This window comes from Hyla sarda, chromosome 7, assembly GCF_029499605.1.
Source record: "Hyla sarda isolate aHylSar1 chromosome 7, aHylSar1.hap1, whole genome shotgun sequence".
In the NCBI taxonomy this organism is placed as follows: domain Eukaryota; kingdom Metazoa; phylum Chordata; class Amphibia; order Anura; family Hylidae; genus Hyla; species Hyla sarda.
In genome coordinates, this window is record NC_079195.1 from 72,693,185 (window position 1) to 72,967,251 (window position 274,067).

At 44.0% G+C, this 274,067-nt stretch overlaps 5 protein-coding genes, 1 long non-coding RNA gene and 1 other non-coding gene across 12 annotated transcripts; 2 read left to right on the top strand and 5 right to left on the bottom strand.

Annotated features, from left to right (window-relative positions):
• Nucleotides 1-7,713: 7,713 nt before the first annotated feature.
• C7H10orf95 (chromosome 7 C10orf95 homolog) lies at nt 7,714-53,224 on the bottom strand. 3 transcript variants are annotated; one of them, XM_056529703.1, is made up of 2 exons: nt 53,140-53,224; nt 7,714-8,720 (listed from the first exon to the last, which is right to left on the bottom strand). In XM_056529703.1, exon 2 carries the CDS (start codon nt 8,655-8,657, stop codon nt 8,013-8,015), a length of 645 nt encoding a protein of 214 aa, XP_056385678.1. In that variant the 5' UTR covers nt 8,658-8,720; nt 53,140-53,224; the 3' UTR covers nt 7,714-8,012. The 3 variants fall into 3 exon arrangements, with proteins under 3 accessions (XP_056385678.1, XP_056385676.1, XP_056385679.1); XM_056529701.1 differs by lacking the exon at nt 53,140-53,224 and adding an exon at nt 30,142-30,483; XM_056529704.1 differs by lacking the exon at nt 53,140-53,224 and adding an exon at nt 27,840-27,960.
• LOC130283697 (small nucleolar RNA SNORA5) lies at nt 24,886-24,955 on the bottom strand. The gene has a single exon (XR_008846809.1). It is a non-coding gene; the product is annotated as a small nucleolar RNA SNORA5 (small nucleolar RNA).
• MFSD13A (major facilitator superfamily domain containing 13A) lies at nt 31,387-127,826 on the top strand. Of its 3 annotated transcripts, XM_056529699.1 has the most exons (10): nt 31,387-32,252; nt 66,307-66,487; nt 91,468-91,710; nt 101,067-101,146; nt 103,005-103,454; nt 109,793-109,910; nt 114,960-115,056; nt 118,986-119,157; nt 123,960-124,153; nt 126,264-127,826. In XM_056529699.1, the coding sequence occupies exons 3-10, from the start codon at nt 91,546-91,548 to the stop codon at nt 126,515-126,517; spliced, it is 1,530 nt and encodes a 509-aa protein (XP_056385674.1). In that variant the 5' UTR covers nt 31,387-32,252; nt 66,307-66,487; nt 91,468-91,545; the 3' UTR covers nt 126,518-127,826. The 3 variants fall into 3 exon arrangements, with proteins under 3 accessions (XP_056385674.1, XP_056385673.1, XP_056385675.1); XM_056529698.1 differs by lacking the exons at nt 31,387-32,252; nt 66,307-66,487 and adding an exon at nt 79,030-79,171; XM_056529700.1 differs by lacking the exons at nt 31,387-32,252; nt 66,307-66,487 and adding an exon at nt 90,683-90,760.
• Nucleotides 127,827-129,937: 2,111 nt separating this feature from the next.
• Nucleotides 129,938-163,885, bottom strand: ACTR1A (actin related protein 1A). The gene is made up of 11 exons (XM_056529608.1): nt 163,733-163,885; nt 152,080-152,144; nt 151,922-151,997; nt 147,919-148,044; nt 146,848-146,972; nt 143,311-143,527; nt 142,403-142,495; nt 140,687-140,861; nt 139,883-139,944; nt 139,682-139,722; nt 129,938-137,948 (listed from the first exon to the last, which is right to left on the bottom strand). Exons 1-11 carry the CDS (start codon nt 163,778-163,780, stop codon nt 137,846-137,848), a joined length of 1,131 nt encoding a protein of 376 aa, XP_056385583.1. The 5' UTR covers nt 163,781-163,885; the 3' UTR covers nt 129,938-137,845.
• Nucleotides 163,886-175,779: 11,894 nt separating this feature from the next.
• On the bottom strand, nt 175,780-176,602 carry LOC130281877 (late cornified envelope-like proline-rich protein 1). The gene is made up of 2 exons (XM_056529609.1): nt 176,475-176,602; nt 175,780-176,042 (listed from the first exon to the last, which is right to left on the bottom strand). Exons 1-2 carry the CDS (start codon nt 176,565-176,567, stop codon nt 175,809-175,811), a joined length of 327 nt encoding a protein of 108 aa, XP_056385584.1. The 5' UTR covers nt 176,568-176,602; the 3' UTR covers nt 175,780-175,808.
• A 20,162-nt stretch (nt 176,603-196,764) lies between these two features.
• Nucleotides 196,765-256,795, top strand: SUFU (SUFU negative regulator of hedgehog signaling). 2 transcript variants are annotated; one of them, XM_056529621.1, is made up of 12 exons: nt 196,765-197,744; nt 206,041-206,175; nt 222,906-223,042; nt 232,163-232,305; nt 234,927-235,012; nt 235,197-235,269; nt 237,633-237,786; nt 238,111-238,222; nt 240,342-240,476; nt 244,785-244,923; nt 251,090-251,158; nt 253,864-256,795. In XM_056529621.1, the coding sequence occupies exons 1-12, from the start codon at nt 197,596-197,598 to the stop codon at nt 253,957-253,959; spliced, it is 1,428 nt and encodes a 475-aa protein (XP_056385596.1). In that variant the 5' UTR covers nt 196,765-197,595; the 3' UTR covers nt 253,960-256,795. The 2 variants fall into 2 exon arrangements, with proteins under 2 accessions (XP_056385596.1, XP_056385595.1); XM_056529620.1 differs by having other exon boundaries at nt 196,769-197,744; nt 237,630-237,786.
• Nucleotides 256,796-257,114: 319 nt separating this feature from the next.
• Nucleotides 257,115-265,521, bottom strand: LOC130281889 (uncharacterized). Its single transcript, XR_008846153.1, has 3 exons — nt 265,439-265,521; nt 259,033-259,195; nt 257,115-257,280 (listed from the first exon to the last, which is right to left on the bottom strand). It is a non-coding gene; the product is annotated as an uncharacterized LOC130281889 (long non-coding RNA).
• Between the last annotated feature and the right edge of the window lie 8,546 nt (nt 265,522-274,067).

Below are 274,067 nucleotides of genomic sequence, written 5' to 3' on the forward strand. Positions count from 1 at the left end.
GTGTGATGAGGGCAGATGTTGTTACCCTAGGGGCAGATGGCATTTACCCCTTCTATTCGTGATGCCAGGGCGTGATTTAGCCTAAAACCACCCGAAGGTATACCGCTGGATCCTGGGCTAGGCACGGGGGGCAATAAAGACTCTGATGCCAACTTACGGTAAAAGGCCCGTAAAGTCTATACGGTTCAGCCAGGGCCCAAGGAGGTGACCAGTGACACATAAACCTTAAGGGCTTGCTGCGACTTGTAGTAGGACTAGACAATTGACTGCAGACCACGCTGACTGGACAGATGACAGGGACTGACTTGACTTGACTCATAAAGCTGGGACTTTAGCTTACTTGAATTGATGGTGGCTGCAGGACTTGCCTTTGAGGCCTCCAACACTCGGGACACACACACTAGGCGACTGCACTGGACCTCAGCAGGAAGCAAGAGCAAGAAAGAGAAGCTAGCTCCACCCAGGGCTTATATGGGGGAGACTAGCAGGGATTCCATAGGTCACTCTTGGGATCACCTGGTCACTGGTACCTCCTGGGTAACAATCACATGACAACTCAAAGATAAAACACATTTTATAATACAATACACTGCAGAACATATGTATCGGGGGAAAAAGGTGCAAGGGGCCCTGGGGACACTGAAGGAGGCTGCCTGACAGGGCCGCAAGGGTAGAGGGTAACATCTCCTGTACTCGGCCTGACATGTCAATGTAAATGTCTGAAGTTGTGGGAGTGTGATCTTTACAACAAAGGGACAGAAGAGTTTTCCTGGCCTTATTTTCAGCTTTGAAAAACTGTAGTTTTTAGTGCAAAAAATGGTTTAAAATTGGTACCAAAAGTGGCATTTTTTGTTCATCTTTAAAGGGCTGATAAAAGAACACTTAATTTTAACTTATCGAGTCTAAATAAAACATATCCCCTATCTGCAGGGGGATCTGATCTCCTCATGAATGAAGTGTGTTAGCCATGGCATGGAGGGGGCATGTCGGCTACTGCTTCTTGCTGTGATCAACACACTTCATTCATGTGGAGCGACGAAATACCTGACACCTGAAAGATTGTGTCCATGTGTTTTGAATGTAGAGAGGGATGAGAAGCTCCTGCCAGACATCTCTGATGATGTCTTACTTCCTAGTTCCCTTACTTCCTAGAAGACAAAAGGATTTTGTCCTGCAGCCACCATCAATTCAGTTAAAAATTTAACATGCCCTATCCTTCTCCCCCTGATGTCATCTGTTAGGAAGCCTCCATGCACATTATATGATTGGCTGATCCCACCTAAAATGGTAGTTTGGTCCACCCATGTCTAATTTGTGTGGGGGGGCCTTTCAATAAATGGCTGCAGTCACGCGTCTCTTCTCTTCAGCACTAGGTTGTTTGTTACCCTGGGCCCCTCCCTGGTTACCAGGGCTTGTGGTACTGTATGAGTAACATGATGGTAATGTTTGCATATTTATCTTCCATTTGGTTAATGACGTTTACACAGCTTTGTTTCATAAGTAAATGTCAGACTGCTATTGTTAGATAACACTGTGAGTTCACAAATCCCTATCTGCTGGAAGGTAATAGGTGTGTCTCATTTCAAACGGAACTGAATGCTATAAAGGAACAGTATATGTAAAGTCAGTAGGTGAAAGGGCCTTGTAAAATGGGGATCTTCGCCCGAATGATCAGTCATATAAATGTTCTTTCCTGTTAATTTCTCACTGTAAACATACAAGTGATCAAACTCTCTGTTGTTGTTGATCAAATCTTTTATATGAGTGTAAATATTATATGTTAGCAGCACATCCCTTCATTTAAACATTGGATGCGTATGAACTGCAGAGGGGCTCAGGAGCTGGAGTGTCCCCAGATCACCATCCACTTTAGGCCTGTCACTTATCAGGGTGGATATGCCATTAATATGCCTGTCTGTGGCATGGAGCTTGCATCACTGTGTACATCACTGGATATAATTGTTGTCTAACCAGTGCTGTATACCATACCCCCAACTTTTGCTGAGAGCAAAGATGGACAAGCCATGCCCTCAGTCACGCCCTAACCACGCCTACACCTGCAGAATTGGAATACCTCTTTAACAGCAATATTGTTGTCAGTCCTAAGTTTAGGAGGACCTCCTATACTGATAGACTGACAACAACCCCCATCATTACCAGTACAGACCATATAAGTGATGTCAGTTATGTCAGGTGACTGACAGGTGAGTTGTTCACTTTCCTTTTCTTCTCCATCTCAGAACGCCATAATGATTTCTTCCAGCTACAACTCATCTCTGGAGAACATGGCGGGAAAAAAAACATTTTAGGCTCCGCACTTTTCCAATAACTATAATGCCCCTAACTGTAATAGTTCCCCTCTTATTCGAATGGGTATCAGCAGACGTTCCCGATAGTAGGTGGCAGTTTCCCTATAGTAGGCAGCAGTTTCCCACATAGTAGGCAGCAGTACCCCCATACTAGACTGCAGTTCCACCCCCTTTAGCAGTTTCCCTATAGCAAGTAGCAGTTCCCCCTAAAGTAGGCAGCACTACCCCCATATTATGCAGCAGTTCCCCCATAGTAGCCAGCAGCAGTTTCCCCCATAGTAGGCAGCAGTACCTCCATATAAGGCAGCAGTTCCTCTATAGTAGGCAGCAGCAGTTCCCCCTTTCCCCTCCCGCATTCTTACCTCCTGTGGCACTTCTGTCGTCTTCCCGTTGGCTCCAGCGGCTCCCTCAGCAAAGCCTCTTTTTTCTTCTTCTTCTGCGCTCTGGTGTCTGATGATGTCACTCGTGTACTAGAACGCAGAGGGAGAACTTGGCTTCTTGTGTTTGCTGGCCAAATAGCCAGTGGGCACAAAAAGGATTGACAATGGCTCTTCACCCTGTCAAACTTCTCACCAAGGGCCACATTTAACTGTAGGTGCCTCATAAGAAGGCATTTACAGTTAAATGCGGGACAAAGGGGGTCATTCGGTGGGAATGTCTCCCCAGATCTGGGACAGTTGGGAGGTACTGCTAAATGGTCTATGGTCTATATTATCAATGCTGATAATGGTGTCTAAAGTGATAGTGAAAGATCATCGGTAACTCAGAGGGGCTCATAGAACCCCTACGACATGATCGTGGAATTTCCGTGCGCTAAGATGGCAGAGGAGGGTCCCCTTACCTACCTCCTGCCACCAATCGCCGATCTAACTGATGTAGCCTGGCCTAACCAGGCTTGATCAGTGGATAGCTGTTCATACTGTATAATGCTATGCCATAGGTGAGCACAGTTTTTCTTTCTATTTTTCAGCATTCTGAGGTTAATTACTTCTCCTTGTCATAGCCCTTTAAATTGCAATACCAGAAAAGCCCCTAAATATCATGGATAAGAGTAAGCACTGATTCTAATAGAAAAAAAAATATTTTAATTGATATTTCATTTATTTTCTGTATTTTACTCATTTCATTGGATAAGGATTAAATATGACACAAATCAAAAGCAAAATCTACAAGTTAGGCTATGTTCACACAGTGGTATTTCTGAGCGGATTCAAAGGAATTCTTCTTCACTGTGCACACGGTGGAACTTCTGCAGCTGCTTCTGCGCGGAAATCCCAATTCCGGTGTCCGCAGAAAAAATAGACATGTCTATTCTTTCTGCGGTTTCCGCTCGGAATTGTGCCGTCTCATAGACCTAGCGCCCACCGGAACATCCAAATTTTTTCTGGGCAGACATGCCGCACAGAATCAACTGTGTGAACATGGCCTTACACATGAGGATTTTGTTGTGGATTAGGGGTAGGTTTGCAGCAGCCACATCTGGATTTACCCATATAATTGTCAGCGTATGCTTTGTTTGCCGGGCATGCTGGGCATTGTAGATTTGCAACAGCTGGAGGCACACTGGTTGAGAAAGCGTGCCTTAAAAGGGTACGCCGGTGAAAACCTTTTTTCTTTTAAATCAACTGGTGCCAGAAAGTTAAACAGATTTGTAAATTACTTCTATTAAAAAAATCTTAATCCTTCCTGTACTTATTAGCTGCTGAATACTACAGAGGAAATTCTTTTCTTTATGGAATTCTCTCTGATGACATCACAACCACAGTGCTCTTTGCTGACGTCATTATAATAATAACTCTTTATTTATTGTTGTCCTTAGTGGGATTTGAGCCCAATGCAGCAGTGCTAACCACTGAGCCACCATGCTGCCCTTAGCATACAGCTGCTATGCACAGTTGCTAAAATGGACAGAGATGTCAGCAGAGAGCACTGTGCTTGTGATGTCATCAGTGTTCCAAAAAGAAAGGAATTTCCTCTGTAGCATTTAGCAGCTAATAAGTACTGGAAGGATTAAGATTTTTTAATAGAAGTAATTTACAAATATGTTTAACTTTCTGGCACCAGTTGATTTAAAAGAAATATAGGTTTTCACCGGAGTACCCCTTTAACATATGTAAAATTGTGTTGGTGTTTACATTTAGGAAAAACAACAGAAGCTTTCCAACATATGACAAGATCATACTGTTTTAATTTACAAGTACACTAAAAAAATAATATACTTAGTTGAAAATATAAAAAATATAACACAAAAACATGAGGGGAACAGTGCAGTACATACCAGTGTATGTGTCAGGACAGATAGTGGCTGCACAAATAATAAAGCACCATGATGTAAAGATAAGGAAGAGTATTAAAGTATCATGCATAAAAACTTATCCCCTATCAGCAGGAATTTTAGATTGCGGGGGGTCAGACTGCTGGAACCCTCCAAGATCTCCTGTACAGGGCCTTGGCTCTCTCCGGGAACAGAGCGTCACGACCATCACACGAAGTGGCAGCCGACACGCCCTCTCAATATATCTCTATGGGACAGTCGGAGATAGCTGAACGGCTCTCCCATAGAGATATATGGAGGGTGCATGTTGGCAGCCGCTTCGTTCGGAGGTCAGCACGCCCCGTTATCGGGGAGAGCTGTAGATTGCGGGGTTTCGCTTTGGACAAGCTCCATTATCAAAGTGATAAATTATTTTCTCTGCATGGCTATGTCATTTAAAGAAGAAATGCAGTATTTTTTTAATCCACTATGCCCGGGCTGCTGGAATAAAAATAATGAACTTTATCTTACCTTCTGCAACTTCCCCAGAATCGCCATTCCATCACTGGCCTAAGTCTTCTTCCTTTTGGTGTCTGCCATATCATGCTGCAGCTCAGGTAATCACCGGCAACAGCAATGTCTCACCTCGACCAGTTGAGCGGCAGTGTGATGTAATGGACCCGGGCTCCGCCTACTTCCTGGTGCCTGTGTGGTGTCCCAGCACCAATAGCTGTCCTGTGGCTTTGGACTGTCTCGGGCAGCTTGGTAGCACAGGGTATTGGGCCCAATAAACATCTTACTGTTATATTAATAATGATTGTATTCCATAGCTAAGTAATACATTTTTCCAGATCAATTATATTCTTGTTTTGTGTATATATCTTTTTATATGTTACTGTACCCTTAGATGAGAGCAATGAACCCCATGTGACCCTGCCCACCAGTGGGAACCCCTAAAGTCTCCCCTGTATAGTGTAGTGGGGGAGGAGTTTTTAAGTCTAGTCTAGCGTAAACCGAGCTACAGTTCAGTTTAGGTGTGCTGCTGTGTCGTGTGCTCTGAGGAGAGGCCTAGCTCAAATCTAATCTCTCAACTGGTCATCCTGCAAGTATTACTCGCACGGTGGAAGTTCATGCCCCTGCGGAGAAGGCTTCAGTACCTTGACAGGACCCTACCTATCAGGATTCATCTTTCCGTCTCATAAGTCAGTATTAATCTGTTTAATGTCAGCCCCACAAGTCCCAGCAAGGCAACGGGGCTCCCAAGGGGTTACGCTGCACTCTCTCACCCACAACCAGCTGTATGTGTAATACCATCTGCACCAAGCTCAGTAAAGACAGTTATCAGTAAACTGATGTTGGTGTGTTCATTTACTCCCCGTGTCTGGCCCAGGAGAAGCTGTCCCCAACCTCGGACCGTGTATAGGAGAACGGTGCCCTGGTGTCACAAAGTGATCAGTTATTTTCACCAACACCACCCCGTGGCACCACACCTGGGCCCATCACATAACACTGCCTCTCATTTTATTACCAGCTGAAGTGAGACATTGCTGTAGCCAGTGATTAGCTGAGCCGCAGGGTGACGTGTCAGGCACAAAAAGGAGTAAGAAGACCAGGCCTGGAGCATGGAAGACTGTTGTCACCAGCACCACGGGAGCAACAAAAATATATTAAAGTTTAGTGTGTTTATTCTGGCAGCCCAGCATAATGGTTAAAAAAAAAAAACCTCACTGGAGTTCTCCTTTAAGAGGAGAGGTTGTAGACGAGACTATACATTTTAAATAATTGTCAACAGAACACTATGTAGTGCGAAACAGCGTTGTCGCCTCTCTGTGGTACCAACTCTGTGTGTCCATCTCCGTCTTCTCCCTGGGCAACATTGTTGTGAGTATGTGCAATAAAGAACTTTGCTGAACAGAAGAGTGGTGAGTTGCTGACTGTTTCCTTTCTCTACCTACATGTTCGATGGAACTATCCTCTGTTAGTCTGAGCACCACCAGCTTCCTATGAATTAGCCGCTACAGAGCTACAGCAGTCCAGAGGATCAGAAGTAAGCTTTGCTTGGTTGACAATTTTTTCTTACGACCTTCTCATACACATGAACGTTCAGTTTGGCGGAACATTCTTGTGTTCTCTATGGGGAGGATTAAGCCACAGCCAGATTTTTACTGCCTGACCCTTTTCTCCACCAACATCATCTGTCAGTGGGAAGTCTGGAGGCCGCCAAACACCTTAGACAGACTGCAGGACCCACTGGAGGCAGCAGGTTTGGCTCACTTTTGTCTAAGGTACATAGGCACATTAACTTTAGCCTGGAACAGGACTCCAATTCATCAGGTTAGTCCCCAGCTCTTATAGACAGATCTCTTCCTATTTACTGTCAATCAGAGCCAACAAAATTGATGAATCCGAGCCCTGTTCTCAACAATAACCAAAACTAAATGATAGGAAATAACAAGATGATCAGTGGAGGGCCAACCACTGGGATTTTTACCATTCAGAAATAATCATATAGATTTATGATAAGTGAGCCTGTCAGTGTTTTATGCTGACCATGGTTCGGGAAGCACAAAACTAGTGACCGGTTCCCTTTAAGAGATCCCCTATAAATAATGTGAAAAGTTAGGAATCACTGCTGTCTGAAAACATACTAAATCAATAAGACAAATACAGTATTTGCATACCTAGACATCAGTTGTTCATTGCTATCTATTGTTATTGACTAGAAACACTGTTTTATGTTTTAAGAGAGACTGCTCAGTTATGAAAAGTTCCTAAGACTACCACAGATTTTTTTGGCCTTTTTTTTCTTTGGAAGACTGCCCTGCAGTTTTTAAAGGGGTGCTCCACTGCCCCAGCGTTCAGAACATATTGTTCCATTCACGGACTGCAGGGGTTGTGATGTCACGGTGATGACCCTCGTGACGTCACGTCTTGCCCCCTCAATGCAATGCTGTCACGCCCCCCTCCCATAGACTTTCATTGAGGGGATGTGGCGTGACATCACAAGGGTGTAACCGTGACATCACGACCCCCGCAGCCTGCACCCAGCGTTCGGAACAAAATGTTCCAGACACTGGGGCAGTGGAGTAGCCCTTTAAGCCAAAGCCTGTAGTGGATCCAGTAGGAAGGAGAAGTATAAGTTTACATGTCCTATTCCTTTTGAATACACTTCTGGCTTTGGCTCAAAAACTGCAGTGGCAGTTTTCCAATAAATGCCAAAGAAAAACCTGTTTGGAAACCTAGCTTAAGAGACATAGTTTTTCCAATTACTCTGATTCTGAATGACCATTAGTGTAGCACATTATGATTGTTTATGCACAAAATAAATATAAAACACATAAGAACACAACTTGATCGGCAGCGGTTATATCAGCTTAACAGGGACCATGTGGTCATAAAATTAAACTCTGGTGTCAGTGTCTTTTCCTTGTTCAGGTTTTGATGGACAGTCAACGTCTGGGTTTCCTTCTCTTTTTCTTACTGTTTCTGTTGTCACTGATATCATCCTCTGAATCGGAAGGGGTGGGTTGCCTTCTTATCACTTTTTTTTCAACTGTATATTCCTGCTCACCCACCTTTGGATCTGCCTTCACAAGATATTCACCATTTTGGTAAGTGATAGCAACAAATGTTCTTGGGTAAGTGCCATAGACTCTTCGGAGGTCCTCCTTGACAAACTCTGGTAGGTCACGCTTTACACCAAAAATTCTATCCATCCTTCCCCACAGAAGTTCTCCCTTCATAGTGAAGCCTTCTGGCCACACTATAGTGTTTGCTCGCTGATGACTATGAGAATTATTGTAATTCATCCAAGGACTATATGCTGGCATGGTATTATAACTTGGGTAATACCAAGCTGGTGAAGAATATAATGGGTTTGCGCCATAGAAATGATGATATTCAACATGTCCGTTTTGAGAATGGTATGGATCTCCTGCAAATGCATAGGGTCGACTAGTGAAGTTATGCATTTGGATAGACGGAAAAAAATTGTTCATCTCTGAGTAGGGTCCAAATGTGTAAGGTACTGGAGGGTTTGGTTGAAGGTACATTATTGTGTAGTATTCCTGAGGCCTGAAACCATAATGGTACATGTTCTGGAGACTCTTTAAATCATTCTGATTCTTTGATTCTTATGTGCAAATAAGATTGGTAACCTGCAGAGAGAGGAAATAGGAAGCAGTGAATGATTTTGGCCTATACTTTGAGGTTAGGTTCACACTACTGTTGTGCTTATATCCGATTAGGGTCCATTCGGCTCTATTTTTTGCGCTGAACAGATCCAGAACGATTACTAGCACAACTGACCTACAGGTCCCAACGGATCCCATTGATTTTAATGGGGTCCGTAGAGGAACCAGTATTTTACCAGAGTTGAGCAGACTAGCTGACTGGCTGACTGAGCTCCATTTACCAGAACACAACGGCAAGGTGAACAAGCCCTAAAATTGAATATTTGTCAGTTTATTAATGAATCCTTGGAAAGAGGGGCTATGACCGCTTCAATGTCTGAAGCAGTGATAATATTGATCCCCAAGAAGGGGGGGGACAGGGAAAAGATGGAGAATTATCGACCTATATCACTATTGAATACGGATTACAAAATTTTTGCAAAGATATGGGCAGGAAGATTATAAAAGGTTCAGGGTGAGATTATAGGGGAAGAACAGAGGGGTTTTATGGTAGGTAGGAATATGTTTGCTAATATACACAGGACATTCCTCAATATACAAACACGTGGAGGGGACCCCCGCTCCATCCTGTCTTTGGACGCTAACAAAGCGTTCGACAGGGTGGAGTGGGGCTTCCTCTTTGGGGTGGTGGAAAGATTTAGTTTGGGCACTTAAAAGCTATAAAAACGGTTTATTCAGCTCCTACAGCTAAAATTAGTATCAATGGGAATTTTTCTTATACGATATTTTTAAAAAGAGGTTCAAGACAGGGATGTCTGCTATCGCCTTTATTATTTGCACTTTTTATAGAGCCATTAGCAGTCATGGTTAGGAACACAGAGGTCTTTCAGGGGTTTGGGGTACAAGGGGATAGAGACAGAATGCTATTATATGCCGATGATGTGCTTTTGTTTGTTAGGAATCCGGTAGAGAAAGTACAGGAAGTGATTAGGCTGGTGGAAAAATTCGGATGTTTCTCAGGAATGAAAATTAATTGGCAGAAGTCCGGTCTTATGCCTTTGGATGTAGAAATTGAGGTCCCTATTGGCCCTGTAAACGTTAATGATAGTTTGGAATAATTGGGTATTAAGATCTCTAGCACTGTCTCGGATTTTGAGAGATTAAATTTGGTACCTCTGATGGGGAAGGTAAGGGGAAACATAAATGCATGGAGGAAAATGAGATTAGGAATGGCAGATAGAATAGGACTGCTGAGAATGGTATTACTCCCCATGATAACGCATTATTTGAGAGCTTCTTCCATATGGATTAAAAATACTTGGTTTAAAAAATTGGAAAGTATATTAAATAATCTCATATGGGGTGGAAAAAGAGTTAGGATCAAGAGTCAATATCTGTACCATCCCTTAGAGGAAGGAGGGCTGGGTCTCCCTAATTTTCATCAATATTTCATAGCATCCCAACTAACATTGGTTATTCAAGAGCAACAAACATTGTTGGCTTATTTGGAGAGGGGGCGTAAGAAATACGGGTCCATATGGGAGTGGTTGGAGAGTGGGAGTAGAAGAGGAGAACATAGCTAAAGAATTATTGGTACAAGTATGGGATAGTATGAAGTCAGCAATAGGGATAACAAGTAGTGTGTGGTGTACCCCCATATGGGAAAATGAGAACTTCCCAGAAATAAAGAAAATCGCTGAATATTTGAATTGGGAAGATAAAGGAATTAGGTTGGTAGAGCAGGTTTGCACAAATGGGAAGATAATAGATTGGGAGTGTCTGAGTGAACGCTTTAATTTAAAAAATAGTAATTATTTTGCTTATCTACAGTTAAAGGATGCCTTGGGACAAGAAGAACCGAAAGAAAAATGAAAGGTAGAGTGTTATCACATTACAGAATATATTAAAAATGCACGGGGGGGGGGGGGGAAGAAAATAATGAGTACACTATATAAAATGTTAGGTCAGAAGGGTTGGGAGGACGTAGTAAAACGGTTAGGACAGGCACTTGATATAGGTGGAATTTCAGAAGAAGAGTGGAAATTTGTGTTAAAGAATATTAGAACAACAATTAATGCAAATAATAGGGTGTCTTTCTTGATGTTAGTATATCGGGCACAGTACTCACCGCAATTTCTTTATAAAATTAATGTTAGGGAGAATGCACAATGCCCCAAGTGTGGGTTTGAGGGAGGTAATTGGTTACACATGATATGGAATTGGTGTTTGAAACTATTAAAGTTAGAATAGGTGTGGTATTGCTCTTTGAACCTAAGGTCGCAATTTATGGACTAGAGATAGTGGGAACTAAGCATACAGATCTTATACTTGGAGTATTAGGGGTGGCAAAGAATTTGATTCTTAGGAAATGGTTGGCCCCAGCGGTTCCATCAAGGGAAGAATTGTTAGAAGGTATAAATAAGGTTAGAACTTATGAGTTGTTGCTGTTTAAGGACAGTGAAAGAAATAAAAAAAATCGAGAATAAATGGCTACCCTGGGAGAAAGGAGAAAGGAGATAGTGAAAAGGAGAAAAGAGTAGGAGAGAAGTAGGGAAAGGAAGGAAGTTAATGGATTCCGGGCAGGCTGTCTTAAGGGGAGGGAGGGAAAAGGGGGGGGGGGGCTTTGGTTTTGATAATGCTGTAAGTAATAATGGATTTTGTATGTATTAAAATTTAAATAAAAAATAGAAAAAAAAAGAATATTTGTCAGTTTCCACTAAAAAATAATAGTGATATAGAAATCATCTATAATTTTAACATGTCCACAGATCTACTTGTTTTTTAAACGATGACAAAACACCCTTTTTGTCATGATTTAAACTTTTTGGCCTATTTAATAGCAATTGATATAAATTAATTAATTGATACATGCTATCCTTAGTCTGTGGGTCAGTACGATTCCAATTATACTAAACTTGGATAATTGTTGTTTCGTTTTTAGGGAACAAAAATAGAAAACTTGGAAAAGGAAAAAAAAAAAAAACCTCTCTTTAATGCAAGGTTCTGACTCCTATAACGTTTTTATTTTTCCAGCTACGAAGCTATTTTCATTTTTTGCAACATGAGCTCATTTAAGACTTTTTGATCACCTTTTTTAAATGTTTTTTCTGTTACATGATTTTTTTGCTTTTATGTTATTCACCGTGCATGATCAGAAACACCATAATTTTTTACAGTGTTTTATTTGAAAAAATGGGGGAGTGATTGAAACTTTTATTGGGAGGGGGGGGGGTATATATTTTTTTTAATTTGTTTCCTTTTTTTTTCTTTACAAATGACAGTAGATGGCTTGCAGGGATAAATATTATGCTTGCATTACATTGATCTGTGTTTTCATTGCTCGAATGCTAAGGGCTGCCTAAGGCAACCTTAAGCAATCGCCAATCTGTGGAGTATCAGGAAGGATGGAGCCAGCTTCGATGTCCTTCATTACCGGCAGATGTCAGTTGCTAATAGCAGCGGGGATCTGCCAGTTATGATGCGGACCCGACCAATGGGCCAGCACCATGTTCCCCTCACTCGGCCCTTGACGTACAAAAAAAATCCACAAAAAAATCCCTCCAACTGTTTTTTAGGCTCGACTTTTGTACACACTTGATTAAACATGTCTCTTTTTTTGTGTGTAAATATTTTGCATAACTCTAATCAAACAGAACTTAGACCAGGATTATTCACTGAACTGTCAGTCCAAGCCAGCTAAATTAAATGGGCACTCCAGCGGAAACCAAATGTTTTCAAATCAACTGGTTCCAGAAAGTTTAACAGATTTGTAAGTTACTTTTATTTAAAAATTGTAAGCCTTCCAGTACTTAGCAGCTGCTATATGCTCCAGAGAAAGTTGAGTAGTTCTTTCCAGTCTGACCACAGTGCTCTGAGCTGACACCTCTGTCAGTGTCAGAAACTGTCAAGAGTAGGAGTAAATCCCAGTAGCAAACCTCTTCTGCTCTGGACAGTTCCTGAGAGGGACAGAGGTGTCAGCAGAGAGCACTGTGGTCAGACTGGAAAGAACTATGCAACTTCCTCTGGAGCATACAGCAGCAGATAAGTACTGGAAGGATTAAAATTGTTAAATAGAAGTAATTTACAAATCTGTATAACTTTCTGGCACCAGTTGATTTTTTTTCTACCTACGTTCCCCTTTAACAATGATCTATTTGAACTTTTGTTTTTCTATTATGTATAGGTCAAAGAGCTCTTTTTGGATGTAAATTCTCTAAAATTGGCCCTGCATGTATGCATGGCTATCTTAAGGGTCTATTCACATGTACAGTATTCTGCGCAGATTTGATGCACAGGATTTTCTGATGCAGATTTCAATTTAAACGGAATGACTTAAAGGAGTAGTCCAGTGGTGATTCAGTGGTGAGCAACTTATCCCCTATCCTAAGGATAGGGGATAAGTTGCAGATCGCGGGGGGTCCGACCGTTGGGGCCCCCCGAGATCTCCTGTATGGAGCCCCGACAGCCGGCGGGAAGGGGGCGTGTCGACCTCCGCACGAGGCGGCGGCCGACACGCCCCCTCAATACAACTCTATGGCAGAGCCGAAGCGCTGCCTTCGGCAATCTCCGGCTCTGCCATAGAGATGTATTGAGGGGGCGTGTCGGCCGCCGCCTCGTGCGGGGGTCGACACCCGCTATCTCGGCGGAGAGCCAGGGCCCCGTACAGAGAGATCGCAGGGGGCCCCAGCGGTCGGACCCCCCGCGATCTCAAACTTATCCCCTATCCTTAGGATAGGGGATAAGTTTTTCACCACTGGACTACCCCTTTAAAATCCTTCACATCAAATCTGTGCAGAATACTGTACGTGTGAATAGACCCTAAAGGTGTATTTCCAGCATAGATATTCTGATATGCCATAATTGTCTGATAGGTGTCACATTGGGGACACACACCTATCTCCAGTGTTGGGAATGAATGGAGAGATGTCCGCATTTATGAAACTGATGAACATGTAGGGAAATCCTGTTCTGGATATTAGCTGATATACGCGAGACCCTCATCTGTCAGACATTTATGTTATAACCTTTGAATATGTCATAAATGCCTGTGATAGGAACACCCCTTTATAGATACCTTATATGTATGTGTGGTGTCCCGGTACAGGACCTTGTCCTGTTCCTGTCTTAAGTCCCCTCAGTTAGAGTCCCTCCATTCCACAGGGCTCTCCTGCAGGGCTTTCCCCTTGTTCGCCTCGTATAAATGTTTTCCTGCATATTGCTCAGATTGTATATAGAGGTAGTGCAAATGTATAGGACCTTCCTAGGTCATGTGATATATTATAATGGTTGTACAAATGTTTAGGACCTTCCTGGGTCATGTGATAATGTCATGTGATGTACCCAGAGTTCTCTGGGTTCAGGACCTAATGGCTTTGCAACCAATGGGATTAGTCCAGCCCCCTAGTATATAAGGGGCTGCAGTCACTAAATTCACTCTCTTGCTCTCTCTTGGTTCTTGCTCATCATCCTGTACACTTCAGCAATACCACTTGAAGCACAATTGCAACTAGGTCAAAGCCTAAAGAACCAGCAGCCACTAAAACCGTGAGTTATAAAGCTCTATCTGTAAATACTTTGTGACTACTGTTCAACTCAAATCCTATAATTAGTAGCGCAGTGGCCTGCTTAAAGCTCAAGACTTTTAGTCCCAGCAAAGCCTATGAGGAACCTGCATCCCGGATACCTCAGGAGAAACTGTATGTTTATAAAGTATGCAAAAAGAAAAACGGCAGCACAGCAGTATGTCGTTTATTCAGGGTCCATACAGTACATTAGGATGGGGGGGTGAAGGAAAAAGAGCTCAACTGAGCCCGAGAAGCAACAGCGCCATTTCGCAGTCAAACCACACGGTTTGGTAATAACTCCTTACCGGGCCACGTCAGAACTACGCCGACGCTGATTGACAGCAAGTGCACCCATGGGGGACGAGGCAGCATTTCTGACAGTCCGCTACGTCAAGGAACCTGGGAGGTATACGTGGCCACCGTGGGCCTCAGTAAGTGTCTCTCCAGCTGTTCACATTTTAGACGTACAACGCGGTGGATAAAAGGTAACAAATGTATACATTACAACATTGTATCCTTATTAGGATATAAATCTTTCAAAGTCCTCTGACCTGTGGAGGCAAAAAAAGAGAAAAGATGCAGAACGAGCAACTGAGGTCTGGGAGGGAGGAGAAAAGAGGAAGAGACAGTCAGATGGAAAAGAGAAATGGGGACGGGGAGGAGGGGGGAAGAGAGAGAGTGAGAAGGATGGTGAGAATGAGAAGGATGGGGAGAATGAAGAAGAGAGGAACATCATAGGAACATGTGATAGACTATAAGTAATTGGTCCATGTAACAAGTAGTGTTAATTAGCAGAAGATGTTCAGTTCATTCCTCTCGTTGAACCCAGCAGGGCTGATCGCATTCAATTGCAAGATCCATACTGCTTCTTTCTGTAACAGGGTTTTCTTTTTGTCACAGCCGGGTTTCGCAGTCCTGACTTTCTCTATTCCTAAGAAATGCAATACAGCTAGATCACCTGCATGATGCTCCCTGACATGGTCAGACAGTCGTGGCACACCAATTCCAAGATGGGTGTGTCTGAAATGTTTTCTAAATCTCACAAACATGGGTCTAGTCGTGGAGCCCACATAGAACATCTGACAGGGGCATTTGATGCAGTAGATGACATGGTCGGTTCGACATGTAATGAAGTCTTTAACATGTATTTGGGTGCCGCCGATTTGGTAGTTCTTTCCTGGGAGTAGGAACTTGCAGAAGGAGCATATACCGCATTTGTGATTGCCTGTTGGGCCATTTTCATCCAGCCAAGTCTTTTTTTCTTCCTTAGGTGGAAGGTAGGTGCTACGTACCAAAACATCAGCCCTGCTGGGTTCAACAAGAGGAATGAACTGAACGTCTTCTGCTAATTAACACTACTTGTTACATGGACCAATTACTTATAGTCTATCACATGTTCCTATGATGTTCCTCTCTTCTTCATTCTCCCCATCCTTCACCCTCCTTCTCACTCTCTCTCTTCCCCCCTCCTCCTCCTCCCCGTCCCCATTTCTCTTTTCCATCTGACTGTCTCTTCCTCTTTTCTCCTCCCTCCCAGACCTCAGTTGCTCTTTCGGCATCTTTTCTCTTTTTTTGCCTCCACAGGTCAGAGGACTTTGAAAGACTTATATCCTAATAAGGATACAATGTTGTAATGTATACATTTGTTTTCAAGTATGCTTAGGCATTCCTCTGTTACCTTTTATCCACCGCGTTGTACATCTAAAATGTGAACAGCTTGAGAGACACTTACTGAGGCCCACGGTGGCCACGTATACCTCCCAGGTTCCTTGACGTAGCGGACTGTCAGAAACGCTGCCTCATCCCCCACTGGTGCACTTGCTGGCAATCAGCATCGGCGTAGTTCTGACGCGGCCCATAAGGAGTTATTACTGGGCCGTGTGTTTAGGTCTGTAAGGCGTGACCAAGCGGTTTGACTGTGAAACGGTGCTGTCGCTTCTCGGGCTCAGATGAGCTCTTTTTCCTGCACCTCCCCCCCGTCCTAATGTACTGTATGGACCCTGAATAAACGACGTCCTGCTTGGAAGGGTGAGTGCTGTACTGCCGTTTTTCTTTTTGCATATTGTAGGCACATGTGTCTACAGCATTCTGCACCACCGTTCAATACAGTACAGACATCCCGACATTCAGAAGTGATTACACACGGGTTCCAGTGCCGGGTGCTCTTCTCTATTTTTGGGACGTATGTTTATAAAGACTGCTTGCACAAGAAGTTAAGTAAGATTTCCAGTTATCTCATAAATCCTGCTGTGGACATTCCATTTATTTTCCTGCCGTTTCTGGGCCGGTTGTCGGCAAGGCCTTCCATACAAAATAACCGCATCCTAGCGTCACGACAAACCAAGGGTTAATACCACCAGACCCTGTAGCACCATTGCCTCACCCGACACTACATATGCACTGCATTAGTAACACAAAGTTTATTTATTGAAGGTATTTACCTACCATAACATTAACAGAGATATGATTGATATCCAAGCTAATATTACAGCATGACAAAACATGCTCTAGTATTATTGATTATAATGGGAGAGCAGCTCTAAATCATCAAATGACACATTTATCTAAGGATCCAGCAACTTTAGATAATGTAGTGTTTCCCAACTAGTGTGCCCCAATATTGCAAAACTACAACTCACAGCATGCCCGGACAGCAAGGCTGGAAGTTGTGGTTTTGCAACAGCTGGAGGTATTCTGGTTGTGAAACACTGATGCATATGGAGGTTTCTACTCCTAGTTGGCAGCGTCATCATTGCCTAGAGACAGCTTTTTAAGAACAGTTTGCTAGGCAAAGTAGTTGGTTCTAGAGTGGCATTTATATTTACTGATCCTGCTGCCAACAAACCTGGAGGTACCATGGTTGTGAAACACTGATGCAGATGTTTCTGCCGTGGAAATCCAGATTCCGGAAAAGTTCAATGTTTTTGCGGATTCTTCACAGAAATGCAATGCAGTCTATGAAGATGACATATTTCTGATCAGTGCTTTCTGAACACATTACATGGTATAATACATCAGAAACATATTTACATGGGGGGGGGGGACAGATGCAAGGGGGCCCAGGGGACACTGTAGGGAGGCTGCCTGACAGGGCATCAAGGGTATGGGGGTAACACTTCCCATACTGGGCCCCCACAAACTTCCCCTCTTAAGAACAGCCGTCCTCAGTGCCCAGTACTGGAGGGTGAACGATGAAGTGGCCACTCGGGCCTAGTGACAGTTCCTGGGGCCCGAGTGGCCACTTCGTCGTCCACCCTCCAGCAGTGGGCACTGAGGACGGCTGAGTATACATTCTGATCAAAAGGTAAAAGCCCACTCGCCACATCAAGGCCAATGATTTAGAGTGGATCCCCAATGTCCCTAGCATAAAATGGTATAGCAAGCCCAAGCATCTGACATCTGACATAGGTGAACTCAGCTGAGATCTTGACGCAACTGATGACAAGTTGTATGCATGAGTTGTATGGCATCCATATGGCATCTATTATTTCTAGACGCCAGACAGGCGTGTCTAACCATCCGGCGTTAAATTGAGATGCTGTAGGATTGTGAACTGTCCCATTCAAATGAATGGGGATAGTTCTAGCCCTAGTTTTCACCATAGACCCGTAATGACCCGGAATCGGCATAAATCGCAAGTGTGAATTCACTTGCGATTTGCGCCGATCGCCGACATGGGGGGGTCTGATAGATATCAGCAGTCACCCCGGCCCGGTCCCCGCCCGGTGCGCGGCGGGGACCGAAATTCCCACGGGCGTATGGATACGCCCTTCGTCCTTAAGTACCAGGATGCAAGGGCGTATGCATACGCCCTTCGTCCCCAACAGGTTAAGGACGCAGGGCATCCCTGTACACCCTGAGTCCGCTCCCTTTCTATAAAGCGGGGCCATAGTGGGTCGGGCCTGGCCTCTAACAATGGCCGGGACCCGTGGCTAATAGCGCACGGCACTGATCATGGTGCCTCGCGCTATTAACCCTTTAGACGCAGCGTTCAAAGTTGATTGAAGCGTCTAAAGTGAAAGTGAAGTGCTGCCAGTTAGCTCAGTGGGCTGTTGGGGACCACTGCAGCGAAATGGCGGCGTCCCAAACAGCTGGCAGACACAAGGAGGGTCCCTACCATCCTCCTGCATCGCTGATCGTCGAATGACTGCTCAGTGTCTGAGATCCAGGCATGAGCAGTCAAGCGGCAGAATCATCGATCAATGATTTCCTATGAGAAACCATTGATCAATGTAAAAGATCAGTTAGTGCAGTGTTATAGCCCCCTATGGGAGCTATAACACTGCAAAAAAAAGTGAAAAAGAAAAAAGTTAATAAAGATCATTTAACCCCTTCCCGAATAAAAGTTTGAATCACCCCCCCCCCCCCCCACTTTTCCCATTTAAAAAAAAAAACTGTGTAAGGAAAAATAAACATATGTGGTATCCCCGCATGCTGAAATGTACGAATTATAAAAATATATTGTTAATTAAACTGCACGGTCAATGGAGTACGCGCAAAAAAATTCCAAAGTTCAAAATAGCATATTTTTGGTCACTTTTTAAATCATGAAAAAATGAATAAAAAGCGATCAAAAAGTCCTATCAATACAAAAATGATACCACTAAAAACATCAGATCACAGCGCAAAAAATGAGCCCTCATACCGCCCTGTATAGGGATCAGAACATGACAATTTTAAACGTATACATTTTCGTGCATGTACTTATGTAGGGTATCATTTTGATTGTATGGACCTACAGAATAAAGGGAAGGTGTCATCTTTACAGAAAAATGTACTCCATAGAAACAGAAGCCCCTAAAAGTTACTAAATTGTGTTTTTTCTTCAATTTTGTCACACAATGATGTTTTTTTTTCCATTTCGCTGTCGATTTTTAGGTAAAATGACTGATGTCATTACAAAGTAGAATTGGTGGTGCAAAAATAAGCCATTACATCGATTTTTAGGTGCAAAATTGAAAGAATTATGATTTTTTTAAAGATAAGGAGTGCAAAAACGGAAAAACCCTGAGTCCCAGGCACCTCTATAAACAAGTATATAGCACTTCTTGCAATGACTGTAAAAACATGTGCCCAAAGTTATCTATAATTCTATAAATCTCACATTTTGCAACTATTTATACAGTTTGCTTTTTCAAGAGACACAAAAGAGGTTGATGTATTGTGTTAAGTTTGCTTTCCGCTACTAAACATAACTTTTTGCCTGCAGGCTCATTTTAAACTATAACCAACCTAAACGTTTGATAAATTAAATGAATTAGTTGTGTTAGTCAATAAAGCGATGTGTGGTATTGTGATCCTACCTGGTTGTAGACATGTACCTGTGTGCTGGATGCATACTAGAAGGGTCACCTCAACTCCAAGCAGTGTGACTAGTCAAAAAAGCCATCATGTTCGGCTGTACTGGCCTCCGAGTCCCAGATCACCCGAAGCAGTCAGTGCATAAGTGACTCTGTCCAGTATAACACGCTCATTTACTATAATCCTCGCACCCAGATAAGCAGACTCTCTCCTCCCACCTGACAGCAGACAAAAGGTTACCAGGAACACAAACATAATCAGTAGCAACTGAAGTGCATGGCTAGAGATTTACATGAGCCAAGTCCATCATGTATTCTCTACTTCCGAATTTCTTTGCAGCGTGCACAATAAAGCTCTTGTATAACCAGCTCCTGATTCAATGTATGTCCAATCTACTGCAGATTTGATGCTGTGTAAATCAATCTAAGGGTATGTTCACACAAGCAAAAGAGCTCCCCCAAAAACATATAAAAACGCCTCCAAAAAGTTTGGTTTCCAGCTCCCATTGACTTTAAATGGGCACTCTAATTAAAACGAAATTTTGCTATTGCACTCCTAATGGTAAAAAATCTTTGTAATGTACTTTGTTTAAAAAAAAAAGAAGTTTTCTATGTTTTATTTGTGTTTAAAAAAGCTGCAACTAGGTGTCTCCCTACTTGTCCAGATCACATTTACCCCCCCCCCCCCCCCCCCCCATCCCTTTCACAGACGTTGGACTCCTGCCGGCCTGGCAGAAATTCAAGATCAGGAAGTGCAGTCTGGGAGTGCTGAGGTGTGTGTGTGCAGCCTTAGCCAATCATAGCTCATCTCACACACTGGACTGCTCGAGGCTGTGTATAGCAGAGTGAGGGAGGAAGTTCTCCCCTGTGTGGCTGCTGGGTAATGCCCCTTCCCAGTCTGTGAATCTGAGTGAGACTGAGCCGAAAATACAGAGCAATATCAAGGTAGAAAACTAAAAAAATAATAAAAATAAAGGCAAGGGGGTGTATTATCATGATGGAGGCATTGAACTGGGAGGAATATAAAATTTAACAAGATCAAGAGAGGTACTCTTTAATAGGTAATGGCCAAAACAGCATAAATATTGCAATGAAAATAAGAAGTCACTAATTACTTTTTCACAACTGTTCTACCTGGAAGCTCACATTGAAATCAATGAAAACTTTAAAAAAATGGATGAAAAAAAAAGATAATCCAAAAACACCTGTATTTCAAAAACCATGTGTAAAAACCATGTTGATTATGAGCTCTTTTTATAAATGTTTTGTTTTTATTAGTTTTCTGGCCAGATGAAGCGGGAGACCGTGAAACAGGCTTGTAGCCATCACCCCGCTCGGCTGCAGGCAGCCAGCCATCTTTTAACCCCTTAAGGACTCAGCCCATTTTGGCCTTAAGGACTCAGACAATTTAATTTTTACATTTTCATTTTTTCCTCCTCGCCTTCTAAAAATCATAACTCTTTTATATTTTCATCCACAGACTAGTATGAGGGCTTGTTTTTTGCGCAACCAGTTGTCCTTTGTAATGACATAACTCATTATATCATAAAATGTATGGCGCAATCAAAAAACACTATTTTTGTGGGGAAATTAAAACGAAAAACGTTTGGAAGGTTTTGTTTTCACGCCGTACAATTTATGGTAAAAATGACATGTGTTCTTTATTCTTAGGGTCAATACGATTAAAATGATACCCATTATTACATACTTTTATATTATTGTTGTGCTTAAAAAAAATCACAAACTTTTTAACCAAATTAGTACGTTTATAATCCCTTTATTTTGATGACCTCTAACTTTTTTATTTTTCCGTATAAGCGGTGGTATGGGGGCTCATTTTTTGCACCATGATCTGTACTTTTTTTTGATACTACATTTGCATATTAAAAAACTTTTAATAAATTTTTAATAATTTTTTTTTAATAAAATGTATAAAAAAAAGTAGGAATTTTGGACTTTTTTTTTTTTCGTTCACGCCGTTCACCGTACGGGATCATTAACATTTTATTTTAATAGTTTGGACATTTACGCACGCGGCGATACCAAATATGTCTATAAAAAAAATGGCTATCTAGGGTGCCACATTGGAGATTGCGGGGGTCCCCAGCAGTGGGACACCTTTAGATAGGGGATAAGATGCTTTTCGACTTAGTACCCCTTTAATGGTACATGTATGCAGTGGTAGCTTTTCTTGTGACTTTTGTAATATAGTTTTGTGCAAAAACAAATATACTTTAAACTTGCTGTACATAGAGCTCTAAAAGTCACATGGCTTGCTACCTACAATGATGGCTTTTAATTGCTGTGTGTTCAGCAGTGTGTAGTTTAAAAGAGCTGATAACCAATACCCTATTATTATTCTTCCCTGACCTCACATTGAATCACCTTGCATGACCCCAGGCATGGACTAAGCTCTTTACCGGAAAGTACTGACAACTATCTCCTTGTGTTTAACCCCTTAAGGACCCAGCCCAAATATACCTTAAGGACCCGGCCATTTTTTGAACATCTGACCACTGTCACTTCAAGCATTAATAACTCTGGGATGCTTTTACCTGTCAATCTGATTCCGAGATAGTTTTTCCGTGACATTTTCTACTTTATGTTAGTGGTAAAATTTTGTTGATACTTGTATCATTTCTTGGTGAAAAATTCCAAAATTTTATGAAAAAATTTAAAATTTAGCATTTTTTTAACTTTGAAGCTCTCTGCTTATAAGGAAAATGGATATTCCAAATAAATTATACATTGATTAACATATACAATATGTCTACTTTATGACTGCATCATAAAGTTTACATGTTTTTACTTTTGGAAGACATCAGAGGGCTTCAAAGTTCAGCAGCAATTTTCAAATTTTTCACAAAATTTTCAAAATCAGAATTTTTCAGGGACCAGTTCAGTTTTGAAGTGAGTCTGAAGGGCCTTCATATTAGAAATACCCCACAAATGACACAAATTATAAAAACTGCACCCCTCAAAGTATTCAAAATGACATTCAGTAAGTGTGTTAACCCTTTAGGTGTTTCACAGGAATAGCAGCAAAGTGAAGGAGAAAATTCAAAATCTTCATTTTTTACACTCGCATGTTCTTGTAGACCCAGTTTTTGAATTGAAGTGGTAATAGGAGAAAAAGCCCCCAAAATGTGTAACCCAATTTCTCTCGAGTAAGGAAATACCTCATATGTGTATGTCAAGTGTTCGGCGGGCGCAGTAGAGGGCTCAGAAGGGAAGGAGCGACAATGGGATTTTGGAGAGTGAATTTTTCTGAAATGGTTTTTGGGGGGCATGTCACATTTAGAAAGCTCCTATGGTGCCAGAACAGCAGAAAACCCCACATGGCATACCATTTTGGAAACTACACCCCTCAAGGCACGTAACAAGGGGTCCAGTTGGCCTTAACACCCCACAGGTGTTTGACGACTTTTCGTTAAAATCGGATGTGTAAATGGGAAAAAAAAATTCACACTAAAGTGCAGTTTTTCCGCCAAATTTACCATTTTTACAAAGGGTAATGGGAGAAAATGACCCCCAAATTTGTAACCCCATCTCTTCTGAGTATGGAAATACCCCATGTTAGGACGTAAAATGCTTTGCGGGCAAACCACAATGCTCAGAAGAGAAGGAGTCACATTTGGCTTTTTGAAAGCAACTTTTGCTGAAATGGTTTTTTGGGGGCATGCCGCATTTAGGAAGCCCCTGTAGTGCCAGAACAGCAAAAAAATACCCACATGGCATACTATTTTAGAAACTACACCCCTCAAGGAATGTAACAAGGGGTCCGCTGAGCCTTAACACCCCACAGGTGTTTGACGACTTTTCGTTAAAGTTGGATGTGTAAATGAAAAAAAAAATTTTTTTAACTAAAATGCTGTTTTTCCCCTAAATTTTACATTTTTACAAGGGGTAATAGGAGAAAATGACCCCCAAAATGTGTAACCCCATTTCTTCTGAGTATGGAAATACCCCATGTTAGGACGTAAAATGCTCTGCTGGCGAACTAAGATGCTCAGAAGAGGAGGAGCGCCATTGAGTTTTTGGAAAGAGAATTCGTTTGGAATGGTAGTCAGGGGCCATGTGCGTTTACAAAGCCCCCCGTGGTGCCAGAACAGTGGACCCCCCCACATGTGACCCCATTTTGGAAACTACACCCCTCACAGAAATTGTAGTTTTGCAACAGCTGGAGGGCCCCAGTTTGGAGATCACTGGCAGTGATCTCTAACTGTGGCCCTCCAGATGTTGCAAAACTGCAACTCCTAGCATTCCCAAACAGCAGTTTGCTGTCAGGGCATGCTGGGATTTGTAGTTTTGCAACAGCTGGAGGTCCACAGTTTGGAGATCTCTAAATTGTAGCCCTCCAGATGTTGCAAAACTACAAATCCCTGCATGCGCTAACAGTAAACAGCTGTCTCGGCATGTTGGGAGTTGTAGTTGCGTACCTCTAGCTGTTGCATAACTACATCTCCCAGCATGCCCTTCGGCGATCAGTACATGCTGGGAGTTGTAGTTTTGCAACAGCTGGAGGCACACTGGTTGGAAAATATTGAGTTAGGTAACAGAACCTAACTGAAGGTTTTCCACCAGCTGTTGCAAAAGTACAACTCCCAGCATGCATGGTCTGTCAGTACAAGCTGGGAGTTGTAGTTTTGAAACAGCTGGAGGATTGCCCCCCCCCCCCCCACCCGCCCTCGCCACCCATGTGAATGTACAGGGTACATTCACATGGGCAGTTTTACAGTAAATTTCCTGCTTCAAGTTTGGGCTGCGGCAAATTTTTCACCGCAGCGCAAACTCCTAGCGGGAAACTCACCATAACCCGACAGTGCTACAGTTTAGAGACCACAGTCTCAGACTGTAGCCCTCCAGATCAACTTACCGGCTTCTGTAGGATCCCGGGAGCCGTCCTCTTCTGACGCACGTCACGCCGCCAGCCGATCAAGGTCCCCGCAGCCTCCGGATCGGTAAGTGGACGTCGGTGCCCGGTCCCCTTCGGTTCCCCGTTCTGCCCCGCCTATTGTAGGTGGGCAGGATGGGGAAAACGAAAGTTAATCCCCCCCGCCCCCGGTCTGCTATTGGTCGTCGCCTCTGACTATCAATAGCAGACCAATAGCAGGGATAGGAGGGGTGGCACCTCTGCCACCTCACTCCTATGCCTTCAGGGGGATCGTGGGTGTCTTAGACAACCGCGATCCCCCTTATATTCCGGGTCACCGTAGACCCGTATGACCCGGAATTGGTGCAAATCGCAAGTGTGAATTCATTTGCGATTTGCGCCGATCGCTGACGGGGGGGTTTGATGGGCATTTGCGCGGGGTGCCTGCTGATTGATATCAGCAGTCACCCCGGTCCGGTCCCCGCCCGGCGCACGGCGGGGACCGAAATTCACACGGCTGTATGGATACGACCTGGGTCCTTAAGTACCAGGACGTCAAGGCGTATCCATACGCCCTAGGTCCTTAAGTGGTTAAAGGGGTACTCTGGTGGAAATCTTTTATTTTTTTTATCAACTGGTGCCATAAAGTTAAACAGATTTGTAAATTACTTCTATTAAAAAAATCTTAATCCTTACAGTACTTATTAGCTGCTGAATACTACAGAGGAAATTCTTTTCTTTTTTGAACACAGAGCTCTCTGCTGACATCATGGCCACAGTGCTCTCTGCTGACATCTCTGTCCATTTTAAGAACTGTCCAGAGTAGGAGAAAATCCCCATAGAAAACATATGCTGCTCTGGACAGTTCCTAAAATGGACAGAGGTGTCAGCAGAGAGCATTGTGGTCATGATATCAGCAGAGAGCACTGTGTTCCAAAAAGAAAAGAATTCCCTCTGTAGTATTCAGCAGCTAATAAGTACTAGAAGGAAGGATTAAGATTTTTTAATAGAAGTAATTTACAAATCTGTTTAACTTTCTGGCACCAGTTGATTTAAAAAAAAAATAAAAAAAATAATTCCACCGGAGTACCCCTTTAATCCGTGCACTGAGAAATGGTTCGCCAGAGCCAAAAATAAGAACTCAATAAGTGTTGTTTGGTGATATAGTTTGTGGTTTTGGAAATCTAACCCATATGATAGCAGAGAATCTAGGGATTGTCTCTTTTGGATTGTGACATGTCAATTTGTGCTAATGTTATTTTGTAGGCAAGGCAGAGGTGGTATGAATTTGCATAAATTTCTGTGTCTTTTTTAAAAAGGTGCAGTACTCCGCCCCTAGATGGAGGAAAGGGAATAAGATGTCTGATCGCGGGGGTTGAATTTCGCTCCCTGCCTAATGACTAGCAATGCGGTGCTGACATCATACAGCCACGCGCTCTTCGTGACGTCATGCCCTCCCTCTCAATGCAAGTCTATGGAAGGGGGCGTGACGGCCGCCACACTTCCTCCCATAGACTTGAATTGAGGGAACGTGGTAGGGACGTCACAAGCCTCCGGTACCGCAGCCGGCATTCTAAACGAACGCCAGGGGCTGCAGGGAGATCGCAGGGGGGTCCTAGCAGCGGGGCCCCTGCAATCAAACATCTTATCCCCTATCCTTTCGATAGGGGATAAGAGGTCTAAGGGTGGAGTACCCCTTTAATAATTGTTCCAGTACTTATCAGCTGCTGTATGCTATAGAGGAAGTTCTTTTCTTTTTGAATTTATTTTCTGTCTGACCACAGTGCTCTCTGCTGACACCTCTGTCCATGTCAGGAACTGTCCAGAGCAGGAGAGGTTTGCTATGGGGATTTGCTCCTGCACTGGACAGTTCCTGACATGGATAGAGGTGTCAGCAGAGGGCACTGTGGACAAACAAAAGAAATTCAAAAAGAAAAGAACTTCCTCTGTAGTATACAGCAGCTGATAAGTCCTGGAAGGGTTAAAAGGGTTATCCACCATAAGGTGATTTTAGTATGTACCTGGCAGGCAGTAATGGACATGCTTAGGAAGGATCTGCGCTTGTCATGGGGCTAAATGGCTATGTTGTGAGATTACCACAACTCTGTGGCTAGCTTTTTGTGAACTGGTATTTCCTGTTTGACTTTTCCTTTTTTGACTACAAATCCAACAATTCCATTTTTCTCCCTCCCACACATCAGCCAGCCACTCCACCCATTAAAACATAAATCAGGGTGCCTACAGCTGTTGCATTAGTTGCAGATTGATCTCTCTCCCACCAAGAGATCGCTCCACCCATTGAAGCAGACAGGCTCCCTGTCATCAGCTGACTAGTGAGTCAGGTCTCGGCCGCATTGCAAGCTGGGAAAAATCTGAGACAACAGTCATTTTGTATGCTGGTAAAAAATAAATATTGGGGTAAAAATCACATAAGAATTGTGAGAAAACCGTCACACACAGGTACAGACACTATATTATGAACTACACTAACTTTACAGACCCTGTAGTATAGTCAAATAAAAAACATTCCTGGAATACGCCTTTAAGATTTTTATATAGAATTAAGTTACAAATCTGTTTAGCTTTCTGTCACCAGCTGATTTTTAAAAAAAAAAAATTCCACTGGAGTACCCCTTTAATTAATCCCATTATCTGCATAGTCAAGAATGAAGAACTGCATTTCACAGTCACTTTTGCTAAAGTTGTCTATTTGAAATTGTGCAAAATGTATGCCTAATAAATTGGGCAAAAGTTTTATGCCAAATATAGTAGTTGCTTTCAACACAATCCTTTTGATTGCCATCTTAACCGGAGTCTGGGGCCCATTTCACTGTGTGCCATGCCCTGTGGCCAACCCAAAAAATTGTGATGTTATAGCCATTAAAGGGGTACTCCCGTGGAAAACTTTTTTCATTAAAGGGGTATTCCAAGCCAAAACTTTTTTATATATATCAACTGGCTCCGGAAAGTTAAACAGATTTGTAATTACTTCTATTAAAAAATCTTAATCCTTCCAATAGTTATTAGCTTCTGAAGTTGAGTTGTTGTTTTCTGTCTAACTGCTCTCTGATGACTCACATCCCGGGAGCTGTGCAGTTCCTATGGGGATATTCTCCCATCATGCACAGCTCCCGGGACGTGACATCATCATTGAGCAGTTAGATAGAAAACTTCAGAAGCTAATAACTATTGGAAGGATTAAGATTTTTTAATAGAAGTAATTTACAAATCTGTTTAACTTTCTGGAGCCAGTTGATATATATAAAAAAGGTTTTGCCTGGAATACCCCTTTAAAGGGGTTCTCCCTTGTTTATACTGTTCTTTGTTATTATGTTTGTGTGTTATGTGTGTATAAGTATGTGTTTTTTTATGTGTGTTGTGATTATGTGTATATGTATTTTCTTACCTTTTGTGAAGATCCGGAAGCTGGCCCCTTTTTCTTCCAGCGGCTTGCTGTGTACCTCGGCCTCCGCCATGTTGTGTTCGGTAAGTGGGATGTCGGGGGGTGTGTTCTTGCTTCTGTCCTTCCTATCTTCTGACGTCCGAGGCAAATCTTTTCTTCCTGTTTCTTCCGTGGCTCAGAGTCGAATCTGCGGCCTCTTCCGGCACATGCGCAGGTAGTTTTTTTTTTTTTACCAATAAAGTTTTTTTTGTCTAATTGACAGGCTGGCAGCTCTGAGTGTTCTCCTTTGTGAACAAAGCAGACTGGCAGCTCGTAGTGTTTAGGACTCCAGCATGAGTCTGAAATGCTGGGGACCCCCTGTGATCTTGCACGTGGCACCCCGTTTGTAATCAGTCCCCGGAGCGTGTTCGCTTCGGGTCTGATTACCGGCAACCTCAGGGCCGGCGGCGTGCGACGTCACGCCCCCACCCCCGTGTGACGTCACGTTCCGCCCCTCAATGCAAGCCTATGGGAGGGGCTGTGACAGCTATCACACCCCCTCCCGTAGGCTTGCATTGAGGGGCGGAGCTTGACATCACACGGGGGCGGGGGCGTGATGTCACACGCCGCCGGCCCTGTGGTTGCCGTTAATTAGACCCGAAGCGAACACGCTCCGGGGACTGCTTACAAACGGGGTGCCGCGTGCAAGATCACAGGGGGTCCCCAGCGGCAGGACTCCCGCGATCAGGCATCTTATCCCCTATCCTTTGGATAGAGGATAAGATGTCTAAGCACCGGAGTACCCCTTTAATGATAATGCAATCTATTTTTTTTTTTTATCATAGACCAGTGTGTTTGTAAACCCCCATTCACTTTTATTCAGCCACAGCTGCCGCCCCAACTCCTCATTGAGCATGTACTATTGGCTTGCAATAATAAGGGAGATAAATAGGTAGCAGATATCTCTGGACCTTCACCATAGATATCAATTAAAGGGTACCTCTCATCCAAAAATGTTTTGATATATTTTAGATTAATGTATGCAGAATAACTTTACAATTGTATGTTATTAAAAAATATGCTTCTTTCTATTTAATTTTCCACTTTGAAGAAATGACCACTAGGGGTCTCCCTAACAGTCCTGGCAGCAAGCATTTCAGACTCATGCTGGAGTCCTAAACACTACGAGCTGCCAGTCTGCTTTGTTCACAAAGGAGAAGACTCAGAGCTGCCAGCCTGCTTTGTTCACAGTCTGTTTGGCTGTGAACAAAGCAGGCTGGCAGCTCTGAGTGTTTAGGACTCCAGCATGAGTCAGAAATGCTTGCTGACAGGACTGATCGAGAAAAATACAATATAAAGAAGCATATTTTCCATTAACATGCTATTGGAAAGTTATTCAACATTCATTAATCTAAAATATATCAAAAGTTTATTTGATGAGAGGTACCCTTTACCAAATTTCAGACAATACATTTGGTTGAAGTGTTGTAAAACATGCCACCACCAGATTCTAGAAAAGTGGAAACAAATTCTTTGGAGTCTTGAATCACATTTTATAACCTGGCAATTTTGTAGATGAATCTGGTGTTGGTGGGTGACCAGAAAACACTTTTTACCAGATGCATACTCTAGAATTTTGCCTATAAAATAATGGTATGGCATTTTCTTTATTCTGGGGTTGGGCTTCATCCCTTGTTTCCATTGAAAAATAATGCTAATGCTACAGATTTGTGGTAATGGTAAAACACATGACATTTGCAGTATTTCTAAAGTGCTGCTAACCTGCATTTTTCTAAAGCATTACTGCTATTTACATAAACTTATGACAGGTTGTCCAGATTGGGAGTTATAACCCAGGTAAATGCACTAAAGAGGTAGGCTTCCTGCCCTATAATGCCAGGTCTGCATGGAGTTTTTTCTTTCAGAATTTTTTCAGCTCAGGGCGTGTTTTTTTTGTTGTTTTTTTTTAAATCGCAGCAGGCTTAGGGTATGGCGCGCCCCTTTCCCCTGAGTATAACACATGTGTAGGACAATCAAAAAAGCACTGTCAGCACGCCAACCATTTAATCATTTTTGTAGGTGAGTAAAATATAAAAAACTCACATTTCTCATATTTCATATTGCACTGTGACAGTGTGGTGTCCCGGTACCGTATTGCATACCGTACCTTGTATGGTGGTCCCCAAAGTCAGAGTAACTACGCTCAGGTAGGGTCCCCCAGGTGGGACAGCCCCTAGTCGCCTCTCTTCTACTCTAATTCTATAATGTTAATATGTATATATATTTCATAATAATGCATATTTAATATAATGTATAGTATGCTTACCTTGTTAGCGTCGCAGGACCTTCGGTCATGTGACCATGATAATTCCTCTATGGTTTGTTAGAGGACCTTTGGAGGTCCTTGGGTCACATGGTTCCATAATCCTATGTGAAGGTGATTGACAGAAGTATTGGACCAATTAGCTCTAGTCCAGCCCATGCCCATATAAGGGAGCTGTAGCCAATTATCGCTCTCTTGGGTTGCTGCTCTCGTGGATGCCGGACTAGCAGGATGGATCTGCGCAACTTTCAAAGACACGCTAGGCTAGAAAACCTACCGGCCTAAGCTTAAACTAAACCGTGAGTTCTAAACTAATCCCCGCTAAAGCTAGCGTGACTACTGGACCACAACTAAATCCCCTAAATCCAGTGGAACAGCGCATATTAGTCTATGGACTCGAAAATGCTTAAGGTCCCAACCTTTGTCAATCCTTAAGAGACTTTGCATGTATAGAGACTGTTCCGGTTATGAAGCTTGCATAAAATCTTCAATAAAGTTCCAACTGTTTTCAGCAAACTCTCCACTTGTGGACATTCAATTATTCTATACCTCCCTATCGCTCTTGAGAAGGGTGGCGGTAGGACAAGCATTACAGAGGAGCCCTCACCCTGGCATCACGAATAGAAAGGGTTAACCAGACACCCTTTAGTCACCACACAGCTACACTCCCTACACCCAACTCCCCCAGGTTATCACAACAGTCTTGCAGGACTTGTATAGTTACATGTTAGCAGCAGAAAATAGCAGCAAGATGCATATCTACATCAGTCATGATGATGACTGATGAAGATATGCATCTTGCTGCTATTTTCTGCTGCTAACATCTAACTATATGGTGGTGAAGGAGCTGTCAAAAACATTCCTCTCTAACTGGACCTCGCCGAATATCACATACCTAGCAATTAAAATAAGCCGCCAACTACATGACTTATACTTCCTGAACTTCATTCCTCTTCTTTTCTCAATTAAAGACCAATTGGCAAAACTAGACACTACTTACCTCTCCTCGTTTGGAAGAAATAACTTTGTCATGTTTTCGATCATACCCAGACTTGCTAACCTCATGCAAGCTCTCCCTATTCCTAGCCCACGTGTATTTGTTTCTTAATCTGAACAGATCCCTTTCATCCTACATTTGGCAAGGGAAAACAGCTGGGGTCCCTAGGCGTATCCTCACACAACAGAAATAGTTAGGAGGCATGAATCTTCCTGATCTGGAGAGATATCTCCAGGCTATACACCTGCCCAGGGACCTTGCTATAGGGGATGCAGAGGCAGGGCCGGATTAACGTAGGGGCGGATGGAGCGGCAGCTCCAGGCCCCTGCGTTAAAATAGGCCCGGCGGCCCGCACAAACGGCCCGCACAGACCGACCGGCGTATAACTTGTATTGCCCGACGCCCAGACATACAGGCATTTAGTGTTTCAGGCGAGTAGCGCTAAATGCTGGAAGACTTCACTTACCCCGCCCTCCTCCGCGTCTCCGGTTGGCCGGCCTGAGTCTGATGAGGGACGTTGCGCATGTGACGTCCCTCCGCAGACCTGCACAGGACGTCAGTGACGTCACTCGTCAGGCCGCCGCCGTAGAGGAGAAGCGCAGCGCAGGACAGGTAAAGTGTCTATGTGTGTGTGTCTGTCAGAGGCAGCCACCGCCACCGCCTAAGGCCTGGCACTGGTGGGGGCCTCGCTCTGGCCACCACTCTTTCACTGATGGTGATCGTCCAGGAGTAAGGAGGAAGAAGAACTGGGGGAGTAGATGGCCTCTGTGTGAGGTAACTAGGAGAGTGAATGGGGGGCATGTAGTGGCACTGCCTACATTGTCAGTGCTTTTTGGCTGCCCAGCCTGGCACATAGATTGTAGGAATCACAGCAGTACTGATCTTATTATGCCGCACATGCTCTACAAGCGCCATCCTGCCGTCGGGTCCTAAAGGAGGGGAAATGATCCTCAAAGCACAGCAGCCTGCTAGCATGAAACATATGAGCAAAGTAGGAGGAGAACTGTCTGTGCCCCCTCCTCCACATGACTTCATCCTGAGGTCAGAGGTCTTGACTCCTGACCCCCAGCACTGGAAGCCATGTATGATGAGCCTGTCAGCATCTCAGAAAGTTATGGTATGTGCACTTATAGTTAGGGTATGTGCATTTATAGTTAGGGTTTGTACATTTATAGTTAGGGTATGTACACTTGTGTATAGGTGTGTGTATCTATATACATATGGATGGATGTGTGTATGTATTTGTCTTTTTAGGCATCCACGGTACTGTAATTGCCAGGCTAAGTTTACACTTTACACACTGTCACTATATAGTGGTAATTGGAGTGGTCATAGTGTGGCTCAAATATTTGTAATAGTGGTGATATTGGTGATCCTAATCTGTGTACAGTGGTTATTGTTATTTTTTTTTACTGATGTAGTAATATGTCATCCTAATATGGAGGTGTTCATTTGCTAGTAAACCCCAATCCTTGAGAAAATACCTCTGCATCCTCCCTTGTGAGTGGCGATACATACACTGAGGGAGATTTATCAAAACCTGTCCAGAGGAAAATTTGCCCAGTTGCCCATAGCAACCAATCAGCTTACTTATTTCATTTTTAACAAGGTCTCTGCAAATTGAAAGTAGCTATCTGATTTGTTGCTATGGGCAACTGGGCAACTTTTCCGCTACACAGGTTTTGATGAATCTCCCCCACTGTGCGTATCACTGTTGTCTTACATTCACCTTGGGGGTGAGGGTGTCATAACAGTTCATCAACAAGGGCCTCATGTTTAAGCCACCTTGGATTTGGATTTAACTAAAATACAAAAGCTTGTGAATGCTATGCCCTATTATCCCCCATATGCACAGCGGCATCACAGTACTAGTACACCCTGTTCTGTGACATCACTGTGTGTATTATCCCTGTACTGTGACATCACTGTGTGTATTATCCCTGTACTGTGACATCACTGTGTGTATTATCTCTGTACTGTGATTTCACTGTGTATTATCTCTGTACTGTGACTTCACTGTGTATTATCCCTGTACTGTGACATCACTGTATGTATTATCCCTGTACTGTGACATCACTGTGTATTATCCCCGTACTGTGACATCACTGTATATTATCCCTGTACTGTGACATCACTGTGTGTATTATCCCTGTACTGTGACATCACTGTGTGTATTATCCCTGTACTGTGACATCACTGTGTATTATCCCTGTACTGTGACATCACTGTGTGTATTATCCCTGTACTGTGACATCACTCTGTATTATCCTCGTACTGTGACATCACTGTATATTATCCCTGTACTGTGACATCACTGTGTGTATTATCCCTGTACTGTGACATCACTCTGTATTATCTCTGTACTGTGACTTCACTGTGTATTATCCCTGTACTGTGACATCACTGTATGTATTATCCCTGTACTGTGACATCACTGTGTATTATCCCCGTACTGTGACATCACTGTATATTATCCCTGTACTGTGACATCACTGTGTGTATTATCCCTGTACTGTGACATCACTGTGTGTATTATCCCTGTACTGTGACATCACTGTGTATTATCCCTGTACTGTGACATCACTGTGTGTATTATCCCTGTACTGTGACATCACTCTGTATTATCCCCGTACTGTGACATCACTGTATATTATCCCTGTACTGTGACCTCACTGTGTGTATTATCCCTGTACTGTGACATCACTCTGTATTATCCCTGTACTGTGACATCACTGTGTGTATTATCCCTGTACTGTGACATCACTGTGTGTATTATCCCTGTACTGTGACATCACTGTGTATTATCCCTGTACTGTGACATCACTGTGTGTATTATCCCCATACTGTGACATCACTGTATATTATCCCTGTACTGTGACATCACTGTGTGTATTATCCCTGTACTGTGACATCACTGTGTGTATTATCCCTGTACTGTGACATCACTGTGTATTATCCCTGTACTGTGACATCACTCTGTATTATCCCTGTACTGTGACATCACTGTATATTATCCCTGTACTGTGACATCACTGTGTGTATTATCCCTGTACTGTGACATCACTCTGTATTATCCCTGTACTGTGACATCACTGTGTATTATCCCTGTACTGTGACATCACTGTGTATTATCCCTGTACTGTGACATCACTGTGTGTATTATCCCTGTACTGTGACATCACTGTGTATTATCCCTGTACTGTGACATCACTGTGTGTATTATCCCCGTACTGTGACATCACTGTGTGTATTATCCCTGCACTGTGACATCACTGCGTGTATTATCCCTGTACTGTGACATCACTGTGTGTATTATCCCTGTACTGTGACATCACTGTGTGTATTATCCCTGTACTGTGACATCACTGTGTATTATCCCTGTACTGTGACATCACTGTGTGTATTATCCCCATACTGTGACATCACTGTGTATTATCCCTGTACTGTGACGTCACTGTGTATTATCCCTGTACTGTGACATCACTGTGTATATTATCCCTGGTCTGTGACATCACTGTGTATTATCCCTGTACTGTGACATCACTGTGTGTATTATCCCTGTACTGTGACATCACTGTGTATTATCCCTGTACTGTGACATCACTGTGTGTATTATCACTGTACCCTGACTGCACTGTGTGCACATTAACCCTCTAGTGTGACATCACTGTTCATATGCATATTAACCCTGTACTGTGATGTCACTTTGAATAATAACCCTGTTCTTTGAGTGAGTACAGGGTTGATATGCACAATGATGTCACAGTACAGACATAATACACAGTGATGTCACAGTACAGGGATAATATACACAGTGATGTCACAGTACAGGGATAATACACACAGTGATGTCACAGTACAGGGATAATATACACAGTGATGTCACAGTACAGGGATAATATACACAGTGATGTCACAGTACAGGGATAATACACACAGTGATATCACAGTACAGGGATAATACACAGTGCTGTCACAGTACAGGGATAATATACACAGTGATGTCACAGTACAGGGATAATACACAGTGATGTCACATTACAAAGATAATACACAGTGAAGTCACAGTACAAAGATAATTGTCACGATGCCGGCTGGCAGGAGGTGGATCCTCTGTGCCAGAGAGGGATTGGCGTGGACCGTGCTAGTGGACCGGTTCTAAGTCACTACTGGTTTTCACCAGAGCCCGCCGCAAAGCGGGATGGTCTTGCTGCGGCGGTATTGACCAGGTCGTATCCACTAGCAACGGCTCAACCTCTCTGACTGCTGAAGATAGGCGCGGTACAAGGGAGTAGACAGAAGCAAGGTCGGACGTAGCAGAAGGTCGGGGCAGGCAGCAAGGATCGTAGTCAGGGGCAACGGCAGGAGGTCTGGAACACAGGCTAGGAACACACAAGGAAACGCTTTCACTGGCACAATGGCAACAAGATCCGGCGAGGGAGTGCAGGGGAAGTGAGGTATACATAGGGAGTGCACAGGTGAACACACTAATTAGAACCACTTGCGCCAATCAGCGGCGCAGTGGCCCTTTAAATCGCAGAGACCCGGCGCGCGCGCGCCCTAGGGAGCGGGGCCGCGCGCGCCGGGACAGGACCGACGGAGAGCGAGTCAGGTACGGGAGCCGGGGTGCGCATCGCGAGCGGGCGCCACCCGCATCGCGAATCGCATCCCGGCTGGAGGCGGTATCGCAGCGCACCGGGTCAGTGGATCTGACCGGAGCGCTGCAGTAGCGAGAGTGTAGCAAGCGCTCCGGGGAGGAGCGGGGACCCGGAGCGCTCGGCGTAACAGTACCCCCCCCCTTGGGTCTCCCCCTCTTCTTAGAGCCTGAGAACCTGAGGAGCAGACTTTTGTCTAGGATATTGTCCTCAGGTTCCCAGGATCTCTCTTCAGGACCACAACCCTCCCAATCGACCAAAAAAAAAGTTTTCCCTCTGACCTTCTTGGAGGCCAGTATCTCCTTTACGGAGAAGATGTCCGAGGAGCCGGAAACAGGAGTGGGAGAAACAAGTTTGGGAGAGAAACGGTTGATGATGAGTGGTTTAAGAAGAGAAACGTGAAAGGCATTAGGAATACGAAGAGAAGGAGGAAGAAGAAGTTTGTAAGAGACAGGATTAATCTGGCACAAAATTTTGAAAGGACCAAGATAGCGTGGTCCCAATTTGTAGCTAGGGACACGGAAGCGGACATATTTAGCGGAGAGCCATACCTTGTCTCCAGGAGAAAAAATGGGGGGAGCTCTCCTTTTCTTATCAGCAAACTTCTTCATGCGTGATGAAGCCTGTAAGAGAGAATTTTGGGTCTCTTTCCATATGGTGGAAAGATCACGAGATATTTCATCCACAGCGGGCAAACCAGAGGGCAAGGGAGTAGGGAGGGGGGGAAGAGGGTGACGGCCGTACACCACGAAAAATGGGGATTTGGAGGAAGATTCAGAGACTCTGAAGTTATACGAGAATTCGGCCCATGGTAGAAGATCTGCCCAGTCATCCTGGCGGGAGGAAACAAAATGCCGTAAATAATCACCCAGGACCTGGTTAATTCTTTCTACTTGCCCATTGGATTGAGGATGATAGGCAGAAGAAAAGTTTAATTTAATCTTGAGTTGTTTACAGAGAGCCCTCCAGAATTTTGACACGAATTGGACGCCTCTGTCCGAGACGATCTGCGTGGGCAACCCGTGAAGACGAAAAATGTGTACAAAAAATTGTTTAGCCAACTGAGGCGCTGAAGGAAGACCAGGAAGAGGGATGAAATGTGCCATCTTGGAGAATCGATCAACGACCACCCAAACAACAGTGTTGCCACGGGATGGGGGTAAGTCTGTAATAAAGTCCATACCAATCAGAGACCAAGGCTGTTCGGGGACAGGCAGAGGATGAAGAAGACCAGCGGGCTTCTGGCGAGGAGTCTTATCCCGGGCACAGACAGTGCAGGCTCGCACAAAGTCCACAACATCCGTCTCCAGAGTCGGCCACCAATAGAAACGAGAGATGAGTTGCACGGATTTCTTGATGCCCGCATGACCTGCGAGATGGGAGGAGTGACCCCATTTGAGGATTCCGAGGCGTTGGCGTGGAGAGACGAAGGTCTTCCCTGGAGGAGTTTGCCTGATGGAGGCTGGAGAAGTGGAGATCAGGCAGTCAGGAGGAATGATGTGTTGCGGAGAGAGCTCTACTTCCGAGGCATCCGAGGAACGAGAGAGAGCATCGGCCCTAATGTTCTTATCGGCAGGCCGAAAGTGAATTTCAAAATTAAATCGGGCAAAGAACAGAGACCACCTGGCCTGGCGAGGATTCAGCCGTTGGGCAGACTGGAGATAGGAGAGGTTCTTGTGATCGGTGTAAATAATAACTGGAAATCTTGATCCCTCCAGCAGATGCCTCCATTCCTCAAGTGCTAATTTAATGGCTAGTAGCTCTCGATCCCCGATGGAGTAGTTCCTCTCCGCCGGAGAAAAGGTCCTAGAAAAAAAACCACAAGTAACAGCATGCCCGGAAGAATTTTTTTTGTAGAAGGACCGCTCCAGCTCCTACTGAGGAGGCATCAACCTCCAATAGGAAGGGTTTAGATGGGTCAGGTCTGGAGAGCACGGGAGCCGAAGAAAAGGCAGACTTGAGCTGTTTAAAGGCGTCTTCCGCTTAAGGAGGCCATGACTTAGGATTGGCATTCTTTTTGGTTAAAGCCACGATAGGAGCCACAATGGTAGAAAAATGTGGAATAAATTGTCTGTAATAATTGGCGAACCCCAAAAAACGTTGGATAGCACGGAGTCCGGAGGGGCGTGGCCAATCTAAGACGGCAGAGAGTTTGTCTGGATCCATTTGTAGTCCCTGGCCAGAGACCAAGTATCCTAGGAAAGGAAGAGATTGACATTCAAACAGACATTTCTCCATTTTGGCATAAAGTTGATTGTCACGAAGTCTCTGAAGAACCATGCGGACATGCTGGCGGTGTTCTTCTAGGTTGGCAGAAAAAATCAGGATATCGTCCAGATACACAACAACACAGGAATATAAGAGATCACGAAAAATTTCATTAACAAAGTCTTGGAAGACGGCAGGGGCGTTGCACAGGCCAAAGGGCATGACCAGATACTCAAAGTGTCCATCTCTAGTGTTAAATGCCGTTTTCCATTCATCCCCCTCTCTGATGCGGATGAGATTATAAGCACCTCTTAAGTCCAGTTTGGTAAAGATGTGGGCACCTTGGAGGCGATCAAAGAGTTCAGAGATGAGAGGTAGGGGGTAGCGGTTCTTTACCGTGATTTTATTAAGACCGCGGTAGTCAATGCAAGGACGTAGGGAGCCATCTTTTTTGGACACAAAGAAAAATCCGGCTCCGGCAGGAGAGGAGGATTTGCGGATAAAGCCCTTTTTTAAATTTTCCTGGATGTACTCAGACATAGCAAGAGTCTCTGGGGCAGAGAGAGGATAAATTCTGCCCCGGGGTGGAGTAGTGCCCGGGAGGAGGTCAATAGGACAGTCATAAGGCCTGTGAGGAGGTAGAGTCTCAGCTTGTTTTTTGCAAAAAACATCCGCAAAGTCCATATAGGCCTTAGGGAGACCGGTTACAGGGGGAACCACAGGGTCACGGCAAGGAGAACTGGGAACCGGTTTAAGGCAGTCCTTGAAACAAGAGGAACCCCAACTCTTGATCTCCCCAGTGGACCAATCCAGGGTTGGGGAATGGTGTTGAAGCCAGGGTAGTCCGAGGAGAATTTCGGAAGTGCAATTGGGGAGGACCAAAAACTCAATTTTCTCGTGATGAGGTCCGATGCACATTAGGAGGGGCTCCGTGCGGAAACGTATGGTACAGTCCAATCTTTCATTGTTAACACAATTGATGTAGAGGGGTCTGGCGAGACTGGTCACCGGGATGTTCAACCTGTTGATGAGAGAGGCCAAAATAAAATTTCCTGCAGATCCGGAATCCAAGAAGGCCATAGTAGAGAAGGAGAAGGTAGAGGCAGATATCCGCACAGGCACAGTAAGACGTGGAGAAGCAGAGTTGACATCAAGGACTGTCTCACCTTTGTGCGGAGTCAGCGTACGTCTTTCCAGGCGGGGAGGACGGATAGGACAATCCTTCAGGAAGTGTTCGGTACCGGCACAGTACAGGCAGAGATTCTCCATGCGGCGTCGTGTCCTCTCTTGAGGTGTCAGACGAGACCGGTCGACCTGCATAGCCTCCACGGCGGGAGGCACAGGAACGGATTGCAGGGGACCAGAGGAGAGAGGAGCCGGGGAGAAAAAACGCCTTGTGCGAACAAAGTCCATATCCTGGCGGAGCTCCTGACGCCTTTCGGAAAAACGCATGTCAATGCGAGTGGCTAGATGAATGAGTTCATGTAGGTTAGCAGGGATTTCTCGTGCGGCCAGAACATCTTTAATGTTGCTGGATAGGCCTTTTTTAAAGGTCGCGCAGAGGGCCTCATTATTCCAGGATAGTTCAGAAGCAAGAGTACGGAATTGTACGGCGTACTCGCCAACGGAAGAATTACCCTGGACCAGGTTCAACAGGGCAGTCTCAGCAGAAGAGGCTCGGGCAGGTTCCTCAAAGACACTTCGAATTTCCGAGAAGAAGGAGTGTACAGAGGCAGTGACGGGGTCATTGCGGTCCCAGAGCGGTGTGGCCCATGACAGAGCTTTTCCAGACAGAAGGCTGACTACGAAAGCCACCTTAGACCTTTCAGTAGGAAACTGGTCCGACATCATCTCCAAGTGCAGGGAACATTGAGAAAGAAAGCCACGGCAAAATTTAGAGTCCCCATCAAATTTATCCGGCAAGGATAGTCGTAGGCCTGAAGCGGCCACTCGCTGCGGAGGAGGTGCAGGAGCTGGCGGAGGAGATGATTGCTGAAGCTGTGGTAGTAGCTGCTGTAGCATCACGGTCAGTTGAGACAGCTGGTGGCCTTGTTGCGCTATCTGTTGTGACTGCTGGGCGACCACCGTGGTGAGGTCGGCGACAACTGGCAGAGGGACTTCAGCGGGATCCATGGCCGGATCTACTGTCACGATGCCAGCTGGCAGGAGTTGGATCCTCTGTGCCAGAGAGGGATTGGCGTGGACCGTGCTAGTGGACCGGTTCTAAGTCACTACTGGTTTTCACCAGAGCCCGCCGCAAAGCGGGATGGTCTTGCTGCGGCGGTAGTGACCAGGTCGTATCCACTAGCAACGGCTCAACCTCTCTGACTGCTGAAGATAGGCGCGGTACAAGGGAGTAGACAGAAGCAAGGTCGGACGTAGCAGAAGGTCGGGGCAGGCAGCAAGGATCGTAGTCAGGGGCAACAGCAGGAGGTCTGGAACACAGGCTAGGAACACACAAGGAAACGCTTTCACTGGCACAATGGCAACAAGATCCGGCGAGGGAGTGCAGGGGAAGTGAGGTATACATAGGGAGTGCACAGGTGAACACACTAATTAGAACCACTTCCGCCAATCAGCGGCGCAGTGGCCCTTTAAATCGCAGAGACCCGGCGCGCGCGCCCTAGGGAGCGGGGCCGCGCGCGCCGGGACAGGACCGACGGAGAGCGAGTCAGGTACGGGAGCCGGGGTGCGCATCGCGAGCGGGCGCCACCCGCATCGCGAATCGCATCCCGGCTGGAGGCGGTATCGCAGCGCACCGGGTCAGTGGATCTGACCGGAGCGCTGCAGTAGCGAGAGTGTAGCGAGCGCTCCGGGGAGGAGCGGGGACCCGGAGCGCTCGGCGTAACAATAATACACACAGTGATGTCACAGTACAGAGATAATACACGCAGTGATGTCACAGTACAGAGATAATACACAGTGAAGTCACAGTACAGAGATAATACACGCAGTGATGTCACAGTACAGAGATAATACACACAGTGATGTCACAGTACAAGGATAATACTCAGTGATGTCACAGTACAGGGATAATACACACAGTGATGTCACAGTACAGGGATAATACACAGTGATGTCACAGTACAGGGATAATATACACACTGATGTCACAGTACAGGGATAATACACACAATGATGTCACAGTACAGGGATGATACACAGTGATGTCACAGTACAGCAATAATATACACAGTGATGTCACAGTACAGGGATAATACACTGTGATGTCACAGTACAGGGATAATATACACACTGATGTCACAGTACAGGGATAATACACACAATGATGTCACAGTACAGGGATGATACACAGTGATGTCACAGTACAGGGATAATACACACAATGATGTCACAGTACATGGATAATACACAGTGATGTCACAGTACAGGGATAATACACACAATGATGTCACAGTACATGGATAATACACAGTGATGTCACAGTACAGGGATAATACACACAATGATGTCAAAGTACATGGATAATACACAGTGATGTCACAGTACAGGGATAATACACACAGTGATGTCAAAGTACATGGATAATACACACAGGGATGTCACAGTACGGGGATAATTAATACAGTGATGTCACAGTACATGGATAATACACACAGGGATGTCACAGTACAGGAAAAATACACCGTGATGTCATAGTACAGTGATAATATACACAGTGATGTCACAGTACAAGGGTAATGTGCACAGTGATATCATAGTACAGGGGTAATATGCACAGTGATATCATAGTACAGGGGTAATGTGCACAGTGATATCATAGTACAGGGGTAATGTGCACAGTGACATCACAGTGCTAAGGATACTATACCAATTGTGTTTTTTATATAATTCATTTTATTATCGTGTGCATATCTCGTGTTCGTGGGGGCCTCAAGCTCATGTTTCGCCTAAGGCCTCACAAAGTCTAGAGCCGCCTCATGTGTGTGTCTGTCTGTGTGTGGCTATCTGTGTGTGTGTGTGTGTATATATATATATATATATATATGTGGGGACGGCGACAATGTTACTACCTAATGTGGGGAGCCTGCTACTACCTAATGTGGGGAGCCTGCTACTACCTAATGTGGGGAACCTGCTACTACCTAATGTGGGGAGCCTGCTACTACCTAATGTGGGGAGCCTGCTACTACCTAATGTGGGGAGCCTGCTACTACCTAATGTGGGGAACCTGCTACTACCTAATGTGGGGAGCCTGCTACTGCCTAATGTGGGGAGCCTGCTACTGCCTAATGTGGGGAGCCTGCTACTGCCTAATGTGGGGAGCCTGCTACTGCCTAATGTGGGGAGCCTGCTACTGCCTAATGTGGGGAGCCTGCTACTGCCTAATGTGGGGAGCCTGCTACTTACCTAATGTAGGGAACCTGCTAGTACCTAATGTGGGGTACCTGCTACTGCCTAATGTGGGGAGCCTGCTACTACCTAATGTGGGGAACCTGCTACTGCCTAATGTGGGGAGCCTGCTGCTACCTAATGTGGGAGCCTGCTACTGCCTAATGTGGGGAGCCTGCTACTGCCTAATGTGGGGAACCTGCTTCTACCTAATGTGGGGAAACTGCTACCTACCTAATGTGGGGAACATGTAATTTAAAGGGGTAGTCCAGTGGTGAAAAACTTATCCCCTATCCTAAGGATAGGGGATAAGTTTGAGATCGCGGGGGGTCCGACCGCTGGGGCCCCCTGCGATCTCTCTGTACGGGGCCCCGGCTCTCCGCCGAGATAGCGGGTGTCGACCCCCGCACGAGGCGGCGGCCGACACGCCCCCTCAATACATCTCTATGGCAGAGCCGGAGATTGCCGAAGGCAGCGCTTCGGCTCTGCCATAGAGTTGTATTGAGGGGGCGTGTCGGCCGCCGCCTCGTGCGGAGGTCGACACGCCCCCTTCCCGCGGGCTGTCGGGGCTCCGTACAGGAGATCGCGGGGGGCCCCATCGGTCGGACCCCCCGCGATCTGCAACTTATCCCCTATCCTTAGGATAGGGGATAAGTTGCTCACCACTGAATCACCACTGGACTACTCCTTTAATTTAATGTGCATAAAACGTGACAAAATTGCTTTGTGTTGCGTTTTCATTTTATATACTTTGATAAAAAGTCCCATCACAATTTTCAGCACCAGGCCCATGATGCTCTTAATCCGGCCCTGTGCAGAGGTATCAGCCACACCGGGCCATTGGTGCCTAAGGAGGCATAAGGAATCAGTATTACAGAGGTATCAGCCACACAGGGCCATAGGTGCCTAAGAAGGCATAAGGGCCCTGTTGCAGATTTTACATCTAGGCCCAAAAGCTTCAAAATGACACCTCTGGATGAGCTATGGGTTGATGTTATAGATGCCATGTCACCGCAGTCTTTGAGATTTCTAACACTCCTTACCTCACCCTCTATAATTGTTATAAAAGTTCTCTGCCCTCTAACTAGAGCAACTCTTGTAGTGTGGAAGCCATTCCTGGTTTAGCATCCTGCCCAGCGTTACGTTGGCCCTGAAATACAGATGAGGGATGTTGTGGGCCGAGCTTCAAAATCCCTTAAGCTCTTCGTGGGTCCCGGCTCTCCCTCTCAATCCTTTTAGACGAAGAGAGGTGTAACCTTCCTGATGGCCAGCTGGACTCTGTCCTTGGCATCCCTCTCTCTAGCTTTCTTGTGCTGCACTCTCTGAAATCCTCAATTTTAAATATTGTTACACATGACACCTTCCAGCAACTGCTCACCTGGTTTGGAGAAATGCTGTCCCTGCTTTGGACAGTTTCTGACATGGGCATAGGTGTCAGCAGAGAGCACTGTGGTCAGACTGAAAAGAACTCCAGAAAGAAATATAACTTCCTCTGTAGTATACAGCAGCTGATAAGTACTGTAAGGATTATGATTTTTAAATAGAAGTCATTTACAAATCTGTAAACTTTCTGGCACCAGTTGATTTTTAAAAAAAAATTTCTATTGGAGTATCCCTTTAGGTGACGAAACAACTACCTTTTTCTGTAGCCTAAGAAATACTTATGGTTTCTTTACGCTTTTCTGTCCTTTTACCTCTGCCATCAGGCATCTTTTCCCCACTTCACAATGAAATGGTGTAGTTATGTTTATGGTTACTTGTTACTGACATTAATGGGCTTTGAAGGGGAATGAATGCTCCATATATAATATTCTCTGCTAAGACTATATCACATTACTTGTAATAGATACGCGTAACAGTCCATTGATCTCTGTTGCCTGTCCTGTTGCCTGTCAGTCTTGCATGATGAACTAGTAAAAAGCATACTCTGTTCTTGTTTTTTAAAACTCAATAAAACTATTTGGAAAAAAAACACCTATACTAAAACCTCCTAATTAAAAATAAATAAATAAAATGACGGAATCTTGGGAATTCAAAATTAATTTTTTGTGCAATTTTTTCCAAAGTCACAAAAGCACCACACAAGAATAATTGCCAGTTTTAGCCATTTAGCAGTTAGGGCATAATCTCCTAAATACATATGGCCATCCTCAATGCATCCACATCTTGTGTTTTTACCCTAACAGACCAGACAACTTTGCTAGCAGTAAATCACACATCATAAGTCACATGTAACTTGCCTTGTATCCTCTGGCGCCAGAATTTGTGCCCAAAAAATCAAAAACACAACCAACTCTCAATTTTACTGATAAAATTCTTAAAAAGGGGCATGGCCGCCAAAAGGGGGCGTCGTCACGATATTTTTGCAAAATTCCCAACCTTTTTACTTAGGTTTCAGCAGAAAATGTGCTGGATTTGAGCTGAGAAAAACCCCATAGCTCAGAGCAGGTGTAAAACAAAAAAAGCTAAACATAGGGAAAAGTGCAAAATGTAGGGCAACCTTAGTAAATACCGTGGAAAAATATCTGCTGGGAAAAAAAAAAAATATCTGTTCGGAAAGAAAACTACACTCAACTCTTAGTAAATCAGGGCCTATATCTGCCCCCAGTGCCGTGGATTTAACTGCTAATTTTATGCTGTGGTAGGGGCGTACCTAGAGCATTTGGTACCCGGGGTGGACCCTTTGTTAACCCCTCCCTTCCCCCATAGGTATATGTAGAGTAACCCCCCCTCCCCTTCCCCATAGGTATATGTAGAGTAACCCTCCCTCCCCATAGGTATATGTAGAGTAACCCCTCCCCTTCCCCATAGGTATATGTAGAGTAACCCCTCCCCTTCCCCATAGGTATATGTAGAGCAACCCCCCCTCCCCTTCCCCATAGGTATATGTAGAGTAACCCCCCCCCCCTCCCCATAGGTATATGTAGAGTAACCCCTCCCCCTCCCCATAGGTATATGTAGAGTAACCCCTCCCCTTCCCCATAGGTATATGTAGAGTAACCCCCCCTCCCCTTCCCCATAGGTATATGTAGTGTAACCCCCCTCCCCTTCCCTTCCCCATAGGTATATGTAGAGTAACCCCCCTCCCCTTCCCTTCCCCATAGGTATATGTAGAGTAACCCCCCTCCCCTTCCCCATAGGTATATGTAGAGTAACCCCCCTCCCCTTCCCCATAGGTATATGTAGAGTAACCCCCCCTCCCCTTCCCCATAGGTATATGTAGTGTAACCCCCCCTCCCCTTCTCTTCCCCATAGGTATATGTAGAGTAACCCCCCCTCCCCTTCCCCATAGGTATATGTAGAGTAACCTCCCCTCCCCTTCCCCATAGGTATATGTAGAGTAACCCCCCCCCTCCCCTTCCCCATAGGTATATGTAAAGTAACCCCCCCTCCCCTTCCCCATAGGTGTATGTAGAGTAACCCCCCTCTCCCCTTCCCCATAGGTATATGTAGAGTAATCCCCCCCTCCCCTTCCCTTCCCCATAGGTATATGTAGAGTAACCCCCCCTCCCCTTCCCATGTAGAGTAACCCCCCTTCCCCATAGGTGTATGCAGAGTTGGTAAAAAAAATAAAAAAAAGGATGCTCACCCGATATCCCATGCAGCGATCTCCTCAGCTGCAGGGTCCGCGTCTTCTCCCCTCCACAGTACAGGCGCCGGATGAGTGACGTCATCGGCGCCTGTACTGCGTGCTGCGTGGGGGCAGAGGTCACGTCTCCTCTGTGTAAGCTGCAGATGCGGCTCACACAGAGGGGACACCTTCTCATTTATATGCGTGTATCGCGCATACAGGAGAATGTAGCGCTGTCTGCTGGGGATCTGGGATCCTCAGTAGTGGTGGCGGCGGCGTACGCCACTGGCTCTGTATAGTGATTAAAAGAAGAATAAAGTCAATTGAAAAACAAGCTACATACATGATTTGAATTTTACCAGCGGATTTCCTGTAGTGAAATGTGCAGCTTATACACTGTTCATGAACACACCCTCAATGCTACATCATCCCATTCATAACACGGCCGAGAGAGTTGTGGTTTATTATAATAACTGCATATAGTATTAACGTTTAATTTGTAAAAGGCTCTAATGTGAATAATAATGTGCATTAAGGTACTACGTACAAAATTTGTACAAGATGTTCTCACTTTTCTGGTTATACTTTCGTTGCCTCAAATTACCACCTGGCTGACAGTATAAATCCCTTCACTCATACAGTCATAGCTGATAATCCTCCACTGCCTGGCTACAACATAATTCATCTCAGATTACTAAACATGTAAGTAAATAACAGTACCTGTCATCAAACCATATTTTCTATACTAACTCAGATTATATTCCCTTACTACTCCTAACACCCCTCCTAACCTTAAAAAAAATGGTATCATACCGTTCCCCTTGCTCACATTGTGTGAGCTCTCAGCAAGAGAAAGTGGGCGTTCCTCAGCAGGTATGATGTCACTGAAGCCTGCGAGAGCTGTGCCTCGCCATGTCCTACACGCATTTCCTGAGTTTGGTCTCCTGCCAGACCGAGATTAGACCTAACTGTTTGACTTGCACAGGGAATAGAACAGAGCCACCTAGTGGCCGTTTTTTTAATCACATATCACAATCAAAACATATAAAGGGTGAGAATTTTATAGCAAGACAGGAGGCCTCGCATTATGCAGTTCTCTCTTTACTGCAGAAAATTTGCAGTTAATATTATAAAAACCGGCACTGACATGACCAGGAGGCGTGGCCTGATGAAGTAGCGCAAGCTACGGAACAGCTGTTGCCCCATTTTGGGAAGAGGTCCCGGCGCTACTGCCTGCTGCGGACCTAGCTGCACCTTGCACCTTGTACAGTATCACGAATAAAGCTACGTCTAATAGCAGAAGTTTGGTGAGTGCCATCCTTATTTTCTATTTTGAAACATTGCATGGAAGTGATTTGTGCTATCCAGGATAGAGCACCACCTGTACTGCATCACCCCCGCTGACAGATCGTAGGCTGCAACACAGACGGACTCTATGTATTTTTTGCATGTAGTGCCAGACAGTCGGTTTCTCATATTGCACATTTTTTGTATGGACTGCACTTTTAATTCCAAGCAGTAGATTTTCCTACAGCTACCATAAAAATGGACATGGATACCGCAGTGGAAGATGCGGGGAGTGAACAAGATATGGAAAACACAATAGCAGCAGGGCGGCAGGACGCTGGGACCTTCTTTTTGCAATGCAATGAAGCTGAAACTCTGCAATTAATGAGTGTCAAAAGTTTGGAAAACAAGATCCAGCAATTAGCTGAAAGAGAAATGCACCTCTATTGGACCATAGGTTCTTTAAAATCTTATAAAGAGAGTGCCAAGTCCCAAGGGGACTCAGGAATTATAAGGAACCCTCGCAATATACAGAGGACGCACTGTTCATTAAAAAATGGGAGCAAATACATCTAGAATATGCGATGAATATGCTAACATTAATACTAGCCCGCAATTAAGAGGAATATAATATTGTGACGGAAATGTTGGGACGCACTAAAGTGGAATTACGTACTCGAGTCTCAGAAAGTCAAAGACAAAATTTCCTCAAAAACTGGAAATAAAACTATTGCAATGTGACATTAAAGAACAAAAGCGGGATAAGTTCCTAAGGGACAGAGCTGACTTTGAATCGGGTAAAATATTCATGAAAAAAAAAAATGCAACATGAATATACAAGGCAGAAATCAAAGGAAACAGAAACAAAAAAGAAATAATGCAGAGAAAAAAAGCAGTGAATTTTGGACCACGGAGTCAGATTCTAGTGGCTCTGAAGAAATGCATACAAGAAAAAACGCAGCATCTGCAAGAAACGCAGAGCAAAAATATGCAGCATGTGCATCAGGAGGGAAAATGGTCCCTTTAGGAATCGGACTAGACAAGGGCGCTAGAGCAAAAACAAAAACGGATTTCAACAGAGAAACAGCAGGGAAGAGAAAGAAAGTCTCTTGGCAGTAAATGTGAACAAGGTAGCAGAGATCATATACACAGGGGAAAAAAGGAAAAAACTGGAACAATTATTAACCTCACAAACATCGTTTTGGATGAAGCAATGCAAGCAGTTCTATTGAAAGGACTGAATTTTTGCCCAGTAAAGAATTTCAACGAAGTGGACTTTGAAGTAGATCTATTTAAAGGTATACGCAAACTTAACCTTAAAAAGTATTTTCTTAACAAACAATCTGAACTAAATCCAACTGAGGGCGAAATCCCTGCTACTATAAGCCCACTTGGGTTCAGTCCACTGATTAATCCCAGTGAGACTGATGATGATTGCTTGACAACACTGGTGGAATTGTTAGGAGGTGATATATGTAAAATGCATATAAAAGAAAAAACGCATGATATGTTTACAGGGGGGTTAAGTCCACATTTAACCCACAGGTGACTCCCGGTAGTAATTTAGATTTATTTCACCATAAAGTCTTAGAGGAAGTTAAAGCACTGAGATACCCCACGGTTGGTTCCAATTTCACTAAAAAGGAAAAACAAGCATTAGAAAAATAAAAAAATCTTAAAGGGGTCGTTATAAAAAAAATCTGATAAAGGAGGTAACGTTGTTCTGATGACGGAACAATATTACCTCCAGGAGGCAGAGCGCCAGCTATCCAATAAAAACAATAATGAGCTATTAAAAGAGAACCCCATCCCTAGACGAACATCTAAATTACAAACTCTCCTTAGAAAATATGTGGAAATTGGAACCATCCCACATAATACTGCCACCAAATTACTTCCCATCAATCCCAGCTTCCCGTGTTGGTATTTTGTACCTAAGGTACATAAAACATTAGAGACCCCACCCGGGAGACGTATCGTCTCCGGGGTGGGGTCTCTAACTGAACCAGTTTCGCAATATGCAGACTGGTTACTGCGCCCACTCCTAAAGGAGATACCGACAATGGTCAAGGATTCTAATGAATTCTTTGGCATTGTAAATGAAATAAATTGGCATTAGGGATGCATACTAGCTTCCCTCGATATTGAAAGTCTATTTACGAGTATTAAACAGGATAAGGCTATAAATTGTGTGCGAGAATTGCTGCTAAAGACTGACAAAAACCAAACATTCATTACCCTTATTTGTGACATACTGCTTCTGATCCTGTCCAACAATTTCTTTCAGTTCAATAATGTATGGTATAGCCAAAAGAGTGGAGTAGCCATGGGCACTCCAGTGGCTTGCTCTTTGGCAAATATTTATGTAGCAGCCTTAGAGCAAAAAATCATTTTTTTCTGTTGAGAACAAGTTCTTGAAACACATAAAAAATTACGTCAGATTTGTAGATGACGTACTAATAGTTTGGACAGGATCAGAAGCAAAGTTCACTAAATTTGTTGAGTATATCAATTTTACTAACGACATGAATCTTAAATGCACATATAAAATTAGCCCTGAGGAACTTGAATTTTTAGATGTCAAAATCGTGGTGCAGGAGGGGATGCTGCACACTGATGGTTACCGTAAGCCTACTGCAGGGAATACCCTCCTGCACCACGACAGCTATCATCCATCTCACGTAAAGTCGTCTGTACCGTACAGTCAATTCCTTAGACTTAAAAGGATTAACAGTTCACAGGAAAATTTTGAAATTCAAGCTAGCGATTTGTTTGAAAGTCTATTAGATCGTGGTTACCCAAACCAAGTTTTAGAAAGGGCTTACCAAAAAGCTAATAGAGCAGATCGATCCAAGATGTTAAATAATTCAGCCAATAAAAATAAAACCAAATCGAAAAATAGAATGCAGAGAGACAGTAGTGACCAACGTTTTTGTTTCACATTTGATTTTAGTCCCATGGAAGATCAGGTAAAAAGGGCTATACAAAAGAACTGGTATTTAGTGCAAAAGGATCCTGTTTTAAGCCAGTTCATACAAAAGAAGCCACTCATTGCATTTAAACGGGTTCCCAATATAGGAGATATGATAACTCGTAGTCGATTTCAGACAGAGAAACCTAATTGGTTGAGCATTGCGACCCCTGTAGGAAATTTTAGATGCAAGGGATGCAATTGGTATAACAACTTGATACAAGGAAAAGGTTACAACATTGGAGGACATTTCGTACAAGTCAGTCAAAGACTTCATATGCCGCCGGACAGATTTTGTTATATAGGCATTAATGTGCGATTGTGGTCGGTTTTATGTGGGTAGTACCACTCGCCCCATGCCCCCATATGAACATATATATTCCCTGAAATCTGAAAAGGGTTCTCCTAGAGTAATGCAACATTTTAATGAAATTCATGAAGGAAACCCGGCAGCAATGAAGTTCTTTGGAATACAGCACATTCCGTTCAGACCAGGGACAGACAGGGAAAAAACCTGCTCCGTACTGAAGCCAAATGGATCCTTCGCACAAATGCGCAAGGTAACCTTGGTCTGAATGATAAGCTGGATCTAGGAGTATTTTTATGATACAATGTGCAGAATTTAAGATTAGAAAAAATTGCATTGCATTTTTGGTATGTTTTTAACCATATTAAAGTCACTAGCACTTTACTTGTGTAACACGCCTACCTGGTGACGTCAGGTATGACAGGTGTATAACCGGCACTGACGTGACCAGGAGGTGTGGCCTGATAAAGTAGCGCTGTTGCACCGTTTTGGGAAGAGGTCCCTGCGCTACCGCCCACTGCGGACCTTGCACCTTGTACAGTATCACGAATAAAGCTACGTCTAATAGCAGAAGTTTGGTGAGTGCCATCCTTATTTTCTATTTTGAAACATTGCATGGAAGTGATTTGTGCTATCCAGGATAGAGCACCACCTGTACTGCATCACCCCCGCTGACAGATTGTAGGCTGCAATACAGACGGACTCTATGTATTTTTTGCATGTAGTGCCAGACAGACGGTTTCTCATATTGCACAGTTAATATTAAAATGTTTTTAACAATAATGAGAAGAAAAAACTTAGATACAATGGTGCAATCAAACATGCTATATATTGATAACAGCCAATCAGAGGGTCTCATATATTATAAAAGGAGCTGTAACTGAGGTAACTTCCTCTTTCTTTACTGCTAAGGATGCAGATATGTTCCCCTTTGTTGTAATTGATTATACAGTTGTTCTATTGACTTCTCACATTCATATTTTCTGTGAATAAACATCTTTTTTCATTCTATACACATTTTTCCTCCTTTTCTACTACATATCGATAATCCCTCCCCCCCCCCCTTCTACCATATTTCTTTATCTATATTCATTCTTTCCTTACTTATATATTTCTATTATTGTGCTCTCTGGTGACTCCGTTACCTTTCGCTTACATCGCGAATCTCCCTGCGCGTCCTGTAGCTCCATTACAGTGATGCAACTTTAAAACCCCTTAAGGACTCAGCCCATTTGGACCTTAAGGACTAAGACAATTTTATTTTTACGTTTTTGTTTTTTCCTCCTCCCCTTCAAAAAATCATAACTCTTTTATATTTTCATCCACAGACTAGTATGAGGGCTTGTTTTTTGCACGACCAGTTGTCCATTGTAATGCCATCACTCGCTTTACCATAAAATGTATGGCGCAACCAAAAAAATACTATTTGTGAGGGGAGATTAAAAAGAAAACCGCAATTTTGCAAATTTTGGAAGGTTTTGTTTTCACGCCGTACAATTTATGGTAAAAATGACATGTGTTTTTTATTTTCTGGGTCAATACAATTAAAATGATACCCATTATAACATACTTTTCTATTACTGTTGCGCTTAAAAAAATCGCAAACTTTTTAACCAAATTAGTACGTTTAAAATCCCCCTATTTTGAAGACCTATAACTTTTTCATTTTTCCGTATAAGCGGTGGTATGAGGGCAAATTTTTTGCACAGTGATCTGTACTTTTTATTAATACCATATTTGCTTATACAAAACTTTTATTACATTTTTTATTAATTTTTTTTGGAACAAAATGTTATAAAAAAAGCAGCTATTTTTTTTTTACGTTCATGCCGTTCACCGTACGGGATCATTTACATTTTATTTTAATAGTTCAGATATTTACACACGCGGCGATACCAAATATGTATATAAAATAATTTTTTTACACTTTTTGGGGGTAAAATAGGGAAACTGGGACAAAATTTTTATTGGGGGAGGGGGTTTTTCACATTTTTTTAACTTTATTTTTTTACTTTTTTTACTTTTATTTTTACACTCTTATAGTCCCCACAGGGGACTATTTATAGCAACCATTCGATTGCTAATGTTGTTCAGTGCTATGTATAGGACACAGCACTGATCAGCATTATCGGTCATCTTCTGCTCTGCTCTGCGGGACGGCAGATCGGAACAGAAGACTCCCGGAAGGCAGCGGAGCCAGGTGAGGGGACCTCCGTCTGCCGTGCAGGATGATCGGATCACCGCATCTGAGGGGTTAATGGCGGACATTACCGGCGGGTCCCTGGCTGCAATCCACAGCCGGGACCTGCCGCGCATGATGCCGGCATCACTCCGATGCCCGCGGTTATGCTCAGGACGTAAATGTACGTCCTTGTGCGTTAAGTACCACATCACCAGGACGTACATTTACGTCCCGTGTCGTTAAGGGGTTAATCCAGTTCTTCCGAGACATTGGCAGTTGGTCATCAACTAGCCATCCGTCTTCCCGCCTTTCTGTAAGTCAGCGCTACCCTCCTGACAGGGCGGCGTCACGGTGAACTCCGCTCCTTCCTTTCTTGTCACTGACTAGAAAATCTCCCTCAGTTTACCTCCTAGCATCCTTTTCAGGACATTTCAACTGTGTTTCATTGTCCTATTTATTATATTACCTACATTTGTAATACATTTACTTCAGAAAATGAAATACAGGGCCCGTACTCCTCTTCTTTCTTCTCCTGGTGCCGGAGACATGCTGCTTCTGCTTTCACTAGAGGCAGAGAGCTCGTTCCCTGCCTCTAGCACTGTACAGGCGCACTGAGCTGGTGGCAGACAACGGGAGTGAGCGCTTTCTCTCTGCCTCTAGTGAAAACAGAAGCAGCACGGCACCAGGAGAAGAGGAGTACGGGCACTGTATTTCATAAAGGTGCACGTAATATGTGAAGGCTCAGTGGAGTTGTTGGGTCTATAATATTCTGATATATTGACCGCTATATCTATACTCATATGCTTTTGCTAAATGCTGTATGCTAATGCAATATTGTAGAAGAATTTTTGTTTTCCTTAAAGGGAAGGTGTCACCAAATTTTGTGAAATTTTTTTTAGAGGCTTGATACATTTTTCACATTTTTAAAATATTTTTGCTAATATTTTTAACATTTTATATTTGTCACAAAATATGAAAAATTAAAAAATAACTTGTCATATTTCCCACTCTTGACCAGCAGAGGGAGCTAACATGAGGAATCAGATGAATAGAAAGGAATTGCTGTAAAATGTGGCCTTGCTTTCCTGTATGCAAATAGAGCGGGGGATGGGAATCTGTAGTCCACTAGCCAGAGCCATTTTGTCAGTGATTGATAAATGCAGACTACCAAAAGTCTCTCACACACTTTTTTGCTCTAACTTTTCCTCACTGCCTGCTTCTCCGCTCCTCACTGCCTGCTCTCCTGCGCTCCTCACTGCCTGCTCCTGCACTCCTCACTGCCCGCCCCTCACTGCCCGCTCCTGCGCTCCTCACTGCCCGCTCCTCCGCTCCTCACTGCCCGCTCCTCACTGCCCGCTCCTTACTGCCCGCTCCTCCGCTCCTCACTGCGTGCTCCTGCACTCCTCACTGCCTGCTCCTGCACTCCTCACTGCCCGCTCCTCACTACCCGCTCCTCCGCTCCTTACTGCCCGCTCCGCCGCTTCTCACTGCCTGCTCCTCGGCTCCTCACTGCCCGCTCCTGCGCTCCTCACTGCCTGCTCCTCCGCTCCCCTCTGCCCGCTCCTCACTGCTTGCTCCTCCGCTCCTCACTGCTTGCTCCTCCGCTACTCACTGCCCGCTCCTAAGCTCCTCACTGTCTGCTCTTCCACTCCTCACTGCCTGCTCCTCCGCTCCTCACTGCCTGCTCCTCTGCTCCTCACTGCCCGCTCCTCAGCTCCTCACTGCCTGCTCTTCGGCTCCTCACTGCCCGCTCCTCGGCTCCTCACTGACTGCTCCTCCCTGCCCGCTCCTGCGTTCCTCACTGCCCACTCCTGCGTTCCTCACTGCCCACTCCTGCGTTCCTCACTGCTCGCTCCATACTGCCGGCTCCTCACTGGCCGCTCCTGCGCTCCTCACTGCCTGCTCCTCACTGTCTGATCCTCCGCTCCTCACTGCCTGCTCCTCACTGTCCGCTCCTCACTGTCTGCTCCTCTGCTCCTCACTGCCTGCTCCTCTGCTCCTCACTGCCTGCTCCTCTGCTCCCCTCTGCCCGCTCCTCACTGCCTGCTCCTCCACTCCTCACTGCTTGCTCCTCCGCTCCTCACTGCCCGCTCCTCACTGTCTGCTCCTTCACTCCTCACTGCCCGCTCCTCGGCTACTCGCTGCCCGCTCCTCGGCTCCTCACTGCCCTGTCCTCGGCTCCTCACTGCCCGCTCCTCAGCTCCTCACTGCCCTGTCCTCGGCTCCTCACTGCCCACTCCTCAGCTCCTCACTGCCCGCTCCTCGGCTCCTCACTGCCGGCTCCTCACTGTCTGCTCCTGCATTCCTCACTGCCCGCTCCATACTGCCCTCTCCATACTGCCGGCTCCTCACTGGCCGCTCCTGCGCTCCTCACTGCCTGCTCCTCACTGCCTGCTCCTCCGCTCCTCACTGCCTGCTTCTCACTGCCCGCTTCTCTGCTCCTCACTGCCCGCTCCTCTGCTCCTCACTGCCTGCTCCTCCCTGCCTGCTCCTCTGCTCCTCACTGCCTGCTCCTCCGCTCCTCACTGCCCGCTCCTCCACTCCTCACTACCCGCTCCTGCGCTTCTCACTGCCTGCAAATGGCTGTCCAGGCATGCTGGGAGTGGTAGTTTTGCAACAGCTGGGGGCACAATGGTAGGGAATCACTGCTCTAGATGTTGCAAAACTACGACTCCCAGCATGCCTGAACAGCCTTTTGCTGTCCAGGTATGCTGGGAGTTGTAGTTTTGCAACAGTGTTTCCCAACCAGGGTATCTCTAGATGGTGCAAAACTACAACTCCCAGCATGCCCGGACAGCAAAAGGCTTGCTGGGTATTGTAGTTTTGCAACAGCTGTAGGCACAATGGTTGGGAAACACTGCTTTAGACCAGGGGTCGGCAACCCGCGGCTCTTTTAAGCCTTTGCTGCGGCTCCGTGAGTCTGTCCCGGTCCCGGTCACCCTTACCTTTAGGTTTACTCACCTGCCCTGGTGCCATCGGAGCGGAGTCTCTTCTTTAGGGGCCGCGCGGATCCTCACTGTCATGTGACAATGTAACGTCACATGACAGTGACGTCGCCGGCCTGCGAGCTCAGTCGAGGAGCGCCGCCGGGAGAGGAAGACGCCTCGCGAGGAGCTGGTGAGTACCATTACTCACTTGCTTAACCCCTCACCCCGCGGCAGCGTTAATGCTGCCGCGGGGTGAGGGGTTAACGCTACCGCTGCCATGGGGTGAGGGGTGACTTAACCCCTCACCCCATGGCAGCGGCAGCATTATCGCTGCCGCGGGGTGAGAGGCCTACCGCTGCCATGTGGTGAGAGGTAACTTAACCCCTCACCAGGCTCACCCCATGGCAGCGGCAGCGTTAACGGTTGGTTAACCCCTCACCCCGCGGCAGCATCAACCCCCCTCTCCCCAGCCCACCCCACGCCTGGGCCTAAAAAAAGCCCACCCCTGGCCTGGGCCTAAAAAAAAGCCCACCCCAGGCCTGGGCCTAAATAAAAAAGCCCACCCCAGGCCTGGGCCTAACAGTTAGGCCCAGGCCTGGGGTGGGCTTTTTTTAGTTAGGCCCAGGCCTGGGGTGGGCTTTTTTTAGTTAGGGCCTAACTAAAAATGCCCACCCCAGGCCTGGGCCTAACTAAAAAAGCCCACCCCAGGCCTAGGCCTAACTAAAAAAGCCCACCCCTGGCCTGGGCCTAAATAAAAAAGCCCACCCCAGGCCTGGGCCTAACAGTTAGGCCCAGGCCTGGGGTGGGCTTTTTTAGTTAGGCCCAGGCCTGGGGTGGGCTTTTTTAGTTAAGGCCTAAAAAAGCCCACCCCAGGCCTGGGCCTAACTCAAAAAGCCCACCCCAGGCCTGGGCCTAACTAAAAAAAAAGCCCACCCCAGGCGTGGGCCTAAATAAAAAAGCCCACCCCAGGCCTGGGCCTAACTAAAAAAGCCCACCCCAGGCCTGTGCCTAAATAAAAAAGCCCACCCCAGGCCTGGGCCTAACAGTTAGGCCCAGGCCTGGGGTGGGCTTTTTTAATTAGGCCCAGGCCTGGGGTGGGCTTTTTTTAGTTAAGGCCTAAAAAAGCCCACCCCAGGCCTGGGCCTAACTAAAAAAGCCCACCCCAGGCCTGTGCCTAAATAAAAAAGCCCACCCCAGGCCTGGGCCTAACAGTTAGGCCCAGGCCTGGGGTGGGCTTTTTTAATTAGGCCCAGGCCTGGGGTGGGCTTTTTTTAGTTAAGGCCTAAAAAAGCCCACCCCAGGCCTAACTCAAAAAGCCCACCCCAGGCCTGGACCTAACTAAAAAAAGCCCACCCCAGGCCTGGGCCTAAATAAAAAAGCCCACCCCAGGCCTGGGCCTAACTCAAAAAGCCCACCCAGGCCTGGGCCTAAATTAAAAAGCCCACCCCTGGCCTGGGCCTAACTAAAAAAGCCCACCCCTGGCCTGGGCCTAAATAAAAAAGCCCACCCCTGGCCTGGGCCTAAATAAAAAAAGCCCACCCCAGGCCTGGCCCTAAATAAAAAAGCCCACCCCAGGCCTGGGCCTAAACATTGTTAAGTGAAAGTCCTTTTTTTCTTCAGATTGACAGCTGACTGCACGATCCTGTATATATAGCATTAAGGTAAGAAGCAAAATATGCAGTGTTATATTTGTTTTAAATGTTGCAATGGTTTTGCGGCTCCCAGTTTTTTTTTTTTCTTCGGAAACGGGTCCAAGGGGCTCTTTTTGTCTTAAAGGTTGCAGACCCCTGCTTTAGACGTTGTAAAACTACGACTCCCAGCATGCCTGAACAGCCTTTTGCTGTCCAGGTATGCTGGGAATTGTAGTTTTGCAACAGCTGGAGGCACACTGGTAGGGAAACACTGGTGTGAAGGGAGCACACTGTTTGGAGAAGTGTTTCCCAACCAGAGTGCCTCCAGCTGTTGCAAAACTACAACTCCCAGCATGCCCAAACAGACTTTTGCGGTCGAAGCATGATGGGAGTTGAAGTTTTGCAGTTGTAAAATCCTTTCATCAACCCCCCTCCCTCCTCCTCACCTCGGGCTGTTGCGGAGTTCCACCTTGCATCTGTCTTCCCTGGTATCTTGCTTGGAGGCAATAAACTATACAGCGGCGCCGGTTCACTAACGCTGGCCGTGAAAGAGAGGCACATGCTGATGAGGTCACAGCACTGTCGCTCCCATGGCCAGTACAGTGTATGGGCGCCAGGCTGAAAGAATATTTGTTGCCTGCAATTTAACAGAATACCGGGCAGGGAAGACAGAACCTAAGGCGGTGAGAAGGATGGGGGAGGTGTGGAGGAGACGAGGAGGGAAGAGACAGATGGTGGGAGAGTGGTAACCCGGCTGTCAGTTATCCGTGGCTTAGCTGCGGGAAGCTGACAGCCCGGTGACCACAGCTGAGGGAGAGTGCCTGCCAGAGGTCCGGGAGCCGCTGCTTCCGAACTTCAATAACATGGCGCTGCTCCCTCAGCTCCCTCTCGTGAGGGACACCTGCTCTGTTCTGCGCATGACATACATGCGCAGAACAGGGCATTTTAGTCCCTAATGTTCCCATATGAGACGGGCTCCGACTGGACTTTCCTATGTCCAGGAACTGCCGTAGAGCAGCTGTGAAGGTGTCGTTAAGTGACGTCATCACAGCTACTCTAGTAATGGCAGCCCCCAGTAAAAACTTTATAAGTGAATAAAATTAAAAATACATTACATACACAATTAATACTCAAACAAACCTAAATAATATTACATGACAATTGTATTAATATATTTAAAAAAAAAAGTGACACAGTCCCTTTATTACAAAACATTTCATTAACCTTGGGATATAGACACTGAAGACAGAACGTCTAAACATTGGACTTCGTGGAAAGATGAAGAAATCTCAAGCTAGAACTCTCACAAGATAAAAGACCTATAAGTCAAAAATGACTTATCAGCATATAGGATGATGCATATTTTATCCTTCAACCCTATATTCTCAAAATATTATCTGTTTGTGTCTCTGGACTGAAACCTTGTAATGGCATCACTCAGGAGTATTAAGACAAAACATCTGATGAGCAGAGAACTTTTTCCAAGAAATTAATGGACACTAGATATGCAAGAATTTTACGGACGCAATAGTTGAACAACCAATCAGAATGTAATATGCTAATTGTGATGTCATAATTTACCCGCCTACTTTGTACAATGTTAAAATCAACTGTTTCTTCCTGAATAAAGGAGTACTCTTTTGGGAGCACCAGAGCTTCCAGCCAAGAAAGAGTGAATACCAACATATCCTGTGTGGTGTATATCTTTTTGTGTCGACACTTGGCAAAGTGTATATCAGCTCGGTCAATCACATTTGGAAAGCCCCCACTCAATCCATCCTTAACAGAGTCATTCCGGCCCACACATCATGGACATTGGGGGTGGGGACCTGTGTGTCAATCACACAGTGGTCCCAGCGTTCACTTACAGGGGATAGGAGTGGCGGAGGTGGGGCATTACGATCCCCGGCCACACCTATCCGACTGTTGCTGACCACACAATAAAACTATTTTCCTGCTGATAAAGTGTGATAAAGAGCAGCCAAAAGTATAGCTGCATTACAAGTGTCATCATCTATACTATCATGTTATTAGTCTGGGGGGTATAATATCCATGGCAGTTGAGCTTTAAATATGTCTTATGAGCAACCAGAATCTGCAGATTCTGTATATGTATTGGATGACCAGATACATGACTTATTAGACCAGTCAGTTTCTAGGTTTGTCACTACAGCGGTTAACAACGCTATCGCCACAAGATTCTGCCCAACAGGCATCCCAAACTATATCACATAAGAAGAGTCTTTGTAAAAAGAGACATACAAATGATGATGACCACATTTCTTTTAAACAAAAAAATGTATTTAATTGAAATGGGTCCGGAAAATTATGACATACACATTGCAGCCATTTTTCAGATGCCACTATGTTGCATTCCTTACCTCCACCTGAGAGGAGTTACATGAGTTTCGGGTTAATAAAGCCTCTAAATGTTCAAAACCTGATTCCTACATTGAAGACTCTAATAAACATGACTCTGATGTTGATGATGATGATTACTCTGTTTATTCAGATTCTAATGACCCCTCTTATATACCAAATTAATCAGAGGGCGGTGATATTGCTTATGATGATACCTCACTTTCAGGTGCGGCTGTATTAGACAATCTTTGAGAACCTTTCTTTGACTCCGCATTTATCAAACATCCCCAAATGGACCCCAAATCCCCAGGTGTTCATTTCTCACTGGATACGCAAGGGTCTTGATAAAAAATCCAGAAACAAACTACGGGCTGAATGCCCAAAATAAACACTCTCCATGAATGCGTCACAGACACCTGAATTAGACCCAATTCTTGTAAAGTACATTCAAAAGTCGGGGAAAAACCCTAAAAAAGGGTATTGAGCGCAGTTTTTGCCTTATGCCAAGATACATTTCTAGACCTGTTAGGTCCGCTTACAAAAATCCTAGACATATCTGAAGAAGCTGTGACCACGGGCAATCCAGTAGAAGTGTCCACCCTTAGAGGTTGGGCTCAGCGGGCCATCTGCCTATTTGGCAATATTAAATAAAACAATTTGTACAGAGAGGAAAAGGTCTATATTACTAAAACTAGACCCACAGTTAACCCATCTCACCTCATCTCAATCCTCTGTTTCTACAGAGGGTTTTCTCTTTGGAGAACAAATTATGAAAAAAATATCCAAATATGTTGGATTATTTTCATCTTTGGATAAGGCTCAGGCCTCATTGAAAAAAATATTTTCCAACAAGGTTTTCGTCAGGGCCGGTAAAAGTAGGGGACTTTTTCCAACTTATTTTCGTTCCCAATATAGAGGCCATTACCAAAACCAGGATAGGTCCTCCTTCCCTGCCCATACCATACAAGCCCCCCCACCCTTCTTCCCCTACAGAGGATGCCCTTGGAGGGCAAGAGGCCAGAGAACTTCTACACATTCCAGACCCTCAGGTAAATCTACCAGTTGTGATTTCTTCCCACCTTCCAGTGGGCGGAAGACTTCATCATTTTTTCCAAAATTGGGAGATGATATCTACCTACAATTCTAGGCTACCAGATAAAATTTCTTGCCACTCCATTTCAATCCCATCTTCCTCATCAGATTTATTTCTCAAAACAAGATCAGATCTTGATAGACTCAGAGATAAAAGAACTCTCTGCCAAAAATGCCATAATTCAAGTAACCTTAATTTCTCCAGGTTTTGTCAGCAACCTGTTTCTAGTAAAGAAAAAGGATGGCGGTTTTTGTCCAGTAATCAACCTGAGAAATCTGAAGGATTTTGTAAAATATTGTCACTTCAAGATGGAAGGCATTCACCTTCTCAGAGATCTTTTGGAAAAAAAGACGACTGGTTGATAAAAATCGATTTGAAGGATGCTAATCTTACAGTCCCCATTCATACTTCTTTCCAACACTGGCTCCAGTTCATTTGGAGAGAGAAAAAAATGGCAATTCACTTGATTCCCATTCAGAATTTCTTTGCAAATCTATTAAGATTAGTGGTGGCTACCCTAAAAACTCAAGGAGTACGTCTAATAATTTATCTGGACGACATCCTTATTATGGCGTCCTCAATTCACCTAGCCCTTTTACACATGAGATGGACCCTATCACTCCTTATGAATCTAGGGTTCCTTATCAACTACGACAGGTCCATTCTCTTTCCTTCTCAGGAAGTGGAATTTCTGGGTTTCTTGATCAATACCCACACAACTCTACTGAGTCTTCCTTCAAAGAAATTGAAAACCATCAGAAGGGAAATCCATTCCCTTCTCAACAAAGACTTGATATCTCTACGAGTTATAGCTCGAATTGTGGGTCTCCTTTTGGCTTCCATCCAGGTGATTTTTCCGGCTCCACTCCACTACAGAACCCTCCAACGGTTGAATATTCAAAACTTGAGAGAGGGATTGAAATACTCAGACCAAATCCAACTTTCTTCTGAAGCCAAAGAAGAACTTCTTTGGTGGCGCCTCCATATCGAAGATTGGAATGGCAAAACAATCTTTCATTCCAATCCAGATCTGATTCTAGAATCGGATGTGAGCCTCATCGGTTGGGGTGCTCATTGCAGCCCCCATTCTACAGTAAGCAAATGTTCCCCCACGGAATTATCTCTCCACATCAATTGCCTAGAACTTCTAGTGGGATTTTTCGTGTTGAAGAGCTTTGCGAAAAATATTTCCAATTCCTGCATCCTGATTCGCATGGAAAATGTTCCTGCTGTTCAATATATAAATCTTTTGGGAGACACAAAATCAGAACTCCTAGCGAATATCGCTAAAGATCTTTGGCATTTTTGTCGAAGCGGAAATATTATTTTTAAGGTAGAGTACCTTCCGGGTCTGTCCAACACAATTGAAGACTGGAGTTCTTGTTATTTAAATCGATGCAAAGCGATTGGATACTAGATCCGCTTGTCTTTCAACAAATCAATCTTCTTTGGGGTCCCCCTCATCTGGACCTTTTTGCTTCTCGCCTCAATCGCTAGCTTCCTCTATTCTTCAGCTGGCGCCCGGATATGAAAGTATCAGGAGTGTATGCTCTCCTCCAAATTTGGCCATTTTTCCACCATTCATCCTTATTCCCAGAGTCTTGTTTCAAGTTTCTTTTTCTATCCAAAAATCAACCATAGTCCTGATAACTCATTATTGGCCGACTCAATCCTGGTTTCCCCAAATTCTGAGTATGTCCATAGATCATCCAAGAATGCTTCCATCCCTTCCACATCTTCTCTTGGACCCCTCGGGGAATCATCATCCACTCATCTTATCACAACAACTTCTTCTAGTTGCTTGGCCAATATGGGGCCACTCAACCCTGAGTCAGAACTTTCTCAGTCAACTAGAAATATACTTTCCGAAACCTGTGCTCCAGATACCAGAACCACCTACCGTTCAGCATGGAAACTCTGGTCTGATTGGTGCATACAACGGGATCTGGATACCATACAAGCACCTATATCTCACATCTTAAACTATTTATCTCCTTCTTTTGATTCCGGTAAAGCTTACCGAACCTTGAATTTATATTGTTCGGCCATTTCTTTTTATCACTCTCCTATTGATTCCATCCCTATCGGCAAACATCCTTTAGTTTGCAAACTTCTCAGAGGTATACATTTTAAACGTCCTCCTCTTCCCAAATATCATTCTACATGGAATGTTAATTTACTTCTTCAACTCTTTTCATTCTGGGATGATAACAATGCTCTTTACCTTAAATTATTGTCTTTTAAGCTGACTACCTTATTATGTCTTATCTCTATTACGAGAGTATCTGACGTCAGAGCATTAGATATATCTCGAAGACATTACTCTCTTCAAGGTGTTACATACGACATTCATAGACACACTAAAACAGACCTACAAAGACTCTTTTACCCTTCTTTTCCTCATCATGATAAGCTATGTGTCGTTAAATCATATGAAGATAAAGCTAAATCTCTTCATCACCATTCTCATTCTCAACTCCTTATTTCTTACTGTAAGCCTCACTTACCTGTTACTTCTAACACTCTTGCAAGATGGGTCAGACAATGTATGATATTTTCTAATATTGATGTATCTTTTTTTGGCGCACACTCTACTAGAGGTGCAGTTTCCACAAAAATTGCTCAATCTCGTGCTTCATTAGCAGACCTTCTCAAAGCAGCAGATTGGTCATCTGACTCCACTTTCAATTGTTTTTATTTCAGAACTAATACTCATGTCTCTATGTCTTTTCTTTATTGCAATTAACTATATCCTATAGTTTATTGTGTACAGTTATAGCTGTTAGGCCTCCTGTCTTGCTATAAAATTGGAGATTTTTCTACCCTTGGTGATGGAAAATATGGATTTTATAAAAGACAGGAGGCGAGCATTATCCCTCCCATTACCCACCCTTATGTTTTCTTGTGCTTCTTTTCAGCATATTAGTTCCATCCAGATGAGACCTCTTCTCAATGACAACATTCCTGTCATTCCTGTTTTGAATCTCCAACTCTACTTACCTACCAGAGTTACGGAAAACTTCATGACTTCTACTCCAGTTTATTGACTTCATGAATTATTACATTTGAGACTTTATTTTGTTATAGCTTATTGTAAAGAAAGAGGAAGTTACATCAGTTACAGCTCCTTTTATAATATAGGAGACCCTCTGATTGGCTGTTATCAATATATAGCATTTTGATTGCACCATTGTATCTAAGTTTTTTCTTCTCATTGTTAAAAACATTTTAATATTAACTGCTAACTTTCTGCAGTAAAGAGAGCACTGCATAATGCTCGCCTATTGTCTTTTATAAAATCCATATTTTCCGTCACCAGGGGTAGAAAAATCTCCAATTTTAACAGCAAGGAAATAGCAACGTGTCTTATAATTACATAAGGAACAATATATTAACAGTTTAGTTTGGTGACAGGTACTCTTTAACCATGCAGCTATATCATATTTATATCTGATATGTATCTTTTTTGTACTTTGTAATATGCTGACTGAATCTTGTTCTTAAAGGCACAGTCCTTTAGTGGTACATACTATTGTTAGGCTTTTTGTACAGAATACAAGGTATTACCTTTGTTTTCCATTCCCCTCTGTGTGGGATTCTTTCCCTTTTTCGTGTTACTGTATTTTTTGTTATTGATTTAAATATTGTACTTTATGCATTAATAAATAAATTCTAATTTTAATATATTTATAAGAAGGGATTCAATTATCTCAGATCCAGAACACATTTAAAGGGGTTATCCACCATAAGGTAACTTTAGTACTTACCTTTCAGACAGTAATGGACATGCTTTGGAAGAATCCATGTTTGTCCTCAGGCTAAATGGCTATGTTGTGAGTCCACCATAACGCTGTTGCTTTCTTTTTGTGAAATAGTTATTTCCTGTTGGAGATCACTCCCTCCAATTACAAGTCCCATGATTCCTTGTTTGTAAGTGTGAGTTCCCTTTTTTTCTCCCACACATCAGCCACCCATCATCCCAATGCTGCACAGCTGAGCTGCCTTGCATGCTGTGCTGTGCAAGAAACTACAATTCCCTGCAGCCCTGTGGAAAATGATCTCCTCCCCACCCAGCGGTTGCGTTTGTTTTTTTGTTTAATGTTAATAAAATGGTTAACAAAGGCTTGTGTGGGAGTGTTTTTTGGAATAAAAGTTTAATATAAACATTTATTTTATTTTATTTACTTTACAGGCTTAGTAGTGTAAGTTGTCTTATAGACAGAATCCATTACTAAGCCTGGGGCTTAGTGTTAGCCCCAAAAACAGCCAGCGTTAAACCTGATTATTACCCCGGTACCCACCACCAAAGGGGCGACGGGAAGAGCCGCTACCAACAGGCCCGGGGCATCAAATATGGTGCTCCTGGGCCTAGGCGGTAACAGGCTGGCGTTATTTAGGCTGGGGAGGGCCAGTAACAATGGTCCTCACCCACTTTGGTAATGTCAGGCTGTTGCTGCTTGGTTGGTATTTGGCGGAGAATGAAAATATGCGTTTTTTCCCCATAAATAATTAAATAATAAAAGAAAAATGCATAGGGTTCCCTGTATTTTTATTCTCAGCCAGATACCAACCAAACAACAACAGCCTGACGTTACCAGGGTGGGCAAGGACCCTCCCCAGCTGTTACTGGCCTAAATAACACCAGCCTGTTACCGGCTATGCCCAGGAGCACCATTTTTGATGCTCCAGGCCTGTTGGTACCGGCTCTTCCTGACACCCCCGTGGTGGTGGGTACCGAGGTAATAATCGGGGTTAGCGCTAACTGTTTTTGGGGCTAACGTTAAGCCCCGGCTTAGTAATGGACTCCGTCTATAAGACGGCTTCCCCTAATAATCCTGTAAAGTAAAGAAAAAAATAAAGAAAAACACATTAAAAAAACTCTTATTCCAAAAAAACACTCCCCCCACAAACTCTCGTTAAAAAATGTTGTTAATATTAAAATAAAAACAAAAAACGCTGGTCATCGTAGTCCACCAAATCTGAAGTAGCCCACAGGATAGATGGATCTGAAATGAAAAGTAAAAAAAAAAAATGGGTTAGTACATTTAGGGGGAAAAAAGTTGTAAAAAAATTTAATAAACAAACATACATTTTTTGCTTATGTGTGCTAAGAAAATGGTATTCCAAAGTGATTTTATTGGTTTTTGCTTATGTGAGCCAAATTTATCAACCCCCTGTGATAAATATGTCACACTTAAGCAAACCCAAAGAAAAAAAACTAAAACAAAACAAAAAATGCCTACAGAACTTGCTTACCAAAGCAGACAATGATAAATGTCCCCCTATATTATTATGAACTTTACACTGACTTTACAGCACCTGTAGCACAGTCAAAAAATTAATCTTGGAATACCCCTTTAAGCTCGTGTATTAAGTTAATGAATTCTCAAGGTGTTGGTGTATACCATGGCTTTGTTCTCCTTAACTTTTGCATTTACCTTTAAACAAACGAGCTAATTTCTCAGTATACATTGGTCACTGTTTGTAGACAACAGATCCATGGACTCATACAAATATTAAATAGACTTACAGTCAACATCCCTTAGATAACAAGATACCGTAAACTCTTAATCTATTTACTTGTTGGGTGTAATGAAATAAAGAAATCATACTTTTATTGTCTAGGTGTCTACCACCATCTAAACCTTCTTATGGCATTTGAATGTAGCCCCATTGACAAGAAGGTGAAATAAAAGGGATGGATACATAGCACAATATACAAGCCCTACCTATGTGCTGATTCATAATACAGCAAGCTGTTCTCTGAAGGCTCTCTGCAAGATTAGTCTGCTGCTCCATTCATCAGGTATGAGGAGTATATCTACACATGGTAAATATATCTGATCATCTGGCAGTACTTGATGGTTTGTATATAATTTGATATTTAATGCTTTTATGGCTTGGATTGTGCCCATGGATATAAATGTATGATGTATCACCGATACTGTCCAATATCTATGAACAATGACATGTATTCCCATGAAATAATAATTTTGGGTCATCTTTTCTTATAACTCTGCGTTTTGCTGTCCCTCTGTTATTTTTCGTAGAAATGTATCAACTACAATAGCAAACTAGGTCTTTCCAATTGGGTTGTGTCCCACCCTGTCTAGCCTGATTGGATAGTATAGGACAGTGTAGGGATGCGCTTCTAAGGCCATGTTCACACGTCCAGAATCCGGAAGAGTCCGGAAAGCGGAGTCCTGTTGAATTCAACGGGATTCTGCTGCTCTGTGCACACGTCCATTTTCCATGTCCGCAGAAAGAATGAACCTGTTAATTTTTTCTGCGGACTCTGCACAGAATGCATAGCCATCTATAAGATGGTGCATTTCTGTACAGTCCTGGCGCTGGAATATTATGCTGGCGCCCCCAGTCTCCGAGATGTCCGCTTGGTGATTTTCCGTGCGGACATTCTGGACGATTTACTCATACATTACTTTTTGGCTTCCTCTTTATACATTTCTAGCACAACACAGAGCTCTAAGGCCGACATTTATCATTGTAGGTGGAAGTGAAGCATTTTTTTACACCCTTTTTTGTGTGCTGGTAATGTGTAGGAGCAACAAATTTATTATATGGTCACAGAGCATTTGAGACATTTTGTGCAGGTCACATTTACTGAAATTTCTCTCTTCACATACACCAAAAAACTAAGTCTGGGCTGGTGTAGTTTAGAGACTTTTCAGTGGCTTTGCAACTTCATAAAACCCGTCCATATCATGTGTACTGCCAAAATCAGTGGATTGCAACTCAAAATCAGCAGAAATGTGTAAACCAAAAGGTGCATTTATTGCGCCTTTTGTAGACACAAAAAACAGTCTAAAGACAATGATAAATGTCGGCCTAAGAATCTACACTAAGTGCCAGAATTTGATGTAATTATCTGACATGGTTTAAGATACCTATTAGCTGGTCTAAATTTAGGACTATACAGTCTAAGGTGCCCATACACTCTATACTAAAGTTGGTGGAACCCACCATCGCTGGCCTGTTCGACTGACTATCTAAGGCAGTGTTTTCCAAACAACATGTCTCCAGCTCTTGCAAAACTACAACTCCAAGTATGCAGGACAGCCTTTGGCTGTCAAGGCATGCTGGGAGTTGTAGTTTTGCTACAGCTGGAGACGCACTTGTGGTAGCTTGGGGGTGTAGGGTAGGTAGGGTGTAGCTGTGCAGTGATAACAGGGTGTTGGATTAACCCTTAACTGTCGTGACGCCAGGGTGAATGTTCCTCTCTGTATATGTATCCTATTGCCACCTGTCCCAGGAACGATAAGGAGGAATAAAGGATTGTCCACAACCAGAGTTTTAGTAACCTGAAGATAACTTTACTGCAGATTTTATGCAGGTTAAACGTAGTAACAGTCTTTACAGAGGACTGGACTTTAGGTTCCTCAAAGGTTTGGTTGGGACCTTGTAGGGAATAAGCTTGAAGTAATTGCTTTACGCTGTTCCACTGGATTTAGGGGTATAGTTTAGGTCCAGCAGTCACGTAAGATTAGGATTGAGTTAGATTGAACTCACGGTTTTTTATTTGGCTGAAGTTGGCAGGCTTCAGGCCTAGATTTGTCTTGCAGGTATAAACAGAGCTTCTCTCTCTCTGCTAGTCCGGAACCCAAGAGAGATGTTGCTTGCTTTGCAACCAGGAACCAAGAGAGAGATTAAGTGGATACAGCGCCCTTATATCTAAAGGGGCGGGCTTCAAGCTTATTGGTCCCCAGACCTGTCAGTCCTAATACAAAGCATTGTAGTACAACATGTGACATGAGCACATGACCTGGAAGGTCCTTAACCTTAAAGGGGTACTCCGGTGCTTAGACATCAAGATGCCTGATCACGGGAGTCCCGCCGCTGGGGACCGATCTTGCACGCGGCACCCCGTTTGTAATCAGTCCCCGGAGCGTGTTCGCTCCAGGTCTGATTACCGGCGACCACACGGCCGGCGGCGTGTGATGTCACGCCTCCGCCCCCATGTGATGTCACGCTCCGCCCCTCAATGCAAGCCTACGGGAGGGGGCGTGACAGCTATCACGCCCCCTCCCGTAGGCTTGGATTGAGGGGCAGAGCGTGATGTCACACGGGGGCGGAGGCGCGACATCACACGCCGCCGGCCGTGTGGTCGCCGGTAATCAGGCCCGGAGCGAATCAGGCCCGGGGACTGATTACAAACTGGGTGCCGCGTGCAAGATCCCGGGGGTATCCAGCGGCGGGACTCCCGCGATCAGGCATCTTATCCCCTATCCTTTGGATAGGGGATAAGATGTCTAAGCATCGGAGAACCCCTTTAACAGAACAATATAATTATTAATCATGTGACCTAAGATCCTGGAAGCAATATTTACACAAAACATTATATATAAAATACACATAAAATTAAAGAAGGAAGAGGTGACTAGCGGTTATCCCACTAAGAGCATCATATCAGTACGGAGGAACTCTGACTTTGGGGACTTATTACACAAGGTACAGTACGAGTACAGTACCGGGACACCACACACTGTTTGGAAAACACTGATCTAAGGTGTGTGCCAGCCTCCCCTCTTGACTTTAAAGGGTCAGATACCAATGCCTAAGGTTCACGTGTATAAGACAGGAAATAATTGGTGGACAGTAATTAACCCCTTAAGGACCAAGCCCATTTTGACCTTAAGGACCAGGCCAATTTTTGTTTTTGCACTTTTGTTGTTTCCTCCTTCCCTTCTAAAAATCATAACGCTTTCAATTTTGAACCTAATGACCCATATAAGGGCTTGTTTTTTGCAACACCAATTATACTTTGCAACCACATCAATCATTTAATAACAAAATCTACTGCAAAACCCAAAAATATATACAGTCCAAATCTCAAAGAATACCCAAAAGGGGAGGAAACGGCACAAGTACTCAACCCTTCTAGTGTAATGTGAACACTGATGTTACGCCGAGCGCTCCGGATCCCCGCTCCTCCCCGGAGCGCTCGCTTCACTCTCGCTGCCGCAGCGCTCCGGGCAGCTCCACTGACCCGGTGCGCTGCGATACCGTCTCCAGCCGGGATGCGATTCGCGATGCGGGTGGCGCCCGCTCGCGATGCGCATCCCGGCTCCCGTACCTGACTCGCTCTCCGTCTGTCCTGTCCCGGCGCGCGCGGCCCCGCTCCCTAGGGCGCGCGCGCGCCGGGTCTCTGCGATTTAAAGGGCCACTGCGCCGCTGATTGGCGCAGTGGTTCCAATTAGTGTGTTCACCTGTGCACTCCCTATTTATACCTCACTTCCCCTTCACTCCCTCGCCGGATCTTGTTGCCATTGTGCCAGTGAAAGCGTTTCCTTGTGTGTTCCTAGCCTGTGTTCCAGACCTCCTGCTGTTGCCCCTGACTACGATCCTTGCTGCCTGCCCCGACCTTCTGCTACGTCCGACCTTGCTTCTGTCTACTCCCTTGTACCGCGCCTATCTTCAGCAGCCAGAGAGGTTGAGCCGTTGCTAGTGGATACGACCTGGTCACTACCGCCGCAGCAAGACCATCCCGCTTTGCGGCGGGCTCTGGTGAAAACCAGTAGTGACTTAGAACCGGTCCACTAGCACGGTCCACGCCAATCCCTCTCTGGCACAGAGGATCCACCTCCTGCCAGCCGGCATCGTGACAACTGACCTGCGATGTGCTGACTGTTAGGTGAGCGTGTTACACCTGGGATTAGAAGATGGATCGAAGGGAGCTACAGTGTCTGGAGGTGCTCTACGTGTGTGATACACTGTAAACATCTGTAGCAAACGTAGAAGGAAAGTAACGGAACACTCACGCTGTGACTTCTGTATGGAGGCTGGAAGCTGGAACTCAATCCCGGTATTTCATAGCGGGGAGGAGAAAGGTGTAACGAGGGGAGCCTCAGACCCGGCCGCGGCCCGTATCACCATACGTGATAGGTGATACAATCCGTGGCCAGCGTCTGAGGCTCCCCTCGTTACACCTTTCACCTCCCCGCTATGGGATACCGGGATTGAGTTCCAGCTTCCAGCCTCCATACAGAAGTCGCAGCGTGAGTGCTCCGTTACTTTCCTTCTACGTTTGCCAAAAAATATATATTTGTGGGGTGAAAAAAAAAAAAAAAACGCCATTTTGTAACTTTTGGTGGCTTCCGTTTCTACACAGTGCAATTTTTGGTAGAAATTACACCATATCTTTATTCTGTAGGTCCATACGGTCACAAGGATACCTAATTTATGTATGTTGTTATTTTACTATTTAAAAAAAATTATAACTACATGCACCAAAATTAGTATGTTTAAAATTGTCATTTTCTGACCCCTATAACTTTTTTTCCGCATACAGGGCTATATGAGGGCAAATTTTTTGCGCCGTGGTCTGTAGTTTTTATTGGTATTATTTTTGTTTTGATGGGACTTTTTGATCTTTTTTTTCATTTTTTATGTTATATGAAGTGACCAAAAATGCACAATTTTGGACTTTGGTATTTTTGTACATGTATGCCATCGACCATGCCCGTTTAGCTAACCTTATATTTTAATAGTACCACATATGATTATTTTTTATTACATTATTTTATTTAAAAAAATGACAAAAGGGGGGTGATTTAACCCCTTAAGGACCCAGCCAATTTTCACTGTAGGACCCGGCCATTTTTTGAACATCTGACCACATTCACTTTAAGCATTAATAACTTTGGGATGCTTTTACCTTTCATTCTGATTCCGAGATTGTTTTTTCGAGACATATTCTACTTTATGTTAGTAGTAAAATTTTATCGATTCTTGCATCGTTTCTTGGTTAAAAATTCCAAAATTTGATGAAAAAATTGTAAATTTTGCATTTTTTTAACTTTGAAGCTCTCTGCTTATAAGGAAAATGAATATTCCAAATAAATTATATAATGATTTACATATACAATATGTCTACTTTATGATTGCATCATAAAGTTGAAATGTTTTTACTTTTGGAAGACACCAGAGGGCTTCAAATTATAGCAGCAATTTTCCACAAAATTTTCTAAATCAAAATTTTTCAGGGACCAGTTCTGTTTTGAAGTGGATTTGAAGGGCCTTCTTATTAGAAATACCCCACAAATGACCTGTTACGCCTAGCGCTCCGGGTCCCCGCTCCTCCCCGGAGCGCTCACGGCGTCTTTTTCCCTGCAGCGCCCCGGTCAGTCCCGCTGACCGGGAGCGCTGCACTGTCATGGCCGTTGGGGATGCGATTCGCACAGCGGGACGCGCCCGCTCGCGAATCGCATCCCAGGTCACTTACCCGTCCCGGTCCCCTGCTGTCATGTGCTGGCGCGCGCGGCTCCGCTCTCTAGGGCGCGCGCGCGCCAGCTCTCTGAGACTTAAAGGGCCAGTGCACCAATGATTGGTGCCTGGCCCAATTAGCTTAATTGGCTTCCACCTGCTCCCTGGCTATATCTGATCTCCTCCCATGCACTTCCTTGCCGGATCTTGTTGCCTTGTGCCAGTGAAAGCGTTTAGTGTGTCCAAAGCCTGTGTACCTGAACTTCTGCTATCCATCCTGACTACGAACCTTGCCGCCTGCCCCCGACCTTCTGCTACGTCTGACCTTGCCTCTGCCTAGTCCTTCTGTCCCACGCCTTCTCAGCAGTCAGTGAGGTTGAGCCGTTGCTAGTGGATACGACCTGGTTGCTACTGCCGCAGCAAGACCATCCCGCTTTGCGGCGGGCTCTGGTGAAAACCAGTAGCCTCTTAGAACCGGTCCACTAGCACGGTCCACGCCAATCCCTCGCTGACACAGCGGATCCACAACCCGTAAGCCGAATCGTGACAGTAGATCCGGCCATGGATCCCGCTGAGGTGCCGCTGCCAAGTCTCGCTGATCTTCCCACGGTGGTCGCTCAGCAATCGCAGCAGATTGCCCAACAAGGACAGCAGCTGTCGCAGTTGACCGCCATGTTACAGCAACTTCTGCCTCTGCTACAGCAGCAACCATCTCCTCCGCCAGCTCCTGCACCTCCTCCGCAGCGAGTGGCCGCTCCTAACCTACGCTTGTCCCTGCCGGACAAATTTGATGGGGACTCTAAACTCTGCCGTGGATTTTTGTCTCAGTGTTCCCTGCATATGGAGATGTTGTCGGACTTGTTTCCTACAGAACGGTCTAAGGTGGCGTTCGTAGTAAGCCTTCTTTCAGGAAAGGCCTTGTCTTGGGCCACACCGCTCTGGGACCGCAATGATCCTGCCACAGCCACAGTCCAGTCCTTCTTCGCTGAAGTCCGAAGTGTCTTTGAGGAACCTGCCCGAGCCTCTTCTGCTGAGACTGCCTTGCTGAACCTGGTCCAGGGTAATTCTTCCGTTGGCGAGTACGCCATACAATTCCGTACTCTTGCTTCTGAACTATCCTGGAATAATGAGGCTCTCTGCGCGACCTTTAAAAAAGGCCTATCCTGTCGCATCAAGGATGTGCTGGCCGCACGAGAGATTCCTGCCAACCTCCAAGAACTCATCCATTTGGCTACCCGCATTGACATGCGTTTTTCTGAGCGACACCAAGAGCTCCGCCAGGAAAAAGACTTAGATCTCTGGGCACCTCTCCCACAGCATCCTTTGCAGTCTTCGCCTGGGCCTCCCGCCGAGGAGGCCATGCAAGTGGATCGGTCTCGCCTGACCCAGGAAGAGAGGAATCGCCGTAGAGAAGAAAATCTCTGTCTGTACTGTGCCAGTACTGAGCATTTCTTGGTGGATTGCCCTATCCGTCCTCCACGCCTGGGAAACGCACGCACGCACCCAGCTCACGTGGGTGTGGCATCTCTTGGTTCTAAGTCTTCTTCTCCACGTCTCACGGTGCCCGTGCGGATTTCTCCTACAGCCAACTCCTCCCTCTCAGCCGTGGCCTGCTTGGATTCTGGTGCCTCCGGGAATTTTATTTTGGAGTCCTTTGTTAATAAATTCAGCATCCCGGTGACCCGTCTCGTCAAACCGCTCTACATTTCCGCGGTCAACGGAGCCAGATTGGACTGCACCGTGCGTTACCGCACAGAACCCCTCCTGATGTCTATCGGACCCCACCACGAAAGGATTGAGTTCTTCATTCTCCCCAACTGTACCTCTGAGGTCCTCCTCGGTCTGCCATGGCTCCGGCTTCATTCCCCCACCCTTGATTGGACCACCGGGGAGATAAAGAACTGGGACTCTGCCTGCCACAGGAAGTGCCTCTCCCCCCCTCCCAGTCCCATCAGGCAAGCCTCTGTGTCCCCTCATGGCTCCCGTCCTTGTGTCTCCCTGCCCCGTGCCAAACTTCACCCTCTGCCCTCCCTCCCCATTCCAACTCCTGCTGTACTGCCTCCCGTTGAGGAAGCCCCCCATTCTTTCCCGGTGTCCTCATTCCAGGGGAGGCAGTTACCGGACAAAAAAAAGGGGAGACCTAAGGGGGGGGGTACTGTTACGCCTAGCGCTCCGGGTCCCCGCTCCTCCCCGGAGCGCTCACGGCGTCTTTTTCCCTGCAGCGCCCCGGTCAGTCCCGCTGACCGGGAGCGCTGCACTGTCATGGCCGTTGGGGATGCGATTCGCACAGCGGGACGCGCCCGCTCGCGAATCGCATCCCAGGTCACTTACCCGTCCCGGTCCCCTGCTGTCATGTGCTGGCGCGCGCGGCTCCGCTCTCTAGGGCGCGCGCGCCAGCTCTCTGAGACTTAAAGGGCCAGTGCACCAATGATTGGTGCCTGGCCCAATTAGCTTAATTGGCTTCCACCTGCTCCCTGGCTATATCTGATCTCCTCCCATGCACTTCCTTGCCGGATCTTGTTGCCTTGTGCCAGTGAAAGCGTTTAGTGTGTCCAAAGCCTGTGTACCTGAACTTCTGCTATCCATCCTGACTACGAACCTTGCCGCCTGCCCCCGACCTTCTGCTACGTCTGACCTTGCCTCTGCCTAGTCCTTCTGTCCCACGCCTTCTCAGCAGTCAGTGAGGTTGAGCCGTTGCTAGTGGATACGACCTGGTTGCTACTGCCGCAGCAAGACCATCCCGCTTTGCGGCGGGCTCTGGTGAAAACCAGTAGCCTCTTAGAACCGGTCCACTAGCACGGTCCACGCCAATCCCTCGCTGACACAGCGGATCCACAACCCGTAAGCCGAATCGTGACATGACCCCATTATAAAAACTGCACCCCTCAAAGTATTCAAAATGACACTCAAATGGTTTGTTAACCCTTTGGGTGTTTCACAGGAATAGCAGCAAATTGAAGGAGAAAATTCAAAATCTTCATTTTTTACACTCGCATGTTCTTGTAGACCCTGTTTTTGAATTTTTACAAGGGGTAAAAGGAGAGAAATCTTCCTAAAATGTGTAACCTAATTTCTCTCGAGTAAGGAAATACCTTATATGTGTATGTCAAGTGTTTGGTGGGTGCACTAGAGGGCTCAGAAGGGAAGGAGCGACAGTGGGATTTTGGAGAGTGAGTTTTTCTGAAATGGTTTTTGGGGGGCATGTCGCATTTAGGAAGCCCCTATGGTGCCAGGACAGCAAAAAAAAAAAAAAAAACACATGGCATACTATTTTGGAAACTACACCCCTCAAGGAACGTAACAAGGGGTACATTGAGCCTTAACACCCCACAGGTGTTTGACGACTTTTCGTTAAAAGTTGGATGTGTAAATTATTTTTTCTTTTTTCCCCCCAAATTTACAATTTTTGCAGGGGGTAATAGGAGAAAATGCCCCCCCAAATTTGTAACCCCATCTCTTCTGAGTATGGAAACACCCCATATGTGGACGTCAAGTGCACTGCAGGCGCACTACAATGTTTAGAAGAGAAGGAGTCACATTTGCAAATTTTGCTGAAATGGGGGGGGGGGGGGGGGCATGTCGCATTTAGGATGCCCCTATGGTGCCAGGACAGCAAAAAAAAAAAACACATGGCATACTATTTTGGAAACTACACCCCGCAAAGAACGTAACAAGGGGTACAGTGAGCCTTAACCCCCCACCGGTATTTGATAAAGGTTCATTAAGTGGGATGTGAAAAGGAAAAATTTGATTTTTTTTTACACTATAATGCTGGGGTTACCCCAAATTTTTCATTTTCACAAGTGGTAAAAGGAGAAAATGTCATTGTAAATTTGTAAGTAAATTTTTTTGGAGTAAGGACATACCTCATGTCTGGGCATAAACAGCATGCACACCGGTCTCAGAGGTGCCGGAGATCAGTCAGGGTCCTTGAGCTGTGTATTTCCCCTATGGAGCCAGAACAGTGGGACCCCCCCCTCAAGGGGCATTACATGGGGTAAATAACTGGGGTACACTAAATAACTAAAATGGGGTACAGTGGGACATAAAATTATAAAACAGGTTATGTTCCCAGAATGATGATCCAGAGCATAGCCAAAACTAAAAAATATGCCCACCCCAAACCCTATGCTCTGAATCATCATATGTACTGTGGGGAGGTATGCACTGTGTGTGTGCTTGGTGTAACTATGTATAACGGTGTGTGATTAGAAATGACACACCGTTATATGGGGGGGAAAAATGCTGCAGCCAACAACAAAAAAATGGGGGGGCTAATGCAGCGCCCTGAACCCCAAATAGGGCCCGGGTCACACTGAAAAACTGCAGAAGACTCTTGGGGACCTATTACGGGGTCGGGGGGGGAATTTTACTTTTTTTTTACTTTTTACCCTACCTTTCCCTGGATTGTATTCTTTCCCTGATCTATGGGGGGCTTCTTTTCTTCTGTGGGGGCTCCGATCTCGGTAGAGGGGGGGTCCCGGTCTTCCTCCAGCAGCTCTGACCGCTGACTGAACTCAGCCAGCGGCGGGAGCTGCGGGAAGATGCTGTTAACCCCTCCCCTGCCGGCTGCTATTGGCTGGATGGTCCAGCCAATAGCAGCGATCCTGGGGGGGTGACGAAATCGCCACCTCCCCATAGATACAGTGGGTGATAGGGGGTGTATCATACACCCCCGATCACCTTGTATCTCCGGGTCAGCGGGTCACATGTGACCCGCATCGCCGGAATAGCCGCAAATCGCATGTGTGAATTCATGTGTGAATTTGTTGCGGTTATCGCGATCAGCTCCGCTGAGCTGCCGGGTTAGTTTCACTTTCATTTTAGAAGGTTTAAAGGGTTTAGGCCGGCCATCGGCCCGATCAGCAGTGCCCGGCATTAGCTGTGGGTCCTGGCTGCCCGTAGCAACTGGGACCCACCGGGTTTAACCCATTCTCTGCTGGTGAAAACGGATTAAACCCCCGTAAACAGGACCAGGGCGTACAGGTAGTATGGGTGAACAGGCTGACAGTGTTCCTTTAATAGTGTATGGCCACCTTAAAGGACATCTGCAGCAAAAGACAACTTATGCCCTATCCACAGGCTAGGGGATAAGTGTCTGATCGCTGGGGGTCCGACTGCTGGGACCCCCCGCGATCTCCAGCACGGGGCCACGGCTCTGTCACGGCTCTCCCATGCAGGAGGCGCGCCGCAGCATGACTTCGTGGCCAACACACCTCCTCTGCGCATTAGCCGCTCTCCTGCCAGGAGAACAATGTCTGTGCTTTTGAGCAGACGGAATGACGTCTGGACCAGAAGGGAGACTCCTAGTGGCCAGATTTATAAGATCATAAACATGACCTAAAAAATTTTTTTTTTTTTTTACAGGGAGTAAATTACAAATCTTATTTATTTTACCTGGTGTATCATGTATATAAAATAATAATAATAATCTATATATATATATATATATAAAACTCAACGTGTGTGTGTGTATGTATGTATGTATGTATGTTCCAGCATCACGTCCAAACGGCTAAAGATATTAAAATGAAACTTGGCACACATGTTACTTATATGTCACCAACAAACATAGGATAGGTAATTTAACCCTTACTCACCCCCATTTGCCAGGGGCGGGGTTTATGTTTAAAGTCCCATACAAGTCTATGGGAAATATATGTTACTGCATAACTTCCAAACGGCTGGAGATATTTCGATAATACTTTGTCACATGTTACTTATATGTCCACTTAAAATATAGGATAGTTAATTTAACCCTTAACTACCCCCTTTTGTGAGGGTTGGGGGTTTTGTTTAAAGTCCCATGCAAATCAATGGGAAATGTATGTTCCCACATAACTTCTGTACGGCTGGAGATATTTCAATACCTGGTACACATATTACGGGTCCGGATAGGAGGACGACATAGTAGGTCGGGATGGTCGAGTTAGGAGGTCGTGATCTGAGGACGGGATAGGAGGTCGGGATGGGAGGACGGGATAGGAGGACCGGGATAGGAGGACCGGGATAGGAGGACCGGGATAGGAGGACGCGATAGGAGGACGGGATAGCAGGAAGAGATAGGTGGATGGGATAGGAGGTCGAGATAGGAGGACCAGGATAGGAGGACGCGATAGGAGGACGGGATAGCAGGAAGAGATAGGTGGACGGGATAGGAGGTCGAGATAGGAGGACGGGATAGGAGGTCGTGATAGGAGGTCGTGATAGGAGGACGGGAGAGGAGGACGGGAAAGGAAGTCGAGATAGGAGGTCGGGGAAAGGAGGTCGAGATAGGAGGTCGGGATATGAAGTCAAAAGCTTCCTCCTTTGTTTATTTTCCTCCCCAAAAAGGATTAGGAAGGAAAAAACGGGCAACGCCGGGTACTCAGCTAGTATTATTATATAATATAATAACAATAATAATTTTAATGACAGTGCCCAGAATCCTATTCAAAACAAGGGGAGGCTGCTGCAACAATATTTCCGAGCAAAAATTTTCTCCTGGTTTCCGCCCCTAAGATTACGATAATCGATTTATCACACAGCCTGATCTGCACTGACAAACATGTTCCCATAAATGGTGTGAACGGAGCCTTATTGCGTACCTGTGGTGGAAAAACTGGGCATGCTGGGAGTTGTAGTTTTGCAACACATTGGCAAGGAAACACAGTTCTATACCTATGAACTTCAAGTGTTGGTGCAGGCTGTCAGGTCATGCTGGGAGTTGTAGTTTTGCAGAAGTCTACAGCAGTGACCTGATAAGACTTTTTAGCAGTAAAAAAATAAAATAAAAAAATACAACTCCCAGCATGCCAGGCAGTCTTTCGGCTTTTGCAAAACTACAACTTCCAGTATGTCCGGCAGCCATTTGCTGTCCGGGCATGCAGGGAGTTGTAGTTTTGTAACAGCTGGAGGCACCCTGGTTGACCCACAGCCCAGAAAGCAGTCTTCATGAAGTAACATGTGAGGGATAAAGTCAGGGCCGCAGGCAGTATACATCATCCTCTGTCAGTACTCTGGGACCTGTACACACAATGCAGCAGCTGGCAAGCCCACATTGTCAGGCTGAGCCGCAGCACGTAGCAGGACAGCTGTGCCACCGTGGCAGCCATGTATGCTCCGTGCACACCGTCAGCTCCGCACAGCGCCCCCTGCCGCTCGCACTGGGACACTGCACTCCTCACTCGATTCTATCGGAGCTCTCTCTCTCTCTCTCTGTGCTCGGTAGGAGAAGGAGGAAGTGAGGAGACATCCGGCGGCCGGAGAGATGAAGCCGTACAGGGGAGAGGTGAGTGCTGGCTGCTGTGTTACTAGGGACAGCCTGGGACCTGTAGTGCCCCTCTCCCCTGTGTATATACACGTAGTCTCCTTCCTAAAGGCTGTAGCCTCTGCTTGTTTCTATAGGGTTCTCTCCGTATCCTATGTGTGTATATATATATATATATATCTCAGGCTATAGATCAGTGGTCTCCAACCTGCGGACCTCCATATGTTGCAAAACTGTCCGTGCATGCTGGGAGTTGTAGTTTTGCAACATCTGGAGGTCCGCAGGTTAAAGATCACTGCTATAGATACATCGGCTATGCCCACCTATACCAAGTGATCAGCTGATACTATGGAGGCACATAGGCTCAGCCCTATACCACCACCACCACCACCACCACCACCACCACCGCCTGATGACATGTTGCCTCAGGGTATGTTCACACACTGAACACCAAAGAATAAGCGTATAACGTAGTTATCATATTTAAATTTTATTAACACATGCTCAAAAAAAGACACATTTAAAAGAAATTGCATGGTAGCATAGTACTGGAGGAACCGACTAATAGGGGCTATACACAGAATAGCAGCTCGTAGCTATAATCAAAAGTGCATAGTATATACCAAATGGAAGCTATACTTCAAAGAATTCTATATAAATGTCATAGTACAGTTAAAGTGCATGTACCATTGGTTGCTATCCTAAAGTGAGGATAAAGTAACACTATAAAAAGGAGTGCGCAAATGGCATAATTAACAGAAGTATTCAAACAAAGCACAATATAGGAGGATTTACCACAGTGCCTCCACCACCCATCGTTTCGCTCAGGGCTTCATCCAGGGTGTAGACTTCCCCAGCAGGCACGATGTCACTGATGCCTGCTGGGGGGGCCGACTTCCGCCCTTAGTTCATATACACAGGGTGCCTCCTGCTGTTTCACCACTACCACTCCCAGCTTGCCCTGATATCTATTGGCTGTCAGGGCATGCTGGGAGTTGTAGTAGTGAAACAGCTGGAGGCACGCTGTGTTGAAAACAATAAGTCAGGACCATGGGTGCGGCGCAGCGCTACCCCCCCCCCCCCCCCCGTGTTAAAACCCCGAACCCCACTCTCCCCCCAACCCACCTTTTAAAACCCTGATCCCCCTAAACATATCTCGCCTAAACATACATACATGCCGCAGAGTCCAGCAGCAGCAGTGGCGACATGTGCGGGAGGAGTGGCTCCCAGCCAGTGGCCAGGGTGCCAATGCACTCGCTCCCGCCTGTCTGACAGGCTGGGAGCGAGCGCAGGCTGAATGAATTCGGACCGATTGCCCGGCCGGAATCGGTCCAAATTCAGGCGTGACATCACACCAGCCTGCAGCCGGCCACTAGGAGGGAGACCCCTAGTGGCTGGTTTTCAAACGTAAATTAAAAGGTTTTAATAAAAAAAAAAGAAAATATATTAGAAATGTGTTTTAGTACATATGTACTACAACATATCAAAAACAAATGTTGATGACCGTGCCCATTTAAATTTGATCCATTTATTCTTGATCGTTATGCGCTTATTCTTTGGTGTTCAGGTTCTTTCGTCTCTAGTGTTGATCTATGATTTGTATGGGACTTTTTGTGCTTTATATGTTCACACACTGCAGATGTGTTGTGGGTTTTGACTCCACTAGTGAAATTGATTGGGAAAACCTTCAACAAATCCGCACATGTGAACATACCCTTGGGGTCCCTTCACACTGGCGAAAAATCCGTAATAGTGGCAGATTTGCTGATTTGCCACTGGCCCGTTAATGTCAGTGGTAGCAAAATCTGCTGCAGATTTTATGACGGCAAATACTCTTCAGAAAATCGTTCACAAATCTGCCTCTGTGAACAGACTCTTAACCCCTTAAGGACGTAAATGTACATCCTGGTGAGGTGGTACTTAACGCACCAGGACGTACATTTACGTCCTGTGCATAACCGCGGGCATCGGAGCGATGCCCGTGTCATGCGCGGCTGATCCCGGCTGCTGATCGCAGCCAGGGACCCGCCGGCAATGGCCGATGCCCGCGATCTCGCGGGCGTCCGCCATTAACCCCTCAGGTGCCGGGATCAATACAGATCCCGGCATCTGCAGCAGTGCGCGATTTGAATGAATGATCGGATCGCCCGCAGCGCTGCTGCGGGGATCCGATCATTCATAATGCCGCACGGAGGTCCCCTCTCCTTCCTCCGTCCGGCTCCCGGTGTCTCCTGCTCTGGTCTGTGATCGAGCAGAACAGAGCAGAAGATCACCGAAAACACTGATCTGTTCTATGACCTATACATAGAACAGATCAGTATTAGCAATCATGGTATTGCTATGAATAGTCCCCTATGGGGACTATTCAAGTGTAAAAAAAAAAATGTAAAAGTAAAAGTAAAAAAAAAAAGTGAAAAATCCCCTCCCCCAATAAAAAAGTAAAACGTCCGTTTTTTCCTATTTTACCCCCAAAAAGCGTAAATTTTTTTTTTTATAGACATATTTGGTATCGCCGCGTGCGTAAATGTCCGAACTATTAAAATAAAATGTTAATGATCCCGTACGGTGAACGGCGTGAAGGAAAAAAAAAAAGTCCAAAATTCCTACTTTTTAATACATTTTATAAAAAATTTTTTTATAAAAAATGTATTAAAAGTTTTTTATATGCAAATGTGGTATCAAAAAAAAGTACAGATCATGGCGCAAAAAATGAGCCCCCATACCGCCGCTTATACGGAAAAATAAAAAAGTTAGAGGTCATCAAAATAAAGGGATTATAAACGTACTAATTGGGTTAAAAAGTTTGTGATTTTTTTTTAAGCGCAACAATAATATAAAAGTATTTAATAATGGGTATCATTTTAATTGTATTGACCCTCAGAATAAAGAACACACGTCATTTTTACCATAAATTGTACGGCGTGAAAACGAAACCTTCCAAAATTAGCAAAATTGCGTTTTTCGTTTTAATTTCCCCACAAAAATAGTGTTTTTTGGTTGCGCCTTACATTTTATGATATAATGAGTGATGTCATTACAAAGGACAACTGGTCGCGCAAAAAACAAGCCCTCCTACTAGTCTGTGGATGAAAATATAAAAGAGTTATGATTTTTAGAAGGCGAGGAGGAAAAAATGAAAACGTAAAAATTAAATTGTCTGAGTCCTTAAGGCCAAAATGGGCTGAGTCCTTAAGGGGTTAAAGGGGTATTCCAGGAAAAACTTTTTATTATATATATCAACTGACTCCGGAAAGTTAAACAGATTTGTAAATTACTTCTATTAAAAAATCTTAATCCTTCCAATAGTTATTAGCTTCTGAAGTTGAGTTGCTGTTTTCTGTCTTACTGCTTTCTGATGACTCACGTCCCAGGAGCTGTGCAGCTCCTATGGGGATATTTTCCCATCATGCACAGCTCCCGTGACGTGACATCATCATTGAGCAGTTAGACAGAAAACTTCAGAAGCTAATAACTATTGGAAGGATTAAGATTTTTTAATAGAAGTAATTTACAAATCTGTTTAACTTTCCAGTTGATATATAAAAAAAAGTTTTTGCCTGGAATACCCCTTTAAAGGAGATGTCTGGTACGGACGATTCCTATTCCATCCTGCCCGGGCTGCAAAAAAAGAGAAAACAAACTTTCACTTACCTTCCTATGTTCCTCTGGAGCTCTGCAACAGCTGATCAGTCCGCCGGGCTCTCTACTTCCCTTAGCCCGGGACGCACGGCGCTTCAGCCTATCACTGGCCGAGGCAGGACATCGCTACTAAGGGAAATGGGAAGTAAACAGCCGACCGACCGATCAGCTGTTGCGGAGCTCCGTGGGGAACGTAGGAAGGTAAGTGAAAGTATGTTTTGTCTCTTTTTGCAGCCCGGGCAGGATGGAATAGTAATAGTCCGTACCGGACATCTCCATTAAAGGGGTACTCCGGTAAAAAAAACTTATATATATATTTTTTTAAATCAACTGGTGCCAGAATGTTAAAGGGGTACTCCACTGGAAAACATATATATATATTTTTTTTTTTAATCAACTGGTGCCAGAAAGTTAAACAGATTTGTAAATTACTTAAATAAAAAATCCCAATCCTTCCAGTACCTGTCAGCTGCTGTATAATACAAAGGAAGTTCTTTTCTTTTTGAATTTCCTTTCTGCCTGACCACAGTGCTCTCTGCTGACACCTCTGACCATGTCAGGAACTGTCCAGAGCAAAAGAATTTTGCTATGGGGATTTGCTCCTGCCCTGGACAGTTCCTGTCAGGCAGAAAGGAAATTCAAAAAGAAAAGAACTTGCTCTGTATTATACAGCAGCTGATAAGTACTGGAAGGATTGGGATTTTTTTATAAAAGTAATTTACAAATCTGTTTAACTTGCTGGCACCAGTTGATTTAAAATATTTTTTTTCCAGTTGAATATCCCTTTAAACAGATTTGTAAATGACTTCTATTTAAAAATCTTAATCTTTCCAGTACTTATCAGTACTGCTGTATTCTTCACAGGAAGTTCTTTACTTTTTGAATTTCTTTTCTGTCTGACCACTTTTCTGTCTGCTCTCTGCTGACACCTCTGTCTGTCTCAGGACCTTTCCAGAGCAGGAGCAAATTCCCATAGCAAACCTCTCCTGCTCTTTACAGTTCCCGGGGCAGACAGAGGTGTCAGCAGAGAGCACTGTGGTCAGACAGAAAAGAAATTCCAAAAGAAAATTTCCTCTGTAGTATACAGCAGCTAATAAGTACTGGCAGGATTAAGATTTTTAAATAGAAGTAATTTACAAATCTGCTTAACTTTCCGGAGCCGGTTGATTTAAAAAAATAAAAATAAAAAATAAAATGTTTTCCAGCAGCGTACCCCTTTTAAGGGTGCATTCCCACCTGGCGTATTTGGTGCTGCGTATTTTCCTACCCATTGAATTCAATGGGAAAATAAAATACGCAGCAGCAAATACGCCAGGTGGGAACGTACCCTTAGGGTACGTTCACACACGTGAATTTTTTAGCGGGTTTTCCGCTGAATGTTTGAAAGTGGACGGGCTCTTCTCAGCTGTCCGCTGCAGGTTTTCCGCGCCGGAATTTACGCTGCGGAAAATCCGCCACAGTCCCTACTGACTTCAATTGGGCTTGCGGCGGATTTTCCGCAGTGTACATTCCGCCGCGGAAAATCGGCTGCAGAAAGCCGAGAAGAGCCCACCCACTTTCAAATATGCAGCGGAAAACCCGCTAAAAAATCTGCGCGTGTGAACTTACCCCAGGGATGTGGAATTCCTATCGCCCGACGCCCGGGACAAGCAGTTTTGGGCACCGGGCAGGTGAATTTGTCCAGCCCTTAGCTCGCCGGACCTGACAAGCGCGGCGGCGCTCTGCAGACTGTATGGAGCGAGCTCCCGACTCCTGCCCGCTCCATACTCTGCAGCCCCCGGCTGTAAAAACCTGTTTCCTCCGAAGCAGAGCAGGGGAGATGAGAAGCTGTGTATTTGTCTTCTCTCTCCTGCTCTGCAGACGTGCGGGGGGAGATGAGGGGGCGTGGCTTCTTGCTCCCCGTGCAGACCTGCGTCCTCTGCCTTCACTCCCCCCAGCTGTAGCTTCGGAGAGCTGAGGGGAGGAGCGGACGCACGTCTGCACAGGGAGACTGCATGCGGCGCTCACAGGGGAGTATGGAGCGAGCTCGGGACTCCTGCCCGCTCCATACTCTGCAGCCCCAGGCTGTTCTCAGTAGCCAAGGGCCGCCGCCGCTAATAGCCAGCATGCGGCTGGCTATTAACCCTTTAGATCGCCGCTGTAAAAGCTGACAGCAGCGTCTAAAGGGAAATGTGAATGCTCCCTGGTGGGCTTCCTCCTGTCCCGGCTCTGTCATTGATAGATCCTGGCTGGACTAGGCTCTATCAATGGATGACAGAGCACACAGATTAATAGAGTTCAATAGATCTCTGTTCATCTGTCTGAGGAATCTAATGACTCCTCCTACAAGTGTAATAAAGTGTAAAAAAAAAAGTTTTAATATAAGTTTGAAAGACACACATTAACCCAGTGGTCTTCAAACTGTGGCCCTCCAGATGTTACAAAACTACAATTTCCAGCATGCCAGGACAGCTGTTGGCTGTCCGGGCATGCTGGGAGTTGTAGTTTTGCAACATCTGGAGGGCCACAGTTAGAAGACCGCTGCATTAACCCCTTCCATGTTAAAAGTTCAAATCACCCCCTCTTCCTATATAAAAACATGTAAACATAATAAAAATAAATATATTTGGTATAGCTTCGTAATTGTACAACCTATTAAAATATAACATTATGTATCCCGTACGGTAAATGTAAAAAAAAATACCAAACCACAGAATTGCAATTTTTATAATATCCCAAAAAAAAAAAAAGTTAAAAAGTGATTAAAAAGTCAGATCAATACCAAAATGGTACTGATACAAAAAACAGATTATGGTGCAAAAAATGAGCCCTCATACAGCCTGTTATGCGGAAAAAAAATAAAGCTACAGGGGTTAAAAAATGGCAATTAAAAAAATTAGAAAAAGTTCAGAATTAGTAAAACATGACGTAAACTATACAAATCTCGTATCGCTGTAATCAGGCGCCTAAAGTATGAAACTAACATGTTACCTCAACCACAAGGTAAATGGCGCAGAAAATAAAAACACCCAATCTGCTAAATTATCTTTTACTATTTCACTTCCCTAAATATATATATATATATATATATATATATATATATATATATATATATATATATATATATATAATATATATATATATTATTTTTTATTTTTTTTTGGTTCAGAGAATGTGTTATTGAAAAATTAAACGGTATCATTATAGTAGGTAGTTATGGCTATTATAGGGCAAGGAGGAAAATAGGAGAGCGTAAAAGCGGAAATTGGCCCGGACAAGTGGATCGTCATGAGGGACAAGTAGATTTTGCTCCATTTTAGTCCTGTGGACAAGTAGTTTTTTTATAAAATTTCCACACCTTCTAGCCTAAGGCAGCATTTTTCTGCTGATAAAATCCAACCTGTCTAACATTTCCTTGAAGGGCCTCTGCCCAGGGTCAGTTTGGTTGCTTCCTTACACTTTAGATTTTCTTTCATTTACGTTAAGTACATGGTTATGGACAGGTCATGCTGTTATGGGCCCCAGGCAGGTCCATGTACTAATCCGTGTGACGACAGCTAATCATAGGCTATTGTTCACGTTACCTTTATCTGTGTTTAGTGTCATCATCGACTACATAGGTTAACAATGTTCTGTATAAAGGCCTACATGCCTGATTTAAGTTCTGTGACTTAACTTTTCGCAGGACATCATATAGTTCAGACCATAAAAGTAAGGTAAAGACCAGCACCCTAAGGCCAGTTTTGGTCATAAAATCTCTCCTGACTGTTCCTTAACATGGTTAGGATCTCCTGAAGTTATTAGTTTGGGTCATTAGATCATTGTTTCCCAAACCAGGGTGCCTCCAGCAGTTGCAAAACTACAACTCCCAGCCTGCCCGGACAGCCTTTGGCAGGCTGGGAGTTGTAGTTTTGCAACTGCTGGAGGCACCCTGGTTGGGAAACTCTGCATTAGATTAAAGGGGCTATCCAGGAAAAAAACTTTTTTTTATATATCAACTGGCTCCAGAAAGTAAAACAGATTTGTAAATTACTTATATTAAAAAAAATCTTAATCCTTTCAGTACTTATGTGCTGCTGAAGTTGAGTTGTTCTTTTCTGTCTAAGTGCTCTCTGATGACACCTGTCTCGGGAACTGTCCAGAGTAGAAGAAAATCCCTATAGCAAACCTCTTCTACTCTGTGCAGTACCCGAGACAAGCAGAGATGTCAGTACTTAGAGAGCACTGTTGCCAGACAGAAAAGAACAACTCAACTTCAGCAGCGATAATTATTGAAAGGAGTAAGATTTTTAAATAGAAGTAATTTTCACAGGACATCATATTGTTCAGGCCATAAAAGGTAAGGTAAAGACCAGTGCCCTAAGGCCAGTTTTGGTCACAAATTCTCTCCTGACTGTTCCTTAACATGGTTAGGATCTCCTGAAGTTATTAGTTTGGGTCATTAGATAATTGTTTCCCAACCAGGGTGCCTCTAGCTGTTGCAAAACTACAACCCCCAGCATGCCCGGACAGCCTTTGGCTGTCCGGGCAGGCTGGGAGTTGTAGTTTTGCAACTGCTGGAGGCACCCTGGTTGGGAAACCCTGCATTAGATTAAAGAGGTTATCCAGGAAAAAACTTTATATATATATATATATATATATATATATATATATATATATATGTTAAACAGATTTCTGGAGCCAGTTAATATATAATAAAAAAAAAAAAGTTTTCCTGGAATACCCCTTTAACCCCTTAAGGACCAAGGGCGTACAGGTACACCTTTGCTCCCTGGTACTTAGGGACCAAGGGCGTACCTGTACGCCCGTGGGAATTTCGGTCCCTGCCGGGCGGGGACTGGTCGGGGGTGACTGCTGATATCTATCAGCAGGCACCCCGCGCAAATGAATTCACACTTGCGATTTGCGGCTATTCCGGGTCATACGGGTCTATGGTGACCCACTAACATGCTGGTGTTGTCCTTTACTTTTTATTTTCACAAGAGGTAAAAGGAAAAAAAGACCCCCAAAAATTGTAACGCAATTTCTCCTGAGTACAGAAATACCCCATATGTGGGCGTAAAATGCTCTGTGGGCGCACAACAAGGCTCAGGAGTGAGAGCGCACCATGTATATTTGAGGCCTAAATTGGTGATTTGCACAGGGGTGGCTGATTTTACAGCGGTTCTGACATAAATGCAAAAAAATTAATACCCACATGTGACCCCATTTTGGAAACTACACGCCTCACGTAATGTAATAAGGGGTACAGTGAGCATTTACGCCCCACAGGGGTCTGACAGATTTTTGGAACAGTGGTCTGTGAAAATGAAAATTGTAATTTTTCATTTGCACAGCCCACTGTTCCAAAGACCTGTTAAACACCAGTGGGGTGTAAATACTCACTGCACCCCTTATTAAATTCTCTGAGGGGTGTAGTTTCCAAAATGGGGTCACATGTGGGGGGGTCCACTGTTCTGGCACCACGGGGGGCTTTGTAAACACACATGGCCCCTGACTTCCATTCCAAACAGATTCCATTTTCAAAAGCTTATTGGCGCTCCTCTTCTGAGCATTGTAGTGCGCCAGCAGAGCACTTGACGTCCACACATGGGGTATTTCCATACTCAGAAGAGATGGGGTTACAAATGTTGGGGGTAATTTTCTGCTATTACCCCTTGTAAAAATGTAAAATTTGGGGAAAAACCAGCATTTTAGTGAAAAACAATTTTTCTTTCATTTACACATCCGACTTTAACAAAAAGTCGTGAAATACCTGTGAGGTGTTAAGGCTCCCTGTACCCCTCGTTACATTCCTTGAGGGGTGTAGTTTCTAAAATAGTATGCCATGTTGTTTTTTTTTTGCTGTTCTGGCACCAGAGGGGCTTACTAAATGTGACATGCCCCCCAAAAACCATTTCAGAAAAACTCACTCTCCAAAATCCCACTGTCGCTCCTTCCCTTCTGAGCCCTCTACTGCACCCACCGAACACTTGACATACACATGAGGTATTTTCTTACTCGAGAGAAATTGGGTTACAAATTTTGAGGATTTTTTTCCTTTTACCTCTTGTAAAAATTCAAAAACTGGGTCTACAAGAACATTCGAGTGTAAAAAATGAAGATTTTGAATTTTCTCCTTCACTTTGCTGCTATTCCTGTGAAACACCTAAAGGGTTAACACCCTTACTGAATGTCATTTTGAATACTTTGAGGGGTGCTGTTTTTATAATGGGGTCATTTGTGGGGTATTTCTCATATGAAGGCCCTTCAAATCCACTTAACCTGAACTAGTCCATGAAAAATTCCGATTTTGAAAATTTGGTGAAAGATTGGAAAATTGCTGCTGAACTTTGAAGCCCTCTGATGCCTTCCAAAAGTAAAAATGTGTCAACGTTATGATGGAAACATAAGGTAGACATATTGTATATGTGAATCAAAATATTATTTATTTAGAATGTTTATTTTCCATACAAGCAGAGAGCTTCAAAGTTAGAAAAATGCTAAATTTTCTATTTTTTCATAAAATTTTGGAATTTTTCACCAAGAAATGATGCAAATATCGACAAAAGGTTTGAAAAATGATGCCCAGTTGCATCCATTTCTTAAGAAAAAAACGTATACGTTTTTAACTTTTCACTCCATTATGAATAAAGTTTTGCTTGTTTGTTTGACAGAAAAAAAACTGTGAAAAGTCAGAAACCGTATGGAACTGTATGCACATACAGTTCTGTACGGTTCCCATTGACTCCCATGTTAAAAAAAAACAAAAACGTATACAGTTTTTCATCTGGACCAAAAACCGTGGTAGGGTACGGGGAAAAAAACGGACAAAACCGCACAGAATGCAAAACGGACACAACCGGATGCATCTTTTTGCATACGGTTTTCAATGGAGAGTCAATGCATACGGTTTTCAATATGGTTCCGTACGGTTTTCACATTGAAAACGTATATAGGAACTGTATTTCAAAAACATGGTGTGAATGTACCACCATGGTTTTTGGTCCGGGTGAAAAACTGTATTGAAACCTATACATTTCTTTTTTTTTTTTTTTAACAGGGGAGTCAATGGGAACCGTAACAGTTTTTTTCTTTGAATTTCAATCAAACAAGTGAAACTTTATTCATAATGGAATGAAAAGTTAAAAATGTATACTTTTTTTTTCTTAAAAATCGGATGCAACCAGACATCATTTTTCAAACCGTATACGGATTAAAATTTGTACCCACGTTTTGATACAGTTTAGTCAGGTTTTCAGGTATTCATTTTTTATCAAAAACCTGATACGGGAACTGTATAGCAAAAACGTGGTGTGAACCCAGCCTCACCTATACATATTAAGAAGGTTTCTAAAAGCTGAAATTTTCCTCCTTTGTTGCTTTTCTATATAATGTAGCATTTTTGTTCATCAGCAGTGAACTGGAATTTTCATAGGAATGCAGAAAAAAAAATACAATTGTAACCAGCAGCAAACTGAGTCTCTATGGGGGAGATTTATCAAAACCTGTGCCAAGTTGCCCATAGCAACCAATCGGATTGCTTCTTTCATTTTGCAGAGGCCTTGTTCAAAATGAAAGAAATGAGCTGATTGGTTGCTATGGGCAACTGGGCAGCTTTTCCTCTGGACAGGTTTTGATAAATCTCCCCCTATGTGCTGATAAATACTTCTTCCCATCACAGGCCTTCAGGCCAGAGTTTCCCAACTGGGGTGCCTCCAGCTGTTGCAAAACTACAACTCCCAGCATGCCCGGACAGCCAAAGGCTGTCCGGCCATGCTGGGGGTTGTAGTTTTGCAACAGCTGGAGACACCCTGGTTGGGAAACAATTATCTAATGACCCAAACTAATAACTGCTGGGAGTTGTAGTTTTGCAACACTGCTTCAGGCTATTGTTGCCCTCTTCCCTGCAGCCTAAATCCTCCGTACACATTTCTCATGTGACGTTTAAAAAAAAAAAAAGAAAATACAAAAAAATCTAAATAATATGAAAAGACAGAACAGGTTTCTACAGTACGTGATAGTGTGTTAGGTTGCATTCACACTGACGTCTAGATCCATCCCGTTCTTTTCCCGTCAAAAAATACGGACTTAAAAAAAAAAAACAGGCAATAACGGATGTTATCCGTTTGGATCAATTATTGTTCAGTTAACTGAATATATATATTTTTTGTTCTGAGCATGCTCGGAAGTAAAAATGGATCAGAAAAACGGATGCAAACGGATGACATTAAAGGCTCGTCCGTTTTCCATAGGCTTCAATGTTAAACTTACTGTATCAACTTTTTCTTCTGTTTTTTTGACGGAAGAAAAAATTCTGCATGTGCCGTTTTTTTGCCGTAAAAAAAACAAAAACGGAAATTAGTGCAGACGGGTATAAATGGATTGTTAAAAAATCCCATTGACATGAATGGGATTTAAAATAAGTAACTTTTTTAATCCATTTACAGCCTGCAAAAATGGAACCGAAACTGGGATAAAAAAAAAAAACGCGGACAGACGGCCGTGTGAATGCACCCTTAGTGTGGGTTGTGCTAGGTGATCTGATCTTCTCATGTATGTAGTGATCAGTATGTATGATCTGTCTGGACAGAATCATGTAAATGGTTATTTTGTCCTGGTACCACTATCGTCATGTGCTGCATGTAAATGGCCTCTTTTTATTTACTATTAGTGATTGATACAATGTATTAGTAATACCCTTGTGTTTTGTTTAACAGGAGGACAGATGATGTGGTTACATTGTGGCAGCGTACAATATGGATGACCCGACATAGGCCGTTCCTAAAAAACCTATCATGGGCTTGAGGATCGCCGCAGGAGTCTTCCACCTCCCCACAGCCGTTCTGTACGGCTCACTGTCCTTCTTCCTCTCCGTCCTGCACAATGTCTTCCTTCTCTACTACGTGGACACTTTTGTGTCTGTTTACAAGATCGACAAGCTGTCCTTCTGGATTGGAGAGGTTTGTTAAGAATAAATATAAGTACATGTAGGTAGATCAGTGAGTTACATAATACAGTTATGCCTTGTCAGATTAGGCATAGATATAAAAAATAATAAAATAATAATAAGTAATCTTATTTATGTGATACACTGCTTGAAAGGGAGCATAGCTGTCATTGCTATTTAAAAATCTTCCCATAGACTTGCATTGAAGGGGCGTGGTGGGATGTCACAAGGGGTGTTATCATGACGTCACAACCCCCGACGCCTGCTCCAAGTGTTCGGAACAAAATGTTCCAAACGATGGAGCAGCGGAGTACCTCTTTAACAATAGGCACTGTGGCTGACTTTATTGGGGCATTGTTGACATTGTTAGGGGGGGCACTGTGACTGGCTTTTTCAATGGGCACTGTGGCTGGCATGGAGACTAAACAGTTGGCATTGTTAGGGTGAGAACCAATGTTAGGTAGGCAATAATGCTGCCAATGGTACAGTATGGCTAGAATTGTTGTGGGGGCACTGTGGTTGACTGTTGCAAAGGGGGTAATATAACTTCTACTGTTTTGGTGTATTGACATTGTTGGTGGCAGTGCCGCTGGCATTGTCGGAGGGCCCCTTGGGCTGGTATTTAGAGGGCACTGTTGCTAACAACAGGATCCTGGGATCGATATTGTTGTAGAGAACAGCTGCTGATGTTCTCAGGTGGGGGTAAGGAGATTATTTGCCTTGTTTGACTGTACTATGGCTGACATTGATGGCTGGAACATTGTGGTTGACTGGGCAATAGAATAGATGAAAGCCGATTCATATTAAAATCTCTGAATCCTTTAAAAAAAAAAAAGGAGTCTGATGACGCTTTTTTTGTTTTTGTGAACTCAGCCAAACAATACTTTTTAATTTTTTTTATTTTTTATTGTTTGTTTTCTACACTTCAAAGCTCATATTAACACACATTTTAACTGTTGTATAGCACAGGTGTCACCGCTTTAACTCTTGGACCCACAGAACAATGTGTTGGCCATAAATCACTGTGACTCTGTGTTAAGGCCATACCACCCCTGAGATGTATATTTAGCACATGCCTTTCATACCCAAATGGAAACGCCTTGTTAGCCTGACACACTCTCCGAATACATCAAAGACCTGTAATATCTTGCGTGCTAATGGGCAAATTGTGTTGGGAGGATTTCCTCATACTAGACTAGTCGTATGGTTCACCATAAACAGCACCTCTCTAATATATATTTATTTTCACAGTCACTTTGTTTTCAAGATATATAATTGTAATATTTCACATTCCACACTGTTGCTTTAGAATCGGGCAGCAGACTAAAGGCTGCTCTTTGTGGAAGCCTGTATTTGTGTAGAATTCTGTTTTATAAAGATATTTTTATGTTGTATACCGCCGTCTATAAATCAGTCATCTCCAGCCCGGGGCTCTCTAAGGCTATGTTCATGCGGCGGAATTTCTGCATGAAATTCTGCAGTAAATTCCGAAGAAATGAATTGCCCATTCACTTCAACAGGACAGCAGAATCCCATTGAAGTGTATTGGCTATAAATTCATGCCGAATTTAAATGTGAAATATCATAACCTAACTCAGTGTTTCCCAACCAGGGTGCCTCCACGTGTTGCAAAACTACAACTCCCAGCATGCCTGGACAGCCTTTGGAGGCACCCTGGTTGGGAAACACTGACCTAACTGTTGCAACATCTTCCAACATACATGCAGGGAGTTGTAGTTTTGGAACAGCTGGAGAGCCACTGGTTTGGGAACACTGCTAAAGTATCCATCTTGGAATATTTAGGTGCCTTTATAGCAGGGATCGACCGATTATCGGTTTGGCCAATATTATCGGCCGATATTCATGATTTTGGACCGGCAATTACCTTGCCGATATGCCGATAATTCCTCAGAGAAGACTGCCCCCACTGCTGCCCCATTGCCTCCCCCATCCCCGGTTTTATAATTATCTGTTCCCGGGGTACGCGCTACTTCTGGCTCCTACGGCGTGCTGCGCTATTGCTGTGCAATGACGAGTGACATCCTCAACGCGACATCACCATCAGTGCGCACAGTGACAGCTCAGGACGCCGCCGGAGCCAGAAGTAGCGCGGACCCTTGGAACAGATAGTTATAAAATCGGGGATTGGAGAGGCAATGGGGCAGCGGCGGTGGTTGGACTCAGGACCAGCAGGGGGAGAGAAGCGTGCGGCGGCGGTCTCTGGCCAGAGGATAGGCAGGGGGGACAGTGGCGGTGGTGGTTGGACTCAGGAGGACCCCAAGACAGGCAGGGGGAGAGAAGCAGATGGTGGCGGCGGCGGTCTCTGGCCCTGCAAAAGCCGCTGCAGTTCATTGATTTAAAGCTCCCGCTTTAAATCATTGTTCTGCAGCGGCTTCTGCGGGGGGGGGGGGGGGCATAGCCGATAACCTATACCGGAATATCGGTGTAAGTTGTCAGCCTCAAAGTTCACAGATTATCGGTATCGGCCCTAAAAAATCAATATCGGTCGATCCCTACTTTTATAGGTTTAGTGCTTCATGTTTTTCAGCATGTGAGAAGCGGAACTAAATAATTCACTATGAGTTGAATGTGCATGACAGATCCAGCTGGTATTTTTATGACATAAATGGGTGGATATATGTATCGCATCCCATATTTGTTGTTGTGTTCTTATCTAGGCAGCCTGCCCAACTAGGGAATATGGATTTACACTTCATTAGAATGCCTCTTTGTTAGCTAAAGAAAGATGTCTGTTATCTACTGACAACAACAAGCATTAAGTCTGCCACGTAATGAAATCACATTGCTAGCCTGTGATGTTGACATTGTTTAAATGTGTTCTAAAACATGGTCAAACAAACCCTTTAAAGAAGACCTCTCCTCTCTTTTACCTTAGTAAATACTTATATGTAAACTTAAAGGGGTATTCCGGGTTTATACATCTTATCCCCTATCCAAAGGATAGGGGATAAGATGTATGATCGCAGGTGTCCCGCCGCTGGGGACCCCCGCAATCTCTGTGCAGCCCCCGGCATTCTGTGACGGGCGCTGCTTCTGAGACGGGGATGTGACGTCACGGTCATGCCCCCTCATGACGTCACGCCACACCCCCTCCATTCATGTCTATGGGAGGGGGTGTGACAGGGCGGGACCCCTGCGATCATACGTCAAGCCCATAGGCCAACTGCAGGTCACCTGGTCACCTGGTGCTCTCTGGGTAACAAAACATATGACATGAACATGTGACAACCCTTATCATGTGACTAACAATCATGTGACCATATCAAAGGTCCTTTACCCTTAATATATAACTTGTACATATTATGGGGGAAAACTGCAGGTGAGCCCTGAGGATGTACAGGGACTCAACCAGACAGGACTGTAGGAACATATCCCGTAGGGGGACATGACTTCACTTTGTGCAGGTTTCAAGCGAGCTCTTTGCTTTGCTCTCGTTTGAACTCATAAGAGATTCACAGGGTTTTACTTCAGCCCGTAAGCTTTTCTCAAAAGGGTGGTTCAGTCTGTGCCATCTTGGACCTGAAGTGCCTAAACAGACATGTCTGCCTTCCATCATTTTCAGTGTGTAGTCTCTGCGCCATCATCCCCCCCCCCCCCCCCCCCCAATGACTGCCTGTCTTTTGTGGACATATAGAATGCAAACCTACATGTCCTAATCTTGTCACCTCTTACTAGTTTCTTGTTTTTGGGGGACCTCTCCGCATATTTCAGTGTTCCATTTAGACTGGCCTCAGGTCTCTAGTAATTCACAAAGTTTGTGATGGTCATCATGGCTCTTCTTTTGGCTAGAGGAGTTGTGATCATTTCATACCTGGACAACATGTAGCAAATGGGACCGGCATTCACTTATGATGAGTTGTACCTCATTTTAATCTGGTTCACCTGCACAGTAACCCAGTGGGTTTAGTGCAGGTAAACCGGCTGTCATTTTACTGTTAACCTCTTGGGGAGGAAGGGCGTACAGGTACGCCCTCACGTCCTGATACTTAAGGACGGAGGGTGTACCTGTACGCCCGTGGGAATTTCTGTCCCCACCGTGCAGCGGGCGGGGACCGGACCAGGATGCCTGCTGAAATCATTCAGCAGGCTTCCCATGCAAATGCCTGGGGGGGTCCTGAGACCCCCCATGTTGGAGATCGCCGCAAATCGCAGATCAATTCAGATCGGCGACTTGCGGCAATTCTGGGCTGATCGGGTCTCTGATGACCCAATAGCCCGGAAAATAGGAATTATTGGAGCTGTCAGAGACAGCTCTGATCATCCTGAAGGATAGGAGTGAGGTGGCAGGGTGCCACCTCCTCCTATCTCCTGCGATTGGCCGATCACGAATGATCGGCGAATCGCAGGGCAGGGGCGTGGATGAAAGTTCACTTCCCCCGCTCTGCCCACTCTGGATGTCGGGGCAGAGCGGGAGAAGATGGTGGAGAGGTGCGGGGGCAGGCAAGTGGTGTGGCAGCATTGTCAGATGCTGCAGTGAAGATCGCTGTAAAGTGATATTCACCGCAGCTTCTAGGAGTTTCAAAACTACAACTCTGTCTGGGCATGCTGGGAGTTGTAGTTTTGCAACTCCAGATCTCAACTCCATAGAAAACCTTTGGAGGGAGTTGAAAGTCTGTGTTGCCCAGCGACAGCCCCAAAACATCACTGCTCTAGAGGAGATCTGCATGGAAGAAAGGGCCAAAATACCAGCAACAGTGTGTGAAAACCTTGTGAAGACTTACAGAAAACATTTGACCTCTGTCATTGCCAACAAAGGGTATACAACAAAGTATTGAGATGAACTTTTGTTATCGACTAAATACTTATTTTCCACCAAAATTTGCTAATACATTTTTTAAAGATCAGACAATGTAATTTTATGGATTTTTTTTCCTCATTATGTCTCTCATAGTTGAGGTATACCTATGATGAAAATGACAGGCCTCTCTCATCTTTTTAAGTGGGAGAACTTGCACAATTGATGGCTGACTAAATACTTTTTTTTGCCCCACTGTACCTGTATTTTTCCTGTGTCCCCCAAATAAGCGAGTCCAAAAATCTTCTTTCTCTTGCTTAATGTTTATCTTAATTAATCCATGTAGTTTTTATTTCACAATTTCTAATTATTCCTTTTGTTAGTGAAATATAGCAAAATGTGCACCTGTTAGTTCATCTAGAATCATTCAGGAAACCGCGAAATCTTAAGATGCTATAAGCTGCTGAAAATACCACCCTTGGCTCTACCATCACTTCCCCACATGACTTCCTCTGTGCTGTTCAGGTGTCTTTTTCTTCAATAAGTCCTTAATATATTATTGTATGACTTGTTACTGTACATGGCCATTCACCCTTTGGAGGTTATATACAATTTGTTTTACTTAAGGATAAAATAACTAAATTTGTGTATTTGTGCTATGACTGCCCCTTGCTGGCCTACATTTATATGGTTGTCTATGGATGTTTTTCACATATTATGTGCATACAGAGCAGAATGCGGGAACAGACAAAGCCTCCATGCATGGGAGCCTCTCAAGATCCAGGATTTGGGGACCATGTGTACAGTAGTATATTAGTAACAGTGCTCATACATGTTACAGGAATTGTTAGGCTGGGTTCACATATGTGTGGCGTCCGGCATAGTTTCCCTCCAGCACCGGAGGGAAACTGATGCTAGAACTGATCCCATTCATTTGAATGGGACAGTTCACAATCATTCAGCGTCTCAATTTTGACGCCGGATGGTTGGACATGCCGGAGGGCACCAGACAGGGGAACAATTCCGTTGCCCAGAAACAATGGATGCCGGATGCCATACAACTGATGACAACTTGTGGCATCAGTTGCGTTGCGATTTAGGCTGAGTTCACCTATACCGAATGCAGGACATATGTGAACCCAGCCTTAGTAACACAAAAGGAGAAGAAGATTGTTATTACCTTGGTGTATGTGCTAAAACGTTTTCGATATGTCTGTTATGTGGGTTGTAAGCAGGGGTCAAGTCCTGGAAAAAATGTGTGGGAACTCACCCAAGATTTCTAATAAACCCACGTCCCCCCTCCCCAACCACCACCAATTTGCGCAAAAAAACAAGAAAAAATTTGGAAGCTAAAACTTGACATCCTGCAGGGTTCCAGGCTTCTTACAGGCCACAGGCATACAGCTGCCTACGGTTTATAACAATTTAGTAACAGTTCAAGACTCATTGCTTTCTCACAGATTTTTTTTTATAACCGGTTAACGCTCTGTGTTATCCTACTAGGGGGCTGTTCACATCACCATTTAAACTTGCCCTTTAAATATACAAAAAAGGTTGCCAACACATACTGTGGTGAACTGGCAGTGGTCTATTTCACTTTAATGGCCTAAACATTGTCAACTAGTGACTAAGTTTTAGCCCATTCCCTTCATGTATATGTTTACTTTGCAGCACGGTAAAGCACAGCAGACCCCACTTTTTAGTCACACTAAGTAAACATATACATGCAGAAAATGCACTAAACATAGACACTAGCACTTGACTATGTTTAGGCCACTAAAGTAAATGGGGGCATTGCCACTACACCGCAGTATATGTTGACAGAATATGTACCCTAAGCGTACGCTTAAATCATGATGTGAATTTATAGGACCATATATAGTAGCCAGGGAAGGAGGGAACAAAGGTAACTACTGCCCCCTACCCCCACTTCTACAGATATTCCCACATATGGTGACCATATAATGGTAGATATCAGCTGTACACAGGCTCTGCAGACCATATCAGCAATTACATACAGTTACATCAGGTGACTCGCACGTGACGTCTTCTCTGATCAGAGTCGGTTACTTTCCTTTTTCTTCTTCACCCAGAATGTCATGATGATTAATTCCAGCCACAACTCGTCTCCACAGAACCTGCAAGACAAACATTTTAGCCTCTCCACTTTTACAACACCTATAGTGCCCCAAACAGTAATAATGCCCCCTGTAGAGATTACCAGCCCTCCTGTATACCCCCTATATGGTATTAGGCCTCAACCAAAGTTAGTTACCATCACAGTCCGACTCCACAGTAGTAGCTGTTCTGCTGTCATTGGCGGGCAGCAGAGGGCCCGGTGTATTCTAGCAGACGTGACTGTCCCGGGCATCAGGAGATACAAATTCCACATTTGTGGAGCCGGGCAGGTGAATTTTTCCGTCTCGTGCAAGCAGGGCCGTATCTGACGTGGCGTTGCTCTGGGTGTATGGAGCGGGCTCCCGACTCCTGCCCGCTCCTTACTCCTTACTGTTTTCAGTAGCTGGGGGCCACTGCTAATAGCCAGCATGCAGCGATCGCCGCGGCTAGCTATTAACCCTTTTGATCGCCGCTGTCAAAGCTGAATGCTCCCTGGTGGGCTAGTGGGGTGGATCACCCCCCCCGCAGCGCGATCGCGGGCGGCGATCCACTGTGGAGGTAGCCGGAGGGCTTACCTCTGCTTCCTGCTGTCCCGTGGCTCTGTCATTGATAGAGCCTGGCTTGACTAGGCTCTATCAATGGATCACAGATCAATGGAATTCAAAATAACTATTCATATGTCTGGGGAATCTAATGATTCCTCCTAAAAGTCTAATAAAGTGTATAAAAAAATAAAGTTTTAATAAAAGTGTAAAAGACATTGTTTTTGAGACAGAATCGGGATATACAGGAATTTAGGTGCACTACTGTGGTAGATGTATACAGTGACATTGGCTATCCCTCAACACTGATGTTAAAATTGAGACATTCGCCAGTATATCCTTATATGAAGGACATACCTGAGCCCGCACACCAACGCCAAGGTTTCTCAAATGGCACGGGGCCTAGCGCTAAACCTACCTGTGCGTGATAAGCAAAACAGGGGCCAGTGGGCAATTACGGTAGCATTAGGTTGGCTCACAGAGTCCTCCCAGACCTATTGCTACCGTAATTGCCCACTGGCCCCTGTTTTGCTTATCATGCACAGGAAGGTTTAGCGCTAGGTCCCGTGCCATTTGAGAAACCTTGGCATTGGTGTGCGGCCTCTGGTATTTCCTTCATACAAGGATATACTGGCGAATGTCTCAATTTTAACATCAGTGTTGAGGGTTAGCCAATGTCACTGTATACATCTACCACAGCAGTGCACCTAAATTCCTGTATTGTATTGTTCTAATTGTTACACATCCACACCGTCTATCTGGTGTAGGATTCTATTGTGGCACTTGTAGTCCGCTGCAGGCATCCTCCATTGTATGCATTTTTATGCTGGGGATCGCCCCTAGCAATGGACTAAAAGGGCAGGATCTGTTCCCCCAGTATATATGCACAACTGCATTAGGGGTTGAGCACCTCCAGCCATTTGAGACCACGTTTTTTGTTGTTGTAGAATCGGGATATATCCCGATGTATCGCCACCTAGACGGTATCGCGATATATCGGGATATATCGAATCACCACACTGGTATCGCGATTCGAATCGTATCGCCAAATTCTTGGTGATTCACACCCCTAGTTCCTGCAGGACTCGAGCCCTGGTTGTAAGAAATATATACTGTTGTGCGGAATAAGGTCGAGTTTACATTAGTGTTAAGCTCCGCTAGTGAAGTCTGTTCAACTCCGCTCAACTCCGGTGAAATAATGGACCCTTTTGAAAGTCCATGGGACCCAGCGGTGTCCATTGTGTTCCAACCCGTTCAGGGTCCATTCGGACAAAAAAAATTAAATAAAAGAGCCGAACGGGCCCTGAACAGGTCTGAGCACAATGGCAGTGTGCAGGTAACCGTAAACATACATCTTTGTATCCGAGTGATTTCCTATAACAAAGGGAAATAGGAAATCATGATGATTGATGCAATTTTTTGTAAGGTTAAGTTCACACTGCCGATGTGCTCCGACCTGCTCTGGGTCCATTCGGCGCTAAAAATGGAGCAGAACAGACCTAGAGCAGATCGGAGTACAATAGGATCTGTCAGGTGTCCGGTATTTTACAGGAGGTGAGCAGAAATGACGGATGGAGCTCCCTATAGCAGAGCATGCTGGCCCTAAGCTAGGTACCAATTCTCTAAAGCAGTGTTTCCTAACCAGGGTGCCTCCAGCTGTTGCAAAACTACAACTTCCAGCATGCCAGCGGCTGTCCACATGCAACAGCTGGAGGCACCCTGGTTAGGAAACACTGCTTTAAAGCAAGTCCACCTTGTGGCTAGGTAATGTCTGCTGCAGGCATGGGCCAGCCACCCATGCCTCCTATGTAATATAAAGTAGTAAAGATGTTCATTGCATTAGCTGCTCTGGCTAATAGATGGTGATCCTGAGATGTCACCAAACAGCCCCCCGCCCACCATTTAGTATATAACTAAAAAGTTATTTCTTGTTTTGTCTTTACTTTTTAATAGACCATCTTTTTAATCTGGAACAGCCTGAATGACCCATTATTTGGATGGCTTAGTGATCGGATTTTCCTGAACTCAAAACAGTAAGTCTGACCGTATGCGACCAACTATACCCCTTAGTCTCCATACATAGAAACTGCCCTGCAGGCATTATTCAGCTAATTTCTATAATACATGACAAATTTAGTGTGCTAAATCAAACATTTATGTGTTTGTTCAAACAGGACCTAGTCACTATAGCTTTAAATATGTAAACTCCTTGTTCCTCTTTAGGTTCCGAGTGCCACCTTACTGTGTCCTCTGTATCACTGTATACTACACTGCAAGGCTTCAGGACCCAGTATGGTGGTGCCCAAAGCTGAGGAGGAACCAGCCTGTCAGCGTTGTCCACTCGATATCTGTCTGAAAAGAAGTGACACTTTCTGGGATCATCGGGGAGATTTATCCAAACCTGTGTAGAGGAAGAGTAGTACAGTTGCCCATAGCAACCAATCAGATCGCTTCTTTCATTTTTCACAGGCCTGTTTAAAAATTAAAGAAGCGATCTGGTTGGTTGCTATGGGCAAGTGCACCACTCTTAGGCTATGTTCACACCACGGAATTTCCTTGCGGAACGCCACATTAGAATTCTGCATGGAAATTCCACTTTATTCAACAGGATTCTGCTGCGCTGTGCACACGGTGGAATTTCCGTGCCAGATGTTTCCGGCACGGAAATTCCAAATTCCATGTCCACAGAAAGAATGAACCTATGAGATGGCCCATTCCTGTGTGGTCCTAGTGCCGGCATATTATGCCAGCGCTCTCAGTCTCCGGATTGTCAGCGCAGAGATTTTCCTCTGCTGTGATCCAATTTTAAAAGCAAATCACCCTGAAAGTTAATATTAACATGTTTTATACTTTGTTTTCTTGGGAGATAAGCCAGCAGTGTCTGGTAACAGCTCATTTTTCTATTCCTATTGAAATCTGAGCAGGATTTTTGTAGGATCAGGGGAGCTATTCAGAGGACCCATTTAAATATTGTTAAGGTCATGCATCTCACATAGCTGATGGATGATGCTCAGGGGTTCACCTGGCATTCATCTAAAGTATATGGCCAGTTTGCAAATGTAAAACCTAAGTAAAAAATAAGTGAACAATATCTTATGCAATTCTTTAATACACTTAGGGTAGGATCACACATGCAGTATTTTGCTGTGTATTTGTTGCTGCATATTTTCCTACCTGTTAAAGTCAGAAAATAGACATCAAAATACCGCATGTGTGACTATACCCTAAAATGGTTTAGTGGGAGTTTTTCATTGATGGCCTATCCTCAAGATAGACCATCAACATCTGGTCGGTGGCAGTATGAAACTTGGCACCCCACTGGTTCGCTGTTTGTAAGAGCCGCAGCATAGGTATAAACAGAGAAGACAGGCAGAAGCAGACAGCTGTGTACATTCCAATCATCCTAATGACAGGCTAGCAATTAAAAATAAAAGTCCTGGAAAACCCTTTTAAACGGGTAGTCTGCTGCTCAGCGTTTGGAAACTGTTTTGCAAACTGTTCCAAACGCTGAAGCCTGTGCCGGCAGCTTGTGACGTACAACCCCACCCCTTATGACGCCCCGCCCCACCCCCTCAATGCAAGTCTATGGGAGGGGGCGTGACATCTGTCACGCCCCCTCCCATAGACTTGCATTGAGGGGGCAGGGCTATGATGTCACGAGCTCCCGGTGCTGGCTCCAGCATTCAGAGCCGTTTGTTTCAAACGCTGAGCAGCGTAGTACCCCTTTAAGTGTATAAAAAAATTTTTTCATTTCATTCAGTTCACTTATCTATGAGATTTTATGTTTGCAAACTGGAGTTGCCCTAAAGTCACCCTTTTTGTATACATGCATAATATATTTAAGATATCCACAAGCAGACGTTACTGAGAAGTATCTTTTTGTCTTTGTAGGTCCAGCACAGACATCTCAACTCCTGATGTGGTGTTGAAGAGGCTCAGTGCCTTGAGTAGAAATGGACCACTGTTTGCTCTCTCCTTCCTAGCCTTCTGGGTGTCATGGGCTCATCCAGGTTTACAGTTCCTTATCTGCCTCTGTCTGTATGACAGCTTCCTCACCATGGTAGACTTGAACCATAATGCCCTGTTGGCAGACCTTGCAGTCTCGGCTGCAGATAGGACGAAATTGAACTTTCACTGCTCACTGTTCAGTGCCATTGGCTCCCTGTCAGTCTTTGCATCTTATACAGTTTGGAATAAAGAAGATTTTTTCTCCTTTCGAATATTCTGTGTGATCCTAGCAGCTGTGTCTGCCCTTGGTTTCACAGTCACCACGTGGCTGCTCAGGCAACGCTTCCAACCAAGTGGAAAATCCGCCGAAAGCCAGGACTGCTTATTAAAGGAGTAAGTGAAGCAACATGTCAAATGGAAAGCTGTGGTTTTATGTGCAGTTGATAAATCCCAAAAGATGTCTCTCTTATAATATCATGGTTTTCTCTTATAATATCATGGCATATTGCTATAACTGACTCCTGGAACGGCCAATGATCTCCCTATTCTCTGCAGAGCTCTTACAGCCACCCCTTGTCCAGGGAACTGCAGCCAAGCCCCATTCAGGAGCCACATTGCCTAACTAGAATCCAACCAAACACAAAAACATGGGGGCTCAACCTCTATATCAGAGTACATATCAGGGTGCAAAGCAGTATATCCCAATAGCCATATACAAAACAAAAGGAGAAAAAAAGCGTATATACTAAATGCAGTGCAGACCGATCAGTAACAACAATATTCTGTATAAAATATTAATCTTTATTAGCAATAAATATACAAAAATACACGGATACAAAAAGACAGTGCATAAAATTGCTCTAACCAAAGCAACCTCCTGCAAAAACATGAGGGAAGGATATAACCAACTCAAGAGGGCCCATCAATGATAGGCAGATAATACTGCTTAATCCGTCTAGAGCCCCAACCTCATGTGTAAACCATATATGTGGCAGAAAAAACAATACCTAGTGTACAGAATCAAATTACTCAGTATAACATCAAAGCAAAGTAATGCTGCCCTGTACTTTATGCACAGAATGAACTGGCTATCCTACAGAGCATAAATATAGCAATGAATATAAAAGTAAAACATGCAAACCAGTGCAGGATACCAGATGAAGATTAGACGGATGCAGGTATGAACAGGTCACAACATGTGCCCCCCACAAAGCCCCATGTGTTTCGTCGCTGTTAGGCAACTTCCTTAGGGGTGCTTAAAAGGATACTCCCGTGGAAAACTTTTTTTTTAAATCAACTGGTGCCAGAAAGTTAAACAGATTTGTATATTACTTCTATTAAAAAATCTTAATACTTCCAGTACTTATTAGCTGCTGAATACTGAAGAGAATTATTATTATTTTTTTAACACAGTGCTCTCTGCTCACATCATGACCACAGTGCTCTCTGCTGACATCTCTGTCCATTTTAAGAACTGTCCAGAGTAAGAGAAAATCCCCACAGCAAACATATGCTGCTCTGGACAGTTCCTAAAATGGACAGAGATGTCAGCAGAGAGCACTGTGGTCATGATGTCAGCAGAGAGCTCTGTGCTCCAAAAAGAAAACTATTTCCTCTGTAGTATACAGACCCTAAAAAGTACTGGAAAGATTATGATTTTTTTAATAGAAGTAATTTACAAATCTGTTTAACTATCTGGCACCAGTTGATTTAAAAGAAAAAAAAAAAGGTTTTCCATGGGAGTACCCCTTTAACTAGCACTACCCACTCTTCACTTACCTACTCACGATCCGTGGTCTCGTTATGTTATCCTCTTTAATCCGATGGCAGGCTTGGTGCATGATACGAGCACGCCAACGTCACCACTCCTGCTCCTCCGCTGGGCCTTGCTATGAGCTGGCTTGAGCAAGCAGCAGCTGTGACGTCAATGTGCTCCTGCCGTGCACCAAGCCTGCCTCAAGAATAAAGAAGGTAATGGACAAAAAAGACCACGGATCGGGGGTAGGTAAGTATGGTTATAATTAGTGTCCCCTGCACTACCAGCCTGTATCAACTGGTAAGTGATGGTGACACTGATGACATATTCCTTTTTTAAAGGGGTTTTTAAGGACGTCAGGATATTTTGATGGCCTATACATAAAAGATTTCTACAAGTGATGGAATATTGCTAGGAATGATGTATAATGGCGATTGCAGGGATCCTCGCTAATGCTCAGATTCAAGGTCTGGGTGCTAAGATAATTGTGGAGGGAAAGTTAAAGACTTGTTGGTAGAGTCCATACAGAGATCACATGTCCATGTTGGTTCATTTAAAGTCTAAATAGGCTTTTTTATTGATCTCAGTGGTAGATATAAACAACACACCTGGGTACATATGAAACGCTCCTATAAACCTCTTTAGTCTAAGGCAAAAAGGACTTTTTGTTTTGTATTTAACATATAGAAGATCACACTTCTGTTTGCCACAGAAACGGCAATGCTTGAATGGAAGAGCACACAGACACTTTGGACATTCCTTACACAATGTGCTGCACCTCTCCAGCCCTAGTGGGTTTTACCCCAGGGTTTCACGGGTTCCTTGTTTGTTATGAGCTTTTATGTGTAGTATGGGAAGAATGGTGTTCAGAAGAGATTAGGATTATAGCTACACACCTCTGAAACACATGGTTTAACTTCATTAGGCTGTGTTTGTAGTCGTAGTTAAGCTTGAATTCCCATAACAACATATCCTACAGGTTAACCAGTCAGATCGTGCACAGTGTAACGTAAATCATCACTATTCTATTATACCATTGCTATTGTACATCAGCATCTTAGAAGTGTCCTCTTAAAAGCTGCTCCTCCAGCAATCATCATCTTAAATTAATTTAAGTAGTTAAAGTGTCCTCTTGAATAACATGTAAGTAGTTGATACGTACATCCTAAGGAGTGTCTTTCACAATGGAGTTGGCGGTTATCTCAACCCGAAACCAAACAGTAAAGAAAACAGTTGAGATGTTTAACCCTTCTTCTAGAACAGGGGTTCTCAACCAGGGGTACGATTACCCCTAGGGTACGCTAAGGGTTATGCGGGGGTACGGCAATTCGCTGACACATACCGGTCATGCATTGGCCAGTATTTGTCAGTGCAGAGCAGGAATTTGCCGCCGCAGTCGCTACGGCAGCTCACTATATTGTACCACGGCCACTTTACGTGAGCTGCAGTGGCTGCCGATCCTGACAAGTGACGTCCCTGACGTTGCACGGAGTTGCCGGCACAACGCAGAAGGATGTCACCCATCAGTGCGGCCCTCCCACAGGCCTAGTAAGCATGTGTAACCCCGCAGTATGGGAGGGTGTTATTGTATGTATCTCATATTGACCCAGGGGGATCGGAGGGGGAAATAATGGCACAAGGGGATTAAGATCGAGGGGGGGAGTGAGTGGGTGGGGGGATAATGGCACAAGGGGATTAAGATGGAAGGGGGGGGGGAATAATTGAAAAAGGGGATCAGAGGGAGGGGCGAATAATGGCATAAATGTGGGGGGGGGGGGTAATCATCCATCTTAATCTCCTTGTGCTATTATTCTCACTTCCCTTTTGCCATTATCAGATTATAGCAAAAGGAGATTAAGATGGAGGAGGAGATAATGGCACAAGGGGATTAAGTATCGCATTAGAAAGGTAAGCACACACCATTATGAAATTAAGTATTTTTATGACTTATTTTGTCTGCAGGTACCTCTCGCATGTAAGTTCCGCACGAGAGGTACCCGCAGACATTCTTTCACCCTTTTGGCGATACAGTCACGAAAAGTTTGAGAACCACTGTTCTAGAATGATGTATGTTGGAGAGAATTCTCATAAAATCTAAACATTTCTAGTAAATTAAAGGTAACTATACACACAAGATAGCTGTCGGCCAAACATGATTGCTGTATCTTCTGGTCCCTACAGCTCAGCCAAGTATACATGTTCTCTGAGTGGAGTGAGGGGTGTACGCTGCTACATGCCTCTTCTGGTGGTTTATTGCCCTGAGAACAAAAAGATCTGGTAGTTGAGATTTAAAAGATGTCAAATCCTATCCCCAACATCATCTGCTGGGCAAGAGTCAGGAGGTCCCCATACACATCGATGGGGCGGGTTCGGCTAACAAATATCTGATGTTTATGGGGAGGCCTTAAAGGGGTTATCCAGGAATAGAAAAACAGAGCTACTTTCTTTCAAAAACCGCTCCGTCTGTCTGTCTCCAGGTTGGGTGTGGTTCTACAGCTCAGTTCTATTGAAGTGAATGGAGCCAAGTTGTAAAACCACACCCAACCTGGAGACAGACATTGAGCTGTTTTTTGAAAGAAATTAGCTGTGGTTTTTCTATTCCTGGATAACCCCTTTAAGTCCTTGAGGTGTCCTGCCATGCTGGTCATAGACATTGCATTTCTGTATGCACATACCAGCAATTTCTACAGAATCTATCATTGCCTGTAGAGTCAGGGAGGGATTAGGTGTGTAAAAGGGTTATTCTGGGATTCTAACTTTTTTTCCATATATATAATAATGTAGCATTAAAATAAAAAAAATTACACTTACATATCCAGGTCCTGATGTGGCTCTGTCCTTTGCCCTGCATCCGAAATGATGTTTCAGCAGGGCCTGCCCGCTCAGGTAGTCACTGGCTGCAGCTGTGTCAGGAGAGACAGATGTTGGCTTTTGGGAACACTGGATGACCATATACATTGCTGAATTAGGCAGACTCCCAAATTCCCCAACAGCTAATCTGCCTAGGCATTCAATGATAAATACCATCCCACACAATAAGCCATGTTTGTTGTCTGGGATCTGTATTTGTCCTTACAGTTCACTTATGTATATGGCCTGCCTTAGAGTAATCTGGCAATAAGGGTCTACACCGAACAGTATAGATCAGTCTGTAAGCCGCTGATATATGTTCAATACTATAGGTGACCATATACTGTAGATCAGTGGTTCTCAACCTTTTTTGCCTAATATGGGGGTACAATTTTTGGGAATGGGCTGTCAAGGGGTACTTGACAGCCCATTCCAAAAAATTGTACCCCCATATTAGAGACATTTTGTAATGATTATAGTATAATTAATATGCTTTACTTTCCTCTATACCAGGCCCCCTGTTCCTCTCCCTATCTTCCCAGTCCCCCGATTTCAGGTGACGTCTTCTCTAACCGGAGTTGTTTACTTTATTTTTCTTCACTATCTGGCCTAGACCGCCATTAAGATTTCTCCCATACAAGACTTCTCCACAGAACCAGCCAAACAATCATTTTAGACTTCTTTCTGCAGTACAATACCCACCTAATTACAAACTAGTGTCACACACAGTAATAGTACCCGTTTTGCATCCCCATAAAGTTGTTAGGCCGCCTCTGTGCCCCAAATATAGCTGTAGACCCCCAAACTGCCCCCATATATAGTTGTTGGCATCATACTGTCCCGCTTTGTTGCTCCACTGCTCCTCTGGTCTGGGGACCTATTGCTATGGCTCATAGTAGTAGGTCCCCGATCTGCAGGGGCAGTGGAGCAACAAAGCTGATGGTAGTTACTGCACACAGCTGCCAAGAGCTCATGTTTCCCCTTTGCTATCCTCCTGCTCCGCTCCTCAGTGCAGAGACATCAGCCTACCATTTCTTTCAAAGTGGTCCAGACCAGTAACCAGTGGCTGTGGCTGCCATTACTGATTTTTTTTCAAGTACCCCCTGGAGAACTGCTAAGTACCCCTGGGGGTACTTGTACCCCAGGTTGAGAACCACTGCTGTAGATGGCTGACCGATATTTCTCACAGCTGACCTATGTACACCCAATTTGGACAAATTTTATATGTGTTCTTAATGGATAAGGGGGAATAGGCTGCTGCAGACAGCTATGAGATCAGAGGATTAGATTTCAGGATGCCAGACCCTTCTATCCCCTAAATATGTTGTCTACGGGTTAGTTGGGCTGATGCTATAGATGTTAGGTGGTAAGTCGATCCCACCGAGGTTTCGTCAACATTAATAAACGTGTTAATTTGTTAAAGAGGTACTCCGGTGAAAACCTTTTTTCTTTTAAATCAACTGGTGGCAGAAAGTTAGACATATTTGTAAATTACGTCTATTAAAAAAATCTTAATCCTTCCTGTACTTATTAGCTGCTGAATACTACAGAGGAAATTCTTTTCTTTTTGGAATGCTCTCCGATGACATCACAAGCACAGTTCTCTCTGCAGACGTTATTATAATAATAATGCTTTATTTATTGTTGTCCTTAGTGGGATTTGAACCCAAGGCCCCAGCACTGCAAGGCAGCAGTGCTAACCACTGAGCCACCATGCTGCCCTTAGCATACATCTGCTATGCATGGTTGCTAAAATGGACAGAGATGTCAGCAGAGAGCACTGTGCTCGTGATGTCATCAGTGTTCCAAAAAGAAAGGAATTTCCTCTGTAGCATTCAGCAGCTAATAAGTACTGGAAGGATTAAGATTTTTTTATAGAAGTAATTTACAAACTTTGTGCCACCAGCTGATTTAAAAGAAAAAAGGTTTTCACTGGAGTACCCCTTTAATTATTTGGTTGCTCTCAAATATTATTTCTGTCAGTAAGATCTGCATTACATTCTGTACTGAACATACGTTTTTATTAATGTGTTATGTGTGTGATTTTTATTCTATGCTTGCCTGATGCCTTCTTGGGGGTTATTTTAGCTGAATGCATTGTCTAACATGGATCCTTCTCCCTTAGATTATATGTTGAAGAGCCCTCTGATTCTCCTGAAAAAAAGATCACCCTTCTAGATTACCTCAAGCAGCTGTCAAGACACCGGAATTTTCTATGGTTTGTCTGTATGAACCTGGTACAGGTAAGATAAGTTTGCATTGTGTGGATTATATATAGTAACGAAGACTCATAAAGATATCCGCACTCACCGCCAGGTTAACGACTCGATGCTCCTACTTAGAGACGCCGGTGGACCGTGGCTGCAGAAATGGGGGCGTTCAGAGGCAATTACCGGCAATTTCGCACAGAGTGCGCTTCTTCCGGCCTCGAGGCAGGAAGAAGCGCACTCTGCGCGAAATTGCCGTTAATTGCCTCTGAGCGCCCCCATTTCTGCAGCCATGGTCCACCGGCGTCTCTAAGTAGGAGCATCGTGTCGTTAACCTGGCGGCGAGTTCGGCTATCTTTATGATTCGTTGTTACTATATATTTGACATATCTGTCCTTTGGTTTATATCCTAGCACCACCGCAGACTCGGCATATAAAGGTCTTCATTGCTGTACTGCAATCCATGCTTCCGTATTAACCCCCGATTTGCCTGTGACTAGTGGTGCCGTCTTATACTTCTGTTCACACATGTATTGTGTGGATTATAGAAGTGTAAATATGACACACCTAGGAACATAGAGGCACCGACCTTATTGACTGTCTGCATCAGTAATGTAACCACAGACACGGTTATGGATTTCAACACTTAATCTGTATATGATCATCTTATCTCTATTAGAGATAATGGATACACACTAGACAAACATTGGCCAAGAGAAAAATTAATAGCGTTTTATCGTCCTCAAGTTCCCTAATACTGTGCATATTTAGCTTGGTTAAGTGCTAAGGGATTTATGCTTTTGGTCATTTTGAACCTTACTGCCCCTCCTGAACTCTGTGACGTCATTGGGGATACTGGTGAGGTTTAACCCCTTAAGGACGCAGCCCATTTGGGCCTTAAGGACGCAGAAAATTTTATTTTTACGTTTTCATTTTTTCCTCCTCGCCTTCAAAAAATCATAACTCTTTAATATTTTCATCCACAGACTAGTATGAGGGCTTGTTTTTTGCGCCACCAGTTGTCCGTTGTAATGCCATCACTCACTTTACCATAAAATGTATGGCGCAATCAAAAAAATACTATTTGTGTGGTGAAATTAAAAAGAAAACTGCAATTTTGCACATTTTGGAAGCTTTCGTTTTCACGCCGTACAATTTATGGTAAAAGTGACATGTGTTCTTTATTCTTTGGGTCAATATGATTAAAATGATACCCATGATAACATACTTTTCTATTACTGTTGCGCTTAAAAAAAATCACAAATTTTTTAACCAAATTAGTACTTTTAAGATCCCCCTATTTTGAAGATCTATAACTTTTTCATTTTTCCGTATAAGCGGCAGTATGAGGGCTCATTTTTTGCACTGTGATCTGTACTTTTTATTGATACCATATTTGCTTATATAAAACTTTTAATACATTTTTTATAAAAAAAATTTTGGAATAAAATGTTATAAAAAATTATATAAAATGTTATAAAAAGCTATTTTGGACTTTTTTAAAAAAATTTTTACATTCACGCTGTTCACCATACGGTATCATTAACATTTCATTTTAATAGTTCAGATATTTACGCACGCGGCGATACCAAATATGTATATAAAATATTTTTTAACACTTTTTGGGGTTGAAATAGGGAAAATGGGGCAATTTACGTTTTTATTGGGGGAGGGGGTTTTTCACATTTTTTTTACTTTTATTTTTACACTTTAATAGTCCCCATATGGGACTATTTAAAGCAATCATTCGATTGCTAATCCTGTTCAGTGCTATGTATATTTATGGTTATTGGTGATCTTCTGCTCTGGTCTGCGGGAAGGCAGATCAGAGCAGAAGACTCCGGGAAGACAGCGGAGGCAGGTGAGGGGACCTACGTCTGCCGTGCTGGATGATCGGATCGCTGCGGCAGCGCTGCGGGCGATCCGATCATCCAATTAAGTGACCGCAATGCTGCAGATGCCGTGATCGGTATTGATCACGGCATCTGAGGGGTTAATGGCGGACATCCGCGGGATCGCGCATGTCCGCCATTACCGGCGGGTCCCTGGTTGCGGTCAATAGACGGGACCTGCCGCGCATGATCCGGGCATTGCTCCGATGCCCGCGGTTATGCTTGGGAGGTAAATGTACGTCCTGGTGCGTTAAGGGGTTAAAGGTGACAATTTAAAGATGACCTATTATTTTTGCAAACTATATAGCAGCACGTCTGCATTGTTTCTGTATTTGTGATGGAGATATGATGGCTTCCAGTCTAATCCAGGGGGAAGTTAGGTCATTTCTTGCTTAGAGGTGAACTTTGTATTCTCAGTAAGTTTCTTCCCTCTTGATAATGACCAGAGAGTAACAAGTAACTGAAAGGATCATAGTAAATGGAGTATACAATGCCTTCTATAGACACGCAGCAGCTAGTGGGGTTGCATTACTAGAGAGAGGTGCAATTGAGTAGTGTTTATGAACCTGTAATGTGCATACCCCAAGGGTCAAAGAGATATGCGGTAGGTACCCAGTGTTAAGTTAGATTGCATCCACATATCTTTGCTTTTTTTTTTTTAGCTTTTTTGCCTTAATTTTCTGGAAATTGCTGCAAAACTATGAAAGCCTGACACAGAAAAGGACTCCTTGCTCAAACATCCTGACCTGCAGAAAAAGGAACTTTTAAAATTTGTAATGAAGACCCATGGAGAAAAATATTTTTGCACCAAAATAAGTACAGTTCAAAATAAAGCAAGAATATAAATGTTTTTTAAATGTTTCCATAGTTTTTAAAGGGGTACTCCGGTGGAAAACTTTTCTTTTTTTTTTTTTTAAATCAACTGGTGCCAGAAAGTTAAATAGATTTGTAAATTACTTCTATTAAAAAAACCTTAATCCTTCCAGCACTTATTAGCTGCTGAATACTACAGAGGAAATTATTTTCTTTTTGGAGCACAGTGCTCTCTGCTGACATATGCTGCTCTCGACAGTTTCTAAAATGGACAGAGATGTCAGCAGAGAGCACTGTGTTCCAAAAAGAAAATAAATTCCTCTGTAGTATTCAGCAGCTAATAAGTATTGGAAGGATTAAGATTTTTTAATAGAAGTAATTTACAAATCTGTTTAACTTTCTGGCACCAGTTGATAAAAAAAAAAAAAATAATTCCACCGGAGTACCCCTTTAAAAACTATGGAAACATTTAAAAAACATTTATATCCTTGCTTTATTTTGCACTGTACTTATTTTGGTGCAAAAATATTTTTCTCCATGGGTCTTCATTACAAATTTTGCTTACTTTTGCTAGTACAGCCTCTACAATGTGCTGTGTGAGCTATGATTTCTCCATGTACTCGTGCACAGCCTATATAATTCTATATGATTTGAAGCTGTGTTTAGTCATTAAGTTTGCATTGAAATCTGCAGCATAAAAACCTGCGCATCAAATAAACTCCAGGTGTGAATACACCCTTTATCAGTATTTCTGCATGTCTGACTGTATTTAAATGGGTATGTATACATGTGTACTTACTGTAGGTATGTGCAAGTCTGTGTATTTGTATGAGTGTGTATTTAGGTGTGTGTATACATGTCTACATACGTGGGGGGGTGTATGTATTTAGAAGTTGTCTCATAAAAATTGAATTTAGGGTTTAATCACACATTGCTGCATTTGGTGGCATTTCCTCAGGGTAGACCCTCAATATTAGATCAGCAGGCGTCCGACTCCTGGCACCCTCGCTGATCAGCTGTTTGAAGAGGCTATGGTGCACCGGGACTACAGTCTCTTCCGTTCTTACCAGCACTTGTACCTGGATCACCATACTATCAGTAGTGGCTGTGCATGGTACTGCAGCTTTGAGGGTCTTGCGGTACTCAGTAGAAACCATATCATGGTATTATTAATTTGGGCAAAATTGTGAACTTCCACATTCACAAGAGTGACATCAACATTCTCTTGTGTTTTTATGTCTTTTGTGTTTTTTTTTATATCTGTGACAGATTTATGCCTGAATTTACACTAATTGTAACATCACAGTATAATATAGGGCTGAAACAACTAATCAATAATCGGCAACTAATTGATTATGAAGATAGTTGTCAACTATTTACATAATCGATTAATCGGTTGGCCAACCAATACTAGGTCAACCAATTTCTAAAGTTCACATACACTTAGTGATTATCACTATGTATATAAGCAGCAGTGGTCCTTGGCAGCCTGTTTAGTGAAGAGGGGGCACAGCACACACCATCTTCTGCTTCCTGCAGCTCCTTTTTGCGGCTATGGCGAGTCCCCGGTTGTCAGGCTCTGCGCTAAAGGCCAGACTCGCAATAGTTGCAGAGAGAAGATGCAAGAAGTGGAAAATTTAAATTTAAAAGAATAATTTTACCTAGTTAATTATAATAAAAAGCTACTCCTCTCAGCCTCTGCAAAGCTCAGCATCTAGCTGACCCCACAAACAATCTCTTAATCTCCACTGCCCCAGCATCCGGAACATTTAGTTCTGAACGCTGAGTGCGGGCTGCAGGGGTCCTGACGTCACGGCCACGCCCTTTGTGACATCACGCCACAGCCCCTCAATGCAAATCTATGGGAGGGGGCGTGACTTCCGTCACGCCCCCTCCCATAGACTTGCATTGAGGGGTGTGACGTGATGCCACGAGGGGCGTGGCCATGACATCACGACCCCCGCAGCCTGCTCCCATTGTTTGGAACTAAAATGTTCCAAACGTTCACAAATTATCTTCTTCACTATGGATATTTTTATATTCTAATCGGTTATGAAAATAACCATTAGTCACAGCCCTAATATGCTGCCAGCACTTACGCTTTAGATTGTGACAGAGCATAGTTTTTTCGCAAGTACATAAAAGATAATAGATAAACCGTCTTTGACTAAGGTGGGGTACTAGGCCTAGAGAGGCGGAGAAGCACAAGTGTCCTGTATCCATAGCACTGTTATCTAGAGCCCTGGCATGCAGCGGTGTACAAAGTGTTTATTCATGTCCATCACCCTCTGTACACATTGTGTTGTAATGAACGCTGTACGGCAGAATACATTACACCACCTGATAAAGGGATTTGTTGCTATGCTTCTTTGTTTTGCAGGTTTTCCACTGTCATTTCAACAGTAATTTCTTCCCCCTCTTCCTGGAGCACTTGTTGTCTGACAGAATCTCTGTTTCTACGGGGTCTTTTTTACTTGGTAAGTTTTTATCTACCCACTGTGATGCCAACTGTCCTGACGTATAGCTAAGGTATCAGAATACTCTGAGGCTACCATTTACCCTATGTTGTATCATAGGGAAGCAGTGGTCTGAAATTCACAACATACGTTATCACAACTAAAACCAAGTGACGTTGCACCGCGCAGCCACTTCCATGATTCTAGTCACGAAAACATCATATAAAACCACAACTGTCACACCAGATGGATCCCAATAAATTTTATGGAATACATCAATAAACTAACATCTAAGTAGACAACCACATTGGCCCAGATTTACCAAAACCATCTCATTCTTTGACAGTGTAAACTAAGAGGAAAAATATGCAGCATATGTTGCCTGTGTGAACATACCCTTAGACTAGACAGTCTAAAATGCGCCAGATTTATCACAGTAACTCGTGGTGTTTGATAAATCTGTTGCATTTTTACATAGGCTAGTCTAAATTTAGACTAAATATTAGTTGGCCTAACACCTTAATGACACAGTTCATAGATAGACAGCACGGCACTACTTTCCCTTTAGGTGCAGAACGGTGATGACACGGCAGACTGGGACTAGGGATTGCCGGAGGTGGTGCTCTGACTAGCAATAGTGCATGGAATCGCAACAAAGAAGCAGAGAAATAATCAGCAACTCACCGCGGCCAGCTGAGTAAATCTTCTTTTATTTCATACTCACAAAAGTATCATATGGGAAGAGGGTAGTGGGGGGACACAGGATGGCGACCAAGCTCCGTTTCGCACGATGATCGTGCTTCCTCCGGCCATATGGCCGGAGGAAGCACGATCATCGTGCGAAACGGAGCTTGGTCGCCATCCTGTGTCCCCCCACTACCCTCTTCCCATATGATACTTTTGTGAGTATGAAATAAAAGAAGATTTACTCAGCTGGCCGCGGTGAGTTGCCGATTATTTCTCTGCTTCTTTGTTGCTAACACCTTAATGACTGATGACGGATATATCTGTCATGAGGATCTCGCACCTAATGTACAGTGTTCCGACAAGATCGCGGCAGGAGCTCAGCTGCAACTTTGATTCCGGGAGTTTAAACCCTTACACCCTCATGGTCAATAGTTACCACGACAAGTAAGGTGTTTGACAGTGGAAGGGAGCTCTATTTTTCTGGCCATCGGCACCCTGCAACATGATCGCAGTCAATGGCCACTGGGGGCCTGACAAAGGTCCCCTAGGACTGCCTACAAGGCCGCAAGATAGGCAGCAATGCCTTAAAGGGGAACTCCGGTGGAATATTTTTTTTTTTTAATCAACTGGTGCCAAAAAGTTAAACAGATTTGTAAATCACTTATATTAAAAAATCTTAATACTTCCAGTAGTTATTAGTTGCTGAATACTACAGAGGAAATTATTTTCTTAAATTTTTTATTTTTTTTTCTGTGTGTCCACATGGCTCTCTGCTGACACCTCTGTCCATTTTAGGAACTGTCCAGAGCAGCATATGTTTGCTATGGGGATTTTCTCCTGCTCTGGACAGTTCCTGGCACAGACAGAGGTGTCAGAAGAGAGCACTGTGGACAGACAGAAAAGAAATCCAAAAAGAAAAAAATTTCCTCTGTAGTATACAGCAGCTAATAAGTACTGGAAGGATTAAGATTTTTTAATAGAAGTAATTTACAAATCTGTTTAACTTTCTGGCACCAGTTGATAAAAAAAAAGTTTTTTCCACTGGAGTACCCCTTTAAAATACTATGTATTCAAAAGCATTGAACTAGCAATCGGATTATCAGTGGTTGTAAACCACCCGGTCAAAGAAAGTTTGAATAAAATTACATTTAATAAACTTTAATTTTACTTAAAAAAAAATTTAAAAAAAATTTAAAAAGTCCCAAAAAAGCAACATCCACACCAAAATAAAAAGCTAATTTTTTTCAAGATAAAGGAAAAAAGGTTCATTAAAACTTATTGCCGTAAATACTCGAGTATAAGCCAAGTTTTTTAGCATTATTTTTTGTGCTGAAAACGCCCTCCTTGGCTTATACTCGAGTGAACTCTCCGCCTGTCAATCCCTTCATCACTGGTCTGCAACCTGCGGTACTCCAGATGTTGCAAAACTACAACTCCCAGCAAGCCCGGAAATGCTGGGTGTTGTAGTTTTGAAACCTCTGGAGGTCCGCAGGTTGAAGACCACTGCGGCCTTAGTCATCATCCAGCCCCCGCCTTTTGATTTGTACTCGCCTCCCCTCGGCGGGAAGTTAGGGTGAGCTGGTCCGGGCCATCTATGCTGCAGAGACCGTCCGGTGGGGATGGTTAGTCGTTGCAGGCTGTCCATTTTCACCGGGGGGGGGGCCCTCTTCTCCGCGCTTCGGGTCCGGCGCCAGAGTAGTGACGTTGCCTTCACGCCGCCGCACAGGGACGGTGAAAATCGACAGCCCGCAACGACTAACCATCCCCACCGGATGGTCCCTGCAGCATAGATGGCCCGGACCAGCTCACCCTAACTTCCCGCCGAGGGGAGGTGAGTACAAAACAAAAGGGGGGGGGCTGAATGATGACGAAGGCCGCAGAAGTCTTCAACCTGTGGACCTCCAGAGGTTTCAAAACTACAACACCCAGCATGCCCGGGCATGCTGGGAGTTTTAGTTTTGCAACATCTGGAGGTCCGCAGGTTGAAGACCACTGATGAAAGGATTGACAGGTGGTGATGATGAAGAGGGGGGGGGGGATGATGACGAAGGCCGCAATGGTCTTTAACCTGCGGACCTCCAGAGGTTTCAAAACTACAACTCCCAGCATGCCTGGACAGCCGATGGCTGTCCGGGCATGTTGGGATTTGTAGTTTTGCAACATCTGGAGGTCCGCAGGTTGAAGACCACTGATGAAGGGATTGACGGGGTGATGATGAAGGGGGGGGGATGATGACGGGGGTCTGGATGATTACATGGGGGGATGATGTATTTCCCACCCTAGGCTTATAGTCGAGTCAATAACTTTTCCTGGGTTTTTGGGGTAAAATTAGGGGCGTAGGCTTATACTCGAGTATATACGGTATATAAATCAGTATGCATATTTGGTACCAATGCTATTGGAATGGTTCAAAGAATATAGAAAATGTGTTAGTCATAAAACACAGCATATAACCTAAAAAATAAGTAAATACATGGCAGATTTGCATTTTTACCTCATTGACCTTATATGTACACCAAATGGAACAAAACGCTCCAAAGTCTTTAAACTCCTCCTGCAAATAAAACTTTTATGAGACTACAAAAAAAAAGTTTGGTGGTGACACCAGAATAACTCGCAAACAAAAAGTGTAGATATTTGGTATTGCCACAGTTGTACTGACAGAATAAAGTAGAGATGCTGTTTTTACCACATGGTAAACGGCAACCAAACAAAAAACATAGAAGACCTTGGCAGAATTTTTTTTTAATTGTATTTCCTCACCTAAATTCATGTAATGTAAAAAAAAAAAAAAAATAGTAACTGAGGGGGGAGATTTATCAAAACTTGAGGAAAAGTTGCCCAGTTGCCCATAGCAACCAATTCAATCGCTTCTCTCATTTTGCAGAGGCCTTTATAAAAATGAAAGAAGCGATCTGATTGGTTGCTACGGGCAACTAGGCAACTTTTCCTCTGCACAGGTTTTGATAAATCTCCCCCTACCACACCAGGGTGCCTACAGCTGTTTCAAAACTACAACTCTCTGCATGCCCTGACAGCCTTTGGCTGTCAGGGCATGCTGGGAGTTGTAGTTTTGAAACAGCTGTAGACATCCTGTTTAGGAAACATTGCCCTAGGGGGATAAGTGGCATTATATCAGTATGGTAGGTGCTTATCTCTTGTGGATGAGATACAGTTTTAAGAATGCCTGATGTTTTTTCTGTGTGAAACTTATGTACGATCTTGTATAGTAAACCATGTTTTCTCTTCTTTCCTCTTGCCAGGGATTTCCTACATTGCGCCACATTTAAACAACATGTATTTCCTCTCTCTATGTCGGAAGTATGGCGTTTATAGCGTCGTGCGCTGGCTGTTTATTCTCAAACTGGTTCTCAGCGTCATTATGCTTCTAGCTGGGCCGGACCAGATATATCTACTTTGTATATTTATAGCTAGGTTTGTGTATTTTTTTTTATGTGCATTTTATATATATATATATATATATATATATATATATATATATATATACGGTATATACACACACACACATACGCACGTCTTTACATGCATGTTACTTTAGGTGGGTTTGGGGATGATCAGTGGTGGTATGGTAGAGTGATAAAAGTGGTAAAAATGCAACCATTTATATTTTTAAAGTGTACCTATCATTAGCAAAAACATTGTATGTAATATAGATAATACCAATATATGTACAGGGGTGTGGACATTTTTTTTAAAAACTACTTGTCCAAGGGACTAAAATGGAGCACAATCTACTTGTCCTGGTACATAAAATAATTTCAATCAAAATATTATGTATATAATGTCTTTTATTAATAGAAACTTAATAGGCAGACCAGTATGTCAACCTATTAGGTGGATAAGGCCCCTGATCAGTCCGCTCCATTGAGTAGGTAGTCACCTTTAGAAAGGTGCAGTCATGGCTGTAAATGTTGGCACCCCTGAATTTTTTCTAGAAAATGAAGTATTTCTCACAGAAAAGAATTGCAGAAGAATTGTTTTGCTATACACATGTTTATTCCCTTTGTGTGTATTGGAACTAAACCAAAAAAGGGAGGAAAAAAAGCAAATTGGACATAATGTCACACCAAACTCCAAAAATGGTCTGGACAAAATTATTGGCACCCTTTCAAAATTGTGGAAAATAAGATTGTTTCAAGCATGTGATGCTCCTTAAAACTCACTGGGCAAGTAAGAGGTGTGAGCAATATAAAAATCACACCTGAAAGCAGATAAAAAGGAGAGAAGTTCGCTTAGTCTTTGCATTGTGTGCCTGTGTGTGCCACACTAAGCATGGACTGTATGTCCCTTTGATAGGTATACTCTCTGCGCACACTTAAATCACTGCCCAGGTGTGGAAAGCCACCACTTCCACTAACAATTATTTTAGAAAAATTCTTGGGCTACAGTTCACAGTAATAATTTTAAGCACTCGCGATTGGATGATTTTTCTTTCATTTTATTCTTGGATTTCTGTAATATTCAAAGCTTAACACATTCCCTGTGGTACAATTTGTGGAGCAGAAGCGTTCACACTAGCAGAGATCTTAACATGCTAGTCGGGAGCAGTCAGGGTCTGATGCGACTTTTCGGGGGAATGCCCCCCTTACTCATGCGTACTAGAGCCTGGTCTTCCAAGGTATTAGAAGAGATAGCACACGTGGGCAATCAGCCCTTCTTTCTACTTATTAGTTTTTTTTGGCTTCTATATGTAGCATCTAGACCAATATCTTTGATTACAAATATACTTTTACAGAAAAGCTTTTAAACTACAGACTTCATTTGAGCCTGATGGAGCGATGGTCTCAAGGTATATTATCCAGTATACCTCTCGTTGCAAGAGACGCCTGCGATTTAAACTGTCATTAGCAGCTATGTGAACTTGTTCCATTATTTGTCAGCGTATTTCATTAACCCTATGCTGTCTTTCTAGGAAGTGTCTCACCACTGTTGTTTTGCTGTACTTAGGGGATCTTCCTATTGTTTTAGTACTGAGAGCATTCCTAATTGAATTCTTATGTTCCATTGGTCTCACTTTTATTTTCCTGCTAGTTTGGCCAACATAACACTCACCACATGGACATTTTAGCATGTATATAATGTTTTCGGAATTGCATGTAAAAAAAACCTTTACTGGAGATTTTAAAACCTTTTTTGGGATGATAGTTAAGAGTCACCTGATCCCTCCCACAGCATGAACACGTCCTCCACATAATGTAGCCACGTTCGTGGTGTGTCCATGCTGGGGGAGGAGCAGATGACCTTATTCTCAAACATATGCATAAAAATATAAGCCAAACTTGGGGTGACGGTGGACCCCATCGAATTCCCACCTACTTGTAGAAAAAATTGGGTGTCAAAACGAAAGGACAAAGTCCAATAGGCCCATAAGGAAAGCAATCATGCGATTACTTAATTGTTTGTTTTTACATAAAACTTCATGAATACATTGTGCACCTTCACTTTGTGGGATGTTTGTATATGAACTCTGGACATCCAGAGTACAGAGGAATTTACCATTAGTAGCACCGATTTCTGATAGTGATTGTAGAAAGTGTGTAATGTCTTGTAGACATCTTTCTAATCTTTTCACATATATCATCCCAAACAATGTTTTTAAAACTCCAGTAAAGGTTTTTTTTTTACATGCAATTCCGAAAACGTTATATACATGCTAAAATGTCCATGTGGTGAGTGTTATGTTGGCCAAACTAGCAGGAAAATAAGTGAGACTAACAGAACATAAGAATTCAATTAGGAAAGCTCTCAGTACTAAAACAATAGGAGAATGCACTAAGTACAGCGAAACTGTGTCGAGACACTTCCTAGAAAGACAGCATAGGGTTAATAAAATATGTCACACTGATGCTAATGACAGTTTAAATCGCAGGCGTCTCTTGCAACGAGAGGCATACTGGATAACATACCTTGAGACCATCGCTCCATCAGGCTTAAATTAAGTCTGTAGTTTAAAAGCTTTTCTGTAAAAGTATATTTGTAATCAAAGATATTGGTCTAGATGCCACATATAGAAGCAAAAATAAACAAAACAAATAAGTAGAAAGAAGGGCTGATTATCCACACGTGTGCTATCTCTTCTATTACCTTGGAAGACCAGGCTCTAGTACGCATAAGTAAGGGGGCGTTCCCCCGAAAAGTTGTGTCTGACCCTGATGGCTCCCGACTAGAATGTTAAGATCTCTGCTAGTGTGAATGCTTCTGCTCCACGAACTGTACCACACGAAATGTGTAAAGCTTTGAATATTACAGAAAACCAAGAATAAAATTAAAGAATTCGTCCAATCGTGAGTGCTTCAAATTATTACTGTGAACTGTAGCCCAAGAATTTTGCTAAAATAAGGTATGTCCCTTTATCAGGTCGTTACGTCTCCTCAGCAGGTAGGTAGGCAGGTAGGGCTCCCCTCATTGGTAAATAATGCTCCATATAGATATGTCCCTCCATTTGGTAGGAAGGTTTGGCTCCCCCAGTAGGCAGATAGAGCCCCAGATAGATATTTCCCCCATTAGGTAGAGCTCCCCCATATGAAGACAGGCCCCCAGATAGATATGACACTCATCAGGTAGGGCTCCCCAGTAGGTAGTCAGACCCCAGATAGATATTACTCCCATCAGGTAGGGCTCCCATAAATCGACAGCTGCTCCTGTCCTTTATACATGTTTCTTTTTCTACTTTGGTAAAATCAGGTAGGGCTCCCCAGTAGGTAGACAGGCCCCTCATAGATATGACCCCTATCAGGTAGGGCTCCCCAGTAGGTAGACAGGCCCCAGATAGATATGACACCTATCACTGATGGGGGCCATGTCTACCTACTAGGGAGCCCTACCTGATGATCAGGTAGGGCTTCCCAGTAGGTAGACAGGCCCCAGATGGATATGACCCCCGGTAGGTAGGGCTCCTATTTAAACAATTATACCCCCTAAGTAGACAAGGTTAGCCCCTGGTGGTAGGCAGGTCCTCCCTTATGTAGTAAGTAACTGCTACTTACATCTGCCCTCGGGGACTTCCTGATGTCGGCATTCCGGCGCTTGCGATGATGTCACTCCGCCAGTAGGTCCCCGCAGGCAAATGTAAGTAGCATTTACTTCCTAGCAGTTTAGTGACGGGGCAAGACTGGTTGCCCCGTCATATGTTAATTTCTTCTGGCATTTAGTGCTGCTTGCCCGAAGCAGGGCTAAATGCCGGAAGAAATCACCTACCTGGTGCCCGGAACTGCATGTCCTCAGTGCACAGAGCCCCGCTTGTCCTCAGTGCACAGAGCCCCGCTTGTCCTCAGTGCACAGAGCCCCGCTTGTCCTCAGTGCACAGAGCCCCGCTTGTCCTAAGTGCACAGAGCCCCGCTTGTCCTCAGTGCACAGAGCCCCGCTTGTCCTCAGTGCACAGAGCCCCGCTTGTCCTCAGTGCACAGAGCCCCGCTTGTCCTCAGTGCACAGAGCCCCGCTTGTCCTCAGTGCACAGAGCCCCGCTTGTCCTCAGTGCACAGAGCCCCGCTTGTCCTCAGTGCACAGAGCCCCGCTTGTCCTCAGTGCACAGAGCCCCGCTTGTCCTCAGTGCACAGAGCCCCGCTTGTCCTCAGTGCACAGAGCCCCGCTTGTCCATCCACATGTCCTGTATTTGATCTCCTCACAAAGACACACTGGCAATAGCTGCAGGGACAAAAATATACACATTTTCTAACCAATGTATATTACAAATATACATATAATATTATTTTCTACTTTATCTAAAAAGTTTTTGCTAATGACAGGTAAAATTTTAGTGCCCTAGAGGGGTTATCTGACAGCACCATCAGAAATGAATTGCCCACAGTAACATGATCTATTGACCAAAATCTATTATCTATATCATTAGTGCATTGATATAGAGATCATACATGTAGGTCAACATTGACCCTCTAAAGCAGTGTTTCCCAAGCAGGGTGCCTCCTGCTGTTGCAAGTTTTGCAACAGCTGGAGGCACCCTGGTTGGGAAACACTGCTTGAAAGAAATATAGTATTGGCATTTGTAACTGGAATGCGCCTGGAAGGCTATGTTCACATGCAACATATATACTGGATTTTATTTTGGGTTCAATTATAGGGGAAGAATCAGTTAATATAAATAAATAAAACAAATAAGTCAAAGTTTATATAAATGAGGCAGCCCGGGCATGAGGGGTGAATAAAGAAATGTTGCCAGATAACCCTTTTAAGCAAATCACATATTCCTCTATTTACAGCAATCGTGTTTTTACTGAAGGGACTTGTAAACTGCTGAACCTGGTGGTCACCGACTTGGTGGATGAAGACTTTGTGCTACATCGCCGAAAACAGGCGGCCTCTGCGCTCATGTTTGGAATGGTGGCTTTGGTGACCAAACCAGGCCAGACTTTGGCTCCCCTTATTGGTACTTGGCTGCTGTGCGTCTATACAGGTAAATCGAGAAAAACATAATTTACCTAGAAGAACATTATCCAGTGTCCAGGTTCTGGATGTTGAGTTATCAGTTATAGGGGATCTGTAAGCTGGTTAATATCAGGGCAGAATAAACCTGGTGACAGGGACCCTGAATTAGGTGCCTGCTCTAGTTCCTCTTTTTTTTTTTTTATTAAATCTTTTTACCTTTTTTTTGTTAGTGCTGTAGTTTTGGTAAAAAAAATAAGTTTATTATCTGTCAATTTTTGGTAGGTCCAGAGTGGCAGCTTCTAAATATCGCAGACTACAGCATGTCCTTATTCACTTTTAGCTATATGACTGAATCAGTGTTTTCCAAACAGTGTGTCTCCAGCTATTGCAAAACTACAACTTCCAGCCAGGTATGCTAGGAGTTGTAGTTTTGCAACAGCAGGAGACACTGTCAGGAAAGCACTGCTGTATATGAATTTATTTCTTATGGGACATTACAATGATGCCTTAATTGATCCCCTTATTTATAAAGCAATTTGTGGTCTGACCAAATCCTTTAAGGGGTTTTATGATCCTTAAAGAGTACCTGTAACCAAAAAAACGTTTTATTTACTTTCAAAAACTGACCACTAGCGGTCTCCCTACATGTCCTGGCTTAGTGATTTCGGACTCATGCCGGCCTGGCAGCATGAGTCCGAACTCTCAGTGCAGCCGGAACATTGAAAAGCACAGCGCAACTTCTTCCCTGTCAATCAGACAGGCAGGAGGAGCGCTGTGCATGGCAGGCAGGATGGCCCGCAAAGCCTGTCAGCACCCCTACCCCCCATGATTTCAAGCAGGATGGCAGATTGCGGGGCTAATATTCGCTGCCCCCCTGCAGCAGCAGGATCACTGGGCTAACAGAACCCCTGGATTATAAGCACAGCTGCAGCAGCTGAAAGCATCCCCCCCAGATTTTAAGCACAGCAGCAACAGGATTGTGTGGCTGAAAGCACCCCCCAGGATCTGGATTAAAAGCAGGCCGCAGAAGAAGGGGCGAAAGTGAGCCCAGCCTGGCTTCAACTGACGTCACACCTGCTGGGCCACTCCCCCTTCCTCTCTCTGAGGGCAGCAAAATGAACAACTAACAAGGGATTGGAAAAAGGGTTTTAGAAAAAAAAAAAGTAGGATTAGAGTCGGGAAGAGTCAGGGAAAGTTGGGGGGAGGAATTAGGGACAGATGAGTTAATGATAGGTACTCTTTCATAAACATTCCCTGAAAGCTAGGACCGACTTATTGTTGCAAAGTTTTGGCACATTTTGTTGCATTTCAAGCCATATCCCCTTTTCAGAAAGCTTCACCCCTTTCCTGGAATTCTGGGGTATTTGCAATAGTAAATCTGCCCCATTCTGTCTTCGCTGCATTTTTAGTGCTACAGTATTATATTGTGGTTTGTAATGCCATATTTGCAGTCATTTTTTAAAGTGGCTACTTTACAGTAAATTGCTTCTGGAACATCAGTACTTTGCTTTACAATGGTCCCTCAAGTTACAATCAGTTCCAGGACGACCATTGTGTGTTGAGACCATAACTATATGGAAAATGTCATCCAAAAATAGGAAGAAGTGAGGATTAAATAAAACTAAGTAGATAACTAATATAGATAAAGCAAGTCCTTACATATAAAAGTAATAAAGATCTGCTGGAAGCTGTAATCACGGTCTATGTATAGGACAGGAGCATCTTCAGGGTTCTGTACTGTCACAATGTCCTAAAAAAGTAACATGAAGCCGTCCTTACCTGGTGTTCAGATGAGCAGCTAACCCGGGCACAGGTAAAGAGTAGTACAGAACATGTAATACCTCCTTGTACTGTAGGGGGCACTACCAGACAGCCAGTCAGTGCATGCACTTCAGTAATACATGTGTTTTACCAGTGAATGCCCATTCTAATTGGTCAATTCTTTCAGCTATTGTCACGTTTCAGATCTGGACTGTCTGTAGCATTGTATGTTGTCTGGTTTCAAATTACAATGGTCTCAGGCTACAATATTTTCAACATTCAATCATCTTTTCTGGATCATTGTAAGTGGAGGTTCCACTGTATATAAAAATCATAAAGCTCAGATGTCGACTAACATGGTATTTATTTGGTTGCAGGATATGACATCTTCCAGCGAGACGCAATGAATAATATCAACACTGACCTGCAGATGGATCCAAGCCACGTACTGATGCCCACTCTCCGGCAGGGATGCTTTTACCTCTTGGTATTCATCCCTATTACCTGTGCTTTCCTCCAGATTTTGACCTGGTCACATTTTACTCTACGCGGGAAGCGCCTCATAGCGGTGAAATCATATCGCCAGACTCTGCCTCAGAATGTACTTCCTCAGGATGTGAAAAATATTTGAAGGACAGTACAGGGTACCTGACAGTGATAATTATTTGGTATCCTTTCATATTGGCATCGTAGGGCTGGTATCATAACATGGTATAAGAATACAGCACATCTCATCTGCCTGTGGAATCGGGCTGGTCACTATGCCATTAGAGATAAAAAAAGAATGTCATGATGAAAATTGTCCTGATTTTTTTGACAAAGTATAAGAATCTATAAATCTGATGATGATACATAAAAACGTGCCAACGTTAAAAGGGTTATCCGGTGTTTTGCTGAAACTTAAAAAAAAAAAAACTGAAAACAAACAAAAGAAGTCATACTTACCATGCCCCGGTCCCCTGCAGCTCTGTCTGGTCCTCTATTCTATCTTTTGGTGGCTGAGACAGGATATAATTGGAGCCAGTGATTGGCTGCGCAGGCAGGTCCTGCAATGAGCATTCGTCTGAAAAGTATTCAGAAGACAGATTGAGGGATCAGACAGAGCCAATCAGGAGCTGCGGGGGACCAGGGCAAGATAAGTATAGGTTTACGGGGTTTTTTTTCCCCACTGCCAGCAGGATGTTAAAGGAGAACTCCAGCCCAAACTAACTTATTCCCTATACACAGGATAGGGGATAAGTAGCTGATCGCGGGGGATCAGACTGCTGGGACCCCCACGATCTCCGGAACGGGACCCCGGCTGTCAGTGAGGAGTGTGTGTTGTCTACCAGTAGACGGCACGCGATCCATTAATTTCTATGGGAGCGCCAGAGTTCAGTACTCAGGTCTCTTCGGCACTCCCATAGAGATGAATGGAGCATGTGCCAACTGCAGCACACGCTCTTCACTGACAGCCAGGTCCCGTCCCAGTGATCGGAGCCCCCACGATTAGCTACCTACCCCTATCCTTTGGTTAGGGGATAAGTTAGTTTTTGATGGAGTTTTTTAATTTTAGCAAAACACTGGATAACACCTTTAAAGGGGTACTCCGGTGGAAAACTTTTTTTTTTAATCAACTGGTGCCAGAAAGTTAAACAGATTTGTAAATTACTTCTATTAAAAATCTTAATCCTTCCAGTACTACTTAGCTGCTGAATTCTACAGAGGCAATTCTTTTCTTTTTGGAACACAGAGCTCTCTGCTGACATCTCTGTCCATTTTAGGAACTGTCCAGAGTAGCATATGTTTGCTATGGGGATTTTCTCCTGCTCTGGACAGTTCTTAAAATGGACAGAGATGTCAGCAGAGAGCACTGTGGTCATGATGTCAGCAGAGAGCGCTCTGTTCCATAAAGAAAATTTCTTCTGTAGTATTCAGCAGCTAATAAGTCTTGGAAGGATTAATATTTTTTAATAGAAGTAATTTACAAATCTGTTTAACTTTCTGGCACCAATTGATAAGAAAAGTTTTCCACCGGAATACCCCTTTAATCCAACTCCTTACTCTTTTCCAGTCCATTATAGAAGAATAATTTAAAGGGACACCAAACCTTAAAACAACAAATGGAAGGAATGCAGAAGTTTGGCAGAGACAAATTAACACAGAGGTTATGTGTTTGCAAAGAGCCATCTAATTCTGGCTTTTTTTCGTTTTCCTTTCAGCTATATAAAAAAAAAAAAAAAAAAAAAAAATATTGGATTTGAGTTAATCTGTGATTTGTACTCTAATTATCATGTTGGCTGTATCAGCCATAATAACTGTGGTATTAATAGGAGCAATCGTATGTTTTTCTTTCAGTCTATTAAGTGTTATACCTAATGACTAACAGGCTTATGAAGCCAACACTTTGTTTTTTTTCTGTAAATATATAATTTATGGCCGTCTTATGAAGTAGAAGCCACTCCTTGGTTTAAACCAGTGTATCCCAAGTAGGGTGCCTCCAGCTGTTGCTAAACTACAACTCCCAGCATGCCCGGACAGGCATCGGTTGTCCGGGCATGCTGGGAGATGTAGTTTTGCAACATCTAGGGGCACCCTGGTTGAAAAAGGGGTTTAAAGGGGGTACTCCGGTGAAAACCTTTTTTCTTTTAAATCAACTGGTGCCAGAAAGTTAAACATATTTGTAAATTACTTCTATTAAAAAATCTTAATCTTTCCAGTACTTATTAGCTGCTTAATGCTACAGAGGAAATTCCTTTCTTTTTGGAATTCTTTTTCTTCCTTGGGTTCAAATCCCACTAAGGACAACAATAAATAAAGAGTTATTATAATGACGTCAGCAAAGAGCACTGTGCTAGTGAGGTCATCAGAGAGAGAATTCCAAAAAGAAAAGAATTTCCTCTGTAGTATTCAGCAGCTAATAAGTACAGGAAGGATTAAGATTTTTTTAATAGAAGTAATTTACAAATCTGTTTAACTTTCTGGCACCAGTTGATTTAAAAGAAAAAACGTTTTCACCGGAGTACCCCTTTAACTAATAGAAGTCAGCAGAATGCCCTGTTCTGTGAAATCAGAATAATTTATTATTCTCCCTTCAGTTGGAGAAGGAGGATAAAGCTGTAAAAGTAAAACATGGCAGATATGTCCTCTCTCTAATAGCCAATCCACTATAGGCATTAGATTGCTGATGAATTCCACCAAAACATTGCTGAGACAGAAATGCTTGGCATAGGTTTGCTTTGTTTTTACTTCCCATTATCTACAGTCATCAGCTGGTGCAGAGCTTAAAGGGGTACTCTGGTGAAAAACTATTTTTTTTTATAAACTGGTGCCAGAAAGTTAAACAGATTTGTAAATTATTTCTATTAAAAAAATCTTAATCCTTCCAGTACTTATCAGCTGCTGAAGTTGAGTTGTTTCTGTATGACAACAGTGCTCTCTGCTGACACCTCTGTCTGTCTCAGGAGCTGTCCAGAGCAGGAGAAGTTTGCTATGGGAATTTGCTGCTACTCTGTACAGACAGGTGTCAGCAGAGAGCACTGTGGTCAAACAGAAAAGAACAAATCAACTTCAGCAGCTGATAAGTACTGGAAGGAATAAAAAATGTTAATAGAAGTAATTTACAAATCTGTAACTTTCTGGAGCCAGTTGATATGAAAAGTTTTTTAATGGAATACCCCTTTAATTTGAGGTGGAAATCCTGCCGTGTGAAGAGACCCTTAGAATATGTGAACCAGGGATAAATCTCAGCAGCTTGATGGCCATCTTTATTATATTTAAATCTAGAAGAGTTTTTTTTTTTTCTTCTTTTAAACTTCTTTAACAATAAAGCAATGCAAATCATGAAGTGTACTTGGTAAATTCCGCATTTGGGGACTGATGGTTCTCCAGCCCACAGATTTAGCAGTGAGAATGTATATACCTCATTTCATCTCAGGACTTGTATGGGAGCTGTATCACTGCCATGTTCACACGCGAGTCATGATTTGCCATAAAATAAAAATCTATTTTCGTCCATTGTGGTGCATATGTCTGTTTCTTCGCTCGCGCTACAACTCATCACACGACACTTTTTTTTTTTTGAATAAGATTCTATTTTATTTCAGGATTTTATGTGTTTTGGGCATCACCAGCTGACACCATTTTACTTGTGCACAGTACAGGATCTGGTCAATTTGTTACAAAAGATGGAAAAACGAAACTGAACGGAAACACTATTCGCTGTCTTATGATAGAAACTACTAAGCAGAGCACACGGATGCAGTTTTGGCATGAAGGCGTTCACTGACTGACGTCCGAGCCGTAATAATATTATCCCATACATTTACTCAGACGGGACAGTTGCCGCTCAGTGGGGGTTTACAGCCAGGGTCTTAGAGATACCTGCACACATACATACTCTGCCTCTTGGCCATAAACAAAGCAAATGGGGGGCCACCAATACAACTATAGTAAAATGGGATTATTGTGCGATCATATCACTTAGGGGAGGGTCACACATGCTGTATTTTGCTGCTGCATATTTTCCTACCCACTAAAGTCAATGGGAAGTAAAAGCAGCTGCAGAAAATACACAGCAAAATACAGCATGTATGACCCTACCCTTTGTCATTTGAGAACCATTGACACCCAAGTATACACAGGAAAACAGATTAGATATTTTAACAGTAGAACCTTGGATATAATGTGGATACTCTATTACAGGGCATGAGCAAATTTCTAACCGATAACATCTAAACTTGTATAATCTTTTAGTAGTAGTTCTGGTTTTCTTTTTCCCCCAGCAACACAGCACCGCTATTATCCGAAGGCTGTGCCTTGTGTCAAAACACCATCCAATTCACTTAAAGGAGAACTGGGCTGCAAAATCTTTAAAAAAAAATTTTTTTAAAACCTTACGACATTCCCCCGTTGCGCCGATATGGGTGTCCCAGTCCTCCGGTGCTGGTCCTCTTCTTAGGGAAGGTGAGGAAGGAGCCCAGGCTCCTTACATGACAGTGCGCTCAGCCTAGCACCGGCCAAGGCGGGACATCGCTGCGGTTGGCGATATGCTGAGTGCAGTATGACTCACCGTCCCCAGGAAGAAGACCAGGACCGGGACACCGGTGAGTTTGTTTTAGTTTTTGCAGCCCAGTTTGTTTCAGTACAGTTCTCCTTTAAAAGAGGGTATGATAAGATTAAAGGTTCCCTTATCCACAGAAAATGGAGTAACAAGGTCATAAGGGACCGGCTACGATCAGAATTGTGTGCAGTTGTCCTAGTACATGGCACTGCAACAAGTACACACTGCTCCATTGACTCTAAGACTTAAAGCATATTAGCTGAGTTCAGTGCTCAGCAATGTTCAGAGAATGAAGAAGACGTCAAGCACAGTCATTCCAGTCACAGAGGAGACAACTGAACTCTGCTCTTTATGATGGGTAGAGGTCCTAGTAGTTGGGCCACCACTGATCACCTACTTCTATCTTATCCTCAGCATAGGGGTCAACCTAAAGGGCATCTATCTGTCCACTGTATTTGCTGCAGACACTGTTTGATAGCTGTTAGGCTAGGTTCACACTACGGAATCCCTGGGCAAAATTTCTGCTGGAGACTTAGCCGGCAGCACTAGGACCGCACGGGCTGCATTGCCATCCCCATAGATGTCAATGCATTTCTGAGCAGATCTCCCAAAATATCTACCCAGAAATGCATTGCCTTCTATGGGGACGGCAATACAGTGTGTGGCCCTAGTGCCGCCGGGTTAGTCTCCAGCAGAAATTCTGCCCAGAGATTCCGTAGTGTGAACCTAGGCTTAGGGTATTTATTGGAGATGACAATGAATGAGAAATACATTTTTTTAATGGTTTTGGCAACAAGGTGTCAAGGAGGCGGATCGAGCTGCTCGGGTGCCTGGCACACCTCCATACTCTCCTCCCAGGACTTCATTGACTCCTGTACAAAGCTCTGTATGTCAATCAAGCAGGGGCTGAGAGGAGGAGGCGTGCCAGACTGGAGTAGCTCCACCTCCTTGACTCTTGGCTGGGAAATGAAAAGATTTTATAACTTTAGCAAATATTATCAACTCCAGTAAAAGGTTCCGTTTGCTTTTACACCCTAACAGTGTCTGCAGCTCTTAAAGGGGTACTCCACTGGTAATTTTTTTTTTCTTTTTAACCAACTGATGCCAGAAAGTTTAACAGATTTGTGAATTCCTTCTATTTAATAATCTTAACCCTTCCAATACTTATCAGCCTCTGTATGTTCCAGAGGAAGTTCTTTTCTTTTTGAATTTTCTTTGTCTGACCACAGTGCTCTCTGCTGACACCTCTGTCTATTTTAGTAACTGTCAAGACTAGGAGCAAATCTGTCCTGCTCCAGACAGTTCCTAAAATGGACAGAGGTGTCAGACAAAGAAAGTTCAAAAAATAATTTAAGAACTTCCTGTGTAGTATACAGCAGCTGATAAGTACTGGAAGGATTAAGATTTTTTTTTTTAACAGAAGAAATTTACAAATCTGTTTAACTTTCTGGCACCAGTTCTAAAAAATAGAAAAAGGGGAGAGTACCCCTTTACAGTTGACAGGTTCACATTAAATGGAGCTGAATTGCAATACCAGACAAAACCCCTGGCCAAGAGTGGCACTGTTTACAGATTTTTTGGCTGTACCTTAGCTCAGTGTTTCCTTACTCTACTTCGATATGGGCACAAGGAACAGTTTTTATTTAATAAAAGGATCATAGAGCAGCCAAATTTCCAATAACATGCCATATATATTGGCTCATCTGATGATGCTCTTATCTAGTCAATGACTTTGAATTTCTTCCAACTGATCATCTTTCTCAGACCAGTGTTTCCTAACCAGTATGCATCCAGCTGTTGCAAAACTACAACTCCCAGCATGCCCGGACAGCCAAAGGCTGTCCGGGCATGCTGGGAGTTGTAGTTTTGCAATAGCTGGAGGCAAGCTGGTTGAGAAACACTGCCTTAAGCTCTGCACTCTAGAAAGAAATGAGTTAAAACAATCTACTGGGGTCCATAAGCCCAATGACAGCTCTGTCTGCAGGTTGTGGAGTTTTTAACCCCACCATTTCCAGAGAGCAGTGGTCCTGGCTGATAAATACAAACGGAGAATTTATAGCAAGATTCAAAAAAAGCAAATCTAAAGAATCATCCAGCAATTTATTCTTGCAGAAGTTCAGCTTTTCCAATTCCCTGAGAGGTCTGGAATGAGACTGGGGTCTCCTCGGACTGTCATACCAGACTTTTCCAAGGAAATGAGGGTCAATTTTGGTAAGGCTGCGTTCACACGGCCGTCTAGACCCGTCCCCTTCTCCATCAAAAATAAAAACGGACTTTAAAAAAAACAACGCATGCAAACGGACGTTTATATCCATTATTTAGTTAATAAACCCCCCAGAAAATTGTGTTCTGAGCATGCTCAGAAATAAAAATGGATCGAAAAACGAATAAAAAAAAAAAAACGAATGACATTAAAAAGGTTCATCTGTTTTCCATAAACTTCAATGTTAAATTTACTGTATGTTTTTTCTTCCGCTTTTTTGACGAAAGAAAAAATACTGCGTGTGCCGTTTTTTTACAGCCTTCCAAAAAAACTGAAAGGAGTGCAGACGGGTACAAATAGATGTAAACGGATTGTAAAAAAAATTGACATGAATGGGATTTTTTTTTTTAAAACAGTTTCTGTTTACAGCCTGCAAGAACGGAAAACTGTTTTAAAAAAAAATCCCATTCATGTCAAAAGGCATTTCGTTTTTTACAATCAGTTTACATCTGTTTGTACCCGTCTGCACTCATTTCCGTTTTTTTGAAGGCAGCAAAAAACGGCACACGCAGTATTCTAAACGGGGATTAAAAAACAAAACAGAAAAAATAAACAGACGGCCGTGTGAACGCATCCTAAAACAAACCTTACAAATTGCAAATCTAAATGTGTCGCCAAACGTTATAAACCGTAGGATCAGTCAGTACGCTGTACACAAGATCAGCTTTCATGTTCCATCTACACGGACTCCATGACATGACTGATACACATCAATCCCTTAGGGAAAGGACAAAGGGGGTTTAAATAATCCTATATCGATACATAATAACATTTCCAAAACAAGCGCTGCGCTGACATAAATGATGTCAGGATTTAGTGTTGGGATATGAACGCAGTCGTTAGGCAATAAATACACAGGTAAAACATCTGCAGCTTCAGGTTAGACACATAAGGGATATACGCTATTCTTAGTTATCAGACATGGCCACTGATCTAGTAGTCACCAATGGTTTTCCTATAGGTTAGCACTTTTATCCAAAGCTGAGATCAGGATGCTGTTTGTTAGCAACCCAAAAGTGTAGACTTTCTGACATCTAGGGAACAGTTCCCATGGAAATAATTCTAATGAACATAGCAGCTCTGTATGATCAAAATCACATAGGATGACTTCTTATCGTTAACATGTAGGATAGTGGCCTCCAACTACTACTCTTAGAATGCCTGGATAGCCATTGGTGGGGGGACCTCTGCTATTCATGTCCCGGTAATCTATGGAAAACAGCTCACCTTATCTAAGCTTCCTTAAAAGGGGCACCCCACCTCTAGACGTCTTATCCCCTATTCAAAGGGTAGAGGGGATAAGATATCTGATTGTGGGGGTCCCGCTCCTGGGAACCCCCACTATCTCCTGCACGCCACCCCGGAATTCTTAACTTTTCGTTCTGAATGCTGGGTTTGGGGCCGTGACGTCACCCTACATACCCTCCATTCAGGTCTATGAGAGGGGGCGTGATGGCATCACACCCCCTCCCATAGACATGAATGGAGGGGGCGTAGCATGATGTCACGACCACAGCCCCGAACCCAGCTTTCTAAACATACTGTTTAGAATGTCGGGTGCTGCACAGAGATTCCCAGCTGCAGGACCCCGCAATCAGACATCTTATCCCCTCTATCCTTTGGATAGTGGATTAGATGTGTAGGGGTGGAGTGCCCCTTTAACTCACAGTTCCAGTATGAGTTAGATACTGGAACTAACTGCTGTCACAAGTACAAGGTTAACGTACAAGATTGATTTATCAACGTAATGCAGATTTAAATAGGATATATATATCTCGTACAGCTGGGTAATAAGGGCAATAATTGGTGGATGTTTATCAGTGGCCATTTTATGTTCTTCAAGAGCACTTATATAAGGAAGTGTTAGGTTCCATATAAAATAAGTATATACAAAGTATTAAGAGTCTTATCAGTGATGGAGATATGGGTGGCATTTCTGTAGAGCAGATAAGATACATGCTGAAAGGAAGGGACCTGGCAGCCCTATGCAAGCCTTGTCTGTATAATGAGATTATCACTATTAGATCTGGACATACATTGTAGACAACTGTGAGAGGGTTAAACAAAGGAGACAGAGACTAAACAAACTTATGTCGTGCAGATCGGTGCTTTTCAGTATCGCCGACATAACACTCAGTGGTTCCAACCAAAATCAAAGTTTTAAAGGCAAATGTGGTATCGATGATAAAACAAGAAGACGTATAGAACAAGACTGACCTGTTCACCAAGGCTGCATTACTACGTAGTGGTATCATGGACTGTGTGCTTCATATGACACAATAAATAGCAACTAAAACGCAACACACTGCGGCCCATCAGTAGTTCTGGGACTTCTAGTTCTACAAGCACCTAATAATCCAGCATTGTTTTAAGGCCGATGTTCTGTAGCAGGGATTTCACTGGCACAAGCAGAGAGGTTAGACGTTACTTTACAGTCTATAGGGAAACATGGAAGACACTGTATGCAGAGTTTTGGGGGAAGGTCTTTTTTTTTTTTTCCCCCTCACACACAGACCCCTCTTTTGCGCTTGATAAAAGGGTCATTAAAACATGTTACAAATGTAACAATAAAAATGCTTGAAATTCCTGATGTTTTACAAGCATTTAACCATACAAAAAAATCAAGTATGTGCAAAAGCCGTAATGGGGTTGCATGAAAGGGAAAAAGCAAAAGCCACTTTGTACGCCGTCTCTGGTCTTGTAGCTTACCCACGTTTGCAGTAAAGGGGTACTCCACTAGACACTGTGTGCGCGCTGCGGGGGTCGGCCACACCCCATCAATGCAAATCTATGGGAGGGGGCATGGCAGTGGTCACGCCCCCTGCCATAGACTTGCATTGAGGGGGCGTGGCTGCGATGTCACCACCCCCACAGTCCACACCCAGCGTTCAGAACAAAATGTTCCGAACGCTGGGGCAGTGGAGTACCCCTTTAAAACACAACCTATCAATAGTGCTGACTCTTACATAAGTTAGTTGTGTTTTGTTTTTTTCTCTCAAACACCAGCACGGATTTTCGCAGCGGATTTAGCTGCGGATCCGCTGGTGATGGCCCGCTCTATGCTGTCTTTACATGTGCCTGCTCGTAGCGGCAATACGCCGCTACCAGCAGACACACTGCAGCTATGTGTGTGGCGTACTCGCACATCACGGCCGCTCTCCCTGCTCTGAGTTAGGCAGAGAGCTCCCGCGATGTGAGAGTATACTGCGACTCGCACATCGCAGTGTGTCTGCTGGTAGCGGGGTATTGCCGCTACGAGCAGGAACATGTAAAGACAGCATAGAGCGGGCCTTCACCAGCGGATCCGCAGCATAAAATACGCTGAAAATCTGCGTGTGTGAACGTACCCTTAGGGTTTATTCACACGTACAGTATTCGGTGCAGATTTGATGCGCAGGATTTTCTGCTGCAGATTTCAATGTAAACTGAATGACTGAGCACAGCTTGAAATCCTGCGCATCAAATCCGCGCAGAATACTGTATGTGTGAATAGACCCTTAGGGTACGTCGCCGCTACGAGCAGACAATACGTCGATATGAGCAGACACACTGCGATGTGCAAGTCGCAGTATACTCGCACATCGTGGGAGCTCTCTGTCTACCTCAGAGCAGGGAGAGCGGCTGCGATGTGCGAGTACGCTGCGCACATCACTGCAGTGTGTCTGCTCGTCACAACGTATTGCCGCTACGAGCAGGCACATGTAAAGACAGCATAGAGCGGGCCTTCACCAGCGGATCCGCAGCGTAAAATACGCTGTAAATCCGCTCATGTGAACGTACCCTTAAAGTATATTTTCCCTGAAAAGATGCCACTGCATTTGGGGGGGGTTTACAGCTGCCAAGGGCCACCATACAGTACCCCATAAGTAACATGCAAGGGTCCAATTTGAAATCGCACCCACGCAGCATACTTCCTGCCGTACAGCGGCCTTGGGGACTGTAGAGCTCAATGTTCAGTTTCATCCCTTCATGCCTGATGTCAGATGGTAAAAGGCGAGTATGCCTGAAGAACAGAAATAAAAGGGAACAGAAGCGATGCTTTCTCCTGCAATGTAACCTACACTGACCGGCAGACAGGCATAGAGACAAGGACACTATAACAAAGACAAAATCCAAAAATGTCTAACTATATAACTATACTGTTCTTTTATTCCATGCAATAGAAACATTTTCCAAAATCCATGTGGGTTTAAACGAGTTTGACGTGTTTCAGTTTTTCCTCTGTGGAGTCAAGTAAAATGCAATTCTGGAGGCCTGTGTGGCAGTATAAGTGCGGGGGGATCACAGAACTGGACAGGTCTCGATCCATTGCAACATGGATCTTTTAACTTACGTGTGGTTATCTGTTATGGTTAAATTGGCTATAACGCGATAAAAAGAATTTTTCGCAACTGACCAATATACGAACCCTGGCGCAACGTAATACACATAAATAGGAATGGGATAAAGGCTTTCCTCTCCTTGGAGCTCTCTGCTGGTCTTTACAATGTCAGATCTTTTACCTTTCGTGTGACCACTTCTTGGCATGCTGGAGAGCGCATACAGACACATACATACACACCCACCCACCAGTCACCTTCCGACCATACTCTCATACTCAAAAAGCGAGTTTTAAACTGAAGTGGACAGATAAAGTGATTTGGTCTGTCTGGACGTTAGAAGGTTTTCCTGTGGATAGCTCTGGGGCCGTCTTCTTCGTATTCTTTCTTTGAGACCCACATTTTCTTGAAGGTGTCCAGAGAGGCCAAAATGGATCCACTGGAAAAGGAATTTGAGGGGGAAAAGAAAGAAACATTTAAAATGGTTCCTCAACTAAAGAAAAAAGTCAAAGATTCTTTAAAAAGGGCTGGTTAAAGGGGTACTCCGCCCCTAGACATCTTATTCCCTATCAGAAGGATACGGGATAAGATGTTTGATCGGGGGGGTCCTGCTTCTGGGGACCCCCGCGATCTCTGCTGCAGCACCCCAGACATCCGGTGCACGGAGTGAACTTCGCTCTGTGCCGGATGACTGGCGATGCGAAGTGAATGCTCGTGATGTCACAGCCACGCCCCTTCTGATGTCACGACCACGCCCCCTCAATGCAAGTCTATGGGAGGGCGCGAGAAATTATCAAAACCTGTGCAAAGGAAACATTGCCCATAGCAACCAATCAGATCACTTCTTTCATTTTCCAGACTCCTTGTTAATAATGAAAGAAGCGATCTGATTGGTTGCTATGGGCAACTTTTCCTCTGGACAGGTTTTGATAAATCTTCCCTCATAAGTATTTGTGTTTTTGACAAATTATGCACCTTGGTTGAAAAGGGGACATGACTTAGGCTGGGTTCACACCACGTTTTGTTAAATACGGCTCCCGTATACGGTTGGGAGGGGGGGGCGGGGCTTAATCGTGGCGCTTGCACTCAGCCGTATTCGGGAACTGTATTTAATGTATGTCTATGAGCCGACCGGACTGAACCGCAGCCTCCGGTCGGCTTAGTTTTCGGCCGTATGCGGTTTCCCGACCGCAGGCAAAAACGTGGTCGACCACATTTTTGCCTGCGGTCGGGAAACCGCATACGGCCGAAAACTAAGCCGACCGGAGGCTGCGGTTCAGTCCGGTCGGCTCATAGACATACATTAAATACGGTTCCTGAATACGGCTTAGTGCGGGCGCCGCGATTAAGCCCCGCCCCCCTCCTCCCAACCGTATATGGGAGCCGTATTTAACAAAACGTGGTGTGAACCCAGCCTTAGAGACAAAAGGTATGGTTTGAAAAGCATGCACCAACATAGCAAAAAGTAAGCAAACCCACAGATGGTATAAAGTTAAAGGGTATGGCCATCTTTCTTCATTTTTATCCCAAACCATATTAATCCTTATACTGTAGGTATTTCTGATATTCATGACAGCTCATGCCTCCATATTATGGCGCCTTATGGACAACCATGTGACATAAACGTTACTCTGCCTCCTCTATAGCACCGTGATGATCACTACAGGGCGCCATATTATGGATATTGCTGTACGGCCGAGATACATGGACAGGGAAGCGTAATATTATATTTATTTATTTATTGTAAACACATGGGCAAAACTGGAATCTGGGACTTCTTATTCTTAGGACAGGGGCCCCATCCCAGCTAACTAAATAATGGGATCTGCCTGGGCACCAACATTTCCCTACAACAGTGTTTCCCAAGCCAAGTGCGGTCCTCAAGGCCCCCAAAAAGGTCACGTTTTCAGGATTTTCTTAGCGTTTCACAGGTGATATAATTGTGGTGATGCCCGATTCACTGACATTATATCACTAAGGAAATCCTGAAAACATGACCTGTTGGGGGACTTGAGGACCGTGCTTGGGAAACACTGCTCTACAACATCCTCTATATGTGCTACACAAATGTATTTGCAATTTGATGCTGGTAGGGTAAGGCCCTTCTATTCTACTTTTTAAGATAATAAAGATGTTAGAATGACAGGTAATACATGAACTATGTCTCCTCACCCAATCCATGTAGAGTATAATCGTTCTTGAGGAGCAGATATCTGAAATGGAAAAATCAAATGTTATAATAGAAAGAGAATAACCTTTTATTCTAGTGTTTATGGGGGCTTCTGGTTCTCCTGATGGCAGGGGAGATGAGGATCATGCAGATGAATCTGCCAACACTATATGTACAGCATAAAGAAAAAAGGCACAACCTACCCTTATTTTTACATCTTTTGGTGCTAATTTTTTTACTTCACTTAGAAGTCGGTCCCCGAAACCTGTAAAAGTAAAATGCAAAACAGTTATAGCGGTCACTTACAGCATACACTAAAGTTGCCAAAGATCATGTACAGTAAAAAAAGTCACAATCTATAGACCAATTAAAATAAAAATAAATAACCAATAAATACCATGTACTGTAAGGGTAAGGTCACACGTAATGGATTTGCAGTGTATTTTACGCCGAGGATCTGCCAGTGACCCAATTCAGTGTGCATCCAGCTGTTGCCACCCCCTGGCCTGCTCGCAGCGGAAAATTGCCGCTCCGAGCGGCCACTCAGGGGCCTGCGAATAGCCAGGAGCATGTGCAGTGTACTCAGACATCGTGGCTGTTCCGCAATGTCCGAGTACACTGCAGTGCACTCGGCGACTCGCAGGCCCGGGGGGCAGGGCAGGGGGTGACCACAGCTGGAGGCACACTATGGGTCGGGTCATCGGTGGATCTGCTGCGTAAATTATACTGTGAATCCGTTCGATGTGACCCTACCCTTACACTGCAGATCTTTAGGAAGTTAAAATGACTAATCCTACATTGATGTTGAGTTGCCAAGATATATAAAAGAAATATAGGAACAAAAAAAACCATATAACGTAGTTAGTGTCATCAATTACCAGGAAATGGGATTACAAGCACTGGCATAAAATTTCAAGCTGCTGTATAACGTTAACTCTATAATGTGCAGCCAGGCTAATGTGTATCACAGTTTCTTGCAGTATTGTATTGAATGCCTTTTGTCACACCTTTAAATAAAGTGGATCCTCCAGACAACACAATGTTGGAGAATAAAGTTCGCCTTAGGTCCATGTCTGACTTCTGAATGGCGAACACTAAGACCTCATGGATTCCCTCACATTCTTCCCCAATTAGATCTGGTCGGAACAGCAGCTCAGGGGCTCGGAATCGGGCCGGGCCAATCTACAAATAAACAAAGAGATCATTTTGGCGTTAACAGGAATGGAAATAGCAGAGAGCAGACTTCATACCACACCCATTCATCACACACATGAGTCATTTACGAGTCAGGCGTCTTATGACTAAATGAAAGCTCTTTACTTCTATCACAGTTTCTAATAAATGCCGACACCTCTTTTTAGGGCTATCCCTCTGACTGCCCAAAAAAGAAAAAAAAAAAAGAAAAAATAGGTATAAGTATGTGTGCGTGTGTATAGAATTCATATATATTAGTGGGGTCATTTTATAGGAAAAAAATAAGTGGTCTACTGACGTGTGAACTCCATAACATATAGCCCAGTGTTTCCCAACCAGGGAGCCTCTAACGGTTGCACAACTACAACTCCCAGCATGCCCGGACAGCCGAAGGCTGTCCGGGCATGCTGGGAGTTGTAGTTGTGCAACCGCTAGAGGCTCCCTGGTTGGGAAAAGCTACCATAGAAAGTCAAGATGACTGCAACAGCGATGCAAGTACTCTACAGCAAATAATTATTATTTATTTTTATTGTGCCCTTAGTTCCATGGAGCTGTACACATAACCAGTTCTACCAGTGATTGGCTTGGCATGAGACATCTTCATTGTGGCAGAGGCTGAACAGAGGCTAGCAGGGTACCACTGGGGGTATTTCAGCTTTATACATCTGATTGCAGGGGTCCCGCCGAGATCAAACTCCTGGGATCATATAACCCCTGGGATCATACATCTTATTCCCTATCAATTGGATAGAGGATAAGAGGTATAAGGCTGGAATACCCCTTTAAATAGTGGATGACTTAAAATAGTGAATGGATGATTTGACAGCTGGAAACCCCTTTTTAAAAAGCTGCTATAGTCTATAATACAACATGGAAAGAGAGAAAACTGAGTCTGGCACCGGTAATGCGATAAAATGGAGAGCATAATAGTGAACAAAAATGGTAGCCAACAACGTGTATCAGTCCTGATATGAACTGCAGGTGAGACGGAGGTGCTGTTATCACGGAAATCCACAAGTATGAGCGTGAAACTAGTTGCCGCCCCTCCATTACACCCCCCGCATCACCTGTAACACCCGAGCTCCCTGTGTACCTGTCCTGTCTACCGAAGATTTTTGCATTCCCTTGGAAATAAAGCTTGAAAAATGTCTTGCATCATGATCAGCGGTGAGTGCCTTATGTTCATTCCTTATGTGTATAGTCTAGAATACTATACTTTTCTGCGTTCATCCTCATGGCAGAATTAAGGCAATTTTACATAAGGCTTCTGCACAACTACGACAGTCTGACACTTTACCCAAGCTGGGGCAGCGCTGCATGAAAATGCAAAACAGAACAGCATCACGTACACAGCACAGCAGAGCAGTCACACCCGTGCTGGCAGCTACCTGTCATTACATCATCAGCCCAGCACAGACATGGCATTACTGCACTAGTTTTACAGCTCCTACAGACGCCACTTGTGTTCACACCCAGCCCTGTGTGAATGTGTAACATTAATAATGCTGCAGGTGAAATGACGCATGTACCTCAATAGTGCTTCCATCGGGTAAGTAATACTGAGCCTTCTCTGTCTCCAACGTCTCATCTTTTTGTGGATTTATGGACAGGTAACATGCACGCTGCACGTTTTAGAGCAAAAAAAAAAAACCAAAAAAAAAAACACAACAACGTTAAAATAATATTCATACATAAATGTAAAATTCAAGCAAGCAACTACTGAGTGATGGTTGCCTGGTGTTAAAAGGAATACTGTAGTGGTATATAACTTATCCTCTAGGGCAGTGGTCTCCAACCTGCGGACCTCCAGATGTTGCAAAACTACAACTCCCAGTATGCCCGGACAGCCAACGGCTGTCCGGGCATGCTGGGAATTGTAGTTTTGCAACATCTGGAGGTCCGCAGGTTGAAGACCACTGCCCTAAGGGATAAGTTATAGATCACAGTGGAGTCCCCGTACAAGAGATCGCGTAGCTGCGGCAGTCCGCAGGAAGGGGGCATTCCGTCCCCGCATGACGCAGCGGCCGACGTGCCCCCTTCATGTATCCCATAGAGATACATGGAGGGGGCGTGTCTGCCATGGCTTCCTGCTGGGGACGGTATGGCGCTTCCTGCAGACCTAGCGGTTGGACACCCCGCAATCTATAACTTATCCCCTATCCTTTGGATAAAAGGTATAAGTTGTGTTCCACTACAGTACTAAACATTTTTCATAGCTTATTACAAAATTAGTCCTATACAAATATCAAACAATAACAATTCACAATAAATAATAGATACACAACAAAGGCTGTCCGGGCATGCTGGGAGTTATAGTTTTGCAACAGCTGGAGGCACCCTGCTTGGGAAACAGTTATAAAGGGAGTTTCCAAGTGGTCTCCATAATGCTAACATGCCCTAAAAATTTACACAAGGACATGAAAAAAGCCATACAAACCTCTTTGATAGTTTTGACAATTTCAAACTCAGCTGAAGTGTGGAAGTCATAGCCCTCCTTCCGCAGATACAGACGGAGGAAGCGGGAGACGTCTCGACCAGCGATGTCAATCCTCATGATGGAGTGCGGCATCGCGAAACCTTCGTAGATAGGCACAGCGTGTGTCACCCCGTCCCCAGAATCCAGCACAACTCCTGTTGTCCTCCCTGTTGCATACCTGAAATCATAGAGGATATCTTAGCGAATGGTATATGTAATTTGGAGAACATGTGCTTCTCTGTTTTTATTACTATTGTAGTAGTGGTTATTCAGCTGGATCTAGTAAGCCTTCACCTGGTCACACTCTATACTGTGTGGTATACAGGGAAACTTGCCACAATAGGTTTTATCATTCTTTATTTAACAATTTTCAAAAGAAGGCAATAAAAAAAATATATAAAAAAAATATAAAAAATAAAAGCTTCCTATGCAGAGGGATTCAACATAGAATCATTAGCAGTAAGAATAAACAAGGGGCAGGCAGGTAGGAAGGGAAATAGCCCCAAAATTGGCACAGGCAAGATTAGGCTGCATGAAAACAGAAAAACACCACGAATCTCTGCATGAGCAGAAATTTTTTTTTTTTATTGGAATTAAAGGGGTACTCTGGAGGGAAAAGAACACTTTCAAACAAACTCATGCCTTCTGTTTAAAAATCTTAACCCTTCCAGTACTTGTCAGCTGCTGTATGCTCCACAGAAAGTTGTGTAGTTCTTTTCTGTCAGACCCCAGTACTCTCTGCCGACATCTCTGTCCATGTCAGGAACTGTCCAGAACATGAGCGAATCCCCATAGCAAACCTCTCCTGCATTAGACAGTTCCGGAAATGGCTAAAGGTGTCAGCAGAGAGCACTGTGGTCAGACTGGAAATGACTTCCTATGTAGTAAACAGCAGCTGATAAGTACTGGAAGGATTAAGATTTTTAAATAGAAGTCATTTACAAATCTGTATCATTTTCTGGCATCAGATGATTTTTAAAAAAAATTTGTTTCTCTCTGGAGTACCCCTTTAAAAGGAGATCTCCAGTCTTGAAAATCTTATCCCCTATCCTAAGGATAGGAAATAAGTTTCAGATGGCGGGGGGGTCCGACCACTGGGACCCCCTGCAATCTCCCGTACGGGACCCTGGCAGCACGCAGGAAGGGGGCGTGTCGACCATCGCACGAAGCGGCGGCTGACACGCCCCCTCAATACAACTTTATGGCAACGCCAGAGCACTGCCTTCAGCAATCTCCAGCTATGCCATAGCGCTGTAATGAGGGGGGGTGTTGGCCGCCGCTTCGTGTAGGGGGCGACAAGCGCTCTCTGGCCAGCGAGCTGGGGGCCCGTACAGGAGATCGCAGGGGGTCCAGCGATCTGAAACTTATCCCCTATCCTTAGATAAGTTTTTCAGGATTGGATATCTCCTTTAAGTATTAGACATTGACCATTAAAGGCTTAGAAGATGTTTGTGTCAAACAAATCAGTCCCAAGCACATGATTTAAATAGTTCTCTACAATCTAAATGAGGTCTCCAGGATCCAACACATTCAAAGGCAAACAGAGGGATTGGTATCTGTAAAGAAATACATCTGTGCTTAGGGTAGGATTGAGTGGAGGCACAAAGACGCAGCATGGGCCCAGGTTGTGGGATTACATCATTATTTAAAATGACAATTTAGGAGAAAAAAAAACAAAAATGCACAAATATCAGCTGTTAGCAGACATGTCTATCAAAAACCTGGGCAGCACAGTGACTCAATGGTTAATACTGTTGCCTTGCAGCACTGGGGTCCTGGGTTTAAACACCACCAAGGACAACATCTGCAATGAGTTTGTATGTTCTCCCCATGTTTGCATAGGTTTTCTCCAAATACTCAAAAATATACTGACAGGTGAATTTAGATTGACAGGGAACCAAATGAACAGAGCTGCGGAATGTGTGTGCGCTATATAAGAATTATTATTCTTTTAAAAAGGGGTACTCTGGTGGAAATTATTTTTTTTTTTTTTTAAATCAACTGGTGCCAGAAAGTTAAACAGATTTGTAAATTCCTTCTATTAAAAATCTTAATCCTTCCAGTACTACTTAGTGGCTGTATACTACAGAGGAAATTCTTTTTCTTTTGGGATTTCTTTTCTGTCTGACCACAGTGCTCTCTGCTGACACCTCTGTCCATTTTAGGAACTGTCCAGAGCAGCATATGTTTGTTATTGGGATTTTCTCCAGTTCTGGACAGTTCCTGAGATGAACAGAGGTGTCAGTAGAGAGCACTGTGGTCAGACAGAAAAGAAATCCAAGAAGAAAAGAATTTCCTCTGTAGTATACAGCCGCTAATAAGTACTGGAAGGATAAATATTCTTTAATAGAAGTAATTTACAAATCTGTTTAACTTTCTGGCATCAGTTGATTAAAAAAAAAAAAAAAAAAGAAAAGAAAAAGGGTTTCCACTGTAGTACCCCTCTAATAGTAAACCTTACTGGCTGGAAACACACATTCAGTGTTTGGGACTAAATGAAAAAGAAAAGTGATGGATCAGTCTTCCTGTCCACTTCTTCCCCTTTTTAATGGATTTCTGCCATGACTACAAAAAATGCTGTATCCCAGACACTGGGCAACTGTCAGGAGTCATTTTTTCTTGGCCTCAATACACATTTGGTTGTCAATAGATCCGTCCAAAATGTAATCTGTACCGCCAGCTTAAAGCCTCAACACGAGGATTAAACATTTCAAGAAAACCTATTGTTCAAAGGTCGTAGAACAGATTATTGGAAGGAAGGTCCAAATTATAAGGAAATTATGAGGCAACTTGTATATAGTCACCTGTCTCTGTAGATTGAACATGGAAGGAGATCTCTTTGTGTTTGGGGATATGACTAAAATGGTGCCATGATTTACCTACGGGTAATAGTAATAATACTGGGGAGGAGTCCCCAAGTTCAGGACCCTAACTCCCTAGTGCAGCGTTTTCCAAACAGTGTGTCTCCAGCTGTTGCAAAACGACAACTCCCAGCATGCCGGGAGTTGTAGCTTCGCAATAGTTTAGGACACACTGTTTGGAAAACAATGTCCTAGCAGGAGTGAAGAGTAGCTCTCGCTGTGTAAGACAACACATATCCATACATTACTGTGTAATGCTTTATAGTCCCTGTAATGGTGCTGTAAGAAAATTCAACCAATTATGTGTTTAACAAAAAACCATGATGCACCGTTATATACAGTATTTACCAGGCTGCCTGACATTGACAAATGCTGCCAAAAATCAGAATACAGGACAATAAAGCATCTGGAATGTAAGCCAGAGGGTCACTTTATTGGCAGATAAATGAATGGCAACGCTATGTTCAGCACACACACCAGGTTTTATGGTGGATACAAGGAACATGTTCATTGAGCACAGTGTGAACACTCCCTTTATCAGCCATGTCTGTTCACTTGCGAGTCATTTTTCTCAACTTCCCATAATTCACCGTGTCATTTTCTTATTTATATAGGTGGGTGTTGAAAAGGTACTTACAGGCTGAGTACGGCTTGCATGGAGATGAACAGAGCTGGAACATTAAACGTCTCAAAGAAAACTTCAGCTGCTCGTTCACGGTTTTTCCGTGGGTTTAATGGAGCTTCTGTGAGCAGAACTGGATGCTGCAGAAAGGACAAACAGTCAGAAGAAAGCTGTAATGTACATGGGTCCTGTCAGTGGAACAGTGTAACCCAACACTGTTCTGATAAGGGGCGCAACCTCACCCCAGAACCGAACAGCCACAGGGCAAGACCAACAGACATGATAGGTAGTGCCGGTGTCTAAGCACAGTAGTGAGACCATAGGGAAGATTGCAAGTAATCTGGTTGGCACGACATATGGACGACAATAAACAGGTTATAAAAATAAATAAATAAATAAATAAATAACTAAATAAAAAGTACATATTAAAGTCCCTCCAACCTATCTATTCATATTTAAAAAAAATATATATATATTTATTTGACCACAGTTCTGTAACACTATTTTGCTATAAAATATAGCTTAAAAGGGGTACTCCTTCCCCTCCAACCTCAAGCCCCCACCCATAGACTTGCATTAAGGGGACGGGCCGTGATGTCACGAGGGGGCGGAGCTGTGACATCACAATGCTCCAGCCCCTTTATCGCCGGTCATTACGCACAGAGCGAGTTTGCTCTGTGCAGTAATGAAAGCAGGGTGCTGCAACAGAGATCATGGGGGTCCCCAGCGGCGGGACCCCTGCAATCTGACATCTTATCCCCTATCCTTTGGATAGGGGGATTAGATGCTAGGGGCGGAGTACCCCTTTAAGTTCCAATTATGCAGGCCACATAATTAAAAATAAATAAAAAATTCTGGGCACTACTATGGCCCTTATGAACAATCTATAGATCAGTGTATACATTTTCAGTGTTATATGGGTTACGCAGGTTTTCTCAGGATAATCTTTTCATTCCCAGCAGCACAGATGTTTATTGTTAAGTCTTTAATGCAGGTAAAAGAAGGACTGACACTAATAACACTATATAATAGAGCTGCTATTGCCATGTAGCATATAATATTTTATTTAAACTTGTCTTCATTTACCTCTTCAGAAAAAGTCTGCAGCTGGTCCTTTGAGTAGACATATTGCCAGATACGTTCCATGTCATTCCAGTCCTTAACAATACCGTGCTCCATAGGATATCGAATAGACAGGAGCCCCCTGTGTTCCTGGAAAAGATCAAAAGTAAAATACAGATTAGGCTAGATTTACATCATTGTTGTGCTCCATTGGCAGAGTCCGTTTAAATTAGGGGACTTGAGCTGACAAATAAAATACTGCAAGCAGGGATACATTTTCTCCGCACAACTCCTGCAAAACAAGTGAAACGGACTGTACAGGTCTGTTTGTCAATAGAAGGGACTTTTGCGACGGAGCTCTCCAAACAGAGCTCAAAGCTTATATGAATTTAGCCTTAATCTAATTATGTAATACATTTTTACAATGACCCAATATGGCCAAGATGTCCAACACTGAATTGACAAGGTTGCTTTCTTTTATTATTTTTTTTATTTAATATATTCGTAGCCCCCCATCCCACAGAGGAGCATCCCCCATTAACCAAGAACTCCACAGAATAAGGCACTTTTGTAACAAGAAAACCATACACTGTTGACTACTACTTAAATTGAAGATGCGCTCCCCGCAGTTCGCTGTGGAGGGACTCCGCTCACACTAAGCGAATCTGTGCCCAATGAGTTCACTCCGTGTGAGCTGTGTCTCTCCACAGAGAACTTTGGAGAGCAAATCTTTAGGCTGACACTTTAAAGACAAAGGGGCACTTTAAAAAAACGTTAGCTTTCCTTCCAACAATCTAAGCTCTGTTCAAATCAGCATTATAGCTTACATTTTATAATGGATGGCCCGATGCGGTGCCAAATCCTTTGCAAGGTGAACACCTGTAATACCTAAGAGGACCCACTGACTTATAATGGGTTTTCCATCTTTTTCACAACAAAAATAGCGCTGCATGCAGAGGTATTTCTTAATAGAACAAAATTACAGAATCCGCAGTCCTGCTCAGGAGCTCTTTGTGTCCCTGCTATCCATATGCCCACTGCAGCAAGTCACAGGCCTTTGAACAGGTGAGTAATGTATCTTATGATTTTATAGAATTTACATTTGCATGAAGAACTTAGCTTAGAGCACTCACCTTGGACACAATACAATGCAACAGTACAACGTCTTTATTCAGGTTGCAGGGGAAGCGTACAGCAGGGAGGTGGGAAGATGAAACAAGGACGGGTGGGTTCAGCTGGTGGGTGACGGTCCGTATAACTCTCTTTGCCAAGGGGCCTGACGAAGCGCAAAGAACGCGATGCGGACCGTCGTCCACCGGCTGAACCCACCCGTCCTTGTTTCATCTTCCCACCTCCCTGCTGTACGCTTCCCCTGCAACGTGTCAATGGGCGACTGTCCATATCACGCTCTTTGCGCTTCGTCAGGCCCCCAAGGGCGCGATACAGACAATCGCCCACCGGCTGAACCCACCCGTCCTTGTTTCATCTTCCCACCTCCCTGCTGTACGCTTTCCCTACAACCTGCCAATGGGCGATGGTCCGTATCGCGCTCTTTGGGGGTCTGACGAAGGGCAAAGAGCGCGATACGGACCGTCACCCACAGGCTGAACCCACCCGTCCTTGTTTCATCTTCCCACCTCCCTGCTGTACGCTTTCCCTACAACCTGCCAATGGGCGATGGTCCGTATCGCGCTCTTTGGGGGTCTGACGAAGCGCAAAGAGCGCGATACGGACCGTCACCCACCGGCTGAACCCACACGTCCTTGTTTCATCTTCCCACCTCCCTGCTGTACGCTTGAATAAAGACGATGTACTGGTGCATGTATTTTGTCCGAGGTGAGTGCTCCAGGCTAAGTTCTTCATGCAAGTGTATGTTCACGCTGTGTTTTGTTTGTGAGCACCATATGTAAGACACTAAGGAAACAGAGGCACTTACTACCTTGAGACAGTTTACACAATTATTTTTAAACAAAAAAAGGATAAAGAAGCTGGAAAGTGCTCAAAGTCTAACAACCCCCCCCCCCCCCCCCAAAAAAAAAAAAATGGACGATAAGGAGGATGAAAGCATTTGGCTACAAGTAAAGGTTAGATATGTCTGCCGTGTTTACATGAATACAAATTCCAGCAAAAGATAAACCAACAATTTTATATATTCAAGGGCAGTTAGCGGATCTCTGGGGAATTTTTTTCCAAGCCGGAGTCTATGCAGCTTGGAAAATTCCCTTTAAAGCATTATTGAAAAAAACTTTTAACAGGTCAATCTAAAGTTACTATCGCCCTGGGTCTCACTTCTAAGACCCCCAGAGATCATGAGCTATTAGCCGGGAAAGCAGGCGACAATGGCTCATGATTGCAATGGGTCTTAGGAGTGAGACCCGAGGCAATTGACAACATATCTGATCAACATGTCAAAAGATGTTTTTCATGACAGTAAAGCTTTAAGAAATATAAAGGCTTTCTAAGTTTAGCTGCTCATGCATGCCTATGGGGGAACCTAGAGTAACAGATGTTAGTGAGGGACAGCTAAGGAGGCAGAAGTGACCATAGGCTGTACAAGTCTTCTTATGCATCCACCAATCTCTGGTTATTAACAAAACTGTCTCTTTTTTTTATATTTTAACCCCTTAACGACCACGGACGTAAATGTACGTCCTGGTTTGGCGGGACTTCACGCACCAGGACGTACATTTACATCCTGTGTATGACCGCGAGCATTGGAAGGGTGCTCGCATCATACACGGCAGGTTCCGGCTGCTAGCAGCAGCCGGGGACCCGCCCGTAACAGCCAACATCCACGATTGCGCGGATTTCCGCCATTAACCCCTCTGATGCCGTGATCAATACAGATCGCGGCATTGCGGCACTTTGATTGGATGATCGGATCGCCCGCAGCGCTGCAGGATCCGATCATCCAGCATGACAGCCGGAGGTCCCCTTACCTAGCTCCGGCCGTCTCCCGGTGTCTTCTGCTCTGGTCTGCGATCGAGCAGACCAGAGCAGAAGATGACCGATAATACTGAGCAGTGCTGTGTCCTATACATAGCACTGCACAGTATTAGCAATCAAACAATTGCTATAGATAGTCCCCTATGGGGACATAAAAAGTGTAAAAAAAAAAATCCCCTCCCCCAATAAAAATGAAAATTGCCAGTTTTTCCCATTTTACCCCCAAAAAGCGTAATTTTTTTTAAATAAACATATTTGGTATCCCCGCGTGCGTAAATGTCCGAACTATCAAAATATAATGTTAATGATCCCGTACGGTGAATGGCGTAAACGTAAAAATTTTAAAAAGTCCACAAATGCTGCTTTTTTGTCACATTTTATTAAATAATAAAAAATGATCTAAAAGTTTTATATATGCAAATGTGGTATCTAAAAAAAAAAATATAAAAAGTACAGATGACGGCGCAAAAAAATTAGCCCTCATACCGCCCTATATACGCAAAAATGAAAAAAGTTATAGGTGGTCAAAATAGGACGATTTTAGATTACTGATTTTGTACAAAAAGCTTTAGATTTTTTTTAAGCGGTACAAAAATATAAAAGTATCTAGCCATGGGTATCATTTTAATCGTATTGACCCACAGAATAAAGAACACATGTCATTTTTACCGTAAAGTGTACAGTGTGAAAACAAAACCCTCCAAAATGTGCAAAATTTTGGTTTTCATTTAAATTTCCTCCCTAAAAATTTTTTATTTTTGGGTTCGCCGTACATTTTATGGTAAAATGAGGGGTTTCATTAGAAAGTACAATTGGTCACGTAAAAAACAAGCCCTTATATGGGTCTGTCCATGGAAATATAAATGAGTTATGGATTTTAGAAGGCAAGGAGGAAAAAACGAAAACGCAAAAATTTAATTGGCCTGGTCCTTGAGGTGAAAATGGGCTTGGTCATTAAGGGGTTAATGTACTGCTGGTTACAAGAGACAAATTCAATGTAAGGTTTTTTTTTTTTTACCTATTTTGACAAGGACTATGAACAATGGTGAGGGCCACAAATCATCACATTCTGTAATCTTACCTCCGCCTTTGGTCCAATAAATAAGTCTCCCTCCAAGGCACCAGCCATAACTCGAATATGCTTAGGTCGGCCCACACTAAGGGAAAATACAACAACTTGTTATACGAGTACAGACCATGTACAGAAATAGATATTGAAACCATCAAAATGGTACTCACTAGTTTGGAAAACAATATTTTGGGATCTGATCACCTGCAAATCCAGCTTTTATAACTCCAGAGCCCTGAGAAGAAAAAGAGGAAGATCCGATCATAAACAGAACTCCATCAAAAACATTAGAAAAGATCATAAATAGCAATTCCTTGTTTTACATTTAGCTGCCCGTGCAGTCAAGGCAATGGCAGCTACTATGCGTTACTCCTGTCGGGCTATTTTCACACCATGCAATTAAACATATGTACCAGGAAAGGTTAAAGTGTCCCTATCATTTCCAAAAACTTGACATGTCATGCAGATAGGCAGAAAAGATTTGATCGGTGGGATCTCTGAGACCCCCCGATCTCTAGATATAGACAGGTGAAGTATACAGTGATGGCTATATCTAGCGATCGGTGGGGTTCTCAGCACTTAGACCTGCCAGAGCAAAACACATGTGTGCATGACATGTTTTTCTTATAGGGGTTCTCCGGTGGAAACATTTTGCTAACATCAACTGGTTCCAGAAAGTTAAACAGATTTGTAAATTACTTCTTATTTAAAAATCTTAATTCTTCCAGTACTTATCAGCTGCTGTGGAAGTAAGTTTTTTTTTGTTTCCCCATAGCAAACCTATCCTGCACTGGACAGTTCCTGACAAGCACTGTGGTCAGACTGAAAAGAATAAGAATTCAACTTCCTGTTGAGTGTACAGCAGCTGATAAGTACTGGAAGGATTAAGATTTTTTTAAATAGAAGTACATTACAAATCTGTTTAACTTTCTGGTACCAGTTGATTTGAAAAAAAGATTGTTTTCCACCGGAGTACCCCTTTAATGGCCAGTCCTCCGATCTTATGTTTTTTTTTTTTTCCTGCTTTTGAGATAAAAGCACAGAGCAGCAGCAGGAGACAGAAGATCAGAGGACTGAACAGAGCAGAATGGGAGGCTTCCTTTCTGGCCTCAGCAGTCTAGAAATTTTAGCAAAATGCTCAATAACCCTTGGCACTGCCCACTACAATTGAAATGTTCGCCCAGAGTGTTAATGTTCCCCAACACTATAGTGTTCCCCAAACTGTGGTTCTCCAGCTGTTGCAAAACTACAATTCCCAGCATACCCAGACAGACACATGGTGGGAGTTGTAGTTTTGCCACAGCTGGAAAGCCAAAAGTTAAGGAACTTTTATAGGTATAGCACGGGTGAAATAAGTATTTAACACGTCACCATGTTGCTTACTAAATATATTTCCCCATTGGTATGAAATTTACACTAGATGTTGGTAACAACCCAAGTAATCCATACATACAAATAAAACAAAACAAAAATAAGCCCAGAAATTAAGTTATGTGTAATCATGTCAAATGACACAGGGAAAAAGTATTAAACGCGTGAAGAAAGGCAGGTGCAAAAAGGCACGGAAAGCCAAGACAACAGCTGAAATCTATCAGTAATAAAAAAGCAATCCAGCCCCTTGTCAGTGTAAATTCATATCAACTGGTTGAGTCCTAACTGAGGGCTACAAAAAGGTCTCATTGCCAAGGTGTCACACAAGACACATCTCGTGATGGGTAAAAGCAAAGAGCTGTTTCAAGACCTTTGCAAGATAATTGTTACAAAACATAACAATGGTGCTGGTTACAGGAGAATTTCCAAGTTCCAGTGAGGCCTGTTGGGTCCATAATACAGAAGTGGAAAGACAAACATTTCACCATAAATTTGCCTCCACCAGGCACTCCTCACAAGATCTCTCAAGAGCCAAGGACACTTGTGGTGAGCTTCAAAAAGATCTGGAATTAGCAGGTATTGTTGCCTCAGAAAAACAGTAAGTAATGCGCAATCCGCTGCCGTGGCCTGTATTATTATTATTATTATTATTAATAATGCACTCCGCTGCTGTGGCCTGTATTATTATTATTATTAATATACTCCACTGCTGTGGTCTGTATTATTAATAATATTAATGCACTCCGCTGCCGTGGCCTGTTATTATTATTACTGCACTCCGCTGCCGTGGCCTGTATTATTAATATGAATGCACTCCGCTGCCGTGGCCTGTATTATTAATATGAATGCACTCCGCTGCCGTGGCCTATTATTAATATGAATGCACTCCGCTGCCGTGGCCTATTATTAATGTACTCCACTGCTGTGGTCTGTATTATTAATAATATTAATGCACTCCGCTGCCGTGGCCTGTATTATTATTATTATTATTATTATTACTGCACTCCGCTGCTGTGGCCTGTATTATTAATATGAATGCACTCCACTGCCGTGGCCTATTATTATTAATGCACTCCGCTGCTGTGGCCTGTATTATTAATATGAATGCACTCCACTGCCGTGGCCTATTATTATTAATGTACTCCACTGCTGTGGCCTGTATTATTAATATTAATGCACTCCGCTGCCGTGGTCTGTATTATTATTATTATTATTATTATTATTATTAATGTACTCCGCTGCCGTGCCCTGTATTATTATTAATATTAATGCACTCCGCTGCTGTGGCCTGTATTATTATTATTATTAATATACTCCGCTGCCGTGCCCTGTATTATTATTAATATTAATGCACTCCGCTGCTGTGGCCTGTATTATTATTATTATTAATATACTCCGCTGCTGTGGTCTGTATTATTAATAATATTAATGCACTCCGCTGCCGTGGCCTGTTATTACTGCACTTCGCTGCCGTGGCCTGTATTATTAATATGAATGCACTCCGCTGCCGTGGCCTGTATTATTAATATGAATGCACTCCACTGCCGTGGCCTATTATTATTAATGTACTCCACTGCTGTGGTCTGTATTATTAATATTAATGCACTCTGCTGCCGTGGTCTGTATTATTATTATTATAATTATTATTATTAATGCACTCCGCTGCCGTGCCCTGTATTATTATTAATATTAATGCACTCCGCTGCTGTGGCCTGTATTATTATTATTATTAATATACTCCGCTGCTGTGGTCTGTATTATTAATAATATTAATGCACTCCGCTGCCGTGGCCTGTTATTATTATTACTGCACTCCGCTGCCGTGGCCTGTTATTATTATTACTGCACTCCGCTGCCGTGGCCTGTATTATTAATATGAATGCACTCCGCTGCCGTGGCCTATTATTAATGTACTCCACTGCTGTGGTCTGTATTATTAATAATATTAATGCACTCCGCTGCCGTGGCCTGTATTATTATTATTATTATTATTATTACTGCACTCCGCTGCTGTGGCCTGTATTATTAATATGAATGCACTCCACTGCCGTGGCCTATTATTATTAATGTACTCCACTGCTGTGGCCTGTATTATTATTAATATTAATGCACTCCGCTGCCGTGGTCTGTATTATTATTATTATTATTATTAATGCACTCCGCTGCTGTGGCCTGTATTATTAATATGAATGCACTCCACTGCCGTGGCCTATTATTATTAATGCACTCCGCTGCCGTGCCCTGTATTATTATTAATATTAATGCACTCCGCTGCTGTGACCTGTATTATTAATGCACTCCGCTGCCATGGCCTGTATTATTATTATTATTATTAATGCACTCAACTGCTGTTACCTGTATTATTATTAATGCACTCCGCAGCTGTGGCTATTATTGTTATTATTATTAATGCAGTCTGCCGACGTGGCCTGTATTATTATAATCATTATTATTAATGCACTCCGCTGCCGTGGCCTTTATTATTAATGCACTCTGCTGCCATGGCCTATATGATTATTATGCACACCACTGCTGTGGCCTGTATTATTAATATTAATGCACTCCGCTGCCATGGCCTGTATTATTAATGCACTCCGCTGCTGTGGCCTGTATTATTATTATTATTAATATACTCCGCTGCTGTGGTCTGTATTATTAATAATATTAATGCACTCCGCTGCAGTGGCCTGTTATTATTATTACTGCACTCCGCTGCCGTGGCCTGTATTATTAATATTAATGCACTCCGCTGCCATGGCCTGTATTATTAATGCACTCCGCTGCTGTGGCCTGTATTATTATTATTATTAATATACTCCGCTGCTGTGGTCTGTATTATTAATAATATTAATGCACTCCGCTGCAGTGGCCTGTTATTATTATTACTGCACTCCGCTGCCGTGGCCTGTATTATTAATATGAATGCACTCCGCTGCCGTGGCCTGTATTATTAATATGAATGCACTCCGCTGCCGTGGCCTATTATTAATGTACTCCACTGCTGTGGTCTGTATTATTAATAATATTAATGCACTCCGCTGCCGTGGCCTGTTATTATTATTACTGCACTCCGCTGCCGTGGCCTGTTATTATTATTACTGCACTCCGCTGCCGTGGCCTGTATTATTAATATGAATGCACTCCGCTGCCGTGGCCTATTATTAATGTACTCCACTGCTGTGGTCTGTATTATTAATAATATTAATGCACTCCGCTGCCGTGGCCTGTATTATTATTATTATTATTATTATTATTACTGCACTCCGCTGCTGTGGCCTGTATTATTAATATGAATGCACTCCACTGCCGTGGCCTATTATTATTAATGTACTCCACTGCTGTGGCCTGTATTATTATTAATATTAATGCACTCCGCTGCCGTGGTCTGTATTATTATTATTATTATTATTAATGCACTCCGCTGCTGTGGCCTGTATTATTAATATGAATGCACTCCACTGCCGTGGCCTATTATTATTAATGCACTCCGCTGCCGTGCCCTGTATTATTATTAATATTAATGCACTCCGCTGCTGTGACCTGTATTATTAATGCACTCCGCTGCCATGGCCTGTATTATTATTATTATTATTAATGCACTCAACTGCTGTTACCTGTATTATTATTAATGCACTCCGCAGCTGTGGCTATTATTGTTATTATTATTAATGCAGTCTGCCGACGTGGCCTGTATTATTATAATCATTATTATTAATGCACTCCGCTGCCGTGGCCTTTATTATTAATGCACTCCGCTGCCATGGCCTATATGATTATTATGCACACCACTGCTGTGGCCTGTATTATTAATATTAATGCACTCCGCTGCCATGGCCTGTATTATTAATGCACTCCGCTGCTGTGGCCTGTATTATTATTATTATTAATATACTCCGCTGCTGTGGTCTGTATTATTAATAATATTAATGCACTCCGCTGCAGTGGCCTGTTATTATTATTACTGCACTCCGCTGCCGTGGCCTGTATTATTAATATGAATGCACTCCGCTGCCGTGGCCTGTATTATTAATATGAATGCACTCCGCTGCCGTGGCCTATTATTAATGTACTCCACTGCTGTGGTCTGTATTAATAATATTAATGCACTACGCTGCCGTGGCCTGTATTATTATTATTATTATTATTATTATTATTATTATTATTATTATTACTGCACTCCGCTGCTGTGGCCTGTATTATTAATATGAATGCACTCCACTGCCGTGGCCTATTATTATTAATGTACTCCACTGCTGTGGCCTGTATTATTATTAATATTAATGCACTCCGCTGCCGTGGTCTGTATTATTATTATTATTATTATTATTAATGCACTCCGCTGCTGTGGCCTGTATTATTAATATGAATGCACTCCACTGCCGTGGCCTATTATTATTAATGCACTCCGCTGCCGTGCCCTGTATTATTATTAATATTAATGCACTCCGCTGCTGTGACCTGTATTATTAATGCACTCCGCTGCCATGGCCTGTATTATTATTATTATTATTATTAATGCACTCAACTGCTGTTACCTGTATTATTATTAATGCACTCCGCAGCTGTGGCTATTATTGTTATTATTATTAATGCAGTCTGCCGACGTGGCCTGTATTATTATAATCATTATTATTAATGCACTCCGCTGCCGTGGCCTTTATTATTAATGCACTCCGCTGCCATGGCCTATATGATTATTATGCACACCACTGCTGTGGCCTGTATTATTAATATTAATGCACTCCGCTGCTGTGGCCTGTATTATTATTACCGGTAATATTAATGCACTCCGCTGCCATGGCCTGTATTATTAATGCACTCCGCTGCTGTGGCCTGTATTATTAATATTATTAATGCACTCCACTGCTGTGGCTTGTATTATTAATATTAATGCACTCCACTGCTGTGACCTGTATTATTATTATTATTATTATTATGAATGCACTCTGCTGCTGTGGCTATTATTATTATTATTAATGCAGTCTGCCGACGTGGCCAGTATTATTATAATCATTATTATTAATGCACTCCGCTGCCGTGGCCTTTATTATTAATGTACTCTGCTGCCATGGCCTGTATTATTAATGCACTCCGCTGCCGTGGCCTGAATTATTATTAATGCACTCCGCTGCCGTGGCCTGAATTATTAATGCACACCGCTGGCGTGGACTGTATTATTATTAATTTACTCTGCTGCCGTGGCCTATTATTAATGCACTCTGCTGCCGTGGCCTGTATCATTAATGCACTCTGCTGCCGTGGCCTGTATTATTATATTATTATTATTATTATTGCACTCCGCTGCCCTGGCCTGTATTATTATTATTATTATTATTATTATTATGAATGCACTCCGCTGCCGTGGCCTGTATTATTATATTATTATTATTATTATTATTATTGCACTCCGCTGCCCTAGCCTGTATTATTATTATTATTATTATTATTATTAATGCACTACGCTGCCGTGGACTGTATTATTAATGCAGTACGCTGCCGTGGCCTGAATTATTAATGCACTCCGCTGCCGTGGACTGTATTATTATTATTAATACACTCCTCTGCCGTGGCCTATTATTAATGCACTCTGCTGCCGTGGTCTGTATTATTATTATTAATACACTCTGCTGCCGTGGTCTGTATTATTATTAATGCACTCTGCTGCCGTGGCCTGTATTATTATTATTAATGCACTCCTCTGCCGTGGCCTATTATTAATGCACTCTGCTGCCGTGGTCTGTATTATTATTAATGCACTCTGCTGCCGTGGTCTGTATCATTATTATTATTAATGCACTCTGCTGCCGTGGTCTGTATTATTATTATTAATGCACTCCGCTGCCGTGGCCTGTATTATTATTATTAATGCACTCTGCTGCCGTGGTCTGTATTATTATTATTAATGCACTCTGCTGCCGTGGTCTGTATTTATTATTAATGCACTCCGCTGCCGTGGTCTGTATTATTATTATTAATGCACTCTGCTGCCGTGGTCTGTATTTTTATTATTAATGCACTCCGCTGCCGTGGTCTGTATTATTATTCTTAATGCACTCTGCTGCCGTGGTCTGTATTATTATTCTTAATGCACTCCACCGCTGTGGTCTGTATGCACGCTCACCGCACAAGTCTCCATTGATGAATAAAAAGCACGGTGAAGCTTGTGTAAAGTTTGCTGCATAACATTTGGAAAAGCTGGTGAAATGCTGGCACAGTTAGTTTTTGCGCAGAATCAGAATAGACAATTTTGGCAAAAGTGACTAAAATGCAGTGCTTCATTCTTGACCATGCAATGAACGAGATTTATTAACTGCGTCTTTTTTAAAAAGGTGCAAAAATAATGAGACGTTAAAAAATAAAGGCAAATTCATGCCACCGTGGTCTTGCCTTGCAAAAATGACATCCTACAGCAAGTTCAGAGGTGATATTTCATTGTACAAAAATTTTTAAAGACTGTGCGCCGTTTTGATAAATTTTGTGCAAGTAATCCAAAAACACAGCAAAAAAAAAAAAAAAAAAGGCTGTGAAGTGGCTGCACACATATTGATATATCTCCCCATAGTGAGGTCAGATGAGAGAAATCTAGAACTCTTTGGTGCCATACTATACATCAGTGGTCTTCAACCTGCGGACCTCCAGATGTTGCAAAACTACAATTCCCAGCATGCCCGGACAGCCGTTGGCTGTCCGGGCATGCTGGGTATTGTAGTTTTGCAACATCTGGAGGTCCGCAGGTTGAAGACCACTGCTATACACCATGTTTGGAGGAGAAATGGTGCTGCACATCACCCCCATTGTCTTGTGGTTGTTATCAAAACCTATGTAGAGAAGGAGCGGTGCAATCAGATCGCTTCTTTAACCCCTTAAGGACTCCGTTTTTGTTTTGTTTTTTCACTTTCGTTGTTTCCTCCTCACCTTCTAAAAATCACTTTTTAAATGGGCACTGTCACCAACCTTTTTTGATATGTTGTATTACTTATGTACTACACCATATCTCTAATATACTTTCATTATTTTTATTTTTTTTTTTATTAAAATATTGTATTTTATATTTGAAAACCGGCCACTAGGGGGTCTCCCTCCTAGTGGCCTACTACAGCCTGCCGTGACATCATGACTGAATTAGGACCAATGCCGGCCGGGCAATCGGTCCTAATTCAGTCAGCCTGCGCTTGCTCCCTGCCTGTCAATCAGGAAGAGAAGAGTTCAGGGTAGCGCCATGGCCATAACAAAGTTATTGTTTTCAACACAGGGCGCCTCCAGTTGTTTCAACACTACAACTCCCAGCATGTCCTGACAGCCAATTGATGTCAGGGCAAGCTGGGAGTTGTAGTTGAGACACCTGGAGGCACCCTGTATAGATAAGCTAAGGGCAGAAGTCTGCCCCCCCCAGCAGGCATCAGTGACGTCGTGCCTGCTGGGGAAGTCTGCCTGGTAAGTGGGCACAGTACCAGGCAGACTAAAAGGCATTTCTGAGATAGTAAAAAAAAAAAAAAAAAAAAAAAACACAATGCTTGGGTAAAAATGACACCTTATCTTTATTCTGTAGGTCCTTACAGTTACAAGGATACCCAATTTATATAGGTTTAATTTTTGTAACTATTTTTTTTTATTACTTTTTTGTACAAAAATGTGCACGTTTAAGCAGTTAAAGCGTACCCGTCAGATCCAACAAAAAAACATTTTTTTTAAATATCACTCAGTACCTAATCCTGACCATGTACATATCATTTTTATGTCTAGCACCTTTTTTTTTTTTTATTACACTTTTAATTTAGCTCACTAGTCTGAATTCCTCTCAAAGGGAGGGGGCGTGGCCTCACAGTGCAGGTCTCCGCCCCCTCCCTCAGTATGCTGTCTATTCACATCTCCCCTACTACAAACTACAACTCCCAGCTTGTCCTCACTGACAGTAGCGGGACACAAGCTGACAGTGGGAGGATTTTTCCTCCAGCTCTGAGCCCTGCGCTCACAGCTGTCAATCAAGGAAGTGTGTCCATGACATAGGTGATGACGCATGGACACAGCAGGACTAGTATGTGTCCAAGCAGACAGGGGGAAAGTTTGACCGCCTTCTTCAGTATGAAATACAAAAAAATTTCTAATGAAAGCAATTGCAAAACCTATTGGTTTTGCATGCTTTTACAACATATCAAAAGTTTTTGTACCTTACAGTGCCCATTTAAGGACGCAGGGCATACAGGTACACCCCCGTTCCCGAGTCCTTAAGGACTTGTACCTGTACTGTTTGTCCCGAGTCCCATTACAAGGATTTAAAGCATTCCCACCACTGTAGAATGCTTCAAACCCCGTGGGTCCCGACTGCTATCAGCAGTCAGGACCCAGGGTTAATGCCGGGCACCGCTGATCAGGCCGATGCCCGGCATTAACCCTTTAGACGCCGCAATCAAAATTGATTGCGATGTCTAGAGTGAAAAGTAAAACTATTCCGGCAGCTCAGTGGAGCTGATCGGGACTAACGCGACAGAATCGGGATGTCCCGATCAGCTTACTGGACAACAAGAGGGTCCTCACCTACCTCCTGGTCATTCGATCAGCAATCTACTGTTCCATGCCTGCTCAGCAGGCTGGAGCAGCAGAGCGCGGATAACACTGATCAATGCTATGCTATGGCATAGCATTGATAGTATATGCAATCAGAAGATTGCATGGTATAGCCGCTGTGGGGGCTAAAAAAAAAATGTAAAAAGTGTTTGCGCAGCGATTGTCCTTAACCCCTTAGATGCCGTGATTAATACAAATCGGTCACTAAAATGGATGATCGCCCGCAGTCCCCTCACCTGCCTCCGTACGTCTCCTGGTGTCTTCTGCTCTGAGATCGAGCAGAAGATAACAATGATCAGTGCTATGTCCTATGCATTAGTATAGAGATAGAGCTTCCTTATGCCAGGATCCGTGGCGCTTAACAGGACTCGCAGAGGGAAGATAACGTCCAACAGGTTTTAATTAGTGATAATGGAATGCGTTTCGCTGCGCATGCGCAGCTTCATCAGGCCAGGGGGGGTTAAATAGCCAATAACCTGAATATCGGTATAATTATCGGCTATCGGCCTGAAAGGTCGCAGATTATCGGTATCAGCCCTGAAAAAACAAAAAAACGATATCGGTCGATCCCTAGTCCGAACTACCAAAATATAATGTTAATGATCCCGTACGGTAAGCGGCGTAAACGTAAGAAGAAAAAAAATGGTCCAAAATTGCTGCTTTATCACATAATATTCCCCCCAAAAAATTGCTTTTAAAGTTTCACACATGCAATTGCGGTATATAAAAAAAATATATATATATATAGTACAGATATAGCCCTCTACCGTTATGCGTCGTCAAAATAGAAAGATTTTAAACGCACTAATTTGGTTAAAAGGTTTGAGGTTTTTTTTAAGCGGTACAATAATAGAAAAGGATGTAACCATGTGTATCAATTTAATCGTATTGACCCACAGAATAAATAAAACATCACATTTTTACCGTAAATTGTACAGTGTAAAACGAAACCTTACAAAATTTGCAAAAAATTGCAGTTTTCTTTTCAATTTCCCCACACAGAGTAAAGTGAGTGATGTAAAGTAAAGTGAGTGATGTCATTACAAAGGACAACTGGTCGCGCAAAAAACAAGGTGAGGAGGAAAAAACGAAAATGTATAAATAAAACGCCATTTATAATATAGTGTTTTCCAACCAGGGTGCCTCCAGCTGTTGCAAAACTACAACTCCCTGCTAGCCCAGACAGCCTTCGGCTGTCTGGGCTAGATGGGAGTTGTAGTTTTGCAACAGCTGGAGGCACCCTGGTTGGAAAACACTATATCACACATACATAAGCCAACCCCTGCCACACAGCAATGAATGACTTCACCCCATACCAACACATAACGGGCTCGGCCTATTTACACCAGTCATCCCCATCCTTCCACACCCTGACTTTAGCTCCACCCAGCCCTAAATTAAACCAATCACAGAGATTGTTGCTACTGTCAATCAAACGCTAGACCAATAAAAACTGCGGACAAGGCAAGCTGAGCTCATCCAGTCCCACCCCTCCTGTGCAGTCTTACTGACAGCACTCTCGTCCAATCGGAAGAGCAGAACCCGCCGCCTGTCACGCCTCCCTGATACCCTAGGTATGCTATGTCGCGGCAGCAGGTTTGGTTGCACCTTCACAGCCTCATCAGCCCTAAAACACCCGTCAGAAATAATAAAGACAAATCTATGAGCGACTCCGGGACACCGTGCCCGCCCCGGCCTGCTCTGCGCTACCCCTCCGGACCACCGTGATTCCCAGCAGCCCTGTCACTATGACAGACAGGTGGGGCGCGGTTGTAATGACAAAGGGAAAATTAATCCCGGCACAGGCGATCCCGGTCGTTAGCGCAGAAACACTGTGCAGCTATGTGGAAATGAATGCACTCCGGGCCGTCCTGAAACACTACTCACATTATCAATCACCACGGGCTGGTTAGCGATCACATCGTATGACTCCATGGCGGCTTCCTCCTGTTCAGGAGCTGACGGGCCGGCTGCAGCTGCTTCTGCGCCTGCGCGACCAACGAATTGACGGGCTCGCGCTCAGACTATAGTACGCATGCGTCGATTTTCCTGACACATTTTGCGCTTGCGCGGATTACGTACTGTATAGAGTATGGCGGTGTCCCAGTTTGGCCACACCTCTTAAAGTAGATGGGTCGAGGCAATGCTGTGGCAAAACGACACCTGAGCATGCTGGGGGTTGTAGTCTTGCAATTGTTGCAAAACTACAACCACTAGCATACCTTACAGTGACCTCACCTCTAACTTTGCGTTTCCCATGTAGGGTGCCTCCAGCTGTTGCAAAACTACAACTCCAAGCATGTCTGGACAGCCTTAAGTTGTCTGGGCATGCTGGGTTTTGTAGTTTTGCAATAGCTGGAGGCACCCTGCTTGGGAAACACCGCTTTAACTTGGGGTGCGTTCACACGGTCGTCTATACCCCGTTCTTTTATCCACGCTTCAGTTCCGTTCTTGCTGGCTGTAAACTGATAAAAAAACGTTTTTGTTTTTTTAAATCTCATTCATGTCAATGGGATTTTTTTACAATCCCTTTGTACCCGTCTGCACTCATTTCCGTTTTTTTGACGGCAGAAAAAAATGGCACATGCACAATTTTTTTTCCTTCCAAAAAACGGATACAGTAAACTTAACATTGAAGTCTATGGAAAACCGATGAGCCTTTAATGTCATCCGTTTACATCTGTTTTTTCAATCTGTTTTTTGATCCGTTTTTACGCTCAGAACAAAAAAAAATATTTTTATTTATTAACTGATCCAAACGGATAACATTTAGACGGCCATGGGAACACAGCCTAAGAGGTTCTTCAGCAGTTGCAAATCTAGAACTTCTAGCAAACCTGGCAGCCATTGGCTTTCTAGGCATGCTGGGAGTTGTAGTTGTGCTGCTACTGGAGAACCAAAGATTGCATAAGGCTGCATTCACACCGCGTTTTTGCAATACAGTTCCCGTATTAGGTTTTTGATGAAAGACGGATTCCTCGAAACCCAAAACATGTGTACAAATTTTAAACCGTATACGGTTTGAAAAATTATGCCCGGTTGCATCCGTTGTTTAAAAAAAAAGTATATGTTTTTAACTTTACATCCCATTCGGTGTGCACTGCAAATGTGCAAACTCAAAAACTGTATTGGGGAAACTGGATGGAACCGTACGCACATACAGTTCTCTATGGTTCTCATTGACTCCCATGTTGAAGGAACCATATACAGTTTTTCCCCCGGACAGAAAACCGTGTTAGGCTACGGTTTTGGGTACGGGAAAAAACGGACAAAGACACAAAAAGTACACAACCTGATGCATCGTTTGACATATGGTTTTCCATGGAGAGTCAATGCAACTGTTTTCAATACGGCTCCGTATGGTTTTTAAATTGAAAACGTATACCGGAACTGTATTGCAAAAACGTGGTGTGAATGTAGCCTAACACCGGTTTATGGTTTACCAGAGATTGCTTCTTGACCTAAATACCTGTGATTACAGGAAGATGGGTGTATAAATTGTATACAGTGGTCCCTCAACATACGATGGTAGTTCGTTCCAAATGAACCATTGTTACTTGAATTTATCGTATGTTGAGGGATTCGTGCAATAGTAATAGGGAATGTTATACTCAGGTGTCCCCGCTGCTCCGGATCGTCACCGCTGGATCATCGCTCTCTATCGCCGTCATCATGTCGCCGCACCTATTGGATGACGTGACGGCGTGCGCGACAACCTGATGCCGACGAGAGTGATGACCATGGAGCGGAGCATGAAGAGGACGGTCTGAAGCAGCGGGGAGCGTGCCCATTAAACTGCTATCCGGTGGTAGCTGAAGCAGTCTGCGCTGCCGGATAGCCGTTTATGCGATGGCCCCGACATACAAAAGCATCGGATGTTGATGCTGCCTTCAACATGCAATGGCCTCTGAGAGACCATCGTATGTTGAAATTATCGTATGTCGGGGCCATCGTAGGTTGGGGGGGTCACTGTACTAGGAAATATAAAATACAAGAATAATAAACATCTTATTATACACCTATTCACAAAATAAGCCACAAGATGGAGCAGGAATGGAATTAAACTTTCTATGTGTGAATGTAATATATAATAATAAAAATAATATAAGAGGGAAAGGGTACATTTATGGGGCAAAGAAGTTCTAGTACCCATGCAGATATTTCAAGTGCATCGGCCACCAAAGAAATCCGTCAGTGCCAGGACCGCACGGACCAGCACCACTAACAGCAATGAATTCTGCACGGACATCCGCCAAATTAATGTGTTCATTCTTTAGGCTAAGTTTCCACTTGTTTTTTTTTCTGGCAGTTTTTGGAATACTGCCACTGCAGTTTTTGAGCCAAAGTCAGAAGTGGATCCATAAGGGAGGAGAAGTATAAGTCCTTCCTTTATATGTCCTATTCCTTTTGAATACACTTCTTGGTTTGGCTCAAAAACTGCAGTGGTAGTATTCCAAAAACTGCCAGAAAAAAACCAAGTGGAAACTTAGCCTTAGAGTCCAGAATTTCAATTTCTGCAGTGGGAATTATATGGTGTGCACAGTGCAGCAGAATCCTATAAAAAAATATACAAAGTCTCAAAAGTCTCAGAAACCGGCACTGCTTCAAATTGTATTCCCTCCTGGGTCGGGGAGTTAATAGGTTGTGCTAAACCTTCTAATATATTTGCAAAGGGACATCCATTGAATTCTTCAGACTTTATTGCGTTACAAAAGTGCACAGATTAAAATTGCTCCATGGTAAAGTGATCTTGTGCAGATGCCATGGGCTGGCAGGCTCAGCGCTTGCTGTAAGACACCCTTGGTGTTTGCACAAGATCACTTTACCATGGAGCAATTTTAATCCGTGCCCTTTTGTAATGCAATAAAGTCTGAAGAATGCAATGGTGAGTGGCTACCTTCGTTTTTCTACTATTTCTCTTTATGGATGTCCCTATTAAAAACAATGGTAGGCTGCTGCACTGGAAATTCAATAGTGTAAACATACCCTAAGGGAACGTTTACACGGGATGATTACTTGCAGAATTATCTGCAGCAGATTTTGCTACCATTGACTTCAATGGGTCCAAAGGAATATCTGCAAATCTGCCTCTATTGCGGATTTTCTGCTGACCCATTGAAGTCAATGGTAGCAAAATCCGCTGTGGAAATTCCGCAGGTAATCCGCCCGTGTGAACGTACCCTTAAAGGGGTTATCCAGGAATAGAAAAACAGAGCTAATTTCTTTCAAAAACAGCTCCCCGTCTTGTTCCAGGTTGGGTGTGGTTCGGCAGCTCAGTTCCATTGAAATGAATGGAGCCAAGTTGCAATACACACACAACCTGGGGACAGACGTAGAGCTGTTTTTAAAAGAAATTAGCGCTGTTCTACTATTCCTGGATAACCTCTTTAAAGAGAACCTGTCATCAAACCATATTTTCTAAACTAACTCGGATTATATTCCATAACTACTCCTAACACCCCTCCTGCCCTTAAAATTTTTTTTGAGCTTTAAAAAGCTGTGTATCATACTATTCCCCTTACATTGTGTGAGCTCCCAGCAGGAGAAAGTGGGCGTTCCCCAGCAGGTGCGACGTCACCGACGGTTGTGAAAGCTGTGCCCTCCCCTCCCCCATGCCCTGCATGCACTTTCTGGGTTTGGTCTCCTGCCAGGCCGGGAGGAGACCAAATTAACTGTTTGACTTGTGGAAGGGAACAGAACAGAGCCACCTAGTGGCCGTTTCTTCAATCACATTAAAAACATATGAAGGTTGAGAATTTTAACAGCAAGTAAATAGCAGACTAGAAATGCGTTGTTTTAGTGCAATAAAATACCTTTTGGACTTGTAATTGTGTCCAAATTCCTACTTTGGTGAACCAGCGCCCAAAAAAAGCTCAAGTTTATTTTCCTGAATCGGCTTTTAATTACATAAGGAACAATATATTTAACCCCTTAAGGACGCAGGACGTACTCAAACGTCCCCTTTTCCGAGTCCTTAAGGACTCAGGACGTTTGAGTACGTCCTGTCAAATCCCGGCCCCCCGCCGCTAGCCGGAGGGGAGCCGGTGCCCGATGCCTGCTGAAATCGTTCAGCAGGCATCGGGGCATATCGCCCAGGGGGGTCATTATGCCCCCCCATGTCGGCGATGGCCGCAGATCGCTGGACAATTCAGTCCAGCGATCTGCGGCAGATTCCGGGTCAATCGGGTCTCCAGTGACCCGGTGACCCGGAATTACAGGCTGTTCGGGGCCGTCTCCGACGGCCCCGAACAGCCAGAGCCAGCAGGGGTGAGGTGGCACTGGTGCCACCTCACGATCGCCCTGATTCGTCGGCCGGATTACCGGCCGACCAATCAGGGCGCCTGCTGCGGGTGTCACTCCCGCAACCCGCTCCGCCCCTCTTCCGGAGGACGTGAGCGGGTGCGGGACGTGCACCCCGGGTGCTGGGGACCCCGATCCCCGGCGTCAATGTTGGGATCGTGGCCCCAGGAGCGAGGGCCGCGGCGGAGACGACGAGGGACTGACCTGTGCGGCGAGGATCGTTGGAGGTGAGTGACAGCCTCCTGCTGTTGCTTAGCAACAGCTCCCAGCATGCAAAAAGGGCATGCTGGGAGCTGTAGTTATGCAACAGCCGGAGGCAGACCACCACAACTCCCAGCATGCCCTTATGGGCATGCTGGGACTTGTAGTTTTGCAACAGCTGGAGGCACATTTTTTCTATGGAAAAGTGTACCTTCAGCTGTTGTATAACTACAACTCCCAGCTTGAACAATCAGCTAAAGTGCATGCTGGGAGTTGTAGTAGTGGATCTGCTGGTTGCATAACTACAACTCCCAGCATGCCCGTTGGCTGTCGGTGACTGCTGGGAGTTGTAGTTTTGCAACAGCTGAAGGCACACTGAGTTATGTAGCAAACCAATGTGTCTCCAGCTGTTGCATAACTACAGTCCCCAGCATCCCCAGCCAAAGTAGTATGCCTCCAGCTGTTGCATAACTACAAGACCCAGCATGCCCTTCCGCTGTCCGTACATGCTGGGGGTTGTAGCTTTTGCAACAGCTGAAGGCACACTGGTTGCAAAACACTGAGTTTGTTACCAAACTCTGTGTTTCACAACCAGTGTGCCTCCAGCTGTTGCAAAACTACAACTCCCAGCATGCACTGATAGACCGTACATGCTGGGAATTGTAGTTTTGCAACAGCTGGATGTTCCCCCCCCAATGTGAACGTACAGGGTACACTCACATGGGCGGAGGATTACAGCAAGTATCCGGCTGCAAGTTTGAGCTGCGGCAAATTTTCTGTCGCAGCTCAAACTACCAGCGAGAAACTACTGTGAACCCCCGCCCGTGCGACTGTACCCTAAAAACACTACACTACCACACAATAAAAAGTAAAAAACACTACATATACACATACCCCTATACAACCCCCCTCCCCAATAAAAATGAAAAACGTCTGGTACGCCACTGTTTCCAAAACGGAGCCTCCAGCGGTTGCAAAACTACAACTCCCAGCATGCACTGATAGACCGTACATGCTGGGAGTTGTAGTTTTGCAACAGCTGGACGTTCCCCCCCCCCAATGTGAACGTACAGGGTACACTCACATTGGCGGAGGATTACAGTAAGTATCCGGCTGCAAGTTTGAGCTGAGGCTCAAACTGCCAGCGTGAAACTACTGTGAACCCCCGCCCATGTGACTGTACCCTAAAAACACTACACTACACTAACACACAATAAAATAAAAAGTAAAAATCACTACAAATACACATACCCCTACACAGCCCCCCTCCCCAATAAAAATGAAAAACGTCTAGTACGCCACTGTTTCCAAAACGGAGCCTCCAGCTGTTGCAAAACAACTACTCCCAGTATTGCCAGATAGCCACTGACTGTCCAGGCATGCTGGGAGTTTTACAACAGCTGGAGGCACCCTGTTTGGGAATCACTGGCGTAGAATACCCCTATATCCTCCCCTATGCAAGTCCCTAATTTAGGCCTCAAATGCACATGGCGCTCTCACTTTGGAGCCCTGTCGTATTTCAAGGCAACAGTTTAGGGTCACATATGGGGTATCGCCGTACTCGGGAGAAATTGTGTTACAAATTTTGGGGGGTATTTTCTGCTTTTACCCTTTTTAAAAATGTAAAATTTTTGGGAAAAGAGGCATTTTAGGTAAAAAAAAATTTTTTTTTTTACATATGCAAAAGTTGTGAAACCCCTGTGGGGTATTAAGGTTCACTTTACCCCTTGTTACGTTCCCCAAGGGGTCTAGTTTCCAAAATGGTATGCCATGTGGGGTTTTTTGCTGTCCTGGCACCATAGGGGCTTCCTAAATGCGGCATGCCCCCAGAGCAAAATTTCCTTCAAAAAAGCCAAATGTGACTACTTCTCTTCTGAGACCTGTAGTGCGCCAGCAGAGCACTTTTCACCCCCATATGGGGTGTTTTCTGAATCGAGAGAAATTGGGCTTCAAATTTTGGGGGGTATTTTCTGCTATTACACTTTTTAAAAATGTAATTTTTTTGGGAAACCAAGCATTTTAGGTAATTTTTTATTTTTTTTTTACATATGCAAAAGTTGTGAAACCCCTTTGGGGTATTAAGGTTCACTTTACCCCTTTTTACGTTCCCCAAGGGGTCTAGTTTCCAAAATGGTATGCCATCTGTTTTTTTTTGCTGTCCTGGCACCATAGGGGCTTCCTAAATGCGGCATGCCCCCAGAGCAAAATTTCCTTCAAAAGAGCCAAATGTGACTCCTTCTCTTCTGAGACCTGTAGTGCGCCAGCAGAGCACTTTTCACCCCCATATGGTTTTTTTTCTGAATCGGGAGAAATTGGGCTTCAAATTTTGGGGGGGTATTTTCTGCTATTACCCTTTTTAAAAATGTAAAACTTTTGGGAAACCAAGCATTTTAGGGAATTTTTTTTTTTTTTTTTTTTTTTACGTATGCAAAAGTTGTGAATCACCTGTGGGGTATTAAGGTTTACTTTACCCCTTGTTATGTTCCCCGAGGAGTCTAGTTTCCAAAATGGTATGCCATGTGTTTTTTTTTTTGCTGTTCTGGCACCATAGAGGCTTCCTAAATGTGACATGCCCCCCAAAAACCATTTGTCGCTCCTTCCTTTCTGAGCCCTCTACTGCGCCCGCCGAACAATTAACATAGACATATGAGGTATGTGCGTACTCGAGAGAAATTGGGTTTCAAATACAAGTAAAAATTTTCTCCTTTTTACCCCTTGCAAAAATTCAAAAATTGGGAATTTTCTCCTTCACTTTGCTGCTATTCCTGTGAAACACCTAAAGGGTTAAAACGCTGACTGAATGTCATTTTGAATACTTTGGGGGGTGCAGTTTTTATAATGGGGTAATTTATGGGGTATTTCTAATATGAAGGCCCTTCAAATCCACTTCAAACCTGAACTGGTCCCTGAAAAAAAGCGAGTTTCAAAATTTTGTGAAAAATTGGAAAATTGCTGCGGAACTTTGAAGCCCTCTGGTGTCTTCCAAAAGTAAACACTTGTCAATTTTATGATGCAAACATAAAGTAGACATATTGTATATGTGAATAAAAAAAATAATATTTTGAATATCCATTTTCCTTACAAGCAGAGAGCTTCAAAGTTAGAAAAATGCAAAATTTTCTAATTTTTCATCAAATTTTGGGATTTTTCACCAAGAAAGGATGCAAGTTACCACAAAATTTTACCACTAAGTTAAAGTAGAATATGTCACGAAAAAACAATCTCGGAATCAGATTGATAACTAAAAGCATTCCAGAGTTATTAATGTTTAAAGTGACAGTGGTCAGAATTGCAAAAAATGGCTGAGTCCTTAAGGTGAAAAAGGGCTCAGTCCTTAAGGGGTTAAAGATTAGTTTGGTGACGGGTTCCCTTTAAACCTTATTTTGCAATAAAGTTCCCGCCCATCTGACTATTCAGTTACCAGGGCAGATAGTCAAGCATCAATGCCTTCCTCTTGCAGGAACTGCTGACACACTCCAGCCACATGAGGTCTAGCATTGTCTTGCATTAGGAGGAACTTAGGGCCAACCACACCAGCATATGGTCTCACAAGGGGTCTGATGATCTCATCTCGGTACCTAATGGCAGTCAGGCTACCTCTGGCCAGCACATGGAGGCCCCCCAAAGAAATGCCACCCCACACCATTAGTGACCCCACTGCCAAACCGGTCATGCTGGAAGATGTTGCAGGCAGTAGAACGTTCTCCACGGCATCTCCAGACTCTGTCACGTCTGTCACATGTGCTCAGTGTGAACCTGCTTTCATCTGTGAAGAGTACAGAGCGCCAGTGGCGAATTTGCCAATCCTGTTGTTCTCTGGCAAATGCCAAACGTCCTGCACGGTGTTGGGCTGTAAGCACAACCCCCACCTGTGGAAGTCGGGCCCTCATACCACCCTCATGGCGTCTGTTTCTGACCGTTTGAGTGGACACATGCACATTTGTGGCCTGCTGGAGGTAATTTTGTAGGGCTCTGGCAGTGCTCCTCCTGCTCCACCTTGCACAAATGTTGAGGTAGCGGTCCTGCTGCTGGTTTGTTGCCCTCCTATAGCCTCCTCCACGTCTTCTGATCTACTTGCCTTTCTCCTGGTATCGCCTCCATGCTCTTGACACTACGCTGACAGACACAGCAAACCTTCTTGCACAGCTCACATTGATGTACCATCCTGGATGAGCTGCACTACCTGAGCCACTTGTGTGGGTTGTAGACTCCGTCTCATGCTACCACTGGAGTGAAAGCACTGCCAGTATTCCAAAGTGACCAAAACATCAGCCAGGAAGCATAGGTACTGAGAAGTGGTCTGTGGTCACCACCTGCATTGGAGGTGTCTTGCTAATTGCCTATAATTTCCACCTGTTGTCTGTTCCATTTACACAACAGCGTGTGAAATTGATTGTCAATTAGTGTTGCTTCCTGAGTGGACAGTGTGATTTCACAGAAGTGTAATTGACTTGGAGTTACATTGTGTTGTTTAAAGGGGTACTCCATGCCAAAACTTTTTTTTATATATCAACTGGCTCCGGAAAAAAAATCTTAATCCTTCCAATAGTTATTAGCTTCTGAAGTTGAGTTGCTGTTTTCTGTCTAACTGCTTTCTGATGACTCACGTCCCAGGAGCTGTGCAGCTCCTATGGGGATATTTTCCCATCATGCACAGCTCCCGGGACGTGACATCATCATTGAGCAGTTAGACAGAAAACTTCAGAAGCTAATAACTATTGGAAGGATTAAGATTTTTTAATAGAAGTAATTTACAAATCTGTTTAACTTTCCGGAGTTAAACAGTTTTTGCCTGGAATACCCCTTTAAGTGTTCCCTTTATTTTTTGGAAGCAAAGTAGTAAAGCCTCTATATCTCAGAAACCGTGGGGTGTAGCAAGAAATTAAAAAGAAAACACTATGGGAATAAAGGCAACCAAGGCTACAAAGACATTCATAGTATAGCCATATGAGTGGGAAACCCAGGTTCTGTATCCTTTTTTGCTGCTGTTAAGTCAGGCCAAAAAGTTCAATATCCTTTAGCATTATGTTAGTTTAATTTCTCCTAGGGTCTAATCATCGGGATGCCTTTATAAAATGCAAGGATGATTAGGTCATCAAGAGGTGCTTAAAGCGTACCTGTCATATCACAGAAAAATAATAATACTTATATTTGTTACTCACCAGGTTAGGCAGATGCTTTACACGTCTTTTAATGTGTCTAGCTTCTGTATTTGGAGAACAAATCCCTCTGTTCTGCTGCCCACTCATTCTGACATCCCCTGCTCAGGAAGGGGCATGTCCGAGGCAAGCATTGAGCCTGCCCTCACTCACCATGCATTCACTTCCTCCCAGAATCTGCTGTGCTGTGCTGGGTCTCTTTATTCAATCACTGCAGACTGCTCTGTAACCCGCTCCTCTTTGTTTTCATGCTGCAGTCTGATAAACAGGACAGGAGTGAGCACAGAGGAGTGCTAGTCCCACCCTCACTAAGGCTGCATTCACACCTTGTTTTTACATTACGGGTGCTGGATCTGGCTGGGGGAGGGGCAAACCGGGCTCTCCCGTACCCCAGCCGGACCAGCTGAAATCCATTTACTTTAATGAGCCGACCGGAGTCAAACGGGGACTCCGATCGGCTCATTTTTGACCCGTATGCGGTTTCCTGACCGGACCTAAAACGGTGGCATACTACGGTTTTAGGTCCGGTCACAAAACAGGATACAGATAAAAAATGAGCCGACCGCAGTCCCCGTTTAACTCCGGTCGGCTTATTAAAGTAAATGGATTTTAGCGCTGGTCCGGCTGGGGTACGGGAGCGCCCAGTTTGCCCCTCCCCCAGCCTGATCCGGCATCCGTAACGTAAAAACGAAGTGTGAATGCAGCCTTACTAGACTTTGTTCCAGCCTGTGCTAGACCCCAAGTGGTCTTTCTTTTTGTAAGCCATGAAGTCATTTTACAAAAAGGATATAGCATTTTTTTATGAAGTATATTAGAAATATTAATGTTTTGCCAAGATGTACAACATATAACACGTTTATGATTCTAACAGTGCCCATTTAGGTTGTAGCGGCTCTTCAATCTGGTAGTACAGCCACATGTTATGCAGGGATATCTATTTACAGGTGAAGCTCTTGATTAAAAATAAATGAATGAGTCATTTTTTCAAAACTTTATTATTATTTTATGTTAGTAAATAACCTAAAGAACTCCACTTTTCAAGGTAAGGCTGCTTTCACACTATAAGATTAATCCGTTTTATAGATCCATTTGATGTTCCATTATGAAAACCCTGAAAATCAACCATTAAACATCCGTTAGAAAATCCCATACGTCCATTAGAAAATCCCATTATAGTCTATGGGATTTTTACATTATCCGTTTTAATCCGTTATAGTCCGTTATTAATAACGCATGCACAATTTCTTCCGTTCATTGTGCACAGCAATGCAATAGATTAAAAAGAGCATAAGGCTGGGTTCACACCATGTTTTTGCAATACAGTTCCCATATCAGGTTTTTGAAAACCTGACTAAGCTGTATCAAAACGTTGGTATACATTTTTATCTGTATATGGTTGAAAACAGTAAACTGTTTGAAAAATGATGTCCGGTTGCATCCGTTTTTTAAGAATTTATTTTTCTTTTTGTTTATGAAAAATTGCCTAAAGACCCCACGGTTAAAATGCTAGAAAAGCTTCGGTCCCTATTACACAGATGTACACAAGCTAACATATTGAAAGTAAAAACCACACAGCGTTTATCTAAATATCCCAGCAAACCCTATTGGTACATCTTACCTAAGGTGCATAAGAATGTAAATCCCCCTCCAGGTCACCCGATTGTTGCGGGGATCGATTCCCCAACGGAGCACCTATTCAGTTATATTGACTGGCTTTTGGCATCACTTTTACCATTCATCCTTTCATATCTCAAAGACACTGGGGACCTGCTTGGTTTCTTGGATGACTTTCACTGGCAAAATGGTTATGCACTGACATCGATCGACGTAGAGAGCCTATATACCCGGTATCACCATGCGGGTATACAGGCTCTCCGTCGATTCCTGGCGTATGCAGATAAATCCACCGATTTTATTGATTTTGTCACTGATTTTTTTAGGTTTATTCTTGAAAACAATCATTTCACTTCCTCCGAACAATGGTTTAGGCAATTGAGAGGTGCGGCGATGGGGACACCCATCTCATGCAGTTACGCAAACATTTTTTTAGGATATTTGAAAGTGATTTTGCTTTCTCATCCAGGAACTCCTTTTCTCGACACATTAATGTTAGGACAGGCCAGATCCACTGTTAGGAATCACGGCAGGTGGACAGCAGGTGCTGGATCCTCTGGGCCTGTGTGGAAAGAGACTTGAGCCGTTCCAGGGAATATAAGGTGCCGCTGGTTTTCACCAGTGCCCGCTGCAAAGCGGGATGGTCTTGCTGCAGCAGGTGGCACCCAGGTCGCTACCCCTGGCACGACTCAGCCACACAGGTAGCTGGGGGGTGATGTGGCACAGACAGAGACTGGCAGGACATGGCAGGCAGAACTTGGTGGGCAGGACGTGACTGTCAAGGCAGAAGGACAAGGCAGGAACACGGGAACAGGACAGGCCGGAACTAGGGACAGGTACACAGACTCTGGAACAGGACTTGACTCTGGAACAGGACTTGACTCTGGAACAGGACTTGACTCTTGAACAGGACTTGACTCAGGCTAGGACAAACAAAGACTAAGACAGAAAACCAAGAGATGAGCAGATACTTATGGACCAGGGGACAGGTGCAAACACTTAGACTAATTGGGTACTGGTCCTTTAAGAAACAGAGCTCCAGCGCACGCACGCCCAAGGGGCCAGAGGCACACACGCCGGAGCTGCCGGGACATCAGGAAGCAAGAACACAGGAAGGTGAGCGATGGGCTGAGACTCGCATGCGGGTGCGTCCCGCACTGCAAATCTCAGCCCCACCGACAGCGGGGACAGAAAGCACACATGGCCGGCGAGTCCAGCAGGAACGCAACTGTAACAATTAAATCCTTCCACAGATACGTGGATGATATCCTCATAATCTGGGAAGGTACCAACAATGAATTTGATAATTTCGTTACATACCTAAACAACACTAACGATGTTAATATGAGATTTACCTCTAATTTCGGTGGAGAGACATTGGAGTTCCTGGATGTTAACCTCAATATCAGCAATGATCGGATTATTATATGAGGCTTTAGGAAACCCATCTCCAAAAATGTCCTTCTCCATTATGAATCGTCACATCCAATGCACACTAAAAACAGTATACCATACAGCCAGTTCATTCACCTAAAATGCATCAACAATACCAACAACAGGTATCTGAACTGGCTGAACGCTTCTTACAGAGATAGAGTACAATAGATGTCAATAACAAGGCAAGATTGAGAGCCGATGATACATCACAAACCGAGTTGTTACAAAATAAACTGAAAAAACTGAAAAAATGCGTTTTTTTGGTTCAAAATAGTGCAATGAACAGCAATATAAAACAAGCCATCTTTAATAATTGGTATATGATAGAAAGAGATGAAGATCTAAAAGAATTCCCAGCAAGGAAACGGATTGTTACATACATACAGAACAGGACATTACAGAGCTATATATCTATATATATATATATATATATATATATATATATATATATATTGTGAGACAGTGACAGGCAGAGTTATTGAGGGAATGTATATTTCTCCTAGGATGCTCTCCTATGCTGCTTTAGGCAGCTTGTGGACAGATCTGTGTCACCGAAATGCCTGGGTTTCGGTGAAGGAAAACCGTAGTTATGTGTGTCAGTGATACTATGTTACTGGCACATTCTAGTTGTAGTATAGCGGATCCAACCCGCTTAATCCGGGTCGGTTTTCCTGGAGTGACCAAGTGCCGGGTGGGAGGTCACTCCCACATACCAGGTGAGGCTGATTGCAGGCTCCATAAAACCTGGGTCTGCAGGCCTGAGTGCGGCTGCTGGAATGCTAAGAACCATGATGTAAGAGGCCGTGTTCTACTGTTTTGTTTCACGTTCGGGGCACCTAGTGTGTCTCTAGTATAGTTAGGGTCGTACCTTGTTTAGTCAGAGCTCAGCCGAGCAGGTGTTTATTTTGTATGTTTGGCCTGATGTTAAGGCTGTATTGTTGTGTTGACACTTAAAATAAACCCAGGCACAGCCTGGACTTGGACTTTACCTACAGTGTCCCTGTCTCTACTTGTGAAGCCCAGGCTGCCAAGCGACATTTGATGCTGTCCCTCTCACATATGGTGTCGGATGCGGGCAAAGAGACTCTTAAAGAGACATACACGTGTTAATGGACATTTGTAGCAACCGTTGCTAAGGACAACAGGCGCTTGGAAAAAGTGTTGAAAATCTATGTCCTGGATAAAAGCTGCAGCTGCGCAGCAATCAGAGACAGCCAGGATGGATGAACTTTTGAAACAGCTTATCCAAGCTAACAGTAACCTCCAGCTGATGACAGCAAACCAGCAGAAGGTACATGAGGAGGCCAAGCGGGCCCAGGCGGAAACCAATGCCCTGCTGATAGAGGCTAACCAGCTTGCATTAAGGGAGCAGCAGCACATTAACAAGCAACTCCAAGAGCAAGTCCTGGCTGTGGCGCAAAGTGTGCAGAGGCCGCCAAGCTCGCTTCCCACCACTCGTGCTGCTGTACAGTCGTCCATGCAGAAAATGACGCTCACCGATGATGTTGAGGCTTATCTCATGGTCTTCGAAAGAGTGGCAGAGCGAGAGAAATTACCCGTGGCACAGTGGGCTGAGGTAGTGGCACCTTTCCTGACCGGCGAACCACAGAAAGCCTATTTTGACCTCGGCGAGCAAGATGCCCAGGACTACGCAAAATTAAAGGGTGAGATCCTGGCTCGTTTGGGGGTGAACACCAATGTCCGGGCTCGACGTGTGCATAATTGGACCTTCTTTGATCACCTACCAGCACGCTCCCAGATGTACGACCTAGTCCACCTGGTTAAAAAGTGGCTACAGCCAGAGGAGTCTACGCCAGCACAGATAGTGGAAAAAGTGGTTTTGGACAAGTTTGTCCGCTCTTTGTCCCCGGAGATCCAGCGCTGGGTTGGACAAGGCGACCCCAAAGATGCGGAGCACCTTGTAAACCTCGTTGAGAGATATAAAGCAACCGAGGATTTACTCCAGACCACACCTCCTGGACGGTCCAACTCCGGGAACAGCAAATCGTCCGGAACCTCCGGTAAGACTGTTCCATGCATAAGGGGGGTGAAAAATGGCCCAAAGGGAGGTGGTTCACGAGGGGAGGGCACAGAGGAGAAAATGGGAACTAAGTGGACAGTACGGACCAGGCCAGAGTCACAAGGGGATCGGGGCCACATAATATGTTGGCGGTGTCGTGGACCTGGGCATATTGCAGCAAACTGTCCCCTTACCGTTGAGCCAATGGAGTGTGACTCAGCAAGGCGGAGGTCTTTGTTCGCACGGCCGGTTTGCTCGGCAGGGACTGTATTAGAAACTGAACAACAAATGTGTCATATCAAAGTGAATGACCATCCTGTAGAGGCTCTACTGGACTCTGGGAGCTTGGTCACACTGGTGCACGCCAGCCTGGTGGACCCTACATCATTCACCGGACATGTTATAGGGGTTCTGTGCATTCATGGGGACACCAAGGCGTACCCCACTGCCCTAGTAAAGCTAGAGACTCCATGTGGACTCGCCTCTCATGAGGTGTGTGTTGTGAGGTCCCTAATGCACACAGTAATCCTGGGAAGAGACTTTCCCCTGTTTTGGGACTTGTGGCAAACCAAGGCTTCATGTATTATGAAAAATAATAATGTTGGTAATGCACGCCCTGTTGTTGATCCAGTACCGTTTGACCCCGATGCTATGGTTCAGACTGTAGGGGTGACTCAGGAAAATAGTGATAATTTTCCCCTAGCAGTTCTTGCAGGTGAAACTGAGGAACAGGAAGAGGTGGCTGCAATGCCTGAACTGGGGGTCTCACGGGATAATTTTGGGACTGCCCAGCTCAGAGATCCAACCTTAGTGAAAGCTAGGGAAAATGTTAAGGTTGTGAATGGAGAATCTCAATATCCCGGGGCTGATACAGTGTTTCCTCACATGGCAGTAAACCAGGAGTTATTGTATCAGATTGACAAGGTCCGTGGGGAGATAGTGGAACAGCTAGTAGTGCCACAGCCTTTTCGTAGAATGGTCTTAGACCTTGCCCACAACCATGTGTTAGGAGGTCACTTGGGGACCGAAAAGACAAAGGAGCGCATCCTTCAAAGGTTTTTCTGGCCAGGTGTACATGTTGATGTAAAGCGGTATTGTGAGTCCTTCCCCAAGTGTCAGCTAACAGCTCCTATGCCCCATTACAGAAGTCCCCTGATACCATTGCCCATCATAGAGGTACCGTTTGAGAGGATCGCAATGGACCTCGTTGGCCCAATAGTGAAGTCTGCCAGGGGCCATCAGTATATATTGGTGGTGGTAGACTATGCCACGCATTACCCTGAGGCCATACCTTTACGAAATACCTCCTCCAAGCTTATTGCCAAAGAGCTGTTCCATATGTTTTTCCGTACTGGCATACCAAAAGAGATCCTTACTGATCAAGGGACCCCCTTTATGTCCAAGGTCACAAGGGAGTTATGTAAGTTGCTTAACATCAAACATTTGCGTACATCAGTATATCACCCCCAAACTGACGGTCTTGTGGAGAGATTTAATAAGACGCTAAAGAGTATGTTAAAAAAGGTGGTTGGGAAGGATGGGAAGGACTGGGACTGTCTTTTGCCTTATTTAATGTTTTCAGTCCGTGAAGTTCCCCAGGCATCCACAGGTTTTTCTCCCTTTGAGCTAGTTTATGGTAGACGTCCACGGGGTCTCCTTGACATTGCCAAAGAAACCTGGGAGCAAGAGTCCACACCCCATAGGAGTGTGATTGAACACATTTCTCAGATGTAAGATAGGATTTCTGCAGTTATGCCCATAGTCAGGGAGCACCTACAGCAAGCCCAGGAAGCTCAAAGCAGAGTGTATAATAGGTCAGCCAAAATAAGAAGCTTCAACCCAGGTGATCGGGTATTAGTTTTGGTACCTACTGTAGAAAGTAAATTCCTGGCCAAGTGGCAAGGGCCTTATGAAATCATTGAAAAGGTGGGAAATGTGAATTACAAGGTATACCAACCAGATAAACGTAAGCCGGAACAGTTGTACCATGTTAACTTAATTAAGCCGTGGAAGGACAGGGAGACCCTGACTGCAGTGAGCATACCCCATAGCAAGGCCCCAGAGGTGTATGTGTCTGAGTCCCTGTCAAAGTCTCAGAAACAGGAGACCCTGGAGTTCATACAGAGAAATACTGATGTGTTCTCTGAATTGCCAGGGCGTACCAACGTCATAAAGCATGACATTTTGACTGAGCCAGGTGTAAAGGTCAATTTGAAACCTTACCCGGTCCCAGAAGCTCGTAGACTAGCTATATCAGAGGAAGTTAAGAAAATGTTGGACCTCTGAGTAATTGAAGAGTCAAAGAGTGAATGGTCAAGTCCTATAGTGCTCATCCCAAAACCGGATGGCTCATTACGCTTCTGTAATGATTTCCGGAAGCTGAATGAGGTATCAAAGTTTGACGCATACCCAATGCCGAGGGTAGACGAACTAATTGAGAGACTCGGTCATGCCAGATATTTCTCTACCCTCGACCTGACTAAAGGCTACTGGCAGGTTCCCCTAACCGATAGGGCCAAAGAAAAGACAGCTTTTGCTACGCCAGAAGGACTGTTCCAATATGTCTGCCTACCATTTGGTTTGCATGGGGCTCCTGCCACCTTTCAAAGGTTGATGGATATTATCCTCAAGCCCCATCGTCACTATGCATCAGCGTACCTAGATGACATCATTATCTTTAGTGAGGACTGGGATAGCCATCTAGCGAAGGTACAGGCTGTACTTAATTCTCTTAGAGAAGCAGGGCTGACAGCCAACCCTAGGAAATGTGCTTTAGGTCTGGAAGAAGCCCGGTACCTGGGGTATATAATAGGTAGGGGCATCATAAAGCCTCAGGTCAATAAAGTTGAGGCTATACAGGGCTGGCCACAACCCACAACAAAAAGACAGGTGAGGGCCTTTCTAGGTATTGTGGGTTATTATCGTCGCTTCATCCCAAACTTCGCAAGTATAGCAGCACCTCTTACAGATTTGACAAAGAACAGTAAGTCTGTCATGGTCTCCTGGAACCCAGAGGCAGAAAGAGCATTCCAGGTGTTAAAATTAACCCTTTGTAAAGAGCCAGTCCTGATCACCCCTAACTTTAAAAAAGAGTTTATTGTACAGACAGATGTGTCTGATGTGGGACTAGGTGCAGTACTTACCCAGGAGGTAGGTGGAGAAGAGCATCCAGTCACGTACTTAAGTAGGAAGCTTACACCTGCAGAGAGGAAATATAGTGTTGTTGAGCGGGAGTGTTTGGCCATCAAATGGGCCCTTGAGTCCCTCAAGTACTATTTACTGGGTCGTCACTTTAGGTTAATCACAGACCACTCTCCGCTAACTTGGATGTCTCAAGCCAAAGAAAGAAATGCCAGGGTCACGAGGTGGTTCCTGACACTACAAAATTTTAGCTTTTCAGTGGAACACAGGGCAGGAAAACTACAGGGCAATGTCGACGCACTTTCAAGAGTTCACTGTTTGATGGCTAAAAATGTCCGATCCCACAGGCTCAAACAGAGGGGGAGGGTATGTGAGACAGTGACAGGCAGAGTTATTGAGGGAATGTATATTTCTCCTAGGATGCTCTCCTATGCTGCTTTAGGCAGCTTGTGGACAGATATGTGTCACCGAAATGCCTGGGTTTCGGTGAAGGAAAACCGTAGTTATGTGTGTCAGTGATACTATGTTACTGGCACATTCTAGTTGTAGTATAGCGGATCCAACCCGCTTAATCCGGGTCGGTTTTCCTGGAGTGACCAAGTGCCGGGTGGGAGGTCACTCCCACATACCAGGTGAGGCTGATTGCAGGCTCCATAAAACCTGGGTCTGCAGGCCTGAGTGCGGCTGCTGGAATGCTAAGAACCATGATGTAAGTGGCCGTGTTCTACTGTTTTGTTTCACGTTCGGGGGCACCTAGTGTGTCTCTAGTATAGTTAGGGTCGTACCTTGTTTAGTCAGAGCTCAGCCGAGCAGGTGTTTATTTTGTATGTTTGGCCTGATGTTAAGGCTGTATTGTTGTGTTGACACTTAAAATAAACCCAGGCACAGCCTGGACTTGGACTTTACCTACAGTGTCCCTGTCTCTACTTGTGAAGCCCAGGCTGCCAAGCGACATTTGATGCTGTCCCTCTCACAATATATATATAAACTAATAAAACTGCGGAGTATTGGTTAAAGGAGAACTCCAGAATATAAAAATTGTCCCCCATACTGCCAGCAGTAAAAAAAAAATAAAGATGTACATACCTTCCTTCGCTCCGCCGGGGCCTCCGGTAACCGTCTCCGGTCTCCGCCACGATCCTCTTCCTGGTTGCCGGTGGTCGGCGAGTCATACTGCCCTCAGCCAATCCCCGGCCTCAGTGAAGTCCCCATTCGGCTGGCGATAGGCTGAGCGGCAGTGTGAGAACGCTTCACTACACCGGCACCTGCTGCCAGGGCCGAAAACGTCACACTGTCTCTCAGCCTATCGCCGGCTGAGTTGGGACTTCGCTGCGGCCAGTGATTGGCTGAGTGCAGTATGACTCACCGACCACCAGCAACCAGGAAGAGGATTGCGGCGGAGACCGGAGCCGGTTACCGGTTGCCGGGGGAGCGGAGGAAGGTATGTACATCTTTATTTTTTTTTTTTACTGCCGGCAATATGGGGGACAATTTTTATATTCTGGAGTTCTCCTTTAAGTAATGCAAGACCCAGGGGTAATTTTCCATGTGGGTCATGCTCTTTTTGCCATCATAATTTAAAAGGCGATCTGATAAAATTTGCAGAACATAATATAAAGGTTAATCAATTCATTACATGCCAGTCCACACATACAGTTTATTCCCTAATTTGCGATTGTGGTTTCTTCTATATAGGGAAGATGATCAGATCGCTTTTCCATAGAGTGAGAGAACATCTCCGTTCTCTGAAAACAGTCATAGGATCCTCCAGGTTCGACGTAGCCCATGAAAACCTCCCTCCTTTGTCGTCCCCCTGCACCTTTGCCTCTGTATCTGAATTAATTCCAATAAACAGCACAGATGAACTCAATACGTGGTGAGTGCGCTTGTCTTTCTCTCCATTGTTTTTGCCTTATTTATGTAGGTTTTATTTTACTACTTTAAAAAAATTATAACTACATGCACCAACATTAGTATGTTTACAATTGTCATCTTCTGACCCCTATAACGTCTTCTTTTTTTTTTTTTTGCCATATACAGGGATGTATGAGGGTAATTTTTTGTGCTGTGATGTGAAGTTTTTATTGGTACCATTTTTGTTTTGATGGGACTTTGTTCGCTTTTTATTAAAACATTTTAGGGTATACAAAGTGACCAAAAATACGCAATTTTGGACTTTGGAATTTCTTTACGTGTACGCCATTGACTGTGCGGTATAATTAACATTATATTTTTATAGATCGGACAATTACGCACGTGGCGATACCACATATGTTTATTTTTTTTTACATATATATATTTTTTTAAATGGGGGGGGTGATTCAAACTTCTATTAAGGAAGGGGTTAAATCACATTTATAAATGTTTTAAATATTTTTTTAGACTTTTTTTTGTCCCCATAGGACACATTCACATGCAATCCTTAGATTGCATACAGTGAGCAATGATATGCCATAGCATAGCATTGATCAGTGTTATCTGTGCTCAATGCTCCAACCTGCAGAGCCTGGCTGGAGCATCAAGGGATGGATCAGACGATGAGGAGGCAGGTAAGGGCCCTGCCGTTGTCCTCTCAGCTGTTCGGGATGCCTCGATTTCACCACGGTGGTCCCGAGCAGCCGGCTGAGCTAACCGGCATGTGTTTTCTCCCATTTTAGATGCCACGATCAACTTTGACTGTGGCGTCTAAAGGGTTAATACCGGACATCAGCCCAATCGGTAATGTCCGGTATTAGCTGCGGGCAGGGCCGTTTGAAGGAATTTGGGGGCCCCAAGCAAATTGGACATGGAGGCCCCCCTTGATTTTCACGCACGTCACGCTCTAGGGCCGGCCCTTGAATGCTGGGAGCGCGACGTGAGCGAACGTCGATACGAGGCCCCCACATTAGGTGCAGCACAGTTCCCCCATGTTAGGTGCGGCACAATTCCCCCATGTTAGGTGCGGCACAGTTCCCCCCATGTTAGGTGCGGCACAGTTACCCCCAAGTTAGGTGTGGCACAGTTCCCCCCACGTTAGGTGTGGCACAGTTCCCCCCACGTTAGGTGCGGCATAGTTCCCCCCCACATTAGGTGCAGCAGAGTTCCCCCCACATTAGGTGCAGCAGAGTTCTCCCCACATTAGGCTAGCAGTGTTGCCCCACATTAGGTGCAGTATAGTTCCCCACATTAGGTGCCGTATAGTTCCCCACATTAGGTGCAGTATAGTTCCCCACATTAGGTGCAGTATAGTTCCCCCACATTAGGTGCAGTATAGTTCCCCACATTAGGTGCAGTATAGTTCCCCCACATTAGGCTGTAGTTCCCCCACATTAGGTGCAGTATAGTTCTCCACATTAGGTGCAGTATAGTTCCTCCACATTAGGTGCAGTATAGACCCCCACATTAGGTGCAGTATAGTTCTCCCCACATTAGGTGCAGTACAGTTCCCCCACATTAGGTGCAGTATAGTTCTCCCCACATTAGGTGCAGTATAGTTACCCCACATTAGGCAGTATAGTTCCCCACATTAGGTGCAGTATAGTTCCCCACATTAGGTGCAGTATAGTTCCCCACATTAGGTGCAGTATGGTTCCCCCACTTAAGGCAGTATAGTTCCCCCACATTAGGTGCAGTATAGTTCCCCCACATTAGGTGCAGTATAGTTCCCCACATTAGGTGCCGTATAGTTCCCCACATTAGGTGCAGTATAGTTCCCCACATTAGGTGCAGTATAGTTCCCCCACTTAAGGCAGTATAGTTCCCCACATTAGGTGCAGTATAGTTCCCCCACATTAGGTGCAGTATAGTTCCCCACATTAGGTGCAGTATAGTTCCCCCACATTAGGCTGTAGTTCCCCCACATTAGATGTAGTATAGTTCTCCACATTAGGTGCAGTATAGTCCCCCACATTAGGTGCAGTATAGTCCCCCACATTAGGTGCAGTATAGTTCTCCCCACATTAGGTGCAGTACAGTTCCCCCACATTAGGTGCAGTATAGTTCTCCCCACATTAGGTGCAGTTTAGTTCCCCCACATTAGGCTGTAGTTCCCCACATTAGGTGCAGTATAGTTCCCCACATTAGGTGCAGTATAGTTCCCCCACTTAAGGCAGTATAGTTCCCCACATTAGGTGCAGTATAGTTCCCCCACATTAGGTGCAGTATAGTTCCCCCACATTAGGCTGTAGTTCCCCCACATTAGGTGCAGTATAGTTCTCCCCACATTAGGTGCAGTATAGTTCTCCCCACATTAGGTGCAGTACAGTTCTCCCCACATTAGGTGCAGTATAGTTCTCCCCACATTAGGTGCAGTATAGTTACCCCACATTAGGTGCAGTATAGTTACCCCACATTAGGTGCAGTATAGTTCCCCACATTAGGTGCAGTATAGTTCCCCACATTAGGTGCAGTATAGTTCCCCCACATTAGGTGCAGTATAGTTCTTCCCACATTAGGTGCAGTATAGTTCTTCCCACATTAGGTGCAGTATAGTTCTCCCCACATTAGGTGCAGTATAGTTCTCCCCACATTAGGTGCAGTATAGTTCTCCCCACATTAGGTGCAGTATAGTTCTCCCCACATTAGGTGCAGTATAGTTCTCCCCACATTAGGTGCAGTATAGTTCTCCCCACATTAGGTGCAGTATAGTTGTCCACATTAGGGGCAGTATAGTTGTCCACATTAGGGGCAGTATAGTTCTCCACATTTGGTGCAGTATAGTTCCCCACATTAGGTGCAGTATAGTTCTCCACATTAGGTTCAGTATAGTTCCCCACATTAAGGTGCAGTATAGTTCTCCACATTAGTATAGTTCTCCACATTAGGTGCAGTATAGTTCTCCACATTAGGTGCAGTATAGTTCCCCCACATTAGGTTGGCAGTATAGTTTACCCCACATTAGGTGCAGTATAGTTCTCCACATTAGGTTGGCAGTATAGTTTACCCCACATTAGGTGCAGTATAGTCCCCCCACATTAGGTGTAGTATGTTCCCCCGCAGACATACAGCCTCCAGCCATACAGTGTATGGCTGGAGGCTGTATGCCTGTTTACTGCCCTACTTCAGTGTTCTGACCACTGCTTCTTTTGTTCGGCCACCAAAGCAGTAGGTCCCAGGACTGGAGGAGCGGTGGTCGGAGCACTAAAACTGATGTGCCGCTGGTCATTTACCATGCTGACCAGCGCATGTCCTGTTCGCTGTTCCGCTCCTCCGCGTTGCTTTCCAATGGGCGCACGCATGGGACCCCCCCTGGATCCGTCACTGCATGCATTATAAACACACTGTACACATTACATACTGTACATGCATGCTTCATACACACACAGGTACTGTATACATTACATACATTACATACTGTACATGCATGCTTCATACACACACAACACACAGTACACATTACATACTGTATATGCATGCTTCATACACACACAACACACTGTACACATTACATACTGTACATGCATCATACACACATACTGTACACATTACATACTGTACATGCATCATACACCCATACATACTGTACACATTACATACTGTACATGCATCATACACACACACTGTACACCCTTACATAATGTACATGCATCATACACACACTGTACACATTACATACTGTACATGCATCATACACACACTGTACACATTACATACTGTACATGCATCATACACACACACACTGTACACATTACATACTGTACATGCATCATACACACACATACTGTACACATTACATACTGTACATGCATCATACACACACTGTACACATTACATACTGTACATGCATCATACACACTGTACACATTACATACTGTACATGCATCATACACACACTGTACACATTACATACTGTACATGCATCATACACACACTGTACACATTACATACTGTACATGCATCATACACACACATACTGTACACATTACATACTGTACATGCACCATGCACACACACTGTACACATTACATACTGTGCATGCACCATACACACACACAACACACTGTACACATTACATACTGTACATGCATCATACACACACACACACTGTACACATTACATACTGTACATGCATCATACACACACACTGTACACATTACATACTGTATATGCATCATACACACACACACACACACATACTGTACATGCATCATACACACACAACACACTGTACACATTACATACTGTACATGCATCATACACACACATACAGTACACATTACATACTGTACATGCATCATACACACACAACACACTGTACACATTACATACTGTACATGCATCATACACACACATACAGTACACATTACATACTGTACATGCATCCTACACACACACATACTGTACACATTACAAACTGTACATGCATCATACACACACAACATACTGTACACATTACATACTGTACATGCATCATACGCACACAACACACTGTACACATTACATACTGTACATGCATCATACACACACATACTGTACACTAGAGATGAGCAAACTTACAGTAAATTCGATTCGTCACGAACTTCTCAGCTCGGCGGTTGCTGACTTTTCCTGCATGAATTAGTTCAGCTTTCCGGTGCTCCGGTGGGCTGGAAAAGGTGGATACAGTCCTAGAAAAGAGTCTCCTAGGACTGTTTTCACCTTTTCCAGCCCATGGGAGCATCTGAAAGCTGAACTAATTTATGCAGGAAAAGTCAGCAACCGCTGAGCCGAGAAGTTCGTGACGAATCGAATTTACTGTAAGTTCGCTCATCTCTACTGTACACATTACATACTGTACATGCATCCTACACACATACTGTACACATTACATACTGTACATGCATCATACACACACACACTGTACACATTACATACTGTACATGCTTCATACACACATACTGTACACATTACATACTGTACATGCTTCATACACACATACTGTACACATTACACACTGTACATGCATCATACACACACACACACACTGTACACATTACATACTGTACATACATGCTTCATACACACATAGATAGAATAGATCAGTGTTTCCCAACCAGGATGCCTACAGAGGTTGCAAAACTACAACTCCCAGCATGCCCAGACAGCCTTTGGCTGTCTGGGCATGCTGGGAGTTGTAGTTGTGCAACAACTGGAGGCACCCTGGTTGGGAAACACTGGTATGGATAGACACATGCACTTTACATATAGTCATCCACAGTAGTAACACACACACATGCACAATACATAGACATACACATATGTACACACACACACATATATATATATATATATATATATATATATATATATATCTCCACACACACACACACGCTTATACACACATATTTATATATATATATATATATATATATATATATATATATATATATATATATATATATATATTTACATCCAGGGACACCTATTGTAGTCCTGCCCCATGTTGTACAGCCTCTGCGATGCTCTCCTTTCCTCACAGCTCTCTCCTCCCCCTCCCTCTCCTCCTGCTCAGACAGCTGTAGGCTGAGAGAAGAGTCCAGGCTGAGGGAAGATACCAAGTGCAGCGGGGGTGGGGGGAGCGTGATTGTGGTGAGGTGAGAAGAACTCCAAAGCTGCAAATTAGTTTATTTAAAAAAATGTCAGACATTCGGGGGCCCTCTTGTTTGACTGGGTGCCTGGGGCACGGAGCACAAACTCCAAGAGCAGGATTGTTAATCGCTACAGGACGGGCAAGCACTGGCTGTGCTCGGGGGCCCCCAGCCAGCTTGGGGCCCCAAGCAATTGCTTGGTTTGCCTGTCCTGTAGCGACGGGCCTGGCCGCGGATCTTGGTTGCTGATAGCTACCGGGACCCACCTGATATGAAGCACGCTCAGCTCCTGAGCACGCTTCACATAACGGGAGTCGGTTATAATTATAACCTTTTCGTACGAGAACTAGTATGCTTAAAATTGTCCTCTTCTGACCTCTATAACTTATTTTTCCATATACGGGGCTATATAAGGACTCATTGTTTGCACCAGGATCTGTAGTTTTTATTAATACCATTTTTATTTAATAGGACCTTTTTTAATAACTGTATTTTTTATTAAATTAATTTTGCAAATACAAAAAGGAATAAAGAACAATGAAAGCAAAAAAGGACATAAATGCCCAATCATTCAAGCAAGTGACAAGTTGAATGGGAAGTTAGACATGCTAAGAAGTGTAACTGTCGTGGTCCATGTGGGAACCAACGACAGAATACATGGTAGGTGGAGGTCCTTGAAGAATAATTACAAGGAACTAGGTGCCAAGCTGAAGGGAAGGACCTCTAAGGTTGTGTTCTCTGGAATAATTCCTGTGCCATGCGCATCGCAGGAAAGACAGCGGGAGTTTAGGGAGTTAAATGCATGGCTTAAGTCATGGTGTAAGGGGGAAGGGTTTGGGTTTTTAGAGCACTGGGCTGACTTTTCATTGGGGTACAAACTTTATTCTACGGATAATTTGCACCTGAATGGAAGGGGGTCCGCTGTGCTGGGGGAGAGAATCCTGGAAGGGGTGGCTGAGTATTTAAACTAGGTGAGTGGGGGGAGGATAATAAAGCAAAGAAAGCAGACAGTGGGATGGATAGGTTAGAGAGGGGTCAGGACATAATGGTGGGTGGAGAGGAGTCCTGTGGGGGGAGGTTAAGAGCAGTGGATAAGGAGATCCATGGGTTACAAACCAGCCATAAAAATAAATGTAGCCCGAAACATTGTAATCCCAATAATTCAAAAAATTCCATTAGCCCCAATAACTCAATAACTACAATAAGCCCCATTAGCTCAAAAAATCCCATTAGCCCCAATAACTTAAATAACAACGTTAGACCCAATAACTCAAAAAATTTAATTAGCCCCAATAACTTAAATAGTACAATTAGCCCTTATAACTCAAAAAATAACATTAACCCCAATAACTCTGAAAATCCCATTAGTGAGACTATATGTGTAAAACTTAATGGAAATGTAAAGTGTATGTTCACAAATGCCAGAAGCCTAGCAAATAAAATGGGGGAGCTTGAGGCCTTGATACTGGAGGAACATATTGATATAGTTGGGGTCACTGAGACATGGCTGGACTCCTCGCATGACTGGGCTGTTAATCTGCAGGGGTTTACATTGTTTCGCAAGGATAGAATGAACAGAAAAGGTGGTGGGGTCTGTCTGTATGTAAGAAGTGGTATGAAAGTCAGTGTGAACGGTGCCATAGTGTGTGATGATTCTGAGGATGTGGAATCATTGTGGGTAGAATTACAAAAGGAGGGAAATACTGAAAAAATAGTATTTCGTGTAATCTACAGACCCCCTAATATCACTGAAGAGATAGAAGGTCGGCTTCATAAACAAATAGAGAGGGCCGCCCGGGCAGGTACAGTGGTAATAATGGGAGATTTTAACTATCCACATATAGATTGGGGCCTGGGGCTGGCTAAAACTACAAAGGGGAGAAAATTCCTAAATTTATTGCAGGATAACTTTATGGGCCAGTTTGTGGAGGACCCAACAAGAAGTGATGCCTTGTTGGATCTGATCATTTCCAACAACGCAGAGCTGATTGGTAATGTAACTGTGCGGGAAAACCTTGGTAATTGCGACCACAATATAGTTACTTTTGACTTAAAATGGAGAAAACAAAGACAGACGGGAAGGCAAAGACATATAACTTTAACCCCTTAAGGACCAAGGACGTACCGGTACGTCCTTGGTCCTGCTCTTCTGATATAACGCGGGGTTACACAGTAACCCCGCGTCATATCATGGCGGGCCCGGCGTCATAGTGAAGCCGGGACCCGCCTCTAATAGCGCGCAGCGCCGATCGCGGCACCGCGCGCTATTAACCCTTTAGCCGCGCGCTCAGAGCTGAGCCGCGCGGCTAAAAGTGAAAGTTCCTGACTAGCTCAGTCGGGCTGTTCGGGATAGCCGCGGCTAATCGCGGCATCCCGAACAGCTGACAGGACAGCGGGAGGGCCCCTTCCTGCCTCCTTGCTGTCCGATCGCCGAATGACTGCTCAGTGCCTGAGATCCAGGCCTGAGCAGTCATGCGGCAGAATCGTTGATCACTGGTTTCTTATGAGAAACCAGTGATCAACATAGAAGATCAGTGTGTGCAGTGTTATAGGTCCCTATGGGACCTATAACACTGCAAAAAAAAAGTGAAAAAAAAAAAGTGAATAAAGATCATTTAACTCCTCCCCTATTAAAAGTTTGAATCACCCCCCTTTTCCAATAAAAAAAAAACACAGTGTAAATAAAAATAAAAATAAACATATGTGGTATCACCGCGTGCGGAAATGTCCGAATTATAAAAATATATCATTAATTAAACCGCTCGGTCAATGGCGTGCGCGCAAAAAAATTCCAAAGTCCAAAATAGTGCATTTTTGGTCACTTTTTATATCATTTAAAAATGAATAAAAAGTGATCAATAAGTCCTATCAATGCAAAAATGGTACCGTTTAAAACTTCAGATCACGGCGCAAAAAATGAGCCCTCATACCGCCCCATATACGGAAAAATAAAAAAGTTATAGGGGTCAGAAGATGACAATTTTAAACGTATTAATTTTCCTGCATGTAGTTATGATTTTTTCCAGAAGTCCGACAAAATCAAACCTATATAAGTAGGGTATCATTTTAATCGTATGGACCTACAGAATACATATCAGGTGTCATTTTTACCGAAAAATGTACTACGTAGAAACGGAAGCCCCCAAAAGTTACAAAACAGCGTTTTTTTTTCTATTTTGTCGCACAATGATTTTTTTTCCCACTTCACCATAGATTTTTGGGCAAAATGACTGATGTCATTACAAAGTAGAATTGGTGGCGCAAAAAATAAGCCATCATATGGATTTTTAGGTGTAAATTTGAAAGAGTTATGATTTTTTAAAGGCAAGGAGCAAAAAACGAAAATGCAAAAACGGAAAAACCTCCGGTCCTTAAGGGGTTAAAAAGGCAAATTTCCCTGGGCTGAGATCTGCACTACAGGACATAGACTGGGGGGAGGTGTTCTCAAATACTGATACAGAAGGTAAATGGGACATCTTTAAATCAACTCTAAATAACTATACAGCTAAATATATACCAAAGGGGAACAAATATAAACGATTAAAACTAAATCCTACATGGCTGACAAATGATGTTAAAAGAGCAATAAACAACAAAAAAATAGCCTTCAAAAAATTCAAATCTGATGGGTCAGCTATAACATTTAAACAGTACAAGGAGCTTAATAAAATCTGTAAAAATGTAATAAAAACAGCAAAAATTCAAAATGAGAGACAGGTGGCCAAAGAAAGCAAAACTAATCCTAAATATTTTTTTAGATATATAAATACAAAAAAACCAAGGACAGAGCATGTAGGACCCCTTAATAATGATAATGGGGAGGTTGTCACGGGCGATCAAGAGAAGGCGGAGTTACTGAATGGGTTCTTTAGTTCTGTATACACTATGGAAAAAGGAGCTGACATTGGCCAGGTCAGTGCTGGTAACACATCATGTAATGTACTTAACTGGCTTAATGTAGAGATGGTACAAGGTAAGTTAAGTAATATAGATGTAAGCAAATCTCCAGGGCCAGATGGATTGCACCCAAGAGTTCTTAGAGAGGTAAGTTCAGTAATATCTGTACCCTTGTTCATGATATTTAGAGATTCTCTGGTGTCTGGTATTGTGCCAAGGGACTGGCGCAAGGCTAATGTGGTACCAATCTTCAAGAAGGGCTCTAGGTCTTCGCCAGGCAATTATAGACCGGTAAGTCTAACGTGCATTGTGGGTAAATTGTTTGAAGAACTTATAAGGGATTACATACAGGAATACATAGGGGATAATAGTATTATAAGTGATAGCCAGCATGGGTTTACTAAGGATAGAAGTTGTCAAACCAATCTAATTTGCTTTTATGAAGAGGTGAGTAGAAGCCTTGACAGAGGAATGGCTGTGGATATAGTGTTTCTGGATTTTGCCAAAGCGTTTGATACTGTCCCTCACAGACGTCTGACAGGTAAGTTAAGGTCTTTGGGCTTGGAAACTTTAGTTTGTAACTGGATTGAACACTGGCTCATGGATCGTACCCAGAGAGTGGTGGTCAATGATTCGTACTCTGATTGGTCCCCGGTTATTAGTGGTGTACCCCAAGGTTCAGTACTGGGCCCGCTGTTGTTTAATTTATTTATCAATGATATAGAGGATGGTATTAACAGCTCTGTTTCTATCTTTGCAGATGACACCAAGCTTTGTAGCACGGTACAGTCTATAGAGGATGTGCATAAGTTACAGGATGACTTGGATAGACTAAGTGTCTGGGCATCCACTTGGCAAATGAGGTTCAATGTCACTGGCAGAGTCACTGGTAGAGAAGGATCTGGGTGTACTTGTAGATCACAGACTACAGAATAGCATGCAATGTCAGGCTGCTGCTTCCAAAGCCGGCAGGATATTGTCATGTATAAAAAGAGGCATGGACTCAAGGGACAGGGACATAATACTCCCCCTTTATAAAGCATTGGTACGGCCTCACCTGGAATATGCTGTTCAGTTTTGGTCGCCTGTTCATAAAAGGGACACTGCGGAGTTGGAAAGGGTGCAGAGACGCGCGACTAAACTAATATGGGGAATGGAACATCTTAGCTATGAGGAGCGATTAAAGGAGTTACAATTGTTTAGTCTTGAGAAGAGACGTTTAAGGGGGGATATGATAAACGTATATAAGTATATAAATGGCCCATACAAAAAATATGGAGAAAAACTGTTCCAGGTTAACCCCCCCCCCAAAGGACGAGGGGGCACTCCTTCTGTCTGGAGAAGAAAAGGTTTAGTCTCAAGGGGCGACACGCCTTCTTTACCGTGAGGATTGTGAATTTATGGAACGGTCTACCTCAGGAACTGGTCACAGCAGGAACAATTAACAGCTTTAAAACAGGGTTAGATACATTCCTGGAACAAAATAACATTAATGCTTATGCAGAATTATAAAACTACATCCCTTTCCCTTATCCCCTTACACCCTTTACTTCAATTCCCTGGTTGGACTTGATGGACGTATGTCTTTTTTCAACCATACTAACTATGTAACAATGTAATAAACATATCTAGTGCACCATATAAGCAAAGCCTTAGCACGAGTGGTGACATGGATGACAAAACTATAGCACTGGAGAGCAAAGCAAGAAAAAGGAACTATGTGAACTATGGAACTATGCGTAAAACGCTAACCCTTGAGAAATATATAAGATCGCCAAAATAGACATCAGACTTGAGTGGACTTCTTGATTGCTTTTAGTTATTTTTTTTCTAATGAATATAAAAAAAGAATTGACCTACTCAAAAACAATGTACACAGATATAATCAATTTTATTAAAGAAAAAATTACACACATTTAAAAGCACGGAAAAATAGGAGGAATGGACATCTCAGAAGAAGGCGACATCACCTGGACTACTGCTTAAAGGGGTTCTCCCTTGTTTATACTGTTTTTTGTTATTATGTTTGTGTGTTATGTGTGTATAAGTATGTGTTTTTTTTTATGTGTGTTGTGATTATGTATATATGTATTTTCTTACCTTTTGTGAAGATCCGGAAGCTGGCCCCTTTTTCTTCCAGCGGCTTGCTGTGTACCTCGGCCTCCGCCATGTTGTGTTTGGTAAGTGGGATGTCGGGGGGTGTGTTCTTGCTTCTGTCCTTCCTATCTTCTGACGTCCGAGGCATGCGCAGGTAATTTTTTTTTTTTTTTACCAATAAAGTTTTTTTTGTCTAATTGACAAACAGTCTGCGCTTGCGCGAAGCTACGCTATTAGCGTAGACCTAACGTACGCTACGCTGTTAGCATAGCACTTGCGTACTTGCGCATGCGCAGGCAATTACACAAAAAAAACTTTATTGGTAAAAAAAAAAAAAAAACTGCGCATGCCACGGAAGAAACAGGAAGAAAAGATTTGCCTCGGACGTCAGAAGATAGGAAAGACAGAAGCAAGAACACACCCCCCGACATCCCACTTACCGAACACAACATGGCGAAGGCCGAGGTACACAGCAAGCCGCTGGAAGAAAAAGGGGCCAGCTTCCGGATCTTCACAAAAGGTAAGAAAATACATATATACATAATCACAACACACATAAAAAAACACATACTTATACACATATAACGCACAAACATAATAACAAAAAACAGTATAAGCAAGAGAGAACCCCTTTAAAGCGTACCCGTCAGATCCAATCCAGCTGTGAGCCCTACGCTTACAGCTGTCATTCAAGGAAGTGTGTCCATGACACAGGTGACAACGCATGGACACAGCAGGACTAGTATGTGTCCAAGCAGGCAGGGGGGCAGTTGTTTGACTTTGCTTTTTCAGTATGAAATAATATGGTGTGTTTTTTTTAAACTTTTTATTTAACTTTTTTAGTCCCTTAGGGGACTTTTAGGAGGAATCATTAGATTCCTCATACAGATCAATTTGGTTTCATAGAACCACATTAATCTGTGCGCTCTGCGCTCAATTGCTAAAGCCTGGTCCTGCCAGGCATTATCATTCACAGCGCAGCAGCAAGCACGGAAGGAGAGGTAAGCCCTTCGGCTACCTCAGAAGTTCGTGATCGTGCTGTGGGGGGCTCATTGGGGCGATCCACCCCACTGGACCACCAGGGATGGTTTAAATGTCCCTTTAGACGCTGCTGTCAACTTTGACAGCGACTATCTAAAGAGTTAATAGCCGGCCACATGTCGGCTATTAACGCCGGCCCCCAGCTACAGGAATCAGCAACCAGTTAATAAAGAAAATGGCTCCTGAAAATCTCACCACTAGGGGTCCTCATACCTAACATGGAACACAAGCCAGTCCTGCAGCAGCAGCTTGTCCATTAGTCAAGAGAAGAGAGTCATGGACAAGAAATAACTCATAGACAAGGCTGCATGAGCAGACACACCAATCAACTCCCACCACCACACGGGAGTGACATATCCCCCCCCCCCCCCCCCCGGGAAGGTCGGACCCCCACGATCAGCTACTTAGAAGTTAATTTTGGCCACAGTACTTTAACGCTGGACATCAGCTCTAACAGTGATGTCCTGCATTACCGTGCCTCCTAGTTGTTGACGTCCTGCGTCCTTAAGAGGCTAAAAAGGCTATTTCATTGGTCACTATGGGAAATGGGTCAACTTTTCCTCTGCACAAGTTGTGATAACTTTCCCCCCATTGTAAGGGTCAATTTCCTTGTGAAATGAAACTCAAAAATATACTGGGGGATATAAAGAAAAACAGTATAGTAGTAAATCTGTCCTTTACCTATAACAACCAATCACAGCTCAACATTCATATCCTAACGAGCTGTGGTTATATGAAACCTGAGCTGTGACTGGTTGCCCTGGGCAACTGACACATATTCAGGATTATTTCCTCCACTTTGAGAACCAAACCTAAAAGTTTTTCTCCCCCCTCTGCCTGTAGACCTATTGTGCTATCTTATCTCATGACGTCAAATATTTTAATAACGAATTTCACTCTGCTATATCTGTGATCGTGGCTCTTTTTCCAACCAGCAATATGGCTCCATCTCCATGCTAGCGACATCAACGTAGAACGTTATGTGCGCTACGATTGGCTGCGCTGCTAACCAATGAGGAGTAAGAAGAGTGCCGCGGCCTAACCTCACGACGTTCGTAATTGGCTGTCGGGGCAGCCAATGGGAATGGTCGCTCGGAAAAAGACCACCGTCTAGTCTGCAGCAACAAGCTGTGAGGCGCTTCTCCAGAGGTTTCTCCCGGGGGCTGCTGGGACAGGGGAAGCTCCGCCGCCTCTCAGTGTGCGGGACGGCACCGTTCACACCACAAGATTCCTCGTAGCGTTCGTCACTTGCGGTTCGCCAAGTGTGCGTTTATTACCGCTGCTGAGTGTGTGGAGGGGATGGAGGAGATGCGGCCTAGCGGCGGTCCCACGTCCCAGCCCTTCCCGACCCTCTTCCCTCCCGGACTCCATGCTATCTATGGAGAGTGCCGACGGCTGTACCCGGAGCAGCCCAATCCCCTGCAGGTCACCGCCATCGTCAAGTACTGGTGAGTCCCGGCTGCTTCTCATAGGGGTCCCGGTTGTGGGGGCGTATGATCACTACATCTGCTCTCCATACAAGTCAGGAGGATGTGTATCTACTGCAGGACATGCTGGGAATTGTAGTTTTGCAAATGCCGAAAAGCTAGAAGTTTGAGGTCATTACTTATACATTGTTGCACAACAGCTGTTAAAAAAACTACAACTCCCAGCATGCCGTGACAGCCTGCACCAATAGCTGAAGTGCATTGAAGTAAGGCAGTGTTTCCCAACCAGTCTGGGCATGCTGGGAGTTGTAGATTTGCAACAGCTGAAGGCACCTTGGTTGGGAAACACTGAAGTAGAAAACACAGCTGTAAACTTATAACTTGTGATACTGCAGATGTTGTGAAACAGTTGGAGACGCAGTTGGAAAGACTACGGGCATGCTGGGAGTTGTAGTTTTGCAACACACTGGTTAGGAAACACAGCTCCACATCAGTGTCCTTCAGCTCTTGGTGCGGCTGTCGGGTCATGTTGGGAGTTGTAGTTTTGCTGTATAGCCAAAAGTTACGTCTACAGAAGGTGTCATCAAAATACATAAAAAAAAACTCCCAGAATGCCCGCACAGTCTTTCCAGGATGCCTCCAGCTTTTACAAAACTGCAAAGCTGACTGGGCATGCTGAAAGTTGTAGTTTTGTAACAGCTGGAGGCACCCTCGTTGGGAAACACTGATGCAGAGGACACTGCTGTAGGCTTATAACTTGTATGCCAGATGTTTCAAAACTACAACTCTCAGCATGCCCTGACAGCCAGTGACTGTGATGGGATGCTGGGAGTTGTGGTTTTAGAATTGCTGAAAAGCCCCACATTTGAGATCACAGCAGTAGACGTAACATTCAAGGCTTTCAGGGCATGCTGTGAGTTGTAGTTTTCCAACCACTGGAGTACCACAAGTTGTCTGCAGCAGTGACCTCTACATTGTGGCTTTTCAGCAGTTGCAAATCTACAACTCACAGTATGGCCAGATGGATTCAGGCTGTTAGGGTTTGCTGGGAGTTGTAGTTTTGCAACAGCTGTTGTGCCACAAGCTTTAATTCTGCAGCAGTTAAAGAGTACCTGTCACCAAATAAAACCTTTAATATAGTGTTCCTTGTGTAGTTACCGGACACTTCCCATTCACTTGCTTTTAAAATTTTCAACATAAATATGTGTAATATGTATTATAAAAAACAGCCACTAGGTGGCTCTGTTCTGTTCCCTGTCACAATTAATACAGGGAGTTTGGTCTCCGCCCGGCCCGGCAGGAGACCAAACTCAGGAAATGCTTCTCTGCCCTGAGCCTGATTGACAGCTGCACAGGGCCTCACTGAAACATGAACAGAGCCTGATTTAAACGGGTACTCCACTGGAAAATATATATATATTTTTAAATCAACTGATGCCAGAAAGTTAAACAGATTTGTAAATTACTTCTATTTAAAAATCTTAACCCTTCCAGTACTTATTAGCTGCTTTATGTTCAAGAGTAAGTTCTTTTCTTTTTGAATTTCCTTTCAGTCTGACCAGAGTGCTCTCTGCTGATACCTCTGTCCATGTCAGGAACTGTCCGGAGCAGTAGAAAATCACCATAGCAAACCTCTCCTGCTTTGGACAATTTCCTAAAGTGGACAGAGGTGTCAGCAGAGAGCACTGTGGTCAGACAGAAAGGAAATTCAAAAAGAAAATAACTTCCTGTGGAGCATATAGCGGCTGATAAGTTTAAATAGAAGTGATTTACAAATCTGTTTAACTTTCTGGCACCAGTTGATTAAAATTAATATATAAAATTTTTCAAGGGGAGTATCCTTTTAAAATATGCACACAGCCGGAGGTCTTCTATTCATCACAGCACTGCAACCATGTGAGGGCAGAAGTGGTCCCCCAGCAGGCTTCAGTGATGTCATGTCTGCTGGGAAACGCCCACTTTCTCCTGCTAGGAGATTACACTATGTGAGCAAGAAGAAACGTAAGATACGCAGCTTTTTAAACCTCTGAAAATGTTTTTAACAGTGGGAGGGGTGTTAGAAGTAGTTAGTGAACATAACCTGAGTTAGTTTAGAAAAGTTTTTGACAGGTACTTGGGGCACTCCAGCTGGGAGTTGTATTAGACTTATAATTTGTCTCCAGCTGTTGCAAAACATAGAACTTCTAGCATGCCTGACAGCCATTTGCTGGGATTTGCATCTGTTAGATTACCAGCAATTAGGGGTCGCTACTGTTGGCTTATAACTAGCTATCTGGGCATGCTGGATGTTGTAGTTCTGCTATAGCTGGAGGCACACTGGCTGGGGATCATTACTCTAGACCCCTGATTTAGCTATTGAAGGGTCTCCCGGCTCACGTTTATCTGACCAGTGATCTGCCAGGACTCCTCCTCACTGTATACACATGACATCTTGTATATACCATGCACATGATTTCTCACCAGACAAGACTTCAGTCCTCATCGTGTCCTTGATCCCTGGACATTTCTTATAGTCCACAAGGTGAAATCTGAGCTTCCTTACCAACATTGTTGGAAACAACCCGGCCTATGGCTATTTAATTATAAACAATAAACCCAAAGTACAGGTTACTGGAGCCGCACTCTAAACCAAACGTGTAGTAATGTATCCGTGGACTCTCTACATTGGAGGTGTGGGGGATAAAATACTCATCATGGGGGGCAGGGACCTTTCTGGACTTCCTGCCAGTAATCCTATTGAGTGACTGTATTCAGCCTCTCTTGGTTTATCACAGGGAGCAATAACCTGTGTAGAAAACCACATCCACCCTCTGCACAATCCTGTTAAAGGAGTCGTCCGGCCAGTAAACCCTGGTGGCCTATCTGGGGTCCGACTTCCAGCACCCGCTGATCACCTGTCTTGTGCGAGGACCACCGTCATTGAAGAGGCTGTGGTGTCTGCTAAACCACTCCAACCTATTCTAACAGCTGATTGGCTGAGTTCCACAAGTCATACCCCCCAGGCCATTAGTTTTTACAGGCTAGAAAGCCCCCATTGATGATGACTTTATTCCAATATTTCCAGTGTAAAATCCACAGATATGTTTCTATGCATTTGTGTGAATTCTAGTACACCTCCAGTAACATCAGTTTTTACAGGCTGGATGACTCAATTTAAGGTTAGTCACGATGTAGTGTGAGCAGATGTACAGAGCTGTGTGCCTCCAGCTGCTGCAAAACTACAACTCCCAGCATGCCCGGACAGCCTCCTGCTGTTCGGACATGCTGGCAGTTGTAGTTTTGCAACAGCTGCAGACATAAGTCAGTGTTTCCCAACCAGGGTGCCTCCAGCTGTTGCAAAACTACAACTCACCTTTACGATAATGCCCCGGCCAGAGACGACAGTCGCCGCTGCTGCCCCATTGCCTCCCCCCATCCTCTGCCTACATACCTCCGCTGCTGCCCCATTGCCTCCCCCCATCCTCTGGCCACTTACCGCCGCCCCCCCATCCCCGGTGTTATAATTACCTGTTCCTCGGGTCCGCGATACTTCTGGCTCCTGTGCTGCGCTGCGTAATGACAAGTGACGTCCCCAACGCGAAGTCACCGTCAGTGCACACAGTGACAGCGCAGGAGGCAAACGGAGCCAGAAGTATTGCGGACCCCAGGAACAGGTAATTATAACATTGGGGATGGGGGGGGGGGGGTGATGGGGCTGCGGCGGTATGTGGGCAGAGGATGGGGGGGGGGGCTTGGAGGCGATGGGGCAACTGTGGTGGTTAGACTCAGGACCCCAGGACAGGCAGTGGGAGAGAAGCGGGTGGTGGCGGTCTCTGGCCTGGCAAAAGCCGCTGCAGTTCATTGATTTAAAGCGCCCGCCGGGTGTTGAAATAGCCGATAACTTATACCGGAATATCGGTATAAGTTATCGGTTATCAGCCTGAAAGTTGACAGATTATCGATATCGGTCGATTCCCTACAGGTGAACAATCTTTATTCTTTAAAAAAAACTGGACTAGATCCCTCCTATATGTTCTAGTCTAGTATATCTAGCACTCTTCACCCCTTTTATTAGTCATGGCAAAAAAAAAAATGGCTGCGACTCAGAAGAACTTGCCTCTCTTGTGTAATACAATAGAGGCCATGCCTGTAAATTGTTCCATATAAGCTTCTGCAGAGGAAGTATGGGGAGGTTTATCAAAACCTGTGCAGAGGAAAAGTTGCCCATAATAACCAATCAGATCGCTTCTTTCATTTTGGAAAGGGCTACTGAAAAATGAAAGCAATCTGGTTGCTATTGGCAACTGATCAACTTTTCCTTTACACGTGTTTTGATAAATCTCCCCCCTGTATACTTCCCTCAGACTAGTGGGTTGTGGAGACGCTGGTATACAGTGTTCCCCCGACCTGTGGCTCTCCAGCTGTCACAAAACTACAACTCCCATCATGCCCTGGGGGCCTGTGAATGCATAATGGGAGTTGTAGTTTTGCAGCAGCTGGAGAGCCACAGGTTAGGAAACACTGCTCCAGGCGATATCATCCGATGCTTCTTGGGACAGTATCCTGACAGCGGATCCAGACTAGATCTTGTGTTTAGTGAGTTCCCATAGGAATCTGCTGCTGTTCCATTCATCAGAAGCCGAGATCACTCAATGTTGTTTCCGTTTGTTATCATGTAAATTGATCAAACCCTAATCCTGCTTGAAGATTTCTACACTTTGCAGCTTGTATGACAAGCACAGGACTATACAGGACCTCTTATGTTTCTTAGGCTTTTATGTCAATGTTAGTTCTTGTGCAATGCTCCCAGTCTGTGCTGTGACGACAGTAGCTATGGTGGGTTGTTTAGCTCTTTGTTTACATATTGTTGTAATATATTTGATTTGATTAATAAGAGGTGTAATTAAACATAGTGTGGTGCAAGTTGTGGAGAGTCTTCTTCATCCTATTGCGTAGTTTGGTCAAGCACCGAGCTCCTCGAGTTAATACAGCTACCTAGTAACAGGCCCTTGCCCTAAAGGTGGCCACGCTTGTCCTCCATTCTGTTATGGCAACCTGCATATTGCTTTGTACAATTTTCCACTAGTTTGCTGATGTGTATTGACAGCTCTTAAAGGGGTACTCCGGTGAAAACCTTTTTTCTTTTAAATCAACTGGTGGCAGAAAGTTGAACATATTTGTAAATTACTTCTATTAAAAAAAATCTTAATCCTTCCTGTACTTATTAGCTGCTGAATACTACAGAGGAAATTTCTTTTTGGAATGCTCTCTGATGACATCACAAGCACAGTTCTCTCTGCTGATGTTATTATAATAATAATAATAATAATAATGTTTTATTTATTGTTGTCCTTAGTGGGATTTGAACCCAAGTCCCCAGCACTGCAAGGCAACAGTACTTACCACTGAGCCACCATGCTGCCCTTAGCATACATCTGCTATGCATGTCAGCAGAGAGCACTGTGCTCGTGATGTCATCAGTGTTCCAAAAAGAAAGGAATTTCCTTTGTAGCATTCAGCAGCTCAAAGTACTGGAAGGATTAAGATTTTTTTAATAGAAGTAATTTACAAATATGTTTAACTTTGTGCCACCAGTTGATTTAAAAGAAAAAAAGGTTTTCACCGGAGTACCCCTTTAAAGGACAACTGCAGTGGTAAACATTTATATATGCCCGGGCCTCAAAAATAAACTCATACATACCTTCCTACGAGCCCCCGTTGGTCCGGCACAGGCCTCACGGTCCGGCAGTGCTGACGTCATTCCATTTCCTGGGGACGGGGACGCCGCAGAACAGTCTGCGTATCACCAGCCGCAGCGATGTCCCGCCTTGGCCTGTGATAGGCTGAGCCAACTGTCATGTAAGGAGCTCTGGCCAGAGCTCCTTACATGACAGTGGGCTCAGCCTATCACAGGCCAGGGCGGGACATCGCTGCGGCTGGTGATACACCGACGGTTCTGCGGCGTCCCTGTCCCCAGGAAGTGGAATGACGTCAGCACTGCCGGACCGTGAGGCCTGCGCTGGACCAACGGGGGCTCATAGGAAGGTATGTATGAGTTTATTTTGTTTGTTTTTGAGGCCCGAGTACAGGCATATATAAATGTTTACCACTGCAGTTGTCCTTTAAAGGTAACCTTTCACCTGTTCCATTCTGCCCAAAACACGGGCAGGATAGGACAGAGGCAACTGAAACATTTTAGAGTATCTGTTCTATGCTGCCTGTGGTTTGAGTATTATGGAACAGGTGACATGTTCCCATTAAGGGCACGTTCCCACTTGCCGTTTTTGCTGCTGCGTATTTTCTTTCCCATTGAAGTTCAATGGGAAAGAAAATACGGCACGTGGGAACGTGCCCTAAAAGCCACCTTTTTCCAGTGTAGCTTCTTTTTATCATGTTCTTACATCTGGCAATATAAGTATAGTTTTTGTTTGGAAAAAGGGTGTAGACAGCTCTCACCTCCCTTGTGGATATACAAGTGTGCCCGGACTGGCGGTAGTGCAACCACTCAATATAGCAAACAAAACGAAAATGTCCAGCACACAAGATCCGTTGCTCTTAGGATTTATTGGGCATAAAATCAGGTACACAAATACACAGTGTATAGTCTACGCGTTTCAGGTAATACCAGGGCTGTGGAGTCGGTAGATAAATGTTCCAACTCCGGAGTTTTCCGTGCTTCAGACTCCGACTCCTCTGTATTAATATGTGAATGTATTTTATACATTCCTTGAAGGAAAGAAAGGTAACATACCTGTCATTACCACAGGACTACTGGCTGGGAAGCCAACAGTCTACTGTATTGAACAGTTTGTGTGCTGATCTGCTGCTGAAGATAGGGCAGTGGGAGGATCCAGGAAGGGGCATTTATTATAAAACATGATTTCCCTAGTAGAATCCCATAGTCAAGTTTAAAGGGGTACTCCGCCCCTAGACATCTTATCCCCTATCCAAAGGATAGGGGATAAGATGTCAGATCGCCGGGGTCCTGCTGCTGGGGACCCCCGGGATCGCCACTGCGGCACCGGGCTTTCATTACTACACAGAGAGAGTTCGCTCTGTGCGTAATGATGGGCGATACAGGGGATGGAGCAGCGTGATGTCATTGCTCCGCCCTTCGTGACATCATGGCCCGCGCCCTTAATGCAAGTCTATGGCAGGGGGGGAGCGTGACGACCCCCACGCCCCTTCCCATAGACTTGTATTGAGGGGGCGGGCTGTGACATGAGGGGCGGAGCCGTGATGTAACGATGCTCTGGCCCCTGTATCGCCCGTCATTACGCACAGAGCGAACTCGCACTATGCAGTAATGAGCGCGCAGTGTCGCAGCGGCGATCCCGGGGTCCCCAGCAGCGGGACCCCGGCAATCTGACATCTTATCCCCTTTCCAAAGGTTAGGGGATAAGATGTCAGATCGCCGGGGTCCCGCTGCTGGGGACCCCCGGGATCGCCGATGCGGCACCGCGCTATCATTACTGCACAGAGTGAGTTCGCTCTGTGCGTAATGACGGGCGATACAGGGGCCGGAGCATCGCTACATCATGGCTCCGCCCCTTGTGATGTCTAGGGGCGGAGTACCCCTTTAAGCTAACAATCGAGTTTACAAGTTTTTATAGCCTTAGCTGAATGACAGCAGTTTTTCCAATGGTTTACAGCTTCAGTCTTGAACTATTGACCCTCCATTCCCTTCACTTATGCAAGTGTCTCTAGTCCTGCGAAAAACATATTTCCTTAACCCCTTATCAGTGAGAGGCTAGGTTACCCATGGGTTCCCTTTAACAGCAGGACACAACACTAGGGAAAGTATAAGTATTGCCACTCCTAATTGTGCGTTGTGAATAGTACATGAAAAGCATGCTTCTTCAGTCACTTAACGTGTTCGTTTTGCGGTTACCTGAGGCACTGCATACATTGATCTTTATTCTTATAGTAGAGAATTCATTATTTATAACTTTTTGTGAATTGGGACATTTAAACTTGCTTTTTTTTAATTTTTTTTTATTCCAATCTAAATTTAGTAGGAGTCGGAGTCGGTGCATTGTTTGCCGACTCCAGGTACCCATAATTTCGTTCGACTCCGACTCCAACTCCACAGACCTGGGTAATACTACCCTTAGTCATGCCATGCCTACGGGTAGTATTACCCGAAACGCGTAGGCTATACACTCCATGTATTTGTGTACCTGATTTTATGCCCAATAAATCCCAAGAGCAACGGATCTTGTGTGCTGGACGTTTTTGTTTTGTTTGCTATAGTTTTTGTTTGGTTTATTTATTTTAAAAATTTGTTTTAACATATTATTTTATAAATGTTTTATCCTATTTCGTTCTACCTTTTTAGGTTGGGTGGACCTGATCCGCTGGACTATGTGAGCATGTACCGTAATTTAGGCAATCCTGAACTGAATGTCCCTGAGCATTGGCATTATGTCAGTTTTGGACTAAGTGATTTGTATGGAGACAACAGAGTACATGAGTAAGTTACTTGGAAACATTGGATTTTCTTTATTCTAGGTATTTTTTTTATTTTTATATTATATAGTCTTTGTGTATTAAAAGTATTCTTTGTTTTGTGAATTCAGTTCATTACCGTTTTAGAGTAGGATTTAAAGGGGTACTCCGCCCCTAGACATCTTATCCCCTATCCAAAGGATAGGGAATAAGATGTCAGATCGCCGGGGTTCAGCCGCTGGGGACCTCCGCAATATAGCAAGCAGCACCCACCTGTAAACGCTTCCCGAAGCGCTGGAGGGTCTCTGGCTAATTCCTCCCGACCACGGGGAGGGAAGACCCCATCCCATAGACTTGCATTGAGGGTGCGGGGCGTGACGTCATACGGGGGCCGAGTTGTGACGTCATGATCTTCCGTCCCCGTCCTCCAGCGCTTCCAGAAGCATTTACAGGTGGGTGCTGCTTGTAATATTGCGGGGGTCCCCAGCGGTGGGACCCCGGTGATCTGACATCTTATCACCTATCCTTTTGGATAGGGGATAAGATGTCTAGAGGCGGAGTACCCCTTTAATAAAATAAAAGAAATGATTTTATTTTGTCTCTCACTTCCCCACAGGTTTATAATTCTTTTTCATTAGATCTTTCTGCTGGATTGGTCTGTGCGCGCACATTCATTCATTCATTTCCTGCAGGGGAAATATATGGCCAGCAACTACTTTCATGCTGCCTGAACTATAAGTCATAAGGTGATCACAGGCAGACTGATGGATCTCTCCCTATAGCCAAACAAACAGTCAAGGCCTGCAGGGCAGGTAAAAACGACTGAGGATCCCTGTGATGACTCGTGGTTCAGGCAGCATGACAGCGATGATATGTTCTCTCTTAAAAATACCTGAGCATGATCTACTGGAGACCGGTTCAGTGTTTCAACTTTCTAGGCACAGTCATACATAGAAGTTACAGAAGCAAAACAAAAAAAAAATATTTGGGTAATAGATTTTCGCCTTTTTTTTATTTTTTTTATCCCAAAATAAAAACCTTTAAGTAAACAAAAATGCCTCTAAGGGTAGGCTCATGTTTTGTATTTTGCTGCACATTTGCTGCTGCGTATTTTCCTACCCTTTTGAAGTCAATGGGTAGCAAAATCAGTTGGGTATTTTACTACCCATTGACTTCAATGGGTAGGAAAATAGGCATAAAATATGGCACGTGTGACCCAACCCTGTCCATTGCTACAGAGGACTTTCCTGATTTGTTTCTTTTTGGTCTAGAGCAATATCCCTATTACTATTATGTCTAGTTGAGTCTTATAAAAAGTAGCCACCGTTATAGATGTGAACCTAACATAATAAAAAGATGAAATACTTCTACCTCTCTTTGCAATATCTACCACTTTAAAATGACATTGAATCAGTATCTATTTGATATTTAAAGTGATACTCCACTTAAATGGTTTCTCCAACTGAGGCCCAGAACCAAGCCTTTGCCTCAGATGTGAACATAGCCTTAGTGTGACAAAAATAAAAGCCTATGCAAAAACTGCATTGTATGACCCAGTCATTAGAAAAGAGCCAAAAGGTTTATTCAGTAGACAGTTGACAATCTGAGCATATGTATACAAAATGTCAGATTTTTTTATTTTAACACCAAAACGGATTCTTGTTTGAAAAACAAAAAAAACACAACCTTAAAGTGGTTATCCAGGAAAAAAACTTTTTTTATATGTCAACTGGCTCCAGAAAGTTAAACATATTTGTAACTTACTTCCATTAAAAAATCTTAATTCCTTTCAGTACTTATGAGTTGCTGAAGTTGAGTTGTTCTTTTCTGTCTAAGTGCTCTCTGATGACACGTGTCTCGGGAACCGCCCAGTTTAGAAGCAAATCCCCATAGCAAACCTCTTCTAAACTGGGCGGTTCCCGGGACACTTGTCATCAGAGAGCACATAGACAGAAAAGGAATACCCCTTTAAAATAGCTAACAAAAATATGCTTTTGCATTGACGTATACCTGTATACATCTGCATAGAAAAAGAAAATGATGTGGAAAGGACTTTTTAAGAATAGGCTGGATCAGTGGTCTTCAATAGAGATGAGCGAAGTTACAGTAAATTCGATTTGTCACGAACTTCTCGGCTCGGCAGTTGATGACTTATCCTGCGTAAATTAGTTCAGCTTTTAGGTGCTCCGGTGGGCTGGAAAAGGTGGATACATTCCTAGGAAAGGGTCTCCTAGGACTGTATCCACCTTTTCCAGCCCACTGGAGCACCTGAAAACTGAACTAATTTATGCAGGAAAAGTCATCAACTGCCGAGCCGAGAAGTTCGTGACGAATTGAATTTATTGTAAGATCGCTCATCTCTAGTCTTCAACCTGCGGACCTCCAGATGTTGCAAAACTACAACTCCCAGCATGCCCGGACAGCCGTTGGCTGTCCGGGCATGCTGGGAATTGTAGTTTTGCAACATCTGGAGGTCCGCAGGTTGAAGACCACAGGGCTAGTTCATGATCATCTGTGGTATGTTTTGTGTCAGGACTGAGGGCTACACCCCCATCTCTTTATTAACTAGTTAAGCTTAAAATACAAGGGGGGGGGGGGCGGCCAGGCAGCAATGTGCCAAGAGCAATGTGATGCCTGTGTGTGCACTAGACATAATTATAAAGTAGTGCAGCTGTAACAGGTAACGGATTGCCAAAAGTACAGAACCCTTGTAACCTGGATGGTAGGCAAGAAGATGGGAATACAGATTCATTCTTTTATTTATTTATTTATTTTTTTGTCAGCCACCCCTCCATGTATCTGACATGGTGTCCAGGAACCCTGCAGATGTCGTTTTAGAATTGGCAAGTTGTCCAGTCATTCCAGAAGTTACTGCTGAGGCTCTGCCAAGATGTGTATATTGTGTGAGGCACAGGGGGAGTTGTATGTGGGGGGTTGTCTTCTCTGGGGCCTTTGTGAACAGCTTGAGGTCATACAAGTAATATGCTGCTCAGTGTATATAGCGCTCTCCAGGAAACCTGGCACTTCTCTGCTGTCAGCCTGTACACAAAGCTAAATGTTCTTGCTGCCAATGGTAAAATTACAAATAAAATGGAAATGAATCATTTGGCCGCTCTCTAGTCCTTCATACACATCTAAAACAAAGGGTCAGTTTATTTTGGTAACAAATCCCTATAAGGTCTATTTCAGGCTGGTGTGAGATGAAGCCTTGATTTGTGTTGTTTGTTGCAAGAGTCACGTGGAGTCACTTTCCTATACATACCCTTCAGTGTTTTATTTTATTTATTTGGTTTCTTAATATTTTCCCATAAATTATCTGAAAATGTATACTCCTGTACAATGCTGTCAGTTTACATAGTTATAGTAGGTGACTTGTTAGTATCGCACTAAGGATTTGGTAACTGACACAAAAGACTCAAGCTGTAAAAATAAAAAATAAATTAAAGAAAATCTCAATCCATTCGTTTGAGAAGTGGGACCCACTGGAGATGCTGGAAAGTTATCTATACAGCCTTAGAGTGAAAGGTGTCACCAGCATATAGAGAAGACAATAGCTAAAGCTCAAAGATCCGTCTCTCTATGCCTCCACAAAGGTCAAAGGGTATACTCAGACACCTTTCCCATCCATGTAAATGGGACAGTTCCCATCTGTTGTTACCTATGCCCATGAGGCTTGCAGTAAAGCATTTATCTAAATGCTGTTAAAACGGCTTAGGCAAGATGGCTGCCCCCATAATGTCCAAAAATGATTATTTTTTTTTTTTATAAAATTGGGAAATAAAAACCCATAAGAAAAAAAGAACATGGTTCAGTATCAGTCTGGGGAGGGTGTGTGGATTGTAGCTCACAGATTGGTGAGTATTGGTACTCTGACCATGTTGTGTTTTTTTTATTTATCCTGTTGAGCAGCTCCAGAGAATTGAACACTAAGTTCGACAACCACCCATTACAGCAGATCACTGTAGCTTCCAGAAAAAAACATTTGTTAGACACGTCTCATAAGTTTTCTTGTTCTGTAGTTTGAATTTAATCCACCAAGAATTTCCGCTTCAGTTAGATTCAGTCAGGGGAAAGTCTTTTTTTATTGTTGTAGAATCATTCATATAACTTGGGGGGGTGGAATAGTTTCCTGGTGGATGTTTGTCAGCGGGTTTATAGGTAACCTGGCTTAAGACCTTGCATCACTTTTGGAAACGCTTACGAAAGTGTTGGGAAAAGTGTTAAGCAAAGCTCATTCAGCATTTCCCATAGGCCGGTGCATACCATGGCATCCTTCAGCTTTCAAAACGTGTTGGAAGTTTTTGTAGTTTTTCAACAGCTGGAGAACCACAGGTTGGCTATCTCTGACATAGGCTAACTTGTCTGTGTTGTAAGGTACTAACTAGCAGGGCACATGCCCCATTGAGGAATGTGTTACTCTTTGCACTGGGAGGGAGATTGGCACATTGTTGGTTTATTGATCGTGCATTGGATTTACCCACTGGCTTTCCTGGTAAATGGCTATAGGATGCTAAAGCTAAGTGCAGTTTGGGGGGGGATCTGGTGGTGGTGGTGGTTTGGGGGGGGGTCATTCCTCTGCAATCTCTGGAATGGGTGCTCAGTGAGGAGCGCGTGCTACAGACGGCACACGCTCCATTTGTTTCTGTGAGAGTGCCGAAATGACCTGAGCACAGCCCTTGGACATTAGCGGTGCTCCCATAGTAATGAATGGAACATGTGCTGTCTACTGGTAGATGACACACGCTTCTTGCCGGGGTCCTGTCCTGGAGGGTCCCAGTGGTCGAACCCCCCCCTCAATCAGCTGCTTATCCCCTATCCTGTAGATGGGTGATAAGTTAACTTTAGTTGGAGTTCTCCTTTTAGTGGAGACAGATGCAGTATAAAAGGGATTTCACGAACAGCTTTTTGAGGCAGTTTTTGGAGCAAAACCTGAAGTGGATCTAGCAAGGAGTTGAAGTAGAAGCCCTTCTGTTATATGTCTAGACTTCTCTTATATTTCTCGACTTCTGGTTTTTACTTTTATGATGTGTAAATTTAAATAAATGAATACTTAACCTCTTAAGGACGGTGCCCATTTTCACCTGTAGGACGAAGCCCTTTTTTGCAAATCTGACCACTGTCACTTTAAACATTAATAACTCTGGAATGCTTTTACTTATCATTCCGAGATTTTTTCGTGACATATTCTACTTTAACATAGTGGTACATTTTTGTGGTAACTTGCATCCTTTCTTGGTGAAAAATCCCCAAATTTGATGAAAAAATAAAAAATTTAGCATTTTTCTAACTTTGAAGCTCTCTGCTTGTAAGGAAAATGGATATTCCAAATAATTATTTTTTTTGGATTCACATATTTGGAAGACACCAGAGGGCTTCGAAGTTCAGCAGCAATTTTCCAATTTTTCACAAAATTTTCAAACTCACAATTTTTCAGGGACCAGTTCAGGTTTGAAGTGGATTTGAAGGATCTTCATATTAGAAATACCCCATTATAAAAACTGCACCCCCCCCCCCCCCCAAAGTATTCAAAATGACATTCAGTAAGTGTTATAACCCTTTAGGTGTTTCCCAGGAAAAGCAGCAAAGTGAAGGAGAAAATTCAAAATCTTCATTTTTTACACTCGCATGCTCTTGTAGACCCAATTTTTTAATTTTTACAAGGGGTAAAAGGAGAAAATGTATACTTGTATGTGTAACCCAATTTCTCTCGAGTAAGCACATACCTCATATGTCTATGTAAAGTGTTCGGCGGGCGCAGTAGAGGGCTCAGAAGCGAAGGAGCGAGAAGGGGATTTTGGAGAGTACGTTTTTCTGAAATGGTTTTTGGGGGGCATGTCGCATTTAGGAAGCCCCGATGGTGCCAGAACAGCAAAAAACAAACAAACACATGGCATACCATTTTGGAAACTAGACCCCTTGAGGAACATAACAAGGAATAAAGTGAGCCTTAATACCCCACAGGTGTTTCACGACTTTTGCATATGTAAAAAAAAAAAATAAAAAAATAAAAAAAATTTTTTTCACAAAAATGTTGGTTTTCCCCCCAAATTTCACATTTTTTGAAGGGTTAATAGCAGAAAATACCCCCAAAATTTGTAACCCCATCTCTTCTGAGTATGGAGGTACCCCATAAGTTGACCTGAAGTGCACTGCGGGCGAACTACAATGCTCAGAAGAGAAGGCATCATATTTGGCTTTTTGAGAGCAAATTTTGCTCGGGGGGGCATGTTGCATTTAGGAAGCCCCTAGGGTGCCAGGACAGCAAAAAAAAAAAAAAAACACATGGCATACCATTTTGGAAACTAGAACCCTCACAGAATGTAATGAGGGGTACAATGAGCATTTACCCCCCCCCACTGGTGTCTGACAGATCTTTGGAACAGTGGGCAGTGCAAAATTTTTCATTTTCACAGACCACTGTTCTAAAGATCCGTCAGACACCTGTGGGGTGTAAATTGTCACTGCACCCCTTATTACATTCCGTGAGGGGTGTAGTTTTCAAAATGGGGTCACATGTGGGTGTGTTATTTATTTTATTTTTTTTTCTCTGTGTTTGTCAGAACAATCAGCCACCCCTGTGCAAATCACCTCAAATGTACATGGCGCACTCTCTCTTCTGGGCCTTGTTGTGCGCCCCCAGAGTACTTTGCGCCCACATATGGGGTATCTCTGTACTCTGGAGTAATTGCGTTACAAATTTTGCGGGGCGTTTTTCCCTTTTTACCTCTTGTGAAAATGAAAAGTATAGGGCAACACCAGCATGTTAGTGTAAATTTTTTATTTTTTTTACACTAACAGGCTGGTGTAGACCCCAACTGTTCCTTTTCATAAGGGGTAAAAGGAGAAAAAGCCCCCCAAAATTTGTTAGGCAATTTCTCCTGAGTACGGCGATACCCTATACTGTTGCCTTGAAATACGACGGGGCTCCAAAGTGAGAGCGCCATGCGCATTTGAGGCCTGAATCAAGGACAGCATAGGGGTGGACATAGGGGTATTCCATGCCATTGATTCCCAAAAAGGGTGCCTCCAGCTGATGTAAAACTCCCAACATGCTTGGACAGTCAATTGCTGTCCAGAAATGCTGGGAGTTTTTGTTTTGCAACAGCTGGAGGCTCCATCTTAGAAACACTGCTGTGCAATACGTTTTTCATTTTTATTGGGGAAGGGGGGTGGTAGGGGGGGCAGTGTACGTGTGTATATGTAGTGTTTTACTCTTTATTTTATGGTAGTGTAGTGTTTTTAGGTTACATTCACACTGGAGGCAGATTACACTGAGTCTCCTGCTAGGAGTTTGAGCTGCGGTGGAAAATTTGCCGCAGCTCAAACTTGAAGTGGGGAACTCACTGTAATCTGCCGCCAGTGTGAATGTAGCCTGTACATTCACACGGGAGGGGGGTCAAAACTACAACTCCCAGCATGCACTGACAGACCATGCATGCTGGGAGTTGTAGTTTTGCAACAGCTGGAGGCACACTGGTTGGAAAACCTTGAGTTAGGTTATATGACCTAACTCAGTATTTTCCAACCAGTGTGCCTCCAGCTCTTGCAAAACTACAACTCCCAGCACGTACTGATTGCGGAAGGGCACGCTGGGAGATGTACTTGCGTGCCTCCAGCCGTTGCATAACTACAACTCCCAGTGTGCCAAGACAGCCTTATGCTGGGAGTTGTAGTTTTGCAAGATTTAGAGGGGTTCAGGTTATAAATCACTGTCCAGTGGTCTCAAAACTGTGGCCCTCCAGATGTTGCAAAACAACAACTCGCAGCATGCCCAGACAGCAAACTGCTGTCTGGGTATGCTGAGAGTTGTAGTCTTGCAACATCTGGAGGGCTACAGTTTGAGACCACTTAGTGATCTACAACCTGAACCCCTCTAAATCTTGCAAAACTACAAGTCCCAGCATGCCCACACAGCAAACAGCTTTCTGGGCATGCTGGGAGTTGTAGTTTTGTAACATCTGGAGGGCCACGGTTTAGAGACCACTGTAAACTCTGGCCCTCCGGATGTTGCTAGGCAACAACTCACCTAGCAGGACCCGAATGTATTGCTGCCGCCGCACGTGGGGGATCCCCGCATGGAGGATCGCGCTCCGGGATCAAGGTAAGGGACCTTCGGCGCCGACCTTCCCTGGACAGTTCCCCCGTTTTGCCCGGACACCGATAGGTGGGCAAAGCGGGGGAACCGAACTTTAACCCCCCCTCCCCCGGTCTGCTATAGGTCGCTCGCTCGGCCAACCAATAGCAGGGATAGGAGGGGTGGCACCCCTGCCACCAAACTCCTATCCCTTCAGGGGGATCGAGGGTGTCTCGGACACCCCCCATCCCTCTTATTTTCCGGGTCACCAGTGACCCGTATGACCCGGAATTGCGCAGATCGCAGGTCTGAATTGACCTGCGATTTGCGCCCATCGCGGTCATGGGGGGGGTCTCGGGACCACCCTCGGCGATGTGCCGGGATGCCTGCTGTTGGATAACAGCAGTCATCCCGGCCCGATCACCGGTGACGCGGCGCTCCAGGAACCCTGCAACGTACATGTACGTCGGCGCGCGCCAAGTGACACTTCGCGGCACCGTACATGTACGTCACTCGTCGTGAAGGGGTTAAACACTGCATAAAATCGGCAGCATATCTGCTATGTGTGAACATACTTTAACTTATGCAAATACAAATGAAAGTTCACGAGAGACCGGCACTACTGCGCCCCAATATACGGAGTGTGCTGACTTTGGAAGTATATTCTGTCCGGAAACAATCCATATAGATATTGAATGAGAAAAGAAAGACACGGCAACTCGCCAAAGCTGCAGAAACGGCTTCTCTTTATTCCAAGAAGTGAAACGAGACACACATCCCCAGCAAGACATGGAACTGCGCGGTTTCGTGCCTTGCTGGCCCTTCAAGCCACATGCACGAAACCGCGCAGTTCCACCAGCACCCCCCTTCCTCAATCCTCTCCCTCCCTAGCTATGATGTGTGTCTCGTTTCACCTCTTGGAATAAAAAGAATCAGTTTCTGCAGCTTTGGGGAGTTGCCGTGTCTTTTTCTCATTCAATATCTATACTCTTCGATTTTTATTGGTTTAAAACCTTACTTATTGTAGGCTTGGAGTCCAGTGGGTGGTCCTAATCAGTGATAAACAGCTGTCTCTGTGTATACTTATACTGATGACCCACAGTGCTGGTATATAGAAACACAACTTAAAATTAGCTGAGACGCGTGTGTGCTAAGCGATGCCATGAGATAGACCCCCGATGGGACTATCTTGGTTGTGCGCACATGATCTCTTAGCTGCGCACTTCTCTCCCCTGCTAGTTTGAAGGATTGGTTGGGGTGAGTTTCCGGACTCCGACCAACGAAAACTTTTGACATGTCTCAAAGTCACAGGTTCACTTTAAATTCAATAAAAAGAACAATAAGAGTTTTCATAGGAAAGATTAAGCAGAATTTATCTTGAGTCTACTCTAACACGTTTTTCCCAACACGTTTTTTTCTCAATTTGTTGCAAAACTACAATTCCCAGCATGCCCAGACAGCCAAAGGCTGTCAAGGCATGCTGGGAGTTGTAGTTGTGCAACAGCTTGAGGCACACTGGTTGGAAAACACTGCTATAAGGCTGGGTCCACACTACGTTTTCTCCCATACGGGAGCGCATACGGCAGGGGGGAGCTAAAAGCTTGCGCTCCCGTATGTCACCGTATGCGCTCCCGTATGTCATTCATTTCAATGAGCCGACCGGAGTGAAACGTTCGGTCCGGTCGGCTCATTTTTGCGCCGTATGCGCTTTTACAACCGGACCTAAAACTGTGGTCAACCACGGTTTTAGGTCCGGTTGTAAAAGCGCATACGGCGCAAAAATGAGCCGACCGGACCGAACGTTTCACTCCGGTCGGCTCATTGAAATGAATGACATACGGGAGCGCATACATACGGTCACATACGGGAGCGCGAGGTTTTAGCTCCCCCCTGCCGTATGCGCTCCCGTATGGGACAAAACGTAGTGTGGACCCAGCCTAACACAATGATATCCTTTTGAGTCTGGCAGGTTTATATTGTTAACACGCGCACTCAGTCTGTTATGAAACACATTCTTCTATATTGGAAATAACTTACAGTTGTAACCAGGTGGTTAATATAAAAGATGGCAAATGGCATTATGTTCCAATAATTTTGACAAATTGCTATGAATAGAATTATTTTTCCTGTATACAGTCATGGCTGTAAATGTTGGCACCCCTAAAATTTCTCAAGAAAATGAAGTAACGCATGTTTTGCTATACACATGTTTATTCCCTTTGTGTTTATTGGAACTAAACCAAAAAAGGGAGGAAAAAAAACAAATTGGACACAATGTCACCAAATTCCAAAAATGGTCTGGACAAAATTATTGGCACGCTTTCAAAATTGTGGAAAAATAAGATTGTTTCAAGCATGTGATGCTCCTTTAAACTCACCCGGGGCAAGTAACAGGTGAGGAAAATATAAAAATCCCACCTGAAGCAGATAAAAAGAAGAGAAGTTCATTTAGTCTTTGCATTGTGTGTCTGTGTGTGCAACACTAAGCATGGACATCAGAAAGAGGAGAAGAGAACTGTCTGAGGACTAGAGAACCAAAATTGTGGAAAACTATCAACAATCTCAAGGTTACAAGTCCATCTCCAGAGATCTAGATTTGCCTTTGTCCACAGTGCGCAACATTATCAAGAAGTTTGCAACCCATGGCACTGTAGATAATCTCCTTGGGCATGGACAGAAGAGAGAAATTGAAAGGTGTCAATGCAAGATAGTCCGAATGGGGGATAAGCAGCCCCAAACAAGTTCCAAAGATATTCAAGCTGTCCTGCAGGCTCAGGGAGCATCAGTGTCAGCGCGAACTATCCATCGACATTTAAATGAAATGAAACGCTATGGCAGGAGACCCAGGAGGACCCCACTGCTGACACAGAGACATAAAAAAGCAAGACTACATTTTGCCAAAATCCTTCTGAGAAAACGTCTTGTGGACAGATGAGACCAAGATAGAGCTTTTTGGTAAAGCACATTATTCTACTGTTTACCGAAAACAGAATGAGGCCTACAAAGAAAAGAACACAGTACCTACAGTGAAATATGGTGGAGGGTCCATGATGTTTTGGGGTTGTTTTGCTGCCTCTGGCACTGGGTGCCCTAAATGTGCGCAAGGAATCATGAAATCTGACGATTTTGGGTCCGACTGTACAGCCCAGTGTCAGAAAGCTGGGTTTGCTTCTGTAATGTTGCGTCTTCCAGCAGGACAATGACCCCAAACATACCTCAAAAAGCCCCCAGAAATGGATGGCAACAAAGTGCTGGAGAGTTCTGAAGTGGCAGCAATGAGTCCAGATCTAAATCCCATTGAACACATGTGGAGAGATCTTAAAATTGTTGTTGGGAAAAGGCGCCGATCCAATAAGAGAGACCTGGAGCAGTTTGTAAAGGAAGAGTGGTCCAACATTCCGGCTGAGAGGTGTAAGAAGCTTATTGATGGTTATAGAAAGCGACTGATTTCAGTTATTTCCAAAGGGTGTGCAACCAATATTACGTTAAGGGTGGCAATAATTTTGTCCAGACCCTTTTTGGAGTTTGGTGTGACATTATGTCCAATTAGCTTTTTTTTTTTTTTTGTTCCAATACACACCGGGAATAAACGTGTATAGCAAAACATGTGATACTGCAATCCTTTTCTGTGAGTACTACTTCATTTTCTTGAAAAATTTTAGGGGTGCCAACATTTACAGCCATGACTGTATGTCTTGGGGTGTGTGTGTGTGTGTAGATAGATAGATAGATAGATAGATAGATATAATTCAGCGTGTGTTGGGCTTTGCTGCAAGTATAAACAGCTTCCTTCATGTGCCCTGATATACATGGTAATCTGGTCAGAGATCTACTTGATCACGCTTTGTAAGTAAATGTTTGGACGTTCTGCTTCAGCTTCAGCTTCACCAGGTGCAGGTTGTCTGTGGTTCTGGGTATTACATCAATTAGACCCCCCTGATAAATGAGGGCTTTATCTGAGTGCTGGAAATAGTCTCCCTGTGTGCTGGAGGTAGACCTCCCCTGAAGAAATGCCTAACATATGGAAACCTTTTCCTACAGTGTATTTGGTTTCAGATTGTGATTTGTTTGAGCTAGTTAACGCCATCAATAACGCAGGAGCGCCGAGGCCACCAACAGAGTGGGAATGGCTTTTATTCAACAACATGCTCTAATCTCGAAGGATAACAAATCATGAATGCACCCCCCCCCCCCACCTTTCTGAAAGCCTGCTTTATATTTTATATGTAAAATCCTAATTGATCGCATGTGAAATGTTATCTAGAAGCTGAATGTTTGATGCCATGAGCTTCACTGATCCAGAACTAGCAAGAAAATAGTTGGCAGCAATATAGTGAGTGCAGCTACCGCTTATCTTTATTAGTGTTTAAGAGACTGACTGTGCTGAAACACTATGCAGAGCCTGTCCTGTCCTGCTGATCTACTACTGGATGAATAAAGAAATAAAAAATAATATATACATATACTTATTTAACCCCTTAAGGACCAGGCCATTTTACACCTTAGGACCAGAGCGTTTTTTGAACATCTGACCACTGTCTCTTTAAACATTAATAACTCTGCTTTTAGTTATCATTCTGATTTTGAGAGAGTTTTTTTTCGTGACATATTCTACTTTATTTTGGTGGTAAATTTTCGGCGTTACTTGTATCCTTTTTTTTTGGTGAAAAATCTCAAAATTTCATGAAAATGTTGAAAATTTAGTATTTTTCTGACTTTGAAGCTCTCTGCTTGTAAGGAAAATGGATATTCCCAGTAAATTTTATTTTTCTTCACAAATACAATATGTCCACTTTATGTTGGCATCATAAAATGGACATATTTTTGCTTTTTGAAAAAATTAGAGGGCTTCAAAGTAAAGCAGCAATTTTCAAAAATGTCATGAAAATTGCAAAATCTGAAGGGACAGATGTTACAGAACTACAACTCCCAGCATGCCTGGGCAGTCTAGGCATGCTGAGAGTTGTAGTTTGGCAACATCTGGAGGACTACTGTTTGGGCACCACTGTAACAGTGGTCTCCAAACTGTGACCATCCAGATGTTGCAAAATTACAACTACCAGCATGCACAGATAGCCTTTGGCTGTCTGGGCATGCTGGGAGTTGCAGTTTGGCCTTCCTAGTGGTTGCCACAGTAAAGATCACATTACTTTCACTTTCAATTCCCCCTTCCCCCACAGTATTTTCCCTACCTGACCCAGGATCCAGCGGTCTCCAGCAACGATCGGGGTCTCCAGGCATCTTCTCCTGCCGGTACCGACCTCCATCTTCTTCCCACGATCCCCTTGACATCCAGGGATGGCCAGAACTGTCCTGCTCTGCCATTGGTCAGAAGCAATTCTGACCAATGGCAGGAGATAGGAGGAGATCGCAGCATTGCAACTTCACTCCTACCCTTCAGGATGATCTGGGCTGTCACTGACAGGTCAGATCACAATTTTCCGGGTGATCGGGTCACCAGAGACCAGATCAGCCCGGAATAGGAGAAAATCGCATTTCTGAATTGACATGCGATTTTCTGCGATTGCCGACATGGGGGGGACCCCCCTCAGCATTTGCACGGCATGCCTGCCGAAGGATTTCAGCAGGAATGCCGTTCCGATCTCTGCCCAGTGTGCGGCAGAGCCTGGAGAAACACAAGGCCGTTCTGGAACGTCCTTGGTCCTTAACCCCTTAAGGACTCAGCCCATTTTGGCCTTAAGGACTCAGACAATTTAATTTTTACGTTTCAATTTTTTCCTCCTCGCCTTCTAAAAATCATAACTCTTTTATATTTTCATCCACAGACTAGTATGAGGGCTTGTTTTTTGCGCGACCAGTTGTCCTTTGTAATGACATAACTCATTATATCATAAAATGTACGGCGCAACCAAAAAACACTATTTTTGTGGGGAAATTAAAACGAAAAACGCAATTTTGCTAATTTTGGAAGGTTTTGTTTTCACGCCGTACAATTTATGGTAAAAATGACGTGTGTTCTTTATTCTGAGGGTCAATACGATTAAAATGATACCCATTATTACATACTTTTCTATTATTGTTGTGATTTTTTTTTAAGCGCAAACTTTTTAGCCAAATTAGTACGTTTATTATCCCTTTATTTTGATGACCTCTAACTTTTTTTATTTTTCCGTATAAGTGGCGGTATGGGGGCTCATTTTTTGCGCCATGATCTGTACTTTTTTTGATACCACATTTGCATATAAAAAACTTTTAATACATTTTTTATTTTTTTTTAAATAAAATGTATTAAAAAAAAAGTAGGAATTTGGGACTTTTTTTTTTTTCGGTCACGCTGTTCACCGTACGGGATCATTAACATTTTATTTTAATAGTTCGGACATTTACGCACGCGGCGATACCAAATATGTCTATAAAAAATTTTTTTTACACTTTTTGGGGGTAAAATAGGAAAAAACGGACGTTTTACTTTTTTATTGGAGAAGGGGATTTTTCACTTTTTTTTTAACTTTTACATATTTTTAAATTTTTTTACACTTGAATAGTCCCCATAGGGGACTATTCATAGCAATACCATGATTGCTAATACTGATATGTTCTATGTATAGGACATAGAACAGATCAGTGTTATCGGCAATCTTCTGCTCTGGTCTGCTCGATCTCAGACCAGAGCAGAAGACGCCGGGAGTCGGAAGGAGGAAGGAGAGGGGACCTCCGTGCGGCGTTCTGAATGATCGGATCCCCACAGCAGTGTTGCGGGCGATCCGATCATTCATTCAAATCGCGCACTGCCGCAGATGCCGGGATCTGTATTGATCCCGGCACCTGAGGGGTTAATGGCGGACGCCCGCGAGATCGCGGGTGTCGGCCATTGCCGGCGGGTCCCTGGCTGCGATCAGCAGCCTGGATCAGCCGCGCATGACACGGGCATCGCTCCGGTGCCCGCGGTTATGCACAGGACGTAAATGTACGTCCTGGTGCGTTAAGTACCACCGCACCAGGACGTACATTTACGTCCTGCGTCCTTAAGGGGTTAAAGCCCAGGGTGCGCGGACGTTCCAGAACGTCCTTGGTCCTTAAGAGGTTAAAGCGGATAAGGCTCCTGTAATATCAGGCACAGACCATGGAAAACAGTGGTGCGGTTTTTAGGGATTACAAAAAGTTAGGCCCCTGTCTCTCAATTTTTTTTTAACACAAATAACAAAATCTCCCTATGCATAGGGCCCTAGCTCTAATTTTAGCTGCCGATGGTTATTTATTAAACTTTGTATTACAAGGATAGATGCTCCAACATGCTTATTGACTCAATTTATTGAATAAATGATACAAACACATTGGTGCCTTGAAGTGAGGTAGCTCCCTCTATGTGAAGTATGGGGCACCTCATCATTGCACAGATAGTAAAGGGAGTAGAGACTCCCATGTATGGGGTGGTGTGCTGCTTTAAAGGGGTTATCCATGAAACTTATTTTTTAATATATATATATATATATATATATATATATATATATATATATATATTCGACTGGCTCCAGAAATTTAAACCAATTTGTTAATTACCTCTATTAATAAATCTTAATCCTTTTCAGTACTTATGAGCTACTGAAGTTGAGTTGTTCTTTTTTTGTCTAAGTGCTCTCTGATGACACGTGTCTTGGGAACTGTCCAGAGGAGAAGCAAATCCCCATAGCAAACCTCTTCTACTCTATATGCAGTTCCCGAGACAAGCAGAGATGTCATCAGAGAGCACTGTTGCCAGACAGAAAATAACTCAACTTCAGTAGCTGATAATTATTGGAAGGATAAAGATTTTTTTTATAGAAGTCATTTACAAATCTGTTTAACTTTCTGGAGCCAGTTGAGATAGATATAGAGATAGATAGAGAGATATAGATATAGATCTATTTATTTAAAAAAAATTCTTCCTGGAATACCCCTTTAATATTTACACCAGTGTTTCCCAACCAGGGTGCCTCCAGCTGTTGCAAAACTACAACTCCCAGCCTCCGGCTGTCCGGTCATGCTGGGAGTTGTACTTTTGCAACAGCTGGAGGCACCCTGGTTGGAGAACACTGATTTACATGCTCACTTATTTGGTCGTAAAGACTTTATTATTAAAGAATAAAACAAATATAAATTTGATAGACACACACAGTCCAGAAGAACAGCACATCTGCCCAAGTAGTATCAGAATAAGGTGCACGCCATCATAGGGTTCCTGGTCAGGGAATCCGACATCAATCCAAATGAAAGGATCGCAGCACACAAAAATTTGAATTAAGTACGGTGTTTTATTTCATCCTCAGCAAACAAAGAAGTGTGACGTTTCAGCGGCCTCACGCCGCCTTTTTCAAGCATAACAAGTGAGTGAAAAAGGGGTTCTTAAATAGTTCCCAATAACAGTGTACACAACATTAATCAATAAAGTGGATATCCTCATAAACATCTGTGTAACATATTACAAAAGTGACCTATTCAGCATAGTGCATCCTCGTATACATAAAGTGATTAATTTCAAGGAGGTTTACCCCAAGTATAATAAACAGTGCAGTGCATGATAAAAAACATATATAATTGATGCTGAAGCAATTAATAAAGTGGGCGGACATTCACCACGGTCTTCAAGACCACCCCCCCCCCCCTCCCATCCCACAAGTGCTTTTCCAACAGTCTTAAAATCTAATTTTGTAAATAATTTTTTTTTTTTTTTTTTTTTTCAGATACACAGGAGCTGATGGACCGAGTGGTTTTGGCTTTGAGCTTTCCTTTAGGCTAAAAAGAGAACCAGAGGAATCGGCGCCGCCAACATGGCCAGCAGAATTGATGCAAGGGCTTGCAAGATATGTTTTTCAGTCTGGTAAATATCATTTATCCTCTTATTGTAGACTGTGTGGTAGAGAAAATAAAAGGCTTGTCCTTGAAAGAAGGTGGAAAAGAGATTCTGCTCACCGTTTCACATGATTACCTTTTTGCATCACTGCTTTGGGGCAGATTCACATGTGATGTAACCATACACCATGGAGAGAAATCCACTGCAAAATCTGCATGTCTGACAATTTAGATGGATATTTGCTACTGACTTCACCTTTTTAGGGTACGTTCACATGAGCGGATCCACAGCGTATTTTACGCTGCGGATCCGCCGCTGAAGGACCGCTGTGTAGTGCCTTTTACACACGAGGCTACGAGCAGACACACTGAAGCGATGTGCAAGTTGCCACTCATGCAGGGTGTACTCGCACACATCGGGGCCGCTCCCCCTGCTCTGCGAGCTTGACCGAGAGCTGCCGCGATGTTCGAGTATACTGCGCATGCGCGTGGCGACTCACATCGCAGTGTGTCTGCTTGTAGCAGCGTATTGCCACTCCGAGCAGGCACATGTAAAACCACCATGCAGGGGTCCTTCAGCGGCGGATCTGCTTGTGTGAATGTACCCTTACAATGTAAACGCTGATTTAAATCTTTATTCTGGCACATGGATTCCTGGTCACCTGATGAAGGCCAAAAATATTTTTTTACACTAACAGGCTGGTGTAGACCCCAACTTTTCATAAGGGGTAAAAAGTAAAGAAAAAGCCCCCCAAAATGTGTAACACAATTGCTCCCGAGTATGAAAATACCCCATATGTGGCCCTAAACTGTTTCCTTGAAATACGACAGGGCTTTGAAGTGAGAGAGCGCCATGTGCATTTGAGGACTATATTAGGGATTGCAAAGGGGGGGACATAGGGGTAATCTACGCCAGTGATTCCCAAACAGGGTGCCTCCAGCTGTTTCTAAACTCCCAGCATGCCTGGACAGTCGGTGGCTGTCTGGAAATGCTGGGAGTTGTTTGCAAAAACTGGAGGCTCTGTTTTGGGAACACTGCCATACGATACGTTTTCATTGTTATTGGGGGGGGGGGGGGGACACACGACACTGTAAGGGGGTGTATATGTAGTGTTTTTACCCTTTACTTTGTGTTAGTGTAATGTTTTTAGGGTACAGTCACACGGGCAGGTTTACTGTGAGTTTCCCGCTAGGGGTTTGCGCTGCGGCAGAAAATTTGCCTCAGCTCAAACTTGAAGCAGGAAACTTGCTGTAAACCCACCCGTGTGAATGAATGTACCATGTACATTCACATTGGTGGGGGGGGGGGGGACCGTGCAAGCTGGGAGTTGTACTTTTGCAACAGCTGGAGGCACACTGGTTGGAAAACCTTCAGTTAGGTTCTGTTACCTAACTCAGTATTTTCCAACCAGTGTGCCTCCAGCTGTTGCAAAACTACAACTCCCAGTGTGTACTGACCGCCGAAGGGCATGCTGGGAGATGTAGTTATGCAACAGCTGGAGGTATGCAACTACAACTCCCAGCATGGCGAGACAGCAATGTTTGTGCATGCTGGGAGTTGTAGTTTTGCAAGATCTAGAGGGCCACAGTTTAGAGACCACTGCACAGTGATCTCCAAACTGTAGCCCTCCAGATTTTGCTAGGCAATAACTCACCGGCCTCCATAGTCTGCACCAGGGAGCTGCACGTTACCGCCGCTGATCACTGCCGGTAAGTGACCGCCGGTCACATCAGTTCCCCCAGCTCTGCCCTGACTACCGTGGGTGGGCAGAGTGGGGGAACCGAACTTTAACCCCCCCGCCCCCGATCTACAGCCCCAATCCCCCTTATTTACTGTGTCGCCGGAGACCCAAATGATCTGGGATCGCCGCTCTGAATTGACCGGTGATTTGCAGTGATTGCTGACATTGTGGGTGCACGGGGTGCCTGCTGAACGATTTCAGCAGGCATCCTGGTCCGGTCCCCGCCTGGTAAGCGGCATGGACCGGAGAAATGAAGGGCGTACCTGTACGCCCTAAGTCCTTAATGACTCGGAAACAGGGGCGAATGGGTACGCCCTGCGTCCTTAAGTGGTTAAAAAAAAACTCTTTAGTTGCTTTTGCTGTATGCTTTGGGTCATTGTCCATCTGCACTGTGAAGCGCCGTCCAATGAGTTCTGAAGCATTTTGCTGAATATGAGCAGATAATATTGCCCGAAACACCTCAGAATTCATCCTGCTGCTTTTGTCAGCAGTCACATTATCAAGAAATACAAGAGAAGCAATTCCATTGGCAGCCATACATGCCCATTATGCCATGACACTACCACCACCATGCTTCACTGGTGAGGTGTATGCTTAGGATCATGTTCCTTTCCTTCTCCATACTCTTCTCTTCCGATCACTCCGGTACAAGTTGATCTTGGTCTCATCTGTCCATAGGATGTTGTTCCAGAACTGTGTAGGCTTTTTTAGATGTCGTTTGGCAAACTCTAATCTGTCTTCCTGTTTTTGAGGTTCACCAATGGTTTCCATCTTGTGGTGAACTCTCTGTAATCACTCTGGTGAAGTCTTCTCTTGATGACTTTGACAAACCTACGCCTACAACACATACGCCTACCTTCTGGCCAACTGTTGTGAAGGGGGTTTTCTTCACCAGGGAAAGAATTCTTCGGTCATCCTCCACAGTTGTTTTTCTGGGTCTTCGGGGCCTTTTGGTGTTGCTGAGCTCACCAGTTGTTTAGGCCACGCCTAATGTTTTTGCTATATCTCTGATGGGTTTGTTTTGTTTTATCAGCCTAATGATGCCTTGCTTTACTGATAATGACAGCTCTTTGGGTCTCATCTTCAGAGTTGACTGCAATAGATTCCAAATGCAAATAGCACACTTGAAATGAACTCTAAATGAACTCTTTTATCTGCTTATTGTAATTGGGATAATTAGGGAATAACACACACCTGGCCATGGAACAGCTGAGAAGCCAATTGTCCCATTACTTTTGGTCTCATAACAAGTGGGAGGCACAAATGCAAACTTTTGTAATTCCCACACCATTCACCTGATTTGGATGTAAATACCCTCAAATTAAAGCTGACAGTCTGCATTTAAAGCACATCTTGCTCATTTCATTTCAAATCCATTGTGGTGGTGTATAGAGCCAAAAATGTTAGAATTGTGTCGATGTCCAAATATTTTTGGACCTGACTGAATGTGGAACCTTTGAACACATTTGGTTATGTATGGTGGTACAGTTTGCAGTAGATCCACGTTGTCTGGGGATTAGACTGAATCTTTGAATTTTCCCCTAGGCCAGTGTCACACAGGCGTAATATTTTTTTTCATGACCTCAGGGGAATTCCTATCGCCCGACGCCCGGGTCATGCAGTTCCGTGCGCTGGGCTGGTGAATTATTCAGGTTCTTAGCCCTGCTTCGGGCAAGAAGGGCCGAACCTGAAAGCCCCTGACAAGGGCTCAGAGGGGTGTTTGGAGCGGGTTCCTGACTCGTGCCCGCTCCATACTCTGCAGCCCCCGACTGTTTTCAGTATCCGCGGGCCGCCGATAATAGCCAGCATGCGGCGATTGCCATGACTGGCTATTAACCGTTTAGATCGCTGCTGACAGTGGCTGCTAAAGGGACATGTTAATGCTCCCTGGTGGGCTAGTGAGGTTAATTGCAATTTTTTATAATGTCCCAGAAAAAAGTAAAATGCGATTTAAAAATTCAGATCAATACCAAAAATGGTACCAATACAAAAAAAAAAAAAAAAAAAAAAAAAAACAGATTATGGTGCAAAAATGAGCCCTCATACAGCCTGGTATACAAAAAAAATTTAAGTTACAAGGGTCAGTAAATGGCAATAAAAAAAAAAAATTCTAAAGTTCAGATTTTTTTTTTTTTATTAGTAAAATTTGACGGAAACTACGCAAATCTGGTATTGCTGTAATTAGGCCGACCTAAAGTATCAAAATAACATGTTAGCTCAATCACATGGTAAATGGCGTAGAAAAGAAAACCACAAAATTTTGCGAAATTCGCTTTTTTTAAATGTCACCTTGGCAATATTTTTTTTATTTTATTTAAAAAAAAATAAAAAATTTCGGCGCATATGTCATGGAAAAATTAAAGGTGTCATTACAAAGTACAATTGGTTTCACAAAAAAAAAACAAGCCCTTATATGAATCTGTACATGGAAAAATAAGAGTTATTTCCACACCCCTGGACCTGAAGTGACCATTAGTCTGGTCACCTGATCTGCTGTCTGCCCATGATTGGAGGCAGTAATACAGCCATATTTTTGTTACGACTGTGTGAAACTGGCCCCAGGCTGCAACTCCCTTGGAACTCCTCATTTTTCTTCTCAAATCAACTTCTTCCAGAAAGTTTAAACAGATTTGTTAATAACTTCTCTAAAAAAAAAATCTTAATCCTTGCAGTACTTATCCGCTGCTGTATGTTCAAGAGGATGTTGTGAATTTATTTTCTGTCTGACCACAGTGCTCTTTGTTGACACCTCTGTCAGTGTCAGGAACTGTCCAGAGTAGGAGCAAATCCCCATAGCAAACCTCTCCTACTCTGGACAGTTCTTGACATGGACAGAGGTTTCAGCAGAGAGCACTGTGGTCAGACTGGAAAGAACTACACAACTTCCTTTGTAGTATAGAGCAGCTGATAAGTACTGGAAGGATGAAGATTTTTATATATAAGTAATTTACAAATCTGTTTACCTTTCTGGCACCAGTTAATTTGAAAATAAGATGCTTCTCCACCTGAGCACCCCTTTAAATTTTCTGTACTCTGGGCCTTACTGGTGCAAGAAACATTTAGATAGCTAGTGTGCCAAAAAACTACGCCTGGCATATTGGTATCTGTGGACATTCCTATTGCCTGGTTACACACACAGCTCAGTTGGGGCTTGTATAGCAGCATCATAATGTGTTCAGTAATGTCTCTTATGGGCCATACTCCAGCACTTTAGTTGCATTCATGTATTGAAAGCAGGTTTTGGCCCATTTTTATAGTCTCTTCCCATTTGTAATGGATGCTGAATGAGTGACATATTCCTTCAGATTTTCTACTTAAGCCGCCTCATTCAGCTCTTTGTTTCCTAATGGATTGTGAATACTGTGACTGGGAACTACTGAAGATGGTTCCTGGAGCATTAAGCTCCTGTTGAGCTTGAATGATATCCTAAATCCTTCCTTTTTTTCCCTCCCACCGGCATTGTTTCTTAAAATGTATTTATTTATTTTTAATTTTGGTAGAATTGTCATAAGTTTGTTTGTTTTGCTCTGTCTTGGTTGTCGACAGAACATGTTGCACTAGTCTTTATAGTAATGACCTGTACATCGGTGTAGGTCATTGTTTCCCAACCAGGGTGCCTCCAACCTTCGGCTGTCTGGGCATGCTGGGAGTTGTAGTTTTGTAACAGCGGGAGGCACCCTGGTTGGGAAACACTGGTGTAGGTATACACTAGAGATGAGCGAACTTACAGTAAATTCGATTCGTCACGAACTTCTCGGCTCGGCAGTTGATGACTTTTCCTGCATAAATTAGTTCAGCTTCCCCCCCCCCCAAACAAGATTTGCATGTTGCAGCCCAGTCAGTAACATTGTTCTATATTTCTAAGGCTGGGTTCACATCACGTTTTTCCCCATACGGGAGCGCATACAGCAGGTGAAAGCTAAAAACTTGCGCTCCCGTATCCCTGCTTATGCGGTCCCGTATGTAATTCATTTCAATGAGCCGACCGGAGTGAACCAGTCGGGTCATTGTTACCTGTATGCTGTTTTCTACCGGACTTAAAACCGTGGTTGACTACGGTTTTGGGTACGGTAGAAAAACGCATACGGGGAAAAATGAGCTGACTGGTTCACTCCGGTCGGCTCATTGAAATTAATTACATACGGGAGCGCATAAGCAGGGATACGGGAGCGCAAGTTTTTAGCTCTCACCTGCTGTATGCGCTCCCGTATGGGGAAAAACGTGATGCGAACCCAGCTTAAGGGTGCGTTTACATCTAGAATTTGTGGATCCAGCAGGAAAACTTCTAAACCTCCTCCTGCAGGATCCACACTGTACCCCATTGATGTCAAGTGATATAAGTAAAAGGCAGGGAAGTGGAAGTCCTATCACCCGACGCCCGGGACAAGTAGTTTTGGGCGCCGGGCAGGTGAATTGTTCATAGATTTAGCCCTGTATCGGGCTAGCAGGGACAGACCGACTTCCCCCTTATTTTTCTTTAATGCCGGTGTGAGGCGCAGGAGCCGATGCAAGTCTGTACCTCACACCTCAGGGTGTATGGAGGGGGCGGTGGCCCCAGCTGATTTCAGTAGCCGGAAGCCGCTGCTCAGAGAACCCACCCCGTGCCCCAGTCTGTCCTCCTCACACACACAAATCCTCCCCATGCAGTCTGTCCTCCTCACACACACAAATCCTCCCCAGCCCCGTGTGTCCTCTCCCCCCTCCCCCCCTGCTCTGTGTTTTTTTTTCGGCGTGCAAACTTGCAGCCTCTCCATGGTAGATGAGGTCCTGTGGAGACAGAGCAGTGGGAGGGGGATGGGGCTTTGTGGGGGGGGGGGGGGAGGGGCTGTGTGCGGGGGATGAAGCTGTGTACCGAGCTGTGTTCGCCCTCGCTCTCCCCCCTGCTTCTTGTGTAATGTAGGGGGGGGGGGGTGTGAAGCTCAGGTGAGGAGGCCGAACATGCAGGGGGCAGGAAGGGTGGTTGTATATGTATGTAATGTATAATTAGGGGGGGGGGGGGGGGTGTATCAGCGGCGGGGTGTATGTATGATGTGTGCATATGTATGGTGTGAGTGTAAGTGTGTATATATGATGTCTGTGTATATAGGATGTGTGTAGGATGTCTGTGTATATAGGATGTGTGTAGGATGTCTGTGTATATAGGATGTGTGTAGGATGTCTGTGTATATAGGATGTGTGTAGGATGTGTGTAGGATGTCTGTGTATATAGGATGTGTGTAGGATGTCTGTGTATATAGGATGTGTGTAGGATGTCTGTGTATATAGGATGTGTGTAGGATGTCTGTGTATATAGGATGTGTGTAGGATGTCTGTGTATATAGGATGTGTGTAGGATGTCTGTGTGTAGGATGTGTGTAGGATGTCTGTGTGTAGGATGTGTGTAGGATGTCTGTGTATATAGGATGTGTGTAGGATGTCTGTGTATATAGGATGTGTGTAGGATGTCTGTGTATATAGGATGTGTGTAGGATGTCTGTGTATATAGGATGTGTGTAGGATGTCTGTGTGTAGGATGTCTGTGTATGTAATGTATGATGGGGGTGGCAGCGGTCGGTGTATGTATGATGTGTGTGTGTATATGTATGGTTTGGGTGTATGTGTAATGTGTGTATGTAATGTATGATATGGGCTGCTGCCAGTTGTGCTAATTTTTTTAAAATTTATTTTTAGTGGTTTCTGGCCACCCACACTAAATTGCACCCCCAGAATCCCACCCTTCATACTCGCCCGCCAACCAAGAGCCCCACGGATGCACGCAAACGCGCCCGAACCAACACTACAACTCCCAGCATGTTGCACCATAACCTAAACTGTAGAACTATAAAGTGTAACATGCTGGGTGTTGTAGTTTTGGTTCGGGTCAGCTGCAGAGCCATAGGCTGCATCAGGGCATGCTGGGTGTTGTAGTTACTAACTGCAATTCCCAGTATTCCTTGACACAGACTATGGCTCTGCAGCTGACACAAACCTAAACTACATCTCCCAGCATGTTCCACAATAACCTTAACTGTACTACTATACACTGCAACATGCTGTAACACCCACACAACCATAGGCTGTATCAGGGCATGCTGGGTGTTGTAGTCATCTAGTAACTAAATGTAACTTCAGCATTTTCTGACACATAAATGAGTAAATAAAATGCACCATATAAACTGGAGTAGCAGGACACCCCCCCCCCCCCCCAGTAACGCAGCGTTGTTCACTGTTATCCAATCAAAAGACTCCATATATAAGAAGTCCCTATGAAGACTGAAAAATAGTGATGAAAATATTTTAAGAAGTGCATATACATGTGAATAAGCCCCTTTCCTAATAAAAGTTCTGATAATAAATGGTTCCGATAAAAACTACAGATCACGGCACAGAAGATTACCCTCATACATCCCTGTATATGGAAAAATTGGTTATAGGTGTCAGATGGGGGGGGGGGGGGGAGGGGCTTGCCTCGGGTGTAAAAGGAGCTAGCTACAGCTCTCCCGCCACTAATAGCCTGGCATGCTGCGATCTCCATGGCCGCTATTAAACCATTAGATCACCGCTGTCTTATGTTGACAGCAGTGTCTAAAGGCATCTTATATCCATCCCTGGTGGTCTAGTGGGGTGGATCAGACTACCAGGACAAGTGGATTTTCTTGAGGGACAAGTAGATTGAGTTCCGCTTTAGTCCCCTGGACAAGTAGTTTTTTTTTTTTTAATTTCCACACCCCTGAAGGGGTATGGTGGTGCTTCTGGATACAGATTTATTTTGTGTGTCTGTTTTTGAAGAGTTGGGTCACGTGCTGTATTTAGTATTTGCTGCTGTGTATTTTCCTGCCTATTGAAGTCAATGGATAACGACATACACAGCTGATTTTGCGACCCATTGACTTCAATCGGTAGGAAAATACGCATCAACAAATACACTTGCCATATTTTGCTGCGTATGTTAGATCCTCCTCTATGACGTCCATTTGTATAATACAGCACAAGGGCAGCTGGAGGCATACTATGGGTCGGGTCACCCGCAGGTAAAATACGCTGTGGGTCCATTACGTGTGACCCTACCTTAAGAGTACTTTCATGTCTTCGTATTTTACTGCAGATTTTTCTGCTGCAGATTTCATTTTTGAAAAAGACTGGGGGGGGGTTTATCCTATCCACAGAGCCTCACTAACCCGGAGGGAGGCAAAAAGCTTGTATTTTTTTGTCTCCGTTCAGGACGTACACCTTGGGGTTTAGTGTGTTAGCTTTTAGCAGTGATGTTTTACACTGAACAATGGGAATGTTAAGTTAAGCAATAAAATTAGTTTTAACGGTCACTCCATGATATATGGTATTAAGACTTGTTTGAATCACAAGGTGCGTGTATTAAATAAAAAATATGTTTTACATTATCTGTACTTACATTATATTTGTCTCCTCAGAAAACACCTTCTGCAGTGGCGATCATGTCTCGTGGCACAGTCCACTTGACAATAGTGAGTCCCGAATTCAGCACATGCTTCTGACTGAAGACCCACAGATGCGCCCAGTGCAGACTCCATTTGGCATTGTGTCCTTTTTACAGGTGAGTTTGTCGTTGACTTTCAGATCATAAGTATTGGTTAGAAATGGCACTAAGATCTTATCCTATTGCAGTGTTTCTCAACCAGGGTTCCTCCAGCTGTTGCAAAACTACAACACCCAGCATGCCCGGACAGCCGAAGGCTGTCCGGGCATGCTGGGAGTTGTAGTTTTGTAACAGCTGGAGGCACCCTGGTTGGGAAACGCTGCAACAAGATAAGATCTTAGTGCCATTTCTAACAAATACTTATGATATGAAATCATCATTTCCTGCTTTTTAACCCCATTTTGGCCTTAAAGGAGTTCTCTAAGCTAAAACTTTTATCCCCCGCTGTGCCCGGGCTGTAAAACTATACATAATAAACTAGAGCTTACCTGCCTACGATCCCCCGTTGTTCCGATATCGCCGTCCCGTTCTCCGGTCCGGTCTCTTCCACTTCCTGCGGGTCGGTGAGGTCACTCTGCGCTCAGCCTATCAGCAGCCGCAGTAATGTCCCGTCGCCGCCACTGATAGGCTGAGCGCAGAGTGAAGTCACCGACCCGCAGGAAGAGGAAGCGGACAGGGACTGGAGCACAGGCGATATTGGAACAACGGGGGATCGTAGGCAGGTAAGTGAAATTTTATTATTTTATAGTTTTACAGCCCGGGCACAGCGGGGGATAAAAGATTTCAGTTGGAGAACTGGACCAGACCAATTTTATTTTTGCATTTTCGTTTTTTCCTCCTTCGCCTTCTAAAAATAACTCCTTTTTATATTTCCATCCACAGACCCATATGAGGGCTTGTTTTTTGTGTGACCAATTGTACTTTGTAATTACATCACTTCTTTTACCATAAAATGTACGGTGCAACCAAACAAATATTATTTATGTGGGAATATTGAAAAGAAAAAAGTATTTTAGCAAATTTTTGAAGGTTTTGTTTTCACGCTGTACACTTTCCGGTAAAAATGACATGTTTTCTTTTATTCTGGGGGTCAATACGATTAAAATGATACCCATGCTATATGCTTTTCTATAATTGTACCACTTAAAAAAAAATCTCAAACCATTTTAACAAAATTAGTATGTTTGAAATTGCCCTATTTGACCATCTATAACTTTCTCATTTTTCCGTATATGGGGCGGTATGAGGGCTAATTTTTTGCGCCATGATCTGTAGTTTTTATCAGTACCACTTTTGCTTAGGTTTTACTTTTTATACATTTTTTATTTAATTTTTTTAAAATAAAATGTGACAATAAAAGCAGCAATTGTGGACAATTGCAATTTTTTACGTTTACGCCGTTCACCATACGGGATAATTAACAATATATTTTAATGGTTCAGACTTTTACGCACGCAGCAATACCAAATGTCTATAAAATATTTTTTTTCACTTTTTGGGGGGTAAAATGGGAAAACGGACATTAAACTTTTTTTTATTGGGGGAGGCGATTTTTTAATTTTTTGTAACTTTTTTATTTTGCATTTTTTTACTACTTTTTTTTAAACACTTTTTATGTCCCCATAGGGGACTATTTATAGCAATCATTTGATTGCTAATACTGTACAGTGCTATGTATAGGACATAGCTCGGATCAGTGTTATCGGTGATTTTCTGCTCTGGTCTGCAGAACAGAACACCCCGGGAGACGGCTGGAGCGAGGCGAGTGGACCACCGGCTGCCGTGCTGGATGATTGGATCCCCGCAGCAGCGCTGCGGGCGATCCAATCATCCAAAGTACCGCACTGCCGAAGATGCCTTGATCTGTATTGATCACGGCATCTGAGGGGTTAATGGCGGACATCCGCGCGATCGCGGATGTCCACAATTACTGGCGGGTCCCAGGCTACTGATAGCAGCCGGGACCTGCCGCACATGATGCGAGCACCGTTCCGGTGCTCGCGATCATGGCGGCGTGTAAATGTACATCATGGTGCGGTAAGTATCACATCACCATGACGTACATTTACGTCCATTGTCGTTAAGGGGTTAATCGAAGACCAGACACATGGCAGTTCTTGACTATTTAAGTGAATTGACATATGTTGCAGGTCCAGCATAGGGAGTGGTTGGAGATGACTCTGCTCAGGAAAATGCAAATGAGGAAAAATTATGAAATTAGGCTGGATTTAGACATTGGGGGACAGTTATTTAAAACCTGTGTGGAGTAAGAGTGGTGCAGTTGCCCATAACAACCAATCAGATCGCTTCTTTAACATTTGAAGAGGCCTGTGAAAAATGAAAGAAGTGATCTGATTGGTTGCTATGGGCAGCTGCACCTCTCTTCCTCTACACAGGTTTACATAAATCCTCCCCCATAGTGTTTTGTTCAGTATTTTTAGGCAATACCAGAGGCACCGATACAGAGAGAAACTGTAGTGGAAAGATGGCAGAAAATACTGTGTGTGTGAAGCCAGCCTTATGGGCAACTACTCCACCTTTTCCTTGTGATGCCAGCCTTGCAGCCAATCCTATTTTTGTATTTAATTTTTCAGAGGTCTGTTTGAAAGGATCGACAAATTTTGTTGCATGGGCAACAGCTTCATTTTGGTCTCCGTTAATAGTATATAAACTATTTAGTTTGAACATCAGTATATGCCTTTTTAGTGCGATAACATGTACATTGGTTTCTCCGTTAGATAATTGGTGTGTGCACTGAGGAGCTACATGCGGCTCAGCAGTGGAATGGACAAGGAATACTAGAACTTCTCCGCACTGTGCCAGTGTAAGTAACGCTTTGTCCTTTCATTATGTGAACTTGGATCTTAGTGTAGGATGAGGACCTACAACTGTGATCACACTCTGACTCCTTTGTATATTGTAAACATACTATGCAGTTTATTGATCTCTCCTCATAGGGAAGTGTTTTTGCTTGTTGGATAGTAATGATAAGATGTTATTCTCTTCAGAGCTGGTGGGCCGTGGTTGATCACAGACATGCGAAGAGGAGAGACTATTTTTGAGATTGATCCTCATTTGCAAGTAAGTGCCTGATGTGGACTATAATAGGGACTTCATAAGTATCTAAAGATAAAGCAGTGGACCTTTTTATAGGGGATTGTATTCTGTCCATAGCAACCAGAGTGCATGTTAAAATGATATGACATTCACATCAGACACATGAGGAGCTTTCCTGGAGATACAGATGGAAGGCCTCAGATTTACAGGGCAGAAGAATAGACTTGTATTAGTATTATCAGAACAGTCTCGTAGTCAGGCTTCATGTACAGAGCTTTGGTAGAACAGAGACACTACACATGGGACCGTATTCTGCCGTTGGAAAGAGCCATATGAACACATTTCACTAGTGCTTTATCACACCCGGTCCCTGAGGTAACCTGCCTCAGAGTTCAGAAGTAACTATCAAATTATGACCAGGCCATATAGGTGGAGCACAAATCAAAGGAACCCCAGATTTATTTCATGTAAAATGGTGTTGTAACAGAAAACAAACTAAAAGGAAACACGCTTAGACCTGTACCACGCCATGCATCACTAATATACTTCTGTGGGAAACAAACTTGCACATTGTTTTTTTATTTTTTTTGTGGTACATAATTTTTGTAAACCATAGTCAATACAAATCCCTGCTGCACAGCTTCTTCAGACCTGGCAAGTATTGGCTTGGGTGACTGGCTGGGAATCCCGGGTTCTGTTGACATTGAGCATATTACAAAATACATGATCTGGGCAGCAGCTGGTGGTGCAGTCGATTTCAATGTTGGTATACTGCTGCCTGGCAGCAACTTACTTGTAACAAAGCTATAGAAGTGAAGCTATTGAAATTAGATTACAAAAAATGTATTCATACACATAATTAAATGTAAAGGGGTACTCCGGTGGTAAACCCTTTTTTATGTTTTTTTATTTTATTTATTTTTTTCTTTTAATAAACTGGTGCCAAAGAGTTAAACAGGTTTGTAATTTACTTCTATTTAAAAATCTTAATCCTTCCAGTACTTATCAGCTGCTGTATGCTACAGAGGAAGTTGTATTGTTCCTTTCTGTCTGACCACAGTGCTCTCTGCAGCCACCTCTGTACATGTCGGGAACTGTTCAGAGTAAGAGAGGTTTGCTATGGGCATTTGCTATTTCTTCGGACAGTTCCTGACATGGACAGAGGTGTCAGCAGAGAGCACTGTCGTCAGATAGAAAAGAAGTTCAGGACGAAAAGAGCTTCCTTTGGAGCGTACAGCAGCTGGTAAGTACAGGAAGGAGTAGTGTAGAGAAAAGTTTTCCCACTTCATTGTGTCTGGGCTGATAAAAAACAACAAAAGATGAGAAAATTTTAACTCTCCTTCCTGCATTCCCCTGTAGTGTCGCTACAGCTGATCGGTCCTTCGGTTCGGTTTTCTTCCTTTTTCCGTGTGCACAGATTGTCACACGACACTCAGCCTATTACCAGCTACAGCGATGTCCCGCCTCGGCCGTTGACAGGCTGAGCTCAGTGTGACGGTCTGTGCACACAGAAAAAGGATGAAGACCGGAGGACTGAACAGCTGTAGCGACACTACAGGGGGGAACACAGGAAGGTGAGTTGGTTTTATTTTATTTTTCATTTTTCTTTTTTTTTTTTTATCCTGGGCACAATGGAGTGGGAAAACGTTTCTCTACACTACTCCTTTTTAATATTTTTAAATAAAGTAATTTACAAATCTGTTTTTTAACTTTTTGGTACCAGTTGATAAAAAAAAAAAATTGTATTACACCGGAGTAGCCCTTTAGGGTGCGTTCACACGCTAGTAACTTGAGTTATGCTACCATTGATTTAAATGGGTCCACAGACAGTCCGCAAATGTGACACTAATGCGGACTGTCTGTGGACCCATTCAAATCAATTGTAGTGTAACTTGCAACAGGTTGGTAACCCGCTGGTGGTAATAGCGTGTGAACGTACCCTTAGGGGTGCGTTCACACGCTATTACTAGCAGCTGGTTGCCCGCTGCGGGAATCCTGCTGCGACTTAAGCTACTAGTTACTAGCGTGTGAACGCACCCTTAAAGGGTTTTCCAGGTTAATGTGATTGATGGCCTAGCCTCAGCCTCAATCAACAGGGTTCTGACACCTGGCATGCTTGCTCATGAGCTGATCGGGGCATCTGTGGCACCCGCACTACACAGTGATTGGGGCTGGAGCAGTTCACTGCATAGTGGTTAGCCCTGGTTACTGCAGCCCAGCTCCCATTCACTCGACTGGAAAACCCCTCTTATGTCTTCTTGCAATAGCCTAAATAAGAATAACTAAATAAAAAAATGCTTCAATTCTTAATGCTTTTTATCTAGTTGAGCTTGCTTCAATGGATATTCTTACAAAGTTGTGGTTTGGTCATATTCGTTTTTAAGCAGGAGAGAGTTGATAAAGGAATTGAGACAGAAGGCTCTAACCTCAGCGGTGTCAGCGCCAAGTGTGCATGGGATGATTTAAGTCGCCCGCCAGAGGACGAAGATGACAGCAGAAGTATTTGTATAGGAACTCAACCCCGGAAATTGTCTGGCAAAGGTTTGTGTGTAGTAAAAAAAGCATTGGTATAATGGTTATAATTAAATCATATTTGTCCTATTTTTTGTTAGTGGTTAATTACTACAGCTCAGATCGCACTGAAGTGAATTAAGCTGACATATGAGAACAATAGGCCACTACAGTATAAGGAGTTAGTTGCCTTAGCTCTGTACACTGTTTACATCCAGGTATATCAGTTTGCCATGTAGCGGATCAGTAGGGCTGCCAGGTTTAGGCAAATCACCAATAGATAGGCCATCAACCAAAATTCCCTGGAACATTTTCTGTTTATCTAGAAAAAAGACTCTGCTTTATTTATTTCAGATACTGAACAGATCAGAGAGGCTTTGCGAAGAGGCCTAGAAATAAACAGTAAACCTATCCTGCCTCCAATAAGTTCACAGAGACATAATGGCATGAACCTCGACCGAGCACCGTAAGTAGAAAACAATGTGCGTGAAAGGACGCAGGGTTTTTCTGTTTTATGCATTTTCGTTTTTTCCTCATCACCTTCTAAAAATCATAACTCCTTTAAATTTTGCACCTACAGACTCATGTGATGGCTTTTTTTGCACCATCAATTCTACTTTGTAATGACAGCAGTCATTTTACCCAAAAATCTTTGGCGAAACCAAAAACAAAAAAATCATTGTGTGACAAAATTGAAAGGAAAAAAAAAAATTTGTAACTTTTGGTGACTTCCGTTTCTATGCAGTGCATTTTTACACCTTATCTTTATTCTGTAGGTCCATACGATTAAAATGATACCCTACTTATATAGGTTTGATTTTGTCGTACTTCTGAAAAAAATCATAACTACATGTTCGAAAATGGATACGTTTAAAATTGTCATCTTCTGACCCCTATAACTTTTTATTTTTTTTCTGCATACGGGGCGGTATGAGGGCTAATTTTTTTTCACCGTAATCTGAAGTTTTTATCGGTACCATTTTTGTTTTGATTTGACTCTTTGATCACTTTTTATTTATTGTAGAAAAAGTGACCAAAAATACGCTATTTGGAATTTTTTTTACATGTACACCATTGACAGTGCAGTTTAATTAACTATATATTTTTATGTTTTGGACATTTACCCACGTGGCAATACCACATATGTTTATATTTATTTTTATTTACACAGTTTTTTTGAAATGGGAAAAGGGGATTTAAACTTTTTTTATTAGGGAATCGGTTAAATCATCTTTAACTTTTTTTTTTTTTTGCAATGTTGTTATCCCCTATAGGGGACCATAACATTCAGTACACTAATTGCCAGCACTGATCAATGCTATGGCATATCATAGCATTGATGAGTGTTTTTTGCGCTCTACTGCTCCTGCCTGGATCTCAGGCACGGAGCAGTCAGGCCGGTAGGGACCCTTCTCGTCTCTGTACAGCTGGTCGGGACATTGCGGTTCCATTGCGGGAATGCTTTTTTTTTTTTTTTTTTTTTAAACTTTAGACGCGGCAATCAGCTTTTGATCGCCACGTCTGAAGGGTTAATAACGAGCATCACCCAAGTTAGCCGCAGATCCCGGCTGTTGATAGCGTTACATCGCGGGAGCCGGTGCAGGACGTAAATATATTACTGGTGACCTAGTCCTAAAATATTTGGGTAAATAGCGCTTCCTTGTAAGTTTTCCTTGAACAGTGGTGGTACTTGCCACCCAGGAAGGATTTTGCCAAATTTAACTTGGGGAAGGACTGGGACAAGTACTATGTAATGTATTAGGTCTGTTTAGGGTGCAAATAAGCGATGGAAGAAATTTTCCCATACATTCTATCACACTGTACATTTACTGAAGTACACAGGTAGAAATTCCCTAGGAAAAAAAGCAACCTCAAATCACAGAAATTCAAACTCCAGCCCCAAAGATGGAGAAATACTTGTAACAGACGTAAGAACTAGTGGCTAACTTTCCCTATACCCTTCCCATTTGATTGAGCTTGTATTGCTGCAGCTTCTGCTACTGTATAATAATGCGCATCCCTTCCAATTAAAGGTGTTCTCCATTGCCCCTGCATTCGGAACATTCTGTGTGACATCACGCCACCCCCCCCCCTTGTCACGTCACGCTATGCCCCCTAAATGCAAGTCCCATAGACTTTTAATGGGGGGCGTAGCAGTGACATTATGACCCCCGCAGCCTGCACCCAGCTTTCTAAACAAACGCTGGGTGCTGCACAAAGATCGTGGGGGCTCCAGTGGTGGGACCCTCTCGATCAGACATCTTATCCCCTATCCTTTGGGTAGGATATAAGATGTCTAGGGAGGGAGTACCCCTTAAAAAATGTAGTTCTTGCCCATCTGAATTGTCAGACAAATTGTAAACTCTCATATCTCAGAAACAGAAAAGTGTATCAAGAATCTATATAAGAAGGTGTGTGATCAGGGCTCCCTATGCTATTTATTGTGGTGTGTGTGTGTTTGTTTTTTGAATATAAATATCTTGTTTTTTTGGGGGCGGCCACAAGCCCTCTTTTTAAGGTGGACTTCTTTAAAGGTAATGTGTGCTTTGACTTTGTGTCATTTTATTGGTTATTTGTTTTCCAAGGAGCCGAAAAGACAGCCTTGAGAGTGAAAGTTCCTCAGCCATAATCCCTCATGAATTGATACGCACACGTCAACTGGAAAGCGTCCATCTCAAGTTTAATCAGGAGTCTGGGGCTCTTATTCCTTTGTGTTTAAGGTGATGTTTAATTCTCCCTTATATTTAAAGTACTGTGTCCCAGTTTGGTTATTTGCTGCTGCCTAAGCAGATAGGATATGGAAGTTTAATATTTTTAATCACAATGTACATAACTTAAAAAGGCTAAAAAGTCTTCATTTCAATCAACAAGCCATAGATCGCTGTTCACTTCTGACAAATGTTAAATTATATATATAAGATTGTGGAACCAAGCAGGATTCATATAAAGTGTAGTGACAGGTTTCCTTTGTCCACTTTTATATATAATAAAAAAAAAAAATATATATATATATATATATATTAATGATTAGAGCAGTGTTTCCCAAACAGGGCGCCTCCAGCTGTTGCAAAACTACAACTCCCTGTATGCCCGGACATCCTTCTGCTGCCTCTATAGCAGTTCACTGCACAAGCAAGGAGCCTTGGCACAGTGGAGAAGGCCGGGGGACCTTTATTGTCACATGCTCTTCTGTAGCCAGCCATGTTATTGACAGAGGAGCTGTCAGCCGTCACACAGAGGTTTACTGGAACTGCTTCATTAGACAACTGGGCTTCAGTGAAAGGAATCGTGCCAGAAATGGAATGTAGAAGTGGCTTACTAGGTTCATTAAAGGGGTCGTAAGTAAATGAAGAATAGGTAGTCCAGCAGTACCTTTAAAATGTAGATCCTTTATTGGGCTTTTCTTTAAAATGCAGAGCACACACCATACACCTTCACCTGGTCAGCAAACCTCTCCTATGGACGCGTTTCGAACGCATGCGCGTTCTTGATCACCATTAAAGGGGTTATCCAGCAGGATTGGGATTTTTCACAAATTTCCCCATATTAAACCAACACATTTCCCCTCCTAAATAACAGACCCCACGCAGGAACTATGTTTTCCCAGATTGCAGTGCAGCCTTAGACATTACATCACTAGTCAGGTGTTCAAAGGAGCCTATTTGTTTGAATGGGTGGAGCAACCGCTTACAGGGGCAAAGGTTTAAAAGTAATATCAGGAAGTACTACTGTACTGAGAGAGTAGTGGATGTATGGAATAGCCTTCCTGCACTTCCTGCAGAAGTGGTTGCTGCAAATACAGTGAAGGAGTTTAAACATGCACGGGATAAGCATAAGTCTATCCTTCATATAAGATAGGGCCAGGGTCTATTTATAGTATTCAGATTATTGGGCACACTAGATGGGCCAAATGGTTCTTATCTGCCGACACATTCTATGTTTATGCACAAAGGAAAAACTGAATGTTTAGGGAATCCAAAATTACTTTATTGATAAATCATATAAAACACATAAAATCATGGGCATGCATTTCCTGATGCAGGGATGCAAAGAGATAACCAGCATGAAACTGAAAAGGGGTGAGGGCTCACATCATAGAAAATGACATAGTGAAACACAGATACCTGCATGCAGGTGTAGTCAAACAACTAATATAAGTGTGTGTAATGGACAAAAAGAAGTATACAGCATAAAGTGCCAAAATATTAATTACCAAGTGGTTTAAAGTAGTAGTAAGATGTGGGCCATCACCACCTGACGTTTTGCCAGCAATTGGCTTCTTCAATGTGTAATCTGCCCTTTTATAAATATGGCCCACAGACCAATCCACATTCAGTAGACTAGTCGGCTGACATGAGTGAATGCGTCACACACTACTGATGTACATCCGGTCGCTAGAATCTGATGTCAAGATATGAACCAGAACCTCACTTCACCAAGGAGGCAGAGACCGCCCACCTATGTCACCCAGAGAGGCACCAATGGTAAGTATAAGGAGGAGTTAGATCTCAATGGGACCAATCAGGTGAAATGTTATGTAAACACCACAGTCACGACCGATGCCCCGGGGCCACCGGGCGAGGGAAAATGAAACCCCATCTAGCGACACTAAGCCCCTAAGCCTGAGCTGCTGATTTCCGAATTTAGGTCAAAAGATGGACTTTTGCTATTGATCATAACAATGGACTGGAATCCAATGACAATACTGTGATGGGAGTTCTGTATAGATCTATTTTTTTTCTGAGTTTTCAACCTAATGATTATCTTCATTGGGGTTTTTCAACCCTTAGATGACTTACATTATTATTACATTATTTTTACCCATCTTGGTTTTCTGTGGGTGTGATCGTGCATCTTTCTGCAATATAATATTGCACTATGACACCTAGATAAGTGTATTTTGTATATAACCTTTATTTCATTTTTACAATTTTTATATATTCAAAATATTTGTGTATATGTTGTTCCAGCTTTATTGCACTTTATTCAAAGTTTACAGGCCCCTTCTCAATTAGTATGGTAATGTATCACACTGGCACTTTATTCACTCATTTACCTTGTCTCACTTGGTGTGGTTTTGAAGTAGTGTATTAGGGATCGACCGATTATCGGTTTGGCCGATATTATCGGCCGATATTCACGATTTTGGACATTATCGGTATCGGCAATTACCTAGCCGATAATGCCCCGCCCCCTGGCCAGAGATTACCGTCGCCGCGGCTGCCCCATTGCCTCCCCATCCTCTGGCCACATACCGCCGCTGCTGCCCCATTGCCTCGCCCCATCCTCTGCCCACATACTGCCGCTGCCCCATTGCCTCCCCGCATCCTCTTCCCACATACCGCTGCCGCCCCATCACCTCCCATCATCCCCGGTGTTATACTTACCTGTTCCTGGGGTCCGTGCTACTTCTGGCTCCTGCGCTGTTGCCGACGAAGCCAGAAGTATCGCAGGCCCCGGGAACAGGTAATTATAACACCGGGGATGGGAAAGGCGATGGGGGGGCGGCGGTATGCGGGCAGATGATGGGGGGAGGCAATGGGGCAGCTGTGGTGGTTAGACTCAGGACCCCAGGACAGGCAGGGGGAGAGAAGCGGGTGGCGGCGGCAGTCTCTGGCCCAGCAAAAGCCGCAGCAGTTCATTGATTTAAAGCGCCCGCTTTAAATCCTTGGTCTGCAACGGCTTCTACCCCGCCGGGGGGCGGAAATAGCTGATAACTTATACCGGAATATCGGTATAAGTTATCGGCTATCTGCCTTAAAGGTGACAGATTATCGGTATCGGCCCTAAAAAATCGATAACGGTTGATCCCTAGCGTGTATGTGTGAGAGTGATGTGTGTGTGTGTGTGTGTTACATTTTATTTATCACTTTATTTATTGCTGGAACTGGCCACTCCAGCAATTCTCCCATGTGTTTATGCACCTTTTTTGTCCTTTTTTTTCCGTACATATGTATTTTTATATTTAACACGCTGTAATCACAAAACGCTGCTCATTGGTTTATTGCTGTTTTATTATTGACATTCACATTATGCGTTTTTCACATGTCAAGTATTCTCCCTTTGTTTACATATCCAGGGGTGGTGTCCTGTCCAGGCTGGTGGGCGGGGCTGGCCGGCCGGCCGAGGGCGGGGGAGGCTTACGGCCATCTATTGATATCTAGCTCCTCACTCATACACACTTTTGGTGCTTCTCCGGGTGATGTGGATGGGTAGTCTCAAGCTCCGTCCTCCGACGACATGCGTCTCACGTGGCCAGTGGGCGGGGTCCGGTCTGTTTGCATCCGTCTCCTTTGTGAAGTGAGGTTCCGGTTCCTATCTTGACACTGGATTCTAGGGACCGGATGTACGGCAGTAGTGTGTGACGCATTCACTCATGTCAGCCGACTAGTCTACTGAATGTGGATTGGTCCGTGGGCGATATTTATAAAAGGGCAGATTGCACATTGATCATGCCCTGGAAGAAGCCAATTGTTGGAGAAAAATCAGCTGATGACTGCCCACATCTTCCTACTTCTTTAAACCACTTGGTAATTATTGTTTTGGCACTTTATGCTGTATATCTCTTTTTGTCCATTACACGCACTTATATTAGTTGTTTGGCTACACCTGCATACAGGTATCTGTGTATCACTGTCATTTTCTATGATGTGAGCCCTCACCTCTTCAGTTTCATGCTGGTTATCTCTTTGCATCCCTGCATCAGGAAATGCATGCCGATGATTTTATGCGTTTTTATATGATGTATCAAAGTAATTTTGGATTCCCTGAACGTTTTGTTTTTCCTTTGTGCATACATTTCCCCACATGACAGTTCATAAAAAAAAAAGCAAAAAATAAAAATAAACTTTAACTTAACTCCACCGGTGCCTCTGGTGTCCTGATCTGGTCCCCTCTGCTGTCCTCTGTTTTCTTATGCACTGTTACATGGGCAAAATAGGGAACAATCCTCCTTTGTTTTTTTTTCTGCAGATGAACCAGGTTTTTCCATTCGCCTTATTGAATTCCTTCTTTTATATCTCATCTAGGGGTAGACTGTTACATGGACGACACTTTACATATAAGAGCATTACGGGAGACACGGCAATAACTTTTGTGTCTACAGGCGTTGAAGGAGCTTTTGCTACAGAAGAGCATCCTTATGCAGCACATGGTCCATGGTTACAGGTAAGAAGTCTTCTCAGGTTTGGCGTAGAGCTTATAGGTTTTGTTTCTTAATACACAATTTCAGACTAATATTTCAGTAACTTAGGGTATGTTCACACTGTGGAATTCCCGCAGTATTACACAAGTAGAATTCCGAGCAGTGAACATTTCCGTCAGTGTGAACGGGTCTTCCGCGAGACCCGTTCACACTGCGGAATTTCAGCGGCGTACAATTCTGCTGCTGAAATTGTTCCACGCAAAGAAAGAACATGTTCATTCTTTGTGCAGAATTCCGCGAGTACTGCATAGCCGTCAATGGTGACGGTGCAGTGCCCCGCGGTCCTACGGCCAAAGTTTCTTAGGTGGCTGCCGCCTGATGAAAATTCTGCAGTGTGAACATACCCTTACAGGAACACATATTTCAAAATTGCTACTATTTATTTATGTTTATGTTCTGGCTCTGAAGTACCCTTCGGTCAGGTTTTAAGAAAAATTTGAAAATATGACCTGTTAGTGATGCTTCAGGACTTGAACCTTGAGGCAATATTTTTAGTTTTGTATTTTTCAGAGGCAGTTTGGTATAACTGACATGTTAACTTTTTTTTTCTGAGGGTGCATTCACATCACGTTTTGCAGTTACAGTCAACGGTTGCAAAATGTGAAAACTGGGCACTCCTGTGTCCCAACCAGTCGGCTGATTTTTGCCCTGTATCAGTTTTTTTGACCGGACTGACAACCGTGGTATGCTACAGGAGTGCCCAGTTTTTACATTTCCCAGCCGGATCTGGTGACCTTAATGGTGTGAATGTACCCTGGCTCTGCCTCTCTGCCAGCACGAGGAGTTAAAAAAATAAATTGTATAATTGAAAGAAGGACGCATACATTGAAGATGGAATATAAAGACCCATGGCTGCCATGGAAAGCCACCAGCACCCATTATGGGGACACAGACATTTTGTTCCAAATTTTGAACTGAAAAGAGGATGTATTTAAGGCTGTAAACTGCCCAAAATTAATTCCAAATATACTTTTTTAGGTTTATAGCTGTTTCTACAGCCTAGAATAAAAACACTTAATTTCTCGAGCGCTTCTTTGGGGGACACAGGACCATCGGTATATGCTGCTTGCCACTAGGAGGCTGACACTAGGCAAAAAACAAAAGAAGGCTGGCTCCTCCCGGCAGGATATACCCGCCTCCGGACTCTGAGCAACTCTGTTTTAGCTTAGTGTCAGAGGAGGCTAGACGCAGCTCTGGAGCTCTCCAGACCTGCTCTTAGTGTTTTTTCCTAGTATCGGGTTCAGTTTTGACTTTCTCTCCCTTTTTTATTTTATCTAGCGTGGGGTGACAGGAGCATGGCGCTGCGAGCTAGGGGCACGGTGCATCATGGATGGGCCGTTAACCCCTCCTCGCCAGCAGCCAGCGCCTGGTGGTGTACCTAGGGTCCAGGTCCCCCATTCGCCCCTGTTCGCCATGGCAGCTAAAGGCAGGTGGCACCAACTGGTCAAAGACGTCTGGATACGGAGGTCCCTCAGGGTGAGTATTGAGGTCCCTTGTGAAAAGTATATTGGGGGTTTATATTTCCTCATTTCCTTGGGCAGGCGAGCTACGCCAAGGCATCTTGGCGGGGACTTCCTCCAGCGATATGGCAGCTTTGGCACAGCAAGTCGCCCACGCTGGTGAATACCTCTGTTGGGCTTCCTTGGAGTCGGCACGCTGCGTGGCCTTGGCCTCGGGCAACTTGGTGGCTCTCAGGCGCTCCGTGAGGCTGAAGGCTTGAAATGCCGATGTGGCCTCTAAGCGCTCTCTCACTGAACTCCAGTTTCAGGGGTCTCGATTGTTCGGTAAGCGCCTTGACGAGATCATCTGAGGCCATGGGGGGGGAGTTCTCTCTTGCCCCAAAATCGCCCGCGGCAGGGTACTACTCCTTTTCACCCTTCCCGTTTCTCAGGCCGCACGGATAGGCCCCAGGCCCCTCAGGACAAGAGGGCTCCGTCCTGCAAGTCTCGGCCCTATTGGAAGTCGGGCCCTCGTTCTCACCTCCCCCCTCCCATGTCGGGGACCCGCAAGCCCTTCGCGGCATGAGGGTGCGCCCCCATCCGAGTCTTCTCCTCAGATGGGAGGTCGCCTGTCCCTCTTTTCGGACGTTTGGCTAGCTCATGTCCAGGATTCCTGGGTTCAGGAGGTAGTTTCCCAGGGTTATCGCATAGAGTTCGTTTCTATGCCCCGGGATCTTTTTTTCCGATCCCGCCCTCCTCTGTCCCCAGCTCTGGCTGCAGCTTTTCAGGTGGCCCTCCGCAATCTTCTTTCCCAAGGTGTGATTGTTCCGGTCCCTCCTTAGGACCGCTTCTCGGGGTTCTACTCGAACCTCTTCGTGGTCCCCAAGAAGGATGGCTCGGTTTGTCCGATCCTCGACCTCAAACTCCTGAACCAACACGTGCGCCTCAGGCATTTTCGAATGGAGTCTCTGAGGTCGGTTGTGGCTTCAATGGATCAAGGGGAGTTCCTCTCCTCCGTGGACATCCGGGATGCTTACCTACACATTCCTATCTTCCCGGCCCACCACCGCTTCCTCAGGTTCGCTGTCCCCGAGGGTCCTTTCCAATTTGTTGCCCTACCTTTCGGGCTGGCTACTGCGGCCCGTGTCTTTACCAAGGTGTTGGCGGCAGTGGTGGCTCTTCTCCACTCTCGGGGCATCTCGGTTCTACCGTACCTCGACGACCTGCTCATCAAGGTGCCCTCCTTGGAGCAGAATCGGTCCAGCCTCAGCATCCCCCTCCAGACCCTCTCCAGGTTTGGTTGGATTGTCAACCATGAGAAGTCCCATCTGTCCCAGTCGCTGTTTTTTCTGGGGCTCCACTTCGACACAGCGGCTGATCGTGTCTCCCTGCCGGAGGACAAACTCCAGGCACTCCTGTTGGGGGCCCGCTCCCTTCGGGCCCATTTCCCATCCGCACCTGCATGTCCGTTTTGGTGAAGATGGTAGCCGCCATGGAGGCAGTGCCCTTGCTCAATTCCGCTGCTGTCCTCTCCAATGGGCCATCCTGTCCCAGTGGGACAAGTCCCCCTTGTCTCTCCAACGCAGGATCCAGCTCTCTCCCCAGGTACGCCTCTCCCTCCTTTGGTGGCTCCGGTCCCCTCTTCCCCGAGGGGGTCGTTCCTTCCGGCCCCTCAGCTGGCATGTCCTTACCACTGACGCCAGCCTCCTCGGCTGGGGAGGGGTCTTCCGGGACCAGACTGTCCAGGGTTGCTGGACGGCGTCAGAGGCCAAGCTCTCTATCAATGTTCTGGAGCTTCGGGCGATCCTCCTGTGCCTTCGGCACTGGACCCGCCTTCTCCAGGGCCTCCCAGTCCGGGTGCAAACGGACAATGCCACGGCTGTGGCGTACATCAATCGCCAGGGGGGCACCCGCAGCTCGGCGGCCATGAGGGAAGTCACAAAGATCCTCAGGTGGGTGGAACTTCAGGTTCCAGTCCTCTCGGCCGTACACATTCCCGGCATCGAAAACTGGGAGGCCGACTTAAGTCGTGCCACCACGGATCCGGGCGAATGGTCTCTCCACCCAGAGGTCTTCGATCAGATTTGCCGTTGGTGGGGAACGCCGGTCGTGGACCTGTTCGCGTCACGTCGGAACAGAATAGTCCCTCTCTTCGTGTCCAGGTCTCGGGATCCCCTGGCGCTCGCAGCAGACGCCCTGGTGGTCCCCTGGACCACCTTCGCCCTTCCCTACCTCTTCCCTCCTCTTCCGCTTCTTCCCCGGGTCGTGCGGAAGCTCAAGGCGGAGGGGGTGTCGGCCATTCTGGTGGCTCCAGACTGGCCCCGTCGCGTGTGGTACGCAGACGTGGTCAGCCTCGTAGCAGACGTTCCCTTCTGTCTTCCGGACCATCCTGACCTTCTCTCCCAGGGACCCCTCTGCCATCCCAATTCACTTCCACTGCGTTTGACGGCGTTGCGGTTGAGACCGCGGTTTTGAGGGCTCGGGGATTTTCCTCCCGCGTTATCCAGACTGTTCTCCGTGCCTGTAAGCCCTCGTCCTCCAGGATTTACCACCGCACCTGGCGGGCGTATTTGCACTGGTGTGAGGCCCGTTCACTTTCTCCCACTTCCTTCTCTCTGCCTAATCTCCTGTCCTTCCTACAGTCTGGACTGGAGACTCGCCTTGCCCTAAGTTCCCTTAAGGGGCAGGTTTCGGCCCTGTCGGTCCTCTTTCAACGCCCTCTGGCGTCTGACCTTCATATTTAAACCTTTTTGCAAGGTGTGGCCCACGAGGTCCCTCCTCTTTGGTCCCCCACTGCGCCTTGGGACCTTAACCTTGTTTTGGATGCCCTTCAGGGCACTCCGTTTGAGCCTCTGGCTCAGGTTTCTCTCTGTTTTCTCTCTTGGAAGGTGGCCTTTCTGGTCGCAGTCACTTCTATGCGCCCTGTTTCGGAACTAGCTGCCCTCTCCTGCCGTTCCACCTTTCTGGTTCTTTACCAGGACAAGGTGGTTTTCGGCCGGTACACTCTTTCCAGCCTAAGGTGGTGTCTGCCTTCCACCTGAACGAGGACATCGTGTTGCCCTCCTTTTGTCCGTCTCCCTCCCATTCGAGAGAGCGCCGCCGCCACAAGTTGGACTTGGTCCGGGCTGTGCGGACCTATTTGTTGGTCACCTCTTCCTTTCGGAATAGTGACTCCCTGTTTGTGCTCCCCGATGGGAGGCGCAAGGGGCTCCCGACCTCGAAGTCCACGATCTCCCGGTGGATCCGTTCCGCCATTTCAGAGGCGTACCGTTGCAAGGGTCAGGTGCCCTTCCGCGTGACGGCTCACTCCACCCGAGCGGTGGGGGCCTCCTGGGCGGTCTGTCACGGGGCCTCAGCCTTGCAGGTGTGCAAGGCTGCAACTTGGTCGTCCCTGCATACCTTTACCAAGTTTTACAGGGTTCATACTTTTGCATCCTCCGACGCAGGCCTGGGCCGCAAGGTTTTGCAGGTAGCGGTTTGAAATTCTGCCTGATCTTTCTTCCGTTGGAGTTGGTTTGCCCTCCCCAGGGACTGCTTTAGGACGTCCCATTGTCCTGTGTCCCCCAATGAAGCGCTCGAGAAAAGTAGAATTTTGAACTTACTGTAAATTCTTTTTCTCGTAGCTTCTATTGGGGGACACAGCACCCACCCATTGTTTTTGTTCGTGGCCAGCGGGTTTCCACCTTTCCGGGGTGGGGCTGTCTCCCTTTTTGGTCTGTTTTCCCTTCTCTGGGTGTTGTGTTCCACTGTTTGTTTTTCGGGTTGGCTCACCTTCTGCTTTGGGACTAAAACAGAGTTGCTCAGAGCCAGGAGGTGGGTATATCCTGCTGGGAGGAGCCAGCCTTCTTTTTGTTTTTTGCCTAGTGTCAGCCTCCTAGTGGCAAGCAGCATATACCCATGGTCCTGTGTCCCCCAATAGAAGCTCCGAGAAAGAGACTTAAGGAGGCACCATGGTTTCGAAACACTGCCTTAAAGAGAAATGTATTGGCAGTTTAGACTGATAATTAGGCTGCCTTTTATTAGGCTTACCTAAATGCTCTTAAAAAGTAATACCCCTTTTATTGATATGCAGATTAAGCAGTTCTGTGCACTGGAAGCATGGGAGTGTTCCTTTAACCCTTGTTGTACCGATACACATCTCTAACGCCTCCATTTGGCTGTATATCTGCAAGAATACTCCCAGCGCACTGAACTGCTGTGAAATGGGTATTACAGGGGGTCCTAATAAAAGGTAGCATAATCCTCTGTGTAAACTCCCCTTTTAGCCTCTATCAGCAGGTTGGGATGCCCTAAAGCTATCAGATTCCCTTTTAATTTTTTCACAATCGAGATATTGAAAATGTAGTTGCAGATGGCGCAAACATTTCTGCAAATGTTTACAAAGCATTGGTCCATCTCGCCATAAATCAATATATTCATTGTAGGAGTGCATGAGCACCACGATAATGCAAAGTCTTTACCCACTGTACAACTCGTAAAGCTGGTTCATAGAAGTTGCGCCATTTTCCCCCCACGAACACTGTTGGCACAGTAACAATGAAAATGTAAGAGCCATTGGCATAAAATAAAAAAATCTCTCCTTACAAAGATGCTCCTGATATAAAATCTTCCTTTCAGAAAGCAGGATCAAATGTTTTGCCAATTACATTCAAAGGCAGAATAAAAGGCTAAAACCATTTTATCTTCTTAGATTTTGTTGACAGAGGAATTGGTGGAAAGGATGCTGGAAGACTTAGAAGATTTAAGCTCTCCAGAGGAAGTAAGTTCTCTTCAGCCCATAGAGGAGATGGGGGGGGGGGGGATGAAGGTTCCTGTAAAGTGCCCGACTTAGTTCTGCAGCCCTAGATTTCTACTTCAAACATGAGAACTTGCTGGAGTGTGCCATTTCCTGCGTTCTGTAACGGGGTCATGCATTCACAATGATTTATTTATTAACTCCAGGCTTGTAATCTAGTTAAGATCAGAATACAGCACACATGGAAAATGTACAGACCAAGTTCTGGGATTCTAGTTTTCTTTTAATAATTTCTCAGCAGGATTCTTGCTTCTGTGGGGCTAAAAAAAAGGAATAGCTTGAATATTATCTGCAGAATAAACCAGTTCAGTGTCAAATTGCCTTGCATACCATGAGAGCTTAAAGTGGTACTCCGCCCCTAGACATCTTATCTTTTATCCAAGGATAGGGATAAGATGTCTGATCGCGGGGGTCCTGCAGCTGGGGACCCCTGTGATCTCTGCTGCAGCCCCTAGTCATCTGTAGCACGGAGCTGAAGTTTGCTCCGTGCCTGATGACTCGCAATGCAGGGGCCAGCAGTTCCTGATCTCACGTCCTGTCCACTTAATGCAAGTCTATGGGATTAAGGGGGCGTGGCGTTACCTCACGAGGGGACGGGGCCGTGACATCATCAGGCACGGAGAAAACTTCAGCTCCATGCTGCAGATGACTAGGGGCTGCAGCAGAGATCACGGGGGTCCCCAGAGGCGGGACCCCTACGATCAGACATCTTATCCCCTATCCTTGAATAGGGGATGAGATGTCTAGGAGTGGAGTACCCCATTTATGGGGCATTCTGTGTAAAAATAAACTTGGTGATGGACCCCCCCAAAAAATCCCCTCCGGCTCCATTCAGTCCACCAATGTTAAAGGGGTACTCTGGTGAAAAACTTTTTATTTTTTAATCAACTGGTGCCAGAAAGTTAAACAGATTTCTAAGTTACTTCTGTTAAAAAATCTTAATCCTTCCAGTACTTATTAGCTGCTGAATACTACAGAGGAAATTATTTTCTTTTTGGAACGCAGAGCTCTCTGCTGACATCACGAGCAGAGTGCTCTCTGCTGACCTCTCTGTCCATTTTAGGAACTGTCCAGAGTAGAAGAAAATAACCATAGCAAACATATGCTGCTCTGGACAGTTCCTAAAATGGACCGAGATGTCAGCAAAGAGCACTGTGGTCATGATGTCAGCAGAGAGCTCTGTGTTCCAAAAAGAAAAGAATGTCCTATGTAGTATCCAGCAGCTAATAAGTACTGGAAGAATTAAGATTTTTTTTAATAGAAGTAATTTACAAGTATGTTTAACTTTCTGGCACCAGTTGATTTAAAAATAAGTTTTTTTCCCACCGGAGTACCCCTTTAACCTCCAGCTGTTGCGAAACTACTACTCCCAGCATGCACTGACAGTGACTGCTGGGAGTTGTAGTTTTGCAACAGCTGGAGGCACACAGGTTGGGAAACAGAGTTAAGTAATAGACCAACAGGTGGAGGCACACTGGTAAGGAAACAGTGTTTGTCTCACCTGGTCCTGATGTCTGCCATAACAGCAGTCATCCTGGCCCGATCACGGTGGTGATCGGAAGAATGCAGGACGTACAGATACGCCCTGGTGCCCTAAGGTCCAGGCACAGAGGTCGTACTTGTAGGCGCTGCTTCCTTAACAGGCTAAAATTATGAAGGATGACTCAAAAGATGCTTTAGTGCTGTACAGTCAAGGCATGTGCATCAGTCCCTGTTCCAAATAAAAGTAATATGTCTGTATTCAGTATCTGAAGTTCATAAGCACATTTTATTAATGCAACATGTCTTTAAAGAGAACCATTTGCTATGATAGATCTATTAAAATGTGTCAACCTTTTCAAACAAGCAGCCTACAAAAGTGACAGGCACAACAGCTTTCATCTGAATCTACAAGTTGTGTTGCCCAGCCAGCAATACCCCCTTATCCTGAGGCTCGTATCTCGTTCACATGCTGTGGGTTGAGAGACCCTTTATCTAGTACATATCACTATTTTCACTTGAATGCCCTTTCCCCAAAGCGCCATAAACTTAAAAAAACAAAAGCCTTCCTGTTTTCTGTGAAGTTATATGCTGTATCATATGATCCCCATCAATTTAGCAGCTGCTTAAAGGGGTACTCTGCCCCTAGACATCTTATCCCTTATCCAAAGGATAGGGGATAAGATGTCTGATTGTGGGGGTCACCTGTGATCTCTGCTATGGCACACCAGACATCCAGTGCACAGAGTGAACTTCGCTCCGTGCTGGATGACTGGCAATGCAGGGCAGAGGCTTGTGACATCGTGACCACGCGTCCTCAATGCAAGTCTGTGGGGGGTGCGTAATTGCCGTCACGCCCGTGTTGTCACAAGTGGGGCGCTGCCATGACATAACGAGCCTCTGGCGCTGCACCAGCGGCGGGACCCCCACAATCTGACATCTTATCCCCTATCCTTTGGATAGGGGATAAGATGTCTAGGGGTGGAGTAACATTTTAATATATTTTTCAGGAGGCATATGCCTTGCTTTTCAAAATTATATATTTTTTTTGATTAATACAAAAATGGCCTTGTTGCTCATAGCAGTTTATACAATTTCAGCTTGTTAAACTGCATTGTATTTGCTATGGGCAGTAAAGTCAGTATGTTTTGTATTGATAGCCATTGACCACTTTACATTTTCTTTTCCAGATGAAATTGCCAAAGGAATATAGCTGGCCAGAAAAGAAGCTAAAGATCTCCATTCTCCCAGACACAGTGTTTGATAACCCACTCCCACTCCCTTGAGGCAAGACTATAATGTACTCTCCAACGTTCAGCACAGGCTATTGCTGTAAACCAAAGGAAAGCGATGACTGCACAACCGAGGAATAAAGACCATCCACACGGACGCTTGTGTCAGCCATCAGTCCATAACACCCCCCCCCCCCCCCCCCCACTATGCATTACCAGACCTTTTGTGTCCTGGACTACTCTGGTTGTAGGTACCATTACTCTGGGATTTATGGTAGTCTTCATCTACCCTACTGAACCATATACCAGTGTACAAGAGTTAACATATAAGTTATGACACTGGAACTCCTGGTAGTTAGACTGCTAACTACATCCACGTTCCTTCGCTTTATCATCCACTACCACAGTGTTACGTGAATAAAAGTCTTGTTAAATTTTAACTTTAGAAATGACAAGGATGGGAAGGGGAATTGTAAGCGTATTCTTCCATTCCTTTCCCTTATTCGTGACAAATCAACTTCCAAGATAAAACCTACTTGCACCTAGTTTAGGCTGCATTCACACCACGTTTTTGCAATAGAGTTCCCTTATACGTTTTCAATTTGAAAACCGTATGCCAAAAGATGCATCCATTTTGCATCCTGTACGGCTTTTCCTTTTTTTTTTCCCCCTGTACTCAAAACCGTAGCTAACGACAGTTTTTTGTCCGGATGAAAAGCCGTATTAAACCATATGTTTTTTTTTTTTTTAAACGTGGGAGTCAATGGGAACCACAGAGACCTGTATGTGCATATGGTTCCATTATCCGGTTTTCACCATATGGTTTTTGACTCTGCACAGTTTTTTTTCTTGGAATTTCAATCAAACAAGTGAAACTTTATTCATAATGGAGTGAAAAGTAAAAAATGTATACTTTTTTTTTCTTAAAAAATGAATGCAACTGGACAACATTTTTCAAACCGTATACAGTTTTTAACAGTATACGGGTTAAAATTTGTACATTTGTTTTAATACAGTTTAGTCTGGTTTTGAGGAATCTGTTTTTCATCAAAAACCTGATACAGGAACTGTATTGCAAAAACGTGGTGTGAATGCAGCCTTAGATAGTATAATTCTATGCCTGTGGTCTCCAAATGTGGCAAAACTATGGCTGTCTGGGCATGCTGGGAGTTGTAGTTTTGCTACATCTAAAGGGCCACAGTTTGGAGACCACTTCTCTATACAGACTCACTACATGCTACTCCTCTGTCTGTGTGTCCACATGTACAGAAAGACAGATTTAAGATTGAGGTTTCCTTGACATTCTGTTACCTAATGAAGCAAATCTATGAAACGTGTTAATATTTAACCCCTGCTTTGCTTTAAAGTTTGCCTAATGCTAAATGAGAGGTCTGGTTTAAAAAGAAAACACACAAAAAGATGAGAGCATCTTTCTCTTGGGAGGACCAGGCGTATTTCGACATTATACAGGCAGCCCATTGTTTTTCAGCAGACACTATGTAATTCACAGTTCTCCCTGTGGAGGCACTGTATGTTGTGGGGAAAACTAACAAAACTTAGGTTTGAGCGCATGAAAGTGTACTTATTAGACTTACAACATGCAAAATAACTTCACTCACCATTGTCTTGTGTTCTGTGAAGAGTCGAGACTATTAGACTCTACTTCTTCTATGACCTACAGCAGTGTTTCCCAGCCAGGGTGCCTTCAGCTGTTGCAAAACTACAACTTCCAGCATGCCCGGACAGCCTTTGGCTGTCCGAGCATGCTGGGAGTTGTAGTTTTGCAACAGCTGGAGGCACACTGATTGGGAAACAAGGACCTACTTGTTTCCCAAACTGTTGAGCTGCAGACAAGGGAAAATCTGAGGTTACTTCGCCCCCTGCTGGATAATGTAAAGTGCCACCTAAAATCATTTGACTGCAAACAAAGTATACACTATATAGAACAAAAATCATTATAAAAGTTATCTGTTCACCATAAACGCAAAATTTCAAGGCAGATGGTTAGTGTACAGTGTGAAGGACTAGGACAGGATCAGGCCTTACATATTATGCAAATACCTTTTAATACTTTTACACTAATGGAATAATTTATTGTCTGACACTAGGAGGACAGGAAACATTCTTAAAGGGGCACTCTGGTGGAAAACCTTTTTTTTATTTATTTATTTTTTTTAAATCAACTGGTGCCAAAAAGTTACAGATTTGTAAATGACTTCGATTAAAAATTCTTAATCCTTGCTGTACTTATCAGCTGCTGTATGTACCACAGGAAGTTCTTTTTGAAGTTCTTTTCTGTCTGACCAAAAATAAAAGAATTTCCTCTGTAGTATACAGCAGTTAAGTACTGGAAGGATTTTGATTTTTAAATATAAGCAATTTATAAATCTGTAACTTTCTGGCATCAGTTGTTTAAAAAATATATAAAATAAATTCCACCGGAGTACGCCTTTAAAGTAGAACATGTTAGAAATGATTATAAGGTTATCATGTGAGTGTTCTCTGGATTTCTAATTGACAGAGATGACTAAATCCTAGATCCTCAGACACTTAAGAATATTTGGTACAGGAAGTCAGCTGACAGACTACTTCCTCTGACACATTAAACACTGATTTTCTGTATGTCAGGCTTGTGATCACATGACCCAGTTACAGTAATGAAGCGGTGCTGGAATTAAACAGATGGTGTTGTAGGAATAGTGATGGTGACTAGGCATGAAATGGGGCTAACAGTAAACCTGGAGTACTTTTTTGCAAATAAATTCATAGAATTGTGAACCTATTTAAAGGGGTACTCCACCCCTAGACATCTTATCCCCCTATTCTTGCTTCCGACCACGGGAACGGAAGACCGTGACGTCACGACTCTGTCCCCGTGGGACGTCACGCCCCGCCCCCTCAATGCAAGTCTATGGGAGGGGGCGTGACGGCTGTCACGCCCCCTCCCATAGACTTGCATTGAGGGGGCGGGGCGTGACGTCCCAGGGGGACTGAGTCGTGACGTCACGGACTTCCATGGTCGGGAGTAAGCACCTCCAGCACTGCCGGAAGCAAATATAGGTGGGTGCTGCATGCTATATTGCGGGGGTCCCCAGTGGCGGGACCCCCGCGATCAGACATCTTATCCCCTATACTTTGGATAGGGGATAAGATGTCTAGGGGTGGAGTACAACTTAAAAAAAAAAGTGTTCAAGACAGAACAGTCCTAGGAAACAGTGTCATGGTAGTCAACTAAAAAAAAAACTAAAACCACAATTTTCATTTTTTTTAATGTAATTTTACACTGAAAGTCAGCAAATTCTTTCTGTAAAAGTTTCTGGAGGAAACCGTAACAAGTGATCCGTGGAATGAATTCTGGCCTTCATGTTGGCAATCCTAGTGAAAAAAACACTAAAGTCAGCTTAAAAATGATGGAGCTGAACAGTCGATTACATTCAACGACAGTAAAGCTTTTAATAAGTGCCAAATCTTTTTAAAACAATTGATACTTCCTTAAAATCACTGACTTAGGTTTTTGTATTTGTCATTGTTAGAAAATGGCTTAAAAATGCTGTGTACAATCCAAGTGACAAGTAATGTTACATGACACACGGACTATGCGTCAGAAGGGCGTCCACGTACCTGACCTTAGTACGTTCTTTTAGTATTCTAAAACATGACGATAGAAAACAAGTGGATGTGTTGTGACAAACTCTGAATTGTTTTCCATATAACATTGTAACTTATCTTTTTGTTTGTACCTTTTTTGTGTTTGTATCTTTTTAATATTGTAGTTTGTAAATTCTCACAGGTATAGATTGCAGGTAGATTGAGCTTATAAATTACTTTTTGTAATTTGCAGATCACCGAATTTATTATCTTGTTTGTAAACTAAATGCATTAAAATGTATTTGTACAAAATGACTGTGTATGTGTACGTACACTTACTGGCCACTTTATTAGGCACACCTGTTCATCTGGCTGACACTTCTATACAACAATATCAAACTTTTAATTGCTAATTATAAGCCAGCCATGAATAAATGATACCAGAAAGAATATGGAGATCTGTGCCAACAAGCTGATAGCACCTATACATGGTGCAGGGTATGACTGTATGCCCCACTAGCATCACTATACAGGAGGTATTACAAATATACATTTCTGTATTATCTTTAACCCCTTAACGACAATAGACGTAAATGTTCATCATGGTGCGGTGGTACTTAGCGAACCATGACGTACATGACCATGAGCACCAGACTGAGTGCGTTGATGTCTGCCATTAACCCCTCAGATGCCGTGATCAATACAGAACACAGCAGTGAGGCACTTAAAATGGATGATCAGATCACCCGCAGCGCTGCTGCGGGGATCCAATCATCCAGCATGGCAGCCGGAGGTCCCCTCACCTGCCTCTGGCCATCTCCAGGGGTCTTCTGCTCTGGTCTGAGATAGAGCAGAAGATCGCCGAAAACACTGTTCAGTGCTATGCCTATGCATAGCACTGAACAGTATTAGCAATCAAATGATTGCTATAAATAGTCCCCTATGGGGACATAAACATTTATAAAAAGTGATTAAAAAATAAGATATAAGCAAAAGTGGTACGGATAAAGACTACAGATCACGACGCAAAAAATAAGCCCTCATACCGCCCTGTATACGGAAAAATTTGAAAGTTATAAGTGGTCAAAAAAGGGCATTTTTAAACATACTAATTTTGTTAAAATAGTTTGAGATTTTTTTTTAAAGCGGTACAGTAACAGAAAAGCATATAACATGGGTATCATTTTAATCGTATTGACCCACAGAATAAAGAAAACATGTCATTTTTACCATAAGATGTACAGCGTGAAAACAAAACCTTCCAAAATTTCATAAATTGTGGTTTTCTTTTAAATTTCCCCACATAAATAATAAAATATATGGCGCAACCAAAAAAATTATGGTAAAATTAGTGATTTCATTACATAGTAAAATTGATGATGCAAAAAACAAGCCGTCATATGGGTCTGTGTATGAAAATATGAGTTGGCCTGGTCCTTAAGGGGCTAATTCATTTCTACAATCCTTGGATAATTTTAATCTACATGTGGAGCTTGTTTAGTTACCCATTTTAATATAGATATAAATAAAAGCTATCACCTGGTTGCACCTTGAAACTGAAACTGCTGTGTAGTGGGCTTAATATTGGGTGAGGAATAGCCAAACTCTGTTACAAAGGGACAGACTCTCCTGCCTTAGCTGTTGATCTTTTCAGCTCCATCAGAGTTACCATTAGCTGTTCTCTGATTAAAGGAGTATTCCACTGGAAAAAAATAAAGATATCAAATCAACTGGTGCCAGAAAGTTAAACAGATTTGTAAATTACTTCTATTTAAACATTTTAATCCTTCCAGTACTTATCAGTTGCTGTATGCTCCACAGGAAGTTCTTTTCTTTTTTAATTTACTTTCTGTCTGACCACAGTGCTCTCTGCTGACATCTCTGTCCATTTTAGGAACTGTCCAGAGTAGGAGCAAATCCCCATAGCAAACATATGCTGCTCTTGACAGTTCCTGAAATGGACAGAGGTGTCAGAAGAATGCACTGTGGGCAGACAAAAAGGAAATTCAAAAAGAAAAGAACTTCCTGTGGATCATACAGCAGCTAAGTACTGGAAGGATTAAGATTTTTTTAATAGAAGTAATTTACAAATCTTTTTAACTTTCTGGGACCAGTTGATAAAAAAAAATATATATAATATAGCAAATAGAGCGGCACATCAGTCCCTGAGTAGCGGGGGGGTGCAAGCGGGAGAAGCCCAGGCCAGGGGCCCTTGTATCCAGACAACCGACAGAACCGCAGCACACCAAAGTCACGTGAAGTGGTTGTTTTATTCCAACTTATGCAACGTTTCAGACGCCCATGTGTCCTTTCTCAAGCAGTGGTTGAGAAAGGACGCATGGGCATCTGAAACGTTGCATAAGTTGGTATAAAACAACCACTACACGTGACTTTGGTGTGCTGCGGTTCTGTCGGGGGTGTGTGTATATAAATTTTTTTTTTTTTTACAGTGGAGTACCCCTTTAACTCCCGCTCCCCATCTTCAAATGATGGATTATTTTGTTGGTCCAGAACATAAAATCTGCAATGAAATGAATCTGGATCTGTGGTTATACCATGGCAAAATATAGAATAGTCACAGCACAGTGCCCTCCATAAGTATATCAAGGGGGGCACTTCAGAGATCCATATAATCTGTTTATACTCAAGTCTGTAACAAAAACTAAAAGGAAAGAAGGTTTATACACCAACATTTGTCTAACACCCCTTACAAGCTATGTATGACAGGACCACACTCTTTCACTGAACATCACAATCTAGAAGATTAAATGCAGATATTAGACATACAGTAGTAATGTGCAGATAGTTCCTGACTGTAGTCCATGCTTAAATAAGCCATGGGCATTGTGACGGACTGACTCCGCCAAAAGTGACTTCTCCTTCTGGATGACGAGCCCCAGCATATCACAGGCAATATCCCCAGGCAGAACTAGAGATTATTGCATCCTTGTACCCAAAGAACCAGGCAACACCAGTCTTCAGGTATAAAATCAGAACTCTTTATTGTGGAACAAGTGTCTTCTTTTCTAGGAAGGACATCACAGGGGGAAGGGTCAGTAAAGACAATACAGGTGACAGCGAGTCTGGGAGATAATCCAATAAAAATAGCTCTACCTGTACAGTGCCTTGAGTGCAAAAGGTGGAGGTGTGCAGAAGGGAGAAGCATGTGTAGAATTAGTGCATTGCACAAAAGGTGAACCGTGTGCAAAATGTAGACCATGTGCAAAAGGTGTATTGTGTAAAGGAGGTGGACCGTGTGCAAAAAGGTGTATTGTGCACAGAAAGTGGACCGTGTGCAGAAAGTGTATGAAAACAGTAAATAAAAGTATTATAACTCTGAGCTTTATGTCCTAAAGTCCATCCAGGTAGGTAGGGTGACTCTAGGATCCGTCACAGGCATTATACACCATTGGAATTAGGCTTTTAAAAATTTAAATTGCAGCAAATAAATCTGTCTGATCTGGTGGCTCTGTGGCATGCAGCATGACCATCCCTTTCTGTGCCAGAACTATGAAAACATCATTAAAGGGGTACTCAGGGGGGACTATACCCATAGCCCATCCTTTCCCTCTTATCAACCTTATTGAACTGTCTAAATATCATTAATTAGCTATACAGAGCAGTTTCCCCTCTTCAGTGGTCACTTACATGCATGAAGTGAGGGAATTACCTCATCCACTCTTTCTCTGTCCAACTCCCTCTCTGAAAGCAGCCCCCACCCTCCTGAGAAAGACAGACCATATAGTTTCTGCTCTGAAGTGATGAGTCATGCTTCCTTAAGGCTAGGTTTCCACTTGTTTTTTTTTGTACACCTAAAAAAACGCCAGCAAAAACGCCAGAAAAACTGCCACAGGTTTTTCCTGAGTTTTGGCGGTTTTTCTGGCGTTTTCCCTGGTGTGTAGAAACAACCAAATTTGTCCCCTGTGGCAGTTTTCTCACTGTCTTCACGTACCATTCTGTGGGTCGGATGCTGAGCGCCCGGTCCACAGAGTGTAAGGAGATAAGGAGTGATGTATAGCATCACTACTCACCTCCTCGGCGGTATAGTATACAGGGGACATAGTGTACCCGTATATACTATACAGGAGCAGGGAATCCTGTCACCAGACTGACAGGACTCCCTGCTCCTATAGCCCCTTTGGGCGGTATACAGAATATACAGCTATCTATAGAGAGCTGTATATAGTGTATACAGAACAGGAGGTCCACTTACCTCCCTCGTTTCTGTCACTGCTGGTCCGTGTAGCTCCGCCTCCAGTGATGACGTCATTAGGGGCGGAGCTACAGACATATTCAGGCTAGTCTGAAGCTCTGTTCACATTGTCCGTTTTGGATAATGGGAACAGACCCTTCTGCCAGTGTCTACCCAGACAGGGAGACTCCAGCTGTTGCTAAACTACAACTCCCAGCATGCCCGGACAGCCAAAGGCTGTCTGGGCATGCTGGGAGTTGTAGTTTTGCACCAATTGGAGGCTCACTGTTTAGGTAGACATTGCATTATGGGCACTCTCCCCTGCAGAGAGTGCAAAAAATGTCCTAACCTATTTTTTTTTTGTGTTTTTTTTTTCTTCTCGTTTCAGATCCGTGTATGCAGAGGATTACGACGGATGAACTTTATTTTTTTAATTTTAATAAAATGGTTAACGAGGGCTGTGGGGGAGTGTTTTTTTAAAATAAAATATTTGTGTTGTGTCTTTTTTTTAATTGAATATTCAGGCTTAGTTATGGAGGCTGTCTAATAGACGGAATCCATGACTAAGCCGGGGCTTAGTGTTAGCCCCAAAAACAGCTGGCGCTAACCCCCAATTATTACCCTGGTACCCACCCCCACAGGGGTGCGGGGAAGAGCCGGTACCAACAGGCCCGGAGCATGAAAAGTCGCGCTCCTGGGCCTAGGCGGTAACAGGCTGGGGTTATTTAGGCTGGGGAGGGCCAGTAACAATGGTCCTCGCCTACCCTGGTAACGTCAGGCTGTTGCTGTTTTGTTGGTATCGTGCTGATACTGAATATACAGGGAACCCTATGCATTTTTTTTCATAAATAAAAATAAAAAATAAAAAAACGCATAGGGTTCCCCCTATTTTCAGTATCAGCCAGATACCAACAAAGCAGTAACAGCCTGACGTTACCAGGGTGGGCGAGGACCATTGTTACTGGCCCTCCCCAGCCTAAATAACGCCAGCCTGTTACCGCCTAGGCCCAGGAGCGCCATTTTTGACGCTCCGGGCCTGTTGGTACCGGCTCTTCCCGGCACCCCTGTGGCGGTGGGTACCGGGGTAATAATTGGGGGTTAGCGCCAGCTGTTTTTGGGGCTAACGCTAAGCCCCGGCTTAGTCATGGATTCTGTCTATTAGACAGCCTCCATAACTAAGCCTGAATATTCAATAAAAAAGAAAACACAACACATTGGAAAAATTATTTTATTTTAAAAAACACTCCCCCACAGCCCTCGTTAACCATTTTATTAAAATATAAAAAAAAATCCTGTTCATCCGTCGTAATCCATCGAATCCGTCGTAATCCTCTGCATACACGGATCTGAAACGAGAAGAAAAAAAAAAACAAAAAAAATAGGTTAGGACATTTTTTGCACACTCTGCAGGTGAGAGCGCCCATAATGCAATGTCTACCTAAACAGTGAGCCTCCAATTGGTGCAAAACTACAACTCCCAGCATGCCCAGACAGCCTTTGGCTGTCTGGGCATGCTGGGAGTTGTAGTTTAGCAACAGCTTGAGTCTCCCTGTCTGGGTAGACACTGCCAGAAGGGTCTGTTCCCATTATCCAATACGGACAATGTTAACAGAGCCTTATACCCTTGCCAGCCTGGATCGCGTCTGTAGCTCCGCCCCTAATTACGTCATCACTAGGGGGAGGAGCTACGCGAACCCGCGGGGGCAGGACGGAGGTAAGGGGACTTCTCCATCTTCTGTATACACTATATACAGCTATCTATAGATATCTGTATATAGTGTATACCGGCCAAAGGGTTAACCTACACTGTCCAGCAGTGTAAGTTAACTCTTTAACATACACTGCCTAGCAGTGTAAGTTAACTCTTTCCTTGCTGGGCTGGTGCATAGCGCACAGCTCAGCAAGGGGTTAAGTGAGCCAGCAATGTGTATACTGTATACACATTGCTGGCTCACTGTAAGTTCTTGCTGGGCAGTAGATATACGATGTATATCTACTGCTCAGGATCAGCTGATCTCCCGGCTCTGTAGCCCTGAGAACAGCTGATCCCTACAGTCACTTTGATCGCAGCGGGTGTCAGGAGGAGTGACATCCCTGGGATCTGTCCCTTACTGCAGGTACTAATACTCCCAACATGGAGTACACTCTGCTCCATGCTGGGAGCTGTAGTACCTGCATTAATAGACAGATCGCAGCGAGTGTCACTCCTCCTGACACCCGTTGCGATCCTCCAGTATAATGTATAGATGCGGGGGCCGCTCTTCTATGGTCCCCTGCACACCGTATATATACACATATTCCTATTTCCCACAGAGTTGTGATTGGCTGGAACCATCTGACCAATCACAGCTCTCTGCGGGAAATAAGAATATGTGTATATATACGTGAGTGCAGGGGACCATAGAAGAGCGGCCCCCGCATCTATACATTATACAGGAGGATCACAACAGACCCCAGCGATCTGTCAATTAGTACAGGTAACTACTACTCCTTTCATGGAACAGTGTGTTCCATGCTGGGAGTGGTAGTACTACCTAAAAATTTAAAAAAAAAAGTGAAACATACACACACACTACATTTTTATTATTGTCGGCTACATTTTTAGTGCCCTACCCGCCCACATAAATTGATCCCTGTTTAAAAATTTATAAAAATTTTGTTATAAAAAATATATTTTTCGTTAAATACATTTTTTTCCATCACTACTGTATCTTTTTTATTATTATTTTTTAATGGTACCCTACAAAATTTTAATAAAAAAAAAGGTATCTCCAACACTTTTTTGGATCGCTGAAGTCCAAAAGAGAATAAAAACCGCCTGAAAAAACGTCAAATTTAAAACCCACATGGCGTTTTTCTTGGCGTTTTTTCACTCCCATAGACTTCTATGGGAGAAAGACGCCAAGATTTTCCCGAAAAAACGCCAAAGTCTCGACAAGAGGTCGTTTTTTAAAAACTGCCAAGGAGCCCAAAAACGCCAAAAGGATTAAAAAAACGCCAAACTGAAAAACGCCGGGTGGATTTGGCATTTTGCAGTTTACTATTGACTTGCAGCTAACATCTGGCCGCAGCGTTTTTTCACAAAAAAAACGCCATGCGGCAGAATGGGCGTTTTTATTGGCGTTTTTGTAAAAAAAAAACAAGTGGAAACCTAGCCTTAGTGCTGAAAGCTGGCAGGTGTGTGCAGCCTAAGCCAATCAAACTCTGAACCTCTCTCTGCTGCTCAGAACAGGAGGGTGGGGGCCTGTTTGGCAGAGCTAAAATGAATGCTGTGAGATGTAAGCAAAGGGAGGAAATGATGGCAAAGAATTTCAAGCACCCAGAGAAGACAACAGAGGCCACAGGAGCCATGCATATCAGGCAGGAAACTTATCCAGGTAGGTGGTGTCTTGGCTTTGAAGTTTTGTTATATACTTCCCTGGAGTACTCCTTTAACACTGTTTACCTCCTGTGGCTGACTAGAGGTACAGCAGGCAATTACCGCCTGTGGTCTTGCCAATTGCATAAAAATGGTGCATTTTGTTGTGATTAGCTAAATATGGAAAATCACTGTAAACTCACCATTTTGACTGCAATTGCAGTGTTATAACCCAGAATGCATGTGGTAATTAGCTGCGATACCGCTATATAGTTTCAGTGTGTGAACACAGCCTAAGTGTCATCCTGGAAGTAATAAATGCTGATGACTGTCCAGACCCTTCATTGGATATATTCCTGCTCTATAACCTGCGTAATGATGACACTAGAACTTACTTCACTTTAGGTCTTGCCAAAAAGGGAGGAGAAAACATGTAGCCTGGAGTGCACAACAGCTATGTGAACTTGTAACAGTGAAGTCACTTCTGGTAAAAGTAATAAAAATGTATCCTGGAAAAATAAATATAACATTCCTTTAATGAATGAAGAGACACAGCAGACCGCAGTTTCTCCTGTATTATATTATACAGGCCTGGTACATAAACAGTCTGGAAATTCTGTAGGATATAATAAAGTCCATCCATTTATTCTCCCTCATTCAATGCTCGGACATGTGTTAAAGGAGAATGCCGGGGGGGGGGGGGGGGGCTTCAGAAAGTTAGGCAGATTTGTAAATTATTTCTATTTAAAAATCTTAATCCGTCCAGTACTTATCAGCTGCTGTATACTACAGAAGAAGTTGAATTGTTCTTTTCTGTCTGACCACAGTACTCTTTGTTGATACCTCTGTCAGTGTCAGGAACTGTCCAGAGTAGGAGCAAATCCCCATAGCAAACCTCTCCTGCTCTGGACAGTTCCTGACTTGGACAGAGATGGCAATAGAGAGCACTGTGGTCTGACTGGAAAAAACTAAACAACTTCCTCTGGAGCAGCTGATATGTATTGAAAGGATTACGATTACGATTTTGTAATAGAAGTTATTTACAAATCTGTTTAACTTTCTGGCACCAGTTGATTTGAAAAAAAAACAAACATGTTTTCAAATGGAGCACCCATTTAACCCCTTAAGGACAATGGACGTACTCCTACACCCCCGTTTCCGAGTCCTTAACCTGTTAAGGACATAGGACGTTCTCTAACGTCCCCACTACCTGGGCTTTAATGCCCAAGGACGTGAGAGAACGTCCTGTTGTATTTCCGATCTCTGCCGCTCGCCGGGCAGAGATCGGAACTGGATGCCTGCTGAAATCCTTCAGCAGGCATCCAGGGCAAACGCCGAGGGGGGCCATGTCGGCCCCCCATGTCGGCGATCGCCGCAAATCGCAAGGGAAATCGCCCTTGCGATCTGCGGCGATACCGGGCTGATCGGGTCTCTGGGACCCGACCGCCCGGTAATTTCGCATGATCCCGGCTGTCACAGACAGCCAGGACCATTCTGGAGCCTAGGAGCGAGGTGGCAAGCCTGCCACCTCCTCCGATCCCCTGCGATCCGTCGGTTAGTTAACCGACCAATCGCAGGAGGGGGGGCGGTTACTTCCTCCCGCCCTGCCCGGCCCCTGGAAGTCCGGAGAGGACGGGAGGAAGACCGGAGGACGCGGCGGGGGATGGGGGAGTGCTGGGGACCGGCCCCGGTACTTACCTCGTCCCTGAAGACCCGGATCCCGGCGAGGAAGATGGCGGCGGCACAGGTGAGTAGATCTTCAGCCGCGGTCGGGCCCTTTACAGCAATGCACGTCGCCGTAAAGCGACATGCATTGCTGTAATGGGACCCTGTATACTACAACTCCCAGCATGCCCAGACAGCCCTTGGCGTCTGGGCATGCTGGGAGTTGCAGTTTTGCAACATCTGGAGGTTCACAGTTTGGAGACCACTGTGCCCTTCCAGATGTTGCAAAACTACACATCCTCAGCATGCCCTTACAGTCCAGGCATGCTGGGAGTTGTAGTTCTGTGACATCTGGCCCTTCAGATGTTGCAGAACTACAACTCCCAGCATGCCTGGACAGTTTTGGCATACTGGGAGTTGTAGTTTTGCAACATCTGGAAGGGCACAGATTGGGAACCACTGTATTAGTGGTCTGCAAACTAGTCCTCCAGATGTTGCAAAACTACAACTCCCAGCATGCTGGGAGTTGTAGTTCGGCAACATCTGGCTCTAAAGATGTTGCCGAACTACTACTCCCAGCATGCCTGAGAATGCTGGGAGTTGTGGTTTTGCAACAACAGGAGGCACACTGGTTGGGAAACATTGTCTGTTTCCTAACTCAGTGTTTCCCAACCGTGTGCCTCCAGCTGTTGCAAAACTATAACTACCAGCATGCACTGATAAACTGTGCATGCTGGGAGTTGTAGTTTTGTAACAGCTGGAGGTCCCCTCCCCCCTGTGAATGTACAGGGTACATTCACATGGGCAGGGGGCTTACAGTGAGTATCAGGCTGCAAGTTTGCGATGCAGCAAATTTTGCGCGGCAGCTCAAACTCGCAGCGGGAACTCGCTGTAATCCCCCGCCCGTGTGACTGTACCCTAAAAACACTACACTACACTAACACAAAATAAAATAAAAAGTAAAAAACACTACATATACACACACCCCTACACAGCCCCCCTCCCCTCCCCAATAAAAATGAAAAACGTCCGGTACGCCACTGTTTCCAAAATGGAGCCTCCAGCTGTTGCAAAACAACAACTCCCAGTATTGCCGGACAGCCGTTGACTGTCCAAGCATGCTGGGAGTTTTGCAACAGCTGGAGGCACCCTGTTTGGGAATCACTGGCATAGAATACCCCTATGTCCACCCCTATGCAAATCCCTAATTCAGGCCTCAAATGCGCATGGTGCTCTCACTTTGGAGCCCTGTCGTATTTCAAGGCAACAGTTTAGGGTCACATATGGGGTATCGCCGTACTCGGGAGAAATTGTGTTACAAATTTTGGGGGGCTTTTTCTCCTTTAACCCCTTATGAAAAGGTGAAGTTGGGGTCTACAACAGCATGTTAGTGTAAAAAAATAAATTTTTTACACTAACACGCTGGTGTTGCCCTATACTTTTCATTTTGACAAGAGGTAAAAGGGAAAAACGCCCCCCAAAATTTGTAATGCAATTTCTCCCGACTATGAAGATACCCCATAAGTGGGCGCAAAGTGCTCTGGGGGCACACAACAAGGCCCAGAAGGGAGAGTGCACCATGTACATTTGAGGTGATTTGCACAGGGGTGGCTGATTGTTACAGCGGTTTTGACAAACGCAAAAAAAACAAAAACCCACATGTGACCCCATTTCGGAAACTACACCCCTCATGGAATGTAATGAGGGGTGCAGTAAGAATTTACACCCCACTGGTGTCTGACAGATCTTTGGAACAGTGGGCTGTGCAAATAAAAAAAATTTGTACAGCCCACTGTTCCAAAGTTATGACAGACACCAGTGGGGGGTAAATGCTCACTGTACCCCTTGTTACGTTTCTCAAGGGGTCTAGTTTCCAAAATGGTATGCCATGTTGGGGTTATTTTGCTGTCCTGGCACCATAGGGGATTCCTAAATGCGACATGCCCCCCGAGCAAAATTTGCTCTCCAAAAGCCAAATATGACTCCTTCTCTTCTGAGCATTGTAGTTTGCCCGTAGTGCACTTCAGGTCCACTTATGGCGTACCTTCATACTCAGAAGAGATGAGGTTACAAATTTTGGGGGGTATTTTCTGCTATTAACCCTTGCAAAAATGTGAAATTTGGGGGGAAACACACATTTTAGTGAAAAAATATATATATTTTTTTACATATACAAAAGTCGTGAAACCCCTGTGGGGTATTAAGGCTCACTTTATTCCTTGTTACATTCCTCAAGGGGTCTAGTTTCCAAAATGGTATGCCATGTGAGGGTTTTTTGCTGTTGTGGCACCATAGGGGCTTCCTAAATGCGACATGCCCCCCGACCAAAATTTGCTCTCCAAAAGCCAAATATGACTCCTTCTCTTCTGAGCATTGTAGTTCGCCCGTAGTGCACTTCAGGTCCACTTATGGGGTACCTTCATACTCAGAAGAGATGGGGTTACAAATTTTGGGGGGTATTTTCTGCTATTAACCCTTGCAAAAATGTGAAATTTGGGGGGAAACACACATTTTAGTGAAAAAAAAATATTTTTTTTTACATATGCAAAAGTCGTGAAACACCTGTGGGGTATTAAGGTTCACTTTACCCCTTGTGACGTTCCCCAAGGGGTCTAGTTTCCAAAATGGTATGCCATGTGGGGATTTTTTGTTGTTCTGGTACCATAGGGGCTTCCTAAATGCAACATGCCCCCCAAAAACCATTTCAGAAAAACGTACTCTCCAAAATCCCCTTGTCGCTCCTTCCCTTCTGAGCCCTCTACTGCGCCCGCCGAACAATTTACATAGACATATGAGGTATTTTCTTACTCGAGAGAAATTGGGTTACAAATATAAGTATACATTTTCTCCTTTTACCCCTTGTAAAAATTCAAAAATTGGATCTACAAGAACATGAGAGTGTAAAAAATGAAGATTGTGAATTTTCTCCTTCACTTTGCTGCTATTCCTGTGAAACACCTAAAGGGTTAAAACGCTGACTGAATGTCATTTTGAATACTTTAGGGGGTGCAGTTTTTATAATGGGGTCATTTATGGGGTATTTCTAATATGAAGACCCTGCAAATCCACATCAAACCTGAACTGGTCCCTGAAAAATAGTGAGTTTGAAAATTTTGCGAAAAATTGGAAAATTGCTGCTTAACTTTGAAGCCCTCTGGTGTCTTCCAAAAGTAAAAATACGTCAATTTTATTATGCAAACATAAAGTAGACATATTGTATTTGTGAATAAATTTTTTTTTAATTTGGAATATCCATTTTCCTTACAAGCAGAGAGCTTCAAAGTTAGAAAAATGCTAAATTTTCAATTTTTTCAGCAAATTTTGGAATTTTTCACTAAGAAACGATGCAAGTATCGACAAGAATTTACCAATAACATAAAGTAGAATATGTCACGAAAAAACAATCTTGGAATCAGAATGATAGGTAAAAGCATCCCAGAGTTATTAATGTTTAAAGTGACAGTGGTCAGATGTTCAAAAAACGCTCCGGTCCTAAGGTGTAAAATGGCCTGGTCCTTAAGGGGTTAAAGGACAACTGCAGCTTAATATACACTTATCCCCTATCTACAAGATAGGGGATAAGTGTTTGATCGCAGGGGGTCCGACCGCTGGGACCCCCCACGATCTCCCGTGCAGGGGGCATGCCTGCGGCAGCATGACGTCCGGCACGTCTCCTCCATGCATCTCTATGGGAGAGGCGGGGAGGCAGCATTCGTGGCTCCCCCATAGAACTGTATGGGGACGGGGAGGAGACGGGGCGTCACCGTCGACCTCTAGGTTGACACTACGCGCCTTAGCGCTCACTATGAGCGCTAATGGCGGTGCCCCGTTAGGGGATAAGTGTATATTGCACTGCAGTTGTCCTTTAAGGACTGAGGACGTAGGAGTACGTCCTGTCCATTCCCGGCCCCCCACAGCCAGCTGGAGCGGAGCTGGTCCCCGATACCTGCTGATATCGATCAGCAGGCAGCGCGGCATATCGCCCAGGGGGGTCATGATGATCGCTAAACAATTCAGCCGAGCGATCTGTGGGGGATTCTGGGTCAATCGGGTCTCCAGCGACCCGGTGACGGCCCCGAACAGCCATAGCCAGCAAGGGTGAGGTGGCACTGGTGCCACCTCACGATCGCCCTGATTCGTTGGCCGGTTTACCGGCCGACCAATCAGGGCACCTTCTGCGGTTGTCACTCCCGCAACCCGCTCCGCCCCTCTTCCGGAGGATGTGATCAGGTGCGGGAAGAGAACCCCAGCAGCTGGGGATCGGGGCCCTAGGAGCGGCGGCGAGGGACTGACCTGCAGCGTGGATCAGCAGTTGGATGTGAGTGACAGCCTCCTGCTGTTGCTTTGCAACAGCTACCGGCATGCAAAAAGGGCATGCTGGGAGCTGTAGTTATGCAACAGCAGGAGGCAGACCACCACAACTCTCAGCATTCCCTTATGGGCATGCTGGGACTTATAGTTTTGCAACAGCTGGAGGCACATTTTTTCTATGGAAAAGTGTACCTTCAGCTGTTATATAACTACAACTCCCAGCTTGCACAAACAGCTAAAGTGCATGCTGGGAGTTGTAGTGGTGCATCTGCTGGTTGCATAACTACAACTCCCAGCATGCCTGTTGGCTGTCGGTGTCTGCTGAGAGTTGTAGTTTTGCAACAGCTGAATGCACACTGGTTGTGAAACACTGAGTTAAGTAGCAAACCAGTGTGTCTCCAGCTGTTGCATAACTACCAGCATGCCCTTCCACTGTTTGTACATGCTGGGGGTTGTAGCTTTTGCAACAGCTGAGGGCACACTGGTTGCAAAACACTGAGTTTGTTACCAAACTCGGTGTTTCACAACCAGTGTGCCTCCAGCTGTTGCAAAACTACAACTCCCAGCATGGACTGATAGACCGTACATGCTGGGAGTTGTAGTTTTGCAACAGCTGGATGTTTCTCCCCCCCCCCCCCCAATGTGAACGTACAGGGTACACTCACATGGGCGGAGGTTTACAGTAAGTATCCGGCTGCAAGTTTGAGCTGCGGCAAATTTTCTGCCGCAGCTCAAACTGCCAGCGACAAACTACTGTGAACCCCCGCCCGTGCGACTGTACCCTAAAAACACTACACTACACTACCACAAAATAAAATAAAAAGTAAAAACACTATATATACACACACCCCCACACAGCCCCCTCCCCTCCCCAATAAAAATGACAAACGTCTGGTACGCCACTGTTTCCAAAACGGAGCCTCCAGCTGTTGCAAAACAACTACTCCCTGTATTGCCATATAGCCACTGACTGTCTAGGCATGCTGGGAGTTTTACAACATCTGGAGGCACCCTGTTTGGGAATCACTGGCGTAGAATACCACTATGTCCACCCCTATGCAAGTCCCTAATTTAGGCCTCAAATGCGCATGGCGCTCTCACTTTGGAGCCCTGTCGTATTTCAAGGCAACAGTTTAGGGTCACATATGGGGTATCGCCGTACTCGAGAGAAATTGTGTTACAAATTTTGGGGGGTATTTTCTGCTATTACCCTTTTTAAAAATGTAAAATTTTGGGGAAACCAAGCATTTTAGGTAAAAAAAATTTTTTTTTTTTTTACATATGTAAAAGTCGTGAAACACCTGTGGGGTATAAATGTTCACATTACCCCTTGTTACGTTCCCCAAGGGGTCTAGTTTCCAAAATAGTATGCCATGTGTTTTTTGTTTTTTTTTGCTGTTCTGGCACCATAGGTGCTTCCTAAATGCGGCATGCCCCCAGAGCAAAATTTGCTTTCAAAAAGACAAATGTGACTCCTTCTCTTCTGAGACCTGGGGTGTTTTCTGAATCGGGAGAAATTGGGCTTCAAATTTTGGGGGGTATTTTCTGCTATTACCATTTTAAAAAATGTAACATGTAAAATTTTTTTTTTTTTTACATATGCAAAAGTCGTGAATCAACTGTTGGGTATTAAGGTTCACTTTACCCCTTGTTATGTTCCCCGAGGGGTCTAGTTTCCAAAATGGTATGCCATGTGTTTTTTTTCCCGCTGTTCTGGCACCATAGGGGCTTCCTAAAGGTGACATCCCCCCAAAAACCATTTGTCGCTCCTTCCCTTCTGAGCCCTCTACTGCGCCCGCCGAACACTTTACATAGACATATGAGGTATGTGCTTACTCGAGAGAAATTGGGTTTCAAATACCAGTAAAAATTTTCTCCTTTTTACCCCTTGTAAAAATTCAAAAATTGGGACTACAAGAACATGCGAGTGTAAAAAATGAAGATTTTGAATTTTCTCCTTCACTTTGCTGCTATTCCTGTGAAACACCTAAAGGGTTAAAACACTTACTGAATGTCATTCTGAATACTTTGGGGGGTGAAGTTTTTATAATGGGGTCATTTGTGGGGTATTTCTAAGATGAAGACCCTTCAAATCCACTTCAAAACTGAACTGGTCACTGAAAAATAGTGAGTTTGAAAATTTTGTGAAAAATGTAAAAATTGCTGCTGAACTTTGAAGCCCTCTGGTGTCTTCCAAAAGTAAAAACTCATAAATTATATAATGCAAACATAAAGTAGACATATTGTATATGTGAACAAAAAAAATGTATTTTGAATATCCATTTTCCTTACAAGTAGAGAGCTTCAAAGTTAGAAAAATGCAAAATTTTCATCAAATTTGGGGATTTTTCACCAAGAAAGGATGCAAGGTACCACAAAAATTTACCATTATGTTAAAGTAGAATATGTCAAGAAAAAACTATCTCGGAATCAGAATGATAAGTAAAAGCATTCAAGAGTTATTAATGTTTAAAGTGACAGTGGTCAGAATTGCAAAAAATGCTCTGGTCCTTAAGGTGTAAAATGGCCTGGTCCTTAAGGGGTTAAGTGAAGGAGCTTAACCTATGCTTACTGTGCTCTGCTCAAGGGCAACAGCACAGATTTGATGTGAAGACCCATGGTTTTCTAGACGACTCCTGTGTAGATAGGACATAGTTACTTCTTGGCTGTATCACATTGGTCGTATCATAAGGTAGGGGCAGCATTCTCTCCATAGGTCAGCTGTCCCCAGCAGTACCTTATTCCAACAGGTGACTTGGGGCATCTGTTTGGTGATATCCCTTATGATGATACAATTATCCCTCAGTAGATAGGGGATCATTGTTAATGGGGAGTAATCCAATTATTAATCCAATAGTTATGAGATTAGATTGAGCAATAAAGTTCACTAGTACTCAGTACTCTTCATTCAACCTAGACAGTAGTAAGTTACGGGCTGCTTTTATGGTGGCAGTGGTGCCTCTTGACAGCTGAGCTCCAGTGTAACTGCCCAGGTTACAGATATGGTAGGATTATTCAGCTCCATCCTTAAAGGGGTACTCCACCCCT

What these genes read in the sequence shown, in the direction of transcription:
- C7H10orf95 (XM_056529703.1), bottom strand. Translation starts at nt 8,657, where the DNA reads ATGTACCATTATGGTTTCAGGCCTCAGGAATACTACACAATAATGTAC.
- LOC130281877 (XM_056529609.1), bottom strand. Translation starts at nt 176,567, where the DNA reads ATGGGTTTCCTAAAGCCTCATATAATAATCCGATCATTGCTGATATTG. An exon ending in TCTCTCCACCGAAATTAGAG is followed by an intron (nt 176,043 to 176,474) that starts GTAAATCTCATA and finishes TGTTTGTCCTAG; the next exon opens with CCTGAGTCAAGTCCTGTTCA.
- SUFU (XM_056529620.1), top strand. Translation starts at nt 197,596, where the DNA reads ATGGAGGAGATGCGGCCTAGCGGCGGTCCCACGTCCCAGCCCTTCCCG. An exon ending in GGAGACAACAGAGTACATGA is followed by an intron (nt 206,176 to 222,905) that starts GTAAGTTACTTG and finishes TTTTTTTTTCAG; the next exon opens with ATACACAGGAGCTGATGGAC. An exon ending in CTTATTCCTTTGTGTTTAAG is followed by an intron (nt 240,477 to 244,784) that starts GTGATGTTTAAT and finishes TATCTCATCTAG; the next exon opens with GGGTAGACTGTTACATGGAC.
- ACTR1A (XM_056529608.1), bottom strand. Translation starts at nt 163,780, where the DNA reads ATGGAGTCATACGATGTGATCGCTAACCAGCCCGTGGTGATTGATAAT. An exon ending in ATGCAAGCCGTACTCAGCCT is followed by an intron (nt 143,528 to 146,847) that starts GTAAGTACCTTT and finishes CTATGATTTCAG; the next exon opens with GTATGCAACAGGGAGGACAA. An exon ending in CAAAAGATGTAAAAATAAGG is followed by an intron (nt 139,723 to 139,882) that starts GTAGGTTGTGCC and finishes TTTCCATTTCAG; the next exon opens with ATATCTGCTCCTCAAGAACG.
- MFSD13A (XM_056529699.1), top strand. Translation starts at nt 91,546, where the DNA reads ATGGGCTTGAGGATCGCCGCAGGAGTCTTCCACCTCCCCACAGCCGTT. An exon ending in TCTGTATGAACCTGGTACAG is followed by an intron (nt 109,911 to 114,959) that starts GTAAGATAAGTT and finishes TTTGTTTTGCAG; the next exon opens with GTTTTCCACTGTCATTTCAA. An exon ending in GCTGCTGTGCGTCTATACAG is followed by an intron (nt 124,154 to 126,263) that starts GTAAATCGAGAA and finishes ATTTGGTTGCAG; the next exon opens with GATATGACATCTTCCAGCGA.